The sequence below is a fragment of the Perognathus longimembris genome, chromosome 4 (genome assembly GCF_023159225.1).
Source record: "Perognathus longimembris pacificus isolate PPM17 chromosome 4, ASM2315922v1, whole genome shotgun sequence".
NCBI classification, from domain to species: Eukaryota; Metazoa; Chordata; class Mammalia; order Rodentia; family Heteromyidae; genus Perognathus; species Perognathus longimembris.
Genome location: NC_063164.1, coordinates 9,886,887 through 10,175,244, shown reverse-complemented (window position 1 = coordinate 10,175,244; position 288,358 = coordinate 9,886,887). Strand labels below are relative to the sequence as shown.

Here is a 288,358-nt window from a genome sequence, read left to right as displayed (position 1 = left end):
ATTCTTAATTCTGTAGGATGTAGATTGGATTCTTGTCTGTATTTCCCCTTCTTTTCTTTATTCATCTACCCTATTCCCTTAAATCCAATCTCACCCCTTTCAAGTACCCACTTTCTGTTTTTTATTTTGCTGAACTTTGACTTTGCCTCTCTAAGGAATTATACTACTTGAGTTCTTTCCTGAATTTACCATATTCCAGTCAATACATTTGTGTGAAGTTTCTCTCATATGCCAAAGAAAAGAAAAGTGACAATAGATGCTAGTCACAAGCGAATTTCTCTCTGATTCTCTACCATGCTAAGTAGAACAATTTGAATTAAGGTAACTTGGAGAAATACTGCATGGAGCGCCATACCATCAAATCCTCTGCAAACTAGACGCACATAACCCTGACCCAGTTCAACTTCCAGATTGAAAAAAATCCAGAGGCTTGGAAATGTGAAATTGCTCCTCAGAGCCTTTAGAAAAGGATCTTGTTAGAGCCTTTTAATACTCCCTTTGCCACAATAGTTCCCAGCCTAGGCAGCCTACTGAAATCTCCTGGGAAGTTATTCAGAAAGTGTGATCCTGTGGTCCAAAGGTTGGAGGTTCTCCTTCGATCAGTGTGAGGCAGTGGCTGGGCTATGAATTGTGAATAAGCTCCCCAGGGGATTTTCCAGAGGCATCCCAAGCTGAGCATCTAGTAGGGAAAAGCTGCACATTGGGTGCAAATGATTATTCAAGTATGGAAACTATCTCATCAGGAATCCATGGCATTCACAGGCTTGCCACAAAGACGTTTCTAATGACTTACAGCATGCTCACCACGTTCCAAGCAAATGCAGAGTGAATGTGTATCTAGGAGACAGATTACCCAAAATGGGGCACAGCCTTCTGAAGACCAAATTTGGTAGCCCACAGGAAAAAAATGGAATGACTTGCTTAACACTTCAGAGGACCATTCAAGAAACCATACTAGAGAGATCAGAACTTCATTGACTGTACAACATTTTGAAATCAGTTTGCATCTTGTTTTTGTAACACTCACCCAAAGATCATTTAGTCAGATTTCTCTTCTCGTTTATAAGTGTTGTATACTGGACACCCAGGTGGGCCTTGAACCCATGACAATAAAGCCACCAGCGCTCAGTCAACTGGGCTAGGAATCTTTATGTAACTGTGCACAGCGTCTGTCCCTCACCTTTGGGATGGTGAAGAACAGCGCTGGGCCTCAGTAGGGCTGGGTTTTTAAAGGCAAAAATCACATGTACCACTCACAGGTGAACATGTTCTGCATGCAGGTGGTCAGGCAAGTTAGACAATGCAAGCAAGCAGTTTACAGAAGCAAGATTTTGCAGTTAGGCTAGCAGGATATTAACTTTTCACTCTGTTTTCCTGTTTTCCATATCAGCATCTAATAGCAAGCATACCTTTCGGGAACTTTGTGTCATCCTGCAAGGGTTAGTAAATTCCTCACTTTACAACTTAACTCTGTCCTCTAAACACCACAATAGACTGTATTGCTTATCGTGTTCTCTAAATACCACAAGGAACAGGCTTGCTTCTCTTGTAACGTTTGTTCTTTTGGGCTATCAAGGACATGCTGACTGCTCCAACTGCAAATTTTTCTTTGAGAAGGGATCTCATACTAAGTCCAGCTGCTTTTGGTTTACTTGTGATGGCTCAGCCTCTTTTACTAGGACTAAAGGTGAATTTTGTTGGTCTGGGTGTCTCAATGAGTTAGGATCCTTATTTGAAACGCAGATCTTGGTAACTGCTGGGGAAGTATATAGATAGTCTCACGATGTTATACTATTTAGGAGTTCAGCTCAATACAATTTGAAAACAACAATAATTTCAGTGACTCAGCCATAATTCTTCTGTGAGCTACATGTTGAATCACCATATATCTTGTATTTTTAATTTTTATTTATTTATTTATTTTTGCCAGTCCTGGGGCTTGAACTCAGGGCCTGAGCACTGTCCCTGGCTTCTTCTTTTTTGCTCAAGGCTAGCACTCTACCACTTGAGCCATAGCGCCACTTCCGAATCACCACATATCTTATGTTCCTCTTTTAGATTATGCGATGTTGGTGGGCAAAGAAGATTAACACACAGATGAAAGTATGTTATTAGTCTTTGAACTCTTGAGACTTAGGAGTAATGCTAGAAAGAAACTCTAGTTAGTAATTGAAGTGGAAGAAGTTGTCTTTCAGAGGTATCTGGCAGAAGCAACTTAACACCTATCTTTCTATAGCATATTCTTTCAATGGAGTCAAATGATTTATTTATATAAGGGATTTGTTTGTAATTATCTGACAATGTGATCAGAAAAACATAGGTGTAGACAGGAGTAAGGATTCTAAAATTTGAGCATTTATTGGTGACTCAATGAGCCTTAGCAATGGTAGCCATGTCAGCCAATGCAATCTCTGCATTGTGCATGCTTACAGCGTCCTAACTTCTTTCTACGGTTGATTTAAAAAAATACAAGTTTACTATTGTCTATTCAAAACAAAAGTTTCATTTATATAAGACATTTTATGCAATAAACATTAATAATGTCTTCCCCCATAAGAAACAAATCAAACTGGAGAGTCTCTAATGAACCCACAATCATGGTATATTCAGATACTGTCAGAGACTGATGTACAACCTCAAGTTTTATTGAAGTCCTTTCCCTATTGCAGTAAATCCGGAGGCCTAAAAACCAGGTTCTTGTAACACTGAAAGTTTAAGTATCTGAAAATATTCTCTGCTCTGCTCTAGTCTTAACTGGATTCTGTAATTACCAACAGTTCAGTCTTTAGTTTTTTTCATCCTATTGTTTCTTGCTGAGAAATGTCTGATAACTGACTTTTCTATATAAAATCTATAAAATGACATTAAGTTCCACCTCCTTTATTTGTTCTCTTGGGATTTTTTTTTTTTTTGGCCAGTCCTGTGCCTTGGACTCAGGGCCTGAGCACTGTCCCTGGCTTCTTCCCGCTCAAGGCTAGCACTCCGCCACTTGAGCCATAGCGCCGCTTCTGGCCGTTTTCTGTATATGTGGTGCTGGGGAATCGAACCTAGGGCCTCGTGTATCCGAGGCAGGCACTCTTGCCACTAGGCTATATCCCCAGCCCCTCTTGGGATTTTTTTAATCCTTTGCCTTTTAATCCTATATTAATTATGTTTGATAATGAGGAAAATGCAGCTCATGTTAAAAATTATATTTTAATTAGAATTATCCACTGTTGTTTCATGTATTTCCCTGTCAGACACAATATTTCTTGACTATAAAAATTTTATTTTCTGTAAACCAAAATTGTGAGAGGTCTTCAACACTTAATTGAATAGTTAGGATTATAATCAAATAAACAAATATAAAGTATTTTAAATCAATTAAATTTAGTGGTGAATATATTTATGATACTGGAGAAATTCAAAATTTTTGTTACACAATAGCTTCTTCACTAAGCATTAATTTATTCATAGATTCATTTATAATTTAGGGCAAATGACTTAAATTTAGAAATTATATATACATAAGTATGTATATATACACATATATGCATGTATACCCACATACATGCATATATATACACAACTGTCAAAGGCAATGAATACTCTTGGATATAAAACTCGGAAAAAATATACTTATGTGTTACAAAATGTCTTGAATTTTTTTCAATTAATAATACAGTGTCAATTGATTAATTATAAATGCACAGCCATTTGGTGGTGCAGAGAAAACAAGATGTCAAAGGCAAATAAATGCATCAATGAAGAGTATCTCAGACAGTAAGTCTCATTTGCCTAATGCCCTGTGCAACTTTAATAGCACCAAGCAGCGGAGGTCTATAGTAGTTATAGTCAAAGTGGATTGCCTTTTATTTGTTTTCTTTGCAAATGAAGAATCTTTACAATATTTAAAAGTAGCACACACACACACACAAAGATACACAACAGACACACACGCAAACACCATAACAAAAACTCTCCCTGGAGAATACCATATGGCAGGGTTCCTGCACCTGAAACCCAAACAGAGCCAAAAACAGCAGATTCAGTGTTTGTCTTTGGCTGTTGGCTGAGCATTTGAGCTGACATCAATTATACTTTTGAGCATGGACTGAATTCAATGAAAGCTTGTCAATTGTCCCTTCAGAAGAATGAATTAAACTAAGCCTGGGTTTCCTTATCATCTTGCAGACCAGCCAAACTCCTTTGTGCTTAGCACTGACATTTTCATTAGAGGCTCTAGATGGACTTTTTACAAAGCTCTTTTAGGACAGGTAAACAGGAGGCCTATTATCTCTTAGTTATATGGGTTAGATAGGTCACTAACTTTGCTGGGAAATGAATGCTAAATCATAGAAAAATAACCTTAGTTAATCATTTGAATTGCAGAAATTTTTATTAACTTGGATGCAAAAGTGCTTTAGAATATAGTAGGATAAAGATCTTTGGGCTACTTTAGGAGAAATATAAACCAATAGGTACATTTCAAAGGAAGATTAAATTTTATGTTGTAATATAAAGTAAATTATAAATTCTTCTCACTAAATTTTCACTGCAGGCTTTTAAGATGAGGTTTCATATATTGCCAATGTAAATAACCCCTCACATGTTTTATATAACAAAATATTTTTAATTAATGATAGAGGCATTAGCATCTGCAATGATTAGTTTAAAGAAGGAAAGATTTGTTTATTTTCCATATTTTTGTTTACTTCTAGTATCCATTTGAGTTTCTTGTAGGTACATTTGCATCTATGTTTGACATTCCTGTTGTGAAAGGAAATGAAATTCTCTGAAAATCTTTGTGCTGAAAATACCATATTTTCTAGATCAGAAAGCACAGAGAATGTACATTCACAAACATCATTAAATTTTAATAAGCCTTATAAAAATTGCATGGGTCCTTTTTTCCCCCCCAGTTCTGGGCACTGCCCCTGGCTTCTTTTTGCTCAAGTCTAGCACTCTGCCACTTGAGCCACAGTACCACATCTGGCCTTTTCTATATATGTGGAGGAATTGAACCCAGGGCTTCATGTATATGAGGCAAGCACTCTACCACTAGGCCATATTCCCAGCCCACTGCATGGATCCTTAAAACAAAACTTAACTGAAGTTTTAGAATAGATTTTTCTTGCAAATAAATATTTTCTAAAATGTTTAATTTTGAATTTTGTCTTAGGAGAATTTTAGTATTCAAAATATTTTAAATTTAATGGCATTTAAAATTATGACCCACTCATTCTCTTGAAGAAGTAGAAATGATTTTGTTCTATATTTGCCAGTACAAAACAATATCTAAATTTTTTTTCTGAAAAGGAAGAGTCAATGGTCTAACTTTCTACTAATTTAAGGGCTTTCAGTGTATGAACTGGGTTATATCTGCAAATTACTGTGGAACTAGCATGCCTCCAATGACCAAATGTTTAAACAAGTTATTGTGTGACTGTCTACTATGAATTTATTATTTGGCCCACTATGCTGTAGACTTAGTCACGCCCAGCAGCACTCCATTATGAAGTGAATGGGATTTGTATTTGGCTGGCCCTGAGCAGTACCTTGGGCACAGATAAATTACCATGCCCACTCTCTTGGCATCTCTCTACTGCTGTCTTTCTGCCTGAACATCTGGCCCCATGTGTGGGGCTCTTCAAAAATCATGAGAAAGAGAAAATTGACTCCTGGCTTGCAGATGTTTCTGCATATTATACAGCATTGTTTGAAAGCAGAAAGCTTTTCTAATACCACAATTTCTGGAATGTTCTGGAAAACCATGGTAGAAGGAAACTTTCCCAGGGCGCAATACTTTGGTTGTTCAATTTGTCAAGAGAAAAAAATGTCTGCACACATGGTTACAAACTGAGAGATGACTGTAGCCAATGGTTTGGTTAGATGGTAAGAGACTCAAAGGTACATGATTTAAAAAATTGGGGATAAGGAATATAGAGAATAGGTATGCATGCAGACTTCACTAAGCAGACAAAAAAAGAGAAGATATTTGCATGTTGTGCAATTTTTAACCAAAAACAACTTTATCAGAGAAGGAATTTAATAATCATATCCATTTTCTGGTCCAGTATTCATAATGGCCAAGCTATGGAAACAGCTCATATGCCCTACATTAGATTAGTGAATTCAGAAAATGTGGTGCCTATACACAACAATTAAAAAGAATATTATGTCATTTGCAGGGAAATGGATAGACCTACAACAAATGATGTTAAGTGAGGGAAGGCAAGCTTTGAGTAACTAACAGTTCATGTATTCCTCATATGTGGTAGCTAGATCTAAAATACACTAGGACATGATAAGTTATACAGAACTCTAAGCATTTGTATACAATTAGACTGAAGGAGGATGTTCTTAGGAGATGAACACAAAGGCACAATGCCTATGTGTGTCTGATCATATAAAATAATATTTATCGAAATGAACTCCAGGAAATGGAAACAAGTTCTTTTTCTTTGCTGAAGTTTTTGCTTTCTTTTCTTTCTGTCTTGTCTGTTCATTTATCTGTCTTTGGGAGAGTAAGTAGGGCAAAGACATGGAGGAAAAAGGGCGAACAAATGGAGCAGTGATACTAACTACACACTATGTTGAAAATTAACTATAAAACTCATTGGTGGGATGGGAAGGAAAAACTGGGAGAGAGCAATGGAAAGGGCAATATTGTTGGGAAAGAAAAATATACTCTTTAGCTGACTTATGTAACTGTAACTCCTCCTTACATCACTCTTATAATAACAATAAAAATGTAGCCAGGTAATGGAGAATAAAATCATTTTAAAGGGCTGGGAATGTGGCCTAGTGGTAGAGTACTTACCTTGCATGCATGAAGCCCTAGGTTCGATTCCTCAGCACCACATACACAGAAAAAGCCAGAAGTGATGCTGTGATTCAAGTGGAAGAGTGCTAGCCTTGAGCAAAAAGAAGCCAGGGACAGTGCTCAGGCCCTGAGCCAAGCCCCAGGACTGGCAAAAAAAGAAATCATTTTAAGTTGGCCTTTTGGTGGGAATATGTGTTGCTTGACACTCTCTCCTTAAATACTAAATTAGTAACATCATGTTGATAACTAGAAGTAATTCACAATGGAAATAAGAAAATCTACATATGAAGTGAATTACAGTGCTACATTCTTGAGACTTGGATGTTGAGAAACATGAAATCATACCCAACCCTGGAGATGTGAAGAAGCCCTTCCTACTTTCTACTCTACTCCTCTCCATTATCTCCCCTAGATGACACACATATGATTTTGACAGAAAGAATGAGTGAGGAGTAATGCAACGTTCACAGACAGGAAATTCTTCTCTCGTTTGTGGTAGCTAGATCTAAAATATACTAGGACATGATAAGAGAGTAGTTATGACATATGAGAGAAGTTATGACATATGAGAAAAGTCATGACATATGAGAGAAGTTATGACTTGGCCTCCTTAATAAGCAGTTCCCTTAATAAAAACATACATCTTCATTTTGTTAGTACAGGAATTCAGAGGGTAAATGTTCATTTTGCATAACATAGTGACAATATTGTATAACCTGTGTATTTGTTATGCATGTAGGCTATTGCTGTATGTATATACTGCAAGCTTTATACAAACTCATGGCAATTAATTAGTGTCTGCCAGACATTGATGAGCACCTTTACACAGACTTCTTCATTGTTCTTGTCTAAGAAGAATTTGTGAGAGCAGAAGGAAATAGAGATTCCTATAATTTGCTTTAATAAAATGTCTAGATATAACATCTATTTAAAATATCTGAACACACAAGAAATATTTTTGTAACAAAAATGCAAAATATTTTCATAATCTTGGGAATTTATTACCACCATTATTCCTGGCCTACATATATAAGAGCTAGATTAAAGGAAGAAAAAAAGTCTTATAGCAAGCTTAACTTCCCAATTTATGATTATTAGCAAATTTCCATGGCATTTCAAAGATACTGATAACCAAGATGTTACTATCATTAATATATCAAGTCTCCACTATGCTTCAGCATATAGAAGTGCATCCTAGCAGAATCAGCAATCAGAAGTCATTAGATGCTCTTGCACAGATGCTATAGCAACGATTGGTGTAGCTGAGGTAGCAGGGATTGGAGATAAAGAAAAGATTCATATAACCTGATGGCCCTGATCCTTTTCTGGGATATTTATGAGTCTTGAATCTGAGCAAAGTTGCTTTGCTGCACTGTCTAATAGGTATATATCCTATCCTGGTGTGTTGCAGATAGCCCTCCCATTAAAAAATATAAAATTCAAGATACTAAAATCAGACATGATTTATATATTTTTTTAATTTTCATGAAATAAAGCCATGTTCTTAAATGTTTGTTATATTAATATTCCATATGTTTAAATCTTCATATTTCTCCTGACATGTCTATACAAACTAAAATTTATTTTTATCTCTTATATTGATATATTTAGCAGTGGATGAAATCATAGACATCAATAAGAGCTGTCCAAAGGTAGCATTCCATTTTGGAGGTTTAGGAACCAAGGAAATTTAGCAAGAAGCTACTTAACCGTAATGAGATTATAGGCTAGCTGACTTTCATGGTTTACTTAAAATCACCAGTAGTTCCTCCATACTGATTTGGAATTTTCTAACTGGTGAAAATCTTGTTTATATTTATGATGTGTTATATCAATTACAATTATCCATCTGAGAGTCCGGCCTTTAAATAATGTTATAATAATATCTATAAAGTTGAAATTTAAATGTACTAAAATAATTTGAAACATAATAGAAACATGCTTTAGAGAGTGAATCCTATAAAATAAATAGCAGCTATAAATGGTGATATCTGTATATAGATATTAATTGAAGTGTTGTTTTAAATACCCAGATCAGATATGGTAGTGTTTCAAGCCTTTAATGATAGCTACATGGGACCCAGTCTAGGCAAAATGAAGTTGTGAGTCTCCATCGCAGCCAATGGCTGGGTAAAGTCCCGAGTACCCCTCATCCACAGAGACCGGGTAAGTGTAAGTGAAGGATTGTAGCCGAGGCCAGACTGAGCATAAAGTGAGACCTCCATCTTAAACATAGCTACCCCAAAAAGAGGGCTGGAGTTGTGATGTGAGTGGTAGAGCACCTACGTAATAGGTACAAGTCTCTATGGAAATGAATGTTTGAAATTCATCTGTTGTTTTGGAAAAGTAGCAATTATGTGTCATTTAATGTTAAGTGATAGAAACAAGTTGGTGATGAATTTATATTGAATAACTTTACTGACATAGAATAAAGACTTGAGACACATGCAAGACCATTCTTTTAAACATTCATCACATCATCAGTAAAATCCATCTATTTTCTCCATTCCTCTTTAAAAATGTGGAGAAAGCTTTTGAATTGCTTCATGCAAAACCAATTGATCTAGTTATGTATGGGTTTTCTCCTATAATTAAGCATTTACTTATCAGGGGTAAGTTATTGCAAAACACCTTACTGTTATCTGTTCTTGTTGCTGTGATTGTAATGTAATTAAGTATTACACAAATTATAAATAAATGAGTTAAAGAGTTGTTGTTTTTTATAAAATCATAATTGAAAACCTTAGAGAGAACTCATAGATGAAAAACTAAATATATATACTAAGAGGTGGGAAAAATCACCATGAAAATGGTAGAAAATTGTAAAAATTTGGAAAACTTTTACACTAAATAGCTTAGCAGACAGTCTTACTATATTTGTAAAGAAACTCAGATTGGAATGTTAGATTTGTTTTATGCATGATTTTGGTGCTGGATTTTGAACTCAGTGCTTCAAGTTGGATAAGCTGGCACTTTATCACTTGAGCTAAAATTCTAGTCTTTTGCAAGACTGAAAGAAATTTTCTGCCTAAAGTTACTCTTTTTGTGGAGCAGTATGTTGTTGTTTTTGAGCCATATAACCTTGAGAATAAAAACAAAAATTAGCTTAAATTTTCTAAGATAAAATTAGGTAGCATGACAATTTTTATAAAGAGATTGCATGTTATTTCTATGCAGATCATTGAAATATGTAAGTCTTACATATTTACAAATACATAAATACACAAAAAATGGAAAAGGTGACAATGCCAAATTGTTGTGTGAGACTTGAGAAGTGAATAAAATTGGCAAGTCATTATATATTTGCCATCTTTACTTCAAAAAGAAAATCAGGGACTAAATAATTTAGCTTCTAGAAATAGTAGATTTGGCAATTGTCCCTGTGACATTCTACTGAATTGATTTCATAGTAGAGTACTGAAACAACCACAAATACGGTTTTGATCAAAATAAAGGATTTTTTATGTTAATATATTAAAATGTGCAAGGAGTTGCTTGCGTAGAAAATTTTCTGCCAGATCTAACATCTCATGTTGAAAAATAGCTTCCATATGGTTTCTTAATTGTCCTTCTGCTAGTTATTAAAGGGTGTATCTGTATTGTTTTTTCATAGCATCTTTGACTCCAAAAGCAAATAACAAAATTAGAACAATCCTGCAACCACTTCATGAATCTTCAGCTCTTCACAGTTAAATTCAGTATTTTAAATGTTTTCATATAACTGAAAACTTACAGAAAAGTTTCAAGAATTACGTGAAGAGTTCACATGTACATTTACCTGAATTGATAAATTTTAAAGTTTGAAAGCAATTTCTTTGAATCATTCCTGTATTTATTCATCTTGTCTTTTGTTTACATTTTTTCATAATCACTGGAGAAGTGGCAGATATTTCCTTTTCCTCTCCTACACTTACAGTGTTTCCTAAGAAAAAGCACCTGCTCTAGGATACCCAAGCACCATTATAAAACAAGAACATTTAATGCTGATATTAGATTATCAATATTTACCTGTAGTCTTCACAGTCTATAAATGTATTTATAATGCTTTTCCTCACAAATTATTCCCTGGGTTCAGAATGAATCTTTTCTTTTTTATATGTTGCATTCAGTTTTTAAGACTCCTTAGTTGTTTTTGTTTTCACTAAGAATTTTATTTTAATATCATCAACTTTAAATAACATTTAGCAGTTTTGTAGAATTTTTCAAGAATGCTAAGAATTCTCAACTATGTAATGAACTTCTTTAAGCTTTGGAAGTGATTGGCAGACTTCTTCTTTCACTTCGATATTCCTGAGAGGTGCAAGTTAGTTATTTTGCAGAATATGTCAACCCAAGTTAGCTGGATAGGATTAAGTGAAAGGTATGACGTTTTTCAACAATTGCTCAGTAATCTCTGGTATCTCAAACTGTCCTTCGATTGGTAACACTGGTGTAGATGACTTAGTTAAGACAGTGCTTATTTTTTCCTCCATTGTAAACTTATGATTTTCCCTTTGTTATTTTTCTTACTAAAATTTAACCACATTAAAATCATTTTGCATCATGATTTTCACTTAAAACTGTACTTATTTTAACTTTTGACTCAATCTTAGGATTGTATTATTTAAATGACAATTTGGTTGTTTAACACATATCTATTTGCTGTATTAGTAGACTTTCTATATATGTAGATTAGATATCTATCTGTCTACATATCTATAAATCCCTAACTGTATGTATATATGTATATATATGTAGATAGATAGATAGTAGATATATAGATAGATGGATAGACAAAGAAAAAGACAGAAAACTTAAGAGAAAACTTAATTTTATATAATTTTGCCCCTCATTAACAAACACAGGCCAACGACCATCCAGTATCAGGATTGCTTACTTAATGCCTTGAGTTTGGTATGAGGAAAGAAGGAAGAGATAGGAGAAGGACAAGAAATAGAAATGTATGTTGAAAACCAGTCTGGAACCATTTGTATTGAGTGGGAAGCATACAACCACTGTTCTTATTCTTGAGCTATCAAAAACCTCAGCTCACACTTAAAAATACTAATGTACTATTTGAAATTAACTAATAATACAGGTTATATAAATTGTACCTTCTGCCATAATATAGAGAAGTGGAAATTATTCAATATTTTAAGCAGAGAGAAACACAGACTTGAGTGGAGAAATTGAAAACTTCAGATGGTTATGCAATAATTGAGTGAGAGCATCATTAAAAGGCAGGTTGTATGGTCATAGGAAATTTAAAAAAATGATGAGTAAGATACCATTAGCACTTTGAACTCAGGAAATTGAGCACATGGTAACAGCCTCTGAAAAGAAGAAGTAGTTAGGATAGAAAGTTCTCTGGGGGACAGGGGAAGGTGAAAAGTTAAATTTTAGACATGCATGAGAAAGATCTACAGAACAGTGCTTGACTGACATTTTGGGTCCTGGCTTTGAGTAAGGGAACAAAATTGGAGACAATTTTGATGCTGTTATAAAGAGGCTCACTGATCCCATGAGAAAAAATTTAAAAAGTAAAGGGATACAAAAGCAAGAGCACTACTTATTGGAGGCTAACTGCAGAGTGTGAGGAAGCCCCAAACCAACCATTGGTTTATGCTAATAAAATAGCCCCCAAGGAGGCAGAGGTCTGAGAATAGAGGTTCAGAGTCAATTCAGGTGGACAAATCTGAGAGACACTTCAAAGAACCAGCCAGAAAGCTAAAACTGGAACAACAGCTCAAGTGGTAGAGCACTAGCCTTGAGGGACAAAGCTAAGCTAGAGTGTAAGGTCTGAGTTGAAGTGCCTAGACCTAAGTATTTTGAAGAATACTTCAGTTGAAGGGGTGAGACGCAAAAAGCAGCAGAGAGATTTGATGGGTAGTGAACCAACATCTTGTAAATTAACAGGGTATAAATGACAAAACTGACACACTTCCATCTTTGCAGGTCTCTGCTCATTTCAGTCTAAATATTGATCTGACACATGGAACACTGTGGCTCTGGTGATCTAATGTTATTGGGTCCAGGTTATTGGGTAACAGGTTCTTTTTATTTTCATATTTATTAATTTTAGGACCCCAATCTAAGTGTGGAGTCAACTTGAATTTCGGAACTTCTTTCAAGCTTGTAAAACAACTAGAAATTCAAAAGAACTTTAAAAACATATCAAGAGGTTTTTCTTTGTTGTTGTTGTTTTTAATGTGCTATGTGAAATAATTTCTTTTTTATTCTGTTTTTCTTTCCTATGGTTTAGCCCCTGTTTTCACTGTATTTGATTTTGGTACCCTGGGTATTATAGATATGTTTATCTAAATTAGGGAAAGGGAACAAAAAATGGTGAGACAAAGGGCAAACCAATGCAACAGTGATATGCACAGGCAATATTTTGGAAATGTACTGTACAACTTGGGGGGGAGGAAGTGGGAGAAAAAATGAGGGAGAGGGTAACAATGTTCAACAAGAAATGTACTGACTATCTTACATATGTATCTGTATATCACCTTCACAATAAAATTAAAATCTAGATTAAATAATAATGTCATATATTATGTCTTGGAATTTGCATTAAAATCGAAGAAGTTACGGAAAGAAATTCAGAATAGGAAGCAACTTTGGGAAATGAAGGCCATGATTCAGTTTTTGTCTTACAGCTATATAGACCAATAGCATAAGTGCTAGCATCTTTTCATTTCGTTTTGGTCTTTTGCTTTATTCCCTTTGCAAGAACTGTAACATTGTTTGAGCTTATTTGGTTTATTTATATTGTTATAGCTCTACTTATACCTTTTTCATGACCTTTTTTTTTTTCATTTTGGCTATTTGGGGATGGAAGAAAGCAAGTAAATTATAAACACTTGCTCTTCCCCTGGCTTACTTAGGATATGTGTGTGTGTGTGTGTGTGTGTGTGTGTGTGTGTGTGTGTGTGAGTACCTTTTCAAATATCTTTTGTGTACTTTTCTTCTACTGAAAGAAAGAAGATCTGTAGAACAGTGGTCTTTACACAGTAGTTCTCAGTTGTTCTCTTAAGCTTCACACTTGAGTAACTGAATTATTTGGAAGAAAGATGGAGAAACGAAAACCCCCAGTAACACATAGGCATAGACTAGAGACACAGCAGGACAAAATGGTACTTTCCCAATGTATATAAATGAGAAAACTATGTCTTCATTTTGGGTAATTGAATGCAGGTGCGTAATTAAAAGTGTTGGGTTTTATTAACACAAGTATGTTTGATAACATCTGATTCAGACTTTTAAAAGCTCACCGTGCAAAGCCTTAAAAAAAAAACTTTATGTTAGGGAAGGGATATAAGTAAACAATTTTGTAAGCAGTAAAATACAATCAGTCAAGAAAGGAGCAAGATGCTGGTTAATTCTATTTTTTAACAAAAAAACAAACCCTGCAGATGTAGAAATCGATTATTGTTGTTGTTTTAAAATTAGCTTTATTGAAGTATAACTGTCATATCATTCAATTTACCTACTAAAAGGGCATGGCTCTCTAGATTCTAGTATGTTCATAAAATTATAGTGCCATTTTCAGCTTTAATCATTTCAGAAAGAAACCTTTTGTCATCATTCCTTAATTTAAAATTATCTCTGTACATGTGGGAATAACACACACACACACACAGACACACAGACACACACACACCAGACCCCTGTAGTTACACAATACAGTTAGCTGCTAAAAAGCAAAGAAACAATTATGAACACGTTGAAAACTTAAGCGCAATTGTCTTTGTCAAAAGAATCTATTTTCTGTATGTGTGCAAAGGTACTTTTTCATTCTATAGAGAATTGTTTTCATTAGTTTCTCTCTGGAATTATTGACTTGTCTAGGTGAGACTGATTCAGTAGGTAAATGATAAAATGAAATCATAGACAATTCTATCAGAACCTCCTTGCAAATTTAGAAGCTGAAGAACAAAGTTCGGTGGGAAATCTGTGGCAGGAAACAATCCCCTTCACATAGCCTTAGTTCATCCGGAAAGTGATTACTGTCTTTCACGCTAAAGCTTCTGCAGGAGCTTGAGAACCTTTGTCATATCTCAGAGCTGTAGACCAGTGTTCTGCTTTCTGGTTACCGTTTGACTGTCCCTGGAGGCCCAGAAGTAGAGATTTGCAAAGTGTTTCAGTTTATAGCTGCCTCAGTGATTAGAGGATAGAAAGGAAGTTTTTTTTAAAATGTATTTTAGGTCAACTTCAAGCTGCTATATATTAGTCATGGAATACAATAAAGAAGGGAAGGAGGAGAGGCTGTGCATGAGGAAGAAATGAGGAAGGTGGCAGGTACGTGTGTATCTCTCACATCTTCTTGGCTGTATGTTTGACCTCACACTGCACCAATGAAAACCCCCAGCATACTGGCTCTAAGGCATAGGTATAGAACTGAGACCATACTTTTAGTTATAATCCAAACAGTCATTTAGACAAATTTGCTTTAGGGCCAACACTGAGAAATTAAATAGCCGTTACACTCCAAAATCATTTTGTTCTCTGTGTTATTCTGGGTAACTATAATAATTAAACCATTGTTAAATATCAGAGACACTCAAGGAAAGAGCAATGCATAATGAGAGTGGGAAATGACAAAAGACAGATGAATAATGAAGCCTAGCAGAAGATAAGAAATAATAATGTCACCTTCATTTTATTACTACTTTTGCACAGAGAGAATATTCACTTCACTTTTCATATCACATCCCCTTAGAGTTAACAGTCATGATCTAAATTCTGATGAAGGAGCCCCATGAACTTTTTTTCTCCTGAGATATCTATTAAAATATTGACCCATAATGGCTTTAATTTTCAGACTGATTTGATTGCTGCAAGAACTGTGTATAGATTAGGATGCCAAAAAATTAACACAGATATTGCTTTGCAAAATGGTTTAATAAAATCATTCTAATTTCATATTTAGAAATAAAGTGTTTCTTGAGTTTCTTGCATATAAAGTTCTAATTAAAGAGCCCATACCACCCACAGAATAGCCTCACAGTAAAGCAAATATTTCCAAATTGCTTTGATGATCATTCTGAGGTTTCAACTGATAAGGGCAGATAAAAGGTACTAACTTAGAGTGAATGTGTGTCACAACAATAAGTCTAAAAAACAAGTAACCAGTGCAAAACTAAAGGAACTACAAGTAATGACATTGGCTTACTCTCCAAATCAATCTAATGCCTGTGTTGTGTACCTCATAAATTATTTTCCTAATTATCTTAGCAGTTACATTAGCAAGTAACTATTTAGTGCCTTTCTTTATAGATAGATGGTGAAGCAGAGCACACATTTTTCCTATCTATTTTTCAATCCCTTGCTGTATATTCATCCCAAGCATATAGCAGAGTTCCTGGTGCACAAGAAGTATAGAACTTGAATGAATGCACAAGTGAGAGTAACTTCATAGCTTACTGTTACATGTTTAATGAATTGCAAGCCAGGTGACCTCTTAACAGAAGGTAAACCTCTATAGAGAAGAGCGCCTTAATGCACAAGGTGTGTTTAGTGTCTAAATCTTTATAACTGCTCGATAACTATTGACAACTGTAAGTTGTAAGCCTCAGGGTAATCGCAAACAGCTGTCAGGAAAATGGATAATGGTCATATATTTAATCAATTGACACTGAGGTGGTTTAAACAAAGATTCATTCATTGAGCAAACCTACATCTATAATTCAACAAAGAAGTGATAATATACTTGGCATTATCAGTTTAAGCCTTTAACTTTTTGTCTTTCTATTTAGGAGTAAAATATTCAAACATGTTCTCACAAGCAAAGTTAATATCCCATAAAGCTTATACTTTTTTAGATTGTATCCCCAGATATTTTTCTTTTGTTCTAATATCCATATTTAAATATTTCTGATTTCATTATCAATCGATTCTTATGTTTTAAGTTTGAGCACGAAATTGACATCAGCAATAATATATTAATTATGTTTCATAAAGTGCAAATAAATTATTTAGAAATGTTTTACAGCAGCAAAGCTTAAAGCTCCATCAAAAAAACTTGTTAATTATTTCTAGGCAAGTACTCCACTATTTCAGCCAGTTAGTTATTGTTAAGTATAGAAAGTCAGGTAAATATATCAGATATATATATAAATACACAAGGAATTAGATACATGTTTTTAATAATAGGGCTTAGAAAGATCCTTGCCCATTAGTTATGTATAATTAGAAAATTTGGAGAACACTAATGTTATATTGAACATTTTAATAAGCTGTATCTTTATTATAGTTGTATACTCTCACTTTAGAAAAGGTAAGTATATTATTGTGATAGTAAATTTCTGCTCAGAAAATGAAGAAAAATCAATATCCAAACTCATATCCATATTGTGTGGGATATTAATTGCAGCTGAAAAACACAACTTCTATTAAAATGGTTTGAAACCCTAACTATTAGGACTGGATTGAAATTTTCTTGGTCCAACAGTGCAGTTTACAACCGATTGTGATTAATCCATGCAATGAATTCTTGGCGTTAAATTTTATGCTGACCCAAGTCCTCATCCATTTGTCTTCAGGGTCAACATCCAACTTTTCAAAGTACAGGAGAGACAATTTTTGTTGTTGTTGTTATTTTTATTTTGTGCAGGGCTGAGGCTTTAACTCAAGGTCTTGCACTTGCGAAGTAGATGTTCACTTCAGCCCTTTCTCCTGCAGTTATTTGCAGGTGGGGTTTCGGTTTCGTAAAAGGGTTAGCTTCTGGTAGGGTGCTGGCTATCTTACCTATGCTTGTTTTGTTTTGTTTGTTCACATGGTGGTGGCGGGGGGTTGTGGAGGGTGTTTCACTAAGCTTTTGCCCAGGCTAACTTTGAACCATGATCTTCCAGATGTCCACCTCCCAAGTAGTGGAAACTTTATATGTTTTTAACATTCATTCTCTGCTACTGTCCCCTGCCTTCCTGCAAGAATTATACTCCTATGACTGGCACTTCAAATTGCCCTAGCAAATATACATACTTTTCTCTTTGAGGAATTACTTCCCATTCTCCACTGATTAGTTCTTATTTAATAGCTGAATTCATATAGCATTTGTCCTTTAGGTTCCCCTACCTACTCAACCAGTTTAATCATCTCTATGGTGAACAAACCATTTAATGCTTTGCATTTTGGATCAAAATCAATGGCATACCTCCATGTTGTTTGCACAATGTGCACTTCCTAAAATCACCAACCATATCTTCAGATTTCCTAAATAATTTATTGTCAATCACTGTGTCTACCATGTCTTTTGTCCATAGTAATTACTGTGAACCCAAAATAGCAAGTGACTCAGAAACTTTTCTTGTGTATAACAGCAACGATACTACTGCTGACTTCAAAGAACCAGAGATGATAGTTCTGCCACCCCAGCACTTCTGATATTTAGCTAAATGCCCTGGTCTCCAGCTTGCATACAATTCCAAGTATGCCCTTCCATTTCTTCCCAACTTGCTATAAGTGGTTGTTTAACATCTTGCATCAGTATCCCTTATCTCTCCAATGAAATTTACCTTTAACAAAAGGTCCAAGGTCAATGTCATTATACCAGCAATGCTTGGAAGAACTATATTCATTGACATGCTTATGGTTAATGATACTAAATTAGATTATTCTCTATTCATAAGTGATGGTAAACGTATAATATATAAGGGCCTCAATAAAAAAAAACACCTCATATTAGATACATGCAAATTACTAACTATTGGGGATTTGTAGAAACTGAGCTCTCCTTTGTGAGTTAAGAAGGAAAATATTTTCAACCCTTTGTCTTGCTACCAAAATACCCAGATATTATTAATTATCATAAAAAGTTTTTCTATTAATGCCGGGCTTAGCTCTACCTCCTTTTGTGTAGATTCCCTGGGCCTATCTGCCCCTTCCATGTGGTCCTCTATCGCTCTCAGGCAGATAGGAATTGACTGCGGGAGCGAAGTCCACGTGTAGTCTCGGTCAGCGTGTGGTTGCGGGATGCCCTCCTCCTCCCTATCCCACCAAGGAAGCAAGGCACACATAGGCTCCCGGAGAAGCTTCAATGAGCATTCTGGTTTATTTAAGGGAGGGGCTAACAGTAATGACACACGAAGGAGAGGGACCGGCCAGGTGCTAACGACAGGCTAATGAGCATGTCCATCACAGTGATGTCACTGAAATTTCCACAGAGGCGGAGACCTCTTTGCTCTACCTCCTGGGTCAGCTGGTGCCATTACAACACACGTGCTTGCCACCGAGAGGCGGGGGCTGGTCTGGCTTCTCTTCCGGTTTCTGAACCTGGAAGGAGGTGGGAGTGGCCAGCTAGCAGCTGCCCCAGGTCTTAAAGGAATAGCCATCCCCTACATATTAATGTCAAAAATTTTTATAGGAAAATCTTAGAATATGTTATATACATTAGGAAATACCATTGTTTGAGGCCAGTAAAGGAAAAATAGTTTCCACCCTGGTTTACAGACTGGGAAAACATTTAGCCTAAGTAATTAGACAATTTGTTCAAGGTCATTGGAAGAGCTATCGACTCCTACTCTTCACAGATAATTACTAGGATTGAGTTTAAATATAGCTACTAAGTGCAATTGCACATTTGCCTGCTATACTACCATTCACTCAACAATCCATTTAGTTACTCACTATAACTTTTTCTAAGATCTAATTAAAAGTTAATATACCCCTGGTTTAGTCTACCTCTTACAACTTGTTGCTGGACCTCGCTAAACTAGCAAACTATTTCTAGTATTAAACTCTCATTGTATTCCATTCTTATGTCACTGGATACAGAGGCTTCCCTCACTTTCCTTATATTTGGTGAGACTTGCATTATTACTGAGAATATGGTTTGTTTTGAAGAATGTTTCATGGGCTGTTGGGAGGAATGTGTATTGTAAAGGAACTGGATAAAGTATTCTGTAGATTCCTGTGAGATCCAGTTGTGTTAGGGTATCGTGAAAGTCTCAGATTTCTTTGTTAAGCTTTTACATAGCTGGGAGTGGGATGTTGAATTCCACTCATCATTATGTCAGGATCTATGTATGTTTTAACTCAAAAATATTTATTTTAAAATGTTGGGTACCCTGGCATTTCGATTGTAGTGAGATCTATTGTGTTTTCTTGTTGGAGAGTTCCCCTTACTAATAAGGAAAAATCATCACTCTTGTGACTGATTTTTATTTGAAATATATCTTATCAAATATTATATATAAATATACTATTTGTCAAACTTCTTATTTTCAGTTTCCATTTGTGTGGGAGACAGTTTACCACCTTAATCAGTGCTTTTCTTTCTCAGATAGATGGTATTCTTATAGACAACAAATGACTGAATCTTGCTTTTTAATCTAGTTGCTTTTAATTCTACTTTTTAATATGAGAAACAAATTCACTATTAAGTGTTAAAATTGAGAGATACGTAGTAGTTTCTAGCATTTTCCACCTAAAGTTTAGTTTTGTATTTCTTTCTGTTCTTTCTATATTGTCATCTGGTGGCATAGGTTTTCTCTACTTTTTTTAAATATGTGTGTGATATTTTCTATGCACAGGATATCTTTGAATATCTTTCGTAGTGCTGTATACTCTTCATAAATTGTTTTAGTTTTTTATTATCATGGAATGTTTTTATTTGTCCTAGAGTTGTGAGTGAAATTTCTCTGGGTATAATATTCCGGGTTGGCAATTGTTCACAATCTATATGTGAAATTCTCTGATTTAAACATACCTTGCTTTCATAGTTTCTGTTGATAAGATCTGCCATTATTACTCACGATACTCACAAGACAATAGGTTGGAAATTAACTGTACAACTTGGGAAGGGGCTTGGGTGGAGGGAAGGAGGGAGAAAAATTAGGGAAGGGGTAACAAGTTTGACAAGAAATGTATTCACTTACTATGTAACTGTAACCCCTCTGAACATGACCTTGACAATAAAATTAAATTTAAAAAATCTGCTATTATTCTTTTAAGTTTTCCCATGTAAATGGTCTATCTGTTACCTCCCACAGCTTTTATTATTCTTTCTTAATTCTCTGTGTTTGATGTTTCTGTTATAAAATGTTATAAAGAGGTTCTTTCCTAGTAGACATTTTGAGTCTTCTGAAAACATCTTATTCCTTAATGTGTTTCTTTCTTTGAAGACTGTGATGTTTTGTGCTATGATACTACTGAATGTATTTCCTATGCCTTCCTTCCTCCACCTCCTGCTCCTCCTTCACCACCTCCCCCTTGTCCCCCTCCCCCTCCCCCTCTCCCTCTTCCTCCTCCTCCTGTATTTATGTGATGTAAAGTTGAAGGCTGGAGCATAGCTCAGTTAGTAGAGCACCACCCAAAGTGTGAAAATGACAGTTACTGAGTTCAAGTCTTGGTCTCAGACTTAAAAAAAATGTATATTTGTTTTTTTATTTGAGTCTCGAAGCTCTTTCTGTCTTCTTTCATTCAATTTTTTCCATCCTTTTCTGTGTTTTGCTTGACCCTTTCTATGACATGTATTCTGTCTTCAAGCCTAGAAATTCTGTATTCCAAATTATCTTCTTGGATAGGGAGGCTTTCTGTTAGTTTTTCTTCTTTTGGCATTCAGTTTGATTTTCAAGGTTTACATTTCTTTTGTATTCTTGTTTTTTAAATATTTTATATCTTTGTTAATTTGTTTATCTCTGTCTTATGTTTTAGCATTTGCAGATAATTAGTTGTATTATTTTTAAACTAATTTAGCTCTTTATTTCTTTTCACTTGACATTCCTTTAATGTTCATCTATATTCTTGTTAATATTTCTTTGTATTTTTTTAAGTTTTTATTATAAAATTGATGTACAGAGAGGTTACAGTTTCACACGTTAGGCATTGGATACATTTCTTGTACTGTTTGTTATATTTCTTTGTTTTTATACTCTGTGTCCACATTGTTACTTGTAGAGATCCTCTTTCATTTCATTGAACATTCTTAGCAACAGTCCTTAAACTTCAGTATATGAACTTACTCTACTTCACTGTCATTTTGATTCATTGTATAATTGTTTTTGGGAGGTATTGTATTTCCAGGCTTTCTTCCATTTCGTATTTTTCTGTGCTGCACTTTAAGTCATTTGAGGATTCTGTTTGTTTGTTTTTTCAGTTGCTTAAAGTGTTCCTGTAGGTTGTTTTCTCAATTTTCACTGGACTGAATGTTACCTGCGTTGAGGAATCACTTTACAATGCTGCTGTAAGGTATAGCCCAGCTTAAGTAACTTTTCCAGTGAAAAATCCAATAAAATATTTGCATAGAGAAGAATTGTACAGGTAACATGGTTACAAGCCATCATTCCACAGTGGCATACGAACTAGACTATTAGGAAAGGCAGGCTGGAGGAGATACTGAGTAAGGAAGATGGTAACTCAGAGAATGTAACCTGTTGGGTATGGGTACACAAAACTCACAGTTTAACCATTAACTACCTTGGGAGCTGAATATGAATAAAATAGGTAAGAATAGGGATTTGGGAAGACTGAGGTGGGGCAAGTTCCCTCTGTTAGGTGGGTACTGAACGTGTATTTGGCCTTCTTTAGTTTAGCCACTTTCCCATTTTGTGGGGCTGGCTTCCTGGTACCTACAGGAAGTAGCTGCTTCAAGGCCTAGCTCAGAACTCCCATTCTTCTCTTTATCCCAAGCCAGATTTTCATTTTTCTGTGGAGTTGTATTGTTCCACGAGTATGTTGGATGTGTAGGACCTGCCAGGAAGTAAGAAGAAAAAAAGGGAAAAAAATTAAACACAAATGGCCTATGTCTTGTGTATTTTCACCACATCCACAGCTCCCAGCAATGTTGTCCTGCCTTGGCTGTGGTTACTGATGATCTAGGTGCTCACTGATATTTTGTTTGTTTCCCCCCTCTTAGATGTTTAACAGTCAACAATTTTTGATCGCCATTAGACTCCATCTGCATGAACTTTGTCTCACCTAAAGTAGCTTTCCTTCCTGAAGGTCTGTATCTACTGTTGGTCGATGGAGACACAAAACGGTGGTTGTAAGCAATCTGACATTGTTTTCCTTGCCTCTTATGGCCTTTTCTACTCAGGGCTAGGCTCAGGCTACGAGTTTTTCAATCTCAGCTTCACAAGTAACTAGGAAGGCGGGTGTGCCTCTACTCCCAGTTGTTGATTGAGAGTCTTCTGGGCTTACCTGTGATTCAAATGGCCCCTTGCAAGTAGCTAGGATTAGAGGTGTGGGTCACTGGGGCAAGTTGATAATATGGTTTTTATTTTTTTAAAGTCCCAGCAAGTCATGGGCTGGGGATATGGCCTAGTGGCAAGAGTGCTTGCCTCGTATACATGAGGCCCTGGGTTCAATTCCCCAGCACCACATATACAGAAAATGGCCAGAAGTTGCACTGTGGCTAAAGTGGCAGAGTGCTATAGCAGCCTTGAGCAAAGAGAGGCCAGGGTCAGTGCTCAGGCCCTGAGTCCAAGCCCCAGGACTGGCCAAAAAATAAAAAATAAAAATAAAAATAAAAAACCCAGCAAGTCAAAGACAAGTGACTTCTTACTTCTCTTGTTTCTAATACACAGAGTTGGTCATGTGACTAACTAACCTATTATGTAGAACATTAGCCTAAATGAGATACTCTTGGTTTCATAATGAATTACTTAGGAAAACTACTTAGTTCTTGTTCTTTATGTTTTTAATATCACCAAAAATCTTTTTAGATGTTTTTCCCAATTAAGCCTTTTCCTTTCATCTGTCCTAATAGCAGGAAGGATGATGATATACTTATAATAGCTATTTTCAGGAGAACTATTTAGCAAACATTGCAGTATGAGTTCAAATGAAATAAGAGCTTTATTAATAAAATAAGAACTTTTGCAAAAACACCAAATCAAAGTCCTTTCTATGTCTTGTCTACTTTTAAAACAATATCTTGGAGTTCATTAATTCTTTGTACCTCTGTAGAGGTTCAATAGCATATACCTCCATCTGTGGATAGGTTAGTCATGAAAATCTGTCATTAAAAAAAGAAAGTTACAGTAATATAAGGGTGTTAACATTAATGTACCAAAGTAAATTTCTTCTAAATACTGTATAAAAACTCATTCTTTGGAACATGGCATAAAGTAACACTTGAGAAGGACTTGTGTTAAAGATCTTGTCCTTCTAAGCCCACAATATCCATCCCAATACGAAACCTACCTTTTATTATGAGATTTTTATTATTTATTTGAGCATGCTTACTACTCTATTTCTAGTATCACATTTGGTCTTAGTAAATTATGCAGCTCATTTAATTGTTCTGTTCAAGTTAGAGGGGACATGCTGAGTAGATAACCACCTTCTGAGGTTTCAGACTCACCTCCGGAAACAAGGCTCAGATTGCCGTCACTCAAGGAGCAAGTAGAGACTCCCAACTTCAATCTGTGAGAATGCCTGATTACATACCATAACTTAGTTATCTTGTAATTCTAGAATAGATTCCTTTCGCTCTGTGCTAGTTGCTAGTGCCATTTTAGAGTGAGGAAGACATTTCAAATTATCTTATTTAAAAACAGGTCATGAAAAAGAAACTTTGAAAACTTTGCTGAGAAAATAATCCAAGGCATTGGACCTTTTTTTTTTTTTTGGCCAGTCCTGGGGCTTGAACTCAGGGCCTGAGCACTGTCCCTGGCTTCTTTTTGCTCAAGGCTAGCACTCTGCCACTTGAGCCACAGTGCCACTTCTGGCCATTTTCTGTATATGTGGTGCTGGGGAATTGAACCCAGGGCTTCATGTATATGAGGCGAGCACTCTTGCCACTAGGCCATATCCCCAGCCCAAGGCATTGGATCTTGAGGATTAGTTGGGGGCAACAAGAGGCTTTGCCTCTTGGAAGCATGGGTAGGAATTCTCATTATTTTAAGGCTTCTTCTTATCATTCCATGTTCAATTCTATCAGCACCTTATTCACTGTGAATCCTGCCAGGGGAAGGCTGACCTCAGAAACTGATTTATTACCACATAAGTCTGCTAACTCCCTAAACAGTATTTTGTGCTTTAGTTTTGTGTTTATAGAACAATGAAAGGTTTTGTATTTTTCCAGGAACTGGTGCATAACATCAGAACTAATGGAGAGGCTGCTTTGCTGCATTTTAGATTTTCCTTTAATCCTAATATTATGCAAATTAGTACATAGAATAAAAAGCCTTTAGAACTTCTCTTTACAATAAAAAAAACCTTCATAAGAAATATTTTTACCATCAAACAAATTTGTGATGTTAAAATTACCTGGATTAACTACCAAAGTGTTAAAACTCTATGGGGGAAGACACTGTTTAGATAAAAATAAACAATACCATAAACATTAAATCAGTAAGTATCAAATAAAAATGTAATACTGGGATTTGGTTCATTTAACATTAATTTTACAGCAGGTGCTAAGCATCTCCTATGCTCCAAACCCTGGGATTTATACAGAGCAGGATGCTTGAACACATGTACAATGTAGCTCACATTTCAGTATTATGGATGATATTATAAGTATTATAAGATTACTATATATATACACATATATAAGCTATGTATTAATATATGCATGTGAACAATATATATTTTCATTATAATTTATATTTAGGCTTTCTAGAAATTATAATTTGTCTTCAAAATTGTAGGCTTCATCAGACATTTTAGACTTTGGATGATTTAGAAAGTCAGAATAAACCATTTCTCTGAATTTCCAAGTGGACTTTATTAAAGATTTTATCACTATTTGCGCAGAAATAAAAATGTGTTGTTTAAATGACTGTTTTCTTTCATTAGATTTTGGTGAGAGACAGAGACAGGGAGAAAGCCATTAAAATCATTATCTGGAAAACATCATGGTCTAATGCTGTCCTGGCTGGCAGAATGATTCCTATGAGAGGATCTATATAAATACATTTTATTTTATATTTGGGGCAAAACCAATTATCTAAACGTTATCACTTTCGGGGCATGTGTTATTTTGGATGTTAACAGTTTGCTAAGATAACTTGAGAATACTGGCTGTTTGATTTCATTGGGATTGATGTTTGCTTTATTAATTACTGCACTGATAATATAATCTATGCTAAGGATATTATGGTTGAATTTAATACACTATTATACCTCTTCTCAAAAAAAGATGAAACATAATAATTTTAATATTTCTCAATGGTAGTGGAGGCCATTTATCTAAAAATACTGAATATGAAATCCTTAAAATTTCACCGACTTCTCTTTACTTTAAAAAAAGGACTTCAAAAGTAATGCATCCAGCTCTTCATTTTTCAGATCAGAGAACTGAACCTCACTGAATTCAAATGAATTGTCTCTGATGATGCAGGCATTGGTGAAGAATCCAGAACCACAACCAATCCAGCAGACCAATCCAGGAATACAACCAATAATGGGCATGTCCAGAAATACAACAAATTATGGGCTAATTTTCTTTTCACTACAAACATTACATCATTTGAAGCCTTTCGTGGGTAATTTTGAATTATTCACCAGGGTTTGAATTTCTGGATTTATTGTCAGCATCTAAAATGGGACATAAAAATAAGTTTAGCCAGATCTTACATAATTAAGCCACTGAATTTATTTTGAGATGCCTTTGGGTAAGGCCAAGTTTCAAGCATTATCCCATTCCAAGATAATTTTAGATGAGAATAGAATCTTGAAACACATTTTTCTTATTAAACAATTTGACATTAGTCTTCTAAAATTTCTATTTTGGTTGGGTAAGTTGATTATTCAAGATTATGTTAAGAATACTGTTTCTTTTTTGCCTTTCTTCATTTGCCTTTAGAATTTTTGCTTTTATTTGTTGTTCAAACTGTTACCTTAGATCTATCTCCTTCAGTCCAGAAATAGAGAAAATGAATATGAAAATGTTTGGAATTCTGACTCTAAATGTCATACACATACATACACACGCATCTATATGGAGAGAGAGATAGAAACCCATATATGCACACACTAATTTCATTTTATATTACATTTTTAAATGCAATGGGAATATGATATGAGCTTTTTCATTACAAATATTATTGTTTATAGAATTATTACAGAATGACTTTGACTTGACTTTTACTTTCATGTTCATGATTTCCTTTTAATTAGTAAAAATGCCCTAATGACTTTTATAGTATATTTGCAAAATTATCCTCACAGTATTAATTAGAAAATTTTGAATTTTACTGTATTCTGATCTGGTCTACGTAATATGAAATTCTATTATTATATAAGTTTATAGGATTTAATTCACAAATATATTTGTTTCCATTTTCTTCAGTGGAAATCAATTTGGCTCTAACATTAAAATATTGGTCTGTTTGACAATAAAAAGAAATAAAGCACAACCAAATGAAATAAAAAAATAAAATATTGGTCTGTATTTCAGAACTCCTTATTTCTCCCCTGTTACTTAACATAGGTATCAAATTTGATGATTAGCATTTCTCTAGACTCCGACTATACACAATGGTAAGAATTGCTTGCAGAGATTTTAAAAATATCTCTCTGTTTAATCTAAATATTGTACATATATATTTTTGCCTTTTTAAATAAATTGGACTTATTGATATTGTATATTATTATTAATCTTCTCTCTTACTGAAAATAACTGGTGTTTATTTCTATTACTAGTGTTTAAACTCAGGGAGCGCTACTTGCTAAACAGGTACTTTTCCAAGTGAGCAACACCTTTAGCTCTCTGTTTTGCTTACTATTTTGAGTATATGGTCTTGATACTTGTTCCCATGGATACCTTGGTGTGATTTTCCTATGAGAGATTTTCTGATAGGTTTTCTGGTAGTTATAATGGCAGGTGATTGACACTATGTAATTCTTCTTTGAGAAGTAGTTGCTCAAACTCTTTTTCTGCCAAGAATGAGATAATAATCTCAATCTCAATCTCTTAAATATCTGAGATTACTGTTACAATCCACTAGTGTCTAATTTACATTGTCAAAGCTTGAGTATATTTGCAAAGGAAGCAAACTTCTTCAAACAAATACACAAAAAAAGACCAAATTTGAGGCACATCTTGAATTTAGATTTACAAGATATGATTTTAATCAATTTACACTACAAATATAAATTTCATTATTACATTTTAAAAATCCAATGGAAAGTTGATATGTATGTCTTATCACCAAAAGGTTACTGTCATGTATAGAATTATTATAACCCTAGTTATTTAAGGGAAGCTACATACCTTGCCTTTTTATATTAGTTTCAATATATGGCTTTTATTTTTACCATGTCAAGGTAATTTTGTACTGAACAACTTATCTTTAAAACCTGAAGAGTAAACTGCATTGATTTCAAAGGGGATCCTGGAGTTTTTAGCTTTATGATATTGTCTTGAAGCCAAAATAAATCTACAATGAAATGGTTGGAGATATATCTATATATCTATGTCTATATCTATATCTATATATATATCTTGCCTATTTCAACTAATGTTTGAAAGAGTATATTTGCTACTGAACAATGCATCAAATGGAGAAATACTGATTACTTTTACTTTCTATTATTTCTCCTTGTCAGTGTAACTGTAGTTAGTTTTGTTAGTAGTCTTTAAAACGTATTGCTTTGGTCTAGAAGGGAAATGATAGATAATATTTAAATGTATCTTTTTAAGTAAGAATAAGTGCAAGCATAAATACAGTAAACTTCCATTATGAATGCTTTGTCCTCTCAGTGAAATGTGAATGATGTTGAACTGCTATAAGAGATCAAGATTTTTAGCTAGTGACTCATGATTTGGTTGATCTATCTTTATTTATGTTCACATATTATCATCTCTTTGCTTTTCCCAGGGAGAGGTTGTTTCTACTATGAATTTGAAGAAATTCTTACAAATAAGATGGCCATATTGGACCTAATTCAATATGTGGTTTGATTGCTTATTTGTTTCAGGATGGCACAGGTTGTCCTAAGTAATTATTTTGGAACTTTGAAAATGTGGTTTACTCTTCACATCACAATGACAATAAGACTTTGGTGTGAAGGAATCTTGTCCTGTATCTTTCACTGTAGAAATTGACATAAAATGTGGCTGCACTTGCATAGAGATTCAATAAAATGTAGCCTCATATCCCTAAAATGTTAATATATACAATATTTTATATGTACAATATTCTATATTTACTGTATAATGAAACACATTCTTTAATAATTTGGAAGATTGCAATAAAGTTATGAATTGATGACAGTATATGACAAGTGGTGCTTATGCACCTTAAAAAAATATGACAACGCGTGACACTTGTTTCCATGTTCTCATTTATCTACTTGTAAAATGGCAACAACGAAGGAAGCAATAACATAAAAGATAATACTATAGAGAAAATAAAGGCAGATAATGAACCACAACATCTTCATATTGAAGCTGGAGTATAATAAAAGCAAATCACACAGGACACATTCATTTTGGCATGCCAGTATATTATTCTTTCTCTTCTATTAAGAAGACCCAGCTTTGCTTCTGGGGTATCCTCATCAATCAGTCTTTGCAGTTTAGGTGAGGTTAAGCTCAATCCTGACTTCAGGAATCTCAGGTGTTGTAAGTCTGGACAATATTGCATACTCTGCATTTTATGTACTCTGAAGTAGTCTACACTTCCCCAAATACTGGCTCACAATGACGTTTGCAGGCATAATAGGGAAAAGAGGAAAACAGGAAAAAAAAAGGACTTTCTTCTTATGAGGACTGGTGGATCAGTGACATGTTATGCTGGAGCTGGAAACTTATCACACAGATGATGTTTCTAGAACAGATCCTCTGTAGACTGTGCAGCTATGTGCTGGTTGGACTCCTAACATCCATCTGGATGCAACCATGCCTACACTTCTGCTCCTAGCTTATCATCCACAAGAGCTAAGACCTCCTTCAGATGCTCTTTCCACTTTGATTCAGATATTTGGTCTCAACTCAGAATATAATTATTCACAGAGTGAACAAGTGATTTGCTGAGGTACTCTTTCTTTTTCATCCATTTCTTATTCTTTTTGTTGCATTTATTCACTCATCAATTTATTCTTCTTCAAAGTGAAGTGTTAAGTTTGTGTCAATTGTTTTAGGATCTGAAACATAAGATTTAATAAGACCCATACATGCTTCTTGCCTTTAAGAATTTACCAAGAGGACTACAGATGTGTAGCTAGGAAAAGGTAACATACAAATGTGGAAGGAGAGGTGTCTGCCCACAAGAGAATTACAAGGCCATGCAGAAGTATACATTAAGTGCTGATGGAAGGGGGCAAGAGCTTGTAAGGGATTTTCAGAGTGTTATGCAGAGAACAGATGCAAAAGATTAGGAGTTACAAAGAGAACATAAGGATGATGTGTTAAAGACTAAGGAAGTAGTTAGATATGACTGAAGCATTTTGTATGTGCCTGAATCTATACCCACCTCATTCCCAACTCCAGGCACACAACTCTTCTAAAGCAATCAGTTGCCAATAGAATACAAATTTACTTTGAATAGATCAGAGCTATAAAAAGGAACATTCTATGTTGTGCTTTATATTATCTAGGGTTGTAGCCACTAACTACTGAGCACTTGCAATGTGCTAGTACAACTGAAGGACAGAATTTTAACTGTTGTTAATTTGAACAAATTCTAAACTGATTGGAAAGAGTCAGGTCTAGGTAGTGTCTGACATATTCAACACAGTTCTATAATGGTGGTTATTCTATTAGTGGGTTAACGAGTGATATAAATTCCAAAGTGGCCACCTACAGAACTGATACTCTCTGAATATTCATGTATAAGCACCACATAAAACTGCCATAGGAATGTTTATTAATTATTAATTACAGTAAACACATATACACATATTTATGCATACACACATAAAGAGATATACATCTACAAGATGTGTTCCTATGGATGTACTTTTCTCACTTTTTTTCTGATAAGGAATTGCTCAATTTTAGAGGCTGAGGAAATCCAAGTATTTCACTTGACAGTTGGCAAGTTACAGACCTAGAGAAGCTAATGTTTGAGTTCCAGCTTGAGTTCAAAGTCCTGAAAGACAGGAGAGCCCACATGTAAGTTCTAGTCCAAACATCAACTGAGTGGAAACCCAGGAAGAACTGATGTTTCAATCTGTATCTGAAGGTTGAAAAAGATCAAAGCCTCGGTTCAAATAGCTAATTATGAAGAGGTCACTCTTATCCAGACTTTTGATTTGACTCAAGCCTTTAGTTGATCATATGGGACCCACATATTGGGGGAGATTAGCTTTAATCTGTCTAACAATTTAATCATTACCCTCACATAGAGACAACTTCATTGACACAAACGGACTAATGTTTGAGCAACCATCTGGAATCAGGACTTAAGTCATCTTGGCAACCCATTACAAAACATTTTTAGTTTAGCTTTACATTACTGTGGGAAATTTAGGCAATGGGCAACAAGACAAAATGTATCTGCACCTTTTCTGTTCTGTAAATAGGCAAACAATGATTTATATGCTGGTCAAAGTAATCTTTTCAAAGGACAAAAATGAAAAACAGATTCTGTTTGTAGGCAGGATGTAGGAGGGTGAATGTATAAGGTGAAGAGGATGAGTATGGTTGGAGTACTTTGCACACATATATGGAGTACAACAAACCTGGTTGGAACTGTTTTAGGAAGCAGAGGAGGGATACGAGGAGGAGTGGTAGAAGGTGTGAGTTTGGAGAGAGTACATTGAATGCATGTACAGAAATATCACAATGAAACTCCGTTGTGAAACTAATATATTCTAATGAAAATTTTAAGAGAAATGAAATGAGATGAAGATGTGCCCATGTCTACTCTGGGAAAGTTGCTCAAGAAATGTTATTTTTCATTCTTACATAATAATAATAACCAAAGGATTTGGGTTATTTTATTTTCTAATTTCTCAAGTCCTACCTATGTACCTCCATTTTGTTGACTTAGACAAATTAGCTAAATCTTCAATTGTACATTTATTCCAGTTGGAAATAAATTATTCACCTTACTATTTTATTAACCACTATGGTGTATTTTTGAAATACTTACGTTTAACCATTTCCTCTTTATTTCATCAAGTTACCAATTACATATCACTTTTAGCCTTCTATAAATCCCTCCCTGTGGGATGGGAAATAACAGTTCAAAAACCTAGTATACTAATATTGAAAGCAAGACCAGTTCTCATTCAGTGTTCAAAGCCATTGATGGGGAGATGAGGGTTATTGTCTTAACCCATCTCATCTTAATCCCAATTTAAACAAAGGATGGTGTTCCTAGTTAGAAGAATCTCTGTCTTCTGCATTCCCAAACTCTAGACACTCAGAAGCTCTTAGCAACCAGCTAAATTCACACTCCTTGGTCTCTCTCTGACTTTCACTTGATTTATTAGAAAGAGGATGAGACTTTCCCCAGCTCCTGTGCTGATGAATGAGCTATTTCTCTGTTGTTTTCATTTTTGTTTATGAATATATATATATACACAGAAGTGGCCAACTCAGGGATTGTGAAGCAAATCTTCTGTGGGGACCTTGTTTTTTTTTCTCCTTAAAATTAGACAGATGGGGCTGGGGATATAGCCTAGTGGCAAGAGTGCCTGCCTCGGATACACGAGGCCCTAGGTTCGATTCCCCAGCACCACATATACAGAAAACGGCCAGAAGCGGCGCTGTGGCTCAAGTGGCAGAGTGCTAGCCTTGAGCGGGAAGAAGCCAGGGACAGTGCTCAGGCCCTGAGTCCAAGGCCCAGGACTGGCCAAAAAAAAAAAAAAAAAAAAAAAATTAGACAGAAATGCAACAGCTCTCATTTTGGGTAGGCATTTTTCTTATCTTGGTGAGTCTTCTGGAACTTCTACAGCCTGGGATGCATCTATAAAATTTACCTGTTTTACAAGTGGAGAAGGGCATGAAATGGCTGAGTAAATAGCAAATGTTTATTTCAGTCTTAAACCCTTGGTAGTTGTCAGTTTATTGACATTGCGCTGTTTCTCTGAGCTCTTAGCCCCCAAAGGTTAACGTGAAGAGGACCATGTGATTCAGGCTCTCACCATGGTTGGTTTAAATACAGACTAGAAACTCTCTTAGCTTGGGGAACCCAAATATTTATGAAGGGTGGTAATTATTCTTATTCTTTGCTCAGTGGAGACGTGCTCTTTTTATTTTCCTGTGCATCAAGTAGCCTGTTCTTTACATTGGAGGAAGATAGCACTGTGTCTGTACTCTCTTGCCTAGGTAGGTAGATATGAGCACATTTTATTCACCCACTTTGAATTTCCTAATGACTGTTTCTATTCTCTATTCTCAATATTCTCAATATTTGAATCTCAATTCTCTAGTGTTTCTATTCTCAATATTTGAAAGAAGCACGAAGAAAGAACTTGAAAAGAATCTTAGTTTCCTCCATTCCTCCAGGGTGTCTGTAATCTTCGGAGCTTAAGGGATGGAGATAGAAATGAAAGGATCAGAGGAGACTTTGATAGATCCTATATTTTCAACTTAGTCACTAAAATGAATGTTTGTCTCCCAAAGTGTCTGAATTGTCTGTTTCTTTTTTCTTAATATCCACAAAGTTGCCTTTTCAACCTGGTGTTCTCATAGACTTTTTGTATTTCCATCAGAAATTAAACAATGCTTTCACCTAGTTCCTGCTTAAAAGTTAAGTTACTACATAGGTTGTGAAGTGATTGAAGGTAGAAATTAATGTCAAATGCTTAGGCTAAGAATGTACTTTGGGACAATTACAGGCACTTAAAATTTTTTTTTTTGTTAGGAAAGAAGGACCTTGCAAGTTTGGTTATTTAAAATGGGTTATTTATTTTTCATGAACAAAAACTGTTAAGTATGATGGACATGTTTTTAATGAAACTCACACCCATGTTTAATAAAAACAATGTGAGGATTTGAATAACAAGGAGATAGAGTCATTTGTGAATTGTTTTACATTTCCCTAATAAGGTGTATAGCTTGAATTCTCCTAGGTTAAATATTGAAATTCAGAAAAAAGAACAAAAGTAATGTCCAGGCTTTTATAGTCAAGCTGTCTCTGAATTTTTCTTTTATTTCTAACTCAAAATGAAATGGGAATTGTTTTTGACTCATTCATGTTACTTCATTCGACTAATACTTTAAATTATTTTTAGTTCATGATACCGTTTCACTGTAGTGAGAGAAATGAAGTCCCTGTTCTCACAGAATTTACATTCTGTAGATAATCACCCAGCAGTTCAGACCCAAACTGTCAGTCAAATTTGGTCTCTGGTTTGAGTCACTTAGAAGGAAAGTCGGATCTATGCGAAACATGGTAACAATATGGTCAAATATAGTATGTTGGTTCCAGATTTCTTTCCTCTATTTCTATAAACACCTGCTGTACAAAACAACTGAGAACATTACATTCTGTACTAATTTACTTATATTTTCTAATGCATTCTAAATTTATATTCCTCAACCTGACTCCCCAGATTCATACTTGAAGAGAATAAAATTTTGGTATTATCCCTGATAATCTCTCAGACACGTCCTGGCCTTGATCCTCCTTATTTAAATTTCTTGTCTAGGACAGCAAAGTGGAAACATCTGAGAGTAAATGTAGGAGAATTTCTTGGTGGAAAATTAGAGCCGAGAATCTCATTAGACGCTCTGTCCCTATACTTTAAATAAATTATTACCTTTAAGTAGTTGTACAAAGGATGTGCCATTTAACAAAGCAGTTTATGAATATCATGCATATTGATCACTGCCACCCCAGTCAATATTCGCACCCCTCTTTGGTCCACCCCTTCCCTTCCCTTTCTTAATTTTGTGGAAAATACAATAAACACTTGACTGTTTTCCCTGCCTTCCCCTCTTCACTAGTCTACCCTTCTCCACTTGCCCCCAGCCCTTGCATGTACTAATTTCCTGGTGCTTATTTTGTTGGGCTTTGACTTAGTCTTTCTAAAAAAGTATACCATTTGAGCTCTCTATAGTCTATTATACTTCAGTTAATTGGTAATTACTTGCATACTACTGGCACATTCTAGCTATTACAACTGAGGGAAACCATGCAACCTTTGTTTTTCTAGGTCTGGCTTAATTCACTTAATATAATTTTTCCAAGCCTTTGAATTTCCTTATGAATGGTGCAATATCATTCTTTCTAGTGTGTGTGTGTGTGTGTGTGTGTGTGTGTGTGTGTGTGTGTGTATGTGTATACAACTTTGTTGATCCATTTATCCATTGAGGGCCATCTGAGCTGATTCCATATTTTGCATATGGTGCATAGTGCTGAACTACCTTGATTGCACTGGTACTGGTGGCTTTACTGTAACATTATTTGTGTTCTAAGAGAAGATTAAGACTACTCTCTAGTTTCTGAAGTGTTCACAAATTCGTTTGGGCTGGGAGATATTGCACAGGTGTTATGCATTAGTGTTTTATTTTTTTATCCTTCTCCCCCAAAAAGCAGGTTAAGGGAAGTTTCTGGAACATTTTATCAGATAGTTATAGAGCAATTAGCCAGACCTCCAATTAGATAGAAAGCAATCACCCAGACCTTCACAATACAATGCAATGTAGATGCATATTAGCAACTTGAGACTATCTAATCTATCCATTATAGAAGTGAAACTACCGAAAATCAGAGAGCCACCAAGAAGACATGAAGATCTAGATCATGTAGCATTATAGAACCATGAGGCTTTTAGACAATAGACTGAGATATCTGTATGGAATCAAATCTGAATTCTGCCTCACTGCTCTGCTGATAATTGCATACACAGATTGTTCACTCTTGCTTTTACCTATGTAGTGAGGATCTCACACAAATTATGCTAAATTAGAAGGAAATAGAAGCATGGAGACAAAGTTTGTGATTGTCACCTAGAACAAATTATCAGATGTACTTGGAAGTAAAATACGGTGTTAATTACAACAATTCTTTTTCACACAACATAGCACAAGGCAAGAACATGTACCTGTTCCATCTTGAACATAGGGAATAGCATGAAAGGTGGTGCTTTAGAAGCCAGTGTATTGCTTGGACTTGTTTGGGTTCATTCTGTCTGGAAAAGAAACAGTGATTACAGGTATATGCTTTTCCCATGGCCATCCGAGAAGTGCATGAAGATAAGCCAAACTTTACAGGGATATTTGAAATCTACCTTACAACATATTTTCTGCCCAAAGAACAACTTAAGGTTCATGGTTAAACACAAGGCCATTGGTATAGGAAAGTATTTTACCTCAAAATAAGAATAACTTCTGAATACTGAGTAAACAATAATTCTACTCATGATTATGTAATCACACAGAATCAATACACAAAATTTAATTCTTAGAGTAATTTTTATTTATGTTTCACAGTTCTTCCGAACTGCTTTTATACCTACTTTGCATGTCATATACATTGATATTTATATGAATTTTTCTGGTTCATATCCTATTTTCAGTAATCAGTGTAGGATTTTGCTGTGTGATGGAATATAAGTGCATGTTGTTTAATCTTAATTGTGAGGAATGTGAGCAGCATATGGAAAACTGACTAGTCAAAATTCTGGTAGGCTTTTAACTCTAACACTGCTAATAAGTGGTATAATAAAGTAATTTTTACTTTCTCTGCCTAATTTTAAGGGTCATTTAGTATTGCAATTCTTGGCCAAGGCTATGTATGACATCAGTGGAGGACAAGACTATGAACGGAAACCATGGAAGCCATGTGCCAGAAACCGATGTTTTCCACTTTAAGTTCTTTTTCTGAGTTTCTTGGTTATCATGAATGCAAATACAATAGAAACACTTATTTTGTTTCTTTTCTTTTTTATGTGATACTATTGCCATGCTTGCCTGCTAGTCATAATGATCACAATATAGAAGAGACCAGGCCAGGAATCCATTCCCATATAAGTTTAGTGAGGTATTATAGAGTTCAGGTGTCTAAAACCTCAGTGAAGGTGGAGTGGAGATGAAGAACTGCTAATCACAGTCACCATTATAGGATGGATTGCAGAGAACTTCAGGAAAACATGAAGAAGGTCTGCCAGGTTTCCTTCCCTTTCATCCATTGGTGCTGGCTACTGAGGAAGGGATTCAAAATATTGTTTCAAAAAAAAAATCAGTGTTTCAAAGGTGCTGGGGATAGTGATCCATGCCTGTAATTCAAACTATGTGGGAGGTGGAGGTAGGAAGATTATGGTTTCAGGAGAGCTTAGACAATTAGCATGAATTACCAGAAGAAACAACCTAGAAATACAAGTCAGCAATCACAAAGCTTTGAATTCAATTCCTAGTAGTGTGGGGGGGGCGGCGGGGGGGCGGGGGTGGGAGAGGAGGAATCAGTGCTTTACTGAGATCTCAGCACCTAAGTCTCGATATCATGTGTAAAATAGAAGCACGAAATTTGTGAAAATTTTCATATTGTTGTTTTTATTTTTAGTAATAGAAATATTACCTAAAATCATGGGCTTTTGCTTAACCACACTTCTTTTTTCTTTTTCTCTTTCTTTCTTTCTTTCTTTCTTTCTTTCTTTCTTTCTTTCTTTCTTTCTTTCTTCCTTTCTTCCTTCCTTCCTTCCTTCCTTCCTTTCCCTCCCCCCTCCCCCCTCCCTCCCCCCTCCCCCCTCCCTCCCCCCTCTTTCCCTTCCTTCCTTCCTTCCTTCCTTCCTTCCTTCCTTCCTTCCTTCCTTCCTTCCTTCCTTCCTTCCTTCCTTTCTTTTTTTTTTTTCTGGTCCTGGGGCTTGAACTCTGTGCTTGGGTGCTGTCCCAGAGCTTCTTTTTGCTCAAGGGGAGCACTCTACCACTCGAGCCACAGTATCACTTCTGACTTTTTGAGTCGTTTATTGGAGATAAGAGTCTCATGGACTTTACTGCCAGGGATGGTTTCAAACTGCAGGCCTCAGTAGCTCCTCCTGAGTAGCTAGGATCATAGGCGTGAGCCACCGGCGCTCAGCTTACACATATTTATTCAGCCAACACATAACAATATGATGAGCTCGAATTCACTTCTGTGTCTGTACAACTGAGACTGCTAATATCTACTCTTCAGAAATGTTTGAGAGTTGAGCAGATGCATGCAAAATATTTCACACAGGTCTCAATGCATTATAAATGCTCAATATATTATAAGCATTATAAGTATATGACCATTTCCCCATTAATTTGGTAGTAAATCTCTCTCCAAACTCAGGTCCATTAGCATTGCAATTGTAAGATCAGGCACGTGGGGATTTTGACAGGCAAGGCTGGTGAAAATGCATCATTAAGCATTTTTATGATATGTTTGAGTTGTAACAGAGCCAATTCTCCCCTTGAGTAGAGACAACCTTGTCTCCCCTTGAAGCAGAGTTTGGCATACATATTTATTTCAGCTCCACCCTGTCTGCTGGGCTCTGCTTTATTATTATTATTTATTTATTTGTGTTTGACAGAAATTGTAACTGAAGTCCCATGGGCTTCTGTTCAAAACACTAAATAGGAGCATCACAGGTTGCAAACACATTATTATGCCTATATTTTTTGGCCGTTATTTGAAAACTTGATCAATAAATTATGGGAATGAGAACACCGGATTAAAAGTAGAATCATCTCTTCTCCCTCCAACAAAAGGGAAATAGGCAAAGTTTGACTGTGTGTGCTTTTAAAAATTAGGTTAATCCACAGTGGCCTAAGGAAAGGTTATTACTTGAGGTAAGTGAGATGGTAAAAGAACTCTATTACATAACTTTCTCTTTTATTATTATCTTAGGGGCTTCAGCATGTCAGCTTTCATCTACCTAGATGAGCAGTGTTTCCAGGGAATATAAACTCTTGAGGAGCCAAAGGCTTGCTGTTGTCTCTGTGTTATGTAGAAAATATTCACAAAGCTTTTATAATGCTAAATCTGTTGTGGAATTTGGGAGAACTCCTCAAAAAGCCACTGGATCTATTTGTTAAGATTCATTTGCAGCTGATTTATACTCAGTTTAGTAAATTTGGGTCCCTCGCTGCCAAAGGAATGGAATTGAAAGATATCATGTTCAGATGAGTAAGATAGACATAAAAGTACAGGGCTGGAAATATGGCCTAGTGGTAGAGTGCTTGCCTCCTATACATGAAGCCCTGGGTTTGATTCCTCAGCCCCATATATACAGAAAAAGCCCGAAGTGGTGCTGTGGCTCAAATGGTAGAGTGCTAGCCTTGAGCAAAAAGAAGCCAGGGACAGTGCTCAGGCCCTGAGTTCAAGCTTCAGGACTGTCAAAAAAAAAAGTACAAATATCATAGGTTGTTTCTCACGTGTAGAAATTTAAAAACACTGATGTTAAAGTAGAATACTGATCTTAAGACAAGAGACTTTCAAGGGCAGAAGAAGGGTGGGTAGACATAATCAATGCACACTGTATGCATATATGGAAATATCACTGTGAAGATTATAACAGGCACAACTAATACGTTTTCAATTTTGTCTATTGCTGGAGGTTGTAATTCATGAAGCATCAGTATGATGATATTTCACTACTCCTTTATCATCTAAGACATTCACAGTGACTACGGTTCTTCTCAAGCTTCAGCCACTCTGGAAATTTTTTCTTGTTTAGGAAAAGGTTGTGGTGTTCTGTGTCATGTAACACATGTGCTAAAAGTCAACTGGAAACATACTTACAAACTTTATGTCTCTGGATTTCCAGTTCCAGATTGGCAGTGAGCACAAAGTTTGAGTTCCTGGAAGGAATACAATTAATCAGTCATGTGTCATGTGAGATGAACACATTCCCCCCCCCCCACTTTAGTCATTGGAGAAAAGTGTTCCCAAAGGAACTTCTGAATCAGGAGACCCCCATTCAGATACCTGCCCTCTCCTATTCTAGCTAAACCCTTAAACAAGTTAGTGAATTTGAAAGCCTAGTTTCCTTTTCTTAGAACCTGATTAATCAAAGTCCCTATCTTCAAAGGATTTTTCTAAAGATAATATACAGCACTCCTTGGAAATGGCTTAATAGCTTGGATCCCAAACTATAATGAGGTACTCCCAAGTATTGTCAAAAACTCCTAGGAGGAACATTTTGAGTGAATGCCCAGTATTTGTACAAATTTTAGTCACAGTGACTATCATAGAATAATAAACAAAAATATTTTGTTCTAATATGTGTGTATAATTTTCCCCTAATAGCTACTAAGCTATTAAACTATAGTCACTTAGGTATTTGAATGTAAAATTTGATCAAGAGAACTGCAGAATATTTCTTTTGGCTCACAGACACCCTGAAAAATTAATGAAATAACAAGGGCCTCACGACCTAAAGAAAGTTTGAGTACTTTTGCTTAGTGCAGCGACTATTGTGACAACTCAGAGAATATTACCTATTTTGTGGGGACAATATGATAGGTTAATTTGGGGTTTATGCCTTCTGTATTTTTTCTCCTACTTCATTTTCTTCCCAAACATGTATCCTTGTATGTTCTGCTTTATTTCTATAGGAAAGATTTTTTTTTGTCATGGCAGAGCACAAAGCCTTATACAGAGGCATCTCAGGATAGATCTGAAAGGCAAAGATTATGTCAGCTATTTCAGCAAAGAGGATTGAGCCGTGTGCTTTATGGGAAAGGATTACTAAAATTACTGGACAAAGATGATATTCTACAGCTTCCTTGAATAGTATGCACTGCCTCTTGTATGCTCTAAAAAGGTAAGTACCATAGGAATCTTGTAGAACCTATTAAAAGCCAAATAGTAAGTCTTAGGTTAATGAAACCCTAGAAGGAGTGGCTCAGAAAGCAGAAATGAAGGAAGGTTTCCCTAAGAAGATCAAGTTCTCTGAATACTGGACTATTCTACTCATTTCAACCTCTGTAAACTATAAGTACTGTATATGGAGCTCATCTTTCAGTCAACACACTTGATTAAGTTCTACATAATCATTGCTTTATGCATCACTAACAATAGTATGAGTAAGAGTACCATAATTGTGCTCATTCTTTCTTTTGAAAGAGCTGGATTTGAACTCAGGCTTCACATTTGCCAAGACAAGTGCTCTACCACTCAAGTCATGCCTGTATGTCTTTTGGTTTTGGCAACTTTTTAGGTAAGTTACCCCTCACCCCCCCCCCCCCCACCAAATGTCCTGTATAGCCATCCTCCTATTTCATATTTTCTGCCACAGCTGGCACAAACTAATCACACCCAGCTTCTTACAGTTGAGAGGGATTTCGCAACCTTTTATTGCCTGAACAGGACTGAAGCATTAATTCTCCCAGTCTCAGCCTCCTGCATGCCACCACATCTGGCTGTTTTTTGAGGTCCCTACCAAATGCGTCCAAACATTTTGCCTGGGCTAGCCTCAACCTATGATCTTCCTGATATCAGCCTCCTGAGTAGCTAGCATTGTAGACATGAACAAACAGAATTTGGCTGTTATGCTATAAAACTTATAAAAAAAACTTATAAAAAAAACGTATAAAACTTAGTAGTGAAGTTTCTCATTGGAAACTAAAGAGAAATTTAGTCCACATTAAGTTTAAATCAAAAGACAAAGACACATCGATTATCAATGTTTGAAGGTAGCATTTTTGTCCCAGTTGATTCCAGGTGTCTGAGTGATGTAGATGGTAATCTATACATCTACATCTTATGGCTCTGCATTCCAGGACATTGCTCTGTACTGGCTTCTCTAGGGTATACTGTGTCCACAGGAGGAAAGGTGGTCATCACCCTTGTCTGGTGCGCCACCAATTCCACAGTGTTACAGATGCCCGAGTCATTGTATGGCTTCGTCATATGTTCAAGCTAAATCCCATCTCACGTTACCAGAGAAAAGAAGTTGGTTGTTGTGGATTGCTTGCCTTTTTGTATGGCAGAATGGATTCATCCTTGTGAATACATGGACCAACTGAGGAAAGAGTAGCTCTTTTAGGGTAAATTGTTATTAATTACAAAAAACGGAGTGCTGATAGGCTGCAAAGCAATAGTTTCCCAATAGAAACCACTTACATTTTGTCTTTGTTTGTTTCCTAGAGAAGACCTTAAGAGACTAAGTTAATATTAGCAGTTGGTAGAGCACATTTCCATTTCTAGAAACATCTGGTTTTGGCACAAGCAATTGCTGTGGATGTTTTGCTCTTGCTGAAACTTTATGTTGTGTGCTTTCCCCCTGCTTTTTACACAATGAAAAGAAGGCTAGGGCACCATCAGACAAAGCATCCTAACTGCTATTCTGATTTGGCAACAATGAAGCAAAGCTACACATTCCTTCCCATGCCCTTAGCAGAGAAAATGTTCTTGGGCAACAGGTGGGTGTTTACCTGCTTATGGTCTGGGCTCTCTTTGCCTGGCCTGCTTTGAAGGCCTCATAGTAACTCCTCTGCATGGGAACTAACTCCACTAGGATTCAGTTGCCATGCAACCACATGGTATTCTCCATAAGTAGTGCCTTTCCCATGATTGCAGCGCGAAGAGCTTTTACAGTCATAATAATACCTTTGATGCATGCCAGGCCTTTTACATAAGAAAATCCCAATAGGGTGGATAGAGTTGCTCTTTATGTAAGTCTTTTCACCAAACACTAAAAATACCCAGGCTTCCAATTTAGCTGTGGAGCAGCCATCCTCTCCAAGTAAAATATACAATAGAGAATGAAATAGAGGATTATTCATCAGAGTTTAAATGTGAAAGGGGTTTAGGTGGACATAATAGAAACATCTCTGTTAGGAAAGATGTTAGTAAACATCTTGGCCACATGAGGGATGTTCCTATGTGGACCAATATTTTTAAGGTGCCTTAGATTAAAATACCTGGATGAGACTTTTTTGTTTTGGCTGGTTTATATGGACTGAGGGGCACAATTGAAAAGAATATTGAGTCAGGTTTAACTGAGTAACTCACCTGTTCCCAGGTGTCTAATGGGTGCTTGAACAGAGCATCTGGTACAATTTAATTGGAATTCTCATTATGCATTCTTTGGAGAAAGTTATTGTCTGCTTCTAATATCCCAGTTTTCATCAAGAGAATAGTCAATAGGCAGGATATTGAACATTATTTTTGATCCTTTAATGAGGAGCTTTGAGATATCCAGGTATTATTTTTTAAAATGTTTATAGTCAAGGTGATGTATAAAGGAGTTAGTTACATAGGTAAGGTAGTGAGTACATTTCTTATCAAAGTTATTACCTCCTTCCTCATTTACCTCCCACCTTCTCTCCTCCCCACTTCTCTTCCCCTCAAGTTGTACAGTTAGCTTACAGCATATTGTCTTGTAAGTACTGCTGTTGCATTGGTTCTCTTTTTACCCTTTGTCTTACCATTCTGATGTTCTCCCTCCCTTCCCTAATTCAGATAAACATATATACAATGCCAAGCATCCTAAAATCAAATACAGTGACAGCAAGAAAAAAGAAATATTTTCACATATTACATTAAAAATAACAACAACAATGATAAGCTGCTTGTTCCATACATTGGAGTTCATCTCACTTAGCATTTTATGGGATCATATGTATATAGCTATTGAGTTATTGTGGTCATCTGCTAGGAGTATCCTGGTTATATATTAATTATTACCAGTGAGGGAAACCATAGAATTTATATTTCTTTGGGTCTAGCTCACTTCACTTAATATAATTTTTTCCAAGTCTTCCCATTTCCTTACAAATGAAGCAATGTCATTCTTTCAGATAGAAGCATAGAATTCATATATATATATGTGTGTATATATATATATACACACATATATACACACACATATATATGTATATATATACATATATATATATATGTATATATATATACCATAGTTTCTTGATCCATACAACTACTGAGGGGAATCCAGGTTGGTTCCATATTTTAGTTATGGTAAATAATGCTGCAATGAGCATGGTTGTTCTGGTAGCTTTAGTATGGTCTTGTTTCTGATCCTTTGTTTAAATGCCCAGGAGTTGCATTGCTGGATCATAGGGGAGCTCTATGTTTAGCCATTTGAGGAACCTCCATACTAGCTTCCAGAATGGTTGTACAAGTTTACATTCCCATCAACAGTGTAGTAGGGTTCCCTTTTGGCCACATCCCCACCAGCATCTGTTGTCATTAGTTTTCTTGATAATGGCCATTCTTACTGAGGTGAGATAGAATCTCAATGTTGTTTTGATTTGCATTTCTTTTATGGCCAGGCATGTTGAGCACTTCTTTATGTGCCTCTTGGCTATTCTCATTTCCTCTCCCAAGAAGCAGATACCCTGAAAACATTGCAGGATGGAATAGGAGAAACACTAGGGCACCTTGGCACAGATTGAAACTTTCTTAATAAAGACACAGAAGCAAAATAAATCAATGAAAGGTTAGACAAATGGGATTGCATCAAACTGCAGAGCTTCTGCATGGCATCAGACATAGCTTGCAAGATAAATAGACAGTCCATAGATTGGGAAAAGATCTTCATTGGCCATACAACAGATAAGTACCTTATATCTAAAATATACTTAGAATAAAAAGATTAAATTCCCCCAACACAAATCCTCAGAGAAACAACTGCCCCATTAGTAAGTGGGCTAAAGAATTAAAGAGAGACTGCTCTGAAGAGGAAATGAGAATAGCCAGATATTCTTTTTTTTTTAATTAGGAAAACAACAGTCTTCTCTGAAAATTAAACAGGTTGCTGAGTTCACTTGCGAACAATACTTATTAAACTTTTAAGCAAAAGAGAATAGGATGGAAATAATATAGGTTGGCAATATATACACACGTGTGTGTGTGTCTTTATTCTTTTAGTAGTTTTACAAAGGGGCTTCAATTCAACATAACAGTGTCACCTTGGTAAGGAGAGCCATCACCCTTCCTTCCTAGTACACTGTTGGTGGAAATACAAGTTGGTACAACCACTGTGCAAGGCAGTTCAGAGATAACCTCAAAAAGTAAACGTAGAACTACCCTATGATCCAGCAATACTGGTTTGGACATTTCTCCAAAAGATTATAAGTAAAGATACACTAAAGACTCTTGTACACTCATATACAGTGCTATACTATTCACTATGGCCAAGTTATGGAAACAGCTCATATTCCCTTCAGTGGAAAAATGGATCAAGAAAATGTGGCATGCAGGTATACAATAGAATTTTACTTCATCCATCACGAAGAATAATATCATTTGTAGGGAAATGGATGAACCTGAAAAAATATGTTAAGTGAAACTTGTTTGAAAATATGTTAAATGAAATTGGTTTGAAATCTAAGAGTATTCTCCAGTGTAGATTAATTTCATTGTGTGTTTCTTAGTTGTACTCCTATTAGATAGAAATAACAATTCAGTCTTGCAGAAGCATTTCTATATACTCATCATTCTTTTTTTGTGACCTTCTTTGTTAGAAAAAGTGATGGCAAGATTGGCTTTGTAAACTTCCACAATGCCATGGATTATTTTTAAATATGTTATGAAAATACTTTGAAAAGAAAGTCTTATTTCCAGTATTAAGGTGCGTTTTTTTTCTGTGAAGATTGTTTTCTAAAATCCCATGTCTTTTGGGAAATACTCATTTTGTTCCTTCTTTGTTTCTACCCTTCTAAAATCAGTGGTTCACCTTCCCTTACCTCCAGTGATTGTGTTTGCTTGTGCTGACACTCTGTGTTAACATTGCTGTTCTCTCAAGTTTTAGGGCAACTGTGATCTTAGTGGAGAAAGTAGCTGATTTGCTTTTATCTTGTTTTTTTTTTTTTCTAAAGCTAGTTTATTTCATTTCTTAAGACAAGGCTTTCTCTAAATTCTTTGATCCCCTTGACAGTCTCTTCTGTATTAATTCATCTCTGGAATTAAAAGGAGGAAAAATATAAAACCTTTCAAAAGCAGAGAAACTTTGGACATGTTTACAGAAACCAAAGTCAGAATTGCTTACAAGTTAGAGGGTGAGATCATGCCTAATTTCCCAGGAAACCATCATGTCTTAAATAAAGTTGAGGTCTTATACAAGACTTTCCTAGGTGGAACATGGACAAATCAAATGCAAAGAAATTTGAATAACTACCTGTAAATGCATAACATTATGTTTGATTTGTTGAAGATTCTTTGGACTCCAGTGAAATGGACTGGTGTAGGTAAACCCAGACAGTCTATGATTCACCCCTTTCAAGGATGGCCAGGGATGTGAGAAACACTTTTATGAGGGAAGGAAAAGACTAACTCAAATATTCCTTTATGTCCTATGAGTCCCAGAATAAAGACATGGGATCGATTTAAAGACTGACAGTTTCCAAGCTATTAGGTGGATGACTGTGTTGGAGATAGACTTTGGCTTACCAGTGCTAATTTCTTCACCTGGAATAATGGCCAAATCTTCTGTTGTTCCTGTTGCTCATGGTATCATGTTTCCTTTCAATGTTTAGTGGTAGACAGAATCCCCTGTTCCTTGAAATCTTAGTCTTCTCCAGTATAGGTTATCTTTGATTGTGTGTTTCTTAGTTACTCCTACTAGATAGCAAGAACAATGCAGTCTTGCACAAGTACTTCTACATTCTGATCATTCTTGCTTTGTGACCTTTTTTATTAGAAAAAATTGATGGCAAGATGGGCTTTGTAAACTTCCATAATGCTGTGCATTCTGTCATATATTATGAACTGTTGTTTTCTGTGGAGACCATTTTAAACTGAACTCTGGCAGTGGGAGGCATGTGCTATAATGGGTCCTTTAGTTGGTACTGCATGTACTTTGCTCTACAAATTATTTAATATGAAATATGTTCAAAGATAAAAGATTTTCCCCCCAAATAACAACCTAAATGTTAAAAGAAACATCATTAAAATATCTATTATAGATCAGTGTTGTCTCAAACCTGTAATCCTAGGTACTCAGGATTGTGGTTCAACACCAGCCTAGGAAGGAAAGTCTGTGGGACTCTTTATCTCCAATAAGTTACTCAGATAAAGCAAGAAATGATGCTGTATCACAAGTGGTAGAGCATTATCCTAGCCTTGTGTCAAAGAAGCTCAGGGACAGTGCCCAGGCCCAGAGTTCAAGCCCTAGGACTACATATATATACATGTATACATATATGTACATGTACATGTACATATACATGTACATGTACATATATGTATACATGTATATATACACACATATATACACACATACATACATACATACATACATAGTATGACATATACTATAATATATGTTATATATTATATACGTGTGTATGTGGTGCATATATATGTATATGTATATATATGCGTGTGTATGTATATACTTGGTGGATATTTTTGTTTAGTTTTAGACATAGACCGAAATTATGAATCTTTCCTTTTCTAAAATCTAAACTTAATGGTTTGATTTTCAACATCATGCCTGCCCATAAGTTACTAATGAATCCAATATATTGGCCATGATTTTGAACATGCCTTTATTATTCCTTTCTTAGAAGAAAAAAAGGTTTTGGGGTTTTTTTTGATAGGTAGACTAAACGTGCTGTGCTTAAATTAGTTACCACTTAAATTTATTTTATTATGACATCAACAGCTTATTACAACAGCCAAATATTTCTAGTAAAATCAAAAACCAAATGAGTTTTTCACACCTATCAAGTAATAAACTATGCTCACTTTATGTCTCATTTCTGTCATTTTGTTGGTGTGGCTGTTGAGATACTAACAAAGAATGGGCCACACAAAGTAAGGAGTTACAAAGAAACTTTTGTTTGTGAGAGATTGACTTATGGTGCCAAAAAATTATGAAGTTATTTGAGAACTTCAAGTCAGAATCCACACATATGTTAACACAAATATTTGGCACGAGTATTTAATAACATTCTGATATAGTCAGAAATTCGGTGAAGAAGGAAAAAAACCACAGTATTTCAGAAGTGAGGATGGTCCTGAAGGGATAATCATTTGGGAGAGGACATTTCTACTCCTCACAGGTGAACCACGTGTGTCTACACATCTGCCTGACCACAGAAACTTATCGTACCCTCCATGATCCACTACCCTGAGGAATGAGCTTCCTTTGTGAAAATAGAGCTCCATTTGGTGGTTCAAAATAGGGCTGAGTCTGCTGCAGGAGCCTCAACAACACCCACCAAAACTTCCCATAAAAAGCAAATAACTATGGTTACTTACGTATTTCCCAAGGGCCTTCTGTTTGCCAAAGAAACCTTCTGGATACTTGGGATTATAAATCAGACAACAACAAAAAAAAAATCAAGTTTCCTTCTCTCTTAGAATTTTTATTATAACAGCAAAAACTAGCAATAAATTCACAGCTAAATGCATTATTAATGTAATAATGCATAATTAAAATACATTAATGATGATAAAACAGGACAATGGGAGCTAAGGATTTGTGCTTTGCAAATATTAACTCATTTAATTATCACAACATGAAAAGAGAGACAGAAATACAATTGTCCCAGAGAGCATGCTGAGCCTCAAAGAAGGCAAAGATTGTTGAAGTTAGCTAAAGATGAGATGCTATTCCAAGTGAATCTTCATCCACTGCCAGTTGGGTTGAATGAAAGCAACAGCAGGATGGACGTAGCAGTAAGAGGTTATAGAGAGTTATAAGCAAGCAAAACTGTAGCTAAAAATGCTTTAAATTTTAATTCAGAATAAACTTAGAAGACCCTCCGGGGGAGGGACAGTGAGAATAATAATCATGAATTTCTTGTTTTTTCTCTTGCCTTGTTTTCAAAGAATGTGGATATCTCTTGCTTTAAGGAATTAGTTTCTCAAGCCTTCCTTCTTTTTCGTTGTAACTAAACTTGGATTTACTAAGTGAGGTTGAAAAATAAAAACACTCTGGGAGAAAAATATATTGTAGGCTGTAGCTCTTATTTGTTTCTTCCACTATTTTACTGCTGGTTGTTTTCAAATGTTTATTAACTCTACATGAACTTAGATAAAACTGTGTCCCATTCAGATGAGACATACCTGCAGCATTTGATGATTTAGAAGTTCAAAGAGTGGGCAAAACTTAGCTCACGATCCAGTAAGCGACACTTAAAACTAAGAATTCCACTCCTTAAGGACTCTTAGACAAGTAACATGAGACAAAATAGACTTACATAGCAGAGTATAAAAAATGAATAGCTCACAATTTTGTTTATTATTCATTAAACATTTCCTAACACTTTTCACTGTACCAAAACAATAAGAAAGCTCTGGGGTTTAAAACCCAAGGAGGGTATCATCCATTCAAAGAATGGAACTGGCTGGTTGGAGTGGGGCTGTCTGATTCATTAGATGTTTAGGTCTCTCTTTAGTAGAATTTACAAATTTCTTTTTAGTATAGAGATAAATGTATTTGTAATATTTCAGAAATCATCACAAGTAAATATCTCTGCACAAAATAAATGTGAAGGAGGTTTGAATCCATTAGTAGGTTTCTTGTCATTCATTGTTCATTTCACCCCTAATACTACAAAGGTCTATTTGTATTTCTCATTCCATAAATCCATTTCTTCGTCATTCAGAACTCTGGATCTTAAAGCATCCATATCGCCATCTGCTGTTGCACAACCTCTAACTCGTTTGTGTACCTCTGCTGACATCTATGTTGTTATAGGCAGAACCATGAGGAGCATATGGCTCTCACTGTACCAAGATTTTTATCTTGTGCTGTTACCAGAAAGCTTGGCCATCCTGATTGTGTAGGAAGCAGATTAGCTTTTTCCCTCGTGAAATAATTTCATTATAACAGAGGAGTCACTTCCATAAGCTAAATATGAATAATAGCCTACAGATCACTAAAAAAAATAAAATAATTAGGAAGGCTTTGTTTTAAATTATGGAATGACATTAGAGAGTACTTCTTGCTGTATTTGCATAAGCCTTTTAAAATTTAGGTAACTAGATGCACCCTGTTGACTCTTTTCTCATTTGCATCAATTTTATACCAAAAGTATGCCTTAGCATCTGGCTGATTTATAGTCTAAGAATCACTTCAAGGGCTCTGCCTCTCCTCTCTGATCTCATACAATAGACCTGTTTAACCCCTTCCTCCTAAGACATCAATTCTTTTCATCAGTAGAGCAGAAAAAAAGCACACTTACCCTGAATTAATAGAAATATATCAGCCATGCAGCCCCACAATGACTGGTTTCTTACAGATAGGCTTTATGTGCTTTATGATGATACACAAGCCATAAGGCAACACAGAAGTATGATTTGAATTTCTGCTTCTTTATTATACCTCTACTCTCAATATAAGGATTTCCAACTTTAATGTACTTGCTCAATGTACTTTGCTTCAGATGCTATTGAAATGAGTAGCTATGGGCTTTGCATTTGCTTCTGAGATGATTGGGGAAACACTTCTGCTTAACTTAGTGGGACCTGAAGAAGCAGTTCTAAGCCCCAGTACCCACAGTCGCCAATAGAATCCAACAGGCTATGTCTCCAGAGAAGAAACTGTCCAGTTAGTAGGAAACGGAGCCTGGGATGAAGATAATGTTATGGCTCCTATATCCTGTTCTGTGATGTGAAAGGAGAGGAGGAGACAAGCAAGTGAAAGAGGGAGAAAAGAAGGAAGTTAGGAAGGCAAGATGAAGAAAGGCAGGAAGTAGGTAGGAAAGTTAAAGAGGGAAAGAGGACAGTGAGATGTAAGGGTAAGGAGCAAAAGGACCAGTCATAATATATATATATATGTATATATATATTTATACACACATATGTATATATACATATATATTATTTTTTCCCTTAAAGCTGAGAATAGACCATTTATAGAAATAATACTATATAAATATTCTTTAGGAATAAAAAATATCTTATTTTTGGAGTTTTTGTGGTAAAACTCACCAAGTCCTTTTTGCACTTGACACCTCTGTCAGCCTCTACTCTCTGGGCTTTGAGTTATTCTGGTACATAAAGTCAAGGATAACAAAGAGTCATGGTGTTGGCCACATACGACTTGCAGCTCACATGGGATCTTGGTTCCTAACCCTAGTGAGCTACTGTGTTAGGCTAGAAACAAGTCATTTTCTTTATCTGTATGTTATTTTCCCCATGAGCAGAAATAGGTTACCTGTTTGTTTATTTAAAGCTCGCTATAACTCAACAGATACCCATGGAAACCTAATTTAAAAAATCAGTCACAATATAATACTTCTACTTCCTAACATGTCCGTCCTATGCTTCTCCCATAGACTGTTATTTTGACCCTTGACCATAGCATGAAAGATAACACGTGTGAAAACTTCACTGATAAAGACTGACAGCTGAGCCTGGCGGCTCAAGCCTATAATCCTAGCCTCTTGGAAGGTGGAGATTTGAGCAATGGCTAAAAGGCATAAGATATTCATGTGTCTTTATATCAAATAGTAGCTGAGGATTGGGAGTGTGGCTCAAGTGTTAGGGTATTACCCTGTGAGCATAAAGCCTTGAGTTCAATGGAGTCCTAAGTTCAATTCCTAGTACTGTAAGAAAAATTTAAAATGATACATTAGTAAAGCTCTCAATCACAGTCTAGTGGCTATTGCTAAATTGTGGGTGGTATTGGAGGAAGGTTTGTTTTGCAATATATTACATTTCAATAACTTTTTAAGGAAAGAATGAAAAGAGAATGAAGGGGATGGGAAAGAGTGTAAAAGCAACTCTTCTCACTTACAGGTTCCTTCATTCTTTGTATCTACCTAATCTTCCAGAGTATTTAAGAGCATTAAGCAAAAATTCTGCTTCCACTGAAAGTTAGATACATTAAGACTAGGAAGTAAGTAATGAGCATTAGAAACACACTTCAGAGCCTGTCAAACCTTCGAGTAATGTAATGTGTTGATTTTATCTTCCCCAAGAGACTTACAAGTTAAAGAAACAAATTTGACAAAAAATCACAGCACAATCCCAGATGGCATTTAAGAGTTAGGAACATAAACTTAAGGCTCCTATTTTTATGGTTTGTTGATGCAGGAAAAACAACTTTATATACAGAACATATTTTTCTAAGAAATTAATTATGGGTCTAGACGTTGAAATCTTAGGAGAGTCAGCTTGCAAAGCCAGGGTCATTTAAATAAAATAAATAAAATAAGAGTTGCTTGGGGGGGGGAAATGTTGTGAAGAAACCTCTCAGAATTTCCTTCTCAGAACTGATATTTTATCCCAAATTAGGCAAATTATCTTAGCCCAAATTATTGTTTCTTCTTTCTTCTTTCACAGTGCAAATCTAGTATATTTAAAATCGATATTTTACTACGTCTGTGGAAAAACAGGCTTGATTAAAGATTTAGAACTTGATATGTATGTATTGTATACATATCAAGTACACACATATACATATGCACACATATATACACACGCTTTTGTGCATGCATAGACACACACATTCACACACCTATCTACAAATTGTGACATATCACATGGGCCAAATGCATATATTTAGCGGAGCACTAAGAAAAGAATGAGGAGAGTCTTTTGGAAAAGCAGAAAATAGAACCACTTTAAATAATTTCAGCAGAGGGTTTGTAGGAGGTAAGGGCACATATGGCATCATTATTTTACATGTATTTTAGTGTTTTTTTTTTAAATCCATGCTCTCTGAGACCTTTGTTCCACATACCCGTACTCTGCACTTGTTCTTTCCAAGTGGGCTAGTTTTATTCTCATGCCACAGGAGCAGGTGGCACGAAGCTGTCTTGATGAGGTTAAAAGGCTCCTCCCCTCTTTCCCCAAGCAGCAGCCTGAAGTACGTCAGCAGTAATTGTGTGGATGGCTGGGCTGTGCGGGGAGGGGGAAACCAAAATTTGATATCAAATAAGGCTCTCAAACTGAGATCCGGATGTTCCATTTAAGTTGCTGCTCATTTCTATTAGCCTCGCCGGCGGTAAACAGCCTACAACTTGAACATCCTCGATAGTAAGAGCAGAGATTTTTTTTTTGATGGATTTGTATTTTTCTTCTCCAGAAAGACAGAATTAGTGCTACTTAGCAGATGTTTAAAAAAAAAAAAAAAGAGGGAGTGGGTGGGGGCTCGTCACTCTCATATCATTTTATTATTCCTAGTCAGACTTCAGCTCAGCTAGATAAAAGAGAGGTTCTGTTGGCCGGGATGTAAGGCCTTCAATGAGAATGGGAGCCCACCTCCCCCCTCCCCAGCCCCAGCCCAAATTCAAAGTAGACAGATGCTGTTTTCGGGTTTCTTGTCCTTTCTTCAGTTGCTTCTTCTCCCTGCTCCAATGGGCCTAGGGAGCGGGAGCTCTCCAAGGTGCTAGGAAGCTGGCAGCTTTGCCATTCAAAGCAGACGGATGGCAGAAGCAGAGGAGAGAGAGATGACTGCTTAGTTCCGAAGGTAGGTTCTTTGTTTCAGAATCCCTGATTAATCAGCAGCAGCAGCAGCAACAGACTAAGGCAGCTGGAGAGGAGAGAGAGAGAAGCAGGAAGGGAGGGAGTCAGGAGCAGGGAGGAGGGAGTGGAGAGAGAGAGGAGAGAGAGAGCGAGAGAGAGAGAGAGAGAGAGAGAGAGAGAGAGAGCTGGTTGTCACGGGGGAGGGACGATGCCACACACAAGCTAGGCTGCTCCAAACCTTCTGTATATAAGTGGCAAAGAGAAAGAGCATATTTTTTGGCCAAAAAGCGACATTTAGAGAGGATGTCTCTGATTTTTTGTATTCATTCATTTTTGTCTACAGAGAATATAATCAAATGAGGTACTCTAGTCAGCCTAGTGATTGCTTCGGGTCTTGTAATCATCTGTCTAGCAAAGTGGGGGAAATCATTGAATTTCTTCCCCGCTGGACCTGGCAGGAGAGGGGCTGTGTGCTCATCCCCACCCATTAGAGATACCCTCTTTCCTCTGAATGTCGCTGTAAGGAAGCCAGCACCTGTCTTCTGCTCCTGCATCTTCCTAGCAAACTTTAAAGGCCATTTTATCTGCTGGGAAGAACATCAAGAATGCTCTGATCTCTAATGATGAAGAATCTGGGATTCGACACTTTACCCAGCCAGATACATTGCACTTTAACTGAAGAAACCCTGAGCTGAACTGCAAGTCTGTTTCTTATGGTGCTGGATTGCTCCTCCAGAGCTGCTCTGCAATCAGCCGAAAGAGAGAGTGCTCTGATTGACACAAGTCACCTTCTCATTATTGCACTTAGCTCTCTCTGGGGACTTGCATTTTTGGTATGTATTTCATTTTTTTTCAGATATTCTAAGCATGCTCATTGAATCAAGCACGAAGTAGATCGAGTTTGGTTATGGCATGGAATGGATTTTAGTTAAAGATACTCAATGCTGAAGTTTGCATGTTTTATTAGGTGGCTCAGAATTAAAGCCACAAGGATGGCATTCAGGGCTAGAGGAAGCTTCAGGCTATTTTTACTCCCTTACTCATTTAGTTTCATTACCATGGAAATGGTTAAATTAGAATTTTCATTAGTAAAATGAGCCATGTTGAATTATTACAAACCCTGAAAATATTTTCCAAGGTATTAATTGGCATTCATGTTGTGCAACCTAGCTATTTATCCACTATTCCATACCATAAATATTTTACAACAACCTCAGCATATTTGTGTCAGCATTGAGAGCCCAATTTTGCACTAAGAAAAAAAGATATGCTACCACAAAAAGCCATGTTACCAGTGATACAACAAAGCTGAAAAGATTTCTTTCTGACTAATTAGACATAAAACTGTTTGAAAAAATACATTTTAATATCTATCAATCTCAGGAAGCTTTCCTGACTGTCAGTCACCACAATGACTATCTCCTGAGGAACTTTAGGTGAACTTGTTTTACTTAGGACATGTCCTGTTCTATTGAAGTATCACCTTTCTAATTTCCCCAACTCCCCTGCAATATTTCACATACTAGAAGTGTAGCTATTCTGCATCCAGGAGAGCTGTTACCTTAAACAATAGGATTTGTTCTCATTGCTCTTTGAGAACTCCTAAAGTTCTTGACACTACATATTTTCTAAATACACTAAACAGTAAGGGCATCCAATTGAAGAAGATGCATGTTTTTATTTTTCTCATTTTTAAATTCCAAAATTTTCTAACTAAGTATTGTAGACTAATAAATATAGATCAAGTATGAAAATTTACTCCCTTCTTAATTTTTCACATTTAAGACAATACTCTGACTGGTGTTATTTATTTTATATATTGCCAAGAGCCAACTGCTTAAGTGAGTGAGAAAACATCAGCGAGCCATTTATGTAGAAATTCCGTTGTTTTTATGGGAATAAAACATATGTTACCCAACTCATCAAAAAAGGAAACTCTGTGAAGGGTGATACCCACTCAGACGATTAGTGAAGACAAATCTGAGAAAATACTACAACCTTCATAAGGTGCTAAAGGGAGGTCCAACAATTTGAAATATGTATGTAGTTTAGAGGGAGAAGAAGAATAAACAATGAAACAGCAAAGAAGGTTAGTTACTGTTTATGAAGGCATTCAATTCTTTTAAATGGTCTCTATTGTAACTATAGTCAGCAATTTGTTCAACTGTATATACTTCAAAAATAGTGCCATGTAAGCATCTAGAACCAATTGGTTCAAGTCTCCCCTGGCACTTTGCATCAGCTTCTAATGTAAGTTGCCAGGTGCAATATCTTTAGACCATTGGCAAAGACATGACTACACAAAGTTGAGGAAAAAACTTAATTTGCAGTGCTACTAAATTTACATGATCTATATCAATTTTAGCCTTTTGGGGAAAGAAAGATATGGCAGAAAAACTAACTGCAAAGTAATCTTTCTGAGTAAAAAGCAATCAGTGTCTTTGTAGTCTCTCCAGAAAGCTGTCTTGCTTGTAGCTTGAAAATTTCCCATTTTGGCCAGCACATCTGCATTAGAATGACACAGAAAATGTAATAAGTAAACACAATCATGTGTGGGGTTGCAATAGGATTTTGAACATAATCAAAGAAAAATTATGGAACTACTGTTTAATAGATTATAAGCTTTTGCTTTATCAGAAAAATAATTTGACATGCATGGGGTATGGGTTATAACTAGACTAATTAATCTGTTGATTTGGTCCTACTACAGGAAGTTAGAAAATTTTAAATACCAATTTCTCAAACATAAGTTGTGTGTGAAAATATGTGTTTATATGAATCCTGACCTAATTACATTTTCATACACAATGTTTCTTCATATTAGATTAAATACATGTAAATAATGTGAAAGATGCATAACTTTATTACACATTAAAAATAATTTATATTGTCTTGGGAAACTTGTATTGAATCAATACTACTAGGATCTCTATATCAGAAAAGGTGTAATGACTAGAGTATGAGGGAAATAAAAATTTTAGTAACTCAAATTCTAATAATGTCATTACTATGCTAATACAAGTGTTATTTGAAAATCTCAGAAATATACAAATGGTAAAACTTCAAAACATTTTCTATCTACAAATGAAGTTTAAGAAGGTAACTGTGGAATAACAGCTAAATATCCAGATGTTCTCTAAGAAAGCAAACCACATGTTTGTAACATGATCTCCTTGCTTATCACAAATGGCATTATAAAAATGACACTAGATAAGTCTTACTGATAGGATTATATTGCAAGGACTACTGTGATCTAAAACTTAGAATACTGTCAAGGTGAAAAGAATTCTGGCCAATGGAGAGGGCACAACTTTCTATATTGAAAATACAAAGCAAGTGGAGAATGATTTCTCCAGTAGTGTTCCATATGCACATTAGAATTATAAAGCAGTGAATATTCATGGGGCTTGTGGAATACTTTGCTCAGTTATGTATAAGATATGTAGTACTTGACTTTGAGTGAAGGAAGGTGCAAGGTTGTTATAGGCTCTGCCTGGCAGGTCAGGGTGATATGCTTCTCAGTAACACAATGTATGGAATTATTCTAATGGAGAAGCTTGTTCTGAATTTTAAGCACATGGAAAAGGAAATACTTATAAATATCCTAGAGAGAAGTAGGTATTCTGAGTAGCCCTCTGACTTATTTGTGCCCACATTAAATGCTTTCTGTAAACTGATATCGTAACTGACAAAAGGAATAATCCACATAAATGTATGGCTTTATTTTTTTTTTACATCTACCTATTTTTGAAAAATTCTCCCTAGTTTTTATAGTAAAGAATCTCCTAATTTCTTAAGGCCTTTGGACAATTAAAGTAGCTACTGAAATAGGAAAAACAGAAAACCAACACATATTTTATGTGTCTATGGGTTCCACTTAGAAATATTATAGGAGGATTGAATATTGCTTTCAGCTCTGGTTATAGCATTGGTAAGGAATGATAATGGTTTTGCGCAAGAGAAAGAATAAAATGCTAATAACGCAATACAAAGTTAAATGTATAGCAATTTCAACCTGATAAATATTCTCCCAGTTTAAATTGTTGCCTCTTAGCTGAGTTGAATGAAATTTAAAACTTTGAGATATGTCACCATATTATGCCAAGTATTTTTATAAAGGGTGTGGCCCACAGGATATAAGTAACAAACTGACTTTTAAAAAAAGAGTTGCATAACTAGGCATCCAGTTGCATTTAAGCTATCATCAGTGGCTTTTATAGAAATGATCATATTTGTAGACACGGTAATCTAAAAATAAGAAAACAAGAGTCACTAGTGAATGCAGGATATCACAATAGAAAAAAAAGATATAAATGGAAAACATACAGGTATCTGTTGATTACACGAGGATTCTCACTCAGTGGTCTGCTACTTTCCCAAAAGGATTCCTGACCTGAATTTTAAGTGTTGGATAAGAATTCCAAGAAACTTACCTGCCTGTGATATTCCATTATGTGGCTTAGTACCATGCATTTCTTTTTGTTGTTGTTGGTGGTGGTGGTCATGGGGCTTGAACTCCCGGCCTGTGTGCTGTCCCTGAGTGCTTCAGCTCAAGGCTAGCGCTCTACCACTTGAGCCACAGCACTACTTCCAGTACCATACATTTCTACAAAAACGTATTTTCCCTTCAAATGATGACCACAGATACCAATTTTTAACCAAAGTTTCAGTACAGTAAATAGTACTGTACTGTGGGGCAAGAACATCATTCTCATTCTTTCTCTCTCCTCTCTCTCTCTTTTCCTCATTGTCTCTTGTAAAAATGGCTATAGTTATATATTAGTTCAATAAAAGGATTTCCCATAGAAAAGCAAAAGTTCTCCCTTTAATTTCACCCACTCTGTAGTCACTCTCCTATAACCTGGTTAGAGATCATAAATTCCATTCTTATTGAGATATGTGGAAAGATGTTACATGAAGGAGATGTCTTTATTTTCCTTTCAATCAATGGGGGTTACTAAGGAATGAAGTACTGAAGACAAGCCTTTGTAAAATGCTCATATATAGGATTGTCATTCAAGGAGCAGAAATGAATATGATTTAATATTCAATAGCCAAACTCTGATGGTATAGGACATACCTCATTCAACACACATCTTATTTGCAGATGTGCGTTTCTGAAAGACAAAGAAATTCATGATCTGACTTGACTGTGTATTCTCATTGCATCAAACATAGGCCGTTGTAATGCAGTAGATAATGAACAAAGTTCTCTTTTCTTCAGGGAGGCCATAAATGTACGTCCTGTGTCTTTGAACTATGGCTCATTTGCCTGTGAAATGTTCTTTAGCTTCACAGGATACATTCTGAGCTTTTGAAGCCCCAGATGTGGACAATGAGGGAAACAGAGGACTGTTCATTTTTCGTTAGTGGGAAAATGTATGAACACCTAACTTGGCCTGTATTTACAAATCTATTGTTGAGGAAGTTGAACTGTCTCGATAGTTCTGCTTATCTTTTCCAAAGTAATTTTTGCCAAGAAGTTATTTTAGCTGGGTATTCTGTGGTGATTCATGCTTGCAATCCTATCTACTTGGGAGGCTGAGATCTGAGGATCAAGCTCAAAGCCAAAGCCAGCTCAGGTAGACAAATTTGAGAGATTCTTGTCTCTAGCCAGCAAAATGCTAGAACTGGAGGTGTGGGTCAAGTCCTACAGTGCTATCCTTGAGTGAAAAACTAAGCAAGATTGTGAAGTCTTGAGTTCAAAGCCTAATACTGGCACACAAGAAGTTATATTGTTGTTCACATAGAAAAATTGGGGAACTATTAATATTTTAGCATTACTATGAACATATATACTTAAAACATTAATATTTTAATTCTGATCATATTAATGTGCCAAGAAATCATTATCATCTGACTTATTGACCACGCATATGCATTTTTGGAGTCCAAATGGCGTATGTGCATTCCAACCACACTTTTAAAAAATGTGAAGGCCGGGGCTTAAAGATGCTGATGAACTGACACAAATTATAGAGCCAGACGCTCCTTAGTTGGGACTTTTTGGCTACACTGCAAGACTTCTCACCTGTGCCCAAGATTGTCTCAGAGCTTTTCCTACATCATAAATGATCTTTTGCATATGGACAAGTAAGCATCAACAAGTTTCTATCCTATTTTTGGAGATTTTATGTCACTGTTGAACAGCATTCCTTGTGTATAGTCAAACGAGGATGAAAAGGAAGGGTCCTGGAAAATGTGATCTAATCAGGGCTCTAATCACACACTATGGAATTGCTTTACTTCTTAGCTTTCAGTGTAGGATGGCACCTAGGAGAAAATTTGGTCTTTATTATGACCTGGCTTATAACAGGTGCTCAATCTACTAATAAAATTAGAACCAGGGGATATGCACAAGTTCCCAAGTATTTGCCCCATTTTCATCCTGTGAAATTTCTACATGATATGGCTCTCATCTACAATATTTCTTCTGAGCCAGAAAAGGTATAATTGAACAGTTAAACAAAATGAATATCAGAACTGATATAAGACTGTAAAGGGTAGGACTAATGAGAAGGGAGTGGGTGAAAGAACAAGGGAACAGTGGACAAATACAACAAAAATACTCTCTTTCTAAATATAAATGTGTGTGTGCACATGCACGTGTGTGTGTGTGTGTGTGTGTGTGTGTGTATGAAATGTGAAAAGTGTTGGGGAAAGGAACAGTTGGGATGGGGGAAAATAATGGAAGAAGTGACTCCCATTCAGAAGTACTGGAAACTTAGATGAACAAAGATGAAACTTGTTTCCTTTAAAAGCATTACTTTCCACTATGATATAATAATGACACTGACCATTTTCTTAGAACAGGAACATTTTAAACTCTAGCCAATTTGAAAAATGATTTAAAATTAATTAATATCCAGAGATTAATAAAACAAATCTTGTTAATAATTAGCTATATAAATCCTATGCTAATTATTAATATGAGTTGAGTTGGAATTCCAAACTAATGAATGTCAGGGAGAATTGGAAAATCTTTGGATAACAATGCCTCATGCCACTTGGAAATACAGAGTTTTGATAGAAGACAGAGTGAGTGTAATAATTTCCAGCCTGAGGCATTATCTCTATTATCCCTGACTATTGACTTGGCTAATTTATTTTAGGAAAAATTAATTGCCATAAGGTATTTTTTAACCCAATCATATCTAATGCTAAAATTCTCCATGGAAGTAAACTCCTGATACTGGTAATACTTTAACTGTGGTTTTGTTCATCCCTTTCCCCACAAATTGTGATCATTTGTCGCAGTAATTTCCTATCCCTCTGTGTGTCTACCACTGAAGCATCTAATCTGATACACCAATATTAAAATACAATTCAACTTCATTAGGTAGTTCAATTTAAAAGACCATTCAATCTCAAACCCACTAGAGCTTAAAAATCAAAGCATAATAAAAATGCAACATCCAAAAATCAAAAATACAAACAATACTTTCTAAGCCTCCAGTTTCAAAGATTTCTTGGATTGTAGAGATTCTTAATTCATTGAGTTTCAATCATAGACTGACAGCTGAAATGCCAATAAACTCTCCAAGTAGTAAAATTTCCATACCTACACCTCAGGTGATGAAAAATGATTAGTCTTATAAAATTCAGAATGGTAATGGTTTATAATCGGAAAAAATGAGAGTCTAGGACTTTGACATTCCACAGTTTCTAATTTTCATAATACATTTCTTAGCTTTTGAAGAAAGTAAAGAGTGCCTGATAAGTTAGATCTTTCTGTTTTGTTTTGTTTATATTAAGAGAGATTTTCTATGACATCAGGGATATGTGAAACTCCAGAGGTAGCCCAGACTGGCCTTGAGCATTTTGTAGTAGGTGTGAGCCACCATGAAAAGCAATGTATAATTTTTTAAGCCCCATTTTCAGTGATTTAGAAACTTCTGCTCAAAGCATAATGATTTTCATGGCCTGCTTGTCCATCCATCTATCCATCCATGCATCCACGCATCCATGCATCCATCCATGTATTCATCCAAGCATCCATCCATCCATCCACCCATCTACTTGTATCCACTCACCATTACTACTCTTGCTCATCTTCTTAGCACATTTTTATTTAATGTTAGATACCTCTATGGGCATTCAAGCTTTGAACTGTGTTCCAATTCCTTTAGCTTGGTGCCCCTTCTAAGTTGTCACATCAGTAGGAGGTAGGAGTGTATTCTGCCTCCATTTTACAGTTGAGAGTAAGATATACTCTCATGGTTGTAAATTTGGTTTCATCTTGTTTTAACTTGGTTTTGATTTCTCAATACTTATTACTCTACCATGAATTTTTAAATCTACATGTAGCAATGATATAACAAGTTCTCACTGCTGGAATTGCCAGTCAGCTTAAGATTTATGTTGTCCTGATTATCTATAATATTTGTGCTATTACAAGGTATTGTATGAAGCCATCATAGAAGACCATTGTTGAAAATTATTTGCAAAGATAGAGTTTTATGAAAATTATATTAGAGGTGTCTATCCTCACTTGCTGTTATATTTTGTATGAGTAATTCAGATGAACAAATTTTCATTTACAATTTTAAGGAGAATTCATACAATACAAGTGAGTTTGAAAATAATTTCACCACTCATTTTTAATTGTACAGAAGAATCCTCATGACAATGAAAAATAGAGAAAACTTGGATCTGTTGTATCTTGATAGAAGAGCACATTTTTATGAAACAAAATCTTGATTAATTATTTAAGCCAAATATTTGTTTCTATATGCACTGCCATACTATTTTTCACAACAGGATCTTTTGCTTTTGTCTTTCTAATGATGTTGCTGCTTTGAGAGAGTTTGATGTTCAGGTAATACCCATTTAATATTTCTCCAAGTACTCTGGGGGCTTGTGATATCTAATGAGACATTTCTCCCCAAATGGAGAAGCTAAATTAAAATGTATAAATCTGCACCAATCATCCACAGTACAGCAGTAATCATGGAAAGACACATTTCTAATAGACTTTTGAATAAAACACAGTCCCCTTTGGTTGTTATTTTCCATAATGATCTCCATTACTTGCTTTTTTTTTTTTCTATTGCTTACTAAAACTCAAACATTGTAACCCAGCAGGATCCTATACATCCTAACTACATGACTAACTCTGGAGATTTCAAGTGACACAATATTAAACACAACAGCCTTGCTGTGATCCTTCACCTTAGGTAGAGTTATACAACCCATTTTTCCCTCTGCAGGACGTGACCCTCTACATGATACCTTCCAAGATGATGAATGCTAACCCTGAGCAAGACCCTTTGGAGGGCTTTCTCCAGTACATCGAGGACATGGGGATGAAGGCTTATGATGGCCTGGTGATTCAGAACGCATCGGACATTGCTCGTGAGAACGATCGCTTGAGAAATGAAACCAACATGGCTTATCTGAAAGAGAAGAACGAAAAACGCCGAAGACAAGAAGAAGCAATAAAGCGGTAAGTCTGAATGGAAACACAGAGCGTTTTGTACTTGAGGAAATCTGAGAGGGGGACTGATCTGAGAGGTTGTGATGTAATCACCAGGCCAATCAGGGTCTTGTCAGATTCCTTTAGAAGTGATAAGAAGGCAGCCCTGAACTCTAGAGGGGTTGAGTGATCCTAGGTAACAAAAGTTACTTTTTTGTGTGATGTGCTTATGGGATTACCCAGGGGCTGGGGCCAGAATTTAATTTCCTGCAAATAAAGGCACATGATCAACAATATCTTGGTTAAAGCACAAAGGAATAAATAAACTTTAATAGCCAAAATCTGATGGCCCACCAATACTGCTGCTTCTAGCTCTTACCTTAAATAAACTTTATCATCTTCTTAGAATCTAACCTAGATTCATCAGTAATCACAGGCCTGGGAGGCTGAAGGCAGGTGGAATCTTGGTGTTTGTTTTCTGTGCAGAGTTGTATGGTTATTAAGTTTTTTGTTTGGCACCAGGCCTCCAGGTTTATTCAGAGGGAATTACTTTTATGATGTGAAACCTAAACCAGCTGCAAGCTAATCAGCTCTAGATTGCAGCCTCACAAATGGAGGTTAAATTTGCTTGAGCATGAACATCTAAAGAAGAGTAAACATCTCTTGGGTTTTTCAAAAGAAGTGTTGCAGTGTTTTCAGTGTGTGTGTGTGTGTGTGTGTGTGTGTGTGTGTGTGTGTGTATGTGTTTTCTGGTGATACAGGTGTACATATGTTTGGTTTGATGAGGTCCTGTTTTTTCACTGTAATCTATGTTTTAAGTCCAAAAACATAGGTAATTATTTCATATAAACTACCTGGATAACTGGACATTTTAACAGCTTGTCATAGTTTTCTCATCTATTTTGTACTGTTGGTTATTCTCTGTGAATGTTGTGATATTAAGGAAAAGAAACTATTCTTGTGAACTATTCAGGCTTATTAAGAAACCAGGTACTGTCACCCTATGCAACAATTCAATGGAAAGTAATTTTGTATGAGAGAGAGAGAAACAAACCAAACAAGGAAACAATATTTTACAACACTGATGTGAGAGTACATGCTTTTCTTTGGGGCTATTAAAATAGAAATGTATAGTTGCTAAAGATTTTCACAATTAGATACATTGCTGTAATATTTTAAGATTCCTTTCTACTATAGATCATTAATTTTCTGTGGGAGTCTTCTGATTGACTTCAGTTTGTGGTGAGCACGTGAACTTTGAGTCTGTAGGTTTTCTTTTTGTAATTACAGTTAGTCACGTGGATGCTAACCATGAAAATTACCAAGTACAGGAACTGGTGACACTCATTTGTGGAATACACTGAATATGGGAACCAAGTCAATCATATTCTAAACAACATTTTATCCTTGTCTCTTATGCTGGAACTGAAATACATGACCTTTGTCTTGCTACTTTCAATAGATCTTCTCCACCACCCCCATTCTGTCTAGACAGCTAATTCCCAGCGTGCACATATGCAGACTAGCAATAGAACCTCCAACACTGTTGAAACTCCCCTCATATTTGCTTTTCTAAAATCATGACAGCAGAGATGTCTCTGGATATTGTCAAGCGAGGGAGTTGGAACTAGAAAAGTGAACCAGTAGACAAGAGATGACTAGACCAGAGGAAATGAAAACACTCTCTCATTGCCTTGTGGCAACATAACAGTGGGTACTGCCTCAAGAGACCTAGTCTTAGCACCAAAGTAATGTCCAAATACAGACTTAATATTTTTAGGGGTGGGACTTGGTGTGTGCCTGTACTGGGGCTTTAACTTAGCACCTTGAACACTCACTTGGCTTTTTTACTCAAGGCTGATATTCTCCCACTTAAGCCACACCTCCACTTCAACTTTTCTCTGGTTAATTGGAGGCAAGAGTCTCACTGCTTTTTTTTTTTTTAATTGCCCAGCTGGCTTCCAACTGTGTTTCACAGATTTCATCCTCCTGAGTAGCTAGGATTATAATCTCGAGCCACTAGTATCTTGCCAAATATAGTTTTATTTTTTCCATATGATGTCCAGTGCATAGGGGTTCTGACAATTTATAGATATTAATAGTCTTATCTTCTCCTCAGAGTACAATTGTGGAGGGAATTGCTTCAACTTTCCTGATAAGAAATATATGTCTTCAGTAGTTTAAGAAAACCCATAGCAAAATTCCAATCATGCATATGTTGGGGAGGGATAGTGTCAGGGATAGTGAAAGACACAGAATAACCACCTCTAAATTGAACCCACGTTTCAATATTTTTACCATGCAATGTATGTCAAGTAGAAAAAATTCACTAGGGCATTAATGAACACAGTCTAATTAATTAAAGTCACTAAATGTGTGTGATGAATGTCTGCTTAAATATATACTGTGATTTAATATATGGGGTATAAATGTTGAAGCTCTTAAGATAAAGCATGTTTGACCTTGAAAAGACATTGATGATAATTTTCTGTGAAATATGCCAGTTGCAATTTCAGAAATGTGCAGGCTGCCAAAGATTGCTTAAAAAAATGGAAATAGGATTTCATATGATTGACCTTCTGAATCACATATGTGCTGCTGAAATGCCTTTTGTGCGGAAGCCCAGAAGCTTAAAACACTGAGCTCTTAGCAAAGGAATAGACTCCTGGCTTTCTCAGTGATCCGAGACACTTAGGCTTTCTGAGCCTAGTTGCTTATTTTTAAAGCAACTTTAGTCCCCTTGTCACTATTCACTCTCATGTACTTTCACATCCATTTCTCACCTGGGATTTTCCTTTAAAGGTTTGTTGGGTAGAAACATACTAAATAAATAAAAAGTGATGTTGGTAGTGTTTTCCTTAGTTGCTTCGATGAACATTTGGTGAGAGAAAAGGAGAAAAAAATATCTAAGTAGGCAAAAGTAATGAAGAATGAAATCATTCTTTCAGTGGCTCTGCTTTTCTGCTATTTTAAATTCTAATGGTTTTGTACAAGTGTTGTTAAATAAGTTTTTTTTAAATTAAAATGGTCATGGGAAAACAAACATATAAAACCTATAGCTTCCAAAAAGTGAGCTCAGCCTGAATATGTTGCAAAATTATAATTTGTCACATGAACAAGAGAAAGGGTACAGAGCTAGTATATTAAACTACTGATGTAACTCAGGGATCTGCCAGTAAGAAGGCCCTGAGGGATTATCCTGAATGGATTCTGTAAGGCAGACTGAAGGTACCACTGAACTTTGGCTTTCCTTGGGGATTCACTATTTATAGGCAAGCCCTTAGTTAGGCCATCAAGTATGGAGATTCATAAATAGGAGCAATCAAAATATTATCCTACATCCCAATTCCAATCAGGTTGCAGTTGGGTTCTAGGATTCCCTTTAAGCAAATGTTTCTTTCCTATTTTGATATGAGTCATAGCATTTCAAAAATTTTGTAAGAGATACCATTTAAGTTAAAATCATCAAGAAAAATTGTCCCAGTTCATATTTTTCTAAGCATAATTTGTACTACAGGAAGGAGCTTTTTTTTTTTATCCTAATGAAATAGATGCAATGTTAGTGAAATTTCCCCAAACATTGTGAGTCTGGAAGACAACTCTGGATTTTAGCAAAGTGGTTCTGACACAAAGGACTACTTAGGCTGATTAGCAATGTCTCTATTCCCTGCGGATGCCCTCAAGGGATCTATATGAGGTTATATTTCCTCTTTTAAAATGACAGTCAGAAATGGAATTAGATTACTTAAAGCTCCCTACAAAAATACTTGCAATTACATATTAGTATGTGCACTTGAAAGCTATTTATTCTTCAGGGTTTCAGAATTTCCATAATCCAAAGAGAACTAAAAAGAAAACACCAAAGTTTATGGAAATAAATAAAGTAAAAATATAAATACAAATTGCTTTTTCTTTTTACTAACATTTTGTTGTCCCTAAAACAAATGTTTATGATAGCAAGGTATGTGTTGGTTAGTATTCTGAATGTTTACCAAAACACATAATTCCACAGGAAGTTCTTCATAGGGAAATGTTAGCAGTGCATGAATTTTCTTCACGCAGCTATGGCATTGGGAATCACACACACGGTTTGTTAAAGGAGACCTTATGGTAATAAGAACATATATTGATGTGCATTTCATTTTAAGTATTATTTTTTGTATGTGCCATTGCTGGGTCTTGAACTCGGGGCCTAAGCACTGTTTCTGAACTTAATTTGCTCAAGGCTAGTGCTCTACCACTGGAGCCACAGCTCCCCTTCCTGGCTTTTGTTTTTCTTTGTGCTTAAATAGAGATAAGAGCCTCACAGACTTTCCTGCCTGGGCTGGCTTTGAACTGCTATCCTCTGATCTTAGCCTCCTGAGTAGCTAGGCTGATGTGCATTTTATAAATGACACACCAGCCTAGCACAGTGTGAATAGCTACTTATTCACAAGTAACTCATCTCACTGGCTTTGTTTTCATTGGAGGAATGTATAGAAAAGACCCACTTTATTTGTCTATCCAAGCACATTGAAGCATCATCACACAAGTGCAGGAAGACAGTTAAATGAACAAAGATTCAGGGAAAGGAACAGTTTACAGACAGCCTGGGTGGGAGTATAGAGCAACGAATGATGTGCAGGTAGCATAGAAAGCCCATTTGGTAGCCATAGCTTCTGTGTTAGGGAGAAGCACAGGACAAAAGCCTTCAGCCATAGCCTGTAGAAGTGACCTTAAAGCAGCAGTGTGTCAGTCTGGCTGCCGGGAATCTGTTGATCTGATCTGATGTGGGCTTCTGACCTAATTTTGCTATAGGAGTCAGTGCTCAGGCTGAGCAAAACAAGGTTAATGTGTTGATAAGGGGTGAGATTAAACAGTATCTTAATCATCCTCTCTAATTTCGGCTTCCTCTTGTGTCTGTGATTAATTCCAATCACTTTCCTAGTAATAATTCCAGAGGACCACAAGATTCTTTTTTTGTTTCTATATCAGAACTGTGCATCCTGATTGATTTTTTTGAAGCTAAACAAGATATTCAGACATGGCAGTAATTTTGGTTAGAATATCAAACTCATTGGGAGGGTTTTTTTTGTTGTTGTTTTTAATTTATACAAGTGTGGGACTAGAAGAGAAAAATTCAATAACTTGGTTGGTCATCCCTCACTGACTCCTCTCTATTAAGCTAGCTAAGTCAATTAAATAATTAAAGGTGTCCTATGTATTTTTTTGATGTTGGTTTGGAGACTTAATATTGTGGAGTGTAAATCTACGGGCAATTCTCTGTGAGTCAAATGGCATTGGTTCTTCTGGCTCATTGTTTGCAGGACTTACCTGATGTCCTATGATGATTAGTATGAGGCTTCAGAAATCATCAGTTTACTATTTAAATTATGCTCACATTTGTATCAACCATGACCTGTGGTTTCTATGCCACCCACTAACATAGATTAGGGACTACAAGAAGGATCTCTCAGAGGGTCACAATAAAGTAAGCTATCCCTCCTCACATACCTTTTCCAGAGTGACTTACACATTTTAGTTATTTTGCTTTAATTATATCCTGGATCTAGCACTGGCTTTATGTTTTAAGGAGCTCAGTGGTTGGCCTATATCTGAAATAAACAGACAGATGTTAGCAAGAGAAAGGGATTTTCAGGACAGCGTGGCATATGGGCTCAGCATTGAGCTCCGCGTCTCCAGTGCAGGAGAAATCACAGCAAGGAATGGACCATCCAAGGAGCCAGCCCCAAGACACCTGAACAACTGTCAAGAACTCCATTAGAAAACTAAAGGTATTGTTTCCTCTAGAAAGGGTACTAGATCCGAAGAGGTGTTTATAAATACTTGGGGTATGATCTTTTGTCAAAGGATATTGTCTTCATGCTTTTTAGATTACTGGTGGGTTTCCTCAGTATTGTAACTAAGGTGGCCTTCCTGAAATTTTGAAAACAAAATGAACATGCTGGTGCTGAGACATAATGTTGTTAATGAATATTTATGCATATCTTTCTGTAGTTACTATAGTACACATTTTGTGAGTTAAAGGATATATGTTACCTATCTAGATAAGTATCTATCTTTCTATATATATAGATCTCTGTATCTTACAGAACATGTCTAACTCTGAGGTAGCTTAAATATAACATCTTCATTAGAGATGTATGAGTTATTTTCAAATTAATTTTAATCATGAATTGATAGGCAAATCAGCACCCCCTCCCTGAAATGAGTCCCTGCTTAAAACACATGATTTGAGTTAAAAGTTACTGTCAGGAACATTCATGGTTGGAAATAACCACAAAGTACTCATGTATTATAAATATCAAATATGAATGTTGTTCACCTCCTAGGATGCAGAAGAAATAATAAAAGGATATTTTATTTTCTATTTCTTGGAAGAAAATCACTTTCAGTTGGAGGTCCAAAGAAAGTGATTTTTTCTAAAATAAAAGACCAGCATTTAAAAATCCATTATTTTAATTAGCAAATTGCACATAGCCTCTGATTTGGGGCTAAGTACACCACTCAGCATATTTGTGATGTTGGAATAAGAAATGAAGTGCATCTTCAGTGAATGGAGAACATTACTGAGGAGACTTAATTTTCTATTAGGCTGATGTTTATGTGTCCTGCATAGCTATTTGATTCTTACGTGAAGTTTCTCCTTAAACACCACTTGAGTCTGTATTATGTCAGGCATTGCTCTGGGTGCCTAGAATAAAGCAGCGACAAAACAGTAAAACTTGGATTTACTATCTAGTAATGGCAATGGGGCCAGGGTAATGGGGAGACAGACTTAAAAATGTAAGTACAGAGTAAATAAATGTAGCAAGTTCTGTGAAGAAAATTAAATAGGAAAATTGGGTGCTGGGAGCATGAAGAGGGTGCAATTCAAAGTAGACTGTTGAATGAATCATGTCCAGGTGTAATTATTTGCCTTTTACTATTCATTGGGTTTACTTGTAGGTTTAGAGGCACATTCTAATTACTACAAATGAGGGAAACTATGTAGCCTATTGAGAACAAAGGAGGATATTCTTAGGAAAGAATTGCAATGGCTCAATAGCTATGTGCGTGTAATCATATAAAAATGATGCTTATCAAAATGAATGTGAAGAAATGGAAGCAGGAGGTTTTTTACAAAAATTTTTTATTGTCGAGGTGATATACAAAAGGGTTACAGTTACATATGTAAGGTAGTGAGTACATTTCTTGTCAAACTTGCTACCTCCTCCCTCATTTTTCTCCTGTCCTTCCTCCTCCCCAATTGCCACCTCCCTGAGTTGTACAGTTGGTTTACAACATATTGTCTTGTAAGTATAGCTGCTGCATTGGTTGCCTTTATACTGTTTGTGGTTCTTTTTTTTTCTTTGATTTATTTCCTTCTGTTGCATTATTAAGTCTGTGTTGTCTTTTACATGTATGAATTTGATGGAATTTTATGGCTCATTCTGAACAATTTTTTTAAAGCATGAGATTGAAAAACTATGGGGAAACTTTAAATATTGTCATAAAACTATGGTTAAGTGCACACATTTGAGGAGGAGAGCTTTTTATTTCTTAAAAACAATGAAAATGTGAGCTACCCTTTTAACAATTTTTAAATGGATAACACAATACATACAGCAGATCTCTAGAAGTTCCTCTGCTTGGGGCACTGAAACTTCATATCCTATGCATTGAATAGCAAATGGAGGGGAAGCATGTATATTCATCAGAGCCAATGAGCAATTGCCTGGAGGACTATGCCTTTCTGCAATTAGCTGATTCGCCAGGGATCTTGATTCTAATAGCTTTATTCTTTAGCTCAGAGTGAACAGTCCCAGACTTGAAACTTAAAAAGGAAAATAAAAGAGAAAGGTGGACCTGCACATGCTTAACATTTGCCAAAAATGAAAACGTCTAATAACATTAGATTCATTTATTGGTTTAGTTGGTAATATATACTTAGGGTCATTTGGAAGTGATGGATACACACATAATTAATTAATTAAGGCATACTGGACAGGTTTTCTATTTGAAGGTATTTTGAGAGACCAGTAGATTACTATTGCATTCTAAGGACTTTGGAGTGCTTCTGTGTCTGTGGATGGTGAAGCAAGAGGATTGGCAGGGGAGAAATCTACTACCTGAAGGCAAGCTGGAATTGGTTGCTTCATTTTCTAGTGTTATTGAACCCATGAAAGCCTCCTTAACTCCTAAGTAAACTCATAGTTCACTTTGCCCAGGTTTTTTTTAACTCAATATTTATATTGATCAGTTGTTGAAAGAAAGAATAACATTATATGTGTAACATATTTACCAATAGCACAGACAACATGCAGAAGGTTTGAGCTGGTAAGTGGTAACATGACTAGTATTACTATTATTTCTGTTTTTACAGTCACTGTTTCTACTTTCTTCTTTATCCCATAATGAGGCATGGTGCCAGAATGACCTATGGCACCATACTCAAAGGGTTCTATTTTATCTAGAATAGAAACCTGTGTAAGAAAGGCAAAGGAGCTCAGCACTGGTAGTTCATGAGGATATTCCTAGCTACTTAGGAAACTGAGAACTGAGGATCAAATCGAAAAGCTTGCCCAAGTAGACAACCTATGTGAGAACCTATCTCTAATTAAGTGGCAAGATGCAAAACTGGAGAAATAACTCAAGTGGCAGAGTGCTACCAGCCATGAGCAAAAAGGCTGGGCAAGAACACCAGGCTCCCAGGCTCCCAGTACCAACAAATACACACACACAGACACACACATACACAAGTATGTGTGCACGGGGCAGGGGGAGGGGGTTGGAGGGAGGGAGGGACAGAAAGAGGGAGGGAGCGGGAAAGAGAGAAAGAGAGAAAGAGGGAGGGAGGAAGAGAAAGAGAGGGAGGGTAGAAAAGAGAAAGAGGGAGGAAGGGAGGAAGAAAGTGAGTGAGTGTGAAAGGGAGACAGAGAGAGAGGAAAAAGAAACAGAAACAGGAAAAAGAAAAAAAAGGATTGCTTGCTGTCAGCACTTGCAAATGACACACATACCGAGCCTCAAGCTGAGGGTACTTCATCATTTTATATCATTTTCTCAAACACACATTTTTCATTCTTTGTGCTAAAATAATTAAAATTACATGATACAAATAGAGTAAAAAAAGAATACGATTGGTATTAAGCTGGTTTCTAAATGCAAAGCTACTGTCTATTCTGAAGAGTGGGGTTTCAAACACTTGTTAAACCAAATTGTATTTAACTCATTCAGTGGCATAAGCACAGATTGGCCAAGGGAACAGTTAATAAACTGGTAGAACATGTGACATTTATAATGTGATTGACTAACAAACTTCTAGATATTTCAAAGGAAATACTGTGAAATTTTTCTGTTCTGACAGGCTTCATTTAAAAAATGCTCACTCTGTGAAATTTACTCATGAAAATGCTGTAACGTTTTTGGCCCAAGAGAATTCTAAATAATGAATCATGGAGATAATATGACTATCTTATATCTACGAGAGCTAAAATCTAACATTTTTTGATGCCCTGTCGTTTGATTTCTGTCCTAGAGAATGATTCATGTTTAGCCTCATGCTGTAAATTCCTTTGTGTGGCTTTGGGGAGGCTGGCCGAATGGACTCCAGCTGCCCTTTGCCTGGGAAAGCCTGCTTGCTTCCTGTCTCAGTCTCCATGATGCAGTAATTATAACTCAAGTATGTCCAGCTCTTTTACAAAGGGATCTGGGGTTCCATGGGGGAAAGTTGAGCTCTTAGCAATTTTCCTTGAGGAAATCTTAACTTATGGAAATGCTTGTTGTCATTACACACATAATTAAAAACATGTTTGACTGACTGCTCATGACACACCACTATAACCCTATGTTTTTAAATGAGTGACAAAACAGGGATGGATATCACTTGTCAATCAAGTTGTTTTCTAGGTTGTCATTAAAAGAACACTGGTATTTTTTTCAGCAGCTAGTATTTTCTGTAGGAAAGGAATGCCATTTTGTGATTTACAATAAATGAACAATATTAGAGAAATGTAAAAGACAAATGGTAGGGGATGATTGCTCAGGATGAGAGTAGCGCCTACCTTGCAACTCCAATCAAATTAGTAAAATAGCATATTTACTTCTGAAAGAAATCTCCTATGACCCTTTATAACCTATTAGTACAAACGCACTCATTTCTAGAAACTAGTTCTTTCAAATGTCATATTTTCTTATTGGATTACTTCTTTTTTCTCTGTAATTTTACCTTAGTTTCTTCATAATAACTTTCTAGTATTTAAACTCATTTTCTGGATTTCCATATATTGTAGTCCATTTCAATTCTGTTTATTTTTAATAGTCTGTTTATTTGTTTCAGTTTACCCACCATGGTTTTAAAATGTAAACAAAAGAGAAGAAATGCACATGTTCATAGTCTGAGAGATTAAATGGGATAAAGTATTGGGGATGGGGGAAATGACTGCCCTGTAAAAGCCTTGTTAGCAAATCATACTGAATCTCATTAATAAAGAATACATCTAGTAAAGCTGAACAATCAATCAACCTGCCATGTACATTAGTGATGTCTATTCCAATTCAGGTAGATAAATTGTCCTCTACGTGCTGGTTGACTGCCATTCAAACCACAATACCAGCAATACCTTCCATGCTGCGTTTCCCCTGACTCATGGCAAATTTTTTCAGATTTACAGTGAACTACTCAGGTGTAGAAGAGTGATTATGTCTGTCTGAATGGACATCTCCGACAACAGCAAAATAATAAAATAACAGGGCAGATAACTAGAGAGAGAAGCAACAGACAAGGTGCTGCGATCCAATCTACCAAAAATAAACTGGCAGAGAATAATCCAACTAAACACCATGGCCAAGTGTGTCAGCTAAAAATAAAATAGGAAAAGTGTAGTTCGTAAAGCACAGGAAAGCTCAGTTGTAGAGCATTGCTATAGTGCAAATACATATCCATTACTTGGGAAAGCAAGAGACTAATAAAAGGACAATACAAGGAAAAAGGCTAAACACAACAAACAGATACTTCCATGGATATTTTAATTAGTGTCTTAGTCTGTTTTGTAACCACAAACAATTCTATTTAATGATGGGTACCATGACAGATATCATTCCCAAAGACAAGCTGACAGGAGCAAATTATGATAAACGAATTCTTTGTGAAGACTCAATACAATATGCCTTTGTTAGGCTCTGGTTTAGATTGACACCTCTGATTTTTCTAAAGATGTCCATCAGTTTCACATAAGACCTGAAAGTAAAAGTACCTGCTTTTGAACCCATAGTCAAAGGGAAAGCATTTGGTCACTTCTTATAAGATTAAAAGTCTGCAAGGAGATATTGTGCATGTAACAGAGCATTTTGAAATGAGGTGGAAACACTAAGCCTGTGCAGTTATATGATTGCATTAAAGTAGAGGAATGAAAGATTAGCTTGGTATTGGGGTTTAAGAAGGAATGCCGCTTGTGGATTTGTTATTAATTCAGCGAGCCTATCACTCCAAGTCTTTCCACTTCAATGCGACTTAGAATTCAAAAGAAAAGTCAGCTTAAAGGTACACACAGTCCCCTGTGTGTGTTGCCTTTAGCAAAGCACCTCTATCTTTAATTCAGCACAATTGGAAATCTGGGTTTGAGACAGACTGTGATTTAGTTAACATGAAGACAGAATGACCTCTGTCACCCCAGAGTTGAATGAAAAGTTCAATTCAGGATTGATGGCATGTATGAACTATTGTAGGAGAGATAACCTAGAAAAAAAGAGAGTCTTATTGAACATGAGGAGGAATGAAGGAATCCTTCCTGTTGCTTCTTGATGCTCTCCTAGACACATGCATGAATGTATATATTGTAATCATGATTTTCAATAATGGATACATACTTTGTTACCTCAGTCACATAGATCAAACTCTGTTTCAGTGAACAGGTTTATTGCACCACTTGTTAGTTTCTGACAAGACTATAGTGAATTTTAATAGATGAGAAATAATAGACATATTTACATGTTGGAACTCCTTGAGCAATTTGGTAAATAAAACACTCATCATTCTGCTATGTGAATCTTGAAGGCATTATCAGAATTGTCAGACATGCCAAGCAAATGCTCTGCCACTTGAGCCACATCTACAGTGCCCTCTTTGTATAAACCTTTCTAAGAAGATTTGGAGATCTCCTATTCCTCATGGGCAAAACCCAGTTCTTAGTAACTTGATGAAACATGATACCTTGCATTTAAGATCAAGTCTAGATAGACCAAAGTTAACACTTCATTTCATTTACTTGTCTACATAGCTGAACTTTGGAAAGAAGAGCGTATTATCCCTCATCATTTTTCTATTCATTAAAATAGATTGAAAAGAAACGGAACTGAGAAAATTTAACATTTTAAAATGTTAACAGGGCAATGAGCTAATTATAATTAAAGTTTTAGAAATCAAATTATATTTCTTCTCTTGTATAAGTAATTCAAGTTAATCAAACACCTAATTTACAAACCTTTAAAAATATTCTACAGTCTTAATTTATATTATTCAAAACCTAATTGTCATATTTAGGCAAAGTCAATTACCACATGAATAGCATGAGATATCACTTAAATGTGTCAAAGGAAGTCTTCCATTTTTTTCATCTTAAAATTTAATAGACAACTTTTGAACATATACTTTTGAAATATGGAATGCAACCACTAAGTTCTGTTTTTTAATCAAATCTTTATATTTAAATATCTTCAGTTTATATACTTTAAGTACATAGATGAACAATTCAGTAACATTCTTACATTTTTTAAAGTACAAAAATGAAAAAAGTGGTCAAATTAAGGTTTTAGAAATCCTTCAAATGATAATTTTCTCTTTTTGTATTAACCTCATTTTCCATTTTCCATAGTCGCTTGCCATCCTGAGTGCCTAAGCCCTCACAAAACCAAAACATTGAGTGGAAAGAAATTTGGCTAAAAATTCAGATTCAAATACAGAGAGAGGACGTCTTAGATTATTTTAGTCAGTTTACCATAAGTCCACACTTATATTAGTCTTTGGGCATGCATGTTTGAAAAATGCTTCTAAGGAGTAAATATGAGAAGAAACCCTGGACATTTTACGAAGTAAAAATAAAACAAAAAAAACATTTGATTCTATTTCCATTATTGTAAAAGCTGTACATGTAAACCGTCACTCATTAATCATAACGTAGCGTAGCTTTTTTTTTTTTTACATGCCACCTGTTTGGCACTAAGAATTATAGAAATTGATGTGTGTTTTGTTTTGTTTTTTGCCAGTCCTGGGTCTTGAACTCAGGGCCTGAGCACTGTCCCTGGCTTCTTTTTGCTCAAGGCTAGTACTCTACCACTGGAGCCACAGCGCCACCTCTGGCTGTTTTCTATATATGTGGTGCTGAGGAATTGAACCCAGGGCTTCATGTATGCGATGCAAGCACTCTTGCCACTAGGCCATATTCCTAGCCTGAAATTGTTGTTTTAAAATAGATAATGTTCATAAAAGAAGACAGGGACATAGCAGGGTGCCTGGCAATCTCATGTCTAGAGCAGTCTTATGCTCTCCTCTAACAGTCCCAGTGGCATGCTTAACACAACTATACAATAGGGAAACAGGTGCATTCATACAAAAGATATAGTTGTCTACTACACAGGTATACTCCAAATCATCTTGGTATATCAGAACCTTTATTTGTGTGTGTGTGTGTGTGTGTGTGTGTGTGTGTGTGTGTGTGTTCCATTAATGTTTTGATGGATTAGACAGAGAGCATTTCTCACCAGGATTTCATCCAATGAGTAAGGGCACTTTGGTTATTAAATTGAGGTCTCATGTTAGAATCCATTAAGCAAATTATTTAGGGCATATTGCTTTGGAAGGCAAGGGCACAGGGACAGTATTTTATAACTGGTTAATTTCATGCTACAATTAAATTCTTGACACAGCCTTGGAATGGCCAATTTAAAGAGGACTTTTTCTTCTCAAGTTTTGGAATGAAAATGAACTTCCCTAGCTGGTGTACATCATCTTCTTAAGACATACATGCTCTGTGATAGGACGGAAGGTAGCTGTTTTGTAGAGAATAACCAACAACAATAAATTTTTTGCTTTGAGATTTAGATTATATAAAACTAGCCAGCATTTTAATGAAGATAATTTCAAAGGCAAACTATTTTTTTTCAAATAATGAAATTGTACTAATTTCACACATAAGTAATACTCTGATTTCCATGTGATGACCAGATTAGGAGAAAGAAAAAGTGTCTTTGTGTGTGGTGTGTAAGTATGTGCATGTGTGTATGTGCACTTATTGAAATGTGCACGTAAAAGAGAGGATAGCTTAGATAGAGGTATAAAGTATCAAGAAGATGGAAATGAAGCTATTCAAGAGGCAGAGCTAAGGAGGATTGTGGCTTAAGCCATCCCATGTAAAAGTATGAGATCCTATCAAAACACAAAACAAAACAAAAAACCCTAAAACAACAATGACTGAATTGTGGCTGAAGTGGTAGTGTTCGCCATATATGCATAAGTTTCTGATTTCAATATACAATACCTCTAAAAAGCAGGGGGAAAAGTGGAATGAAAGGAACAGTCATGAACTGAAAACCTACTCCCTATTTAACAAATGTTCTCAGATTTGGATTAATATGAAATGTTATCCAATCTGGAAAAGTAGTTCCCTCTGGTCATCGAAGAAGTCCTTGCTAATTAAAAAGGTAAGATTGGTTCCCTAGTATGACTGTCTTAAATTAGCTCTTTACAATTTTTGTTGGACAGAGAAATAAGTCAGACAGTACTATCTGAAATTCTGTGAGTTAAAGAAAAAAAAGTGTAGAAGTTTTATAAAAGTCCTTAGACAGAAAAACTTTCCCTTCTAAAATTCTTTCAATGCCAACTTCAAAGTGGATGATAGCAATTCCAAAGTGGGAATTGTTAGATTGGCCTGAATATTCAATGGTACCAAGATAATCACTATTCAGTATACAACACTTAGGAAATTGTTGACCAAAATGGTCAATTTCTGCAAATGATGATGAGACACAAATAATGATATTCCATCAAGTTACCTTAAACACATTTATTTCTCTGTGGTGTATCTCAAGTGTCCTCATCTATAAAAGCAGGCTGCAGTGAGAACTGAGTGGAGCATCCATACTGCTGGGTGAAATGTCAGCCCTCCAGTCAAAGGGGATATACAGTTACCCTCATCGTATCACAGCAACTTTCTGTGACTTCCAACCATTCACCACTCATCTTGTACAGGTTTTACTGCTTCCTCTAGGATTTAGCCCAAACAGAATCTCTCTCTGAAACCATCTCTGCATTTCATATTCACTACTGCTTGCCTTTTACTTGTTCCATGGTACTCTCTGCATAACTCAATTCCTTTATTTTAATGGGTCTTGTGTCATTATTTCTGGTCCAATTTAAGACTGGACCAAAGCCTGGCATAGAATCCCATTCACACAAATCAAAGTCAAAGACCTAAAGTTTTTGTGAAGTGAGTCAGATGTTTGCTGGCATCTGTTGAAGACTAGCCCTAAGGAACGTTTCACTGGGAAGACCGAGCTTGATAACTTTCCCACTGACAAGGTGTTGATAATCTGAACTGCAAGATGCTCTCTCCACCTGCTTCCTCCTCTCTCGGGTTAGGCTTTGCTTCTCTAGATCAAAGTAACTTCTCTGGACTATTTTACAAGGAATGTTGATTTTTTTTCCCCTTTAATGTCTGAAGTTCCAAAACTGTTGGGAAGGCCTTGCAAGAAAGTCTTCTTCCTTTGGAAATGAAGAAGAGACAAATGAAGGAGAGAAGTTTATGATTTTAAAAAAATCTTCTCTTTTTTTTTGTCCCAGTCATTTTGGACCCTTCCTCCTCTTTTAATGTTAGATTGTTAATTTTGTCTACATAAGTAATCAAGATGGATCCTAGAAAGAAGATTTTAATAGTTGGGTTGTGAACATATTCAACAACCCTTCTCTGTAAAAAATCTTGCTCTACCTGTATTTTCCTGTTCAGGTAACTTCTATTCAAAGGGCCAACAAACAATTTAAGATAGTGATTGTTTTAGGCATTGTATTCCATAAGTTTCTGCTATAGCTACTCACATTCTGTCTTAGAGCCCTTATATAGGGTAGAGTTCAGGTGTACCTTACTCCAAAGTATGGTTTTGTTTTGTCAGTCATGGGGCTTGAACTCTGGGCCTAGGGGCTGTCCCTGAGCTCTTCAGCTCAAAGCTAGTGCTCTACCACTTGAGCCACAGGGCCACTTCCATTTTTTCCTGTTTAAATGAAGATAAGAATCTCACAGACTTGCCTGCCCAAACTGGCTTTGAACCATGATCCTCAGATCTTAGCCTTCTGGGTAGCTAGGATTACAGGCATGAACCACCAGCACCAAGCCAAAAGGAGAGTTTTGAGGAAGAAATGAAGTTAAGAAATAGTGAGAAAGAATGCATTGTTTCAAGGGTGGCTCAAGTCTATAATCCTAGCTGTTTGTATTCATGAGATCCCCATTGCAACAGAAAATGCTCAGTATTGTGGCATTGCACGTATCCTCACAGCTATGATGGGAAGAGTAAATAGGTCAATCTAGGTTAGTCTGGATGAAAGAGAGACCCTATCTTCAAAAGAAATTACCAGAGTATACAGGGATTGGAGGCACGGCTCAAGTGGTAAAGTGCTTATTTAGCAAGCATGAAGCACTGATTTCAAATTCAGTGCGGAAAAAATAATCTGCTCTTGTAGTATGAAATCACCCCCATGGACATGTAAATAAATGACTGTGGGGACCTATTCCAATAAGGTATTACTTTAAAAATAAGTAACAGGCCAGCCTATGACTGATAGTTTTCTGACACCTGGTAGTCTAACCATTGGTTTTAGTGACCTAATTTTCACTACCCAGGTGAATTCTTCAGAAGCGTTTCATATATTTAGCTTTTCACATATGTGGTTTCTGAGAAAGCATCAGGAAACTGGGCTTTAAAATCATACTCAACATTTCAGTCCCTTGGTTAATTGCTGCTGCAGATGCACAAAAATAAGTCAAGAACACATGAGAGAATTTCTGATGTTTAGGTACAACTAGCTTTCAAGATGTTACATACAGTAAGAAGGAAAAACAACCAATAGGGCATCTAACTTTGATGTGGTGCTTATTCTAGTCTATCTCTTGAAATTCTTCACTGGTTATATTTACATAATCCAGATGATGTTTTCTTGAGGTACATATCCTTTGCTTTATGTCAGGCTAGGTCTTAGAGAATACAAGAAATTTGCCAGATCACAGAGTGCGTGAGTGGCAGAGTTTGGGACATGGCTCAGGTATATCTGACTCCAAAGAATTGTTTTGAGAAAGAAAAGACATTAAGAGCGAAAATAGTGTGAAAGAATGAATTCTTTAAGGAATTCTTTCATTTGGGAATAAGCAACAGACTTCAGTTGCTTCTATTTCAATGAAAACTAGATAAAAGCAGATTACACAGGAAACTTCAGTGGAATTCCCAATTTATTGCCCAAATACAATACTTCTCTTTAATTTTCGGGCACTTGGGCTAGTCAAGTAAGATGTTTTACATTCACAAAGCCAAACCAAAACATCTGGTCTACGGGGCAGTTTTTAGGTCAAATGTATAGTGTCACCTTCCAGGTTTTCAAAAAAAAAAAAAGCTTACTGAAACGTCTTGAATCTCAGATATTTTGCATGTTCATATTTTGAGGAATAATTGAAAACTTTTTTTCTAATACTCAGGTTGATAAAAAATGTTTAGTACCATAAGACTTAACCCAACAAGAAGAAAGAAAGAGTCTTTGGTTAATATATTTTGGCTTCCCATTAACAATCTATTGACTATGTGATGATCGACTATGTATGTCAAGGAAAATAATACCTGGATATAGTGTGCTTGTTTACAGAGGCTAAAGTGAGTCCATGCATAAGTGCTGAATGTGTAAGCACAGTCTCACAAAGCTTGCTAATGCAGAGGTATCCTTTTAGTATTATTTTGAATCTGGGTGCATTAACGACAGAGGAGCTTATCTGGGAAAAGGAATCAGTTACACACTATGTACTTGCCATGGTAACCTCAGCATCACATGGTGCACAAGATAATCTGGAGCTAGAGAGACCCAGGGGCTTTTAAGCAGACACATACCCCTCCCCCCCTCCTGGTCACATGATCTTGCCTGTATTCAGTAGCCTTTGCCAGGAAAATATGTCAGTATAAATTGACACTCTGAGTTATTATGACTCCTGTGATTCTTCTTTTTTGTTGTTGTTGTTTTTGGTAGTGGGGTGTGGAAAGTCTTAAATTCTTTCTCCTCTCTCCCTCTTTCTGGTACTTATTCTTTATTAGATAGAGATTGCTATAGATGGATGCTACTTATGTTAGATGTTTCTCAAAATTATTCTTTTTATTTGGATCTACCCAACAGGAAACAAATGTTTTGGTTTTTTTTTTGCAATATTCAGACTTGTTTTGTGTTTCTCCATCACTGTCTTGAACATGAGTCTCATGAAACATTTGCAGAGATGGAGAAAAAAAGCCAGAAAATTCTATACCATAAATCTTTGAGATCTATGCAAGATTTGTAAATGTTTCTCTTCAGATTCATAAATAGATATTTCTTGTTCCATCATTATTTTGATAGCATCAAGTTTATTTGGTAAGTAAAAGTGATTTACTCATGTATCAAATGTTCATTCTTGCTACTTGCTCCTTCAAGAAGCTTTTGCTGTGATGGGTTAATAGTACCACACTGTGCATTGTGAATGCAGGTGTTAGTTAGCTCAGACATCAATGTAACAGGAAATAATTTCTGCCACTGTCTCTATCCATAAAGAAACCAAAGTGCAGGATCTTACTTAGCAAGCAACTGCTCAGGAATCTGAATCTCAAACTGATGCCGCAAATCAGGGTGTTGATCCTTTGGAAAAAACATACAAAAAAGGTAAATGCAAGTACAAACTAAACGAGATAAGCACTTTTTAACTCTACGATGAGAAAAGTCAGTCCTGGACATGGTGACTCATTATTTTATAAAGGCCATTTTAAAATAGTGTGGATTGAAAGTGGTTTAATCCACTTGAATTAAACACATCACAGTTACATGATCTCCATATGCTTCTGAGATAGTAATACTTCCTCAACATTCTTTTAGTTGTTTTGTTTACATATTGGTTTAATTAACAAAATTCCATTCTCTACCTGTTTCCTGGGATTCAGCTTTTCAAGTTTAGCTTCAAGAACCTAAGACAGAATACTTTACAAACAGGCAACTCCCATGATCCTATGTGGGGTAATTAATGATTCTTAAGATTTGTGGCAAAGCTTTGGACTTCATGGGAGTCCACTTTCAATTTTTGATGTCAGTCAATCAGACTCCACTGCTTTTTCCTATCTAATCACATTTATGTGCAAATGATTTTAGTTAGCAGCCATTGAATAATTGTCTGACTCTACAGTAACTCCCCCATCTCTGTCTTCTCTCTTAAATGAGCTTGTTTACTTGCAACCATCTTGGAAATGATCCAGAACCAAATGTCATTAGTATGTTCCAGGAACTCATTTGCAAATGCTTTTGTGCATTAAGAAGCCCACTTACAAGGCAAGCCATGTTGTAACCACTAAGAAAAAGAAGTCTCAAGGAGTCATCCATAAATATTGACCACCAAAAGTTCCTATCACTGAGCAAACCCAATGTGCAATAACAAATAATATTTTCAACCTGTATGTGTAGCTTTATCACTTATAATGATAATAAATTTCAAAAGTTTTGGTTCTTGGGACTACTCATTGACTTTGTCATATGCATTTACACTATGTAATATATAGATTTCAGATTTGTTTACTAGGAAAGATAAACACCATTATATAAAGGAACATTTGTATATTAAGTGTAAATATTTGTGTACATACTTACAGATACATAAGCATGTATATATTACACATATAACATGTATTTGTTACATATAAATATATGTGCATTAATATACTATATGTGTTGTGTGCATATTATATATACATATTCATGTAATATATATACTACATATTAGAGATTATATATTGTATTTGCACTGTACATTATATGTAATAAAATACTATATAACAAATAAATGTATAATATATAACCATACATATACTAAATATACTTACATATTATATAATACAGAGTGCAGTATATATTACATTATATGTAAATATAATGTACATAAACATTTAACATATGTTTTGTATAATTTATTATGTTATTAATTATATTTATATATGTTAAGTATAATATAAAATATATGTATACTTTTTTTTTGCTGGTCTTGGGGCTTGAACTCAGGGCCTGGATGTTGTCCCCAAGCCTCTTTGTGCTCAAGGCTAGGGCTCCACCACTTAAGCCACAGTGCCACTTCTGGCTCTTTCTGAGTAGTTTATTCGAAATAAGAGTCTCAAGGACTTTCTTGCCCAGGCTGGCTTCAAACCACACTCCTCAGATCTCAGCCTCCTGAGTAGCTGGAATTACAGGTGTTAGCCTTTGGTCCCCAGATAATACAACTCTTACAGCTTCCAAAATATCACTTGTTATTCCAGTTTATTTGTAACAAAGGGGGAAATAGCTTTGACTTAAAGAGTTACAAGAACCCTTCTGTTATTCCAGCTGTGACAGTTGAAACATGAACAGTCCAGGATGGTATTTTATCATGTTTTGCCTCCAGACTTCCTTATGTTCTTGTACATCCTTTCCTCAAGCTATGAGTTTCAAAGAATGCTGGAAAAAGGAAGGTTTAGCTGGGCTTGAAAATAGTTATTGATTGAGCATTTGAACTTTCTTCTACAGCCCTTATTAAGTGTGGAGAAATATGTCCAGTGCTGAGGTTATAGAAGTATCTCTATGCCTAAAAGTATATTTGAGATTAGCAATACATATCTGGAAAACAAGATTTAATGAAGAGGAGAAAGAGGAGAATATTGGGGAATATAGTTAGGAGTTTACCTCATATCCTACAAAATTAGAAATAGTGGAGGGAAGGGGAGGGTAAGAGAGGAATGGCTGAGAAAATTGAAAGAGCTGATCTTGATGAATATGCGTGTATTCATAAACAGCTTTGTTAAATGGCAACTCCTTAGTATAGCCACTTAAAGACAATTAGAGATAATAAATAAAAATTTAACAAATATCTAATAATATATATGAGTAACGATATCAATTTCATAAATCATTTAATGCTTCAAAAGACCATTTCTTCTGAAGACAATATTAACTTTGGTTAGGTTATTTTATTGTCATCAAGACATCAATATGTACTGAAAAACTATACTCCATGTTTAACAACATAAAATGTCAAATATTTTCATAGATGATTTTAAAATTATATAGAAAAATAGTATAGTAAGTGAGCTATGTTTATAATATTTTAGTTTGCTTGGTGTGAGTAGAATAGGAAAGTTCCATAACCAAGTGCATGAGAGGCCTTTCAGTCTCTTTAAATTGTCTTGGATAAATGATTTAAAAACGGTTACTGTCAAGCAGCTGATGTGTTAAAGCATCAGCTGTTTTATTAGGCTGGATTTCCAGGATGTGTACTTGACCACGTAGAGAATAAATGGGGATCGCCTGTATCACTATAAATAGCAAAGAGAGGGCACATGCATTTAAGCATGTGACCCATGGCCATCACAACAGCCTGTGAGTTTTACCTATATAGTCATTAGGAAAGGGTTTTGTGGGTGTTTTTAATACTGCGTAAAAGTACTCTCCATATTACCTTCAGTCAGGAAAAGAACTGGCAAGGTCTGCTGGGGTGTAGCTGGTGTTGCTTGATGCCATGAATGACTGAGCAGCAGAATGGAAGCAAGGCTGGGTGGGAGATGTTGAGTAGTGTCAGGGATAGCTGCCACTTTGACCACTGGCATAATAGTCTCTTAGGGAACTTGACACCTGCTTAGAAATTTCTTTCGTTTTTTTTTTTGTTTTTTTTTTTTTTTTTGTCAGTCCTGGGGCTTGAACTCAGGGCCTGAGCACTGTCCTTGGCTTCTTTTTGCTCAAGGCTAGTATACTACCACTTGAGCCACAGTGCTAACTTCTGGCTTTGTCTGGATAGGTGGTGCTGAGAAATTGAACCCAGGACTTCATGCATGCTAGACAAGCACTTTACCATTAGGCCACATTCCCAGCCCCTGCTTAGAAATTTCTATCAGTCAATTTCTATCAGCTTTTTATATATAAATTGAAGGAAGAAAACTTTTTGTGGAATTTAGTTTAAATCTGAGTATTTGGAAGCCAAATGTGGCTGTTCTTAGAAATCAAGAAGCAAGAAAATTTTGAAAAAAAAACAACCTAATTTTTTGGTTTTTCAGAATGGGAAGTGTCATTTCTTTTTTCAAATACACACACATTTCACCAATACTGATTGCTCTTCTGTGCCAGAATTACTAGTGAACATTGAGACATATAGTATGGTAACATAAAATTGGATGTGCTATAATACACCAACCAGTATTTTCTGATTATTCAAATCATTGTGACCTTTTGCCTCTGAAGACTATTCATTATTATTTCATAATAGGCCATACATGGTGCCATTGCTGTAGATGGTTCAAGGCACACACATGCGCACTCAATATGAAAAATGGATACAGCAACTTGACACCATTCAGATATGACCACACTTTTCTATCTGCACCAGACATCAGCAATGTAATCCTCCTTCATTAGGCAGGACATTATTGCTCTCAAAAGCTGTTGTCTGATTTGCTGGGTGTTCATTGAGACAATCCTGAACCAAGTCCTGAGAGCAGCAAAATTATCTTACCTCCTGATGCTATTCTGTCTGTATCTTGACTCAAAATTAGTCATAATTTATGATTTGTTCACTAGGCTGGATATTTGATTTTGTCACATTTCTTCTCCTAATCTACAACCCAGTGAGTTGGCACTAGCCCTCAAAGATCTCCAATAATCAAATAAGCTCTGAAAATAAACTAAACCAATGTTTTGCTCACTACGTGCCAGCATTCTTGTACTTTCTTCAATACGTAAGGAAGTAAAGATTAGGTAAGATAGAAGAGACAACAGGCACAGACCTCCCATAATTCAACAGTTTATAGTTTGAATACAAGTGAGAGTAAATTGAACTTAAGAGTATTTCTGTCAGTCAAATGATGTTTTAAATATCACTTAAGTTTCTGAAACAAGTAGTCAGAATGAATGGATTTAATTTTAAAATTGATTTATTTAAATATATTTAATTTTAAAATTTTCACTCAGTTAGTCACATACTCAAATGTCCCCTTACATCTGTAGCCATGGCCTACTATGTAGATTTAATTTTTATTAAGTAGAGTAAGTTGTATATAATCCTTGCTAACTTAAATACTTCTTGGTGTCTCTTTTGAAGTATCTACTTCAATATCATAGAAGGATGGATTTGTTTGATAGTGGTAACCCTTTCTTGTCCTTATATATCACTTTTATATCTGTCCCCCAATGCAGGCACAATCATTCAGGTGATGCAGGCAAACAAATATTAACTATAGGAAAACATTGGTAGTGATAAAGAATTTAAAGCCTTTAAAACAGAGGGCGCCAGATTTAATTTGTGCCTTCGTTGCTGGCCATTTTGGTTGATCAGTTTGCTTATTTATAGAAAAGAAATATAATTTCCCTCAAGGGTCCGTTACAAGACATAGTACATGGAATGTTCCAGATACAAAATGCAATGATCTATGAATTGGCTACTAGATCCTGTGTTTTACACTACAGTGGATATGGCTTATTGATTTCCTTTCTCTAACCACTTTATCTTACATCAGGCCAATTTAATACTTGACAGCTACATTGCTGGTCTGTTAATATCTCTGGTCTCCTTTTGCCTGTGAAACAAAGGCCAAGCAATACTTAGCCCCAAACTCAAATGTGATTTCCAAGGATGCCATGACAAAGTGCCATAATCCAGTTGACTTAATCCATGGGAATGTGTTGAATCATTGTTCTGGAGGGTAAAATTTCACAATCAAGGTAGAAACAGTGTTGCTTCTTTCTGAGGACTCTGAGGAACTCTGAGGAACAATCTATTCTCTGCCTCTTCCTTAACAAAGAGCACTTTTCTGTAGACCCCTTGTATCGCACATTTGTTCAAGTATCACTCTTATATCTTGCATACTGTGCTTCTTTTGTGTCTAAAATTCTCATCAGGACACCAGTCATATTGGCTTAGAGGCACAACCTATTCTACTATCACCTCACCTTACCCAATTATACCCTCAATAGCCCTACATCTAAATAAAGTCATATTTTGAAGTACCAAGAGTTATGATTATAACACATAAATTTGGGGGTGGCACAATGAAATTCATAACAACCCATAGCTTAATTCACCTCAGACATAAATTGATGCTAGATTCAGGACGTCTCATGTAGAATACTCAACACAATTGCAAGCCACCATTTGGTCCCTGTTTCAACTTTATAATACAACTATAGTTTCCTGCTTGCCTGTCTTATGTAAGCACAAAAGTTAGAATGTCCTTCTGTATTTCTAGTCCTAATATTAATTCTATCTATTTTTGTGTCCTCTGAAAACACTTTCTTCTGAACTACTGCTAAATTGGAGCATCATTTTTTTCAGAGCCAGGCTCTGACATGGGATTGAAGGGCAGGTCTCCACCAGAAGCAACCTGTTTTGAGTAGCCATGAAAGCTACAGGGATGAATTATCAAATGGAATGAAGTATGTCAGAGAAGCGATGAACTGAGTTGTGAAATATAAACTACAAGTCAACAAGCTGTGCTGAGCCAAAGGAATAGACATTAGAACAATCTCATTATTTTCTATCTAACTTCCTTGACTAAATGCAGGAGATTCTGACAAAGATGGTATGGCATAGAACTTCTCAAGATCTCCTTCCATGACAGTTGAGAAAGCTTCATGGAACTATGGGGAAAGTTTATGAGGACTCAGTATGTGACAGGGAAAAGGAGAGTTTGTTCCTGTGTGTTAAAATCAGAAGGGAACAACTAATGGGGCCCATCAACATGAACCAGGAGAGAGATAGCCAAGCTCTCCTTCTTCATTTCCGGTTCTACCATGTGGAGATTTTGTGGTTACCCTCTCTGCTCTTACAGCACACAGCTTATTGATTACTTTGCCTGTTTAGTTCCCTGTCTGCCTTCTAAACACAGTAAAATCACACCATATGGTAACTTTTGGATTCCTTTAAGAAACAAAAGGACACTTAACTACCATGCCAGGTAAATGGAGATTAACGTATCTGCAAATCTAAATGAGATCTTTTACTTACTTGTCTTAACTACTGGACTTCATGGTTTTGTTTTTTTTTTTTTTAACACTCCTGTGATTCTTTCAAATGAGGAAACTGAGGTTGTTTAGAGATTAATTAAGGTACTCTATACCAACCAACTTATTTCAGAAATAAAATCAAATCTAATTCTATTGGACTCTAGAGACCTGCTCCTAACTCCTATATTGTTTTAGTTCTTAGTCTGTAAACAAACCAAGGCTAGAGATTTCAGTTCAAATACTCATGGACTAATTGATGGAAACTTCTGTAATTACCGAGTGATAATGATCTCTCTTTCTCTCTCTTCCTCTCTCTCTCTCCCTCCCCATGAACTGTATAGTTCATACCATTGAATTACTGCAGCTTAGATCCTGATTGTTTTCTTGTTATTTTGGGTGTGTGGTACCTGAATACCTTCCCACCCCAGTACTGAAAGCCTTACAGTTAAAACTCCTACCAGTTCCATGTGAATGTTTAATTTCATTGTGCATAGATGAGTTTCACCTGAAAATTCATTACATTAGGAAGGCATTCATAAACCTAGGTACCTTTATAATGCTATTGCAATGATCTGAGCGGACTGTCACAGACTGGAAATTCTGATAAATTCTTCAGCTTTATCACTGATAGACACATCCTCCCATGCTTCACACAGCATTGCCTCTGCTATGGTACGCCAGTGGAAGCTCATCTCCCAAGCCCTTGCCTGGGAATTAAAAGCTCTCTTTGGCAAGTAGTAGAACAATTATTAACAAATGGCTGGTGCTTTTATGTGGGAATTTGTATTGATTTAATTTGTGGAGATAAAGAGATCAGAATGTTTCAGTAGATAATTTACATAATACCTTTCTCAATTTTTAAATGAAAGAATTAAAGAGGCAATGCATACTTCAACTAATACCCTCAGAAGTACAATGATGGAACAATCTAAATGATTTAGTCATTCATTTACTACTAATTCATTCAGTAGATTGCACCTGAACATCAAACATTATTATTTGCACCTAGAATTATGTTGGTCAAATAGACATGTTTTAAAAAGACATGGATTGTACATACAAATAGTTTTGTGGGAGAAGCATATGTAAATTGAAACTTATATGATGACTTCATGTTACCCAGCATAAAACTGGGAAATAAATATATACTAGACCAAAGGGCTAAGACTACTCAGTGGTCCCCAAGCATAATATATTTAGGACTCAGAAAAGTTCAAGTTTAAGAATGTATCGGATTAGTGAGGTGTGCTGGAGAAGAAAGCAGGGGTTACATGCGCATACAGTTGTGTGTCAGTATTAGAAGTTATTGGAAGCCAGGCACTGGTGTCTCACACCTATAACCCCAGCTACTCAGGGAGCTGAGATCTGAGGAACATGGTTCTAGGCTGGACCAGGCAGGAAAGGCTGTGAGGCTATTATCTCTGAATAGCCACCAGAAAACCTGGAAGTGGAGCTTTGGCTCAATGTGGTAGAGTGCTAGCCTTGAGCAGCATAGCTCAGGGAATAGTTCCCAGAGCCCCAAGTTCAAACCCCATAACCGACCAAAAAAAAAAAAAAAAAAGAAAAGAAAATAAGGATTTTGAGGTATGGGAAGGTGACAGCTGATGGGTTGAAGACGGTGAAGAAAATTTCACTTTGGTGGTGTGCAGAATGGAAGAGGTACTTAACAATGCAAATGAACCTTGAATCATTGAGACGATTTCAAACAAGGCTCTGGAATATAATGGTTTGAGTTCAAATCTCAGCAGAATGACAAAACAAAATAGCTGCCTCCAAGAAGACTGTGGCCACTGAAAGTTCAGGAGCATTTATGAATATTCAGTAAAGCACTATAACATGTAGAAGGTGATTAATTTAGTTACAGAGTATAGAGGAGAATGATTTAAGAGTCAAGGCAATGATGTGAAGTTAGGGCCAAGTCAAGGAGGAAAGAGAACAGATTGAAGTGCATGATCTAAGGCGTAGACTTATAGAATGATAGAACTTTGGGAAATGAGGACATTATTGTTGGAGTGACAGATATATCTGGGGCAGTATCTGGGGAAACAAGCAAGACTGAATTTATCCATTTCAGCTTTGTCAAAACAATTTAGTTCCTTCCTTATGCAGAGAGACAGTTTTGTCCAGAGTTCTGAGAACCTGCTGAGTTTTAATGATGTGACTTGATGGTAAGTGAGATACTCCTCCTATGAGAGATAGCAAGCAAGATCTGGCTGCTTAGAGTAGAGACTCTGGAAGGTGTGTCCAGGAACATTGATAGTCAGTGTTGCCCTCTCTGAGTTATGTGTATGATACTGCTCTGCCAGGAATCAATTATCATATATATATATAATATTAGTATATATGCATATATACATATACATATGTATGTGATATCTTCTAACTGCATCCCCTTTCTGATGCAAATATGTCAGAACCATGCCCCTGTGGGAGTGATCATCATCTAGGTCCAAGGATCAGGTCAGTGAGAACTGCTATAATCTAGGGAGAACTCTTGATCTCATGAATCTACACATGCAAATATGATGCTCTGCAGATTAGCAACTTTTCCTACAGAACTACCTACATCCAGTCGACTATGTTTCCCTAAATGTGCACCCATATGGCATCATCTGTCAAACACAACTAAGAAATGATACAATAAATGCTTATAATACAATAAATGAACTCTAATAATTAATGAGGAAAAGGCACAATGGGAATTTTAGCTTTTAATGCAATGCACACAAAATAGAGAATAAATAGATTAGTATGTTTATTCCACAGTATAATTGTCTTGTTCGGCTACCAGCAATATAACAGCATAATTAGATGATCAAGAACCAGTTTCTTAACCTAAATTTTCATTTATTATAAATTGTAAAAACTATTTACACCTATGTACTTCAGTGGCTAGTATTCAGCAATTGCACTATCATTATCAATAAAGTAACCAGAGAGTCCCACATTAAAGCAGGTGGAGCCAATACTAACCACAGAAATAAAGAGGATAAAGGTTTTGTCTGACAAAGTTTTAAAAGTCAACATTTAATTGTTCAGAGCTGAGAAATTCTCATTACGTGCCAAATAGCCTGTATGTTTTGACCATGAACGGATGGAAATAATTCACATTTGTTCAAAAATAGAGGAATATGGTGATAAGAATAGTTGATTCGCTATGGAAGCACAGAACACTCAGGGCACAGAGGAAAATATTTATATCACCCATTGAAATAGTGCCAAAATCTGGGGTCAGCAAAGAGTGAGAACAAAGCTCCAAATTGCTTATATTGGTACTTAGATTTCTATTGAACTCTTTACAGGAAAAAAAGGATTATTTCACAACTGAGATTTTGGAAATTGTATTTCATTCTTGTTATGGTAGATTCAATCAGTGAAAGATGATAGCATCATGAGGGTTCTGGCCAACCAAGAAATGAATCCAAAGATGAATTCATAGCTTGATGGCACTATTTAGAGGTGGTAGAAATTTGTGGGGATGGTACCTTAGTCAGAAGAAGCAGGACACTGTGGTTACATGTGGGGGGAGGGGTTGCGGTTGAAGGATATAGGATCCATCGTACATTCAGTCCTTCCTCTCTTGACTTCTTGACCATGATGTGGGGGAGAAGCTGTACTCTTCCACATCCTTCCACATAATGTTCTATCTTACCATAGTCCAGAAACAACGGACAGAAACCTTTAAAACTCTGCACAAAAATATATCTTTGTTACTTCTGTTAAGTTGGCTTTCTCAGTTACTTGGTCAAAGTGATGGAAAACGAACACAATCATCAATTCCAATGGTAATTTGCCTCCTGTCTGGTGAATGCTTAGGCAGTGTGGGAGTAGAGAGCAGGGATTTTCTTCCTTGGCAGCTCTAGTTTTTGCTGTAAACGTGTGTAGGATTTTTGTTTTGGCTTGTTAGGTGGATGGGTCCTGGGGATGATCGCTTTATTTTATGCATCAGGCTATGGGATTCAGGATAATCTGAGCTCACCGTGAAAGACAAATTCACTCTGTGTGTGAATGTATTAAGTTCAGAATGTTCTGGAAGAAGGATAGGGCCTCTGGTATATGTACCTATGTTGAGAGAAGGCTTTGAATCACAACTAGAGCTTTAATACTTGAATATCACTTGTAACTTAAGCTTCCAACTGAAAATACGGGTTTGCTTCTGGAGGAGAAATCATGTATAAAAGATCGTTGCCCTTTCCTGGGTTGTACTTACCAAGTCTGACCAGGCTACCTTGTCAGTATATACCTGGCCGAGGATCAGGCCTGCCTGAGATAGTGACCCTCTGGCTATCTATATATTCCTTAGGCAATTTCTACTGACAATTCTACAATTTAAACCTGTATGAGCTTCAAATCATGTACCGGGTTTGTTCAATGATTTTTAGATTATAAATATAAGCAGTTGATGTTTATGACTTGATCCAATGTTAGGATTCCTCTCTCAAATGCCCTTTTAGCTTGTGACCTACTTGCATCTCTTTTCAAATTCGCATGTAAATGGGTTTCCCTTGCCAAATAAGTTTTTTAAAGAGGGACATAAATATATTTGAGAGTACTTCAGTTAATGTCAGTTCAGCGAAGATGATGAAATGCGACACTGGTGTTTAGTCAGACACTGGCCCAGTATTGGTAGCTAAAAGACAATTCCTGTACAAGATACTTAATTCTCCTTTAAGGCTAGATGTGTCTCTCCACAGACAGCACAGATACTTTCCACAATTCTGATGTAATGGTGGCATTGAGAAGTAATTGACTTTTCTCAGACATAATACTTTACAAAGCAGTTACAGTTTTTGAAATCATACATATGTTTCTTTATAAAACTAAATAGCCCATTTACTGTTGAAACACTACATTATTATGAAAATAACTCAATTAGTGAAAGATATTGAAAAAGCTCATGCATTGTATTTGCATTAGAACTCTGTGATACAGTGATCTGGAGACACAGGGTAGGAATCTAGGGTCACAAAATGCATCTAAGGCTAGAGGATGGGCAACTAGCAAGATCCAGTCAAGAACCCAGACTGTGTGTCAAGAACGCGTTGTCTGTTTAGAGATTAAAGAAAGAGATCTCAACATACCTTAAGTCAGAAGAGGATGATTGATTAAAGGTAAGAACCCAAAAGGCATAACTATTGAATGCCAATAAGAAAACGTTTTGAAAAACAACCTGGAGCCAGAAAGACAACAGGAGCAAAGGTTAGGATGAAACCCCAGGACTTGAATGTCAATGCATCAGGTGAGGCCATGACTGGGATTTTAACGAGAAAAATAGATAGTCTCACATATCTACAAAAATCAAACATGATCAGGGCCCAAGGGGAGACACTGATCAAGATACACTGCTTTGTTAAATGACAACTCCTTTGCACAAGTACTTGAAAGATAGTAATATTTTAACAGACTTGTTAACTCTTATCTGCCTCCATTCCAACAAAGACAGAATATGCAGAAACTTAGACCCCCATAAAGGAAAGGACCAAACTTATATCCTACTGCAAGCGAGCATCCAGGCAAGAAAAGAAAAGAGATGAGTAGCAGGTACAGGTAGTAATAAACTGTATGGCTTCAAAAGCTGTGCAGTCCTAATCTGACTTATATAGTTTATTGCTTACAACAAAACAACCTCAGAGTGTACATAGGTTTAATTTCTCAGTGGGATTCGTCTGGTTGTTGTTAGAAGGCAAAAAGTGGCATTTTCCCAATGTGTCCTTCAGGAATAGTCTGTTTTTCTATAATCTCCCCGGTTTTTATATGTTTGGGGAATGTACCAAGTTCTATCCCATGTTTGCTCTTTATGACGCCTGGTCCAATACCAGAAACTCTGAGAAGTTACGAAGGGGATAATTATTTTTATCATGTATTCTGGAAGCCTCTTAAATTAGTTCTTGTTGATCAACCAGCTTTCTCACACTACTGCTGTTTGGATAATGCTTCCTCCAAGGAGAAAACCCTGGGCTTGCCTGTGACATCTCTGAACTGATTCTGGAGCCCATTCTGACCATTACAACAAGGCTCCCAGAAGACAACCAAAGGCCAATGTTTACTGAAGCATTCATGCATATGAGTTTTTCCTCCTTCCTGTACTCTTGAAGTAAGACTGGCATCATTTTTTTTAAAAAAGCTAATTCTACACCTCTGGAAATAAAAAGTTCCAAGGAAAAGGACACTTTGTTGGTGATATAAATAGAGATTTCTTTATACATCAGTAATTCTTGTTGAAGCAGAACCCAAACCAATCCACTGGCCTGGTATATGTCACTATCTATCTATGTATATCGATATTTATATCACCCATCTATCTATCTCTCTATATATCTGTATCTATGTATATCTATATATTGCTATTTAAACATCTATATATAAATAGATATCTCCAAAGGATTGAAATATAATACAGTCAACCAACTTAAAATACCTGAACAATAGTAAATCTTTGTTAATCACCTAACCAATTGTTTTATATCTTGGAATGACAAACTATTACACAGAGAATGTTCAGGTTTATTTTTCTTCTTCCTCTTCTTCTTCTTGCTGTGAAGAGCAACTTTTGACATATTGTTCCACATTGTTGTTTCCCTTTGCTTTTGTTCTATTAAAGTTTACAAGATGATTTCTCAGACTCAAAAGCAAGGGTGAATGACTATATACCCAAATAAATTTTCAAATATTTTCAGAGATGCAATTCTTGGCTAACCTGAAGCTTTATGTGTTCCTTTGTGTGGTCTTGTATCAAGCTAATAACCTCTAGTACATTTGTGGACATTACTACTCTGAATGAATTAACTATGTAGTGATAATGATCTGCTTATGCTATAGCATTTTTAAGATCATCTTGGGATTCTTTTACAAGGCTGAAATGGTACAGATTCCTATTAAAGAAAATAAGAAAGAATTGCTATGGAATCCATTAATTGCCCAGAGAGATTTGTTTCTTCTCCACATTATGTCATTGACATTTCCTATAAATGCTCAGCATGTGGTCTAATTCATCCTATACCAACACAGGCAAGAACAAAGCAAGTTAAATTATAAGCTATTCACTGGAAACTATACTCATTCTGCATTTTTTTCTTTTCTTTTCACACATGCCATCTGTATCTGAACTGAATTCAGTGGGAATGTAAAGTTTGATATGACAGGATTGTATTAAAATGTAAAAGCTTTCCATAGACACTTGCAGAGAAACCTACATGTCCCCAAAATATGTGATTTATTAACATTTTAAATACACAATGACAATTTAAAAGATAAGGATCAAAATTGAAATAATCATGCATATTCACTCAATTTTCTTGGAGAGGATGCTTTGAGAGACAGACTTCTCTTTTTGGCAATGAAGGCTGTGAAGAATCTATCTATCTATCTATCTATCTGTCTGTCTATCTATCTATAATTTGTATTATAAAGGTTATGTAAGAGGAGTCACAGTTATATAAGTAAGGCAATGAGTACATTTCTTTTTCAACAGTGTTATCTTTCCCATGGTTTTCTCAGTTTTTCCCTTTCCCAAGTTGTATAGTTCATTTTCAACATAGTGTCTAGTGAGTATTACTTCACCATTTGTTATATAAGATATGGTTAGAAAGGAGAACGGATTTCCACTCACTGTCCTTCAGGGGTAACTGAAACAATCTTACCCCCTTCACTACTCGTTAGCTGTTTTATTGTACTTGCTAAAACAACAAAGCATCTTAGAAACTCAAGTATTCTCTATTCCACTTTGGATTGTTAATATCTGTAATGACATGTCAGTAGGTGCCACTTGTTTTTGTTATGGGTCAATGACACTCCTAAAGCTAAAGGAAGATATATTGAAAACCTGGCACCATTGCCTTTCTCTTTCCTGATAAGCCTGAAAGATTTCATTATTAACCTAGCTAGGAATGTGTTACTTATTAAATAGCCTCATCTAACTAATCCACAGGATTAAATCTGAATTGTTTAAAATAAATAATCCACTCTGGTGTCAATTATTTCATTGGGTATAAAAGGATGAAACTATCACATTACCATTCAGTTAAAAAGCTGAGTTAAAATGATGACATTGTTCAAGGTAATGTCATATAGAAACACAGAGAAGGATGTGTACACTAAAGAAAGTCAAAACAGGAAGTCCCTCTACTATAGTACCTACATATGGTATTCCATTTTAGTGACTCAAAATTCATTGTAAAATCCAATTATGCACTACTGATTTATTAAAACATTATATACTTCCAGGCAGTTGAAATTTCCCTGGTAAGTGGTAAAACCATCTGAACATGGCAGTTAGGTGATTAACAGGGCCATAAGGATTAATTTTGCAGCTGTTCAGTTTGCCTAGCGAGGAGAGAAATGAGCCTCACTGGGTTCAGACAGTTAGCTATTCACACAGACAACAAAAGGAAGATGACAGTGGTGTTAGCTCTCTGGGTTCCCCCCAGTACACCCAGAGTGAGAGACAGCACAGTATCTTCTCCACTGAGAAACCAGCACTTAAGTCAAACCCTTTTATAGACTCACAAGGAACCCTGTGTCTATAGCCTCAGGTGGAGTGAGAGAATCCAGACTACTTATAATCTGCCTTATGATGCTGTATCAACGGATGGCTTAATGCTCTTGGATCTAGCAGAATCATCAGGGTGTTCTGTCATAAGTCCAGAAGAACTGCAATCCACCTTTGCTTTGATAGCGCGTGTAGGGTCATTCACAGTCAGTCATTCAGCCTCCTCCCCTAGATTGTACCCCGTTGTTATTTGGTACCTGCTACAGTCATTTCAACTTCTCTCAAGTTTCGTTCAACACTTCTTTATTTTCCCCTACTGTAATGTAATATCTATCAATTATTAGAATTATACAATAGATGAATTATAAAATATTGAATATACTTGTTACTAACACCAAGGATAGAACAGCTCTATCACATACATCTAGAGAGTTACTTTAAGTCAGTATAGAATGGATAAAAGTATCAGAAAAAAAGATTAGATAAAAGAGGCTGAAAGATCAAATATAATAAATCTATGGTACTCAGAGCACTAAAATGCAAGAAATTGGAAATGGCTGGGGAATTGTAAAATCAATGTCCTCAACATTTCACTGGCTCATTTATGCTGAATTCAATAATGTACACAATTTGAACTTATAACTCTCTCACTAAATATTACAGCAGAAGATTCTGAAAATAGCTAGAGCAATTCTAAAAAACTGTTCAAACACATTTTCTGTGAATGCTCCTGATGTTCTTGGTTATGATCTTTAGTTTGAAAAGAACTCAGGTGGGGATTCCATTTGGAGTGGAATTTAGGAAGATTGAACTTGTGATAGAAAAGTAAATGAACCTGAGAAGATGTCTCAGTGTGTTCCCACCTAATATTGGCCTTTGTAGCTCTTCTGGCAAAAACACAGGCCCAGGGCTAAGGCTGGTAAAGAAGTCAGCTTGAGAGAATCAGAGTGAAGAAAGCGTGTGTATAGGAAGACAGAGGGAGGTAGTAGACCAAGTGAAGGACAGCGAATCGTGTCATCTAGTTATCACACTATCACACTATCTCCTGCTTCTGAGGTCAAGAGCTCTAATTCAATGATAGTTATCAATAACATTACAGATTGAATGAAAGGGGCATGCTTATGACTGGAGAATTTGGGCTTAATGAAGACCAGAGGAATTATAGATAACAGAGAGATTTATTTAAATAAAAATAAGTGGGTATGTACTGTATTTTCTCTATCTATTCATCTATCAAGGATATCTATCTTGGATATGATAAGTAATGCTTCAATAAAAAATGTGATACATACATATATCAGAAAGAATGGGACTGTACCAGTATTAAGGAAATGTAAGGATTGGAAAAAATTATATGAAATGAAGTAAACTAGACTCAGAATAACACTGGTTGCATCGTTACTCTCATTTGTGGGAGCTAGAATGTACTCTAAATCTACAAGTAAATCCATTGGGTGGCACCCATGTGGGTATAAATTAATTAACTGAAATATTATAGCCTATGCAGAGTGCAAATAATGTAATTCTTGTGAAAGAGTAAGTCAAAGCGTAACAAAAGAAGTACTAGGAGATGGCTATTTGCAAAGGTGGGAGCAATGGGAGAAGGGTAAAAGGGGATGGGAGAAGGGTAAATAAGGGAAAATAAGTGGAATGCAACCAAGAGTACACTGTGTATGCCATAGTACTGAGAAAAAATAAAGGAAGGGGTAAGTTGAAGAGGGGGTGAAGATACTGAAGGGATGATACAGACCAAGATTCATTGTATACATCAATCACTTTGTTAAATGGCAAAAAAAAAAAATTCAACACGTAACATAAAACTTAAGAGATGGGGTGGGAAGAATGGAAGAGAATGGTGAAAGGGGATATCAATCAAGACACAAAGTATTCATAAATTGCTCCATTAAATGGTAACTACTTTGAAAAAACTACTTAAAGAAAATAAAAATATATTAAGAAAGAAATAATAAGTGGGTGGATGGAGAAGGATTTCAGATAATTTAATGAAATACTGATATACCTATTCTGTATATGTTGATTTAAAAAGAACTGTGGACATCAATTTGCCTTCAGTCTTTCATAGTAAAATGTGAATGATTGATTTTTGGAACCACACTAGTTTGTGTTCGCCTCTCCTGTGCCATGGGCACACAACATAGCCAGGCTTACGTATCACCACTTGTTCTTTGCCAAAGCATGAACAGTTTAAGCAGCAACTTCCAAAACTTTCAAATTATCACTACTATTTAGAAGCACTGGATGGTGACAAACCATTGTTTTTGTCATGCTCCGCTGTCGATATGAGCCAGCAGGGATTCAATAGTGAGTTCTAAGTTTAGGTTGTTAATTTTCAAATCATTTTGCAAACTGTGAGCTTCATTTGTGTTCATTACCCTTGTGGTTGGTGTATATTGAGAGCTATAACCACATTGATGGGTAAAAAGTGCATACTGAACTCCTAGGGCCCATTGAACAATGTCTTCATTTTAGCATCCCAATTGCATTTTGAATTATTCTTCACAAAAGAATGCTTTTGTTATTCATGAACAAGAAAGGTAAGAGTCAACGAAATATATGTTTCTCGATACCTACTCATTGGCATTCCCATGACCATAAGAGCATAGAAACGTGTGACGTTCAAGTTCACTCAGTAACAGTCACTTACCTTTGACTCTAACTTTCCTTAACTATGTACTATGCAAATATGAAGAGTTCATAAGCATTAGAGATATGAGACCCTGTCTCTCAGGAAAGCTTTACTGAGAACTTTAAGTTATGAGCAAGCTGATTCTTGATACAGCAAAAAAAAAAGTGTAATGTGAGCAATATTATGGGATCACAAAATATCTATAACACAAAACAAAACACAATCTAGACAGGCCTCTTACAAGTGCGTTTTCATTGTAAAATAGGATTCCTCTTCTACCTTGCACCCAAGGAAAGGAAATCTTTTTCCATTCACAGCACTTAAGCCATACACATGGACTCCGAAGGATACAAAAAAAAAGATAATCCATGCTCGTAATCTCCATACTGAATGCATATATTTAATTTAGGTAAAAGATGACAAGGCTGAATAACAAATAATTCAACACTGTCAAGCAAGAATCTCACTTGCACTACCATGGAAGTGTGTAGGTAAGGGAGTAATCTCATAGCTGGAATGAGTAACAATGTCCTCAGGCTTAAAATGTGGCTTCAGGACAAAATTCTCAACTGCAAACAATGTATTTATTAGAATATTTGTAAGTATAATAAATATGAAGAGAGAAACATAAAATATGCTTTTGGTGGTATTCTTTTTGTTTGTTTGTTTTTGGTTTTGGTACATTATGGAGCTTGAACTCAGGACTTAAGTGCTGTTTTGCTCAAGGCTAGCACTCTACCACTTTGAGCCACAGTGCCACTTCTGGTTTTCTGGTGTTTCCTTGAAGATAAAAGTCTCACAGACGGCTGCCTGGACTGGCATGGAACTGCAATTCTCAGATCTGAACCTCCAGACTAGCTAGGATTATAGGCAGGAGCTTATCTTTTTCTTTCTTTTTTTGGGGGGGTGGGGGCTGTTGCTGACAGTACTGGGCTTGACTTCAGGGTACCCTCCATGGCTTTCTTGCTCTCAGCTGGCCCTCTACCACTTAAGCCACGGCCAGCTGGATATTTTTCTGGTTATTTTGGAGATGGAGTCTCACAGATTTTTTTTTTCTACTGAGACTGGCTTTGAAATACAATTCTCTCTGGACCTCAGTCTTCTGAGTACTTGGATTACAGGCATGAGTCGTCAGCACCCACCAAACAGGACTGGTTTCATCCTTAACACTTAATTCAAAATGTTTTAGTGTAATTTTTTTAAGGTCACATGAAAGTCACTGCAAAGGAACTGCCTGCAGAAACAAATGATGGCACCTGAAGAGGCAGGAGAAGGTATTGCTGAAGAACATGTTTCCTGGGAGTTACACTTCAGGTTCAAACCATGACTCTGCCACTTTGTAACTGTTGCAATTGTGTCTTTGATCATTCCTTGACATGGGATCCCTCAATCTCCTTAATTTTAAAATGGAAGTAGGGGTGCTGTGACTAACAGATCAATATTTACACACACACATAGTGCTTACAAAACTGCCAAGGGCATGTCAGTTTACAGTGTTCATCTCTGATTACTAGGAATCTGGTTTTCTCCTTATCTGCTGCTTCTTCCCATCTCTCAGGGTCCAATGAGTGTCCTCTTAGTTTGAGGGCCAATAGGAAAGGATGTCTTGCTTTGGGCCATGCCTCTGTCTGTCCTGTCTTAAACCAAGTGCTATGACCAGAAAACACCATGTCAAAATAAGCTCAGATACTCTTATGAGACTAATCTTGACTGGGTGCTGGAGGCTCATGTCTGTAATCCTAACTACTCAGGAGGCTGAGATCTGAGGACTGTGGATCGAAATCAGTCCAGGCAGAAAAGTCCATGAGACTCATCTCCACTTAACCAGCAAAAAGCCATAAGTAGAGTTGTGGCTCAAGACTTGAACACAAATAAACGTTCAGGGATAGTGTCCAGGCCTTGAGTTCAAGTCCCAGGACCACTTCCCCGGCCCTACATACAAAGGGAATATATGAGAAAGCACCTTTTAGTTTAAGGTGGGGAGCTTTATAAGAGACAAAATGAAGCAAATCCAAAAACATCACAATTTTTTTTTAAATTAAATTTCAGGCTGTAACAGGAGTGAGAGAAATGAGCAGGAAGAATTGAAAGGGAAGAAGGGAAAAGGGTCTGGGAGAGATTCTATCCATGGCAACAGAGAGAACAAGTGAACACAATGTGGAAAGCTTTGGGCAAAAGACCCAATGTACCTGCCAGGTGCCAAGAGGATAAGAAACTCTGCTTGCCATCTGTTTATACCCATGACACATGACAAAAACATTTATTTGTTTCTCAATGTGCTTGATGTTTCAATGTTATATTTTCCTTGTCTTAGAAAATATATATGGAGGAACAGAAACAAACTTTTTATAGGGAAAATTTATTCTTCTTCTTAATATTATCACTATTATTGCAGCTAAGATAGCCATAAGGCTTTTTTTCTCTTTTTTTAAGATACTGTGATGATTTAGATCTGGCACAATGCCAATACCATCATTACCTGCAAGAATAATTTACAGGGGCACATTATTGCTCTGCTTTCTTGAAAACTATATGCATATAATACAGGATGAATGCATTTATCAGACCTAGCAGATGACATATACTTTATAGAAACCATTACTGAAATTATAATTTAACACTAACAGGTGGACCAATTTATAACTGCTAAGAGTTGACTGCTAATTTTACTTCAAACCTGTATCACTTTCCTCCATTACTCCTTTTACTCAGGTATAAATTTCTGTTCATTACAAACATCAAAAATGTTAGCTGAAAATAATAGACCACCTTTACAAAAAAATAAAATTAAGCTAAAAATAATGGGCCAGAGAATGCATTTCTTAGTTTCCAAACTCTGTTATCCAATAAGTTGACAGAAAAAAATTCAATATCTACTCCATTGATAATGCTCTTTACATTTTCCTCTACCTGTAAACACATACATGCACAAGCTGTTATTACTAAATATTAAATGACTTGGAAGGCCCACATAAAAGGTTTCTTTCTTTAAAACGAGAGTAATATTTTCTTACTTAGTGCTAAATATCAGGAAGCATCAAGCAGTTGAGAAGATGAGAGTGAATATGAATTCATAACTCTGATGATCTTTGGATACAAATTCTGCTTCTGTCACTCATCACGTGCATAATTTAAGAGCTCAACATCTCTCACACTGTTTTAAATGGAGACAAGAGTATCACCCACCTTAATGGGTTAGGAACTAAGGACAGGTGTTAGAGGCTGTAGTAGTACTGTACAGACACCCAAGAAGTGCTAGATCAAGGTTGTCTTTTATTACCAATTGTTGGGAGGAAATTGGCATGTTCTATAGAGTTCTCATTTCAAATCATTTCAAATAGTATGTCTGAGGCTATACACCAAATGAAGACAGCTGATATTTTGTTACTCCCAAAGCAGCCCATTTTATCTGTATACCGTTCTTTTTTCGATGTCCAAAAGATCATTTCTTGGGAAAAATAAAATTATTTCTCGATAGCTTCTTTAACTAGGCATCAGTCTGTCTGCTGAGGACTTCATTGTACACTCAACATTCTGCTTTCCTTTGACAACTACTCAATTAATTAAAGATAGCTAACCTAACAACCCATTAATTTGGTTTGTGGGTTTGTGTTCTAAGCTAAGCAACCCAAGAGAGTCTAGAATGCAATGTTAATTTTCTGTAATTGTTTGTTTTGATTTGTATTCTTTCCAAGTTAATGTTAAAAGGCAGTAACATCTAATACACACACACACACACACACACACACACACACACACTCTTTATCCTTAGTTGAGTGGTAGTCTAAAATCTACTTGTTAACTTTGGCTTTCTTTATTCTTGGCCTTAAAAGGCAGAGTAGACAGATTCCTATTTAGGAATTCTTAAATTTATACATAACCTTACAAAAATTTTAGGAGACCTTCATATTCAATTGTCGGGGTCTCTAGCCCCTGCGCTCCCCTGACCCGCAGGAGAGATGGGGAAGGCACGCCCCGACCCGAGGAGCCAAAAAGGAGAAGGGTAGGCAGGCTGACCATACTCAGACCTCCCCACCGGAGGACAATCAGATGGCCTGGGAGTCAAGTCAGCACAAGATCTCGTTTATTGGGGAAGTACGTGCCACTAATATAAGGCACAGGAGCCAATCAGGTCTAAGATCGGCAGGAAGGGGAGGGGTGAGCTGTCCATCAAGGGCGGAAGAGCCGGGGGTGCATCACAGCCCACAGAACCACCTCCGGATTATAACCAAAGACACTTGCAGCAGCTGCGCGTTGTTGTTAGGTGCCACCATCTTAGCCACACGTGGCCCCAAGACTGAGAAACAGGCGGGGCCGGCTAGTTGACTTCCAGGTGTGCCCCACATTCAATTAGCATGCTTAGTTCAGTAATTAAACAAGACAAACCTTATGGTTACATCTGAATATTCATTTTCAAATGCAAAAAAAATTCTAGATGTAACTCAGGATATAAAGCTTCTTCTGGCTTCAGAGATTAAAATTCCACCAGTGATTTGATATATAAATGTTTACTCATCATTGCACAAATAAAACTATGATTATGAAAGCTGTTAATTTCATGCACTACAACATTAGTGAAGGCCTTTCAAATTGTTAAACAAACAGGGTAACATATTGACAGCTAATACAAATGTTTGTTTTAAGTTAAGGACTCATTTATTTATTTACTTTCTTTGTATCATTGCTGCTCAGAATTTACCTTGCTAACTCATTGGGTACGGATGTTGTAAATATACTGATTTAGCGGGATTGAGCCCAAATTCTGTTGTCTTGTGAAAGCTGCCAAGTGACGCCTTCTTGGACAATATTGAATCCTTTTGGATACAAATAGCCCACATAAATACATAGAAAGGCAGAACTACATACTATAGCTCAAATCTGTTAAAAGTCTCTGTGAATCAAATTTTAGGGACTGTTGTAAAACCTTAACATTTTGATTAATTATTTAGTAATAAATCTCAATGATAATTGTTTTGGTGGTAAAAAATTATACATTTTTTCTAATGCTAAAGGAATTTAGTTTTGATGGTGATAGTAGTTTGGTAGACTGAACAATGACTTGTGGAAGATGTTCACATCATCATCTCCAGACTTGTGATTGTGTTATGGTATGGAATATGGGGAAGCTGAGATAAACAGATGGAATTAAGTTTCCTAATTAGCTGAGTGAAAAACCCAGAGATTGCACCGGGTTATGTGGATACTCTTGAAGTCATGCCAAGAGTCATTTAGTGGAGAAGACAGAAGATTGCTGCTTTTGAAGATGAAGGAAGGGGCCAAGAACCAAGAAGTATAGGCAACCTTGTTGAAGAAGGCAAGCAAACAGATTTTCCTTAGTCTCCAGAAAAATATCTGCTACTGCAGATTAGTTTTAGGAATGTCCAGTTTTAGACTTCATAATCCAGAATTTTAAGAAACTAAATTTCTGTTGTTTAAGCTATTAAATTGCTTGGCCATTTGTAACAGCAGCCATAGGAAACAGGTATACTTGTCCTTTGATGAATGACTATTCTAACTGGAGTCATACATCATTCCAAATTATTCAACTCTAACCTGTATCCATCTTGATTCTAGTATTCTCACCTAGACATTGACCTCTATGTTAAATATAACATTTATTGTTAAAGAGATTGAAAAATAGTGAATAGAATCCTTGTCTGTGAGAATCTGGTGAAGATTGCCTTGTAATTAGTCATATAATTTTGTTAGCATGTGATCAGATGATTTGCTCAGAAACTGAAGTAAAAATCTCTATGATCTTACACTCACAAAGACAAGAGTTCATAAAGTGAGCAGTTGCATATTACATTTCCCTCAATACTAGAATGATAATGATAGTGATAATGATGGTGATGATGATTTAGATTTTGTGGTCCTGGGTCTTGAACTCAAGGCCTGTGCGCTCTCCCTAAGTTTATTTTTTTTGCTCAAGGCTAGCATTCTTCCCATTGAACCACACCTTCACTGTGGCTTTTTGCTAGTTAATTGGAGATAAGAGTATCTGAGACTTTCCTAATCAAGCTCTGAATTCTATTCCTCAGATTTCAGCCTACTGAATAGCCAGGATGATAATTGTGAGACACTGACACATACTTTCATGTATTTACTGAGAGTTCGTAAAAAGAAGATGCAACTGGAATATGAATTTTAAGAAGAAACAGAAAACATTGATGAGTTAGAGGCTTTTCTTGCACTACTCTCTCCTGTCCTAAAAACATCCTGTCACTCCTCTGTAGTTCTAATGCCATGGGATAGAAATATTGCAGATGCGAATTGCTAATTACTTTGATAAAAGACTGAACAGTCACTAAGCTTTCTTAAAATTATTGAAAGGCTCTTCAAATATTAGTGTTGGTTACTATAACTCTGTCATTAAGACATAAATTTTAGGGTCTTGTGATAGAGTGATTTTAAAATCAGGAACTTCAGGGTCGCTAGAGCATTGGAATGTAGTAATTATCCATTCACTAGGCTGCTTGGTCTTAGAATGGAGTCAGATAAGAAATGTTCACTTTAACCAACCCAGATGCCCCTCAGTAGACGAATGGATCAGGAAAATGTGGTACATATACACAACGGAATTTTATGCCTCTATCAGAAAGAATGACATTGTTCCATTTGTAAGGAAATGGAAGGACTTGGAAAAAGTTATACTAAGTGAAGTGAGCCAGACCCAAAGAAACATGGACTCTATGGCCTCCCTTATTGGGAATAATTAGTACAGGTTTAGGCAAGTCATAGCAGAGCATCACAAGGCCCAATAGCTATACCCTTATGAACACATAAAATGATGCTAAGTGCAATGAACTCCATGTTATGGAAACAATTGTTATATCACAGTTGTAACTACTTTCAACGTCCTATGTGTATGTGTAGCTTCTATTATTGATGATGTTCTTGTATCACCTTCCTGTGGTTGTACCTACACTATCTCTGTAATCTTATCTGAGTATATTGGGAACTGTGTTTACTGGTATTGGAAGTAGGAAATTCAAAGGGAATACCAAATTTGAGAGACACAGGGTAAAAAAAGAGAAACAGCTACAAAAGCAATACTTGCAAAACTGTTTGGTGTAAGTGAACTGAACACCGCTGAGGGGCGGGGGGGAAGGGAAAGGGGGGGAGGGAGGGGGGTATGAGGGACAAGGTAACAAACAGTACAAGAAATATATCCAATGCCTAACGTATGAAACTGTAACCTCTCTGTACATCAGTTTGATAATAAAAATTTGAATAAAAAAAATAATAAATTAAAAAAAGAGTTAAAAAAAAAGAAATGTTCACTTTAGGTTTTGTTTATGAAAAGTTCTCAAATGAACAAAATTTGTCACAAACATATTTGCATCTGAGTCTACCAAACAATTAAAAGTGGGTTTATCCTGCTCTTTACAAAATGCTCTGAACCAATGAGAAATGACCTAGTGAATAAATATTAGTCATTCTTCCCTAGACTTTTCTACATGTGATGAAGCATTTCTCACTGGTACTTTTGCAGGTTGTCTCCATATCACAGCTAATCTGATACTTCTGCCAGTGACCCAGCTCTACTCTGAGACTCACAACATCAATTTGCCTTTGATTCCTGTGTCACCTTTTGCCTTCCATTACTTAGTTCTTCCCCTTATTGATTCAGTATGTATTTACAAACCCCTATTATAAGCCAAGAACTGGTAAAATGCTATTCTAGGATAAATGAACATATACCCTTTGATTTCCACACTACCCTTGAAACTATCACCGGAAAATAGTTTATATAATGGTCAATATTCATTGAGATAGTCACCAAATTTATTACTTTAAGGTTCAGTAATGCTTATTGGTAAAACACAGACAATTTTACTACAATATTTTGTTGAAAAGAAATATTCCTTTGCTTGTAAAAGAAAAGAAGTCATGTTGGAATCATCTCATAATTTTAAATCTGATTATCTTTGAGAATCAATTGCTAGAACTACAGAAACCAATATACAAATCATTACCAAAACAAAAAAGAACATCTGACTGTAATTAAACTTAAAACACGGAACAGTGAAACATCTTAACCCAGAGTCTAGAGAACAAGAAGGGCTCCTGTCAATTTCTACCAGGCTGAATGTGTTCAGCTAATAATAATTACGATTGAACAGATGACCTAATTATGCCATATGCCATTTTATTGGCCCCAAGAGTGTAGTTGTGAATACATGGAGATAAATGCAATTCATTATTATGTTAATCAAAACCAAAGGTCATGTAGTAGGTAGGTAGGAAAAAGATAGTGTTTTAATGAAACATTTGCTTTACCAAATTAAACATCGCAAGGGGAAAACAACAGCTTTCCTTCCCCCCAAAGGTAGAACTGTGGGAAAAAAAATGCTCATTTGTAATGCTTTCTACAAAATATTTCCACAAAAATGGTTATTCCAGCCAAAATAATTTGGAATCATTTCTAAGATAATTTTTTGGCAACTGATTTGTTGGCCTTTAGTCCGCTCTCATTTTTCTTTAGTTACTTTACTTATGTGCAAGTGGTCTAATTTTCATTCCTACTTAAGGAAAAAAAAATAATATCCAGGGTAACAAGGTGATTCAGTTAAAGGATCATCTAAGAATTTATATATAAATGGGTGTTGATGGGTCATCCTTCTCAACTGTTCAGGAGGCTGGATCCACAGGTTCTAAGCCTACTGTGGGCAGAAAAGTCTGGAAAAACTCCATATCCAAAATTAATTAGAAAAAAGCTGAGCAGGAGCCATGACTCAAGTGGAGAATGCCCACTGAGTAATCAAGCAAAGAGTATGTGGGACCCAGAGTCATAACGTAGTAGCTCCGAGTAAACAAAGTTTAAGGAATTTTTCTTAGCTTTGTTTAGTATTTCTACATGTAGGTCTAAATCTATACTCAAGATTTATTAGATTACCTTTTAAACAAATCAATATTAGTTTACCTTTAATCCTTTAGAACTAAAAATAACATAACTGTCTTTTTACTCAAATGTAATGGTGAAAACAGGATTGGGGCTATGTTTATTGTCAAGGTACTCGAGTTTGTTTCCCCAAATACCTAACCTAGTAACTTTTCCACCTGACACAGAATATGTTCTTTCCTTAAAAACATTAGATATCTGATAAGAAACAAAACAATAGCTTCCTCTACCAGTTGTTTAATCCTGTCTTCATGTTAACAAAAACTTCCATCCAATTATTCCTGGGCTTCTCAGTTTAAGTGACCATGCACACATACACATAAATGTTATCAACACCTGAGTTAATAAGGGGTGGTATGTGAATTCTTCTCTCCAAATAGAAAGAATTATCTAGCTTTATTTATTTATTTCAGCTTTCTTATTTTCTTTCTGAAATAAGATTGCCAGAGATGAAAGATGTTTGTCTACAGCAGACCACCTCTTTGGAACTAAACACTGACATGTACGAAGTAGAGGATGAAAATGTAGCTTCTGTGTCATGGCTTCACTGTGTTTAGTGCCAAGTGACTCAAATCTATTCTGATAACTCACAATGAGATTAGCTCATTCACAAAAGGAGTAAAATTGTTTGTCAAAGAAGCCATTAATGACCATTTCTCACTGGTATGGCAGAACTGTTCCATTGTCTTCCTCATACCAATGGTCTGCTTAATATTACAGGGTAGTGTACCCTGTGTAAATGCTGGATATACTCTACCATGTATTCTACAGGTAGAACTCCCTACCTGAACTATCTTAGATTCCAGTCCACATACACCCATGCTGAACACTCTCAGGGGACTGGACACATATCTGCCCTGGCACCAACATTGCTATACAGATTACAGTGCACAGTCTTGCACATGTATCTTGTCCCTTTACACAATCACTTTTCATAAAGTGGCATTCTAACACTGGACTAAACCTCAGAAGCACATTTTAAAGAAGAGAATTAACTGCCAAGTATAGAATCTGTACAGAGAAGTCCATATTAAAATAAGCTAAGGGCTGGGAATGTGGCCTAGTGGTAGAGTGCTTGCCTAGCATGCATGAAGCCCTGGGTTGTAGTCCTCAGCACCACATATACAGGAAAAGCTGGCGATGGGCTGGGCTCAAGTGGTAGACTGCTAGCTTTGAGCAAAAATGAAGCCAGGGACAGTGCTCAGGCCCTGAGTTCAACCCCAGGACAGGCAAAAAAGTTAATAATAATAATAAGCTGAGAGGAATGCAGGACAGAATGAATTTGTTTATTTGTTCTGTTTTTGTGGCCAGTCCTGGGGCATGGACTCAGGGCCTGAGCACTATCCCTGGCTTCTTTTTGCTCAAGGCTAGCACTCTGCCACTTGAGCCACAGCGCCACTTCTGGAAATTTTCTGTATATGGGGTGCTGAGGAATCGAACCCAGGGCCTCATGTATACGAGGCAAGCACTCTTGCCACTAGGCCATATTCCCAGCCCCAAGGACTGAATGAATTTGAAAGATATTGGCCTCTTTCTGTGCTCAGGGATATGGAACTCCATGCCAACTTCTCTTCGCATCTTTGGGCCCAGATGTTTCTGTCTTCCATCTTGCTGTTTAGTTTCAATTGTATTTTTAATCGAAGGACTATGATAGGGAAAAAAAGAAGCCAAAGGTTCTTTTACTTTCCAAGGATACTCATACAACTCCATTATTATATATCGATTAAAGATTGGAAAAGGCTCATTCATGGTTTTACTAGATAATTCATAGCAAGTAGACAGATTAGTTAAAGATTTTCTAGGTTATGAAATATTGATAATAGCATAAATATTATAGGTTAAAAGTTATGAACATAAAAGTTACACAATGAGACAATAACTTATAGTTTGGTTTTAATATTTATTTCTGTGAAACCACATGTTTTCATCTGCCACAAACTGAAGTATAATTGAATGTGGGTTTTTCAACATCAACATTAATTAATTAGAAATGCAAATTTTAAAAATACTTGACTCTAATTAGTGATTTCTCTCTAAAATCTGTATACATGAGTTAACTTATGAGTTAACTAATAAGTACACTTATTGCATACATTGTTTTATGTATATTTGCATGAGGTATATTTAATAAGTTTAATTTTTTAGATTCTTTATTCTTCATATATTTCTGAATAAATACATGTGATATTTATTGCTATAAAAGTTGGGGGGGAAAGTTTAAAGTTTAAGTTTTAAAAAGAATGAAATTTGTATTTAAGGAATGGGAAGGAAGGAGGAAATTATCTCTTTCCTTCTCATTCTTACCATATATTTCCTACGTGTTTTCTTTAGGCCTCTTCCTTCCTCCCATCATCCCAAGACTTGAATTCATCCTTCTTTTGTGTTTTGATAAGTTGTACCTGTTTCCTGACTAAACAATCCCACTCATATTAGATGACACCAATTTCCAATTCTTCCATTCCAATGAGTGGCTTCGTAACGTGGATGATATTATGTATGGGTCAGAGAAGAAGCGGGTCCGCTATTCATCTTCTTGATCTTATTAGAAGATATACTTCCAGGCCAGTGCCAAAGAAATGCAATTCCCATAATCCACATGAAAACTCCTGACTCTGCAAATGGGAACGAACTGAACTAAGCATAATGAGCATGTCAGACACAGAGGTATATTCAGTAATTCTGGGTTATGGTTAGATCAGGAGTTCAGCCCCTTCTAATAGCTTCATTTGGTACATTTTTACAAAAAAGACCCATCATGTTCTTAGGATGGTACATCCAAGAATATTGACAACTATTGATTTGGATTGTTTCATCCAGCCAGACTCGGTGATTTCTAGATTTTGATGTGGCTATAATTATCTGGCTCCTATTTGCTCATGACCTGTATCAGGACACTCAAACTCAACCTATGAGAACCAGACAGGCAGCTTACATGATGAACAAGCGGGTAAGAGGCGGGTAGGAGGGGTAGGTAGAGAAAGGATTACAGGACAATGACCTCCTTGTCAGTTGACTCTCTACTATTAGGATATATATGTTAGTCTATTTTCTGTCATTGTAACTAAATACCAAAGAAATCAGCTTAAAGAAGGGAAGATTTTCTTTGGCTCATGGTTTCAGAGGTTTCAATATTGACAGGCTCCATTACCCTGGGCTGAGGAAAGGCAGGACATTGTGGCTGTCGATGATAGCATATGGTAGAGAAAGCTGGACCTCTCATCAAGCAAAAAGAGAAAACACAGAAGGGCCAGGGAGCAAGACATACCTTTCAGGGGCATACCTTCCACTACTAATTCCCCCAATAGCTCCCACCTCCTAATAGCCCTCAAGCTATGAATTCTTCAATGGAGAAAGCACCCTAATGATACAATCATCTCCTAACCATGTCACAAGCTAGACATCAACCCTTCAAGATCTCAGTCTTTGCAGGCATTTTATACTTAAACCACAAAGAGATACATAAACATACACATGTAGATGTATAGTATTTCTTGACATGTGAGCACCAAATAGGCATTGCTGAGGGAAGGCTTATGCCCCTGTCAGCATACCTGGGCCTGCATTTAGATATCATCTTAAGGTAAAAGCCTTATGCTAGGGTTGGGATTAAAGCAGTCCCACTCCTAACTCAGGCAGTTGGAATTCTTTGCAGCAGATTATTTTATTTCATGGTATACAAAGGTACAGAAATGATATTGTCAAGTGGAATAACTCATCCATCCCTCAATAGTGTCCTTTTTCTTAGTTGTAACATTGATGTGTTCTACATACCTGTTTCATTTGTGAGTCATATGACCTCTTCAGTTGTCCCTTTAAAAGCACACACATACACACAACATCTTCTTCAGCTTTTGTTTATAGAAGTGGACATTTTTATGGCCTTGGAACCCGTTCCCAATATTCTCTCAAGTTACCAACAACAAATGCTCTCTTATTTTTGTGTCAACCCTATGTTAACCGTTGTTGGGCTTGTATTATTTGGACAAATTGTTCTGTGTGGACAAAATGTTTTCAATCCAGTCATTTGTGGTCATTTTCTTCCACACCATCTCGCTCTTTCCCTTATCCAGGCTTGTTTCAGGACAACTGAAATGTATTCAGAGGATAGCAGGTAAGCACGGCAGCTTATTTGGCTTTGGGTTGTGAGCAAGGTGCCCAATTGGGGCTCCTAGAGAGGTTGCATTTATGGACTGACAGATGAAACCCTGTGGTGACTCTGTATCTGCAGAAATCAGAGGGCCTTAAAACATGCACACCAAACACAGCGAGTAAGCAGCAAAGAACGGCCCGGCCAATGACGTTATCAGATGGGATGGGAAGAGTTCAGGAAAGAAGACAGAGCAAAGTGGCTTTAAATTGTGGTGCCCACAGAGGTTTCCTTGAAAGCTCCTTTAAGAAAAAAAAAATATGTCTCCTCTTCTCAATGGTTGGGCTTGTTGATCAGTATGGATACTCCAACATGCAGGGATTGACTGAGGCAAAGCTCTCTAGATCAAGGAAGAATTCCTTGAAGAGTCGGGAAGAAAGAAGGAAGGAAAGACGTGTTCTGCAAAGCCAGTAGTGAAGGGTGCCAACTTCATGGGCTCGGTAATTTGTGGTCCCACGTCATTAAGGCCTCAAAGCTCTTACTGTGACAAGGGTTTCTGGATCCGCTGTTGCAAAAATTTTTTAGGTGACAGGCTAAACAATGACGCAAAGACATTTCTGATTCTTCTTTTAAAAAATTTTATTGTAAAGGTGATATACAGAGAGGCTGCACTAGGATGAGAATGTGGCTCAGTGGCACAGTGCTTGCCTAGCATACATGAAGGGGTTCGATTCCTCGCACCTCATAAACAGAAAAGCCTGAAGTGGCACTGTGGCTCAAGTGGTATAGTGCTAGCCTTGAGTACAAAAGGAACCCAGGGACAATGCTCAGGCCCTGAGTTCAAGCCCCAGTACTGGCAAAACAGAGAGAGAGAGAGAGAGAGAGAGAGAGAGAGAGAGAGAGAGAGAGAGAGAGAGAGAGAGAGAGACAGAGAGAAGAGACAGAGAGACAGAGAGACAGAGAGACAGAGAGAGAGAGGGAGGGAGGGAGGGAGGGAGGGAGGGAGGAAGGAAGGGAGCAAGGGAGAGAGAGGAAGGGAGAGAGCCAGAGAGAGGGAGGGAGGGAGGGAGAGATTGAGTGGGAGAGGGAGGGAAAGAGAGGGAGGAAGGGAGGGAGAGAGAGTGAGATTGAGTGAGGGAGAGATTGAGAGGGAGAGGGAGGGAGAGAGAAAGAGAGGGAGAGAGAAAGAGAGGGAGAGGGAGGGAGAGAGAGAAAGAGAGGGAGAGAGAGGGAGAGATTGCAGTTACTTAAATCAGAACAGTGTCACCTCTTCCCTTGTTCTCTGCCAGTTTTTTCTTTCCCGGCCCTCCTCCCCTCACAAGTTATATACACATTTTCAACATAATATCTAGTGAGTATCAGTGTTGCTGTTTGTTCACCATTTCTGTGCCCAAATCACCCTGCCCAAATCAGATAAACTGGCATATAAGACAAAAGGTACAAAAGTTAAAAACAGTGTCTTAAAAGTGGAAAAACAGAAAAAAAAGTAAAATAAAAAAATCTCTTGTTTCCATTTCTTGGAATGGTCAGAGTCGTGTTAAATTTGTCATGTCCAACCAGGCCACTCTAAAGCTTCCAGCACAACCATGGTCATTGGAGCATTTTTTTTTTTAAACAGGGCCAAGATATGGAGTCAACCCAAATACCCCTCATGGATCAAGAAAATGTAGTCTATGTCCATAATGGAATTTTATGCTGCTGTCAGAAGGAATGATATTGACTCGTTAGTAAGGAAGTGGACATTTCAGATTCTTATAAAATATATAGCCTGAGAGAAAGGTTAACATCAGTTATCTATTCTAGATTAAAAAAAAAATGTTTCCATTCCATAAGTGGTTTGCAAGGGAAAGTAACCATGAGCAATTCGACACAGATATGATCTCATTTAATAAAAGAAAGAGACCATAGGTGATCAAACATTCACAGGGAATCAGGAAGCCTGATTCCTAGCTTTTGGTATTGTTATTCTCTCTTTTCACTGCTTGCTTGGGATGGGATTGGTGCAGCCATCTCAGTAGAGGTTAAGGAGTTTTTTACTTTTGTTTGTGTTTGAGGGCCTTGCTATATAGGCCCTGGGCTGGGCCAGAAGTCTTGGTCTTTCTGCCTTAGCCCCCTAAATGCTGGGAATATAGGCATGTGCTACCCCGTCTCGCTCAAGACATGTTGCATAATTTATGCACTTATTGGGCAAAAATTATGAGTATTTCCATCTCATTTTGGAATAATAGAATGGAAATATGTAATTTTCTTTAGTGACTGGCAACATGGCATTACTATCAAAAATCAGATTCTCAATGTACATGAACCTGACCCTCATAGAGAGATTCCTATTTATACAGTCTATCAACCTTGGAGATCTCACAATCCTGTTTTAGTTTTAGCTTTGAGGGCAAACTCATGAATGAATTTCTATCATTGGGTGCTTTCCAGATTTATACACATTCCAAACAACTTTGTGTATTTGCAAGCATTGCTGAAAACTATGCCTGATATTCCATGTGTGCATTTCAGAAGACAAAAAGCTAAATTCTCTTTTTAACAACCAGCAGTATACTTTTTCTTCCACACTCAATCACTTCTGTTTTTTGTGTGGTTCTTCCCAATGCTCTCTATTCTCTAGGAATCAGCCATTTCTTATGCACAAAATAACCTCACTCTTAAGAAGCAATCAGCAGGCTTATTAAAGCTTACCTGTAATTGAAGGCACCATGTGGTTTTCTTCATTTGCAATGCAAATGTTGTCATGGTGGCCCTAACCAGCCACTTTAAGGGCTTGAGTACTTGACAATCTTTTGGGGAGGAGCTAGCTCTCTTGGTATGATATCAAACCACAACAAATTGAACAAAGTAGTCTACATACAATTATTACCATTTCTGCAATATATACCACTTGCCCAAAATGTATTTCCTCAGATATTTGCAGCAGAAGAGTTATGCCTTCTTGAGAGTCTACTTTGCTCTGCTACTGTATTTGCAGGTCATTGCACACACACCCCCCCCCCACAGACACGTGTGTGTGTGTGTGTGTCTGTGTAGCATATATTTATATACCATATATTCACACATACACATACATGCAAATATACACACATGCATGTGTATATACATATATGTATAAATTATTTTTCTAATATTTTGTGGGTAACATGATCACCTGTTAAATTTTCCAGATATTTTTCTCCAATGTTAAGAAAATGAGCATTTGTTCTTACTTTTAGATTTAGAGGCACATTCTAGTTCCCACTAATGAGAGAAACTATGCCACCTGTGTTTCTCTGGGTCTGGCTTACTTCTCTTAACATAATCTTTGCCAAGTTTTTTTTTTCATTTCCTTACATTGTTCAATGTCATTCTTTCTACAGGATGAGAATTCCATTGTATATACATACATACGCCCACACACATATATACATGTATATGTATACATATGTACAAATATGTGTATATGAATATAACACATTTTCTTGATACATTCATCCATTGAAGGGCATCTGGGCTGATTTCATATTTTGGCTATGGTAAATAATGCTGCAATAAACATGGTTGTGGTGGTGCTTAAGTGTATCTTTGTTTGTGATCAAGAGCCACTGTATCCATAAAGTTCCCTGTTGAATGGCAACTCCTTTGTACCACAATCTAAAGAAAATAAAAATATCTTCGAAAAAAGAAACAGAAAAAAATCCTCTCTCATACTCAGATATACTTATTTTAGCTGGTATTCATCTTTTCTAATTGCATCTATTTACAATCTTTCTTCATTGAAAATAATTTTGAAAAAGAATAGCCACAAATGCCCCTGAGATTTTTTACAGTAAAGGTTATTATTTATATTTTTAAAAAAGAAAATGAGCATTTGGTGGCTACTTGGAAGACAAAGGATCAAAAAGCTGCAAATATTAAGAGAAAGATGGAAATGCTTTAATTCCCCCATTTCAAACATACTGTGTCATATTTAAAACCCCAGGTGTGAGCCTTGTTCTGCTCCCTATGGTGAAACTGATTAGGAGTTATGCCAAGTGAGGATGGCGGCTGCCGAGTTGTTCTTAGGATCTTCCTGTTTAAAATGTGCATTAGCACTTTGTATAGACTTAAATATAGAAATCGTGAGAGCTGCCTGCATTCAAGAAAAAAATCAAAACTTGAAATCTGAAGATATTTCCAGATGGTAGGTAAACAATTCTGGTCAGCCAGCTATCTGGAGTCTTTTAGAATAATAAGAGAGTTTGTGTTTGATGTCAGGAAAACACTAATCACCTAATCTACTTGCCATTAATCTCCATAGACTCTTTTCCTGCCGGAAATAGCCTTTAAGGTTTCTTGGTTTGTTTTTCAATATTTCTGATAAGCTATCAAAAGATACTACTGCTTTCCAATCACACTTTTCTTGGCCAATGAATTAGCACATGATTTTTTTTTAATCAGATAACTATATAAAAAAGTCAACTTTTCTCTCTGAGTCTGTTATGAAACTGCTAAAATAGGGTCCTTCCCAATTGTTTTAGAGGAGTAATCAATTTTTAAAAAGAAATTAGCACGTTGCCATTGTGCACAAAAATAACTGAATTATATACAAATATAAAGTATCAATTTAATCACTTGTTGAGCACAATTGCTTAGTCATCAAGTTCTTAGTAAGTTCCTCCTACATGCTAACCATGATACCATGTCCCCAGGACTGTAAGTTTAGTTCCCCAATACATCAGTTGCACTTTGTATATTCAAAAACAACTGAGATGGAGAAATGAGAATATATTTCCAGGTAAAGTTTGGATCAAGCCTTAAGAGACGAGTACTGTAATCATTTTAAAGGGACCATTATGGGTTAAAAATGTGTTCCATATAAGGGTATGTTAAAGTAATTTTAGTACCCATGAATATATATTACTATAAAAAGAGTATTTACAGATATAGTCAAGTTAATATAAGAACAGCATAAATTAGGTGAGCCTAATCTGTCTAATTTCCGTATAATAGCAAATGAGACATGGAAAACATGCAGCCATATATAGACTCAATCAGAGATTGGACTGATGTGTCTACAAGTACTGCCAGTACATAGGAAAGTGAAGTATGCAATGAAATATGTATGTAACACAGAACTATGAAATTCTCTTCCAGGTCCTTCAGGGGAAGTATGGGTCTATTGAACGCATGATGACCCTTGAAATAGGCCATATATTCTAGAAAGAATTGGCATACAGATTAAGGTTGCAACTGGATGATAGAAGAAGAGATTTAGATCTAGGCAACAGACAATCACCAAGGGAAAAATATTTGATAAAAGAGGACTTGGAGGAGATTAAACGAAGAGTGACACACCACTCCAATTATTCTCACAGACTGACAGTACATATACCTGAGTAATGGGAGAGACATGAGACAGAGTGAGAGTTGGGAGAGGAGAGAGAGAGAAGCAACTGAAGAACAAAGGACAAATAGAGTTCTCTCCTTCTTGCTGTGATATTTTTTCCATGTAATCTGTGAACGTCATAGTTAGGACTATGTATTTGAATTCTAGCCTTGCCATTATGGATTTCTCCATCAGTTGAAGAGGTGGTAGCTTCAAAACTGACTCCAGTAGGCAACCACAAAGAAAACAGTGTTAAGTAACAGCTAATTTCTAGCAGGGCTGTTCTAACAGTTCATAATAAAATAGAATGCAGTTGTCTTATCTATTACGCTCCACCTAAAAGGCAAATAATTAGTTGCCTTTTCCGATTAGAATGTGCACAAAATTTGGAAAATTGATATGTTTTCTTAAGCTTGTAACCTATTTAGGTATGGTATATGAGTGTGTGTGTGTATGTGTGTGTGTGTGTGTGTGTGTGTGTGTGTATACCTTAAGTAACAGAACTGGTAAGACACTGGTTTTGAAACATTACTTTATAAAAATTGCCTTTCCCTATTTTCTTCTCTTCTGCTCACTTTTATATTGTATGTAATCATATGTGCACACATGTTAAAGTTACTACAAATAAAAGTAAATTCAAATTAGATACCATATTGACCCATTTATTGGAATCATTTGAAGCCCCAAATTACAGGACAGAATCATTTGGTGTGTATGGAAGAGGCTCTTTTGAATTTCTGTTGGTCTTTCTAAAATTGTGTCATGCTTGAGAAATCGTTTGCTCAGTATTTCTGGTGAGTGGAAAGCAAATGGAGAAAACACATCCCATGGGGGCTCAGCATATGTCTACTGAGAAACTCGCCTTGCCCACAAAATACATTCAGCCTGATTTGCTTTATAAAATATGAGTAACCAACTCTCAGGGCAGTGGTTACAAAAAATAAAGGGGAAAAATGGGAGCTATGAAATAGCTGCGGCCTGAAATTCAGGACGATAAAAATCATTATGTAAGATGTTACATATGCATAACCTTGCCATGAATTTTTCATGAAATATTTCTTTTTAGATGATAATGCTAAAAATGACACCAACTTGCTATTAACATGCATTTTGAGTTTTGAAAATTTGCTCACAATTTAAGTCAAAGCAACACTGAGGCTGGACTTTCTGTTTAAGGAAGAGAGATTTAAACAAACTTCTATTGTTTGTGAAAATTAAATAGATATCAGCCACTGGTGTCTATTTAAAATGCCTAACAGAATCATATCTGCCTCACTGAGTGTACTAGACACCCAGTTGGCCCTCAACAATGAAACTATCAATTTTAAAATCAAGTCTGAACAGCTATACATACCTCGGGGTGTGTGTGTGTGTGTGTGTGTGTGTGTGTGTGTGTGTGTGTACAATTAAATATACATACAAATGCATGGGAAGCTGGGCAGCTTAGATACATTTTTAATTTTCTGGCTGCCTAGCAAACCACTCTCTTTTGTGACCTCGATTGACCTCCATCCTTGCTTATGTTACTCTGATCATGGACTAAGAAAACTTTCAGGGAATTTTAAAGATCAGTACTTTAGAAAAGAGTTCCTATTTAATGATTGTTTTCATCCTCTGCAAAGAGGAAAAAAATGGGACAAATGGTTGTACTTAAGCATCTTTTGAACTGATTAGCTTAGTCTCATCTTGGGGGAAGGTCACTAGATTGGACATGTATTACTACATGAATTGAAATAGCTTGGGTGGAAACTCCATACACACCCCTGCAGGGCTCTGTTGATATGGGCACAGATTTGCAGGGAATTTTTTTTTCTGCAGTGTTCCTGTCTTGGGTGAAGTGTTTCCTATAGACATTATCTTATATAAGCTCCATAGGATCCATTTGAAAGTTGCATTACCTTATTTTACACAGAGAAGACAAGCTGAAAACAGTGAGTTGCTCACAAATGGAAACATGAATTGACAAGGCCACTAGTGGTTCTGCTTCCATTTACCTAAAAGGCAGCTCAACTCCCCCTCTGCCACAGCTAAATTGCTCCGTGAAACCCACTGTAATACAGTGCAATAGAACCACACCTGCCCCAAGATGACATAGCGTTAATTTTAGCATACAAAATTTACATATAGGTCAAAATGGATGTCGGTGACTTCCACTGAAGGAGCGTTTATTCCATTCTCTGTAATGGGTGTGTGGGACCTCACTGATTCCCCTAACACTCTCACAAGTGATATTATCATTCTTTGTAACACTTTTTTTTCTTATCTTTATGTAGTTTTATAAGGAAGTTGCCATTAAATGAAGGAGATTGTGAATACACTATGTTTTGATCAATGTCACCCCTTTCAACATTCTTACCCATCCTTCCCCTACATACTTCTTCCCTCACTCTTAGCTTTGTAGGATATATTGGATTCTTGACTGTGCTCTTCCCATCTTCATCTCTCTTCTTCATTTGTCCACCCTTTTCCCCTTGACCCCATCCTACTCCTTTGGAATACCTGCTTCCTGGTTTTTTATTTGGCGGAATTTCTCTCTAAGGAATTACACTGTGCTTGATGTCTCCCTTGAACCTACTTATTTCAGTTAATATCTTTGTCTTCACTTGCGTACCATCCAACATATGTACTTTGAATTTATAAGGTAAATCTAGGCTCCACAAAAAAGGGAAAAGGTGCATCCTCCTATTGATGCATGAAATATTAAGGAGAAGAAATTACTGACCTGACCTTGTCTACAAAGAGGTAGACCTAGAATTTGAACACTTTGTAGCTAGCTCCAAAGATGCGGCTCTCTCGCCATTAGAGGAAATTATTTTTTAGTTAGCCAAATTTAATGTTCTACACTCTGAGAATTATGTATCCCTTTCAAGTAGCACAGGCTTTCATTTGGCTGCTTCGCCACTTCTGTGTGGAAATAATATCACCTTTTCCTACGCGTGTTCAAATGGAAGCAAATAAGATACTGGCAATTACATGGTGAGACTGAATAAAGATAGCGAGGACTTATGGTCTCTAGGAGAAAGTAATTGGGATTGGTTGGCTGAGAATACAGTGCACTCTGTGACCAGATGTGAAGAGGAAAGAAGCATTCAACATTAAATAATCCCTAAAGACATAAGTCTATTTTCAAACACGGTACAATAGCCATGCTCTTAATTCCAGCCCTGAATAACCAAAGGAGGAACAAATGATTGGGATATGTTCACTGAGGGCTATTACAGAAACACTCAATGAGGTTTGTCAGTTTGAGACACATTTTTCTTTGAATAGAAGTTATGTATTTCAATTTGGGCTCACATGGAAACACTCATGCAAAGAAATTAAGTGGAATATCTCTTTAAAAATATACCATTACTCATTTGTTTTTCAAAACATCACCTGTTTCAGAAGATTCTTATTTTCTGAATATATGTGTGTGTGTGTGTGTGTGTGTGTGTGTGTGTGTGTGAGTCTGTGTAACTGTTGAATTCCACCTCCCCCACCACAATTCAGCTGCAATCTGTGGCATAATACTCCATTTTCAGATAGATCAGTACCCCGTTGTTCAGGCGAAACCTTTATTGGCATCTTTTTCTGAATATTCAATGTATACTTGCTTATTTTAATATTTTAATAGTTTGGGTCCATCCTGTGTGGAGTTAACACGAGGTCTTATGCTTGCTAGGCAAGCGCTCTGTCACTCATATCACTACCCTCATCCTTTTGTGGCTTTGCTTATTTTTCAGGGAGGGAATCAAATATTTGCCTCAGACGGGACCTCAGACTGTGACCCTACTTCTTGTAGCTTTCTTACAATGTGCATCACAACGTCTAGCTTGAGTGAGATCAAGAGGGTCTATTTAACTTTGTCCCATCTGGCCTCAATCCATAATCCTCCTAGTCTTGCCTCCTGTGTGGAGGAGATTACATGTGTGACACACCACAGCTAGCTGCTGGAGCAGAAATTCTTGAAAAGTATAATTAAAGCATAAGGGAAAAAATTCAAAATGAGTTGAACAAGTAAGTATGTTCACTATTGGAGAGTATGTCATTATGAAAAATGTACTTATCCAATCTGACAATATTTCAAGCTTTTGGTTTGTAACTGACCAAGTTCTAAGCCAAATTGAACTAAATCACCCAGGGCACAGCATCACACAGAACTAAATCACCCAGAACACAGCTGGTGAAACACATTCTCTTTCTATGGACACCTCCATTGTTCCACCTGCCCTGATGGTACTTAGTTCTTTCTATAATGTTAGTTCATGTCAGTATGAAATCCAAGAAGATAATCTGAAAATTAATAATACTATTTTGGCATATTTCTGTTTATATACTGTTGTCACAAATCTAGACCGAAATTTAGTCATTTATATGTGAGACTTGAATAAAAGAATCAAATCTATGAGCAATGAAGATTTTCAGGTATTATTTAGCTATTGTACCATTGACTACATAGAAGTAGAGGGTAAACTGGTACTTTTTTTTTTTCTTTCAAAGTTCAAGTGTCCTACTTCAGCTTTGGTGCATCTGTTTGTAAATCTGAAGTGATTTTCCAATGAGTACCCAGAGTACAACTGTTTCTGGGCCTCAAGGATCCACACTCTCTTCCGATAATCATTCTGAAGAACATGAAACATTACAGGATATAAATTCTTCATTTTATAGCAAAAGCAATAGAATCTGGGAGGGCTTCCAGATTCAGAGAAAGTAGGTAATTTCCAATAAACGTGGAAGGTCTCAACCTACTAATGGAATAACTCATAATTTGTTAGGGCTAGCAAAGAAGAACAGATGAATAGAAGAAAAGATGGATAGGTGCCAAGAAAACTGCGAGTACAGGCTAATAGGACTAAATGAGGGCTTAAGAAAAATAAGTTTCAATACTTATTTTTTCTACATAGAGATTATGCTATACTTCCCTGCTCATTGTGTGGGCATTCCATATTTTGTTTCCTTACTCAGCAGTGTGCTAGCAAATGTCTGACAAACCTTAAAACAGATTTATTTGCAAGTACGTACTTTGTGACCTACTTTAAATTTAATCTATATGATCATTTTCACCATAATCTTCCTAAATCAAACTTTGATTTATAGTGTTTGTGGATTTTCTTGGTGTGAATATGATTTTTGATGGTTCTGTTGCAATAACCAGACGTCCCAAATATATCATTGGAAAATAGATCTATGTAGTATTATATAGGATTACACACACTGCTCTAAGACCTTACAGAATTCAAGCAACAGAAAAATTAGTAGTAAAATCAGGGAGTGATAAAGTTCGTGAATGTTATCTTTTCTGGTACATTTTATTGAATCATCAGTTAATATAGTTTAATGTTTTAAATGGCTATGGTTTCGGGAACATCTTGAATTTTAACAATTGGTGTTTACTAGCCTGTCTGAATCATCTCTGGTACACTTCTGCTTATATTTTTGAAGAACCATGTTTTTAAAAAGTTACATCACACATCATTGATCATATGTAGTTCACATTCTGTTCAGCACTTAGATTTGTATGTGATGTATGCATAATGTGATTCTAAAGCTTTATAAGTATTTGAATCACTTATACATATCCATATTGTTAAAATACAGACAGATTCACTCACTCTCATGGCTGGCATTCTACCACACGAGCCATGCCTTTAGTCCAGCCCTTTTGCTGGCTAGTTGAAGAGAGTCTCATAGTCTTTTCTGCCTGATCTGGTATTGAAGTTAGATCCTCATATCTCAGCCTCCTGAGAAACTAGTATTATAGGCATGGGCCACCAGTGATTAGTATCAGCATGGAATACCTTAACTTAATCCTGTCAGGATTTGTGAGACACAATTCATTAGTACAAATGTATATCTACATTTATATATTTAAGTTATATATATACATATACAAATTCAAATACATATGATGTATTTTAGACATGTATATGAGATAATAAATCGTCTAAGAAATTCAATCTTGTGCTATCAGATTGAATTTGGGTAACAACAGATTGAATTTAATGGTTATTTATCCTAAACTAGGGCCAAGTGGTAAGTAGAAAAAAACAACAACAAACTATTATAAGAGAAACATGGATAAGCTGATTCATGAGAGATGATGAATCACATAAAAATGATATTTAAAGGCGTTTTCAAAAGATTGATAGCCATCCTCCAAAGTCTTCACCCCCATTGAACATGAATTAAATTTCAAAAGAGCAACATGAAATTACTTAATGGAAAAATGGGAGAAAAGGACATAAAGTTCTGTTCTAGATATTATAAAAACACAAAAGAGTTGTTTACTCAAAATTCAAGTGTTAATATGGTAACTTGATACCTGGCAAATGTCATTATGCTAAGTATAGCAACTCCTTTTAAACCAACTGCTTATGCTTGAAAACATAAATACATAAGAAATAACCCCAAATTATTCTCTCATTGTTTCAATCATACAAAACAATTTTTAGTCATATTCACAAACATTGATCTCTTTCTATAGGTCTCTTGGTTTAATATTCTCAATGGTGAATTTGGCCTTGTGTTTTTAAGTATCTAAATCTTCCTTAGTTTATCCTCAGACTCATAACATACCTTCTGTGCCAGTCACACAAAACCCTTGTCCTCTCCCCAAATCTGAATCCTTGTTCTTCAACATTTCATTACATTGTTTCCCTTCCTGCACAAATCCCTCTGTATAAACTTTACCTGTCCTATGGAGAATACACATCCCTTCCATGCCCTTTCATCTACAAAATATTCTCTAGCATTCCTTGGTCTCCATCTTTGATCCTTCTGTGTCCTCACTTTGCTTCCAATTATGAATAGAACATTTATTGTATCTACCTGTCAAAAATTCAGCACATTGATTTTACACTACAATCTCCATACCTTCCTTCCTATTGTACATGTATCCTTCCCAGACTTTCTTCTCTTGATTTATAGAATTTCTCCCTATTCATCTTTAGAGAATTTGCATTTTCCTTTTTCTTTTTCAAATTTTTATTATCAAACTGATGTACAGAGAGATTACAGTTTCATACGTTAGGCATTGGATACATTTCTTGTACTGTTTGTTACCTCCTCCCTCATACCCCCCCTTTCTCCTCCCCCTTGCCCTTTTCCCCCATGAGGTGTTCAGTTCACTTACACCAAACAGTTTTGCAAGTATTGCTTTTGTAGCTGTTTGACTTTTTTTATCCTGTGTCTCTCAATTTTGATATTCCCTTTCAATTTCCTAGTTCTAATACCAGTATACACGGTTTCCAATATACTCAGATAAGATTACAGAGATAGTGTAGGTACAACCACAGGAAGGTGATACAAGAACATCATCAATAATAGAAGCTACAGATACACATGAGACATTGAAAGTAGATACAACTGTGATATAACAATCGTTTACATAACATGGAGTTCATTTCACTTAGCATCATCTTATGTGTTCATAAGGGTATAGCTATTGGGCTCTTGTAATCCTCTGCTGTTACTTGCCTAAACCTGTACTAATTATTCCCAATAAGGGAGACCATAGAGTCCATGCAACAAACTAAAACTAGATCCTTATATTTCACCCTGCACCAAAATCAATTCCAAATGGATTAAAGACCTCGAAATCAAAACAGACACCCTGAAAACACTGAAGGAAGGAGTAGGAGAAACACTTGGGCTCCTTGGCGCAGGACGGAACTTCCTTAACAAAGACCCAGAAAAAGGCTACAAATCAAAGAAAGGTTGGACAAATGGGACTGCATCAAACTGCAGAGCTTCTGCATGGCAAAGGACATAGCTCGCAAGATAAACAGAAAGTGCACAGACTGGGAGAAGATCTTTACCGGCCATACAACGGACAAAGGCCTCATATCTAAAATATATGCAGAACTAAAAAAAATTACCTTCAGCCAAAACAAAACTGCAAAGAACCAATAGCCCCCTCATCAAGTGGGCTAAAGACTTACAAAGAGACTTCTCTGATGAGGAAATGAGAATGGCCAAGAGACATATGAAAAAGTGCTCTACATCACTGGCCATGAAAGAAATGCAAATCAAAACAACATTGAGATTCCATCTCACCCCAGCAAGAATGTCATATATCAAGAAAACTAATAATAACAATTGTTGGAGGGGATGTGGCCAAAAGGGAACCCTACTTCATTGTTGGTGGGAATGTAAACTGGTTCAGCCACTCTGGCAAGCAGTATGGAGATTCCTCAGAAGGTTAAATATAGAACTCCCCTATGACCCAGCAGCCCCACTTTTGGGTATCTATCCAAAAGACCACAAACAAAATCACAGTAAAGCCACCAACACAACAATGTTGGTCGCAGCACAATTTGTCATAGCTAGAATCTGGAACCAACCCAGATGCCCCTCAGTAGACGAATGGATCAGGAAAATGTGGTACATATACACAATGGAATTTTATGCCTCTATCAGAAAGAATGACATTGCCCCATTTGTTAGGAAATGGAAGGACTTGGAAAAAATTATACTAAGTGAAGTGAGCATTTGCATTTTCTACTGAACCTAAAACCTCTCTTTTAACAAGTTTGTAAACTTAGAAAATAATTTAATTAACAATTTAAAATGTTTTAGACTGTGAGAAACCATTGTCAAGGCTAAGATTATAAATCTTTGAAATTACTTAACAAGTAATTTGTACTTTGAGTGTCTTAATTTTTACCAAGGTTACGTGGCTGGCGAAATCCAATGCTTATCAGTAGGCAAGCTAAAGAACTAAAATTTCTTAATATATATTCTCTTTTTCCTTTGAGATTGACTAGAAATGGAAGAGAAGAAAATGGAAATGAAATAATATTTTGGCATTCAGAAAATACTTTGTAGCAAACAGGATAGGGAAAGGAAATTACATTGGGGAAAATTTGATGAAATTACATATTCTAAAAAAAAATTAGATGCCTTCCATATGCTAACTACCTAGCTAAATTTAACCTTTGAGTCTTCTGAAATTTACCCTTAAGGAAATCCTTATGATACTAAAATACATGCAAGGTGACTGAAAGAAAAGTATCTTTGGTAATTTCTGTTGAATTTTGAAAAAAAAAGAAAAATTTGTACTTTGGGATGTTAAGTATTCTTTTATTGGATTGGAATAGATTCAGAAAAGCTATTATGGGTTATTACTTTGGCTGGATTATGAGTACTCACAGAAATTTGTTGTATTTTTTGGCATGGTATACTGTTTTATTAAGGGACTTCCGGTATGTATAAAGTGCAAAGTCTTTTAACCATCCCAATGGGTCATTCATTGTGGTTCAAATTGTCTGGATTTTTTTCATTAAGTGTTTTCTCTGAGGGCATATACTAAGTATATCGTGTTGGCATATTTGACTATACTTAGCCATAGTACTAGTTGGGGAGAACTCATATTTTTAAGGAAGAATAATCTGTTTTAGTAAAATTAAAACATCATTCTCATGCAAATTATATCAGATTCATAATGATGGTAAATTTAGTTGAGTTTTGTTACCTCTAGGCTGCTCATTGTATCTTGTTAAGTTTGGTTGGAGCAGATTTGTCTTTGTGGTCAGAAGCTAAAGGAAAAGCATACACAGATCTCATTAACTTGCAAAGCTTCATGACTGTGAGCCTTCCAAATGATTTCTTATTTTCAAGTCTGCCATGTGTTGTTCCTTTGAGTCACTTTGACTTTGAAAAATGATAGATTAATTAATATACAAACTTGTATGAGTGTGTGTGAGAAAAAGAGACAAAGAAGAGACTAAAATCTTACTTGTACCCCGAAAGCATGATGAGAATATTCTTCCTCTTGTGTTCCTTCCCTTAAAAATAAAATTCTGTTAGTGGTTTTTCTAAATTAAGTCCTTTTAAGCTTCTCCAACCTGAAACTTTAGGGAAAAAGGTTCCGTAAACAGTCTAATATCTATCTTCTTCGGATTAAAAAAATGTTAGACAATTTTTGTTGCTCTATCCTTGCACTCTATGTTGATAAATATCTATCAGAGATGATCCAAAACCCCTAAGGACTGCAAGTAGAATTCTGTCTGTTGGTGTAGTGTATATATATATATGTTGTCTTTCTCAACTTCTTGCTTATTCTTTTGCAGTTTCTCCTAGCCTAACCTTGGTTTGCCAGTATTATACACCATGCAATTATGAGAGGATTTAACATATTTTACCTGCTTCATTATTTGAGCAAAGTTTAATCACCATGGAAAGGAAAGTGTAGCTGTTTCGTATGGATACATGAGTGATTTCAGTGGAAAGAAAGCATAAAGAATCCTCAATCATTCTGTAATACACCCAGGTAGCTTTTTCTCATTCTCTCACTTGGTCCCCGAAGCAGAACTATGGACTTTGCAGAGCGTTATTTTATCTTCTTGCTGCCTCACTGCCTGCCTGTTCTTCCCATTGCCACCTCTCTCTTCCTCATCTGGCTCATCAGGTCCCCTCCTCCAGGTCCCTTTACTGGATTTCCCAGGTGGCTCTTCTCCCCAGCCAGCCCTAGCCTAGCAAATGACTTAGGTAAACAAGTGTGCTGCCTTTCTCCAAATGGGCAGAAGAGCAGAAGGCAAGAAATGGAGAAAATGCGAAACAGAGGAAGGGTGAAGCCTGTGGACCCATTGTCTCAGGGACTGTTCAGGACTTCTTCAGACAGCTGGTAAATATTTTGTCCCCTTCTGAGCAGTGTGCCTTGTGCTCTCCTAGCAAACACGTTGCTATAGTGCACCTGTGTGGATTTTCTGCACTGGTAATTTAAATATAGATGATGAATGTGGGGAAATCTGTCTTCTATTAAACTATTTAAAGAATTAAGTTACAGCATCATGTCTACAATTAGCAATGCTACCTTGGGCACTGAAAACCTAGCTAAGTGGGTATCTCTTAGGTGAGCGTTCTTATCACAAATAATTGTAATGATAAGAACTAAGCTGTGGAGGGGCACTGCTTACAGTCTGCTTATATCACGTAGAATACACATTCAGCATTTTGAATGTCAAAAGATAAATTTTAAGTCGGCTATCAGTGGCTTATACCTTTAATCCTAGCTCCTCAGGAGACTGAGATCTGAGGATTGCAGTTCAAAGCTAGCTTAGGCAGGAAAGTACATGAGATGTTTACTAAACATCCAAAAAGCTGCAGTGGAGCTGTGGCTCAAGTAGTAGAGTGCTAGCCTTGGGAATAAAAGCACAGAGACAGCATCAACACCCTGAGTTGAAGCCCTAGCTCAATCTTGGCAGAAAATAAAATAGAATTTAAAAGTTTGGACAAAATTAGTTTTTCATTATCCAAAATGTTCATTCAAACTCTAGAAAGGAAAATGCTGACTTTTAACTCACTTTGAGAGCTATTGGTAGAAATGGCAAACACTGAAAAATATTGATCGAAATATCTTCATCTAAAATTACTTGTACAAAGAAAATGAGTAATATGCATACACCTACACACACACATACACCTACACACACGCACACACACACCACATGAACTATTACAATAATAATGTGAAAATGGAATATGAAGGAATTGCCTCTAATATTGAACTTTGTGTTCAAAATAGGAATACTTTAAAAATTTTATAATTATAACTGAAAAAGAAATTTGCTTATATTTGAGTCCCCCAAAAAATGATTATAGAGAAGTAATTTGGAGACATAATTACTAAATACAGGGTAATTTTACAGCTTTCCTTGTATTTTAGGCAAAGAAAAAATTCCTTTATTATGCCTTAAATTATTTTAAATGTTCTTAGAGTCCAAGTCTCTCTTTTATTTAAACAGAAAGACAAGCGATAAAGCTAAATGGACCATTTCTTTTTGAATATTTAAAGAAATATGTATGAATGCAACTTTTGTAAATTGAAGAACTCACATTTGCCAGCGGTGGTTTGGGGCTGTGATTTTTCAAGAAAATTTGAAGGTTTGGAGAGTCTATGTCAGTTCGGAGTATTATTTTCCTCTACTACCACTGTCAATAATTACAATATATGTCTACAATCAGGTTTGTAGCTCAGTGCTAGCTGAGTGATTCCACCATGCTACTATAAGAGAAATTTGGTAAGATTTTTAAGAAGCCTACAGTAATTGCATGTCTTTGTCCACTTCGCTCTGTTTCCTTAGCTCTGTAAACAGAACACATCCTGTCAGAGTGTAGTTAAGGTGGTGTTCCAGCAGTATTTTCCAAGTTAATGAATCCCAAGTGCATTGTAGTATTTAGCTAAGGGCCATATAAGTGGCTTGGTCCCTTATATCTGTGGCTTGAGGGAAAAGACTGAATTACTGGCACATTAATTGGCCTCTACTTCTATGATATCATTTATCACTTTATAAAATCTCATTTAATAATCTCCATAATACTATTAGCAAGGCAAGCCTTTTCTCTATTATGAATGAAGATCTGAGGATCAGAAATTAAATGACTTACCAAAACCACTTAGTTTAACTAAACCATGAAATAAGGAATTGCCCTGCCTACTTTTCCCATTGTCTGATGAAATATCTTTGCTCTTTCTCTACCACAGTCCTGTTGCTTAAGATTTCTTGGCTCTATTTTTGGATTTCCTTACTAGGGGAACGAGGTGTAGAGTTCTCTGTGGTCCCTACTCTAAAATTCTGCTCGTCTACTTGCTTTAATACTTGCTTTAGAATTAAAAACTTGATCAGCCTCACCCATTTGACTTCAAGAGTTCAGTCTCCAACCAGCCACATCAGTATCTTTAGGGAGCCTGCTGGGAATGGAAGCTCTGGGCCTCTTAGATATCAGATATCTAAGGGTGGGGCCCATAGATTTGGGTTTTATCTAACTCAGTGGTGATTTTGAGGTTCTCTGAACCACTCAGACGTGCATGATGATGCTCATAGAGTTGATCATTGGCTGTCTAAATGCTGCAGTAACATCCTTCCTAAGTCAATCTTGTATTCTTTTTGACCCAACAGAAAGATTTGGAAGGATTACTTGGAAAGCTTGACTCCATATCTCTCAAATTACTTGGCATTTTGGTATTTTCAGAGGATTATATACAAGGCAGGCAAAGGCCAGAAGGAACCAGTGAATATTGGTTGGAATGGTAATTTTTTTGGTTCAGTTCAAAGAATCTACTTGGCTTCAGCTCTGTGTATTAAATCCATAGCCACATTATTCAGGACAACATTAGGAAGGAGGGGAAATGGATATTTCCCCAACTGCTCAAATAAATGAATAACTCCAGTAAAATAGGAAAGGATACGTCTTTACCTTGCCAAGTTTCAGAAACCTGAATTTAGGTCAAGGTCTCTCAGCAGAGGACTGACTGATAACTTGTGCTAGGTCTTTGTGGTGTATTTCAGAGTATTGTTTAGAAGCCTCCGTGACCTGGGTGCTAGTGGCTGAGTTGTGATCATGAGAAGCATTTCCAGGCCAGGCATTGTGACTCAGGCCTGTAGTCCCAGATGCATTGGAGACAGAGATCAGGAGGAACAAGATTTGGATCTATCCCAAGCAAGAAAAGTTCAAGACCTTATTTGGAAAATAGTTCAGTTGAGTGGACTGGGGGCATGGCTCAAATAGTATAGTACCTGTCTAACAAATGTGAGGCTCTGAGTTTAATCTCCAGTACTTTAAAATAAATTAATAGAAAAGTAAACATGTAAGATTATTTAATTAAAACAAATCAAATGTCCAGGTAAGGGGAGGGAAACTTGAGCACTTTCGGTTGGGTTGAGAGTGTGTGACTCTCCTAGAACATGGTTTTCATCACCTTCTTTTCTCACAATCCCACTTTGGGGTAAGGTTCACAGAGCAGTCAAGGTCTCTTGTAAGTTCTTTTTCCTGGCTGGTACTTTAGGACCACCATGCTAAGGAGAGACCCCGAATCCTGAAGCCGTTGATTGTTCTTCTTGGAATATAAATTCGAAATGAGCTATTTGGTAAAGCCAAAAGTCGGATCAGCCCTCCTGGGAGCCTGAAAATAGCCCACTTGGAAAGAATAGCCAAGGGTGGGAACTGTGAAAGTAGATGAGCTGCAAAGAAAACTGCCAGCGATTAGTGTTTCTGTGGGAGGTAAATGTTCCCAGCTCTGATGCTGCCGAGAATTCTCTAAAGGCCTGTGCAGACACAAGCAAGCAGGCCCAGGCCCTCAGCCTTGCTGCCACTGAGCCAGGCTTAGGGTATTAGAAAGAAGTGATCTCTTCTGCCAAACGCCACTGGGCTTTCTCCGGGGACCTATTTGCCTCTCATAAATAACCTTTGAAATAACCTCTGGGTTTATATTGTGCAAGGCTCATCTAAATTCATTGTCCTGTAGTCAAAGCAATCATGACTATTTTAAAATATAAAAGAAGAAACTCACTAGGGCCCACTTTGGAGGTGAGTGGCTCCAGGGCAGATTCTGTTAGGTTACACGCTTGCTCCCACTTCAAGGATTTCTTTTTTCCCAGCTTAACCTTCCTTGGCCCTCCACTTTGCGAAGACTCTCTGATAGCAGCCATTAAGTCCCTAGCCTCATCTGAGCTGCGGTGGATCCCTAAAATTCCCAGTGTCAAAAAAAAATTGTAATTATTTTAATGGAAGGAGCCCTTCCAGTTAAGATTACCAGGATTGTAGGAGAACCATTTCTAGGGTTGGAGACACCATGATCAGCACCTCTTAGGATCGTAGATGGGCCGGTTCCTGCCTGTTGTCTGGTCTCAAATGCCAGTCTCCTGTTCTCTCCTGTGGTTCCAGCCTCCTGCATACATCTTAGAAAATGAGTTGGCTTCTCATGGATGAACTTACCTCTTATATTGGAAAGAGTATCTGTCCAGTATCCATGTTACACTAGAAGACAATAATGTCTGTCTGACCTGACCCTGCCACAATTCATAATTGGGCAAGAAGTAAAAAGAATGGACTATGAACACCTAGTATGCTTCTACATGCTGGCTCCTCAGCGAACAGCAGCACTTGATCATTGCTTTACCCTTCAATCCCTTTTCTGCTTTCTTATAGATAATTTTCAACCCAATAGATTCTCTGAGGTTCTTTTGAATTAGCACTGATAGACTGGATTTACCTACATGGCAATATGGGCTTAGTATTCTTTCTTTTTCAACTCCTTTTAAATATTTTTAAGTTAGTTGTACAAGGGAATTGCCATTTCACTACATAGTTTATGAACACAATATATCTTGATCAATGGCATCCCTTTCAATACCCTCACTCATCCCTCCCTTACCCATTCCTTCCCTCGTTCTTTTTAATCTTGTAGCATATATATTAGATTCTTGACTGCATTCTCCCCCTCTTCTCCTCTTCATTTACCAATTCCTTTCTCCTTCATCCTACCCCAAATTCTTTTGAGTACCCACTTCTTGGTGTTTTGTTTTGATCAACTTTGACTTTGCCTTGCTAAGGAATTACACTACTTGAGGTAAGAATAGTGTTGTCATTGGGACCAACTGATCCTAAGTAAAGATATTTTTTAGCCATTGTTGTATATATTTTTCACATACCTACATACACACAGTTTCACTGATGGAACTTAAACTTTTTTGAGGTAACACACAAATATCTGTGGGTACCACACCATATCTGTTAATAACATTGGCTGACATATTGTATGACAGGAAAAGGAAGGTTCTGTTGGCTTTAGAATAAAGTTCAGACTCAGTGTTCTCAAGGTTTCCTTAGCCCTCCCAAGTTTCTTTTGACCATATCCCACCGCCCTAGTAGTTCAATCAGAATTTATATATTTTCAGTTAATAATCCTGATGCTGCTTAGGGAAAGGATTGAAAGGGGGAAAAAAATCTTAATTGTGGAATAAACATGATTGACCACATGTTCCAAATGAAGTCACAAGTGCTAGGAAAAGACAATAGTCTTTGGCCTTCTAAAACTACAAGGGAGGGGCTGCGGATATGGCCTAGTGGCAAGAGTGCTTGCCTCGTATACACGAGGCCCTGGGTTCAATTCCCCAGCACCATATATACAGAAAATGGCCAGAAGTGGCGCTGTGGCTCAAGTGGCAGAGTGCTAGCCTTGAGCAAAGAGAGCCAAGGACAGTGCTCAGGCCCTGAGTCCAAGGCCCAGGACTGGCAAAAATAAATAAATAAATAAATAAAATAAAATAAAAAAATAAAACTACAAAGGGACAGATTTTGTTGACTTAACTTGGGAGACACAAAGAAAGAAACAGTTGGGCTGCTTGTTTTGTAAGCCAGTCATGTTTACTTAATGCTTTTAGCTTTATTTCTTTAATAAAATTTTTATTTTCCCCCAAATTTCTGAGTATACAGCTGCCTCTTTGTTCCTCTCCAGTGGTTTTAGTTTCTGCAAAAAAAATCTGTAGAACTCAGAAAGAAAAGTGTCATGAGATGATTTTCACTAAACTGGTCAGCATGTCTATGATCAATTATACTGAAACAAGTACTTCCCTCAAAGAACAAGCTAGCTCAGAACCATACAATAAACAGGAAATATGCCCCCCAGGTAAGGAAATGAATGTTTCTAGCACAGCTTTGTTGAGACTCCAAGGGGAAGAACAGTTTTGATTTCATTCATAAAATGATTCAATGCCAGATGACGTCATCTTTCCTTGGAAATAGTGTCTTACTCACTTGTAGCCCATTTATTCCACAGTCTGCACACCACACTTACATTTGTGTAGATGTTTTCATCATATGTTAGAAGTTCCTTTTATCCCCTGAGACTTATATTAATTGGGAGATTATCCATAACATAAAAACAATTCATTCCAGTCTTCCCTCTTAAAAAAAATAAAGGCACAATATGTAAATAATTTCCCTTTTATGAAATCACCAACGTTCCCCTGCAATAAGGGGTCATGCAGCCAGGATCTGGGTATGTTAGCAGCAGGCCAGGAGGGTTTCATCTTGCAAATATGGAGGTAGATCTCACACACTGCAAGGACTCTCCACCCTACCTGTTGTGACTCATGGCCCTGCAGAATTATCTGAACAGCATGGCCCCAGAACTCTAACCTCAACCAGATGATAGGTCTCTCTGGCCATGGGTTCCAGGACTAGAATTTAAAAAATAATCTCTCAAAGTAAATTCAACGTGAAGCCATGGGTGAGAGACACCGAATGACAAGTCTGTTTCCCCAATGACATACATAACTCTAAGAGACTGGATTGTTTGAGGAACACTGAGAAACGTATCAGGTTCTTACCTATTCCAAATAAATATTTGTATTTTGTTCCGTGATGAGACCTTCAGTTGAGAAACCTGCTGGGTTATCTTATCTCAGTTTTTTTTTTTTAATGACTTGATGAGGTTCCCTTAATTCATACCCAGCCCATGAAAAGTTTCTTTTTGTGAGCTCCAAGAAACATTAAACTAAATGCCCTAGAGACTTGGGGAAGCTTCTTGCCTAGAGACTCAATTTCTATCCCTTCTCATCTCACTCCTTTCTATCCTTTACTATTCTGCATGCAATCATGTCCCAAAGGTGGTCCTTTAATTGTGTGCAACATAAAGACCTTTGTTTGACTTCCCTTGCAGTGTTACTTGAGGCCCATAATCATTATTTTATTTATTTATTTAAGAAAAAAATCAGTTCATTTTCTTGGATGCTGTTTTTGATCACTGAGCAAAAATGCATGCTAATACATCTCTCTGGTCCACTTGGTAAGTTATACGTTTGAAGTTTTCTTGGTGAAAGAAATGTTGAGGAATTTAAGACTAGGATGAGATTTATAAAGATTAGACAATCTACATACAAGTTGATTAATCCAGGAAGTGAATGGTTTCATGTGAGGCTGAGGCTGAACAGAGCTCTAGATGCATGAGGTGGAGGTCAGTGGTCGTATAAATTAAAATGTGGATATGCCTTCCTCTTTTTTCAAGTGTGAGATTGCCCGATTTTGCCCAAAATGTTGCCATTGAGAGACACAAACATAAGAACCTGTGTAATGACTTTCACCACTCGTCACTGTTATAAAACTTCTTTTAGCCCGAACTTCTGTATTTTTTTTTTTTACTATAAGTATTTGTCTTTGGATAGAATGTAGTGTTCTCTTCCTCCAGCACTAGTGTTGTGAAATGAAATGGTGTGTTTCAGGTTACTTCTCTCCAGTGTGTTGGCCTTTACTTTGTAGTGACAGCCATCTCAAGTCACTGGTTTTCCTTATGTCCTTGACTTTTGGCCGGAGACATTTCCAGGCCAGCTATGATCTCAGAAAGTCTCGTCCTCTCTATAAAACCACTGATGACGCTTCCTCTAAAGTTTAAAAAAAAAAAAGGGCTGGGGATATAGCCTAGTGGCAAGAGTGCCTGCCTCAGATACACGAGGCCCTAGGCTCGATTCCCCAGCACCACATATACAGAAAACGGCCAGAAGCGGCGCTGTGGCTCAAGTGGCAGAGTGCTAGCCTTGAGCGGGAAGAAGCCAGGGACAGTGCTCAGGCCCTGAGTCCAAGGCCCAGGACTGGCCAAAAAAAAAAAAAAAAAAAAAAGATTGTCAGGCTGTGAACACTCCTGCTCTAACCACTTGCTTACTTTCTTTATCTCATTATTCTTCGGCTAAACATTGGTAGAGATTTTGAAATTGGCTGTGGAAGTAGATGATGAACAGAAGTAAAGAAAGGAAATGGTATGGATCAAGAGAGCATAGGCCAAGTGGAGAGAACCAGAGTGGAGGAGGCCAAGGGAAGAGAGTTGTCCCCAAGAGGCTGATTTTCATGTTTGCTGGTTGGTGTAGGGAAGGATATACCAAGGCATCACAGGCCCATATATAACTATAGTGACTATTCTTTTGCTGTTAATTATTTATAACCTCTGAGTCAGGGCCATCAGAGCTACCACTGTCCTTAAAAAAATCATTCTTGTTTATCTGCAAAATGTCTAGTATTATATTTATATTCCAAGACTGTATAGATTTTTTTTCATTTAAAATAAACTTCATATACTCCAATATAGTACAGTGGAAGTAAAGTGAATTGATTTAGAACAAATTTAGTTTTAGGCCATGAGAACATAATAGGACATGTTAGCTCCTTTATAATTCCTGTTCCCGTTTGCAAAATAGAGACAGTAATAATTTCTTATTCATAGGAACAGTTAGAGGCAATTCATTTTTGGATACAGCCTTAAACATAAATGACTATAATTGTGGTATCACTGTCACTATTATTATGAGTAATTTAATATTTGCACTGCCCTGAACCCTTACGTCAAGTATCTAGGATATCTCATCCTAGGTTCAATGTAACCAACTGGGATATTACAAAGAGGTAGATTGTCCTAGAAGTGGAATAGCCCATATCTTATTCTGTGATCTATAGATCTGATTGCATTTATTTCTTCATATAACCATACTATTCTTCATCTTCATAAGGACCTTGTGACAGACATGCTACATGAAGACTAAATGTGTTTAAAAGTAATGTGGGAGGCCCCAATGCTTTATGTGTTGTTTCTGTGGTATTTTGTCTTGTCTTCATTTATTTAGTATAAAGTAGACTCTACTGAAGTTAGAAATTTTAAAGGAGTGTTTTAGAGTTTTAAAAGTATATTTAAAAGGCATCCTTTAAATGCATATCAGTAACTAGAGATGCCATTGTTTACTATCTCAACAAGAATCCTGAGCTACTATACCAGTCATCAGCTAGAGACGAAGAGTAGAATGTGCTCATAGATGTGTTTATCTTGTATGTACAGAGTGATCAACCGAGATTGAAGTAAGAGACTTTACATAAGTATGTGGACTTTGGTACTTTTTCCAAAGACTGATAAAGTTGCTTTACTGGCATGTGATTTCAAAAGAAACTACTTATAATCTCAGACTCAGAGAGGAGATGCCTAAATCATGGGTGGCTGACATTTGTATCAGTACGTGAGTTTTCTCATCTCCCCAGCTGTGTTCTTACTCTCTACTGCCATTATTACTTTGGAACTAGATTTATACTCTCTTTTTCAAATCTAGAAAGCAAATGATAAGGACAAAGGAAATTTTATAAGGGAAATGTACAAATTTATAAAGGAAAACACAAATGTATTAGTAGCATTTACTGGTTTCTGTTTGTACACATAACTTCACAGAGGCCACTTTCAAGATCTGGAAAGCTGCAGCTCTGCCAAATTAGAATTATCTAGCTCCAGTCCCTAAATAAAAATATCCCCAATGTCTTCCTCAGTCACTCAACGTCACACTCCTTGAAATGACCCTGAATGACGCCCACATTTCCCATTACCTCCAGCTCTATACATTCCTTGCTAGTTTGATATTCCTCACCTATCCAGTTATTTAATTTGTAAAATGAGAATTTGTCTTTTGCAACATACTATATAATCTATGAAAGTACTTTGCACTCTGAAGACATATTTTATAAATCTAACTTGGTGAGAATACTGGCAGTTCCCTTAATGTGAGAGAATGTGATACATAGATCATTGTCTTTCATTGAGCTAGACAAATTACTCAATGGCTCTGTCTCTCCACAAAACTGGATGTGAACCAAAGTTTCTGTCACCTGACTTACCATGAATAGCCTTATATCTCTGCAGGGAAGGGGGAAGTGTTGCTTTGTTCGACTTTGAAGATGACTTACAATGGCTAAAATGAATCAGTTGTCTTTATTCAATTAGTCATATCAAGTCCTCCCCAAGGTGCAAGACCAGTCACTTGCGCTTTACTCTGAGATGACCACCAGTTCTGCTGAACTCACCATCATCTCCCAATTAACCATTTATTTCTGCTCCAGACCCTGTCGTGGATTTTGAGGGAAAATACCAGATACCAGGTATGTCATTCTACAACCCTCAGAAAATTAGGTGCAACAATGGAAGAGAGGCTTAAAAGAGAATGATTTGTGAATAAGTTTTCTATGTGCTCTGATGATCTGGAGGTGTGGTTTAGTGTATTTGTCTTCTCTAAACTTGATGGAATTACATAGGGAATGTTGTGTATGTACCCTTACTATTAATAATGTGTTAGAGATTGAGAGGGAGCAGGGGAAGGTACGATAGTTCAATGACTAATTGCAGAGTTTGTGAACCCAGTGCAACCATCCATGTGAGAAGATCTTTGCAGCATAGACTCCATAGGACTGTTAACTGTAAGGCATGAAAAATATATATAGCTCTTTACATCTGTTTTCCCTGCTTATTGTAGTAAGAACTAGGAATACTAACCAAAATCCATACCCCTAACTTTATGCAAACTTGTTCAAGTTTGAAAAAATACTAACAATATCTTATCTTGCATATCACACTGAATTAATTTATAGTACTGTGTAACTCCCCTGTTTTGCAAAAGTCACACATCTACATATTTTAATAACTTATCACATAATATTAATAGGCTGATTGTCTTGTTGAAACAACATTCTAAATGCTCAGGGCTACTGTGAATACTCCTGGGGTTAACACTAATTGTAAGAATTGACTTTTTCCTTGCTTCAATAATGTTTCCTTTATTTGGATACAGAATGTTTCAGAGGTCCCAGTACTCAACTGATGCAGGAGAATCATATGAGCCCAGTATTCCAGTTCAGAGCAGCCTGGACACTATGTCAAAACTCCATCTTAAAAGGAAAAAAAAAAGTTGAGTTAGTCTAGGTGAGGGGAGAATGATAGAAGGGGTGACATTAATCTTGATTAATACATTGTAGTTATAAAATGGCATGTTGAATTGAAACCTCTTTGTACATTATATATAATGAAACAAGAAAAAAAGTGTTTAAGAACAAAAAACTTAAAATCAGGAAATGAAATGTCCTAAAATTATGACATGAAATGAAAATATGTCCTATTTGCACTTCTGGAGCTTTAATAGTAGAAAGGTTTAGAGAATTGTTATCATTCATTGGAACAGAGTCGATGTTAGTACAGGATAAAGTAACATCTCAAGGAGAAATGGAAACTATATCTCCTTCCAGAAGAATGTAGCATTCGCATCCCCCTGCCATCTATCTAAAAGACTTGATTTTTCTCTTACCCATTACTCCATTTTCTTGGAAGCATCTCCAAGCTTGAGGAGAGAATGTCTTGGTTTCTGGTGGAATAAATAGGATTCAGCACACTATCAGTACAGGTAACCTGGAGTTACACTAATGAGGAATTTGTTAATCCATCACATGCTTGTGATTTTTTTACTGGATTTTTATCAGCAGGGACTGGAATTGAACATGTCATGTTGCCACATGATGAAACATTTTGAAAGCAAATGCTACTTGGGTATCTGAGCAAGGCCAGTAGCTGACCTGGCAAGGCTATGAGAGGTTGATGAGAGGAGGTGGCTCGAAACCAAATCTGGTTGGTGGCTGAGGTCCAGTGACAATCTCATCTGCAGGAACTCCGAATTGGCTGATCACGACCTCTGCATTTGACATAGCTGCACCCATCCCATTAGCACTTAGTACAAGGACAGAGGTGTCAAGGGTAGATGCCAAGGAATGATAGTAATGCTAGACCATAAAAATGTCACCTGCATATGGAAAGACAAGATTTATAGAAGTTGGGAAACACAGAAGAGATTGTAGGAACAGGGAAGAGAAGCTTCCAAAACAGTGCCACAGGCTAGGGAAATGAGAAATGAGCTGGCAAAGCAAGCCTGGGAGTCAATGATACAGCTGTTTCAGGTGGATGTGATAAGGAATATAAAGTTTTAGCGAGTAAACGGTTCCTGTTTTGATGAAATGAACAGTGGTTACAATCGGAAATAGAAGCATCATCTCTGAGCAGTGTTTTAAGAAATTGTTTTCCCATGAAATACAGACCTATTTAGCACTGTACTTTCATACCTTCCTAAATTAAGCTACTTAAACATGTTAATCTCTATTTTTCTAAGTGCACTGGGTCATAAAGATGAAAACTTTTGATGATTCTCTTCATAGAATTGAATTCTATATTTTCCAAATTGTGTAAACTCTCTAAAGAAAAAACTGCAACCAACATCTTCAAATGACAATTTTGATGTCAAAAGCAAAACCAAAACAATGACAGCATCTTCACACACAAACGTGGTGACAGAATTGGGAGCCTGGTTGTCCTTCTTAAGTGGAATTGTTGCAGCAAGTAAGAAAGCCCTTTGCAACAAGGCAATCATGAAGTCACATTGCACTGGTTCCTTTAGAGGAATGTTTCTCTGTTGTACAGCACCAATTCTTTGTGCTGTGTGTATAACAAACAACAAGAGATAAACATTATAATTAGTAAGATACTGCATCTGTTAGACTGGGAAAATTGTTCTGTTTTATGCACTGTGGGCATTAAAACTGTGGCTAATCTGTTGTGATAAAAAGCTTTTAGTTTGTAATGAATAAAGATGTGTAGGAGAAGATGAGGTCTGATCAAAGGCAAATTTTGACACCAGACCCTGGATCTGCTCTGGGCTCCAGATTAAAGCCAATAATCCAAGCACTTACATTGACAGACAGTTAGATTCGATTGTGGTGTCCAAAGGAAACCAATCAGGCAAAATGTGTTGTTCTGGGAAAGACAGACTGGGAAACAGGGACCCAACCTCTCTAGCCTCCAACTAGGGTCTGGCAGTCTACAACATCTATAATTCAATCTATCACATCATTACATTTGAGTGCATTAAGCAATTTATGCAACCTTTTGTATATAAAAAAAGCATATTGGGTACTGCACTTAGAGTAACTAATGTATCCATGAATGAATATTTGGCTTGGAAGTGGTCTTTCCCATCATTCACATTTACATGTTACTCTGGTGGTAAGGATAAAGGCCTAGCTTTTAGAATTATAGGCATGATTTTTTTAATGGACTTCACAAATGTGAGGCAGTATGGTCCTCAGCAACAGTAGGATTTGAGAAATGCTTTTGGTTGTTAAGTATGAAAAGCATTGCAGGAGTAAAACCTGACCTGGTTTTACATTCTAATTTTAATCTCACAAATACCCTAAGGGATTATTGGATAAGTTATACTTCCCCATTTGATATATGAATGAATGAATCTATCTGGAAAATGAGTTTACTAAGTGGTTACACAGTTAGAAGCAGGGCTTCCTAAATGGAGTGGAAACATAGGAGGAAATGTGTGTGTTGTGTAGCTGTGTTTGGTTGTGTGCATGTGAGAGAGAAAGACAGAGACAGAGAAAGAGATGGTGTATATTGATAGTGTATTTTCCCACAGACATAGATTGATTTTCCTCTTTGAAGGCAATCCCTGGAAAAAGAGTGGCTTGGCTGGTTAGCTCTTCTTAGAAACTAGAAATTTCTGGGTGATGTATTGTTTATTGTATCATTTCACTTCTAAACCAGATTTCTAGTTTAACATGTTTCTGCTTTCTAGAATTATTCTTTTGAGGCCAAATTTTTAGAGGGTTTTGATCCTTTAAAAGTTTTATTATCTTCCTGGACACACACACACACACACACACACACACACACACTTTTAAGACAACTGTTTTAGTAGGTCCTTTGGCAGTAGAATCTTGACAAGAGATCACCCTTTCGGGATATGTTTAAAGGGTTACCCGTAGAAGGTAAAACTGTAATGGAGAAGAAAGCCATGGTCAAGAAATGTTTATGCAAGTTCTATAAATCTCCAAGTACTGTTTGTGTAGTTGAAGATGATTTTATCCAATAATTTAGACTATTCATTTAAATCTTAAGACACCATGATCAGACCAAGAATGCACTGTAAGTGTTTGGGAAGGATGAATGCTTTATGTTTAAGACAGAACTGACATTACCATACTTTTACTCCAGATGTGTAATTTTGTTTGGCAAGGAAAATCATACCATCTCTCTACTAGTAGGTGACTGGACACCTGGCAGTGGAATCAGGAGCCTTATAAATTCCAAGACAACTTTTCTTTCTGGCTGTGAAAAATGAAGACAGAAATATGTTTAGGTCATACCCATTCTTGTCTGCCAGAACTGCATAGAATCCCAATTCTACAAAATAGGGCTCACATTTTTCTAGTTTTGCACACAAAGTAATGACAATAAAGGAAATACTCAATGGTGGTATCAGTATCGAATGCTGCTTCATTGATTATCTTCCAGAAAATTATGAGGTACATTATTAGAGACATAAAACATTTCTGGTGAGAAAATATGTTGAAATGATACCAAAGAACATGTCATCTGCTGCTTTTTTAAATTATGTGACTTCTTTTGAATCCAGAGTTTTGTTTGGTATGTTGTCACCACCAAGAAAGTGTATACTCACTCTCTATGGCCAATTTCTTATCTACCGTAAGGTTTAAGACCAAACATAACTCCTGAGTTTACACTTCTTCCTCTAGAACTAAGTGTGTGGGCAGACCAGAAGGAGGTCTTGCATGTGATAGCCAGAATTCATGGCTTTTACCCAAGTTATTTGACAATGCTAAAAAAGAATGCAGTCCTATCTAGGACTTTGTTCATTGAAGATTTCTTTAGTCTCCCTTGTGTCATGTAAGACATTTGAATTGTCTACAAAGCAAAAAGGCAGATATCAACAGTATCCATTTTGAGTTGAAGGAAGTAAAACTAAAGGAATTTATGCACTCAATGTCAAAGAACTAGTCATTTAATGGGGAAAGGAGCAAATTTAAGGAGGCAAATTATTACATAATTTAAGAAAGACCAAGGTGAAATCATGAGTTCAGCCTAGAGAAAGCCTATCTGATGTTGGAAAGTTTCCTCAAAGGAAATTGAATCCTGTTATCTGTAGGAATACCCTTTAGTCAGAGCAAAGTATGGCTTCACTTCTCATGAGGCTCTAACTTTACTTGTCTTTCTGCACTTAAGACTCCCCATCATTTTTGGACAGATAATGAGTCTTAAATTCTGCCTTTCAGTCAGTAACCTGGACCACTATTGAGGGCATCTGTGATATTTATGATATTTTAAGGTTGAGGAGGGAAAATATTGCGCAGATGAGCTTTGGCATCTAGATAGTAAAAATACCTCAGATATCACATGAAAATATGATTTTTTAGTCCAAAGAACCAGAAAAGCTTCCACAGGGCCTTAATTCAGATAGTGACATGAACAAATCTGCATTTAGAAGGATAAGTCTGGCAGGACTGGGTAGAAAGATGAGCTGAGAGGAATGGTTTTAATTCAACCAAGTGACAATGAGCTCCTAAAACCAAGACATGGCAGGAGAGATGAAGATGGAGGGATTAAGCTGATCCCTGAACTCAAATTACTGACTTTTAAAAGAGACAGATAATTAGCTGCCTGAGTATTCAGAGTTTTCCTTTCTCCTTCATCATAAATTGAGGAAATAGTTTACAGAATGGAAGAAACCAAGCAGAATATCATGAAATAGCACCACAGTCTATCCAGTCACTTAAGAAAGCCACACATGATTCATGAAGGTATATATTCATTTATTTAATGGATACTTATCCATTGCCCATTTTGGGATAAGCCCTGTTTCAGCCATTGGAAACTCAAGAAAACAAAATCTGATGGAGTTCTGCCTGAACGTTCCTATCTCATTTCCCCTTCAGACTGCCAACATCCTGGTCCTCTTCTCTCCTTGCTTCTCCTTCATCTGATGCAGTCTTACTCATGTTACACATCAGCTGAGAAACCACTTCCTCTCTGGGATTTCCCAGCCCTTGTCACTGGTTAGAACCCTGGGATGGCTTCCACTGCAGTCTCCTCGTGCTTCCTCTGGGAGAAAACCTGATCATGGGTTTTGCATTCATGCTGGTCTTAGTCCCTCATTCTTTCCCTGACACTGACCACTTGCCTTTCCTTTCTGCTCAAGAAAAAGTCAGACACTAGTGTCAGCACCTAGTAAAAAACTGAAATTCTTCAACAATTACTTCGTCCTACTTTAAACATTATGCTCTTAGAAATTTTAGCCTATTATTATAGGGTTTCAAGTTAACTCCTTCTGCTGAGGAAGTTCAAAGTCATTGCACATTAACATTCTGTATTTCTAACCTCTACTTCTAGATCAGAAAAAAAAGAATCACATATGGTTAGCTAAACTTGGCAGGTTCTCAAATCATATTCAAAGCTTATGTCAGTTTTGGAGACACAAATAAAATACATTTTCCAGAACTTCCCCTTCTTTGGCTGAATTTTTGGAAGCAATCTCCCACAGTGTGAACTTCTATAAACTAGGCTCTAAACTGAGCCTGAATATTATGATTTGAGTTATTTTCCATATATTTTTCTCTCCTTCAAGTTGTAAATTTTCAAGGGGTCAGGAAATGGTATTTGCATATACCAATGAGAAATATTTTAATTTTAGGTTACAAAGTCCTATAGTTAATAATATATGTTAATCTCAAAATGATTTGTCATATTTTAAGTAAAATTAAGTCTCTTAAGATGTTCCATAGAATTTGTTCTGGCTTTAATAAGCATTATATTTCAGTCCTAAATCTTTATAAATTCAGAAATGAATAAAAGGAATTTTGATAAAGGGTTAAAAATGTATTATGATCTCCTGATCTAGCCTTCTTTTTTATTAAATCAAGTCAAAACAGTAATAGGCTGTACTAACAACCTCAAGTTGTTGGTGATAAACACTTTGTGGTACAAACAGGTGTGTTTATTTTTCAAGCATTTCTCTTTGTTCAAGATTACTATAAGCTCTAACTTTCATAAAATTCTTGAAATTTCATGAGGTTTCATGGAGATAACCATAAATTTCAATGAATAGATTTTTTTCCCCGTGTCTTTATATACTGTCCATTGTTTGCTTTTGCTCCTTTTCCTTCTTCTGATTTAGGTTTAGAAATATATAGAATAACAATTAACATTTAAATCCATTTATAAAATAAAAAATATGATTATTTGTTGGAATATACTTTCATGGTATTTGGGGGTAAACATTTATTATTGAAAGGACTATTTTATAGCTTGAACAGAAAGGTAGAAATTGATACAGTATTACAGGGAAATCCAGGAAGGAGGATTAAAAGATAGTATTTATATTGAATTTTGTCTGTCTACTCAGGTGGTTAACACAATATAGTATAGTTTTAGTGGCAATAAACTTCCGACACTTGTTTTACAAGATTCTAGAGGCGGAGAAACCCACAATCATAGTCCCAGAAGGTATAGTGCTTGCTGATAGATTGTTTCTTAGGCAAGAGATGGCCATCTTCTTTCCATGTATTCATGCAGCAGAAGGGAGGAGGAATCTCCTCATAATGAGGCTAATCCAACTTCTGAAGGATCTATTCTGATTTAATTATCTTCCAAAAGATCACCTGGAAATGTCATCCATTTGTAGGTTGGGATTCAAACAAAGAAAGTGGGGGAAAATAAATATTCAGTCTGAAGCATCTCTATTTGTATCAGCACCTTTGTAGGTAATTTTTAAATATCCCACATTGTGTAAATGTATTACAACAATCAAATGTAAAAAGAGAATTTTGCCTAGGATAAAGATAAGAGTGAATGAAGATTGGAAAGTATATGGTTTCTCCTATCCCATCTAGACAGCGGCTGAGTAAATGAGTGGTTATATATTTCTTCTTCTTTTTAAGATACTGAATTTTAGGCATAGTTAAAATATTCTGTCAAGGACATTTGGTGCTTAGTAACACGGCATACAATGTCAGAAGCAAAATGAAGCTTAGCTTCTGTTGCTCAGGATAGGGTGTTCCAGTTTCCTTTCACCTGTTGTTTTATTTTGTCTTAAAAGTTGTTCACTGTAACAGTTAATAAGATGGTGTATAAAATTCATGTTCTTAACACTTAACCTTAATATTCAAGAAGCATCAGTAAAGGGCCAGACACAGGAAATTGATGTCTGAAAAAATATCTAACATTTTTCAGATATTAGCAACATAAAAGTAGAAAGCAGATATCATAAAGGATATGAAGTGGGGAATAGGAATGATCCTAGGGCAAGAAATCCAGAGATTACCTCTTGGATGAGCAAGTGGGGCTGAGGGAAGACATTAAAACTAATAGCTAGCAAACAATTTGGAAGAAAATATGAACTCAGTTTAATTTTACTGGAGCCAGCTTTCTGCATCCAAGTGTACTGCGTGATTAAAAGAAATTCACGAGGCAAATGTATAAGGTAGTTAATTATTATTTCCATTCCAAGTGCTAAAACAAAAACGATAATTTCCAAATGATAAATGCATAGAAGACTTTCATGTTGGTTTTTGCTCTTCTCCAACACCAGATCTTTCCTGACAAATTAAAAGAAAAGATTCATGTCGTTTTCTGCTCTTCTCCAACATCAGATCTTTCCTGATAAGTCAGCTAACAGCTTTGACTAGGAAAGAGCTGTCTAGAGAGCATTTTATAGGAGTGTTTAAGGCTTTTCCCAACACAAATGTCAGAAAAACCCATCCACAATCTTCTGTTACAAAGAGAATTTGGTGACGTACCTAAAGAGCCCTGGGATTATTCCTCTTGAAGGCAAAACTATATCTGGGTCTTGTACAATCATGTAAGACCCATCCTACTATTTCCCGCTCATAATGTCAAGCTCAGGCTGGGCCCCAGACCAGTGTAGATAACACACAGAGTGTGGGGTTCACTTCGATTCACCTGACTAGAGAAATGTGCCAGTCTCTACAAGAGTCATGGTGACCAGGAGCATCTAACATTGGACAGCAAGAAAGTTGGTCATCTGATGGGCATTCAATTGCCAGGAGAAGGGAAGGAAAACTGGTCTATGTCCATAGTATTATCTAATGAGGCTCACTATTTGGCTGTTTCCAAAGTGGACTTGCTTTTTTTTTTTTTCTTTTACACTTTATACAACCTCAGAGTGGGATATGGGGATGAAGACAGCTTTTCATGAAGCTGAAAGTGAAAGAATGGGAATAACCTCTGGGCCAGGGGTGTGGTATATGACAATGGTGACATTCAATATTGACTTCCACCTGCCAGTTGTAAAGAGCCACGTATTTATCCTAAAAATAGCACATGGAGTTGAAGAATATTACCTATCGAAGGAGGAAGATATATAAACTTCTGCTTTCTTGGCTCTATACTCAATTTTCTTAAGCATTCATGGGCTTGACTGGATGTTTATCCAGGAAAGAGGGCATTCTGGGGCAGAAGCCTCTAAGGTTGGTGGACTGAAGAGGTTTCTCAGTTGGTAGCAGGGGTCAGCATGTAGCTTCATGAATGTAAGAAAGAGGAAGACAGAGGTAGTATCACCCAGAGACTCTCTTAGTCATGCTTTCATTTAATGAGTAAAATCAGTGTCAATTGCTTTTCAACTCACTATAATGAAATAGCTAACATAAATGACTTCAGTGTGGAAGAGTTGGCTAGTCCACTTGCTTGCAGACAATTTCATTTTTGCCTTTACAAATAGACACTCTATTTCTTTTTCACGTATGTGCCAATTCACTTTATTTTTGAAAGTGCCTTTTCCTTCATATCAGATAAGTGTATCTTCTTGAAAAATATTATAGAAAATGAGTTTTCTAAGGTAAAAATGTAAAGGATTATGAATCCATGTCAGCAATGGAATTTTGAGTTCATCTGCACAGATTCTCTGCAGAGAGAAAATGTTCACCCAACATAATCACTAATTTGTATCCCAGATTGCAGATGAACTTGAAGGTTGTATCCTCTTGTATCCACTATAGATGGGGATTCTGCTTTTGCTTTTTTTGTTGTTGTTTCTCTCTCCTCCACTGGCTTCCTAAGAAGACTTTACTACAAGTTACTGGCATGTTTGCTTCAAAATTGTACATAGAAACAATATCTCTGTCACTTTTCAAGATGACTTATCACCTTGGGAACTCACCTTTCTCAAGGTTGTGTTTTTACTTCTAAAACAAAGTTATCTCAGAAAACACACAGTTCATACAAGATTTTTAAGACAGTGAGACTGTCCCTGTTGACTAGCATCTGTAGAGTTTCAGAGTTGCTGTTTTATCCCTTTCCTTTTCAATCCTGGTCAGTGGATATCTTGAAATAATGGAGTAAGTATTTATGAAGGTTTAAAAGACAAAGGCTATATTTTGTCTAGCTTATCTTGACACTTGAAGTGAAATGTAAGACTTTGTTTTTATTTTCTTTGTGTGAATTCTTTTTTGATGCTCTGTTCAGTGGTACCATATGCCTTGCCTTACAGGTGTGGACTTATGCATGATGATTTTCTTAACAAAAGTCAAAGCTTAAATATAAGTAGCCTTTGAAAGTTAAAATTATTGACTACATGTTACATATCAAACTCTGAACTAGCTGGTTGCTAGTGTCTCACACCTGTAGTCCTAGCTACTCGAGAGGCTGTGATCTGAGGATCATGGTACAAAGCCAAGCCCAGCGGTAAAGTCCATGAGACTCTTATATCCAATAAACTACTCAGAAAAAGCTGGGAGTAGCACTGTGCCTCAAGTGGTAGAGTGCTAGTCTTGAGCACAAAGAGGCTCAGAGACAGAGCCCAGGCCCTGAGTTCAAGTCCCAGGATTGTACAAAAGAAAAACCAAAACTCTGAACTAAGTGTTTCATATGTGCTATGAAGGAATATTGACAATTTTATGAGGTTTATATAACTACTTAAGAAGTAAGAAATTGTCCTGAGAGATTCAGTAGTGCATTAATATGCAACTGCTAAATTATTGATCTGAGGCTAGAGTCTATAATTAATTATAGTGCACAAATTGTGTGTTAGCCAATAACCTGATTTGGGGAGACATTTACAAATACATTATCACTTACCTCCTTACTTCTTGAAAAATATGACTAACCTTGATTTCAGCAATACTTTTCTTCTTTATGTTGTATAAATGGAAAATGTCACCAATAGACAACTTGATATCCCAACGTTACTTTTATTGGGTGAGGAAAAGCATACTTGTTTAAATTCAGGATTATGAAACTTGTTTTTATTTTTATAACATGAGATGTGTCAGGCTTAATCTATCTTGAGTGTTGGAATATTATTGCAGAAAGACTCTACTTTCTTCTGCCCACATAACTTTCAATTGGAGCCAAGTATTCCCACAGTAGTTGGTTCCTGACTCCCCAGCTGCCTTGTAAATGTACAGCCTGAGGATGGACAGTGACCTCTTTCCACAGGCATTTATTCTTTCTGGGGCCTCACATTTGTTTCCAGACTTTCCAGTTCCTGCTTTTCCTGGGTTATTTATTCATGCATTGTACAATTTCTCCCTTGTGTATTAGACCAAGTCTACAGGAATCAGACAACAAGACAGAGTCAGAAAGATTAAAAGCTTATTGGGAATGCCAGTTGAGCAAGGTATGAAGGAGCAGAAATGATAGACAAACCTTAAGTTACAGCACAGGTCTGGAATCTGGAAGAAGACAGGGGGAAGGAATGCTAATTGGACAGAAAGAGCATCCTGACTATAGTATAACAATACGGATTGCTGTACCAATCACAAGTATTGCTCTACTGGGAAGAAATAGCCAGGTGTGATATTTCTTTGCACCTACCTTCAAGCTAGGAGTTGTCTAAAGATAGTGCAGACTTTCTGTAAAGTCTGCAGTAGATTTAAGAGTACAGCTGGCAACTGGCAACTGACTGCTCTTCTCAGAGATGATTCTCTCTTGAGGACAATCTCTGTGGCTGATACCCTAGGATGTGTTCCTGTAGCTTTGGAAACTAGCTGCTTATTGGTTCCCATCCAACTCCAGCTGAGGGGAAACTAAGAAGAGTGCAGTTAATGTGCTAAAATGTAGTCTTCACTCCTGGTATTTGCATGGGTGCTGCAGCTGATACTCTTTATACTCCTCCATCATTCCAAAGTTACCTCACCTATATCAATCACACTGCTACTGCTCCGGGGCCTAATCTCTTACATAAGAAGTTAGGTCCCCTGATATCCACACCCTTTTGGGGCCAGTGTTGTTCTGTGACTTTTAGAAGTCACAATTGGGTAGGAGATACCAAAGACACTAAAGAAGACGACCCTAGTTCCTTACATGTTTCTTTCAACTACACTGTGAAAGAAACCTTAGCTTCATCTGCTGGCCATCAGTAATCTTTCCCCCATGGTGATGCTCCTTTTCACCTGGAGTCCTTTTTATAAAGAGTGCATATACCTGTTTTTTTTTCCCCCCAGTATGTTCAATGGCTCTGTTTTCAAGAACATGTATGTCCTATATGAAATTAGGACTTTTAATGAGCCAGAGTCCAGGATTACATCCTAGTATGTGAAACAAGTTTTTATAACTATGACAGAGTAGTGGAACCCAGTAATTTACAAACAGTAGAATTTGATTAGGCTCAACTGATTTTGGAGACTGAGAAGTTCAAGATCAAAGGACTGCATCCAACCTTCTTACTCCCTGAGAATACAGTGGAAGGTATTACATGACAGGAGTGAACAAGAGACTAAAACAGAAGACTTAAGCTCTTTTATAGCCAGGATTAATCCACTTACAAAGGAGAGCCCATCGGGTCCTGCCTCCCAAACACACTGGTGAGGGACTCAAGTTTCCAACACATGCTTTCTTCGGGAGTAGGAGAACATATTCAGATCACAGAAGATTGGAAGTACCGATTCTCTGAGTAGCTTATTTGTTGTCTTGTCAGCTGTCAGAATTTCTTAGTGTAAGTTTCCTCTGGAAGACAGATCTCAGCCCCTGCCACCATGCCTGCCACCAGTCTCAGAAAGGAGAATTCATACCCATATATTGTCCCATCGCTTTAAAGACTCTACAGTGGGAGAAGAATATATCCAACCAGTTAGACCAGACTGGTGGTAGTCAGTAGAATGTGAGGGACAGATTATATGTCACAGCTGAGCAGAAATTTTAAGAGACATTGTGCGTTTCTGTCTTGATATTTTTTTCTCTGTCATTTCGACTAGACCCCAGAATAAAAGCATGTGAAACAGTCCTACAGTTGTGGGACAGGCCACACAATAAATACAAGCAGGAAACATTTCCGTGTTGTAATAAAACAGTAGGGCCTGGAGATTGTTTGTTACTATATGATCACGTAGAAAATAGGTGACTGAGACACTGCAGATGTCCTTATTTGTGAAATGTTACCTGATAGCTGTATCTTCTGACTGTTCTGAACAAATGCCTTCTTAGTAATGATTCGATTGCTTTGGTGTTTCTGGGGGGCTCTCAATTAATAACATCATAAACATATGGATATCGCTTTTAAAACAAACACACTGGCCATACTTCAGTGTGTCTGATTCAACAGAAATAAATCAATTGTCTTCATTATGGGATCCTGTATTCTATACAAGTCTTTTAGCAAATTTAGAAACTTATTGTAGGCTTCTTTCAATACTCTTCAGTTTGCTTTGGACTCATCTTTCCTGCCCCCTTGAATGTAGATAAGCTACCATTTTTACTGCTTACTTTGGCCTTGACTCAAATAACACCTTTTGCGTATCAAACACTTTTGTATTCCCATTTCCTCATCTTGTATTCCTAATCTGGTCAAACTAAACTTGTACTTAAGTTTGCTATTGTTTGAAGCACGCATTTATTTTCTCTTAAAAGAAGTGTGTGTGTGTGTGTGTGTGTGTGTGTGTGTAAGTATATATATATGAGCAAAAGCAGGTAGAGTCAGATGAGATTGTTTTGTACTGATAAAAGGCTAATTCTGAAATGGAGCTGCAGAGCTAATTATCTGTCAGGAAAGAGGTGCAGGACCTATTTAGGTCAAAAGTAAGAGAAAAATTGCTGGTACAATTATTTCTAGTAGTTCTCGTATAAATGCCTGTGTGCATTAATGCATGCACCAATCTCCCTAGGTGGCATGAGGTAACTGTCTACATCCTTCAGATACCTATTGTTCAGTGATCCAACAGAAATGAGGAAAAGACATGTGGATGAAAAATAATTGAGAGCAGAGTCAGATGAAATCAGTTCGCTTATTGTCTATGAGAGAAATTTGAAGGCCAGTGTCATCACAACTAGAAGAGAAAGCTCCCCGAACCATCAAGACTGCCCCTCCCCTCCATAGTTCCATCCTTCCCTAAATCCTTAATCATTTTCTCTGCACTGCTCATTTGGGAAAGCTTCTCGTTTATGCCGGGATTGATGTTTGCTTGACATAAACACAGAATTGCATAGAAACACTGCACAGACAAGTTGCTTACTGCTCTGCTGCAAACGCTGCCACTTAGCCATCGCTTTGATTTCATTCATGCTCATAGCATCCTGGCTATCTATCCATCTCTGCTCCATGCCATGAGCTTCCAGCACCACTTATAGTGAAAATGACATGCTTAGTGTCTGAATATCAACTCAAAAATTCAGAAAAAAAGTGAAAGATTAAAAGGAAAAAATTGATTCACTGGAAAGTAGTCATGGGAATTAAATGCCAGAGTCAGAGTCTAATGGTTTTGTTGACTCTTTTCTGCTTTTATCCACAATGGACCTATAATGGTGATAAGTCTCCAGTTGAAGGGGGAAAATAGCTCATTTCCTCATTATTGTTCCTACTGGATTTTTTAAGCTGTGGCAAACAATAATATAAAAGACACAATGAAGAGAATTTTAAAATTCTTTCTTGAATACTGTGCTATGAAGTCAGAGGCAGCCAAAAATTAAGATGAAAAAGTATTGAATGAAATCTATCTGCAAAGGCAGAATCAACACGCTTTCATAATCCATATATCCATACCATTTTCATCACTCATACATGTTTGAGAGAGTCAGTCAGATACTTTGCAAGGATTTTTGCTATTCTTTTCTACTGACGCATGAACTTGATAGATGGAGAAAAGTCTAGAAAAATCTCCCTTTCTGCAGTTCAAATCTACTCTTAGACCATAGAAAGAGACCCAAGAACCATTTCCTAGATGCAGTCTTACAGGCATTTCTATTTTAAAATAGTTTTTCAAATTTTCCTAGACAAATCAGAAATTAAGAATGTTAAATGGGAAATTTTACCTATCACACTAAGGAAATAGAATTATCTCAGGAGAAGTTGATATTTACAGTTTACTAGATATTATGGTTTTATTCTCTCAGGCGTGCTTGAGAGTTAACACTAAGCTTCTCATGTATGTGAAGGTATTTAGAAAACAAGGAAGGGAATAAATACATAATTCCTTCACCCATTTAAGAATGTATTTATTCTTTCTTTTCTTCTTTTCTACTTTCTCTTCCCTTCCTATCAGTTCAGTTCCCTTCCCATCTCTTCCTTTCCCAACCCTTCCCTCATCTCTCCATCCCTCTCCTCCTGTCTAATGATTGGCAACAGTAGCTTCGCTGGGGTTTAATTTCATTTCCTGCAATATTATCGAACAAATAAATTAGGGAAGGGTTTCATAAAGTCATGAAAAAGCGGATACTTGAACTCTCTGGCCCACCTCCGAACCACTATGAGCTGTTGTCATTATTCCTTGTTTATTTTTTTAAGCCCCTGGTAAGTGTACCCCCTAAGTAAATCAACTTAGGATAAATGTGTTGAGCAGTATTTTCCCCCTTTGAGGATGAGGGTACTAGGCATAATGGGATGATCAAGATACCCAGAATGAAGAGCTAAGATTGCTGACGATAATCAAATTACTTTTGCTTTACTTTCATGCAAACGTACTGAGTGCTTGCAGGCTACTCCTTGAAGGCGTTTGAAACTGCAGCCTGTTGTAAAATGATAGCTTCTTAAAAGCCTAAAGTTAAAAATTGGAAGTTTACCCCATTAGGTACAGGCCCACATACGTGCAGGTGTACATTCTGGATTTTCTTTTCTTTTCTTTCCTCATCACAAACTGTCCCCTTTCTCCTACAGCATAGGTGGAGACGTGGCGCGAGGCCACGACGCCAGCTACACGGGAAAACACTTCCGCATGGGATTCATGACAATGCCTGCTCCTCAGGACCGGCTTCCCCACCCTTGTTCCAGTGGCTTCACCGTGAGGTCCCAGTCCCTGCACTCCGTCGGGGGCACAGAGGACGACAGCAGCTGCAGCTCCAGGAGGCAACCACCACCCAAGCCCAAGCGGGACCCCAGCACCAAGCTGAGCACCTCTTCAGAGACAGTCAACACTGCAGTAGCCAGTAAGAGAGGGGAAAGGCCCCGGGAGGGTGGAAGGTGAAAGGCTGGATATCTTGCATGGGGCCTGCTTTCACTGGCCAGCCCTTCAGTCCTCCCAAACAGGAAATCCCAGCAAAGACAACTCAGGGGAAAGGTTCATTGTGAACATGATAATGAATGACACCCAGAAGGTTGTACTTCATTTGTTCATCATCAAGGCAAGGCACTATGTAGGTCGTATGACCCATTTCAAGCTTGAATCATTCAAACATTTTTGCCTACCGATAGGCCTAGAATTTGTATTTTCTAGATATTTTTATACTACTTTTATAATTAAATGAAGCATGGTTTAATGTCAGAAAATATTGAGAAATTACATTTCTACCTTTTTTAAATAATCATTTTTAACAGCAGTTCTTTCCAGTAAATGTGAATGGATGCATGTATGTATGTATAGTCAACAGGTCCATCTCTAATTCATATTTCTATCTTGACTTATATTTTCTCTTAGCTATATCAAATATATCTCAGCCTCCATACTGGCTTATGAATATAAGTAAGTTAGTTCATATGAACCCAGAATCTCACCCATTTACCCGTGACTCAAATAAATGAGGTGTCAGCCTTCCTTGAGCTGTACCTGAGAGCTACATGGAAAAGTAGTCTCCTATGAAGGTTGTTAACCTGTCTCAGTTAGTGTATGCTGCTGTAACAAGTTCCCTTAGACATGTGGCTTATTAAGAACCACAATTCCCTTCTATAGGGCTATAGGTTAGAGGGAGAGAGGGTCAGGAAGAGCATTATAGAGGTGCTAATTCCCTTTACCAGGGTCTCATCCTCAAATCATTGTTAACTCTCAAAGGCTACACCTCTGATTACAATCACATTGGGACCAAGGTTTCAAGATTTTATGTTGAGGGACTTGTACATTCAGTCCAAAAGTGGGCTTGTGTAGGCCACTACACAAGGCCAGCCAGCTTTTTACATATCAAGTGTGAAAAACACCTCAGTGTTTGTTTTGTTTTATGTTTGTTTTTTTTTTTTGCCAGTCCTGGGCCTTGGACTCAGGACCTGAGCACTGTCCCTGGCTTCTTTTTGCTCAAGGCTAGCACTCTGCCACTTGAGCCACAGCGCCATTTCTGGCTGTTTTCTATATATGTGGTGCTGGGGAATCAAACCTAGGGCTTCATGTATACAAGGCAAGCACTCTTGCCACTAGGCCATATTCCCAGTCCACACCTCAGTGATTGAAATGTTACCAAGAGTGAATTTGAGAGCCAAGTTCCACTAGGCCTCTTAGTCATTCTCTCTATCTCTGCTCTTAACTGACCTTTCCTCAGAAGCTTCCATGCCTCTGGAGTACTAAGAATAAAGCCACAGGGTCCTTTAGCTAGCAGGATTCTTTGCCACCTGGGCACCAATTTTCTCATTAAATCTTACTTGCCTTCTGGCCTTCATCTTTAAGTCTATTGTGACCATTTCCATGGCTTTCAATTTGTCAAGGAAAACCCATTTTTATGGAGAATAGTATATATGACAGGAATTTATTACCTTATTTTGAATACTTACATTGATTCTAGTTTGTTGAGGTAGAAGAAATAACACCACAGATGCTGTGTGTGTGGCGTGTATATTACCTTTGTGTACTTTAGAGTGACTGTTTCTGTACAATTCTAGAGTATATTGTAAGTTAGATTCTTTTTCTCATGGTAACTTTGTAACACAACAGCACAACAATTTTTTTTAAAGTAACATAGATGTTCCATTTATTGATGAATACAGCAAAATACTTTAAAGACATGACTTTTATGAATTTTAAACAATGTTCTCAGGTTTCTTTTTTCTAGCATTGACACACACATCCCGTTCTCTGTACTCTGTGATCCCATCTCCAGACATTACCGTTTCTACTACCAGAAATGACCCCATCCTTTATACTTGATTGTTTGTAAATGAAGACTAACAATTATATAATAATGATCTCTGAATGGTTAGGGTCTGGATAAAGTCTGGAATGATTCAAAAAAAAAAAAGTAAAAACAGAAGCTCCTGAAAAGAGAGGAAATGTAAGATGAGACGTGAGTACTGTTTAGAAGTTCTCTTCAAAAGGAGCTCCTTGGTCCAGTGGCAAACCCAAAGTTCTTGTGGCTTCTCTGAGAGTCTTAGATGAACTGGATGGGCATCAGGACTGATGCAGAATTGGTAGACTATAGAAAAATGATTGTGTATGTAAAGTTCACATTCTCATTGGAACAACAGAAGAAAGGGAAATTACAAAATGAGACACATTCAAATCACTTCTAACAAGTTATTACCTGAATAATAATAGGATAGTTTTAGGACTCCAATATTAGATAGGGAAACAAAATCTGGAAGTCCAAATGGGTATGCGTATATTCAAAGCCAAAATTATGTGAATATATAGACGACTCCTTTATGAATTTATAGTTCTTGATAATCCTAACTGGAGTTTATAATAGAACATATGTTTTCCTTACAATTTTGTAGCTATCAACATTATAATACAGATAAAAATTGACTTTTATAAATCTTAGCCCGTCTTTTCTTTTTACATTAAATGCCAGCAAAATCAAAATATTGATTCCGTGGCATTAGAATGATTTCCATGGTAACTGGCTTCTATTTAAGGAGAGGATTAAGCATTCCCTGTGGATAAAAGTAAAAAGAACAGGACTTACAGTAAGATGGCTTTTCAGAATTAAAAGAAAAAGTAGAAAAGAAAAAATAAACACAGAAAAGATCACCTAACAAGAGAAAGTGCAATTCAGTGCTTAAAGATTGCAGTTCTATTATACGAAAATATATATGTTTACTACTTTGATATGTGAAGGTTTTCTACTAAAGTAACACCTTGAATATTTATCAGTTGAGAGCAGAAACTGGTAATCACTAACCTATAAATATTTTAATTGTGCTTTACTAATGCTCAGTGTGCTACCTACTTATTTTTCAGAACTATTACATGAAGTAAGATAAGAGCATGCCGCCTCATAGGCTCCAACTTTTGTGCAAGATCCAACTGAGGAAATGGCTATGAACCCTCACCTCCGTCCTGCCGGGTTCCTCATGGAAAAACATACCCACTCACTAACACTGTCATTGGTAGACATTTTGTGGAGCAAGTTTAGGGGACTGTCCTTAGAGTCAGGCAAAGGTGATTGTCCTTAAAGTCAGGAGGCAAATATAGATTTTTAGGCAAGTCATCCACTGAGACTGTTTCTTTACATCTCAGATGATTATAAAGTCCTGAGACATGAAATACACATGAAATACCCTTTTCACAGCCTATGAAAAACCAAGGAACTGTTGTAAATAGTCAGGAGAAGAAGAGGAAAATTGCTAGACAAGGTGAAGTGGCTCATACCTATAATCCCAGTTACTGTCAATGTGGAGATCAGGATGATTAAGGTTGGCAGACAGCCATGGTAAACCTTCCAAGCCCTATGTGATAAACAATTAAAATAAAAAGGGTCCTCAGGGTGTGGTTCAAGCAGAAGAACATTTGCTTAGCAAGCATGAGGCTCAGATTTCTGAGAAAGCAATGGTAATAACAAAAATAAACTAAAAAGAACCCCACCAAATTGCTGTAGAAAAAGAAATTGATATATTTTAATTTATACAATTACCATATATTAATCATCTTGAATAACATGTAGCTTTGGTTTGGTATTGCACATAAATTCGTTGTTTTTTTTTTATTAAAAATACCCAAGGCAGGTAACAAGAAGATAAAAACTTATCATCTCAAAAGTTGTACACATAGGTACTACCGAGAAGACAAAAGATGAAAGTCCTGGTGAGGATGTGGAAAAAAATGAATCTGCACACAGTTGGTGGGAATGTAAATTGTAAATTGATATAGCTATTATGAAAACAGCATGGTGGTTTCTCAAAGAATTAAAAATAAAACTGTGATATGATTGAGCAATCTCACTATTGGTTGTTTATCCCAAGGAAACAACATCAGCATGTTAAGGAGAAATATGCTCCCCTTGATACTACTAAGATAAACTATCTCTTCGGTGTCCATCAACCAATAGTAGATAAAGACAATGTATATATCTACAGAGTGGAATAGTTTTTGGCACTATGAAATAATTTTCAGTAACATAGATGAATCTGGAAGATGTTATATTAAGTGAAATGAGACAACCACAGAAAGACAAATACCACATGAGTGTATGTGGATTATACAGTAGTTGAAGTTGTAGAACTAGAAACTAGAATGATGGTTTCCAGGAATTAGGGGCTGGTGAGAGGTTGTTCAAAAGATAAAAAATTTAAGTTAGGAGGAATAAGCTTAAGGATACTATTGTATATTCTAGTGACCAAAGTTACTCATGATATATTGTCTTCTGTGTGTGTGTGTGTGTGTGTGTGTGTGTGTGTGTGTGTGTAGGCACACATTGTTACTGGGGGCTCAAACTCAGGACCTTTTAATTTTTTCTTGGCTTTTTGGCTTAATGCTGGCACTCTACCATGTGAGATATATCTCCACTTCTGGATTTTTGCTGGTTAAATCTGGAGGTCATAGTCAGATTTGTCTGCTTAGATTGGCTTAGATCCATAATTCTCAGATCTCAGCATCCTGAGTAGTTAGTATTACAGGAGTGAACTACCAGCACCCAGAAATATTGTGTTCTTGAAAATCACCGAAATCATATTTTAAGAAATTATATTTTAAAATCATATTTTAAGAAATAAAGAAATATGTTAAATAATTCATGAACATATTTATCTAAATGTAGCCATTTGAAAATACATATCATAGTATTCATTTTGTTCATTTGGAATAAATGACTAAATGAGAAAAAAAGGTAAGAACCTCCAACTGGTCTACCCCAATCCACTACACATAGCCAGACATGCAGGGAAATATCTTTAAAATAGAATTCCTTTTACCACTCAGAGAGGCATAGTAGAAAGGATGTCAGAGGACTGTGGCAAGTAATATGGACTCTGAAAGCCTTAAAGAGTCTAGCGCATTCACCTAATTGAAAGTCAGCAACAGTACAGGAACCTAGTCTTAGGAGAAAGACGAGTTTCAAAGTGAGCTTTGTCCCACAGGTTCCCCACTGGTTGTTACTTTTACTGTAGCTGGTGACACACTAGATGGCTAACCTAGGCTCTGTGTTCTAAATGTTCACAGACTTCTAATCTACAGAAGCATGAACTAAGAAAGGGAGTTAGTTTTTAAGCTGCTCGATCTGTGATAATTAGTTAAGCATCAATGGAAAAATGATTCTATTTAACCAACAAGTAAGATGATGTCCATTTTTATAACCCATACAACATCTGGTTCAGTGTGTGACAAATAGCAGGTGGTCTGTGTTCTCATTTTCTTTTTCATTCAGAGTTGGACTCTTTTTCAGATACTGGAGGCTGTTGACAACAAAGACAGTCACTTCTTAGAACTCCTTGGCTCAACTTTGAAAATAAATGAAAAGTTGGCACCTCAGGAAATGTTAAAACAGCCAGATGTCCATGGATCACAACTGAAATTCTAGCTATTTAGGGGGCTGATGAGATCTGAGGATTGTAATAAATGAGAGAAAAAAGGAAAAAAGTCCCCCAACTGGCCACCTCAATCCGTATATGGCCCTGATAAACAAGGCGAAATCCTTAAAATATGATTTTTACCACTTAGAGAGGCAAGTAGAACTAGGATGTCACAGGCATGTGCCAGGTACTATGACTCTCAAAGCTTTAAGGAGTCAGCTTGGGCAAGGAAATCTATGAGACACTTGTCTCCAGTTACCCAGAAGGCTAGAAGTGAGGCTGTGGCTAGCCTTGAGCATAAAAGCTCAAAGACAGGGCTCAGGCCTGAAGTTCAAGTCCCAGGACTCTCACCAAAAAATAACAAACAACAACAAAACACACACACACACAAACAAAAGTCCTTTAAAACAACCTAAAAAAGCAAGACTTTTGAGGATCTGTTTATCTTTTTCTGACTGCACTTGTTCTTTTTTTTATTCCTGTAAAGAAGAAAATGGGGTCTTCCTTTCTTAACCCACAGTCTTTATGCCTTCAAAGGAGGCAGCAGTGGCTTTTCCAGTAGCTGTTTGATTGATTCCCCTAGCTAACTGAAACTTGCCTGCTTAGTGCTTTTGTTCACATAACAAGTGGCACTTGTCCTTCCCAGCAGGCTCCCAGAAGTGCTCAATGCCATGGTTAGCTCTACAGTAATAAAGCACAAAGAAAGTCTTGAGCAAGCTCAGGAAACCTCCTCTCCCTCTCCCTCCTCATGTGTATTCTTGTTTATTTCATCAAGTGTGGATGCAGAGGGTGATCACAGAAGCCCATATTCCTCAATTTCCTTTCCAGATTGGCAAAATCAGAAGCTGGGTGGCTTACTAGTATAAAATCCATCTGCCAACCAGGCAGGCTCTGCTCAGATGGAAATGGGGTTGAACTTCTACCATGTGTGATTTTTTTCCTCTTAGATGTGCCCCAAGGCTAATGAGTTAAACAGTTTACCAGTCAAATCCTCATTTAAAAAAATTCAGTGCTTGCCATAGTTGTGGCCTTACCAAAGAACTACCTTTCTCCTTAATGATCTAATCCAGCATCTTCTGGTGAGAATGTCACGGGCCTAATTTGTCTCTGTTCTTAGAATCATAAGCGGTCTCATAATCGACATTGTTGGATTCTTCCATGAGAGTTCAGCACCTCTGAAGTACCTGGACGTCTATTCTAATTGAGGCATTAAGTTTCAGGTGGTTCTTTTTCTTGGTCATTTGTTAATTGTCAAGAATTTGTTTGCTTAAAGCATGTCTTCTTTATTTCCTTTAGCCGGAAGTCTTTTCAGGGCCTTCCAGGTCTGCCATCCAGAATGCCATCAGGGGCGGAATCTCTGGGCCCTCTGCACAGTCCGTGTGGGTGGGTTTCATTTCATTGCCACTGTAGAACACACAGTAGCTTGCTTCTTCAAGGAGGATAGGAGAATCCTTGGCACATCTCTGTCTTCAAAGAGACCTGATCTTTAAACAAAGAGCTCACCTGAGTAACATAGACTTGCCCAGAATAATCTCCATGTTGGTCCATCAAGTTAAGCGGCCTAGTTAGGAATGTTAGCTATAGCTGGAAAACTTTTATTTTTTGTCATATCTTTATTGGTATTGTAAAGGTATTATACAGAGGGGTTCTAATGACATAAGTCGGATAAAGAGTACATTTCTTTTTGAACAATTTCATCTCCTTCCCTCACTTTCCCTCAGTTTTTCCTTCCCAGTTCCACCCACAAGTTGTATAGTTCTTTTTCAACGTAGTATCTACTGAGTATCACTAGTTCCTTTGTTCACTCTTGGTCCCACCATTTCTGTGCTCCCCCTTACCCTTCCAAAGTGAGATAAAAGAACAAACAAGATAAAAGAAAATGGAAACAAAGACAGCAACAGGGGAAAAAAAAAACCTCTTTTCTCCAATTCTTGGAGTTCATTTTGATAAACATTTTATATGATCAGGTAGACATAGCAGTAGTGCTTACGTGATTCTCTCCTAAGAAGATCACCCATTGGTCTCAGTGTGTGTATGCTTAGAGACCTGTATAATTTATGTCCCAGTTACTTTTTTTTTTTTTTACCATTTATTAAGTTTACTTGTCTATGTATAGCCACATGCTAGTTACCACAAATGAGGGAAAGCATGCAATCTGTGTTTCTTTGGGTCTGACTTACTTTGTTCAATATAATTTTTCTAAGTCTTTCCATTTCCTTGTGAATGGTATAATATTCTGTCTGTTGGAAGAATAGAATTTCATTGTGTATGTATTCCACATTTTCTTGATCCACTTATCCACTGAGAGACATCTGGATTGTTTCCATATTTTGGCTATGGTAAATAATCCTGCAAGGAAGATGGCTGTGCTGGTGGTTTTAGTGTGGCTTTGTCTGGGTTCTTTTGGATAAATGTCCAGGAGCGGAACATATGTTGAACTAAATCATAAGTGTGGGCCCTCATCATATTCATAGTCCTGTGCTTATTATTATTATTTTTTTTTTTGGCCAGTCCTGGGCCTTGGACTCAGGGCCTGAGCACTGTCCCTGGCTTCTTCCCGCTCAAGGCTAGCACTCTGCCACTTGAGCCACAGTGCCGCTTCTGGCCGTTTTCTGTATATGTGGTGCTAGGGAATCGAACCTAGGGCCTCGTGTATCCGAGGCAGGCACTCTTGCCACTAGGCTATATCACCAGCCCCTGTGCTTATTATTGAAGAGAGCAAAATGTTCAAGGTGGAGTCTCAGAGGCCACGAATCTTGAGGGACAAACAAGAATGCTGAGAAACTCAAGGTGACATAGAGATTGGGGCACGTTTTCCCCATGAAACAATCTATTTTATACTTTGGCAGTATAGAAACTTAATTTGATATTCAGGAACCATAATTCTACAGAAGTGTTGCAGGATAGTCTAAATTTTCAGTAAATAAATAAGGGGAAAACATAGCTTCTTTCTCCTTTTACTCTTTGACTTTATATTTTCTATTCAGTGGAAGTCATCTCTTTGTCATAAGCCTGGATCATTTTATTAGGTTGAAAGTAGAAAAAAAAATCTCATTTCCTTTGGTGTGAGCCTTATATGAAAGACATGAGAAAATATACTCCTAATCCATTAGCATCTAGGTTGAAGAAATTCTAGGATGTAAAAATCCAAGTAAAACACTGACACAAAATTTATTAAATCTGCAGTATGCATATGTATTAGTGTACTTCATTCCCACTGAGGATTATTCTGTTTGGCCATCTATACTGTATCAGTGTGCTGGCTTGCCTTAGCAGACACATGTACCTTAGCAGTTCATTATGGCATGGCATCCTTGCTGTAATGAACATGCCACTTGAGCCACAGTGCCACTTCTGGCTGTTTTGTATATATGTGGTGCTGGGGAATTGAACCCAGGGCTTCACATATACAAGGCAAGCACTCTTGCCACTAGGCCATATTCCCAGCCCTTGCTAAATCTTTAAAACGTATTTTTATGTTAAGAAACCATCCTCATATTTATATCTATTTTCCCTATCTCGTAGGAATCTTTTTTTTTTCTTTATTTTTCTTTTGTGCCCATACTGCAGCTCGAATTTAAGGCCTCAGGATTTGCTTGGATTTTTTCACTCACAGTTGATACTCTACCATAGCTGGGTCATTTGTTAGTTAGATGGAGATTTAACTGGGAGTTAACTGGCTCTCTTGGACTTTTCTCCCTGGGCTGGCTTCCGACGTGGATTCCTCAGGTCTCAGCCTCCTGAGTGCTACAGTGCACCACTAGCCCCAGACCAGGAAAGAATCTTTCTACTGGATTAAGTTCTGCTTCAGGTTGGAAATAAGAGCAATTCGTTTCAGATTCATTCCCTGACCTGGTGCATCCCTCAAACCACCACCTTCTCCCTCTCCTTTCTTGTGCAGTGGCTGCTTGAAGGCTTTCTACCCATGCTTGCTCTCATTTATGATACAGCCACACCCAATGTACTGCTATTCAAATCTACCCTCACCATGTTCTGGACTTGAATCAAGGTTGAATCTCTATGGTACCTATCTGTAGGTATCCTTTGTTATGTCTTTTATTGCACTTTGGCTCTGAACGCCATCTTTCCCTGCCCTTTGTCCTTTAATGCTTTATGCTTGGCTTTCTCTGCTGTTTTTTCTTTTCTTTTCCTTCTTCCTGTCTTTTTTCAGAGGACCTTTGGTTCTGCTGGGTTATTAAATAAGGATATCTCTGGACTCTGACTTTGACTATCCTGTTCTTTCATTCTAATCTTTGCTGAATAAATCATTGCACATCCTCTGTAGATCTCTGACTCCATCTCTGACCTTCAGTTCTCTTCGGATAGGATTGGGAGGGAGCTCACAGTCTTTATATCCACACAGACCTCATTGTTGCCTCCATGTTTCGTATCTTGGTCTTCCAGTTGGAATGGCACAGGGGGCTATGGTGCTCCTTACCAACCCTGATGTCTCACCAGTGAGCAAATCTAGCCACTCTGCCCCTCCCATGGCTCAATCTCTCCATCTATTTGCACGCTTTCTCTCCTATCTCAGAACATAGTCACTTCCTCCTGGAAAGTTCCCCCAAATGCCTAATTGTTCTCCATTCTCACAGCCTCACTTTCCCAAATCCACCCTCCATATTTATTACAGAGAAGGTTTTGTCTCAGGAACATTGATTATAGCACTATTCTCATGATTGTATCATGCCACCTAGCTGTTCATATTTTACCTGATAAAGGTGATTTCATTTAGCATGTCTTATCATCTGACTTCACCTGCCCATAGAACTATAGAGCCATCATTTATGGCTTATGGTGAACTCAAATCATTGCATTTTAGCTAGACAAATCCAACTTCTTGCGGCCTCTGTTCTCTAGCACATGAAATTCCTTCCCTCTGGAATCTCTTTGGTAAACCAGTTCTTTATGAAAAGTTTCTGTTTTTTCCATAAGGTCAAAGGTTGTCTGATACCTTTTCTGCAATAATATCTAAACCTATTTGTCTCTAATCCTTTATCGTGTAAATCTATTATACCTGTTATTATATTTTGTTCTAAATATGTGATTACCTTTTTGTGTTAAATGATTTAAAGCCTTCCAAACATAGGAGACCAACTGCAGTGAAGAGTTAATGTGCTTTCAGGCATATTTCAGGCAGAAAGAAATTCAAGCACTTCGAGTCCAGGGAATTCCAGGGGGATTCACAACCCTCACAGAACAATTTCATTGTTCCTCCATCAACCTCTTCAGTCCTAGCCTTGTTTATGATGTAGTAACCATTCCACATGATTTATAAGATGAGCCTGTGTTGTTTGCTCTTATCTTTATTGGACCTTATATTTCCTAAGTTGCTTTGGAATTTTAAAGCTTGATCAGCATACAATTTAATTAGAGATGGCAGCTAAGAATACTGCTGACTGGCCATTAAAAGTCATTTGCCCGTGCACTTTTTAGTTGAATATGAATGATATGTGTCAAATAATTCTTGGTGTGTGCCATTCCAATGAGGAAAAGGAAATCTCAGAGGAGATGCAAAATAGAAATAAGATTTCATTTTCTTAAATGACCTTTGGATGCTAGTTTTAATCTTGCCTAATTCTCTATATTTCAAGATTCTTCTTAGTCATTTCTATGATATTCTTAGAGGAGAGGTTAAGGATACTTTTGCATTCTCTAAGCTTCCAGCTTTTGGGTTGTGCTTCCAGTCTACTCTCTTCTAGGAGAGTGTTTGAGGCCCTCTCATTTTTTAAGGCAGAGTGACTGCCTGTGTTCATAAATCTTGCCTTTAATTGACCTCAATGGAGCATACACTTACAGCAGAATGAGTACTTTGATTTTATGGCCCCTGTACAGGGAGTTTCTATAATATGAATTGCTTTTGATGATTTTCCTTGTTAAGTGGGAGGGCAGTGATTTAATACTGGCTCTTATTTATTTATGTTTGCTATTAATACACATTCCATTCCATTCCATATGGAGTGGAACTTGGAAACACATCACCCTTCACAAACCTCTGCTTTCTGATAACTTCATCTGACCAGAATAAGTCAAAGCTCAGAAGAATATATTAAAAAAAAACAACCAGGGAAGCCAAATCTTTTCCTTGTACTATGGCTTGTGAATTATATTTATTTATTGTTTAGTTGTTTTCCTTCATTAGATTTACCTGGCATGAATTTATTTTCAATCCTCCAACTTCATAGTGTATTATAGGCAACTCATAAGCATGATCAAGAACAAAAAGGCTGCTTTCTAAAACTCGCTAAATATTGATTAATTTATACACCTAGTTTGTAAACCAGAGTACCACCTATTTGCAAGGTCAAGGTTGTGACCTCCTGTATTGTTCATAATGGTTCTCTTGAGGATGTTATTAGTCAGTATTTACTGAGCATCACCATTGGAGAAGCATCAGCTTCCCTTCAAGGTTCTCAAATACATCCGGGGTACTGATTATTAAATCCACAACAATGAGCAGGGATTAGTGCTGTACAAGGTATGTTGCAAGCAAGGACTAAGGACATTTCTTCCCAAGTAGCAGTTAGACATAGCATGTCAAGGGAATTCTCTTAAACTGCTGAAAACAAGGAGACAAGGCATTTTAGCAATGCCTCTTACAAAACATGCATGCTTCTAAAAGGCACATGCTTCTGAATGAGAATTCTTTTGTATCACTAGAAAATGTGCTTAATAAGTCTCCTTTACATCATTATCTTTCTAAGTCATCAAAGTTATTTTCACCACATATGACCATTACTAGAAGGGTTCAGATATTTTTTACGTATTTTTTCCTTTTCTAATTTTCTTTAAGTAGTTGTACGAAGGAGTTCCCATGTAACAAAGTTTATAAATATAATGCAACTCTATCAATGTCACCCTTTTTAACAGTCTCACTCATCCCTCCCCTATCTACTCTTTCCCTCATACTTCTTAATTTTGTAGGGTATAAATTGAATTCTTGGCTACATTCTCCCCTTTTCCCTTTCATTCCTCTACTCCTTTCCCCTGGATCTCACCCTTTCAAGTATCTACGTCTTGGTGTTACTTTGTTCAACTTTGACTTTGCTTTTCTAAGGAATTATAATATTTGAGTTTGCCTTTGAATCAACCATATTTCAGTTAATACATTTGTATATACTTGTATACTACCCAAAGTGTTTACTTATATATTTAAAAATTAAATCTAGCTTCCACAAATAAGGGAAAATATGCATCCTTTGTCTCTCTGGGCCTGACTTATTTCACTTAACATACTTCTTTTCTAGGCCTTTTTATTTATTTGTCTTTCTTTTTTTGCCATTCCTGGGACTAGAACACTGGGCCCAGAATTCTGGGCCTGGGATCTGTCCTTGAGCATTTGTGCTTAAGGCTAGTGCTCTAACACTTGAGCCACAGCTCCACTTCTAGCCTTTTGAGGTTAATTGGAGATAAAAGTCTTAGGGACCAGCTTTGAACATCAATCTTCAGATCTTAGTCTCCTGAGGAGCTAGGATTATAGGCATGAACCACTGGTGCCTGGTTCCATTTCTTAAAAATGAAACAGTATTATCCTGTAATGAAACAGTATTATCCTTAATGAAAAAGTAAATGTCCATTGTGTACTTATATAGTCCACATTTTCTTCATCTATTCATCAGCACTGAGGTGTGTCTGGTCTGATTACATACTTAAGCTACAGTGAATAGTGCTGCAAGGAACATGGTTATATTGATGGCTTTATCCTTGTTTGTGAACATTGGACTATCCAGCAACTCTACTCGTTGGCATTTATCCAAAAGATTGCAAACCAGGATATATTAAAGCTATAGGACAAAAATATTCGTTGCAGTACTCTTTTATCTTGAAGAAAATTCCATCTTTACATGAGACACAAATGACTAGAGGGGCTGGGAATATGGCTTAGTGGTAGAGTGCTTGCCTAGCATGCATGAAACCCTAGGTTCGATTCCTCAGCACCACATAGACAGAAAAAGCCAGCAGTGGCACTGTGGTTCCAGTGGTAGAGTGTTAACAGTGCTCAGGCTGTAAGTCAAAGCCCCAGGACTGGCAAAAGAAAAAAAAAGAAACTAATGACTAGAAATGTTTCAAATTATTTTAAAGAATCACAAAGATGAAATTCAGTCATAGGCACTTTTATACAGGAAATATTTTTCTCCCATGCAAGAATTATAAGAGAAAGAAAAAATATCCATGGCCTGTTTTTATATACTTCATTTTCACTTATCCTAAACCATGTCTGGGTAATTTGTTGTTCAAAGATTTTGGTAATTTGTCTAATAATTTTCATCCTACATAAATTTTGGAAAAAAATACCCCTGTAGTGAACATATTGATCCATATTTATCTTTGTCTTCATTCATTCGCTCAAAGATGCCAAAGCACTATAGATCTATTATCTCATGCTACTAATCAGAATTTAGATTTTAATTCATTCAATTTTACCTAATTTACCAATTTAATAAAAGTTGTCCAAAATTTCTTCACATTTTCCTGTTGCCATTTTGCATTAGTTCTTGTCCAGTCACAAATACAGAAAGAAAGTTGCCTACTCAAACAGAGAATTTCATAGTGTCCTGACACTGCACACCTGCAATGCCAGCTACATAGTATGTAGTGTTAAGAGGATCATGGTCTGAGGCTATCCCAGGAAAATGTAAGGCCACTGTCTTCAAAGACTAAGCATTCCTATAAGAACATGTCTGATGTACAAGTATTGCTTCATATCTGCCATTGTTCCATTGACCAAGTCTCCAATTTCAATGTGGAAGAGAGGACAATAACATCCAAAGGAGGGGACAATATTCATTGTGTTCTACTAACATAACTATTACATAATGCTTGCGTTTGCTTAAGCCAATCACAATTTTCTGGTAAAAGTTAGTTCAGAACAAATACAGAATGTTAGATTCTCATGGGAATTGGAAGACAGAATAATATTTTGGGGCCAGTGCAAAGTGCCTGCATGAATTCTATTCATGACACTATCAATCTTCTAATGTTGTGACTGTGTGTAATATCTTTCAGCAACTCTCCATTGCACGCAGGAGGCAAACAGATTGGAGAAATCATTTGTACATCCCTTGCTCTACTTAAGAGAAAAAAAAAGTAGACAATAGGAAAGGGACAGTGCATGAATATCTACCCATTTTCCTTTTTCTCTTTAAGAAGGGTTTGACTCATCATAATAAATTTAGAGATTATGTAAGAGCCTAGTATATATTATGGCTTTGGGCTTTCATTAAACAATAAAATAAAAAAAGTACTTGTAGTAGAAGGTGGCTTCTAGTAGTATGTGCATATCTTCTTAGCTTTATGGGGGTCTGAGTTCAGTAGGTTTGTTGTTTTTAGTCAGCTCCTGGCAGAAGAGTCTGTGAGACTCCAACTCAGTTGAAGCAGTTGTAGCTGCAATGGAAGTCGAAAATAAGCAGATCCCAGTCCAGGTGTGCTCCTGGGGAGGAACAAGACCCTGTCGCATAGAAAATAACCAGCATATAACAGAATCAGGGGTGTATTTCAGCACTAGAAACCTGCCTAACAAGCATGAGGTGCTGCATTCAAACTCAATACTGTCTTTGGGAATTGAACTAAAAGCCTGGACACTGTCCCTGAGCTTCATTTGCTCAAAGCTAGAACTCTACCACTTGAAAGTCTCATGGACTTTCCTGCCCAGGCTGGCATTGAAATGGAAACTTCAGATCTCAACATGGAGTAGCTAGGATTTAGTCATGAACCACTAATTAATACTTAAAGTTTATTTTTAATAGTTAAAAATTTTGTTAGTTGAAACTCTATGCTGTAAACATTTAAAAAAACATCGGATTCATTTATCATACAATTTTGTCTCATTTGCACATGGATAAGATTGGGAACCATTCCCTCATGGTTTTCGACTTTTGTATTTGCTTCTTGTGTTAGCCAATGCCCAATCCCAAATATAGAAAATGTATGTTGATGTCTGCCTACTGAAACTTTCCTGTGTGGAAGAACTCAATGGATCCAGAAGGACCAGAAAGACAAAGTGGCTAACCCGTAAGTAGTGAGTGCAGAGAGTAACTGCTGTCTTGTCTTAGATTAAGGGTTTGTGTTCCCCCCAAAATCCATGCCTTGAAATTCTAGTGTCCTTTTGATAATAATGTTCTCGGTAATGCCTTCGAGTGGTGCTTAGGTGTTGAACTTGCTAACTGGATTAACACCCTTACAAGAATGACTACACCTTCTTCCTCTCTGCTCTCCATCATGTGCATATACAAGATTAGACATTAGTAACCTGAAGGAGGGTCATTACCACAACTGACTTGATCTCACACCTTCATCTTCCAAAACTCCTCCTTTCAATAGCTCTTTGGTACCTGCCTAGTATGTGTCAAGTATCTTTTACAAAATGTGGATGCAATATAAATGAGGTACAAGAGATCTCTAATTTCACTGAGCTTATATTTTTGTAGAGAATGGAGACACATGAGCTGAAACATAAATACAATCCCAGACAGTGAAATGAGAAAGTAAAAGGGATTAAAAACATTAACCAGATGGTCATGGAGGGCCTTTCTTAAAATTCAAAATGAGAACAAAGCAGCCATGCATATATAAGCAAATATGTATTTCTTATTTGGGGTCACCATGCCAAAAGTCCTGTTGGCTGTCTGCCTTTGATTTTCCCTGGCATTGATGTATTCTTTTAAGTTGTCAGGTAAATACAAAAAGAACTAAGTAGCATGCCCTAAGCTGATTGCTAGGATGTACAATTTGCCCAGTTACTTTAAGATTAGGTTGAATTGCATTGTCTTTTACTTTTCTAACAAAGACATAGTTGAATAAATAATGTAGAATAATTTTGACTAATGCATTTTAGTAATAATTTAAATGATCTGAGGAAAACATCTCAGAAATATTTTTTTCCTGCCCTAGTTTTACTCTTTGGAGTCTGTACTGCTTTTGCTACTGCTTTGGTTTTTGATGTAATTTATCCCCAAAGGCACATGTTTGGAGAGTTTGTTTCTCAGTATGAGAGTGTTGAAGTGGTGAAGCCTATTGGGAGGTGTTTAGGTCATTGGGGATGTTGCCCTTCACAGAGATAAGGGGAGGGGGTGTCTCTGTGACTTCCTGTTTTGAGATGTGACCTCTTTTATGCATACACACTCCTGCTGTTGTGATTCTATTAGCCATTAGGTCCCAATCAGGGACTGAACCAATGGGACTGCCCAGCCTAGGACCTCTGCTTCTAAGATGTGGACTAAGTAAACCTCTTTTCTTCAAAAGTAGCCTGCCTCAAGTTATAACAATACAGAAGTGACTAATACAAGTACTGATTGATTGACTCCACAATATGACCCTCCAACAGGATACTTTGATTGTCCCAGAAGGACTAGTTTCATGAACCAACATGTAAGGTGTTTGGGTGACATGTCTAGTAAAGGTAGTATCTGCCTCTCAGTCATCAATGAACAATGGAGTAGGCAAGACTTCTCCCTAAGAAGATCAGAAAGGCTCATGATCATGAGAGAATCAATATCCTGCAAAGCCCAACTAAGTCCCCAAAGTGATGGCTGTAATAAGGTGTGTAGTTTTGAAATAGTTTCCCTTCACTGCAGGAATGGTCATAAATTGAGCAGATTAAAACAACACAAATTTATTGTCTGATAATTCTGTCTGACATGAGTCTTGCCAAATTACAACCAAGGTGTCAGCATGACTGTATTATTTTCTTGGGACCACAGAAGAGGGCCTCTTTTCTAGCTTGTAAAGACCATATATGGACTTGATGGACAACTTTCTTCTTCCTTCTTCAAAGGATGGTAGAATTCTCCTGTTATCCTACCTTTCTGACTATCATGTTCTGGAGGTTTGGTAACAGAGTTCTATCATTGAGTAGCCATTATCTCTTTTTCTGACAACAGCTAAGAACAGATTCTCTGTTTTAAAGATTTCTCTGACTAGAGTGGCCACCTCTGAATAAATGACACTAAGATGATCATCTCCAGGTGCATAAGCATCACCTGTGCAATGTCTCCTTTGCTACGTAGTATGTTCATAAGTTTCAGGTTGTATGATATAAATATCTTTGAGGTTGTCATATTCTGCCTACTACAGCTTCTCTTTAAATGTATGACTCTAGTCTCTACTATGAGACCAATCTGATTCCTGGAAATGAGCAAGGAAAACAAAAATGTTTTCTCAGCATGATCACATAACTCAGCTTCCTACCAAAAGCTCAGCACAACTGGGGGCTGAGTACTTCCTGACATGTTAATGGAAAACTCCTGCTTGTTTGGTTTTTGGAAATTGAGTCATCCTTGAGGAGGTTTTATGACAACCTGGAGAAATAGTTTTTTGTTTTTTTTAATTATTGTACTGAGAGATAGAGGCTGTGTTTTTCTCCATCCCTTCCTCTCTCCCTCCCTCCTTCCTTCTCCCTCCTCTGTTTATGTTTTCGTATCACTCCCTTCTGTCCATTTGATGGATTCCAAATTGTACCTGGGAGGAAACACTAGTGATAATTCTAATTTCAGCTGCTCTTGCTCTGGGGACTGATATGAGCCTTGTCTTTGATATTGTGCTTCTCCAATCATAATCCTGACTTTCTGAAATACGAGTGTCAGTAAAGAAAAGGCATGCCAGCCCAGTCGCTCATTTATCACTGAACGGATGCTTTTAAAGGAAGATCTTAAATGAAGGCATTGTACAAATGCCAATTTTTTTAAAGTGCTATGTCTGGGGATTTGAAAAAGCTTCCCATTGTCTGACCTCAATTAGAAAAGCAATAATATTTCTAGGGATTGTCTTTGAGATGCCTGAAATGGCTTACAGAATGCTGACGTTAACGTGCCCCTAAAGCTGAATGAAGCTGTTTGCCATTTGCGATCAGTGACCAACTTCCTTTATTTATTATCAGAAATTCTTCATGAATTTATGGAAAGGCCCTCTCCTTTGAGTCTATGGTTGAATTTGATCTTGCACTATTTGGAAGTGAGGAGGAGTTAAATGAAAAAAAGATGGAAGGCACTTAAAAATTCCAACACAATTTTTAAATGAAAAAAACCTTTAGATATTTGAGTTGGAATGAAAGAGTTTCAGATCATTTTTCATTATTATTCCTATAAGGAGATAAAAACACTCTCATGAAATTGAAAAACCAAATTGACATATTGAGTACCTACTTACATGCCATAACTTTACCTAAAACTTAAGCCTGAAAATAAAGACATTTTTATATTTCAAGAACTGATTTTTCACCTCCTTGAGCAGGATATTAACCTCAAGAAATGCATGGTATAAAATGAAAGGGCATGCTTTATTTCCTCTCTAATTTTGTAACAGAATAACTACAGAATAAGATGGTCACGAGAAACCTTCAATGATTGGGTCAGAATTGAAAGAAATAATGGAAGCCATGTAGATTGATATACTAGACATAAAGGGCAAGGGCAAAGTCTCTGAAATCAGAACAAGAATAGATAAATAGGCTAAAGTGGGTGGCTCATGTGGCTTCATAGAATGAACCTGGAGGAGATGGGGAGAAGATGAAATTAGGAAGATTAAATAAAAATTAGTGAATACATAGCACTACAAAACAAAATACCTCATATTTCTGAGTTACTGTGTTCATCCATTCATCATATTAATAAAAGTTCCTTCTATATTACAGTACTCTGATTAGGCTTTGGACATAGAAAAGAGAGAAGGACAGGTAGGGTTGTTATAGTACAAGCATCCCAGGAGGAAAAATAAATACCAACCAACTAACAGAAAAAATTAGAGTTTACTGAGTATTGTTACTATGAGTGAAGTAGAGGATGTTATCTGAAACATCTAGATTGTTGCTGCTTATCTGAATTAGGGAAGGGAAGGGGAACATCAAAATGGTGAGACCAAGGATAAAGGGCCTCCCGACCCAACAGTAATCTTCACAAGACAACATGCTGGAAATTAATTGTGCAACTTGGGGTCAGGGTAAGGGATTGGGGAGGAGGGAAGATGGGAGAAAAAATGAGGGAGGGGGTAACTATGACAAGAAATGTACTCACTACCTTACATATGTAACTGTAATATATGCAACTGTAACCTCTCTGTACATCAATTTGACAACAAAATTAAATTTAAAAAATCTTTCAAAGAAAAAAAAGAAAATTAATACAAACTAGGTACTGGTGGTTTATGCCTATAATCCTATCTGGTTAGGAGACTCAGATGTAAGGATCACTGTTCAAAACCAGCTGAGGCAGGAAAATCTGTGAGCTGCTTACCTCCAATTTACTACCAACAAGCTGGAAGTGGAGCTTTGAACCAAGTGTTAAAGTGTTATCCTTGAGCATAAAAAGCTTAGGAGCAGTGGTCAGCCCCTGAATTTAGCACACACACATACACACACACACACACGCACACATGCCCCGCACAACACAGCACAACTACAATTTAGTATGTTTATTATTTATTTTCTTGCAATAGCCTGCAAAATCATTTTGTTTTGCACCTCTGGTACATCTTGACATTAAATGTTAAGTCATTGGTTCACCTCCAGGGGATTGTTGCCTGGAATTTGGGGTCACAACTTTTCAATTGCCTCCTTCAATGTACAGCACTGAACCTATTATGATGTAAAAGAAATCCTTCATGAAAGGACTCACTTTTGGGCTTTTGAAAAGTTATGGTCCACGGTACAAATTAGAAGACTAGAATGTTGCAACAAGCTCATGATGCAATCTGGAGACGGTAGGGCGGAAGGAGTGGGAGAACAGTTTGAATTCACTAATGCTTTTCCTTCTTGTTTTGTCAGTTGTGAATCTCACTTGCTGGAAATAGTTATAAATTATATGTGTTTTGTTTCCCCTTTAAATGGTAAATTCACTGGGGGGGAAAGAACAGTTTCTGCTCTTGCCTTGCGTGGGCATATGACAAATGATACGTAAATGAGGAAAACAATTCTTCCCAATAGAATTGGTTCATAGAAATACAGAGAGAAATTCTAGAAATCCAGGGCCATGTGCTCCCCTACTTATTCTACATGCGTGTTTACCGTAAGCTTCCAGTGTGTCATTTATTCCCTGATTTCTGGATTTCTGGTTCTTGTGTTCAAGCCACTTTCTGGGCGTTACTTTAGTCAAACTTGTATTCTCTGCTCCTAAGTGCTGTAAACTCTAGGGTGATTGTGGAAGAATTTGAGGCAGTGAATTTGATTGGAGAGGATTCGTATCTCCAAGGTCATCCTAAAATTCCTGTTGGCTGAGAAAAATTTGTCTCTTCCGTGTTTGGGTCTTTGTGCTGTTTGGAAAGCATGGTGGTGATAAACTTGCTCAAGGACCTTCAGAGAGCAAATAGAAAAGGCAGCACTGTTCCCAGTTAGCTCGTGTGCTTGTTCTGTAGAGTCTGGATCTGCAGAGCTGTCTGGGCTCCACCTCAGACCTTGGTCTCCTTAGGATTAATATCTGGGCCCTATCTCTCTCCTGGGACATTTCCAGCACCACACTCCTTTGCATTGCTTTGTCTGTTAGCCCAGGGACCTAACCTCCTTCCTCTTTACTTTGCTTCTAAAGGATTCCAGAATCTCAAAATAGAGACAGTGAGCTGGTGACCATGCCATCAATCTTTGTGGGAAACTTCCTAAGCATAGTAGAAGCCTTTGCCAAACTTTGAACAGGAGTTGAAGAAGTGTGTTTATAACATGGTCAGAATTAATTATATGTAATTACAACTTTATTAGGGATATTTACACCAATGACCCAAACTCAGATACTTTTGGATATAAAGAGATGTACATAAAGCTTTACATTTATGTCCATATGAATTATATATAGTTTTACATATATACACATATATACACAATGTACTCAAATTTGAGCTAGAAAGTATATTTGAAATTAGGTTTCAGACCGTTGCTCTAAATTATCATTAATTACAGTTTCTATAAATGGAAGTTTGACTTTTAAATTAAAATTCCAATCTGATACTGAGTTAGATATTTAAGATGTGACGTGGGAGGTGGAAAGACATAAGTCTTATAAAAGGAGTAATCTGAGGACAAGAATCAGGATGATACAGGCTGGGTAAGCCATAACGTCCTTATTCTTAATGTTTAGGCTCAGCATTCATGTCATCTGGATGGATTGTTACTGTCAAGAAGAGAAATCTACATTTAAAACTAAAACCAAATAGTAGCCTCTACTCTTGTCAAAACTTTTCTAATTAAGAAAGTCCAAGATTCATCATTAGCCCATGACTCTACCCAAGGCAATGTTGGCTTCAGTCCCTGAGAGGAGACCCTGCTTCAGTGAGACCTGCTGAGGACATGTTCTAGGCCCTGATGCTGACAATTTATTTTTCTCTGAAATTCCTTTGGTAATTCAAGGTTTCTAATTAATATAAGCAAAAACAGATAAAGTTTGGTCTGAGGCATTTGGCTTAAAATCAAGGTTTATACTTTTCCATTGGCAAATGGTGCATTGGTTTTTCCCGTGGTTTGGAACCGCTATGATGAGTTTCAGCACATGCCAGTTGAGGGACCTCCGTGGTTACAGAGACTCAGATGTGGGTCAAGCCAGTGTGGTCTGGAAGAAACTGTTTTCTTCATCTGAATAAACATACAGAAATGAAAAAGAGTTATGCTAAACAACAACAACACATTTAGAATAAGTTGGTCTTTGCAACCAAATAAAAATTATGCAAGATAACAGCAACAAAAATCCTTTCCATTTTCCAATCCAACTATTCAGAAATGTGGAGTACATTATACATGAATGACAGGCTGTATAACACCAAAAACTGAATTCCATAAGCAAAAACCTACATATCTGTCATATGCTCATGATAGAAAATCTGAGAATGTTCTTAGATGAACCATTCATTTTTGTAAAGATGTGTTTGAAATCTACTTATACTTTTCCTTAGTTTGAGAAATGCCATTTCTCAAAACATAGGGGGTTCTGTCTTTGACTAGGAATAAACAGGAGCTCGTATACCATTAGACTTTTTTGCATTGACACACATAAATACACCCTTCATTCTCCCTTTTATTTTACTTAAATTTCATTTTACAATTAAAACTAATATAATGAAAAGCATCTTTTAAAAATGAATTTATGGGGCTGGGAATGTGGCTTAGCTCTAGAGTGCTTGCTTACCATGCATGAAGCACTGGGTTTGATTCCTCATCACCACTTAAACAGAAAACGCTGGAGATAGTGCTGTGGCTCAAGCACTTGTGCCTTGAACAAAAAAAGCCAGGACAGTGCCCAGGCCCTGATCCCAGGCCCCAGGACTGGCACAATAAATAAATAAATAAAATTTGTATTAAGAATCTAAACTGCCAACACTGAAATCAGCAAGAAAATTCCAACACCTAATGGATTTTTCTTACAAGTTATATTTTTCAAAGTAAAATTATTCAATTATATGGACATACGTGGGATATAAAGCTAATATAGAAGGAAAGTAAAATATTGATCTCACAGCTCAATGAACATAAAATCTATATTTACTTGGGCAATCATTCATTTTACAATTTCCTAGAGTTAGTGGTGCTTTGTATTGGCACCATTAATTTTTATAGCTCTGTGCTACTAAATACTGTGAAATGTATATAAAATCGTATGCTCTCATTATAGTTTTCAATGTAGACAGAGATATTTTTATGGTGGCAATAAATGATAATACTATTGCTTTTATATGTTAAACTTCAAATATAGTATTCTTTAAGATCTTCACAATATTCTGTGAATACACGTCAGTATATTTACTGAATAAATTCAGAGAGACTTGAAGAGTTTAGGGTTGTCTTTCTCAAAGCTACACAGGTAGTAATATGAGGTCTGAACTAAGTTAATTCATGGAAGAGCATTCATAATATTTTTGTTAAAAATGACTTAAAACACTCATATATTTGTAAAATATTTTAGAAGGAAGACAGTATCATCCATACAAATTATTAATTTTTATAGTATGGCAACTAGAATTAGATAACCTGGGTTTACAACAAGATTCTGAATTTGGACCAATAGTTCAAATTCTATTGTATTAATTGGGAGCATCTGAGAAACCATGTTGATGATTGTGTCAACTGTATAGGAATGTAGTGAAACTTTGATAAACAGTCCCGTAGGGCTCATTGTCTGATTTAGTAAAATAATTGCTATGTTCTAACTTTATAGCACTATTATTGAAGTCATAGTTCTTTTAGAGAAGGTAGCACACATCAATATAACGTTAGCATGGTGGCAAAATGGTGTGTGGCTTTGGAATTGTTCCTGCTTCCTCTGTGATCTCAGATACTTTGTCTTTACAGCCAGGACACTTACAAAAGATCATCACCTGTGGCCTTTTATCTAGGGAACTGCAGGAATTCAGTTACCACAGGGTTGACCACTCATGGGATAAGAGAAATGTTTTAATGGTTAATTAGATTTTTCTCTCAATTTACTTTTCCTTAATATAATATCCTCTAGGGTAGAAGCCAAATTACCTAAGCTTCTTTTGGGTGCTCAGCACTATTCATGTTCTACTGGTACTTGGGTCTTACTACATTTTTTTCTCTCAAAATAGGAAACCAACTTACTTGATAACTTCCTTTCTCAGTAGGCAGAGATGCTATAAACAACAATTATTATGTAGGTAGAGAGATAACTATCTGAGGGCTTGGAAATATTTAGTCATAGTAGGAAAGAGTTGTAAGCAATGATTTAATAATTTATCTCTTCCTGGCTTGAGTTGATTGACCCCTGCGCAGAGGTGTAAACAATGTGAAGAATTCTAAGTTTTGTCATAACCTGTGTGTGTTTACTTAAATTATTCTTCTTCAGAAAAACTCCTAATGTTTCAGATAAAGAATATTTAAACTTATTAAAATTAGCTATAATTTCATAAAATTGGGGGTGGAGAGGAGAAAGAAAAGAACAGGAAGGAATAAGAAAAAACATTTGATACTTTATAAACATACACTTATCGCTTATTGTCCAGTGAACAGGTATTTATAGTAATTATCTATTGACTATTGGGTATAAGTCTCTGTATTAGGTTTTTGTGGCTTTTACAAAGTTGTGTTATTTTTCCATTTGTAAAGTTTGGATCCTTTAGTATAAAAGAGTTGGTATGAGTTAGAAAATAAGAAAGTTGAAATTAAAAGAATAGGTAAAACACTAAGGAAAAAAATACAAAGATAAGGAAGAGCTGGTGACATTTGAACTGGTACGTGAAGCATAGAAGGCACCTTATTTGGAGAAGAAGATGGAAACATAGGAAAATATTTGAACATATATGTAATAGAGAGACTCATAGATATATAAAGATATATATAAATATATTATAGACAGATATAAACATATCTAGATATGTTATATATAGAGAGACAGATAACTATAAATCTATCTATCTATCTATATATAGAGAGAGAAAGGATGTATAGGGAACAAAGGTTCTATACTTTAGTCAGTGAAAGATGTCTAAAGAATGCCAATGGAAAACAAAGGATGAAAATTAAGTCTAGAATGATTAGAGGTCTGGATGCTATTACAGAAGTAAAACTTAAACTCGATGTGGCATTCATTGTCTTCGTTCTTTACATGGAAGCAAGAGCCTGATGCAGCAGCATCCTACACAGGCAGGATGAGAGTTTGAGTGGAATTTTAAAATCCTTTGGTTTCCTATGTACCATGTAGGTGACATTGTTTTGAATGTCATTGGTATATTAAATTTTTTTTTATTGTGGTGCTTGAACTTGGCCTGGGCACTGTTCCTTAGCTGTTTAGCTCTAGGCTAGTGCTCTACCATTTGAGTTCATGGCCCTCTTAATTCATTGGAAAATAACTGACATCTTAACACCTATCCTAAGAACATCACAGATCTCCCATTCACTCCTGAGAGAGTAAATATCTATCAGGACTTTTTCCAGTCAGATTATCTCAATGAGTTGTCAAAGATTAAGTCTACAGGTATCTACTTGCTGCTGCTGTGGGGATTATAGTCAAATTGGGGAAAGCACTATAGTGGCACTTCCCCCTAGAAGGTAACATAAACCAACTGAGAAGAAAGCAAGATTGGTAAATTCGTGAACTCCTCCATGACTTGTTATGGAGGATTTCTACAAAGTGGGTGCCTTTATATTGAGATCTGAGTGACACAGCAGAGTCAAACAGCTACAAATGGTCTCCCATATACAATTGGTTGGTTTATGATTGCTTTATGAAAGTGCAACTTTGATACACATTCAGTAGAAAACATATCATGAAATTTCATCCAACTCCAGGGATATGTAAAACTGTCCTGTGATGCTTAGCAAACCTAAGGGAGCAATGGCTCACAATCAGCAATTCAGTCAGGAGGGAAATGATGGATATTCAATAGGGTACTGTCTGGCTAAGCTACATTGTTTGGCAGGTTAGGTGCATTAAATACATTTTGAACTTTTCAGCTTATGATGAGTAGTAGGGGTGGACTCCGATCAAAAGTTTAGGAGTGTTATAGGTGTGGGGCATGATCATTCTTGGAAGGAGAAACAAACTTGTGACATAGAGAACAGAGAAAGAAACAAAGAAACCTGTTTTGAGAACATTTCAAATAGCTGGCATTTTGCTAAGCGTTTTAAATGAACACATTAATTTTCACATTATGTTCTTATAATCAGATCTATAAACATTTCTATCTTGTAGCAGAAACAGTGGTTTGAGAATACTTGCTATATGATTGGATGACGAGAATCCCTAGCCGTCCGATTGTGGAATTTGATCTCTTTCAACTGTTGGCATTTTTCTCCTATGTATTCTCTAATTTTTACTTCTGTTAAGTGATTGAAACTAATATTTTAACCTACCCTCCAACTGGGATTGCCCCTGCCAAATGGCTTCTTTCCAGGAGGAACACGTTATATCCAGTTCTTTCTCTGTATCTTCCTTCCGTATCTCAGTGAGGGATGCAAGGGTGAGTGCACCCCAATAGCCTGCACTAGCATAGCACCCTGCCCCCCCTTCAGTCCCATATAAGTGTAGGTCACACCTAATAGGTTTCCGGTGTCTAAAGCAGGAAAATAACTTGGAAATGAGGTACTTGGCTATCATTAAAATACCAAATTAGGAAATTTGAATAAGCACTGCAAGTAGAGGATTGTATTTTGGGGGGAGGAGGTAACTGCTTGGACAGATTTCCATGAAACAGTGTTACTGGGGTAGATTTGCCTTGGTGTACCAGTGATCTCAAATTACAAACCCAGAAACTTCATCTTATTAAATGTTACAGCAACCAAGCTCCAAAGTGGTTGGTGTTTGAAGCCGGAATTTGCTTGTTCCTAATGGCATATTCATGTGTCTTGGAAATAAAACAATATTGAAAGATCTCTTGGTAAATTTGATGCAAAAAAATCAGTAACTGATTCATAAAATTATAGAAGTAATAGTTTCAGGCTCTTTCCACCTGCTATGTCCAGCCTATTTCCACAGTACAGAGATCCTGGGGTCAGATTGAACGTGATGATTCTACTAGTTTTACATTTTTGGTATAAGCAAGCTCTACTATGTATGTCTCTTCCTTTATATGTGTTGATTATTCCAGCTCTGATTTTAACCCAGTTTGTTTTTTTTTAATTTTAAACCAGAGTGTATGCAATCTCTTTTTATATCTGCTTGTTGAATCATCTTGGGGTGACCTTCTAATGCTCAGGAAGTAATCTTGCTTCTTTAATCTTGATATTCTGCAAGGATGCTTTCTGTCTCAGAGTACAATGTGTACCCTAGTTCCATGAAAATGACAATAGTGTTTTTCTACAAGATATCCACATGAACCAGAAATTAATTTCGAAAAAGTTTGTCAGTTATTTATTACTGTAAAATAAGCCAACTCTAAAGGTCACAACTTAAAACAACAAGACCTTATTATTTCTCATTACCCTTTGAGGTTCTTTTGCTTATATGGGTAGTTCCTTTGCCCTATACAACATTGGTTAGAGTTATACTCCCCTGGCAGTTGAAACATACATAAATGTTTAATGGCAATGTCTGGACATCTTTCTTTTCCACATGGCAACTTGTGAGGACTAGATTGGGTTTCTTAATAGCATATTGATTTAGGAGGTCTTATATATGAATTGGCTTTCAGGATAGAAAAATTAAAATCTAGTATCTTACTTTTGGCATATTCTGTTGATCAAGGCAAGTTACAAGGCAGAATTTTTTTGTGATTCAGAATGAAACAAGCTTCCATTAGTAATAGAAAGAATGCAGAATGGGAAGGAAGAAATGGTTGTTTTACCTAAATTTTGACAGTTGCCTAGTAATTTCATTGAATATTACATCAGCTTCAGATCTGAAATTTCATTATGTTTATGATTCCCACATGTAATGAGGTTCCATGGGTACAGAGTCTCAGGCAGAAGCTCTTTGTTGTAGTTCCTTGGGTTGTATGTAGATATCTGCAGGGCTTGATTTTTCTGCCAGGCATCTGGAATCTGCCTTCCAAATCATCCTTTGTGGTCTATAAGGAATGGCCCAACCTGTTTTTTGTAGGTGAGTAATTTTCTTATCCTCCTTGCAATCCTTTATAAATTTGTTACTCATATTTTATTTTTGTTTGTTTGGTTTGGTTTTCTCAATTTAAATCTTGAACTTTCTCTGGCACATTTGAGTTTGACACCACCTTTATAACTGTGTGGGCTTTCAATGAATCAGATTGTATTCAATTTCATTAAATAGAAGATAGAACCAAGAATTTATTTGAGGCAGTCTCCTTTGTACTTAGGAATATGGTTAGGGTATTGTAAAATACCTATACGATTCTTAAAAGCCCTAGGTTCATGACCTGTAATCTTTCAGAGTTCTCAACAATCATCTTATAGCTATAACCTTAATTTGATTTTTTTTTGTCCCAGGCCACGTTTTACTGATGAGAATCTGGATTTGACTTTTTGTCAGGGCGTTTTAGTTTCAATCATTTACTTGCCAGAGAAAGCATCTAGGCAAATACTGCCTTGGCTTCTTGCCTACATTTCTGTTGGAGCACTAAGCACTTTCCTCTCTCAATTGCATTCCCTTCTTTATGGCATGTAGCTAAAATAAGTATTTATACTTTCATACTCTTCTGGAACTCTCCTTAGTAAGAGCTAAAACTTCATTAGGTACATCTTGAGATTTTGACATCATTATACGCAACCATCTTCTCCCATTTTGCCAAAACAACAGCACAGTTTTTTACCTTATCTCCATGTTGACACCAAAAATTACATTTAGGAAACAAAATTATGCTATTATGCTTCTGGTATCTGTTTGAGATATGTATAACTGAGTGATGGATTGTCTCAAAATCTTGAGATATAAAAGTCCTGGTTATATCGTTCCTAATTCTGTGAGACAAATTCTACAGCAGACAATGGAAATGGTCTTTCATTTATTCAAAATGTCGTATGCTATGACTCAAATCATTAGGGTCACGGTGACTGGGGCAGCTTCACTGAGGCCACATGGCTGGAATTTTATTTTCCCTTATTGATTTTGGTTATAACTCATTTCACCAGAGCTAGCCTGGGCTCCATTACTATGTGGTGATCTCAGAGAGGTTTAACTTCTCATTCCATGGTAGCTGGCTGCATTTCAAAAGCAGAGAAAGCTGCAAGATTTAATGAGAGAAGAAATAGGTTGTTTAGTAATTGCCAAACATTTAAGGGAAGATCATACTTGAAAATCAGTTTCATGCCTTACTTTGTTTTCTTCTATTGAAATATCAATGTGAATCTTCTTTTACTGTTACCAAATCTACAGCCACAGCTTGAAACCTGGTCCATTTTGTACATTATGGCACTTTCTTGTTCCGACTTTAAATAATCTCAGGATATTTGCATTTCTTCACCAACATCTGAATTTTAAGAAAATGTAGATAGTATTATGGGGCTTGTGACTGTGAAAATAAAAATATCCCTCAAAGCCTTGAATCGTGAGTTGTGAAAAGAGAGTTATTGTGAGCACAATTCTGCTAAAAGTGGGAAATGTGTCTGTCACCTTCAAAACCAGCTTGTTTGGAATTGCACAGTGTAGACATGATTTACCTACAGCAGGTACACATTTTCCATTTGGCCACATATTATAAATATGGATTTGTTATACAGACCTTTGCTGCTGCCTCACTACCATGATGTCAGAATAGAACTTGGATGATACTTGACCCTACATATGAAATAATGGATAGCGCATCATCACCCGTCACTGTCTTTGTTCAAAAGGATATAGAAGGTTAATTCCAATTATATGGTTTGCTTTCAAAGTTCATTTGAGAAAGAATTTAATTTGCTTCTTGATGATTTAAACAATAAATGTTTAACAGTCCTTCCAAATCAGGGACTTGGTAGCTACAGAGTGTTTTCAGATAGGAAATGCTGACCTATGCTCTGTTTTCTTTTCACCCCTTGGGTTAAGAACATTGACAGATATTACTTTTTTTTTTAATAAGAAAAATGTATTTCTGAAGGATAGATTGACAAAGGACATGGTGAATTTCCAAAATTAACTGTGAAAGACAGATCATCTAGGCATGACGGAAAGCCATGCCTAACCTTTGTGCTCACATATCTCATTTCAAAAATGTCACTTTCTGCTTATTTGATGCTGCTGTCATTATTCTATTTTAAGGATCAAAATTTGTGTTCTGGAGCTGAACAGGAATTATTGCTTCTATCTTTGGGCTTATTAGAAATAATTTGAAATTCATTTAACAGCAATAAAAAATCAACATTTTATTATGATTGAATATGGTTCAATGTGGAAATTTGAATTGGAATTTCATTGTCTTTTATTAGCAATGTTTCAGCATCTATACTAAGCCCAGGACTATTTTAAGTGCCTTATAAAGAAATTACATTTTCAACTTAATTTTTTGTACTTTTAAAATTCTCAGTAACTGAGATGAACATGGAATAGATTATAGAATCATGTTACCTAGCATTCTAGAACTTTCCTTACATAGGTGAGCTTGTAAAAAAAAGACCCTATATGATATTTGAACACACTATATACCATATAACCAAATGTCATATGGTAAATAAAGAAAAAATAGTTCATGACAAACGCATTGTTTTTTGCTCTGACTTTCACTCATAGAGTCTCTAACTATTCTGAATTCTACCTAGTCCCTAGAACCCAGCATTCAGTAGTTAGTGTTTTCTCACAGTATGAGTTAGTGAAGATTCCCTGTGGCTGAGATGACTGAAAACAATTTTTTCCAGAATTGGCTGAGTGAGATTTTGTTCTTTCAAAGCCTAATGCTTTCAAAATCCTCCCAGTACTAAGGCACCCTTGTTCAACACTAGTGTGTAGTGTTACTTTATTCCAAATCAAACTTTGGAATATAATCTGAGATTTTACTTATTTCAAAATCAGTAAAACTGATGCCAAGTTGGGTGGTGCAGAGAAGGGCTAATGGTTGCTTTGGGCACTCCTAAAGAAGGATTATCTAGATAATTTTTGTTCCATCGTGTCTTCAGGCTTTTTATTTGAACACTCTAGAACTCGACTGCTATAGCCTTTTGGAGACAATGACATCCAGTTTTATTTTGTAGTAGAGGTTAAGAGAATTGTGGAAATGCATTTATTATCTTCTCTGCAAAAAGCTAGTTGATGAGTACAATTTTTATCATAGATACAATGGAACAGAGTACTTGAATTCACTGATCACCTAGCAAAATGAAATGTATAGCAAAATGGATTATATGTTATGAGAGTACATAATTTGTCATTAAGTTAAGATAAATGGGGGGGAAGCAGAATAGGTGTTTCCTAATTTGTGCTTGAAAGTCCTCTCTTTAGGCTGAAAATCATAAAGAAGTCCAATTACTTCCTCAAGATTTGCACCAATAAGCTATCCTGTCAAATTACATTCTATGCTACCATCTAGCCTAACTATCTGTCTGTCCCATTGCATAATATGGTGATAATTGTTATAATCATATATCAATACAACTACTAGATAATAACAAGACTCCTGGACTTTCCCTGCATGTTAACTGATGAATTTTACATGAAGACATTTGTCTGTTTGTTCCACCTTACTGGATGGTGGCAGGTTCTGTCAAAAGGGGGACTTCTTGTAGGGGCTGTGGGATGCATTGAAACACATATCTGCTATGAGTTTGCAGCAGATTATTCACAAAGCTTCTGCACCATTCTTTGTCTTATTGTTCCCTAAAACTCCAAGGAATTCTGATGTGTCCGGTGGAATATAGCTAGGAAATTCATTCCAGGACATCTTCTAAACAGAAACAGACAAACACATCCTTAACAATAATACCTGCACACTGAGAGATTAACTTGTCTAGCATCATAAGATTTTTTTTGCATCAATATCCCATGATCTATCAGACTATTATTATAAGAGTTATTTATTTGAATCATGACAGTGATTTAGTATGCTTAGCAGGGTAAGGAATTTGTATCCTATATGGATACAATCCATTGTATCCTATATGGAAGAAAGATCTGATCTTGTCTGACAGGCGCAGTAGTAAAAGAGCTCAGTGTCTACGGCATTTCAGGAGCATTTGGACTAATAGAGGCTGCTTTCTTTTATTTTCCTCAATTTATTACTTAATTCATACATGCTAATTAACATAAAGTTTGTGAAAGATTCCATTTAGAAATTTTTAGATAGCCAGGCACTGGTGGCTTATGCTTTAAATCTTTGCTGCTCAGGAGGCTGAGATTTGAAAAGGGCTATTCAAATCCAGCCCAGACAGAAAAGTCCTCCACATTTAGGGGACTTGAACTTAGGGCCTGGGCACTATCCCCGAGTTCTTTTTTTTTTTTTTTGCTCAAGACTAGTGTCCTACGACTTTGAGCCACACACAGCACCACTTCTGATTTTCTGGTGGTGAATTTGAGATAAAGAGTTGTAGAACTTTCCTTCCCCCCCCCCCCCCCCCCCCCGCGGCTGTCTTCAAAGTGTGCTTCTCAGATCTCAGCCTCCTGAATAGCTAGGGTGACAGGCATGAGCCGCCAGCCTCTCCCCCCCCCCCCCCACCAGCTTTCCTCAACTCTTTATCTGCCAACTAACTAGCAAAGGGTGAGAAAGTAAGAAGTGGAAAAGTGGCCCCAAGGGGTAGAGTGATGCATTCATTCGCATGCACCTAGCGATTCGTCTGAAGATGAGAATCCCTCTCTTCTGACCCCCAGAATGTACTAGAGGAAACGTGGGATGGCCTGGTTGCGTTTTCTTCTACGTCTAAGCCTCAAGTCAGTGTGGAGTCGGTCACCCCAGCCGTCGAATCGCTGGTGAATGCCTTTCCTGCCCTATTCATCCTCCTCTCCCCTCCCTTCTTTCAGTGTCCGCCAAACCCAGGCCCCACAGTGACGAATACTCGAAGAAGATCCCCCCTCCGAAGCCCAAGCGCAACCCCAACACCCAGCTGAGCACCTCCTTCGACGAGGCCTACATCAAGAGGCCCGGCCCGGGGAGGAGGACCTCGCTGACTCGGGAGTACTCCCTATCCCAGATGGGCAGCAGCCCCGCGGGGGACCCCGAGGAGGAGGAGGAGCCCGTGTACATCGAGATGGTGGGCAACATCCTCCGCGACTTCCGCAGCCGGGAGGACGACGACCAGAGCGAGGCGGTGTACGAGGAGATGAAATACCCGCTGTTCGACGACGTGGGCCACCACGACCCCAGGTGTGACTTGGACCCTCACCACAGCTGCTCTTCCCAGTGTGCTACGCCCGTCGTGCCTGACCTGGACTTCGCCAAGCCCCCCAAGGGGCTGCTCTGCGACATCCCCCCGCCCTTCCCCAACTTGCTGTCCCACCGGCCCCCCTTGCTGGTGTTCCCCCCGGCCCCCGCGCACTGCTCCCCCAATTCCGACGAGTCTCCGCTCACCCCACTGGAGGTCACCAAGCTGCCGGTGCTGGAGAACGTGGCTTACCTGAAGCAGGCGACGACGGGGTCCCCCTCGTCCCTGCCACCCCCCCACGTCCCGGGCCACGCCAAGGAGCAGCAGCAGCCCGGAGCCCTGGGATCCACCCCGGCCTCGGCCCCCGCCACCACCCCCGGGGCGCTGTCCTCCTCCCCGCCGCCCCCCTCCACCCTCTACCGCACGCAATCCCCCCACGGTTACCCCAAAAGCCACTCCACGTCGCCCTCCCCCGTGAGCATGGGGCGGTCGCTGACGCCCCTGAGCCTCAAGCGGCCTCCCCCCTACGACGCCGCCGTGCACTCGTCGGGCAGCCTGGCCCCCCGCAGCAGCTCTCCATCCGTGCCTCACGCCGCCGCCCCCAGACCCGTGTCCCAGGACGGGGCCAAGATGATCCACGCCGCGGTGAACACCTACGGGGGCGCGGCGCAGGGCGGCGGCTCGCGCTCCAGGACGCCCACCAGCCCCCTGGAGGAGCTCACCAGCCTCTTCACCTCGGGGCGCAGCCTCCTGAGGAAGTCCTCCAGCGGCCGACGGTCCAAAGAGCCCGCAGAGAGTAAGTGTGCCCCAGCCAGCCCGGGGTGGGGGGGGGGCGACGGGGAGTGGATGGGGGGGAAAGACTCCAAAATCGAGGTGAAAACGGATATGCACGGTGGGGGGGGGGCGGGGAAGCGTGCAGGGTGCGAGATCTTCATTCCTCTGCCCCCCCCCCCCCCCCGCCCAAGTCAAAAGCGGAAGGCATCTTTTCTTTCCTTCAGGGAGGCCAAAGGAAACCATGTACTCGGGACGCCACTTGCAGGCATTAGAAGTGGCAACCTCTACCCTATTCATAAAAAAATTCTTTTAAAAAGTTTTCATTGTCAAACTGATGTGCAGAGAGGTTACAGTTTCCTACATTGGATACATTTCTTGTACTGTTTGTTACCTCCTCCCTCATTCCCCTTCCCCCTCCCCCTCTCCGTTTTCCCCCCAAGAGTTGTTGAGTTCATTTACACCAAACAGCTTTGCAAGTATTGCTTTTGCAGTCGTTTGTCTTTTTACCCGGTGTCTCTCGATTTTGGTATTCCCTTTCGGTTTCCTAGTTCTAATACCAGTATACAAGGTTTCCAATGTACTCAGATGAGATACAGAGATACTGCAGGTACAACCACAGGAAGGGGATACAAGAGGAGCATCAACAATAGAAGCTACGGTTACACATCACATGTCGAAAGTAATTACAACAGTGATATAACAATCATTTCCATAACATGGAGTTCATTTCACTTAGCATCATCTTATGTGTTCATAAAGGTATAGCGATTAGGCTCTTGTGATCCTCTGCTGTGACTTGCCTAAACCTGTGCTAATTATTCCCTATGAGGGAGGCTATAGAGTCCATGTTTCTTTTGAAGGGAAGAGGAAATGTAAAATATGCATTCTTAACAACAGTCTTTGGGAAAAAAAGTAATAAGAGAACGCTGTGGGGGAAAAATTTAGGAGGGTAAAATTAAATATTTATCTGCAAAATTGTTTAATAGTAAAACTTATCTTTACGAACAAAGCTCAGCTGGTATAAGTCTGTATGAAAAAGGCTCTGCAGGAAAATAAATCAATTTGGATGGCTTAGGATCTTTACAAAACCCATTATTGGAATAAATGGAATAATTTTGTCCACATAGTTCATGCAACAATATTCGTTCCTTCACAGAGAACTAAAATAGACTTGTTATTTCACGTTACAATTTCTATCTTATTTTTAGATCTCATTTTTGGATCTATCTCTTTTTAGATCTATTGATTGATATGTAAGTTATGAGAAATGATCAAGTTGGTGAACACTTTTTCACCAATGAGTTTCAAAGACAGAGACTTCTCTGTGTCAGTGATTAACTGTTTTATGCCTTAACCAAATGACTTCACAATTGTACATGCTGAAGTCACAATAGGTCCAGGTACATTTTCTCTGTATACAGTCCAGTAAAGGACATAAACTTCTTTCATTAAAAAAATGTCCTAGACAGGCACTGGTGGTTCACACCTGTAATTCTAGCTACTCAGAAGGCTGAAACTTGAGGATTGTAACTCAAAGCCAGTGGGGTCAAGAGAGTCTTTTAGATTCTTATCTCCAATTAACCGCCAGAAAAATGGGAAGTGGTGCTGTCTAGAGCACCAGCCTTGAGCTAAAGATCTCTAAGCCCTGAGTTCAAGCCCATGACCAAAAAATAAATTAAAAAAAAGAAAAGAAAACCAAAATATCTAAGGTAGCTGGATACTGGTAGCTCATATCTGTAAAGCTAGCTGAGATCTGAGGATTGCAGTTTGAATCCAGCCTGGGCCAAGTGGTTTGTGAAATTCTTTATCTACAACTCAGCACCAGAAAAGTTGGAAGAATCGCTGTGGCTCAAGTGGTAGAGTTCTACTTTTGAGCAAAAAAGGTCAGCTACAGCTTCCCATGTCTTAACTTCAAATCCCAGAACTGGCACAAAAACCAAAATATCTTAGATAATGAGATTCTGGGTAATTCACTCCTTGGCAGAGTTCTGAGGATGGAGGCTCAGAGCCAGCTAGGATACTCAAATCCATGAGCTTCCTGTCTCTTATTTTACCAGCAAAAAAACCAGATGTGGAAGTGTGGCTTAAAAGGTGAAGTACTTCCATGAGCTTGAGGCTCAGAATTCGAACCCCAGTACTGACACAAAAATTGTAAAAAGGCTTAGGTATCTCAACTAATAATCATTAATATCTCAGATTGTCTTCCCTTCTATTTCTGTCATATTGTACAAAGAAAGCTCCTAAAATGAAAATGAAGCCAAGGTATAAAATCAGCTCAAATGCCCCTCAGTGGGTGAATGGATCAAGAAATTGTGGGATTTTACTTATTCATTAGAAAGAATTATATTATACCATTTGTTAAAAAAAATGGAAAGACCTGGAAAAAATCAAGTTAAGTGAAACGATTTAGGAAGAGAGAGAGAACAGACGCATGTTTGCCTTTATATAGGAAGCTAGTTTAATCATATAAACTCATAAATAAATACAAGTGTATCACAATGTATTAACTGAAATACGGAAGGTTCAAAAGACTCAAAAATGTAATTCCTTAGACAAGCAATGACACAGTTGAACAAAATAATCACTAGGAAGTGGGTAGTTGAAAGGAATGGGGTGTGGTCTAGAGGAAAGGGGAAGATAAATGATGAGGAGAAGGGGAAAATATAGTCAAGAAGTCAATGTATAACCTACAACATTGAAACCAGTGAGGGAAGGGGTGGTAGTGGGAGGGGGGGTGAGGATGTTGAAAGGAGTGACATGGATCAAGATGCACTGTATTTATAACCTGCTTTGATAAATGACAACGCCTATGTACAACTACTTAAGCATGATTTCCTCAGTATTTTTGATGATGAGGATGACAGTGGCATTTTTGGATAATACTCACTTTTCCAGTCTCCCCTCCCTTTTCCTAGAGAGATTTGTGAAAGCATTAGTCACTCAAGTAATTCCAGACATTTCTTTACCTAGCAAAAAGACAGTGGCTTTTCGTAATTTAGGCATGCTTGCATTTAACATACATACAGGAAGTGTATTCTGTATCTTTAAGAATTAGGAACCATCTCTTTATAGAATACTTGTTATCAACTAGGACAATTTTCCCCCAGGTTGACAAAGTCCAGAAACATTACTAATTGTTACCCCTTTTGAACACACACACACACACACACAGATTCACACACACACACAAACACACACACATCTAATTACTTGGTCCACATCAAACCTTATTTTGACCAAAAGAAAAAAATATGCACCACATATTTACATACAGCTGTTTCATCTTAGAATTGGTGAAACTTGCCGATATTCTCCCTACCCAACAACTTCTTCAGAGGATCCCTAAAGCTCCATCTGGTAGATTTACCAATTAGCTATAAAAACTATGTAAAAGAAATGATTAATGAAGTTATTTCAGGAGAAATGCATCTGTTAAATAAGTTATGTGCGGTATGTCACAGACTTCTCTGCTGACTTCAAAATGAGCTCTGGGTACTTCTAACAACAACAACAACAACAACAAAGGTTTTGTGGAAAGAGATCCAGGCTCTTTATAGATTTCAGGGAGGCAAAGCTGGGATTCCTTTCCATGAGGTTTTAAGCATACATCAACCCTGCAGAGGATATGTATGCCCTGAGTTGCATTAGCCCTGGCACTTGACTTTATATAAAGGGAGGGAAGAAAAATGGAAATGGTACAAATGAATAATTAAATTGCTACTTTCTTTGGACTCTAGAGGAAAATCAAAATGTACTGTCAGATGCTAAAAAGAAAAATCACAGAAGTTCTTAGACACTCTTTTTCTATTCTATAATGCACGATGCAAACAAAATGGATCAAATTCAGTCACCTGACTATTGTTGTTGTCATAAAAATGCTGCTGTAACTCTCTCTTTCACCCCTACTGGAGAGGACTGGTAGACACTTATTCTTTCCTTTTGAAACAGAGTAAGAGATGAAGTAGTATAGCATCCAGGACTTCTGAAATTCATTTTTAACATTACAGAAATTGTTTTACATTTCAAAGATAAGAATAAGACCAGTCTCTTTTTTCCCCTGTGTCTTTTAGTTCACTACTAGAGCCTGTTATTTATTTATTTATTTTAATATTTTGGTGGTAATGGTGATTGAAGTCAGATTTTTGAACTCACTTTACCATTTGAGTCATACCTCCAGCTCTTTTTTTTTTCCTACTTACTTTGGAGGTGGAACTTCAGGAACTTCTCTTCACTGGGTGGCTGGCTGCCTTTGGAACATGATCCTCTGAACTCAGTCTCATGAGTGGCTAGCATCTCAGGCATGAGCGACCTATGCCCAGCTTGATATCAGTTTTGAAAACTTGCTAGCATTTAATTGAAAACAAGTATAATATTAATTTTTCCGAAATAAATCTATGCCAAATAAAATGTATAGCCTTAATTCATAGTTTTAATAATCTATAAAAGGGACACTGAATAATTTTGTGCTTTAGAGGTTTAAATTTATTAGTGATTATTGAGCAATAGGAATGATAATTTTTAATTTAAATTTTATCGTAAAGGTGATTACAGAGGGGTTATAGTTACATAAATAAAGTATTGAGTGCATTTGTTTTTGAATAGTGCTACCCAATCTCTCATTCTCTCCCACTTTCCCTCTCCCTACCTGTCTTCCTCCAAAAATGTAAAGTTCATTTCCAACATAGTGTCTGGTGAACGTAGTGAACAGACACCCTAGTGTTTGTTGAATTGGTTCACTCTTTGTCCCTCCTTTTCTGTGATTTCCCTTCCCTTCCCCAAATCTGATCAACCTGTATACAAGACAAAGGGTACAGAAATCACAGTGACAACAGGGAATAAACCAAAGGGAATAAAAGAGAGGAAAAAGAAATAACTTCAAGTAGAGCAATTTTTAAAAATCCCTCTTGTTTCCATTACTTGGAGTTCATTTCAATAACCATCATTTTATATGGTCATGTGCACACAGCTGTTGAATCCTTGTGATCCTCTCTCAAGAAAATCCTCCTTTGGTCTCGAGGTGCTACACTTAGAATGCTGTTCAATTAATCATGTCCAAGTGTAATTATTTGTCTTTTACAATCTATTAGATTAACTTGTAGATTTATTTGGCATTGTCAGTAAAGCCATTGCTCCAGAAAAGAACTTTCAAATAAACAAAAGGAACTTATAAATTTGAAAAGTAATGATTTAGAGACAGGCACCTATGGCTTATACCTATAAACCTAGCTACTCAGGAATCTGGATCTAAGGGTTGTGCGGCAAAGCCAGTGAAGGAAGGGAAGTCCCTAAGACTGGTACTGGCAGTCAACCACCAAAAAGCTAGAAATGGAACTGTGGCTCAAGTCGGTAGAACACTAGCCTCCAACAAAGAAAGAGATTGGAAACAGTGTTCAGGCCCTGAATTCATGTCCCAGGACTAGTCCCTCTCCCCCTGCCAAGTAAGTATTTGGAAGTAATATTTTTTAAACATACTCCAGATCTATGCTGTTCATATATATATATATATGTATGTATGTATGTATGTATGTATGTATGTATGTATGTATATATATATATAGCTATGTAAAAGGACACACACACAGACCAATTTTTAGGAAAAAAAATGAAGAGTCTTTTAATGCACCCTGGTTATCAGAATAACTCATTGTTATGGATCATTGTTGTGCTTCTCACTGATGTCTACATACAAATGCAATGAGTACCATGGTGGTCCAGACAGGAAAGGCCTTCCTGGCAGGGCCATCAGTGTTCCAGGCCATTCATAGTGACAGTGATGCAGCATTAATTTCCTATTACCTTTGCAGGGATGGTCTCCAGGGTTGCTTGAGGGAATCAAGCTAAGTGGTCTGCTTCTGCTATTTTAATTCACTTATATTCCTATGTCTGTTTCTCATTGTCTTCTCCCTTTCTTAGAGGTAGTTTTGACAAGTGCATCTAGCCTCCTTCCTTTCTTTTGCTCTTTTGTTTTTTTGTAACATTACATGAGTAACCAGCTGTGGGCCAACAAACCAAATACTCACACACGTCAGCACTATTTCATCTAAATCAATATAAGGAACTCCTATACTTGGCTTCCAAATGCTATACCAACCTACTTTTTATGACATGACTAGAGCTCTTGGAGTAGATAATGATGTAGATAAACGGTTGTGAGTGCGGACCACAGTGCTTCAAAGAAGAACTTAAGGATATTTGTCCAGGTGTCTTTTTCTATCTGACTCTCAGAAAAGCCCCCTAGAAAAGCCTTATCTCATGAGTGTACTCTTTTTTATTTTCAACTGCTTGCATCTTGGTCATAACTGTATGGTAGCTTCATGGCCAGGGTTACCAAAAGACTAAACCCATTCATGAATACCCCAACCATTGCCACGTGGAAGAGAGGATTTTGCAGTACTGATCTAGAAAATGACTCAGAAAAAAAAAAAAAAAAAGAAACAAGTTCTCCCCTTGTATTTCTAGGCACCACTTTGTTTCACTTTAGACTTGTGTTGATATATAATTGACAGGATTAGACACAAATTTAAAATTATATATATTTGTATATATATATTTCTAGATGATCTAAGTCCTTTTAATTATTCTTTTTTTCTTAAAGCTAAAGAAATACCCATTAATAATGATGTTACTTCCAGTATAAGTAAAAGTCCCTTTATTTTGAAAATCCACGTGATATCTCGGTTACTTGGTCCCATGGCACTGTCTGTTTCTCATTCAGGTGCTCCTAGAATTGTAATATAGAATCATTGAAAGAGACATAATTCCATAAATAATTGCTCACCTTTCTGGGGGCAGACCACAGCTGTCTTTGATTGATGCAGGCAGACATGTTTATCCCCTGTGTTTATATTGCCTGCCTTCTGGATCTTTAAGTGCAATTTCTTGTCAGCAATTTAATCATCGTTTCTCTCCATTAAGAATTCCCTTGCTTTAGATTTATAAAATGCAGAGACATTTTTAATTCAGAAAGAGAACTACACTGGTCTGTTGAAGAAAAAAAGCCAAACAAGCTTCTCTCAATCGTATTTAATATTACACACATGAACTACACTAGAAATGATCTCTTTCCCTCCTTTTGGGTTAGTTCAGAGAGAATATTTAATTTCTGATTTCTATTTGTTATAATAGATTCTCTACACTTTGCCAACTGTGATTAATTAAATATCAGGTTTAAGCGAAGAGATTTCCATTGGCCACATCGTGGCCTTTTCTTGTGGGGCTTACGTCCTATCAGTTTAAGATCTAGAAGTTTAGCACAAGTCTGGGTGGCACAGAAGTGATTTGTATCTTGGCTCCACCATAAATAAGTTTTGAGATACAGGATAAATACGTTCATTAAATAATTAGTCAACTTCTCCTTCATAGTAGCAGCAGCAGCAGCAGTAGTAGTAGAAGAAGAAAACAGGAGACTAAACTCAGTGGCCTCATTGTGTTTGCTAGGCAAACACTCAACACTTGAGCCCTGCCACCAGCCTTTTGCTTTTAGTTTGGTTTTTGGTATGGTTGCTCTGTTCTTTGAAGGGTCTTAACTGTCATCTTCCTACCTTTATCATTGGTCTCCAGAACAGGTGGGATCATAAGTGTGTACCATCACACACAGTTTCTGTTCACCTTCTAATGCCTTAGCTTCCTCACTTTTCTCATTAAAATATTAGGTGTTGAAACACTCAACTTCTCCTGCTTCCTTGTTTGATGCTTCTCTAACTAACTGGGTGTGTAAATCCTCAAACAACTTCCAGGTTTTGAATTTTTCTCTCTGATGCCAAGAGAGCTTCCCCCTCCACCCCCCACAAAATTCTATATATAACAATGGCAGTCTATCACTGAAGACCTAATTCATTTTTCCAGATGACACTTCTTTGAAATTCTTTCTTTGTTCTTCTATAATGATATGCAACTTTGCTTTCTCATCAAGACAAAGGAATAAGAAAGTCACGGGCAGGACCCTCTCATCCTCTTGGCTCCTGTAGCCACCTTTCTCAAAATGGAAAGCTGATAAATAGCTATTGGACTTGTTGACTTCATTCACATCTGTATTTGGGAATGAGACAGAGACAGAAAGGAAGAAAGTCATATGAGAAATGTTTGACGACTAAATGAAGAGAAGATGTCACCTTCTATGAGTCACAAAACTTCCCGCTGAAATCAATAGTGTCATTGAGTATACTTAGGGCAGCTGTGCGGTGTGCAGAATTCACCACTTCTGTGCTTATGAGGCATGTTTCAAAGATGGCCATTATGTTTCAAGTAGCCATCAAGCATTTAAATGTAGACTATTTCTTACATGTCCAATCATCATCAGTTTCTATATACATGAATAAGCTCTCAAGACTGATCCCTTTCATTGTTTGGGCATTGGAAGGTAAGATATTTTTAAAAGAAAGTAAGAAACTAGCTCCTTTATAAAGTTAGTTACAATCTGTTTACCATTATGCATTATTGAACTCAAATAGTAACTAGAATGAAAACCTGTTTCAGCAAGTCATTTAACCCTTTCTGGACAAAAAACACTGAAATAATGCAGGAGCTATTATGAGGTCATGGGTGATGCTGAATATAGGTGTTGAGGAGGTAAAATATAGGTAAAGAGGAACTTTAGTTATGAAATATTTGAAAAGCCTTTCTTGATTTTCAAAAAATAATCTATTTATGTGAATATTATAAGTGGATGGCAATCCTAAAATTAATAGGGTATATGTAGTGACTCCTGATGTTTCTTGATTGAAGCCAACTCATTATTGTTGCTGGCTAATGGAGGCTAGGTGAATTAACTATTCTGTTCCTAGAAGATTAGCCAACCAACTGGACAATCAAAGTGAAAAGTAAAAATATTAAAAAGAGCCAAAGAAAGCAAGAAATAGTGATAGTAATATGGATTTTGGAAGCAGCACGCACTGTCTAGCCAGCGATACACAGAACGATTGATGAAGTGAGTATTTATTTGTTGTTGTTGTTGTTGTTGTTTTTGCCAGTGCTGGGCCTTGGACTCAGGGCCTGAGCACTGTCCCTGGCTTCTTTTTTGCTCAAGGTTAGCACTCAGCCACTTGAGCCACAGCGCCACTTCTGGCTCTTTTCTATATATGTGGTGCTGGGGAATTGAACCCAGGGCTTCATGTATGCGACTCAAGTACTATTGCCACTAGGCCACTCCCAGCCCAAAAAGTGACTATTTCATAATCCTTTAATTTAGAGACTTCTAACTTGCTCTTCATGGTCTTCATGGTTTTGTTTTTTTTAAACCAATTGAGCAATGCTTCCAGCCTGGCTTTTTGCTGGCTATTTTGGAAAGGGAGTCTTGTGTATTTTTCCCCAAGCTACCTTCAAAGTATGATTTTTCAGATCTTATCCTCTTGAATAACTAGAATCACAGGTAGTGCCCCAGAAGTCCAACCTAGGAAGTCTTCTTAATTACACCAACTAAAACATTTTCTAGTATAAAATGCACCTCTAACAGGTATTTGTTGCATAATCAAATAACTACATTAATGACTGTGCATCTAAACTCAACTTGATGACACACCTTTGACTATATTTTGTCATAAGTGTTTATGATCCTCATGAGTATATTTTGTGTAAGTTTATGTTTGTGGAGTTAAATTTTTTCACAGCTAATATTTTTAAAAATTTAGCTTGCATTAATAGTGTAAGGAAATTCACTGATATTCTATGCACGTGTACGGGGTACTCTGAGCAATTCCATCCTGTTTATTCAATTCCCATAAGCTCCCCCGTCTCTCCTTCTTTTTTTTTTTGGCCAGTCCTGGGCCTTGGACTCAGGGCCTGAGCACTGTCCCTGGCTTCTTCCCGCTCAAGGCTAGCACTCTGCCACCTGAGACACAGCGCCCCTTCTGGCCGTTTTCCATATATGTGGTGCTGGGGAATCGAACCCAGGGCCTCATGTATATGAGGCAGGCACTCTTGCCACTAGGCCATATCCCCAGCCCCCTCCCCCCGTCTCTCCTTCTTAAACACTGTTTTTGCCCATTTTTAAAGTTATCTTTAATATATTTTACCAAAGGAGTTTTGATCCAATATGGCAGTTTATGAGTACAATGTCCCTTGGCACATCATTCTCCATTTCTTCCAACCCCACTCATTCCTGTAAGTTACCTGGTTTCATTTTGACATATGTACATTGACTATTATGACTGTTTCCACTCTTCTTCTCTTCATTAATCTCCAGCCCTCTCATGGACACCCGCTTTCACAGGGTGCATATTCTACGTTTCTAGTATTCATTTTGATGAATTGCAACTTAGTTGTTCAAAGATGGTACACCACTGGAAACCTCTTCTGTGTACACCATAAATTAGTCAATTTGTGTGTATCTGATAGGCCTCATTTACTATCTTTGTGTGTGTGTGCATACATGTGAGTATAACCTACTTAAATCCTCTTTACCCCTCAGTATCCCTTCCTTGTTTCCCCTATACCTCCTACTTGTGAATCCCCAACAAACAGCCCCTCTTTTAAATGTCCTATTATATCATCACATTATCATTATCTTCTTCGTCTTTTAGGTATAGGGCAAAACCATGTGATATTTAGCTTGTTGATCTTGGTTATCTTGTTCATATCATGATTGCCAGTTCAATCCTTTCCTCCTACAGATGACTTGTTTTCCTTTTTCTTTATGGCTAAGTAACAATCTGTGTGTAGATGTATCCTATTTTCCTTCATCATTCATCACTTGGTTGTTAATGTTTGTACTGATTCTGGGGCTTGAATTCAGAGCGTTGGTGATGTACCTAAGCCTTTTTGCTCAAGACTAGCACTCGCCCATTTAAGGCATAGCTCCACTTTCGGCGTTTTAGTGGTTAAATGGAGATGAGAGTCTCCCAGACTTTCCAGACTTCTGCCCACTCAGGTTTTGAACCATGATTCTCAGATCTCAGCCTCCTGAGTAGCTAGACTATAGGCATGAGCCATTAGTGCCTGGCTTTTTCAACAAAGTTTTTCTTTAACAGCAAACTCCAACAGAATTAATATGTTTACCATGTATTAACAATAATCTGAATGTTGCACAGCATGTGAAATTCACCTATGCTCAGGATTGTTAAGAAACACCTGCTCCAGGGCTGGGGATATAGCCTAGTGGCAAGAGCGCCTGCCTCGGATACACGAGGCCCTAGGTTCGATTCCCCAGCACCACATATACAGAAAAACGGCCAGAAGCGGCGCTGTGGCTCAAGAGGCGGAGTGCTAGCCTTGAGCAAAAAGAAGCCAGGGACAGTGCTCAGGCCCTGAGTCCAAGGCCCAGGACTGGCCAAAAAAAAACAAAAACAAAACAAAACAAAACAAAACAAAAAAAAAAAAGAAACACCTGCTCCAGGAAGTATCAACAGAAAATGAAACTTAAATCATTCCTGTGCCCAGTAGCCAAAAGGAAAATTAGTGCAATTACAAATTGGAGAACGCAGACAAGAGTCAGCAATAAAAATGAAAGCAAGGACTCATAATATAATCTAAATATATGAAGAATTAAATTCCAGTCCACGAAAAACATCAGAACATAGATTTTTCACTGCCGAATATTGGATATCAACATTTCATGTAGCAAGTATAACCTAGTTGATGTTTATTTTTCACAGGCTAAAACATTGAAAATGGGAAAACAAGAGCAAAAAGTATCTATCTTTATTTCCATAAATGTGTTTGTTTTCAAAATTTTCTTTGTTATGTTAGTTTAAAAACTGTCACATTATAATAATGGAAGATCAATCAAGAGAGCCATGGAGGATAGATAGATAGATGGTAGATACGTACATAGACAGACAAATAGATACATAGATACAGATATACATAGAGAGAGACATATAAATACAATAAAAAATGAAGTTTAATGTCCTAGAACAGAAAATACTGATTATCTACCAACTATTCTTTTAGGGACAGTCAAATTTCCTGAGACTACCTTTTTAAATATTTACCTCACAATGTGTTTTAAAGCACAAAACAATCATATGCAGGAGAATATCATGTTAAATATTAAGTGCAATGCCACTCTAATGGTGGTTGTGAGACCCAAAGGTACACATGGAATGAATAAATATTTAATTTAGAAGGAGGCAGAAATAAAAAATGAATTACATTTTTGGAGCGTCCATGTTGATTTCTTGCACAACTTTCTCTTCAGTTGAGGTTGGATGAAGGCTCTGACATGTTAAATGAATCTTCCAGGTGCCAGATGTCAGCAGCGTAAAGAACTGGTGAGGATGTGGGTCTCTCTCTCCCTGTTCCTCTGGGAGGAAGGTGCTTTGAGGTTGCTGAGCAGAATCTAAGACTTGGAGGCAGAGGGAAATTACAGTGATGAAGCCCCCCGTCCCTGCAAAGAATAGCTTTGAGAGCAGAGACGCAGTACACACACACTGAGATCCTGATGACATGATTCTCTGAAATGTGATTTACTCACAAAGGAGAGAAAATGATTACAACTCAATTGTTGATGCTTTTCTCACATGGACTGAATATTTTGATTTTCTGCTTACAGATGATTTATCCTTTAAAATAAAACCTTTGCTTTTGAGAAGATAGTATTATCCAAGTTATTAGGTAGAAACCAAAACGACTTGTGAACACTTACTGTAAAGAGTACTTAGTACAATAGAGGGAAGACTTTTAAAAGCAAAATTTGTGAAGGGTTTTTATACACATTCAAATAGGCTCTTGTTTCCATTAACATGATTACTTAGTATGTAAGAAAACAAAAGTTAAGGTTAGCATTAGAAAAGTAAAGCATCTGAAAAATATTACAAGCACTCAAATTTTATTTAAAAGCATGTATGCAACCACAAAGAGAGAAGGAATGCTAAACTTCTAAATACAGATCAGCTGGCACACACAGAAGACATGTATGACAAGGGACCATCTAGAATATTCTAAGAGAAAGACTACAGATGTGTGAGCAGTGTGGAAATACTTGGTTCATTTTCTCATCTTTGCATTAACTTCCATGGCTTTCTGGTAACGTCTTTATCCAGATGCTAATTAAGCAGAGGTTTTCTTTGTACATCCATTTTTAATGTGCACTCCTCACAGTTCAATGAAACGTGTGGCATGAGGCTTCTCCAGTTAAAAGCTGTTCTGACCTACTTCCCGTGAAATCAATGGAGGGCTTCAAAAGACTCTTGAGTGGCTGACATTTAAGGAAGTTAGTTCATAATCTATGTTGGTGGGAAATGTGCTTCCCTGGACTTCAGTATTCTTTTTTCCCCTCCCTCCCTGTCTGTCTTTCTCCTACCCTTCCTTCCATCCCTCCCTCCCTCCCTTCCTCCCTTCTTCCCTCCCACCCTCCCTTCCTTCTTTCTTTCCTTCCTTCCTCCCTTCCTTCCTTTCGCTTTATCATCCTACATACAAAGACAGCTATGGAAATTGCTAAACCAGATAAGTGCAGCCATAGCAGTTTTGTGCCTCTGAGGGACTGTGAGTGGATGTAGCAGCTACATATGAACTGACTTCAAATGAATAGAAATGTCTGGGTCTAATACTGAAAAAAAAAAGTCTTAAGTACTCCCCTTGCATTCAAGTACATTCCATGAATGAAGCAAAATTGAGTCCTTTGGTATACGCTCTTCTAATAGTTAAAATTCCAAGGCTTTGGAAGCAGAAACAGGTTATAAGGCACAATTATTTTGAAGAGAGGTATATTATTGGATGCGTGCATTGTAGGACATGGCTTCCCCCTGCCCCTCGCATGAATTGTTCAGTTGGTTTACACCAAATGGTTTTGTAAGTATTGCTTTTGGAGTTGTTTGTCTTTTTATCCTGTGTCTCTCGATTTTGATATGCCCGTTCCCTTCCCTAGTTCTAATATCAGTATCTACAGTATCCAGGGTACTCAGATGAGATACAGTGATAGCATGGCCAAAAACACAGGAAGGGGATACAAGAGGAACAACAACAAAAAAAAAGCTACGGTTTTACATGGCATGTTGAAAATGATTACAACAGTGATATAACACTGGTTTCCATAACATGAAGTTCATTTCACTTAGCATCATCTTATGTGTTCATAAGTGCATAGCTATTGGGCTCTTGTTATCTTCTGCTATGACTAGCCTAAACATGTACTAATTATTCCCTATGAGGGAAACCATAGAGTCCATGTTTCTTTGGGTCTGGCTCACTTCACTTAGTGTAATTTTTTCCAAGTCCTTCCATTTCCTTACAAATGGGGCAATGTCATTCTTTCTGATAGAGGCATAAAATTCCATTGTGTATATGTACCACATTTTCCGGATCCATTCACCTACTGAGGGTCATCTGGGTTGCTTCCATATTTTAGCAATGACAAATTGTGCTGCAATGAACACTGTTGTGGTGGTGGCTTTACTGTGTTCTTGCTTGTAATCTTTTGGGTAGATGCCCAAGAGTGGGGCTGCTGGGTTGTAGGGGAGCTCTATGTTTAACCTTTTGAGGACCCTCCATACCGGTTTCCAGAGTGGCTGAACAAGTTTACATTCCCACCAACAATGTAGTAGGGTTCCCTTTTGGCCACATCCCCTCCAGCATTTGTTATTGTTAGTTTTCCTGATAATGGACATTCTTGCTGGGGTGAGGTGGAATCTCAATGTTGTTTTGATTTGCATTTTGATTTCTTTTGTATGTAGTTTATTTCTGGGCCTTTTGTTTCATTCATTTATTTATGTTTCGAACACTGTAGCTTTGCCATAAGTTTTGAGATCAGTAACATCCAATTCTATTCTTTTTTTAAGATCAATTTTGCTATTCATTTCAATACCACATGAGATTCCAAATCAATTATATAAACCATTTTGTATATTTTTCAAAATAAAAAGTCAGTTTTTGACACAGATAACATTTAATTAGTAGATTGTTTTGATTTTATAGATCTTTCAAATATCAAAACTTTCATTTCTTAAACTTTATTTTTACAAGAGCTTACTGAATTCTCTTCCAATGGTGCCTTGAAGTTTCCTGTATGCGATTGTTCTTTGTAGATTAAGTTTATCCATAAGTATTTTATTCTTGTTGATACTGTTAAGTACATAAGCAGATCTTCAGTCAATGAATATTTATAGAACATTTACTGTGTCGGGCCCTATCCCAGGTGCTGGACTCAGACAATAAAAGCTAAAAATTGATTTCAGTGATAATCAATAATGTCAAAAATACTTTCTGAAGAAAGACATGACAGCCAAAAGCATTGTTATAAAGATATCAGTATTAAAGGAGACAGGCAAACTTAGAATGAACCAGTTTAGAAAGAGACCCAGCAATGAACCTTTCTGGTTCAGCAGTCATTTAGATTGACACACACTATGTCCTAGCTGTCTGTACATCCATTCCAGCAGGCTGCATCTAGTGGCTTCCAGGAAATGGATGCTTTGTACTTGGGGCTTTATCATAACCTGATTTGAAAAAATTGGGCATTGAAAACAATGTTCTTTTCTTATTTTCTTTCTACTCGTTCACTTTTATTGTTTATTTTCTTCCAGTTTTTCCCCTGCTAGCCTTTCTTAGCCCATGAGCCTAACATAAAAGAACAGCTATTGGAACCCTCTAAGGCCTTATTTATCAGCCAGACTGATTTGGCCACAAGCAAGTCTGATACCAGGTAATTTACGAAACAATACACAAAAAGAATTAAAAATAACAATAGCAGAAATATGAAGTAATATCTAATTCAGTTTCTAGGATTTTATTTAAAACATGCAATTCATAAAAAAATATACAAATACCAAATGACAAGTAAACAATGACTGCTCCTGGAGGCTGTGGCTCTATAAGCACCCCATGAATGTTGTTTGTATGTGATGGTCACAGTTTCAAAGAAAAGATAATGACAATCATTTAGACAATAGATGATGGTCATTAACCTATAAAAGGAAATTTAAAATATCAGACAAAAAGAAAAAGTAGATAAGATATTGCCAGAATGAAAATGGTCTAGGAGAGCTCCCACGAGGACAAGTAAAGAATAAGAGCAAAGCCTTCCCCATTATCCATTTTTTGAGTATGAATTATAGTCAGAGACCAGTAAACATTTCACTAGCCTTAGAAATAATCACATACTAATAATTATGACTCCCTTGAGTTGCATACAAACTTAAGTCCTAGATGCCTAATTGCTTGAGAAAAATGTAACATTTAAAAAAACACAAACATTATAATCTGAAGCAGAGCCCCCATTTCAAATGTACCCTAAATATTACCAAGGCTTTCAACACTAAAGTATATTCCTATTGATTTTTTTTTCCTAACTTGATTTTCTTTTCTTAAATAACTCCATTTAAAATGTCAGTTTGAAGACAAAAGTCAAATCTAGTGCACCTCCCTTCAAATTATTTGTGTTTATTCCCTCACTTGGAACACTTATGACACATTCTATATTGGCTTCAATTGTTCACAGATGTAATTCTCTCTAGCTGTATTTTCTGGAGAGTCAGTAAAATGCAATCAGTAAGAAATATAGTATTGTGTGCATTTATGACTATAGTAATCAGCTATATTATACTGAAAAGGTTAATACCTCTGCCTTGCTTTTCTAATGAAATTTTAATATGTATGACATCTTTACCTTGCTCAAATCTGATTACTAGTAACTGTGATTCCAATAATGCGACATTTTACATTTGCTTTGATAGAAACTAAAATATTCTTATTACCCTGAAAAATGAAGGAGTTGTTCTTCCTAGCACTTAGTGTTTGGCTCAAAAACAATTATGAATGTATTTTCAGAATGACATCTTTCAGGAAGGATGGAAATGATATTTTTCTGCTCGTGCATTAATATTTTTAGTCCTTGAATGTCTCTGATTCTTTTAGAGATTGAAGCATATTTTCATCTGTCTGTTAAAATGATTTGAGTCTTAATTAAAGTTGATTGCACCTGTGCATACACCCACCTGCCCACACACCTCCCACCTACAAGTAGAGAAGCTTGTCTTTTCTTCAACAATTAAAAGAGGGAACTCTGACCTTTAAAAATATCATAGGTATACAAGACAGGTAACATTGAAAAATGTTAGATAAGATGTTTCTTGGCTATCTTAGGTCAATGGTCTTTTATTGTCTAATGCTGTGGGTTTTTTTGTCATTCTATTTTTCCTTCTTCAGCCTAGCTAAAGAATATAACTAGAATCAAAAGGAATCAAAACACTGCTTGCTCTTAGATTTAGCAGCCCAATCCTTCTGTAGTTATAAATTATGTTGGGGGGGGCAGCTATATCATGAGTAAAATAAACAAACAAGATCTGCAAACATGCAAGGGTTTATCATTTTTCCACCCATAACATAGTTTTCCAATTCAGTGCTTTCTAATATACATATATATGATATATATTTGATATATAAGCCCTTATCTTAGTTTTTACTTTTTCAGTTGTCTTTAGGAAGAGGATCATTAAGGTATTTTCCTCTAAAAACTGAGAAATCCACAGTAAGAAAAGATTTGGGTAAACTACAAAACTAATAATTCAAAGTATATTGAGCATTGCAAAGTTTTTCATAGTATTAGTAATGTTTCTGATACCTTACTTTAGAAATAACAGAAGCTTTTAACAGTTATTGATACCAAAGCCCAGTTCTGAGCAATTCTACTTTAATTGTAATTCGGGCATGAGTAATATTTCAAGACTATCCATGTGAAGAATTTGCAATCAGGAATAGGAACTTCTACTAGAGAAGTGATTATTGTACTTATTAGACATGAAGATTTTAGTCTTAAATGATTCATTTACAGATAAACAAAAATGTCTGCTTCAAAGGGAAAAAGATTTCCTCAAGGCCTCAGAGTTCATTAGGGTCTAACTCTCCGCTGTTAGCATGGAGCTGATAACTCCAAAGACAACTGTATACAATTATTTTACTGTATTATGGTATGGCCTGAATTCTCCACATCATAGTCTTCAGATGTATGAACTATCTCTTCTTGTTTTCCAAGCTGCGGATATAAAACATATACTGCATTATTAGTACTAATGTCACATATGGAAATATCTACATTATTTCTAATCACATGACATATGTAACAAGAAATCCACAACACTTACTAGTAATTTCCTACATGTAATAACTCGATCTTGAGGATGTACAAAAATGTTCTCCATGACAAAAGACTTCCTATAAAATGTCTTTTTTAATAGACTACTTCCCTAACTTTTATGGTCATTCTATTTTTCATCTATTGTTCACTATTGTTCACATCACCACTTAAAAACTAGATGAAAAGACAAATGGTAAAGAAGTGATAGAATTCACTTTTTTTTTCCTATAGAAGAGAATGGTAAATTTGTAGTCCTAGAATTCAGTAGATAACTGGTCTCCATTTCCCTCATGGCTTTAGTAAGCAGAGATTCCTGTCATGGAGCCAAATCCTTTTGAATTTCTCATAAAATGGCATCTCAGATTATAACTATGGAGACTTTATTCTGTTCACACCATTGTTACTGCTCTAAAGACTTGGCATGGTTTTTTCTGTGCTTTGGGTGTGCCATTGTCACTGATGTTAGCAGTACCTAAAGATATTCCATACGGAAAAACACCCTCTTCTGTTCTATGGCAAGATATCATTAACTGCTTTAAAAAATCTCCAAAAGGCAAGTTTTTTAATTTTAAGAACATTGGAGTTAAGAAGGAAGAAACTCTGATAAGACGTCACTTCCTCAATATACGTAGGCTGACAAGAATTTAACTTTAAAAGGAAGAAATGAAGTATATGATATTTAAATCTTGGCCTTTTGTGTTTTTTTAAATAAGTTTAACTTCCAGAAAACATCTTGGAGATGGTATGATCTAAATCCATTATTTGAGAGATTGAATACAGAAAGGCAAAGAAAGCAACACAGATATTCAATGTCATAGATATCAGCAGAACCGTGGCCACAGCTGAATTTCCTTAATAGTTAAAACCTAAAATGTAAGGCTAGGTTCCAGTGGCTCATGCCTATAATCCTAGCTACTCTAGTGGCTGAGATCTGAGGATCTGCGTACCAAGCCAAGCCTGGGTAGAAAACTCCATGACACTAATGTTCAGTTAACTACCAAAAAGCCAGAAGTGGAATTGTGGCTTAAGTAGCAGAATGCCAGCCTTGAGCAAAAGAATCTCAGGGACAGTGCTCAGGCCCTGAGTTCAAGTCCTAGGACTAGCACACACACTCACACAAATAAATAAATAAAAATGAGATCTTTGTACTTTGTCAGATTCTAGCCAGTATTACTATGACTGGGACAATGGAGAGGAGACTAAACCGAAGGTCACCTAGGCTGGAGTCCTTGTAGCCTTCCTTTGTCAAGAGAAGAAGCTGCTTGATTTTCTGGGTTGTTGACTTCATGCTAATTTTCTACCTTGTGTCTTACTTCAGGTCGATTCTAGTGGCAGATCTTGTACAGATTTTGGTATAGAATTGTGAAATTTGTCCAAAGACGAACATAAAATGCATGCAGTGAACATTTCAGTTCTGATCCAAGTTATTGAGATTTTGCCACCCTACAATCCTGTTTGTACAATGATACAAATTCTCTTATCCCCCATAGGAGATTTATAGCTATTGTTTTTCTATCAGTGGGAAGAGCTGCGATGAGAAGGATGTGAATGAACTTGAGAACTGTCAGGTCTTCAATGGAAAAGGACTACGAGCGCACCATTTCCATGACAGGGGCCTCCGAGAACTGTGGGCATAAATATTTAATGTGGCAAATTATAGGCTGGCATTTGCATTTTTATGCACTATTTTCAAGTATAAAGGATTGTTGAACAATAAGGACACTTTCCATAATTATGTTCCATTTTTTGATATGCAGGGAATTGACTCTAGGTTCAGAGCAGTTTGTTAATGAATTTTCAAAATAACCTTGTCTGGTGTTACTCTCACTGAATCTTGACATCTGATTAATACCATACAATGAAGTTGCTGAACAAAAAATGATTATCCTGTCATTGAACAGTTGATTGATTTGAATCTTTTTTTAAATAAAAAAAGGCGATCCTCACTTGTTAGAGAGTTCCATGTCTGCCTACATTGAATGCAAACTCTAAAAAAGTATTGAGAAAGATGTTATACTAATAAATATTACATTCTTCCACATTTTAGTATTCAGGTCTGTTTGACCTTTGAAAATGATGATGTTAGATGTTCATAACAGCCCATAGTAGAGGTGGTAGCACCTGGATTTCTGTGGGTTTCATGAGACTAGAAATAAGGGGATTTGGGAAATGAACCTCGACTCAGAATAAATCTCTCATCTTTTCTATACAAATTCAGATCACATTATTTCTTTGACAGAGAAGTAAACAACATGGAGTCTAAAAGTTTGCTTCTCTTTATCTCTCTATGGAAATATTGGCTGTGCTGTTTGTGCTAGACATTTCTTCATTTGGATTCATGTATTGTCTGTGCACATGTCTTGGCTAGTGCTTTTCTGGCAGGGAAAATCTGTGTTTTACATTTTATTCACATTGTTCTTAGTTCTGGGTACAGTGCTATGCATTTAAAGAAATGTGACTAGAAAACTGAGAGTGATATCCACAATTGTGCCCTGTCCTTGATATAAAGTCATCTTTGAGCCTTCTTTCCTTTTATATTCCAACTCTATTCCTACAGGAACCGATTGGAAAAAGATTTTATTTTATTTTATTTATTTAAATTTTTTTTTTTTTTTTTTTTTTTTTTTTTGGCCAGTCCTGGGGCTTGGACTCAGGGCCTGAGCACTGTCCCTGGCTTCTTCTTGCTCAAGGCTAGCACTCTGCCACTTGAGTCACAGCGCCACTTCTGGCCATTTTCTGTATATGTGGTGCTGGGGAATCGAACCCAGGGCTTCAAGTATACGAGGCAAGCGCTCTTGCCACTAGGCCATATCCCCAGCCCCGGAAAAAGATTTTATTGACCTCTCACAGTTAAATTAATATACACAAAATATACAAACTATTTGAATGATCACGCCAGAAGTTCATCAATTATATATTCAGTAGATATTTCCTGGAAACACAGTATTTAAAATATTTATTTAATACTCGGTAAAGAAAGCCAGTTTATTAATCTACTTTTACTTTTTAAGTTCTTTATTATGTTTAAACTGTGATGCAAAGGCGTTTGCAGTCAACATACAACATACATATCAGTGTGTGAGTACGCTGCGAATACCAGTTTTATAAATGAATTTTCCTTATATAAAGCTAAGAGAAAGGCATCTGTGTAACAATTTTGAGCTTCATTCAGGAACCTAACTAATTTCTCCACCTTGAATTTGTGTCAGCATGCCAATGAAAATATTATCATTATTAGAAACTCAAGGATCTGATATTTTGGCTGCAATGTAACACAATTAATCTTTGGGTCATGCCATGGCCAGAATTTTTGTCACAGGCAAAATCAGTAAGAACCATTTGAAAGGTTTAGGAAAGATTATCTATCCCTCCCATCGTTAACGGGAAGTTTCCAACGAGAGCCTCTGCCAGCTCCTAGGAGCTCCACAAAGTCTCATCTCAGAAAGCAAAAAGATGAAGATGCAGATCTGGGAGTCGTATATACCAATCTCTATCTCCTCTCATGATAGTGGCCAGACCTGCTCTGTGACTCTTCCTAAGCTCCAGGCTTGCTGTGAAAAATGGCTTGATATGACATCTTGGGGAGAAAGGCAAAATGGATTTGGTCCGTTTGGGGCTCTACACACAAATCTTCTTGGTCTTCAAAACAGAAATGAAAATGTAATTTATGTTCACCATCTCTGTCTTTCTGCCATGTGAGAATTTCTTGATAGAATTTCTAAAATCTTACAATAGAAAAGGATGTCTTAAATGAATGAATTTTAGGTAGAAATTATTTGGTGGCTATATCTCTATAACCATTCCACTCAGACTGCCCCAGCTTTTGTACCGAGGTTTTACCCTATGTACCAACTTACACAAACGTGGACTTCCTTTCTGACTTATTCCAAAGCATAGTATCTCTGTATACCCTTGAAGAGAAGGTGTCCTTAGAAAGTGTCATAACTAGCAATGTGCTGGTGGCTCATGTCTGTATTCTTAGCTACTTGGGAGGCCATTCCAGGCAGGAAAATCTATGAGATTCTTATCTCCAATTAATCACAGAAAAAACAAAAGCCGAAAATGGCAACGTGGATCAAGTGGTAGAGTGCTAACCTTGAGCAAAAGGTGTTCAGGGATAGCACCCAGGCAAAGCTCAAATGAGAGAGAAGGAGTAATCAATCCTGCAAATCTTTGTCCCTGCCTGACCCAATGTCCTTTTATGAAAGAGACACGAGAGATTTTGTCATCTTTCCTCTAGACTCAGGAGAGAATCGGCTGCTTGCCTACCCAGTTTCTTAAGAAAAGTATCTGTGTGTGTCTGGCTCTGATCAGCTCCTTACAGCACAGTTTTAAAAGATGCTGTGCAATTCCAGTCCAAGTCAGAGTGGCTGGGACAGTGATAGTTATAGAGTTGTATTCTGAAGATAGGGTCAAGGACAGAAAGAACACCTCATTCTGGTGCATAATGAAGAACAGACTGGTCCTGAGGTATAAAGAATTAGGAATACTACTATGAATTACAAGTGTACCTCAAAGCTCATGTGTTGGAAACTTAATTCTCAATCCACAGTATTGTGGAGTGGAGGGCCTCATACAACTTATTGGGCCATGAAAGTTCTGTACTTCTTAATGGACTCATGCTACCATCAGAGAAATGGTTTGGTTACCACAGAAATGGGTCTCTGAAAAAAGAATGAGTTTGCTTTTCTCTATCTCTGTCTCTTTCTTTTAATTTTTTAAGTTTATTTTTTCAATTTTTATTTATTTTAATTTATCGTAAAGATGATAAACAGAAGGGCTACTGTTATATAAGTAAGGTAATGGGTACATTGGGAACTGGGGCTTGAACTCTTGAGTCTGAGCTCTGTCCCTGAGCTTTTGCTTGAGGCTAGCACTTTGCCAGTTGAGCCACCATGCTATTGCTGGCTTTTTCTGAGTAGTTCATTGGAGATACGTCTCTCATGGACTTTCCTACCCTAACTGGCTTCTAACAGGGATCCTCAGGTCTCAGGCTACCGAGTAGCTAGGGTTACAGTCGTGTACCAGCAGCGCCCAGCTTCTGTCTTTCTCTAACTCATTTGAACTTTTTCCCCTTCACCTTCTATCATGTGAAGCTTTGGCACTGATCTTATGTAGTCTCATAAATCTTGGATTTCCAGGCTCTAGAACTATAAGGAATAGGTTTCAGGTGCAGACTCAATGGCTCATTCTTGTAATCTTATTTATTCAAAAGGGAGAGATTGGGAGGATCACATTTCAAGGCCAGCCCAGAATAAAACACATATGTTGGGAGGTGACGGTTCATGTCTGTGGCTCCTTCTCTGTGGAGGGAAACATAGGAGGATACAGGTCCTGAGGTGGCAGAGGATGAGGAACAAGAATGAAACCCTGTCTGAAAGCGCATCTAAGGTTGAAAGTGCCAGAGATAAATAGACTAAAATATGTAGCAGCAACTAAGAAATGATAGTTGGAAGGAAGCTGATTAAGTGCTTTCTAGTGATTAGAGAGGTTCAACATTGAGCTAAGTTTCCTAATGAGGTGAACTCCCACATTCTAGAGTTACCCTGAACAGTGAGGGAGACCATGGTTTTCATACCGGTGTGACCTTGGATGTAGAGGAGCTGTGTCCATCAGTGATACCCAAAGCCTCGTATGGGTCTAAAATAATGATGCTGGAATCTAATAACCACCAGGTGATGCAATTTGGTCCAGTATCTCTTTTAATATTTCAAGCACATTGTCTTTTCTGCTTAATTCACCTATGTAGGTCAATTTAATTACTGCCATTGTTCAGTGGTTGAAGTAGAATCAAGGGGTAGTCAGTCCTGAGACTTCTTTATGTCTGCAGAAGGCTCTGGTGCTCATCATTAGCATCTATTTGTACCAATAAATTCTCTTGTGGAAGTATGAGATTCTAAATTATCTACATTCCCAGAGAAATAACTAAATAGAATATAGCAAATTAATCCTTTAAAGAAAGGAGAATGTAATCTATAATCCCTTGGGAAAATGTTGTGACTTGTTATGTGTTGAGATACTACTCATTTTTTCCCAGTAAAATTGTTTGTTTTCTGATGCATCATTAGCACATAAACTAGAAGTGTTTATATTTAACAGAAAGATAATTTTCGCAACGTTCTTTAACTCACATTCATGAGTTTTTGGTTTATGCTTGTCATGGGAGGGATAGGAGAAAAGGTATAAGACTGTGATGTAGTTAGAGCCTGTCTGAAAGCCATTATGTTAATGGCCCTGAGTACATACATTTAATCATCCTATAGATTTGCATTTAGTATTCTACCAGTCTGATAGAACTATGGACAGGTAGAGGGGGAGGCAGATTAAGGCAGTAATTACAAGTGAAAAGTGATGCCAGAGATATATTAACACAGGAGCACAAGGCACAAACTATCTGCACTTCATTTTAGGAAGCATAGGGTGGAACAACAAGTAGAGAGGGTTTCAGTATAAGACCATGGCTACTTAGCTTACAGAAATGTAGTTTTCTTTGTACCTCACAGGCATGCCTTGCATTTCCATCTATACAGTTGTCACACAAAGGGTTTATAACTGCTGTAATGAGAAACAAACAGAAATGTGCAAATGTGTGCAGCATGTGTGTGTGTGCATGTGGTTGTGTATAGTGTGTGTGCATGCATGTGTGCTGGTGTGTGTTGTGTCATGAACTCAGGCCTTCACTCTCTTGATCAGAATTTGTACTACTGGCTGGCACTCTACCTCTTGAACAATCCACTGAGTGCTTTTTGCTGGTTAATTAGGGATAGATGTACTTCTCTACCAAGATTGACTTTGAACCTTGGTCCTTAGATATCAGCTTTCTGTGTAGCTAGAATTATAACAATAAGCCTGTGCTACCTATCACCCATCGCCAGTGTGGAATCATAACCTAAATAAGTAATAGCATTAGCTCCCACAAATTTGTTTATTAAAATTCTTTTTACATTGATCCACAGTCAACTTAGTGGTTGGTCCATCTGTCCAAGTGCAAACAAACAAAAAAAAAGAATCATGTGTTTATGTTTAATATGACAGGGACAACATGATACTTGTACTTGATGATAATTACTAAAAAAAAGATACTGCAAGATGACAAGTTTCAAGGTCATTTACATCGGGAGAGAGGATTAGAGTAGCCCGAATTTGATATTAACCTTCTACACATACCTTGAATTCACAATATGGAAGGGATTAGGAGAAGACTTGCTGAAATAATATTGCCTTGGCTAAGTATTTCCAAAGAAGACATGGTTGATTAAGTAATCATTTTTCTCTAGGGGAAGAGTTGTATCCAGTCGAAGGAATAGCAAGTACAAAGGAAAATAATTCATCAGCTCTACAATTAAAAATTCTGCTAGGGAGAAATGTAGAGACTTGCTAGAAACTTTAAGAAAATGAATGCAAGATGTGAAAAGGAGTACACAGGGAAATTTTGAAATAGTTACTTTCTAATAACAGAGGAGAGGGTACCAGGCTGGGAGTATGGGCGGAGGTTGTTTCTTCCAGAGCTACTTCCTGCTGTAAAGGGGCGATGTAGTCAGGGGTCCCTGATTCATCATTTGGCCTGGTACCGTCCAAGAAGTATTTGTTTGATGGTTTGGTTGGTAAAAGTTCTCATCATTTCCATGAGAATGGTTATCAGGGCCAATGGGTGTCATGGTCTCCTCTGGCTGCCTCCTGCAGCTTGGGCACAACAAGGAGTCCCTGGGGCTGGGGTCTTCAGGGTCCAGATCTGTGCTGGGCAGAGCAGTGTAGTAAGAGGATGGCCTTGAACTGCAAGTTCCCAGGTGGCATCCTGGGTAAGGGATGTTATCCTGTTAAAAGAGACTTTTGAAAAGGTCAGGCAAAAGGCTGACAAGTTCACAGGACCAGTTAACATGAACGACATGGGAGAACACACACTGGGCACAAGCCAAGAAAGTTCCATTTGGAACATAAACCCAATTATGGCCCATTACAAGGAAGGAGGAATAACTAGACTGGGGGCAGGAATAACTGGACTAGGGGCAGGAAGGAAGTGTTTAGGAATAGTGGACTGGTTGGGAGCAACCAGTCAGAGGCTAAAATATATATATTTATATAAATATATACTATATAATTATATAGTATAATTATATAATATATAATATATATATAAAATATATGATTATCTATAATATAATTGTATTATATATATAAATAGCAGGTAACAAAGGCAAGAATGCAAGTTTTTTTCCAGATGGAAAATGGACAGGTATGGACATCAGGTGGGTAAACAACTATTCCTCTTGATCTCCCGGCTCTGATTAATTTTGAAAGGGCAAGTTTAAGTTGATTCCATTTCAGATGAGACTTCATCTGCTCTTACTCCTCTCCATGGTTCCTCATTGTCAGGATTGACCTCGTCCTGAAGGTCTAGGTGCTCATTGCTTGGATAGCTTGTCCCAGTTGGCATTCATGGGATCTGAACTCAAGGCCTAGCCCCAGATGCACCCATACCTAATGAGCCACTCCTACTCACTACCTACCTACTTCCCCTTTACCCCCAGAGAGAGAAACTGCCACCTGGATAAGGTGCAGACGCCATGTAGCTCCCTCTCCCGTGGGAACTATAGCCCCACTAATAAACCTCCTTATGAACCTAAAAAAAAAAAATAGTTACTTTCAATGCAATGCAAGGAATTTTAAATGCATTATCTTGTTTAATCATTTTAAAAATGATTATCTTTAAGTAGTTGTACAAAAGAGTTGCCATTTAACATAGCAGTTTATAAATATAATATACCTTGATCATTGTCACCCCTTTCAACATTCTCATTCGTCCTTCCTCTGCCCACCCCTAGTTTGTAGGATATACATTAGATTCTTGTTTGCGTTTTCCCCCACATGATAAGAGCAATTGATGATGTGTTCACATATACACATGAAGGGTCCAGAATTTTGACTAGTGGTAAATAGCAAATACTTAGTGTGGCATAAATGTGAAATCAAGTTTGTTTGACTGAAGATAACTAATTATCTAGAAAAAGAACAAGTTTGGAGAGACAGTATGACTGGCAGTTCTAATACATTGTTTTATCTATCTCGAGTCCTGAAAGTCATATGTAAAAATTCACCAATACTATATTTTATTTGTCTGTACAATTGAAAAATGGGTCTTTAGGTTTGGTAGATTTGAGGAGCAAGCATATTTGAGAAACAGTGAATTCGATATGTGGATAATACCCAGTGTTTGATAGGGCAGGTCCGATGATAAACACAATCTAATCCAAGAGAGCTGGGCCAGGGTTCAGGACGCAGAAGATTAGGGCAGAAGGCAGAGGGCCATGCACACACTGGTATACCCTGGAGTGGTATAAAGGAGTAAGTGGACTCACATTGAGATGGAACTTTCATTTAACCTGCATGGGGTTTGAGATGCTGGTTCCCTGGAGAGAATGTTTGGTTCTGGAAGGACATCTTAGATCTCTCATCCTTTTATTCTTTTTCAGGTTAAAAAAGAAACAAGCAAAAAAAAAAAAAAACCAACAACCAAAAAAATGGCAACATGTCAAACATATGATGTGTAAAAGATATATCATGTATATCATCTGTCTCTATCTATCTCTATCTATAAACATTATAGACATATATGACCATATATGTATATTATGTACATACAATGCACATTGTACTGTATATACACATATATGTGTATGTATTCACAAGATCTCTGAGATGGAATTTTAATGAGGGAATCTGATTTTAGAGCAATAGTCAACATTCAGTCATCAATTTGATGAACAGAGCAGGAGAAGCATAATCTATGCATGTGGTCCTGTGAGAGACCAGCTGGGGCTGTAACTAGGAGCACTGAGGGGCGGAGCTTCCACAGGAAACTGCGCTCCACTATATAATGCTATGAGAAGGTCGGCAACACTGTGCCTTTAGTCCTGTGTCCAAAGAGAGAAGAATGCGGGCAAGATCAAAATATAGGGGAAGTGATACGAAAGACTATGAAGATGACAATGATTTTTTACCCTGGTTTTAGTTTTTATGGGGGTGTTGAGACTCAGATCATTAAGTCTCTCCCCCAGGACGATCCCATAGGGAAAGGCACTGTAAGAGTGAAGGAGTTTTATTGAATTATGGTTAACCTCTAAGCTGTGGCAGGTAGATTAAAAATCTATTACTCTGAGACCTATCAGTTGGCTCAGGTTAGGTTTTTAATTCTTGGATTGGTGAGGCGCTCAGAAAATGTCATTATTATGTCCTTCCTTGCAAAGTTTTTTGTCAGAGACTTTGAGATCTCCATATGACATGTTAGGTTCTCTTCACATTTCTCAGTGGCTCATGTCTAACTGCTACCTATCATGTAAGTTTAATTTTCTTGTGGACATCTTATTGTGAGTGTTACTAAAAATCAATTTTCTACTCAGCTGACTTTAAAACGACATTGAAACATAAAGAAATGGGTAACTATAAATAGATTTCTTTGAGCTCTCACTTGATCTGTGTGTGTGTGTTTGGTGTGTATGCACACACACTAGTGCACTGAGGAACTTGGCTTTCTGAATCCCTATTGGCACTGTACCACCTGAGCCATGTCTCTAGTCCAGTACTTACTGTCTCACTGGAGATAGAATCTCTAGTGTTTTTCTGCTTGAGCTAGCTTAGAACCAAAATCATCCAGGTTTCAGCCTCCAGAATAGTCAGGATCTCAGGTAGGAGCCACGTGCACTCAACTTCAGTATGTCTTAATCACATATTCCTCATTATGATGGCCCTTCCACCTACTATTTTGTAAATTTTTGTATTCATTTGGGTGGGATAGAAAAAAATGTTCCACTGGGATGCAGTTCTTGAACACCTATGTGGGAAAACAAGATTCATTTACAAGTAAAATATCTAATAAAACATTTATGATACTCTCACCCGTTTTTCAGCTATGCCTTCTAATAAAGAGCTAGACATCAAGGTACAAAGGTTCAAGCCTAAGCATTACAATTTCCTCCATTCTTTTGTTCAAGTTTCCCTAAATATACCTGCCAAATAGGGTGAAGACAAAGACTTTGGCACTTGAAAACAAAGGAACAAGAAGAAAATTGAAAACAAAGCTTCTTTTTATTTCCAAAGCTGTGTTGGGCTTTGATGTAGTTGAGTCATGAGGTCTAAATGACACTCCTCTAATTTCTGACTTGTACACCCTTGTAATTTGAATGAGAATAAAGACACTGACTTGGGCTGAGATGCTTTGACATATATTCCTGCCTTTCAGATGTGAAAAAAAAAAAAACAGTTCATATAAAAATTTTCAGACCCAGTTTAAGGTTGAGAGCTTCTTTTTGGCTAGTTCCAATTTCAATAGAGGAGAATTTGCTGTGTATGACAAATGAACAAAGAAAATAGAAGGAAATTTTTAACTTACATCATGAAAGAAAAAATATAAATACAGGTAAGTGGATGAAGCACGTGTACCCTTAGTTTGTGAGACGGTGACTTTGAAGACCTGGTGTTGCATTTTCTTTGAAATTTTGAATATACTGCTGTGCGGCTCTTTTTCTGATGCTGGTTTCATTTCATTTGGCTCAAGGCACTGAAAAGCAAGCATTGGTTAAATTCTCCCATTCTCATGATTATGCTGGAATGTATTACCTTCAAAATATTTTTAGTTCTTGTATATGATTTCAGGGTATTTGGAATTTCAGTTTATGAACAGGTTCATCACTTAGAAAGTTGAGATATTTCTGAGTCTGTGATGAGTTTGCGCTTCTTGCCCTCAGATCACTTCATAATATGTTATTATTCATGGCAGATATTTCTGTAACTACATGGCATCCAAGTGCTGCAAGGGACTATACTCATGAGAAAGTAAAAGATGGAATAAGAGTAAGCAAGCAAGGACGTGATTCCTTTTTATAGCCTGTAAATTCCAGGAAGATGCTGGAGGAAAAGAGAAAGCTACTGAGTAAACAAAGTGAAATACATGCGTAACAATATGCTAGATGCTAGGAAATCAGAGTGTTAGAAAAGTGCAACAACAACAATTTGCCTTCAAGGAACTCAGAGTCTTAAAGGATGTAGCAGATACACAGACAGATTATGAGTCAAGGTCAGTACAGAGGTGACCTTACCCTAAGGAGATGGTGCAGAAAGCTTAGGGGTCACTTACACTCAGTTACCCTTAAGGAAATGTTATCTCTGTACTTGCTCCCAATTCACAGACAATGAAAGTAGGATTTTGAGGAAAGGGAAATAAGATTTTTTTTAAAAAAATTTAACTTCGCGCTGGGGATATGGCCTAGTGGCAAGAGAGCTTGCCTCATATACATGAGGCCCTGGGTTCTATTCCCCAGCACCACATATACAGAAAACGGCCAGAGGTGGCGCTGAGGCTCAAGTGGCAGAGTGCTAGCCTTGAGCAAAAGGAAGCCAGGGACAGTGCTCAGGCCCTGAGTCCAAGGCCCAGGACTGGCCAAAAAAAAAATTAAAAAATTTTAACTTGCCACACACATTAGAGGGTCATCTTGATCCAGACTCAAAATTATGCTGTCTGATTCCTTAGTGAATGCGCCTAGCTTTGTGGGGAATGTTCAGAACCTTTGCTCTGAGGTACATGTCAGTGCATGACATAAAGACCCGCTAGTGGCCTCAGTTGTTAGTCCCTATTTACTAGTGCAGCAGCTCTGTCTTGTTAGACAGACAGTTCCTCCTGTTTCTTCAGAGAGACAGGAGATGGGAGGGATGCCCAGTTTGGCGAAAAGAAGTTAATCTTGAACTTCTCAACACGGGGGAGAGAAAGGGGAAAAAAATGTCCATTCACGTATTTAATAAGAACAGTCGACTGGCTACAATTGGACTGTGTTTAGGGATGCTCAGTTCTATAATCAGGGTTGGGTAGAGTTAGTTGAATGTGCATAGAAGTCTTAAGGTGAACAACAGAGGAGGTGGTAGTTGAAGACAGAATTGTTTTCCTTGGGTGAGCTAACATGCTGGTTTAGCTACTGTTACTGGCCCTTGAATGCAGTGGTCAGCTGAGAGGGAGGAAGCTAGAGAAGAAAGGAAAAGCAACAAGGGAGCAATATTTGGGCCTATAATGGGGAACTTGTATAATACTCTGCATATAAGCAACAGACTTCTGGAAGTACTTTTTCTCATATATATGATGATCACATTTACATTCTAAATAAATGGTTTTTGTTATATAATGACCTTGTACTCTGGGGGAGTCAAAGACAGAGTCCTAAGGACACACTGCAAAAATTAAAAGGACATGATTCGATTGAACCAGAAGTTTGGAAGGAAACATGTTCTAAAGAAGAAGAGAAAGGAGGATTAAGGAGAAGAGAAAGGAAGCTTAGGATTTTCAGAAATAATGTCACCGACTGATGGATTTAGGAAGTCTCAAGTTAAAGAAAGGGAGAAATGAGGCTCTAACATGGATGGTTGTTTGAAGAATCCATTAGTATAGGAGGAAATGTTATCAGTCCAGTGTCTGAAATATGAAATTGATGTTATTCATGGGACATCTACTGTCTAAATGAATTTAAGGCTGAAAAGAATGGTCCATGATTCAGGTACAATTCTTAGAACTCATGAGCAACTTTTAGCTGAATCTTGAAGGGTAAAATCACAGAAAAAGTCGGAAGCAAAGGAAAGGTAAGGCAGTGCCTTAGAGACAAACAATGTGCAAGACAGGCACAAGGAACAGAAGTCATAAAAGACACAGATAGGAACTTAGAACTAGAATAAAACATAAGAAGGTTAAGAACCGGATTAAAAAAACACTGAACATATAGAAAATGAGTAATGGATGAGTTGTCAAGAGCTGAAATATGTCATTAAATTAGTAAAAAAAAAAAAGTATGAGGTGATTTTAGCACATGCAGTATAATTTATTTGGGGTGGGGAATAAAGAAAATGAAAGATGTATAGAGAGGATAAAGGGGATTGATGTCTTTAAAAAAATCCTTTAAAGATAAACACAGAAAAGATGAAAGAAGACTCAGGACTCACTGAGGTATTCTTTCTCCAAAGAGCAAACAGCATTCCCATTGACTTGGTCATTGCAGGGGGCAGAAACAAAATGTTCTCTTGGGACTTGTGTCCCTAGTATATTTATTTAAATGTTACTTTCCCTAACACAATGTTAAGCTAGCTATAGAAAGTATTTTAGAAAAAAATGACTCTGATTTTCTAAAAGGAATTTGGGGAAGGGCTGACTCTCGTTTAAGAGAAAGTGATTTGTTCCCTATGCAGGATCCACAGAGGAAGTGAAAATCCGCAGCCACAGCACGGAGCCATTACCAAAGTTGGACAGCAAAGAGAGAGCGCACCACGGGGCCTCTTCCTCCAGAGAGCCTGTCAAAGCTCAGGAATGGGATGGAACACCAGGGCCACCTGTGGTCACCAGCAGAATGGGAAGGTGCTCCGTGAGCCCTACCATGTTGGCAGGAAACCATGGTTCAGGTAAGTTGGATTGTGGTCTTCCAGAGGGTAATGCCTTGGAAATCTAGAAACTGCTTTCTTGCAAGGAACCCTTAAGACAAGCAGACATGTCTGATGAATCTGTCTCCTTCACACTTACACAGAAACCATATAACTAGTTCTTCACATAAAGAAGTACAGAAATATATTGGATTGCGTTCTGGTATGACTGTGCATAAAGGTGAAAGGTAAGTAATAGCCACTTCTTAGAGCTCTACAATAAAATAGTCTGATAAATTTAAAGTTGTTTTTCTTTGTATTAACAGCCTCCTAAATTATTGGCCACCCCCAATAAGGCCATATTAATTTCTAATTTGGCTGACTGTGTGCTTATGCTTGTTTTTTTTTAAATATTTCAAGCAATTGGTAAAATATGATCAAAAGGGAAATGGAGAACAGAAAAATATCAAAGATGATCTGAAGGTAGTTGAGAGAACAGATAATTTGAATAATTTGAATCACAGGGAATAGTGAGCTGACATCTCAGTTACTGAGTATCACCTACCATGCTAAATTTCTAGATCTAGTCAAAGGAGTAAAAGTGTAATTATATGCACCTCTGAATTTCACATCATGGAATTAAAATATGCCATGCAATTTTGTATGGGGAATAGATAAATATTATTAAACATCAGTCTTTAAAAGCAGCATATGTTTATTTTGAAGTGATTGATCTACACACTGGACTCACAGCTGTCAATTGAAATAAACAACAAATAATTGGAGAACCTTCTGTTGTTTTCAGGTTTCTATTGTGCCATACTATGGGGGGTTTGAGGAAAAGACCAGTCTGGTAGTGTTCTTCTCAACATTGATACTCATATTGGAAAGCAATTCACATCATTTTAGCCTGTATTCTCTTTCCTGACAGGCCGGTGTGGGGAGTGGGGCAGGGGATTTTAACAGAATGAGTGACTTCACTTGGAGACAGAAAACAAGGAGGACACTTTTCTGGGAAAGTATCCACAATAACTTCCACAGACTCCAAATGCAACTTAACGCTCTGGAGATGGAATTGTGTCACATAGCCTGGGTCGACCCCACCTTAAAACAAGTGTTTCAGTCCAGCAGAAGAAACGTTAAGTGCATTTAGCAGGAAATTTTAGAAGACATTTTATACTCTAGCATAAATTACTGTAGACATATATAGAGAAAATCTTTGTTAATTTTATCAGACAATAGTTAACCCCACACACATACCAGTTGCTTGGTTGTCAGTTGTGATGTGATTCGTTTTGGACTTGTTAGTGCTTTTATAAAAATTCGTGAATTTGCACAAGTTCTATATAAAATGTATGAGTAACATAATAAATCATGACCACAAATATATATTTAAAAATTGGAGGTATTAGCTAAGTGCCTATAATATAATATATACTCTTTTAGTGTTTAAATATAGTGAGGAATAAAATATCATTGTGTTTGGCATAAAAAGCTACTATAGGAGAGATAGAGAGTCCACTATAATATGTGTTCTAGTCAAGAAATAAAATTGTAAAAAGTGGAGTGGAAGATAGATAGATACACACACACACACACACACACACACACACACACACACAGATTCATTGTGAATGATTGGCTTATATAAGTATGAGAACTTTGAAATTTCATGGTCTGCTCTTTACAAGATCAGAGAAGCCGGTGGTGAGATTTAGCTCAAGTTCATGGTCAATGACACAAGTCAGAGTTAGAGTTCAGAAGTTCAACCACCAGTACCAAGGGCAGGAGAAGATAGATGTCCAAGCTCAGGAAGAGAGAGTGAATTCATTCTTCATCCTCCTCTTGCTTCTGGTGAGGCCTCGCTGTTCCAGATGTTGTTCACTCACACTGGTGAAAGTAATTTTCTTTCTGTAATCTATCTATTCAAACATTGGTCTCTTTCAGAAATGCCTTCATAGATACACCTAAAATTATATTTTGCTACTATCTGTGCATCTCTTACCCCAGTCAAGTTGGCCCATAAAATTATCCATATTATACAGAAAGCATGCCATACATAAAAGAGAAATCAATGAACTCTTCCTGAGAAATTATGATTTTTTTTGGAATGAGAAATCAGGGAATTCTGATCAATAAAATAATTGTTGCTAAAAGAGACAACATTTGAGCTACAACTTGAAGCACAGGAATAGTCTCATTAGGAAAAATGAGAAGACAAATGTCTGCTTTCTGGATGAATCCTAAACATCTATGGGACCCAACTCAGTGTGTTTGGTGTGAAGGATTGGAGGAGACTGATGAGAGAAACACCAAATGTAAGGGGTGGTCAAGAGGGCCCTGAATATTAGTGAGAAATAACTGCAGCTTGGTGGATGTTGCCTGACACAGGTACGGCCTTTGTTAGCTTTCTCCATCAAGTCTAGAAGAAGGCAGCTTTTGGTGTTTTACAGATGCCCATAGATGTCACAAAGACCCCAGGGACTCTCTTCTGCTTCTAATTCTTGTGTACTAGCACTGAAGATTATATCCATGATCAGCAGCTAACCACGGTTAGGCATATAGTGCTCCAGTACTTTCTCTCCCTTTCATCTAATTGGGAACATGCCTCTGTAGCAAAACACTGAACAAAGGGAATGGGGTTTCTCCCACCCTATAAGTAAAAAAAAAAAAAAAAAAAAAAAAAGATTGCCCTCTATCCAGGAAAGGAAACAACCTCTTTGCAGAAATGAGAGGGCAGGGATATTAGAAGCAATGAGCATTAGGTGCCACATCTTGATTAATTTGAACACAATAAGGTGAACATTTGGTAGTCATTTCTTTAACATAGGAAAAAATTAATTTGTTCTACATCCTAAAGATGTGACTTAAAGATGACTTTGTCCAAGGCTGTAAGCTTCAGGGAGATGGACACCAGTGTGGATAGTGCAAATGAGATATGGAGTGAGTTTTACAAGGGAAAATTGAGACTTAAATTTTGTCTATGCTTTCTTGGAAGTTCTCTAACACATCGAATTGAGAAGCGAGTAGACACCTAGAATTTTAGGTCTGGAGTTTGTGAGATTTTGTGGAACTGGAGCTTGAGAGTTGGAGACCTTTGGAATGGTAACAACTACAGATTAAATGAGCCTAGAAAAAGTTAAGCAAGCTAAAATGGAAAGAAAATTGAGATGGGACTTTGGTGAATAGAGATAGTCCACAATGTGTGTCCAAAAAGAGGATTCTGGGAGATGAATGGGAATGACACAATTACATGGTCCCACCACTGAATTTTTACTGTAAATGTTATATAAAAAATCATGTAACCTTCTGAATGTAAACAGAATCTACATCATATTTTCCCTTTCCTTTGCCTCCAATACCTGGAGCATCTGTTTTAGACTACAACACCTCACATCTGCCCTCCTGAGTCTCCAGCTGTTTATAGAGCAGCAAATTGTCTACTGACCAGAAGGAATGGTGTAAATATTTTTAGTCACTCAGAGTCTCCAGGTTAGGTGTTCAAAGGGTACATTATATACAAGTGGAAGAAGCGAGGATTTTGGTTAACAAGTTGATCATGGAATTTTTATATCAATATTAAATGAAAAGCCAGTTGTAGAGGCAAATAGAGGGTAATATGTCTAGCACCAGCTCTACTCAGGCTTTCTTAGCTAGCAATGTAATTCACATGAGCATTGCTATTAGTTGGACCTTTAGTTTGCCGTTCTACTGCCATATGGCCTAGTGGCAAGAGTGCTTGCCCCGTATACATGAGGCCCTGGGTTCAATTCCCCAGTACCACATATATAGAAAATGGCCAGAAGTGGCACTGTGACTCAAGTGGCAGAGTGCTAGCCTTGAACAAAAAGAAGCCAGGGACAGTGCTCAGGCCCTGAGTCCAAGTCCCAGGACTGGCCAAAAAAAAAACAAAACCAAAAAACAACAAAACAACAACAACAACAAAAAAACAACAGGAAAAAGCAAAACTGTTGTGGTATCACTTTTTATTATCCTGAAGAAAAATACCTTAAAGGTGTACTATATTACAACCGCCCAAGTTCCACTATGGCAAATATGTATAAAATTGAGGATCTGAATTCACTCAAGGTGAGTGAACTCACTTTTTTTCTTTTTAAAGATATTTTTATTGATCATAGCTTTTCAAAAATATATTATCTTTGAATCGTTGTACAGAGGAGTTGCCATTTAACAAAGCAGTTTATGAATTTAATGTGTCTTTTAAACCAACTATGTACAGTATGTCATCCATTAGAGGGAAACTTGTCCACAATGAGTGAGAGCTTCATGAGGAGAACATTCTGGATTTTCTGTTTTGGAACAGAAGAGAAACAGTCAATATTAGTGGTTTCTCCTTCATCTTCAAACTTCTTCATTATTGCCTCTTTCCTCCTGGACCTTGGAACAAGCAACTCCTCTCCAGACCAATAATCGACACAGAGATGAAAAGATGAAAGTTCTACACACATATATACCTTTCTTTCTTTCTGTCACCTTCCCTACTCAAGGAATGTGTGTGTGTGTGTGTGTGTATGTGTGTCTTTCTCTCTGTTTTGTCCCCTTCCTCTTTCCCCTACAATAACATACACGCACACGTCCACACTCACATAAAATCTTTTACCAGGAACAGAGGATTGCTTTATCAAAAGCAGTTGAGTCCCTTGCAGTTGTTGCTTGTAATGGCTCTTCTGAGGCCCAGAGGAACTGCTGGAGTGGAGCGTGCATGTCAGGAGATCTCAATTCTAATTAACATTGCCATTGGTTGCTGCCGTGCTTTATTAAAGTTATGGTTGTTTAGTAAATCAGAGATTCTCCAGAGGGTGATTCCTGGAGACGATGGAGAACTGGGACCTAAATACTTGTGGAAATAATGGGAGAAGCTGGGGAAATTATGCAAGTACGTGTGGTAATAACAAAAACTCAGATTTCAATCACTGAATCGATTAGTTTCTTCACAGCTGTTATCAAAGTCTTATGGTTTCTTAGATGAGGGTGCATACACACACACACACACACACACACACACAATAGAATGAATAAAATATAGTCTCCACCCCTTGGAGTCATTCCTCTCCCTAATTGTGTGTCAGATCTAGTGAAAACATATCAATTAGGCTGTAATTAAATATATTCTTTTTATTATGATGTACTGTTTATATTTGAAATTATCCTAACAACAAAAAATTGGTGCTGACATAAAGTGATGAAGGGATTAATAGGAAACATTTCATCTTAAATCAAGATTATGCCATTGTTCTTAAAAATCATAGCTGTTATCATTATCATCAATTGAACAGGTAATAGGCAAGGACAAATGACAACTTTCCATGTAGGACAAAATAAACAGATTTCTCCTGGCCAAAAAAAAAAAAATGTCACTCTGTGATGACTGGCCATAATGATAAGGCATTTATGGAAATAAACTCCTGTGTTTGATTATTAGCTAAGTGATAGTGAGAGAAAGAGAAAGAGAGACATAGAGGGAGGGCAGGAAGATGGCAGAGAGGGGGAAGAAGAGAAGAAAGAGAGAGGAAAAACAGGAGAGAGAGCATTAAATATAGGTCAAAATTAAAACCCTACTACAAATCAGGGGAAGAAAGATCTTAGAAATGTCTTCAGCGCCTCTGTGCTCCGCTGTTTTTGCTTCCTGATTTCAAACTCAGGCGTGACTTCTTGGTATAGACATGGCTTTGATTCTGCAGCTGAGCAAAGCTGAGCTACAAAGGAAGCATCAGGACTGAGTAGAGACCTCCGTCACCTAACTTTTGCTTTCTAGAAGCTACAGTCCTCTGAGACAGCTCTGCTAGGGGAGGAGTGAATAAGGCAGAGAAGTGTGTGATCTTCAATGACCGGGCAGGGAGGGAGACTCTTGATTCTACAAGAGGAATAGAGGATTAGATTCCATGGAGGTTGAATACCCACCATTGAGTCCTTCACTGGGTCTTGGCAAAATGTTAAGATCTCTGCCTTCTCTGGAGAGAAGACAGAGGGAGTAGAGTTTGCCTCTGGCATCAAGTGAGGCTGCACTTCAAGTCTTGTGGTTCCATACTGGAAAATATGAAATTCTGTGCTTCCAGGGGGACCTTTGTGCTTGTACAAGAAAAAAACCAACCAAACAAAAAATCTCCCTGTGATGACCCAGTGAGCTAAAAACAAGAAAGAAGAGCTCTGGCCTTTTTTTTTTTTTTTCCAGTCCTGGGGCTTGAACTCCAGGCCTGGGTCCTGACTGTCCTTAGCTTCTTTATGCTCAAGGCTAACACTCTACCACTGGAGCCACAGAGCCATTTCTGGCTTTTTCTATATATATGGTGCTGAGGAATTGAACCCAGGGCTTCATATATAGGAAGCAAGCACTCTACCACTAGGTCACATTCCCAGCCCCAGTTCTGGACCTTTTTGATCCCCAATACCCAGAAGTATTCTCTACCACTACTTACATTTTTGTCACTCATATCCAAGGGGAATTCTGTGCTCACAGTACAGACAAGATAAAACTGCATATACGTCTAATTTTATTTTAAAGAAAAAAGTGTGATATTTCTTGTATACTGCATTTGCAGAATAAATGTTATACTAATTATAAATACATGCATGTATAATTCAGGGATTGGGTTCTGAGGTGGGGCAAGCAGCAAATTTGGGGGGAAATAGTGATTCTGTATTTTTAGTGATGACGTTGAGCAAGTCCGTTCATGTCTCCAAGCTACAAAATATATTAATAACAATAATACCTAATGTCACCTCTGGATGGAGAGAATATGTTTATAAAGCATATTTATAATAATATCTAACTCATAGATATAGGTTGAAAGACTAAATGTGGTTCAGAAGAAATAAATTTTAAATAGTACTAATTATTTCTAGGATTCTCGGGATATTTCCAAATGTCTTTACATGGGAGCAGAGAAAATCATGGGTTTAGGGTGAAAATGAAATTTGGCCTTTAAACTTGGCCTTGAAATAAGCAAAATGAAGGCCAAAAATGTAACAACAATACAACCAACAACAACCCCTATAATCTACAACACAAAAAATCCTCAAGATATGCTAAACACTAGTGGCTCATGCCTGTCTTTCCCAGTTGCATGGGATACTGATTTGGAGAAGACTATGGTTCCAGGATTGCTCTAGCAAAAAGAGTTGGTGAGTTTCTATCTCAACAGATAAAATTGGGCATGGTGATATATGCATGTTATCTAGGCTATGGAAGAAAGCACAAATAGGACAATTATAGAATAAGCTGACCTGGGCAAATAATGAAGCCCAGTTTCAGAAATAACCAGATAAATAAATGTCAGAGGTATGGGTCAAGTGGTAGCATGGCTGATTAGAAAGCGTGAAAACCTAAGTTCAAACCTCAGTAAGTCAAAACAAAGCAAAGCAAAGTGGAGCAAAGTAAAACAAGGAAACAAACAAACAAAACACCCTGCAGGATAGCTTGAAGAGCCATGGATTGTTTGGGGGAAAACAAAATTCTGATCTCTGTTCTAACACACACTTCATAGACTCCCCCAAAATCTGATTCAAAATGCGGTTGCACATATGAGTCTTGTTCTACTCATAGCACTGGACCCTAGAGAATCCCCAGGGTCTTACCTTGTTATTCCAAGGCTGACTGGAAAGGTGGGAAGAAGATCTGGAAGGATGGAGGATGTTTAATACAAGTAACAAAATCGGAATTTAGAGATGTAACTGTAATGAATCCGAGAAAATTTTGGACATCACAGTTTTAGAAGAAAGATACTGTTTTCTTAAAACTACTGACACATCCTGTCCTGACTAATGCTAACGTGGCTGAGTAACTACTGATAAACTTCCTGAAGCCTCACTTACTATCAAGACCTTCCTATTCATGATGAGTCTCAAGCACGTACATTTATAGAAGCAAGGGACAGGCCAGCGACAGAGAATCAATCAAGCAGTGGTCTTGCGCTGGGTATCAGTACCTATAACAATTTATGGTAAACTTTCATATATATATATGTATAGATTTTTTTGTGTGTAAGCTATGCTTGGCAACAATAACAATGAATGGGTACCTTGATGGTAATAACTTAAATTATACATCACAACGGTTACCTAAATTCTCAAAGGTCAAAGGTATAGGTCGTTATGAGTACAAATGTTTAAAACAACTAGTTATTCCTGGTGTATTCAATGTCTAAAATGCTTGTTAGAGTCTCATCCTCTTATTCTTACTGATTTAACTTTTGCATTGTATTTGGAAAGATTGACAAAAAGCAAATGAGACACAAGATTTTCCTTAATGGAGTGGGTGCACTGGAAAGATAAAGGGAGTGTAAAAAGCTTTGACTATTCTATGCATATGTGAAATTAACAAAGTGAAACTCCCTTGTGTTATGCTAATTCTGAAAAAATAAGTTTCTTCTGAATGATATTGGGGAATATTCTTGGTGTTATAATTAGATGAAACACAATCATGTTAGTCTTCTCTAGGTAAGGAGAAGGCTTCTGGAAACAAACAGTGTGCAATTGGAAGCTAGCATGATAAATAGGAGCCAGAAAAGTAGGAAGAGAAAGAGTATGACTGTAGCTCATGTGTAGACATATGGGAAAAATATTTCCTTTTAGAGAGTGTTTGTTATAGCATTTAATGCATCTTCATAATATCCAAGCTACGTATTCTTTTCTTTAGTATCTTCATGTGGATGGATACTTTTAGAATGATGGAGCTTCAGAAATGGTCCCTAAAAGTCCCCTCTCCCCGTGTCCTGGTCCTTGGCAATGTATTTTCCTAGTTCCCTATCAAATAGTAAGGTTTGCTTTCCATCCCTTGAATCTGGCCAGGCCTTGACTCTTGTGATTGACAAATGAGATAGAAGTGACTTTGTAGATTCTCAGCTTCAGCCTCAATGGCATGAGTGCTTTCACTTCTTTCAATATTGCCACTTGCGCATAAGCAGTGTCAGCCTAGGGTGTAGAGGAGGAGACACATGTGGAGAACCCTGAGTGGCCCCAGACTTCAGCTGGGATGCCCGAATATACAGAGAAAGCACAGCAAGAAATACAGGGGACACATCACTCAAGATACATTGTATTCAAAACTTGCTGTGTTGACTTGAACCTCTTTGCACAACTACTTAAAGATTATTATTATTAATAATAATATAAAGAATACAGAACCACCTAGTGGAAATGTAGCTGACTTTAAATGTACAGTGAATCTAGTTAAGAGCAGAAAAAAAACCACCCAGCCGACCCACTGACCTATAAGTAAAGTTAAAATAAGTCCTGGGGCTGGAGTGTGGTTTGAACATGAATAACTGGTAAAGATATCATGCTTTATTTGAAATTTGCCTTTTCTGCAAGCAAATATTTTACTATTATAATGATACAAAATAGTAACAGATTAGCTGGACATGTGCCTTGCCAAGCGCATAATTAAAAATGAAAATCCAGGGCCATGCCCCTTCCCTCACAATCTCATTTTTCAGAGATTTGTGTTTAATGATTGTTATCACTTAGAGCCAATCTATTGATAGGGATTGAGAGCCCTCCATGATGTTCATTTTTGCTGTGCAACAGGAAAACCAGCCCCTTCTGGTAGAATCTAAGTGCCTGCTATGATTTGCGTTTCCCCACAGGCTGTTGACTTCCTTCCTGTCTGGTTGCACTTGAGCCCCAGACATCTGGGAGCACTGGTGTCTATGGGCCTCCAGGCTGCTGTTCTGCACCGTGGACTCAGGCACTGAAGACCGTTCCCCTATCTGCTTTGCTTTTCAGTTCTAATGAGATGCCTGGTTACTTCCTTGGGGAACATTTGTCAGATCCCACTGCTTGGTTCTGCTCACTGTTTTCCCACTGTAGAGTTTAACTCTCCCTTTTTGAAATTGAGTAGCAAACACAGAACAGAATTCTCATTTGGAGAGCTTCTCATTTGGAGACTAATGGAAGTTCTGTTCCCAATGGTCTCACTTATTTCTCAGTGGAAATCTGTGGCTTCTGCTGGCTAGGATTTGTACTCGCCCAGGCAATGGCACTCTTTGTATTTCTTTTGACACCAGTGGACAGGATTGAGAATGAACCATAAAGGGAAAACTGGGAGTGAGCTTTCCATTTTCAATAGCTGAAGCAGGTCTTGATAGAGCTCAAATATAAATAAACAGGGTATAAATTGCAAAAGGCTAATTACAAAATGCTAAGAGATAATTACTCTCACATCCCAAGCCCCAAAGCCAGATCAAAGAAGCAGAACTTGCAAAGGAGATGAACACAAGGAATACCGGTGTCCTTAATTGAACCTTCCTCTCTAGCCTAGGAATGTGGTTTGAGGAAGAGAGATACAAAGCAGGCATTATAAAGGATGTTAGATCCTGTGTGAGTGTGTGCGTGCGTGTGTGCGTGCTTGCACACTTGCTCATGGTACGTGCATGTGGTACATTTTCATGGAGTGAGTTTCCCGATTCCCAGCCAGCAGTCAAGGAAAGACCAGTGCAAAGACATGAACTCTCCAGGTGAGAGACAGTGGGTCATGGGAAGTCATCAGAGGCCATGGAAAACATCCCATCCCGAGATGTGAGAAGTTCAGTGCCAAACATGGGACAGACAAAGAGAGGAAGAGGTGACATCTCATCCCAGGTCTGTTACAATTCTTTCCTGGGCCTCATCTCCTTTTCTCCTTTCTACTTCTGCCCTGGCATAAGTTCCCACGGTGCGGGTAGGTTGCGGGCAGAGTGGGAAGAGCAAGCAGCGGGGACAAAGGCACAGCCCATCTCTCTGTGCCAGGCGTGTGCTCAGACCAGGCCAGGGAGAAGCGTTTTCATGAAATAATGCTCTAAAGTTTGATTCACGTAAGTGGGCTTTTAAATGATAACTTCAATAATACTCTCACAGAGTTGTAGAACCTGAAGATTTTTCATTTCAAAGTGAAAACAAACAAAAAAAATGCTAGGGTTTATGTAAAGGGCAACAGCAACAAAAAAGATCTCATTACCAAGACGAGGTGGGGCCTCGTTTCTGGGGAGAAAAGAATAGCACGGTTTTCTGATTGTACATAAGGTCATATGTGTTAGGTTTTTAAAGTAGGTAGCCAGGAAAGGAGAACACCATATGGTATTCAGGCAGGAGAGAAAGTTTATTACCCAAGTGCTGGCCTGTGTGGCAGAGGTGATGTATGGCCAGAGAGAAGGGACTGTCCCCAAGCCCCCCTGATTTACCTAGGGGTGTGGCCAGGTGGATTAGGATGTGACCTCAGGGAAGGGGGAGGTAACTGCCTCCACATGTGCTGGTTACCCAGGTAACTGGGTGGAGACTTAACCAGGTGGGGGCATCTGCATGGAGTCCTTCCTTGGCAGACCTTACAATATGTATTCAAACACAAATACTCCAGTTTAAAGGAAACAGAACCTGCGATCGTGGCAAAAATTTGCTCTAAGATGATTGGAAATATATGCTGTAGATTATCCAATTTTTAAATTTAATTTGGACATTGCAGATAACCCGCTGGAAATAAGGCTTTACATGTGAAAATCATATATTACCTGTTAAAGCGCATCACGCTTTTATTTCATAAAGTCAGCATTGATGCACAGCTATCACTTGGTGAAATTTTCCAGTGATAACCCAAGGCTCAAGAGAAGAGGTCAAGCCTATTGCCTGGACTCTATTGAAGTAGCTTCAAACCTAGGAATGAACTTCAAGCATCTGTCCCCCTTCCCCACCATCCACACCAGCATAGATCTGTCCCATGATTTGATTAGGTTGGTTCCCTTATTTCCAGCTCCACGCCCCTGAAATTATTCAGTGTGCACCATCCATTCACATATTCACCTGTTTTCTTTACATCAGTGTAAGTAAAGCTATAATTACAACCTGTGACAAAAGCCACTGAGAAGACAGGAAACTCGCACTTCATCTGTGGTACCTAGAGATCTAAACATAGAGCCAAGGAAGCTGTATCAAGGTCATGACCTTGGGAATACAAGGATACAGATAGTGGAGCGGCTAAAAGGAAGGCAGCTAGAAAGCTGAGGCATCTGTGATTTGAGTGTTACCTAGAAATGACAGGAAGCCTTTTATGGATTTAAACTCAGAGCTTATGCAAGCATGTATTCTACAGAAAGAGCTAATTTATTATCCTCTTAAACCAGAGGAAACAGAATTATGGAGATAAGTACACTGCCCTAAATAACAGGCTGCATAAATCCAAAGAAATGTGCTCTTTGCTCTTTAGCCGACAAAATATCTGGGCTCCTATAACTAATAGAAGATATTTATACCAGATGGTGTTAGTTTATCAAAAATGTATTCTGAAGAACCTGGGAAACTATGTTTCACATGTGTTTTGGTTATTTTTTCAAAACAGTGATGTTATGTAGGCTTTTCTTAATTGTATCATTTGCTCATGGAGCTCGTGTGCACAGTAGGCTGTGTGGTGATGGAGTGATACACTTGGTCCTCCAGGATAGGGGACATTAGTGGATTCTGCATGGCAAGGGAGGTTACTATCACTGATTCAGGAAAACACACACTGATCTTCATTTTCCAGTCGTTTTATAGAATTTCCCCCAGACCATTTCAATTCCTAGTCCATTGCTTTTGTAGAGAACCTCAGGTATGGAAGCAGATTGAAGTCAAATACGTTGGGTGATATTAACTGACGTGTGTGTTTGCGCGGGAGAGCCAAGCTGTTTATGGGGTGTAAAATACAGTCTTAACACTCCAGATCTGCAGTCAATTTACTACTTATGAGCACTCCCTTCTCTCTCCCTCTTATGTATGTTTGCATGTATAGTTGATTTCTGTTAAACGCATGCACAAAACATGATATTGCACCCTATGTGAATTTTTTGGATGTTTTTCTATTTTACTTATATTCTTTATAATTTATGCTTTTTATAACTTATAAAAATGACAAGTCTTATAACCATTTGTATACAATTTGTCCATTGTTATATTCATATTAAGAAGATTCTGAATTTCCAAGCTACTGCTTCTTTGATTCTATAGAGAAAAACGAGCCAGGCAGGCATAAGCAGAAGTGGCTTCATCCTTGTCTCTCTGTAACTGGTTAATCCGGCTTGAGATCCGGGATGTCAATAAGCAGGCCAACTTGTGAGAGCAGCAACCTCCCTTGGCTCCCTCTGGGGCTCTGCTTTTGACACCATTCCTGTGGGTAGCTGTTGGCTTTCTTTGAGAAGTCCCTGTGGATTCACTACACTCACACAGAATGCCCTTTACTGTTTCTGTGAGAAAGCCCCAAAAGACAGTACAAAACAGAAGGCCCTGCCTGTCTTGCTAGGCATTTACAGAGACTTAGTTCTGGGAGCTTTGTAATCCTTCTGGAACACTATCAACTAGTATTTTGACTGCCATCTACTGTCCAAGATAGGAACTGTAATCCCAACTCCCTCTGCTCCATCTACCTTCTTCTCTTTCTCCTCCCCCCATCTCTCTCTCCCCTTGAACTGAAGACTGACGAATATATTTCAGCACTTTTTTTTTCTGAGTATCACATGGAGAAGATCAAGAAATTTTTATTTTTAAAACGACTTTTAAAAAGATCTTTAGACATTATTTCTTTGTAAATGTGAGCTACAAAAGAAGTCATCTTTCAGACTGACTTGGTTCTTTAAAGTATGTTGCAAAAGAATCCATTCAGCAGAAACATAATGAGTCTTTATTAGAAATCAGTAATTATCATGTTACTTAGGAAATTAAAGTGGGAAGTCATGGGCACAGTCTCTGCTCTGGAAGAGCCTAGAGTTTAATAAGGGAGCAAATGTAAGATGAAGGGAAGGAGCAGCTGGACTATGGGGTAGAATGATTAAAGATTCCCTCAGTAAGAGAGGGCATGGAGCCTTGCAGATTGTGAGGCAGTGCTACAAAGATGCCTTGAAAGTTTGGATAATTTCCTTTAGTTATAGGTGAGAGTGGCTGACAAAATCTTTGTATTTGATTTAATGCCTGAAGCAATCTTATGAATCAACCATCTCTATCCCTTCCATTTTACCTGTGAACACACTGAAGGGTAAAGGGGTCCAGCAAATTGTCCCTCATTACCCAGCTAAAGCTTAGCAGACCTCATGAAAACAGCCCCTGAAGGATATGATTTTTCTAGCAAAAGAAGGAAGGCAACTCTTATTTGTTGACTTAGGTAGGTCACCTGTGAACCCATGATCCAATCATTGGTACTGAAAGGCTACCTTTGAGTCACATGATAATACATGGAGATGGAGCTGAAGTCAGTGTATACTGCAGGAAAACAAGAGCTTCAGTGGATGGTGATTCTGTTCTCCAGGGAATAGCCAACTTCCTGTTCCAGAAATAGATAGATACATAGTTACATAGATACATGGATTCTGGATAGGCAAACATGAGAGATGAACATTACTTCTCTTGAAGTTTACTTCTAAATAAATTCCGTGCTACTAAAATTACCTACTACTGACACATATCTCAATAGCTTTAGAAACTTTTAGCAAATATCAAATTCACGTTATGCTTTTACTATCATAGGGCTTACACAGGCAAAACGCAAAATGCTGACTAGCAATGAAGAATAAAACAATGACCTTAATAAACTAGCTTGTGGTCAATAAAGAGTATCTTTACAAGAGTTTATTCAGTTAGTTCAACATATTTTGTGTATTAGTATTCAAGTCTCAGCAATAAACTTAGAGCTTGCTTCTTACAGATGATTGAAAGATGACTTGAAAATTTGGGTAATTTCCATTTGTGTCATTGCAAGGTATTAACTTCTCATGTATTTTGTATAAAGAATTTTCTATAGCCTTGCTTACAGGTAGTACCTACCAAAATCCCTGATGTTTGTCCAAGGTGTTGTCCTGTGTGTCATGCTTAAGCATGATATTTTCTTTGTTCTGATTCTTGGTAGAATAGTCAGCCAACACCTGTACAAAAAATGATTACTTTAAGAGAATTGTATAAACTTAAAATAGAGTTAGAGTCTTTATAAAGTGGCACTTCACAACTGTAGAACTCATGACCCCTGTTCTGCTAAAAATTATTGAAAACTTCAAAACATTTAATGTGACATAAATCTGAAACTACCCATGCTATCCAAAATTAAGATTATACACATTAAATTGTACCTGCCCACTAATAATAATAATAAATCAATTATATATTGGCACAGATCAGTATACTTTTCAAAGTTGTAACAATTAGTGAGCAATTGAACTTGTCCACTATATTTGGAAACTTTAATGAATAACTAGTTCCATAGAACAAAGACAGATTCTCACATTTGCTTCAAATGCAGGCAATTGCTACATGATGCTATCTATATTTATATTGACATCTATCTTTCTATATATATGAAATCTGAACATATACAGAGAAGTATTAAATGAGCTTTTTTATATAATGGTGTCTCTTCTTTAATATTCTTCAGAAACTCAGTAAATAGTAGTCTGTAAAGGATCATTTCAACCTTAGCTACCTATCACTAATTTCATGATCCTTTGTCATATTAGATCCATTGTTTTTTCCTGAAAAAAATCAAATGTAATTTACACCAGCATGGCTTATGATATTATGCATTTAGGAAAACAGATATATCAGTTCACTGAGTCATGAAGACCTTCTATATCTTGACACATTTCATTGTAAAAACCAATATATCACATTCACTGATACTGTCCACCAGTGAGCGCTTGCAAGAAAAGCCTTAATTGTTAGAAAGCTCACAGGCTCATAGAGACAGAGGTGAGTTTTTCAAAATGTTAACTCTGTCTTAAGGCTATATATATATATATATATATATATATATATATATATATTATATCTATATGTTTGTACATATCGATATATATACAAACATATATTCAATTAGTTCAACTTATCTTATGTATTAATATTAAAATATCAGCAATAAAAATACATATATACATACATACACACATATATGTTAGTTACCTTCCTAGAAGGAATTGATCATAAAGGTTTCGTGTGGGGCCACTGCCCCATGTGCTATGGTTACAGCGGAGTCAGCCATTGAAGACTTGCAGTTTATTGGTCAATGTAGTGTAGAAAAGGCAAACTGCTTCTCATTTAGCCTGTTTAGTGTTTTATGATACAGTTTTGATCCCAAAGAGTCTTAGAGACCCTTGGAACTTCTCTTATAAAATGAAGAGAATAGCCATCATTGGAGAATGGATTGAAATTTCAGTCCTGAGGAATTTGACCATAGAGTCTTAGGTTAATCTCATTCCTAGCCAAGCTTTCCTTAGTGTATTTGTGCATCCAACAGCCACAGGTACAATGTGGTTATGAAAACGGGTCATTCAAGAAGTTTTCACATTAGCAAACCACAAAAATCAATGATATGAGAGGAAATGTTGCCCGCTGGTATGACTAGTTTTGATTGGAATTTATTAGAAGGGAAGAATTTTCACATGAGCAAGCCATATATATAATTTGCCTGTTACTTCCTTCTTATTTTGCAATTCAGTAGCAAAACACACCATACTTTTAACTAGATCAAATGATTATTGCTGTGTGTTTATTTCTAATATCAAGATCTGTCACCTTAGCTTCATTATTGCATTTCTGTTGTCACACAAATTACAATTCCTGCTGTGGTAGTATTCATTCAATGCAAATACAAATCTTCATATAGCTTTTTTGAGTTGTATGTGCTAGTTGCTAGATTTGCTTTATATAGTGATCTTGAAGACCATCAAGGATCATAATTTACTTGTTAAATAGATGAAATATCTTGTTAAGCACAATTATACTTAAATTTGCTTTTAATGTGAAATAAAAATGTTTTGAAAATAAAAGCACATTTTTTTAGACTCAGTTAAAGGGATAGAGAACCTAAGGGTATTTTAGAAATCATCTATTACCATAAAGGAGATTTTCGGTTTTTGAAAACGTGAATGGTACACTGTATTATACAGACATGTGAGAAGCCAGGCGTGCATTGAAGAGTCCCCTCCACAGGAAGCAGTGAGATTTATATTCTCCCCAGAGAAGAATGTGGCCCTTGAAGAATGTTCTCTCCCTTCAGATCAAAGAAGGATAATAATGGAAACTCCCACCCCAGCTCTGTATAATTCTTTATTCTTCATCTATTCAATAGCTTCTCTCATGTTTGATGTCCATCACTGCATCACAAACTACTCTCCCCCTTGCTCTGGACTACAGATCCTCATCAGAATTCCAAGGAGAACAATCCTTTCATTTATTTATTTTTGTGTGCTAGTCCTAAGGCTTGAATTCAAGGCCTGGACACTGTTCCTGGGCTTCTTTGGTTCAAAGCTAGTGCTTTTCCGCTTGAGACACAGCTCCATTTCTGGCTTTTGGGCTGGTTAATTGGAGATTACAAACGTTCCTTTCGGGGCCGGCTTCAAACCACGATCCTCAGATCTCAGCCTCCTGAGTAGCTAGGATTACAGAGGTAAGCCACTGGCTCCCACAGAAGAATTACTCTTCACTCTTTACTTCAAAAATGCTAGTGCCAAAATCCAGCTACTGTAGAGGACTCACTGCTCTATCCAGTTAGAAATTGTGGGGAGACCAGAAGTTCCTCCAGGTATTCTGGGCCTTTGGTGTCATCTCATTTTGTTTTGTAACCCTGAGTGAACCGTGGAGATGGCAGGGGACATGCTGTCCTGACAATGACAAATACCATTGGGCCCCAGTCCCGGAGGGGGGGACTCCCCCCAGGAAGTCACAGAGCTCTCTCCTGCCTTGGGGTTGGGACCTGGGACAGCAGGTGTCTCTCATGGCCGCCGACCCTCATCTGCAAGTGTCACGTGGGTCTCCCTCCAGCTGCTGCTGTTGCCACCCACCCCTGCTGCTTCTGATTTCCTTTGTGTTACCAACTCAGCTCCTCCGCTAATGGGAGGAATAAAAAAATAATCATAATGATAAAAAGAGCATTTGAGGGAAGACTGTTGAAACATCAGAGAGCAACCCAAGAGGAGGGCTCCCAGCTGCTCCCAGCGGAACAATCTACTTATAAAGCCAGACACAGGGTGTGGCAAAGATGCCTCCTGCAAACCAAAGCTCTTATAAAAATGATGGATTGTGTTGCGGCAGCCACGGGCTTTCTGCTGGTCCAGGGGAAGTGCTCCTCTGTCTGGCCACAGGGACCATGGCTGCCAGGTCATCTGGAGTTCACCCAGGCTTTGATGACAGAGCTCTGGTGCAAAGGTGCTTGCTGAAGCGGTGCCTTCAGGAGCCAGAGTTGTGCTTCTGCAGCAAGCTGTGGTTTGCACCCGGCTTCCACCAGGGGACCCGCGTAGTGTTCAGAGCCACTGATGCTGGCGTGGTGGTTAGATGGCTGGCTGGCTCATGCTCCTTCATTCAAGGCAGACAGTGTTCCAAGCAAGGCTGACTGGCATTTGTCCACCAGGGAGTTCAATCTTCCCATCCTCAACATCTCAGCACATTGAAAGAAAGACAAAGTAAGCATAAAGAGAGATGTCTGCTGGATGCTGGGTGGCTGGCGCCTGTAATTCTAGCTACTCAGGGGGCTGAGATCTGAGGATCACAGTTCAAAGACAGCCTGGGCAGGAAAGTCTATGAGACTCATATCTCCAATTAGCTATGGAAAAGAAGTCTGAAGTGGACCTATGGCTCAGGGGGTAGAGCTTTAGCCCTGAGTTCAAGGTCGAGAACTGGCATACCAGAGATGAGGACGGAGGGGCATGTATAATAAAAGCTTACAAGATCTAAACTGCTGTCTAAAAATCCCGGGAAGCAATGGGCCCCACCATCGGCTTCATTAGGATTTCAGTTCATAGCTGCAGGAGAGGAAGTCATTCAAAGCCTTACTACTCCTCAGAGCAAACTTCAGTGGGAGGGACGGAAACTGCTTCTTCCAGATGTTTCTGCTCTGGGATAGGTCTGTTTCCTGATGACTTTTTTTTTCTCCCTTTTATTCCTTTCTCAATAGTCACAAGATGATCAATGTTTATCGGATCTGATTGATCACTTTTGCACTATACTCACCATAACACTATCATCTACTCAAAATTCTATAAAAATATTTAATAGTAAGAGAGAAATTACTACACTAACACCAATGAAAATTTAAAAATTAATATATGTACTGATCAGGCAAACTTAATTGTTCAGTTTATGATTTGACTAATGCCACTGTAATTGAGAATACTTTCTAGACTAGATTGTCAACACTTCAAGAATTCCTGAATACAGGACTGGGTACGGTGGTTCATGTCTGTAATCCTAGCTATGGAGGAGCTGACACAGAAGGCTTATGAGTTTAAGCTCATCCTGAGCTATATTGAGAGAGATCTTGTACCAATAAAACTGAGGAGAAAAATTAAAAGACTATCTCTGTGTGCTTCATTACTATACAGAAATCATAGCTGATAATGAATTAATGGAATTACTCATAGTTCAATGATTTCCAAGCAAAAAGGTTTTAAAAAATGTTTCAATATCTATAAAGCAAAGAAAGAAATAAACTATTTAGTATACTGTATGAGCATATCTTAAATGTTTGTTATTGCATATATATATATATATGTAGTGAAAAGATTTTATTTCCCTTTCTTTGTTTCTTACAGGGCGTTTGTCTCAAACTGTGGTTACAATATTTTATTGATATGAATAAATGACTACCTAGGAGTTACAATCCTTATGATAGATAGGACATTGGCTTGAGTCGTGACAAGACATGAAGTCTGAACTTAAGTTCAGTTTTTTGTTGTTGTTTAAATTTCAGAGGTTTCTTAAGATTTGTTCAGAAAGAACACTTAAAGGGAAGGGTTAGGGATGAAACACTTCTAAAAGGCACACAGATCTGTCAGATAAAATCAGGTTCTCATTCTCTAACTTCTTTCTTGACCTAGATGCTAGCTCAGCAAATGCAAAAAGAATTTCTTATTGGAAATCTGTGATTACAAAGTTTTGAAATAAAATTTTGACTCCCTGACTACAGTTACATTGTGCAAAACTAAGCTCTGTTTTCTAATCAGGTACAAATTTATCTTAACTAACGTGTGTATTATAGTGAAAAATGCCTTCCACCAGATTAAAGTTTGCAATATGTATACTTTGATACACTGGGAAGAATGGGCCACTCTTGTCTCCATGTAGTCCTGAATCAATATTTAGATACAGTTATCAGCATGACTGATCTAGAGGAACATTCTCTACCTTTGAAAATACAGTAAAGACTACGTGCTACATTGCAAAAACAAATGGATGGAGAAAAGCTAGGCCTACCCCAATTTTGACCGATTTATTTCTGTGATGTTAGATGAAAGCGGGTTGTTTTAGTTTTGGTGAAAATGTAATGATCTCTTAAGACTGTGCAGATGCGCTAAGGAAAAATAGTCATTGATGTCCTTTCCAAAAGCAAAGAGAAACCAGTAGAGGAGCAGCAAACGTGGAGATTATCTTGTAACAATACCAGGAGCATAAACCCCAAAAGACATTCACTAAAATCACTTAAGTAGAGATGAGAAATGATGATCTTAAAAAATAAATATCATAAACAAAGCACTGAATTGTTACAGCCATTAAAAAGAGAAAGAACTCATAAGTAAATATGGTTCAATGAATACACAATTAATAAAAAGAATGATTAGTTATGAATCTAGAAACAACTCATGAAAATGACTAATCCTAGGATTCAAAATGAGTGTTTTTCCCTCTCTCTTTCCCTCCATCCCATCCTCCTTGTCTTTTTCTCTATCTCCCTTCCTTCCTTTATTTCTTTTGCCTTCCTTCCTCTCTGTCTCCATTTCTCTGTCAGTTTCCATATCTATTACATTGCTCTTTCTTTTTCTTTTAATTTAAAATTTTTTATTGTCAAACTGAATTACAGAGTGGTTACAGTTTCATACATTAGGCATTGAATACATTTCTTGTACTGTTTGTTACCTCCTCCCTCCTCCTACCTTCCCCCTCCCCCTTTCCCTCCCCCCTGCCCCCCCACATGAGTTGTTCAGTTTATTTACACCCAACAGTTTGGCAAGTATTGTTTTTGTAGTCGTTTGTCTTTTGAATACACGGTTTCCAATGTACTCAGATAAGATACAGAGATAGTGCAGGTACAACCACAGGAAGGGGATACAAGAGGATCATCAATAATAGAAGCTAGGGTTACACATAGCACGTTGAATGTAGTTACAACAGTGATATAACAATCGTTTCCATAACATGGAGTTCATTTCACTTAGCATCACATACCTGAGATCTTCAGTGCAGAATCTTCTACTTCTACAATGGTATTGATAGTGTTCAAAAGAAAATGCTTTCCGGTATATAGGAAGAGCAGGTGCTTTATAGTTTCATAATCACCTCTTGATGAAATAGATTATTCTTGGGAAAAGAAAGCTTTACCCTGTATTTTTTTCTAGACACTCTCAGGAATAGATAGATTCTTGACTCACTATTGTTTTTGGCCCTCCACAATCCTAGTCGAATTTTATATTAAAATTCAAGGTGTCAATTTATGTGTCCAATGCTATGGTTCTAAATCTCACTGTTCAAGTCTGAGAGAGAACTACATTGCTGAGCTAGGAAGTTAAACTTCGATGTTACAAGTCTAAAGAATCATCAGGGTGTTTACTCATCTTTTCTTAAGATTTATTATGGAACTGGGAATATGGCTTAGTGGTAAAATGCTTGCCTTGTATACATGAAGCCCTGGGTTTGATTCCTCAGCACCACATATATAGAAAAAGCCAGAAATGGCGCTGTGGCTCAAGTGGTAGAGTGCTAGCCTTGAGCAAAAAGAAGCCAGGGACAGTGCTCAGGCCCTGAGTTCAAGCAGGACTGGCCAAAAACAAAGCACAAACAAGATTTATTGCCTTTCCCCCTAAAATCCTTTTGGCCAAAGAGATGCATCTACATTAGGATTTGTATCATCATCAACTTGGTCACTCAGACACCACAATAACTTCTAAGTGCATTTGAGTTATAATTCATTTGACAATGCTAGAGTTCAAAAGGAAAAGTCTCACAATTAAAAAAAATAATGTCCCTTCTCTATGACACTGCCAAGCATAAATGTTATTCTGTGTGTGTGTGTGCAAGGGCATATAGACATTCATATGTACATATATGAACTTAATATATCTATGAGAACAATCTAGGTCTATAGAGTCAGAACTTGTCTGTATGAATGTACTAGGATGGAACTTTCAGGCTTTTAGTAATGGGACAGGAGAGCTAGTCCATGGGGGTATTTAGCTGGTGGTTTGTATGACAAGGCTGTTGCACAAGCCTAGACATTATCTAGACTGGTATCCAGGAGGGCAACACAAGCTCCCCAAGTCAGATGACATTTTGAGTTTCTTTGGCTTTCACTGAGGCTCAATCTGCACATCTGAGATATCCCTATCTATATTTGAAAGATGATGATTAAGTCAGAGTCTCCCTGGAAAACCCAGCAAGGGAAATTAATCCTTATGCACATTATGCCACATCAAAGGCCTGAGAGTTTGCCTGGTAACCTCTTTTCATCAGATAAAAACTTCAGCATAAATTTGATAAAAGCCTTACAGTAAATAAACATGCTGTGGCATCTTTTGATAAGCAAACCTACTGGACAGGCTCCCACCTTGTGAATAAAGGCACGGATCCAGTGATAGAACCTATGGCAATACTGGCTCATCCTGAAGACTGCACCAAGATTCCAGAGAATACTGTACTTGCTACTGGATAGAATGTGAGATGACCCCTTAGGCCTGCGTGTATTTCTTTCTCCTGGCGAACAAGGTTAACAGATAAAAGCTATCTTTAATCTGTGTCATTACATCATACATAAACAGCCTTAGAGAGAATCCAGTGGCATTTTCAGGAATGGGTAGGCAGATTGTTGCATCACTTTTACAAAAGTGAGTGTTGTCTAAAATGAGGGCTCTCCTTCAGAAGGTGAGCCAGAACTTTAATCTGGGCCTAATAACAGATGAAGGTGTTACTGGATTGCCTTCATTTGTAGAAGTTGTGTGACCTATACCAGGCGATTGTGAACGATTTTAGTGAAAGAAAAGCTTATAATTTCACCACTTAGCATGTGGTCTCTATCAGGAAAAGAAAATGTTCAAAGACCCAGAACGTTGTGTAAGCACTGCTCACAGGCTAAGGCAGTGTTGAAGAGAGAAAGTGGACATCAAGATCATGATAGAGGTGCACCCTGAATGACATCTTAGTACACAAGGAAGGTTCGGTGTGTTAAAGGTTGATCAGGAGAACAACTTGGGGTGATGGAAAGATCCAGCCCGGTATAGATTCTGAGAGCAGAGATTTGCTTATCTACCTGTGGGAGATAAAAAGACCTAACCCAAGCATGAAGTTAGATATGAAACAACTGGAAATCACTTTTTGGTTGGTTTTAAGCAGAGAGAATATAAGAGAACATCAAGAAGGTTTCTGAAAGGTCTCAAAAATATTTACCATATTTAAGTAAATTAGATATACACTAAAACATGTTACATTGAAAGCATGATGGGTACAGTCAGGAAAGGAAGAAAAAAGAAGGAAGGAAGGAAGGAAGGAAGGCAGGAAGGGAGGGAGGGAGGGAGGGAGGAAGGAAGGAAGGAAGGAAGGAAGGAAGGAAGGAAGGGAAGGAGGGAGGGAGGGAAGAGAAAGAGAGGTAAAGAGAGAGAGGGAAGGAGAGAGAGAGGGAGGGAGAAAGAAAGAGGGAAGGAAGGAAGGAACTTGAAGAAGCTTAGATAAGACAGTTTAGGATGTAGGAATCGATGGACCAGAAAAGAAAAGAAAATACCAAACTAATCTGTCTTTTTGCCCTAATGGATTGTGATTGTCCCAGTAATCAAAGCATAGAAATGAACCCCTAATTGGGTAAAATGACCAGGGTATTTGTTCTATATTCCCCAGAAGCTACATTGTGCATAAAGACCTTTTAAAGTCAATTGTTACGAACATGTTTAATTCCTAGTAAATTATTTGCCAGCATGAGAAACATTTTGCATGTTCCCAGAAGGTGTCGCAGAACAAAAATGGAGCCCCAAAGCCATTGCCTTCCTGTTGATGTTGCTCAGCAAATGCTTTGTCTCCCTGCCTTGTCCACAGAACCTAAAGTCAGCTGCAAACTAGGCCGATCTGCTTCTACATCAGGTGTGCCTCCTCCGTCGGTGACTCCTCTCAGGCAAGCCAGTGACCTGCAACAGAGCCAGGTACCATCATCGTTAGCCAGTCGTGATTGACCTGCTGCGATGCAACATGCCAAACGCTTCCCACCTGTGTCTGTCATGTGTTGCTGTAGACAATGTTTGCATTTGCTTTTCTTTCGCTCCGTGTGTATGGGTTGGGGGGGTGAGTTCTGGCAGTCTGTGTTTCCATCCCCCCAAACGAATGTCTTTCCTTCTTGTGATTGGCAAAACTTCCGTTGCTGTTTGTTACCGAATTGTTTGTGTCTGGTTTCCATCATTCTGTAATATAAATGTAGCGATGAATTCTCTGTATTGGCATAGTGGTTGTTTGGGAAAAAAAATTCTTTCTCTCTTCCATGTTTTGTGTATTTTTATACTGTCTCTAAAAATTTATCAACATTTGATAAATTTGTCTACTATGTTTTATGTAAATTTCTTTTTAAATGTTTTGTCCATAATTCTTGCAAAGATGTTGTCAATGAATTTGTACATAACTTTTAGCTCTTCTTCCATGATACTGTAATATTTCTGGCAGTTTATTTTTATTTATCTTGGAGCATGATTGTAAGACACTGTGAATATTGATGCCCTTATAAATATTCATATACCAACTCATTTGGATTGAATGAGGCAGCTAGTATTTCTTTTTTCTTAGGCCATAGAGACAAATTACCTGACCAGATAACCTAGATATTTACCAAAAGCTGTAGGTTAAAATAAGGCAATCTTTAAATAAATGATTTTTCTCTCTATACCAACAATATCAGAAATGTTCTCAGATAGGGAATGTGAGTGTTCATGCATGGGAAATGGGATCTCTATTAACACTTGGAGAAAAGATACAAAAAATAAAGGCAAAACTAAAATATAATTTAATTCTTTACAGTATAGTATGTTATGCCAATATCCGTTTGAGTACAAGGTCATGAATGTGGAATTTAGTATGGAGAAAATCACTATATGTAAACACCCTATCTGTAACTCACCCAATGGCTTGTCAATACATTGACTTCATTTTTGAGGTTTAATTGTTGTTGCTATTAAGTATTATGGGTGTTTAATAAGATAATGTCATTCTAGAGTGATTTCTCTGTACTTCCTGGCTTTAATCTTTATATTCAAGAAACTCCTCTGAAACAGTAAATTATGAAACTAATGATGATATCTCCCTGTGAACTGCCTATTACTGATTAGCAAATTACATATTCATCAATTATTTTAAATGTCAGGCTATTTTTAAAACATAACTAAGTAAGATAATTGCATTTTTTAAATAATGAGGGACATTGTTCTGGGTAGTTCTACCTGGCTTAAATATGCAGTGTTTGATTTATGAATAAATGAGGTATGTACACACACAATCATTTCTTTCAAGGGCATCTCAACTGTTTTTAGGATTTCTTATATCCTAATTTAAACAGGAATGGCCTTTATAACTAATAAAGGCCATCTTAAACACTTTGGGATATGAAATTATAGGGATAGTAGGACAAAAATAAATAATAAGTCACTCTTACTGAAATAAACCACCATCCTAGCTAATTGAAGCAATTCCAAAAAATCATATTAATAAGTATGTTTGTTGAAAACATTGGGTAGCACTAATTGCCATTGACACACATCTACCTTAGAACTGCTGCTGAGAACTGAAGGCTTGCAGTTCAAAGCTCTCCTGGGGTAAAAAGTCCTGGAGATGCCATTTCCAAAATAACCAGAAAAGACTGCACTGGAGGAATGGTTCAAATGTCAGAGCACCCACCAAACAAATGTAAAACCCTGAATTCAGACCTTGGTACCCACAAAATCAGGTGATTCAGAAAGGAAAGATTTTTTTCCTTGTTGTTACTTGTCAGAAGAGTATATTAACACTGTGTGGTTTTTATGCCCATTACATTCCTCTCAGTATCTCAGAAATGGTTTAAGATTTTTTCCTAATGAACTTTATGCCTGTTTTTCCTAAGATCTTTCAGCTGTTGGTGAAAGCAGAGATCCAGTGCAAACTTCTAGATTAGAGACCATAGACCATATCATATACACTTTCTGCCTTCTTTGCTAGCGTTAAGGGGTGGTCTTCTCCAAAAGATGGCAATATGCAAACAGACAAAATAAACGAAACCTCTCACACATTTGTATATGGTGAATTGCCTTACCTATGGATAGAAATTCTGGGTCAGAGCCAGATCACAGATTGGATGTGTGTGACAGAGACTGTTGAGCACATTGGCCTTCTAGACTTTGCCTCTGCAGGTTAGGACGAGTTGTGGAGCATGCTTTATTCCTGTGCCCTGGAGGTGAAGGGGTGAGGGTGACCAGGATGGGTTTTACTCTAAATGCTGCTGACTAAGCACACAAGCAGAGAAGAGAGCTTCACGAGGAGTCCTGGTATCCATGACTCCTGATCACGCTGGCTCTTTAATTTACCATCTAGTGCTTGGGAAATGCAAGCTGATGCACATGTTAACCGTTAAATAGAAGAGTGAACACTCAAACGCCAACCAGGATGGGGAATGTGTAGCCTTATCAGATATTGATCTCAACCTGCTACGCTGCTGACTTGTAAAGCAATTTCTCCAACGCTCAGATTCCCAAGAGTAGGAAATAGGAAATAGGAACTAGGAACTAGGAAATAGATTCTAGAACATCACTGGAAATAGATGGGATCTGTTTCAAACAGGACCCACCACTGATCTCTGGAACAATTTCTGGAGCACTCCTCCATTGAGGAATCTGGCCTTCTTTTAGAAGGCTTTGTCCTTTCCAGCAGCACTATGGGGACATTGTACCACCTGCAAGAGGACTCATGATATAGTCTTGTCCACAGCCTCTCTCTCTGTTTTCTCAGCTCCTAGTGAGTCCCTCTCTGTATTGTGCTATAGGCTGAGCTCTCTGAGAAGTGATACAGGCGGAGGTAGCTAGAAGGCCTAGACATTGCTTAAGCAGAGAGGATGCTAAAGCTGCCTGCCCCGTCCAGGGAGCCAAGAACGAATAGTCACTAACCATCCTCAGGCATGCTGAGGCCAGTATTGATAGCCTGCCAGCGCTATTTGTGTCAGGAAAGCAAAAGTCAAGATAATGTTTGGATTTGCTTCAGGTAACTCACATCCTACAGGGCTAAGCTCTGTTCAGATCTGTCCTGTTCTCTGACTGGAACTTCACAGTGTGGAAACTATGGGCAGAGACTAGAATCTTTAAACACACAGGTTTGATCCCACAACTCCTATTATTCCATGAAATGCCAACATAAAGGTTAAGCTTAACCTTTTCTTAATTTACACTGGAGTAAAGTTGATGACCCACAAGGGATATTTTCCCCCTGGAAATTCATAGCTGAGCAATCACAGGCTTCAACTTTTTTCACAAGTACAAACCCTTCTGTGCCTGCCTTAATTTCTTAGTCATAGAACTGAGTCTCCATTAAAGGCACATGGCACTTCCCCTTTGTTCTGTCTAGGCTAGAGGAGAGAGAGGATAGTAGGTGGAAGGCAGAGCTGTGGGTGCTTTGGGAACAATGGGTGGGGTCTATGCCCATCCCCTCTCTGCCTGAGCCTTGGATTGCTCTTCAGTGGATGGAACAACTCGAGTCCTGCTAGGGCCAGTGACAGAGTCGCAACTGATGTCCAGGCAAAACAAAGCTAGGCTTCTTCGTCCAAGACTGGAGCAGCTGGGAAGGAGAGGTGTGGCTCAAATGGTAGAGCACCAGGCTTGACCACATTAGTCAAGCAAGAACATGCAGCCCTGGGTTCAAGCCCCAGTACAGGCACCAAGAAATAAAAAAAAGAGAGAGAGGGAGAGCAGGATGTGTATACAGGCAGAGAAGCTTGTCTTAGAAAAGGATTCCCAGGAAATACCTAGTTGAGCTAGTTTTCCTTGGAAAGAAGGAGATGAAAGCAACAAACAACATACCCCGCTATTCATGTACACACACACACACACACACACACACACACATACACACAGAGTCTCACACACCTTCACTCACTCATGAATACACGCACTTCATAAATAGCTCAAGTGTTTCATGGGAACCTTCCATGATTATTCTTCCGTTAATCTCGGATCATCTCTGATCACCTTTGATTCGAGATTGGGTCAGCAAAGCCTGCGAGCCATTTCCAACTCTCACAGTCTTCAGTCTCCTCAGAAATCCCCACACAAGGCCTGGACTTTCTGAGTCCCCCTTTCTTGTTCTGTTGCCCTCGGATGTCATGATACCAGAGTCCTCACCCCACAGGACAGAACTTGTCAGTCAGGCCCTTCGGAATCCTTCAACTCTGTCATTCAGGGTAAGCACAGGTCCTCTCAAGGTGTCCCCTCGGGATTCCTTATCAAATATTGTTTGTGACAGCAGCCCTCTGGTCTCTCCCTCAAGCGCTGCACATCCAGCTTTTGGACGATGATCTGTGTGCATCTGAAACACAAACACCCCCATTCCCAAGTGCTCTGGGGCACAGAGGTTGTGTTTCCCAGGGGCTCCCGGGTTCAGGGTGCACCGGCACTCAGCCAGCAGTTGTGGATACTGAAAAAAAACAGGAAATCATGCTATAGGTTCTCTGCATAGCTTGCTGTGAATTTAGCGTGTTTCTGCACACGTCAAAATTGTTTTCTTAACCATAGTGCTTTGTTTTAAAGAAACATAAGCCCTCTGAACAGGCATTGGAAGTCAATATAGCAGAAGCTCAAAGACGTTCTTCCAGTGTCTAGCACAGTGTGATGTTCTCATTAACCATTTATTGACACAATAGCTCCCTCCATACATGTCTTTCTCCTTGTAGGCTAAATCTGATTTTCTCCCTGTTCTTCTGTCCTGAATGCCTTCAGATCCGGGGGCTGTGTAGACTTGACCCAAAGCCCTGGCAGCACGTTCCCATAAAACCTTGAGGAGATTCCCCACTGCTTTCTCAGCGTGTCTGATGTCTGGGCTCCATTGAACATCCTTGATAATCAGGATATTGGAACATAAAATATATATGTAAATCTTCGAGAGCAGAAAAGGAAGCTAAAAACAATGGAAAATCAAATGGATGGATATTTTGGACTATAAAATGAGGAAAGTTAGAAGTGGAGCTGTGGCTCATGTGGTAGAGCTCTAGCTCAAAAGCTCAGGAACAGCACCCAGGCCATATATGTTCAATCCATAGAAGAATGGGTACAACAGAAAACAAAAAAAAATTAGAAAATGGGGGAGAAATCTAATTTATCCTCTCAGGGCTTATGTGAACTCTGCTAATATGAGCTTGTTGACTGTGAACATATTCAGTCGACCCCTCAATCCAACTGGTAGAAAGAGGAAAAAAAAGAGTAATATTGGACATTTATGTATGCTCCTGTCAACTTTGTTAGAATGTTTAAACTGCTCTGAAAAGAAAAGATAAATTCACAACACAAAAGCCAAAGGCAGAGAAAGGTCAGCCACATTTCCTCTTTAGAATTCCCAGGGTGCCAGCAATGGCCTAGATGTGACTTGTTTGACTAAAGTTCTTCAGCTTTTATTTCAGGCCCAAGTCTCACAGACCTAAGGCATCTCTAGTACAAGCATCAGTCAGAACATTTACAAGTGCTTCCTAGTCAGAAAACAAACTAAGTTTTGTGTGGGGAAGGGGAGGACTACTGAACAGAAGGTTGGGGAGCACAAGTTACCCTGACTCGATTTGACCCAGGGGACTCTGTTATTCTCTCCTCAAATGTTGAATAAACCTTTTTTAAACTGTCATGGGCCAACTTGTCCTAACAGCTAACTTGAATACATGCTCATAGTTACATTACTCTGAGGAAGTAGAGGAACAGCAGACTTAGAGCTGTGGTCTACCGACCCAAGCTAAGCCCACATCATTAATAATACACAGGGCGTGCAGTTCATTTTACAAATGAATTCTGTACTTGGTTCCATGTATAGAAAAGCCCAAAAAGGGTACATAGAAGACCCTCTAAGTTCACAAAGTCACCATGAAATTGGAGGAATGTTTAGCTACATTAACTTTAAGTCAGAAAATAAAAGGTTATGCTGAGATGAATACAGAAACATTCATTACGTTAGTGTGTGTGTGTGTGTGTGTGTGTGTGTGTGTGTGTGTCCTGTTTGAGCTCAGGGTCTGGGCACGATTCCTAAGCTTTTTGAGGAAAATTGTTTTTGCTTCAAACTAGCACTCTACCACTTGAGCCACATCTCCTATTCTGTCTTTTTGGTGTTTTTCAATTGGAGATAAGTGTCTTACAGATCCAGGATGGCTTTGAACTGTGATTCTCAGATCTCAGCTTCCTGAGTAACTAGGACTATAGGCATGAGCCACTGGTGCCTGGCTTATTAAATATTATTGAAGATTAGATCTAACTCCCAGATAAAATAAAGAATAAATGCACATTATAAATAAGAATTCCAGTAACTAGATTGTCACACGCTTTGCTTTGGCTACTCAAGTAGGAAAAGCCATTGTAAGCTGTTAATTCACAATCCTGCCAGATTGGTTTATCCAACTATGAGGTTTGAAATTTTTGGTGGGGCTCTTTATCCACTTTAATTAATGTCGTTTTTAAAGAAGGCCAAAAATTTGATATTGCCTTTAAGCAACAGTTGAATGTAGTAAATGAAATGTTAGGGTTGGTTGATTTCTATAAGGAATTCAGGAGGCAATAATTTTGATAATGCTTACAAACAACTGGCATATGGTTTGAGGACACTTGATATGTTGTTTATCCATTGTATGTTTATTAGATTCTGTATCCGTTTTTTGTGCCAGTATTAGGGCTTGAATTCAGATCAAAAGAACTTTCCCATAACTTTCTCACACAAGGTTGATATTTTGCCACTTGAGACACATCTTCATTTTGGACTTATTTCTGGGGCTGACTTCAAAGCTTGATCCTCAGGTCTCGGCCACCTGAGTAGTTAGAATTACAGGTGTGAGCCACAAATGTGTGATTGAAAGTCTGTACACGTCAAACAATTGAATGTTTGGACATCACCTGGTGTCTAGTGGTCCCAGGTCTAGCCTCTCAGGAACTTATTTCAGCCTCCAATAATCTGAACAGCTATTGTCTTGGAATACAAAAGAATAAACAAGAGAGTGTTCCCTAGGAATTGTTGAACCAACTGACAAATAGGGGTTCTGCCAGTGTCTGCCACCAACACTGTTCCCCTTCATGCTTATTTGTCTTCTTTACATCATTAGCCTAAGAGGCCAAGGTTCTCAGGGAAACCCACCATGACTCACTAACTAGGGCTATGTAAGGAAGCTGTGGTATGCACTCAGCATTCTGTAATGCATGACAAGGAAGAACATCGTTCAGTTCAAGATTCTTAGGTGTGGTTTGGACAGTGATAATCAGAGCCACTAATTGTCTTCTCTGATGTGCTAGTTCATATACAGGGGTTCACACAAGTATTTGAGGATCGCACCTCCTTCATTATATATTGGATCAAATTATCCACATTCCCGCAACCCCCCCCCCCAACACCTGAGGACCTAAAGAGGGTTGTGGTCCTAGCCCATATTTTGTGCTTACAAGATGCCAGTGTTTATAACCTAAACTGCTCAGCTGGATAAAAACCTGACATTTAGAGAAGGCCAAAGTTTATCTTAAAACCTAATTCCAAAAATTAGTGACCTTAAATTTTTTTCTTATCTGTAAAATTTCAGGGAGTGACGGGATATTATTTGCCTGGCATTATAGATCTCAGGGACTAATGAGACACTCTGTGTGTGTGTGTGTGTGTGTGTGTGTGTGTGTGTGTGTGTGTGTAAAGATCTCATCATACACAATTTGCTGAAAAAAAAATTCATTGCTTCACCTTTCCTTTATAGACTTTTCTCCTAAAAAGTCCAAGTTTTGAACATCTTAGAAAATTCCAAGGAGACAAATTCTAGTTTGTGATGTTTTGAGAAAGACAGGCTAAGAGGGGGTAATTTTGTCTCCTGTGGTATAACCAACCTTGTAGAGAATTGATAGTTTATAATAAAAGGAAAAAAAGACAGATTTGTGATTAGTTTTATGACTGATTTTAAATTCTCTTAAGACAATGTATTTCTGTATTGCCTATTCTGAGAAAGAGAGAGACAGACACACACACAGAGAGAGACAGAGAGAGAGAGAGAGAGAGAGAGAGAGAGAGAGAGAAGACGGGCTTTTCTCACACTGAAATTGGTGTATCACTGCCTCCGATTTTGTCTATTATTTCTTCTCTGTCAAATGAGAAATCAGATACTTAGCATTTTTACCATATGAAAAGGATTACCTGTCTGGTTGCATCTTTACCTTTCTTACCTTGTAAGTCCCATGTGTATTTTCTTTCAAAGAAAGGAGAAACCAACTACATGTATCACCTTAGACATTCCGGCACATCTGACCCTAATGCCCTGACTCTTCTATCTGAATTGAAGTGTGCATACATGCAATGGAACGTTGTCTATGAAGGGGAGGGAGCTATCGTCTGTAGTATTCAGAACAAAAGAAGCAAAGATGCAGAGATGCAGGACATTTTTTTTCTGCCAACATCAGCATTTACTTACAGATTCCCCAGGTGTCATTTAAAATGTCTTGTTTTCTTATCCACAAGCATGCACATTATACATATGTGCCGATTTAACTGTCAAAATGAATGTGAGACTCCCGAAGGGCTGGACCAATTCAGCTTGGAAAGAAAATGAGTACATGGCGCCCCCTAGCACATGAACTTCAGATTGCAATTCTGTAGAGGGCTTTCAGAATTAATAAAAAACTAGTTTATTTTATGACAGAGAAAATGCGTAGCTTACCTCCCCTTTAAATATATCTTTCTAATGTTTCTGGGAGCAGAAATAGTGAATTCCACACAGTGATCTCTGAGTTGTATTTATGAATAATTCTAAGTGTGTTCATTAGGATTTATGGCATCTTCCACGTGTTCTGAATAACTTCTTTAACCTCAGTCCCCAGGAAAGATAATTATTCTTCTTTTCCATAAAAATAAAAAGAGAAGAAACAGGTTAATTGGCTCAAGGAATAATCCTTTCTTGATTTTTTTGTTGTTGTGCTTTCCCTTAATATCTTTAAAACATAGAGATAATGTTTCCTTCTGGAAACAAGCCATCTTTCTAACTCATGGGTGAAAAGTTCCAGGTAGACTGCGTGGAAGAGCTTGCACTGCGTGAATATTAGCTCACAGCTACATGACATGTCCCTCAGAATAACAAAGTCTTCCAAATGATGTGTGCCTTATTAAGGAAACATTAGAGATCTTAGTTTTTCTTCCTAGTCTGTGTGCTAAACAACATTGTGTGTGTGTGTGTGTGTGTGTGTGTGTGTGTGTGTGTGTGTGTGTTCGTGTGCTGACAGCAAACATCATGCTTCAGGTTTGAAGCATTTCCCACATAAAATAAACTACCAATATGCTATAGATGGACACTTGGCATAGGTGTCAGAAGGCTGTCGTATATATGTCATATATGTAACACCTGCCACAGTGTCAGTATGTTGAATTATCATATCCATGTCTTGTAGTATGTATTCATATAGCAAAAATGGAAAAGGAGCACAGTATTTCTGAGCAAGGAGAAACTGAAGCTGAAGGGTTTCTGTTGCTTGGGGAAGTTAGCTGGTTAAGTGGCACATGGATGTGGAACAAACCTAGGCAACGATCTACTAGGCCTCTGCTTCACACACAGCTCTCTCCTGCAGGCTGTCCTCTCTGAATTCGCTTCTTTCCTTCCCATCCCTCCACTTACTTAGTTACTCTCATTGTCCAGATTGTGCCTTTTGGCTTTTCTAGACTAAGAATTTCTTAGGAAACAGTGGCTTTAACTAGCAGACTACCACCTCAAAATGAAATGTCCAGGAATACGAGTGAAAAGGATGGAAGAAGAGGAAATGCCGCTGCTTTGTTAGTGGTCCCGTTCTCTTGTGGAATGTGGACTGATTCATTTTGAGAAGCAGAATGTGCTGATGAGAACATCACAAGCCTGTGTGCATGTGTATGGGAATGTGTGAATGCTTGTGCTTTCGAGCACAAATTCTTGAGCACTACTAACCCTTTCCACATTTTGAAAAGAAAATACTGCCTGGTATCTGGTGGCTCACAGTTGTAATCCTAGATACTCAGGAGACTGAAATCTGAGGATCAGGGTTCAAAGCCATACTGGGCAGGAAAGTGAATAAGACTCTCATCTCCAGTTAATCACAGGAAAATAAACAACAAACAAAAGCAGAAGTGGTGCTGTGGCTCAAAGTGGTAGAGCAATAGCCTTGAGCACAAAAGCTCAAGGACAGTGTCCAGGCCCTGAGTTCAAGCCCCACAGTCAGCCAAGAAAGAAAGAAAGGAAGAGAGAGAGAGAGAAAGAAAGAGAGAGAAAAGAAAAGAAAAAAAGTACAGTCACAAGCATCAACTATGAAATACTGCTAGAGTAAGTAGATTTATCCAATATATAAAGCCAAGGCTTATGAGGCTCATGTGACTTCTAGATGTCCACAGAAATTATGAATGGACACTTAAAGTGCAAGGATCGGATCTTCCTGCTGTATTGTCAGCTCAACGCGTTTGTTTTCAAAAGCAAATATGGCCTTAGAAAAGGATGCCTGCTTGCCAGGTCTTTTGATGGGGAAAGTAGTTAGCATTTGGCATGCTATATTTAATGACTTGGTTCTTAGAAAATGAGGACTTTATTTGAAGGACTATAAAATTAGGGAGAGTAATCCTACTACACTCCATCAATTTGGCATATGAAAGATATAGAAGCTTTTCTGAAGAAGCCCAGGGAGCGTAGTCAATATCAATGAGAGAGCACTGTAGAAAGGAGCCTATTAGAACTATGACTTGTCTAACAGAAAAGGCCCTTAGTGATGCAAGGGACAAGTGGAACGCTCAGCTCCTCACACTAGCCGTGGTCCATTTCTAGGCCTTGTGGGAGTCCCAGGCACTTGGCTTTCTACGTCCATAGGAAATAATATAGGTCCAAATAGTTAAATGCAAATATTTGCATTCTTTTCAGTCATTTATCCCACACCTTGTTTGCACACAGAAGGGCACTGTCTCTTTCCTTTGAAGACCTCTAAGAACCGGAGCAGCACAGGAGAGTTTGGGGTCACACAAAAGCTTGATCATTCAGCTTTCTTTCCCTTTAATCCCAATCTATTGTTCAAAAGACCACGTGATTTTGTGGCAGGCTCTCTGCCCCTCCGCGTTTCTCCAACTCCAGTCTCTGGTATCACTCTTTTGCTTCCAACCTGTCCTTCACACCAACCAGAATATTCTGGTGTATGGAATTGCTCTGTAGAAAATTCTGAAAGGACCGGGCATGGCCCTACAGAGTCAAAAGAAACAAACAATGATGTGATTTTCCCCCCCAGTCCTGGGGCTTGAACTCAGGGCCTGGGCACTGTCTCTGGCTTCTTTTTGCTCAAGGTTAGCACTCTACCTCTCTACTTTTCTGTTTATGTGGTGCTGAGGAATCGAATCCAGAGCTTCAAGTATGCTAGGCAAGCACTCTACCACTAAGCCACATTCCCAGCAGGATGTGAATTTTAAGGCTCTGGGTAAGCTGGTCTTCTGGCTTAGCTTTCATTACCCATCACCTGCTACCATCTATCTTCCTACTTCTTGTACCCAGCACTTGCTAACCACCTGCTCACTGTGGAATTTTCCAGAAATGCTTCCAAGACTTTCCCTCCTCTTCCTTCTTGACACCTACTTGCCTTAGTGCTGAGCTATTGGAAAATTCTGACTTCTTTTCAGCCCGGATTCAAGTGTGCTCTCACTAGCACACCTTCTCCTTCTTCCCCAGGACTTACTGATTGTAATCATGACTAATCTTGTTTCTGTACCAAGAGGGACATTGGGAGAATGTAGTGCTCTGTGTTATTACCATGTGTATAAATCTGGGGAGGGTCAGGGGAACTCACTTCCTTTGCTATCAGAGATTTTTAGTTGTAGATGCATGCTGAGAATGTCAGAGAAAAAGAGAAAGTGAAAGGGAGAGAGGGAGGGAGGGAGATGTTCACATTTCACCAATATATTTGACTGTGGTTCTAGTGTGTTCAGTATTTCAAGGGGTATATCTTTTGAATCTTTGTGACTTGGAAAGCTCTGGCCATGTTAATTCATGTTGAAAGACTGTTATTGTAAAGCAGCCACAACAATAGATAGAGACATTTTGGCTCTGGGTGGGTGATTCTGATCATCGTCCTCATGTGTGGACCCTTAATACAGTTAGTTAGGTAATTATTAGACATGTTGTTTTTTTATGGATAAAAAGAAAACTTAGAGAACAAAATGCAAGCAGCCCTCAGGTTTGCACAGCACTAGATTCCTCCCTTCCCCCTTTTTTTATTTTTGCTGGTCCTGAGGCTTAAAAGCAGGGCCTGGGTGCTGTCCCAGGCGATGTATACTCAAGCCTAGCATTTGAGTCTCCCACTTGAGTCACAGCACCACTCTGGTCTTTTCTGAATAGTTTAGTGGAGATAAGAGACTCATGGGCCTTCCTGCCCAGGCTAGCTTCGAACTATTATCCTTAGGTCTTAGCCTCCTGAGTATCTAGGATTATATGCATGAGCCACTGGCACGTGGCTTAACACTATGATTCTTACTGAAAATAAAATCCTTATTAAGCCTATTCCTAAAAATGGAGTTGTTTTTAAAGCAGCTTTATTTTTTTATATAAAAAGGAGAAACCATATATTCTGGGAGCCATTCTAGAATGATATTCTGTATTTAAATGGTATAAGTTTAGATTTGGAATAGAACATCAACTCTGACTTGGAGTGAATTAAGACCTTCAGAGTCCCAGAAAATAGACATGACTGCCATGCCTTTTCCCTTGGGAAAAAAATGATCAGTATTGGATTTTTACCCTTAAAAATCCTCGTGAATTTAATATATATAGATTCTACTAAGCTTTATTTAGGTTTCCGGTGTAGACAATTTTAGACAGTTCTACAAATGGCAATCTTTTCTCTCCTGTTTTTCTAGTCCATCGTAGATTTGCTGAGAAGTTGCCTTAAACACATGGCAAATTGTGTGTTGGCTGTCTTAGCGCGTATTTCATGGCTTAGCACTCATTGCGTGGCTTACTACTTATTGCAAGGCTTAGCACTTATGATATGACTACTTAGAACTCATTTCACAGCTTAGCATTATTACATTACTTAGCATTTATTACATGACTTGGCTCTTATTACTGAGCACTTATTACAGGCTGGCCTTTATTACATTTCATTCCACTTATTACATGCCTTTAGAATTTCTAAAAATACTTCTACAGACAATTCCCAACACAGAGGCAGAAATAGCACTCTGGGTCATCAGCAGGTGTTAGCTGGGAGACTACTAATGTACAGTAAGGTGTGCCTCTCTGCAGCTCTGTCAGCTTTCAGGTATGTGTGCAGTACTGTCAGCTTTCAGGTGTCTCTGAAGTATGGTCTGGATTCAGGTGTGTGTACAATACTGTTAGCTTTCAGGTGTGTGTGTGCATTACTGTCAGGTTTCAGGGTCTCTCTGCAGTTCTGTCAGCTTTCAGGTGAATCTGCAGTACCGGCAGCTTCCTGAGTGTGACTCCCAGAAGGTGAGATCTGTGCTGAGAATCGCTGCAGCTGCCAGAAGAGGGCAGCACCTCACCTTGTCCTGCCTCGTTTCTATCATTTCGTAGGGTCATGGGCAGTGTCAGGTTTCCCCGCTTGCAGGAACTCTGATCTGGGGCAGGACCCCAGTAGTTTTGCTTTCCATTTATTTATTTTTTTCGACTATGATCTTTTGCCTGGACTTCCTTCAGACTGTGATCCGCCCCTGTAAACATAGAGTAGCTGCGAGTGTAGATGTGCACCGGCAAGCCTGGCCCTTCTTTGATGAGCAGGGATGAGAATACTATACAGGACCAAGCAGGAGTGACAAGCTTCAGAGCCAAGGCTTCAAGAAGTGAGGGGCAGAGCACAGGGACTGGCCCCGAGTTGGGGAACTCATGAGCCCATTCCCTCTGTGTCCTTCCCCTCTCCTTCCTCTTCCCTTGCAGCTAAGGGATTGGCTGGATGGGAGGCAGCAGGAGTCCCTGCAGAATGCTGCTAGCAGCAAATGTGCTAATAGGGCTTAAACTTTTGACAGAAGTATGTGTAGTTGGGGCAAGTGGGTAGCTTATAGTTTTCCTTTTTTTCTCTCTCTCTTTTCAAAGATTCGTGTTCTTAAGTCACCCATCTTACACAGCTCTTCACCTCATGGTTAGCAGGCACTCATTTATTTTACGCACTAAATTCTGATGACTTTCATGTATCTCTCTCATTGGCATTCGGCAGTCATTCTCATTTGTACGTCAGAGTTTCCAAATGGGTTTCATATAGTCAGTCAACAAATGTGCCTTGCCCACCTGCTAATGCCAGATGTCCTGCTAGATGCTCATGTTTGCAAGATGGTCGATTCAAACTGTTTGTATTCAAAGGGATTTGAGATGAGTCAAGAGACCACATCTTACCTGTGCTGTGTGCTGTGTGTGTGTGTGTGTGTATGTGTGTGTGTGCATCTGTGTGTGTTATACACTTGTAACTCAGTGTGATTCAGAAGCCTGTTGACAGAAGGGAGAAGGATTAATTGCCATATTGGGGATGCCACTGGCAGTGTTCAGTCAGCACTTTACAAACCGAAGAAGTAACATCTGATGGACATTTTAACAAGAGAGAGTACACAGCCTTTGGGGCAGAAGTTGGAAAGGAGACAGGGTCTGAAACAATATGATTTATCAGTGACATGCAAGAAATCCAGCATTGTGGAAGTAACAGATGTTAATGTGGGAAGTATTAGAGGAAAAAAAAAACCATTAAGATATTGTTGAACAGATTTCTGATTTCCCATGCAGCACATCACCGCTGGAGAGAGAGCACCTTGCAGTTGACATGGCTAGAAATCACGGACTAGAAATCTCCCCACCAGCTCAATGCAGGGGAATGGTTATACATGGATAAAGAAACAACAAGAAAACAGCAACCAAAAAGAAACCCTCTTATGTTCTAACTGGTTTTGGTTTCCGGATTCTAATTTAAAATAGATTATATATGTATTAATCATGAATATAATGCATCAAATTTGAGCATAAATACGAACACTAATCAACTACAGAATGAGTGCCTGGTCTAGTTTTGATTCATAGTTTTAGAGAGACAATCGTCATATCATTTCCTGCTGTGATACAGAGTGTAGCACATGTGTTTATGCAGTGGCTACTGTTATTACTTCCACGAATCTGTCTCTTCCTATTTAGAGACAAGGTGAGAAGTCAATGTGAAGTGCTGATTACAAATGTATCTTATACTACACTCATTCCTTTATAATTAAAGACCCTAAAATAAGTGTATTCACACTGCATCTTTTCTTACCACAAACTGAACTTCATACGTTTTAATTCATCTGTTAGAGAATAACTCTCATGGACAAATAGGGGGCAAAGTTAACTTTTTATAAATTTCCACACACTATTCTAAAAAGTTAGTCTGATTTAGAAATTAAAGTAGAAGTCCATATTTTAATTGTTCACACTAAAAGTCATAACAATAATAATCATTTAGTGAGTGTGGGTAGAGAAAACAAAACAGAATGTACTGGAAAGAACTCCATTTTTTTTTTTTGTCGGCTGTGGGTCTTGAACTCTGGGTCTGGGCACTGTCCCTGAGCTCTGCAGCTCAATGATAGTGTTCTACCACTTGATCCATAGCACCACTTCTTGTATCCTGGTGGTTAGTTGGAGATGAGAGTCTCACAGACTTTTCTGCCTGGCTGTCTTTGAAGCATGATTCTCAGATCTCAGCCTCCTGCGTAGCTAAGATGGCAGGCATGAGCGAGCCACTGGCACCTGCCTCCATTTGTTTTTTATTTTGGGAATACAAAGTCATTGGAAAGTGAATAATGAAAGCAACAAATATTTGACATGTCAAAATACAGAAAATGCTCTGTAGTCTTCAAATTAGAAACTTAAGATATGGCATAATGATGGTAAACCAAAGCTAGTAAAGAATAAAGGGACATTTTAATTTCATTTCTGTGTAATAGTCACATGGCATGCATAGGTTGAATGGATTTAACTGACAGATAATATTATACAAAACCCTCTATTTGCTTTAAAGATTTTCTTTATAAACCAACCCCCCCCACACACACACACACAAATTGGATTGAAGCCAGATGTCGGTGGTTGCTCATGCTTGTATTCCTGGCTTACTCAGAAGGCAGAGATCTGAGGCTTGCAGTTCAAAGTCAACCCTGGTTGAAAAGTCTGTGTGACTCTTAACTAACGACCAACAAGCCAGCAGTAGAGCTGTGGCTCAAAGGGAAGAGCACTAGCCTTGAGCTACAACGTTCAGGGATAGTTCTCAGGCCCTGAGTTCAATCCCCAAGACTGAAACAATAAAAGGGGGAAAAAAAAGTTGGATTAGTATGATAATATCCAGAGGACATAGACTTTCCAGATTTTCTTCAAATTAAGAAATTGTCTTTGTACAATTGGATCAGCCTTGTCTGGTGTTGTGTGGGAAAAATTTATGCATAAGCCACAAATTCCCTTGTCTCAAATCATGATTCAGTAGCCATGGCCTTGACTTTGTACACAGAGACCAAAGAAAAGAGATGACAGGCAGACACTATCTACTTCTCATCTACATCAAAGAGGAAATGGATGTGTGCTGACATATGGAATATTTGCCTCTGTCCTGGAATGTTTTTAAAGGAAGAGGAAATTGAATCTTTCTTTTGGGAATCTTTCAAACCTGGGTACATTTCCAAAGCAGAGCGATGAACCACACCAGTGAGCTTCTACTCTGCAAGGGAGATGATGGCGAGGGGGAAAGCTAGGCTGTACAACACAATTCCTTATGAAATGCTTTTCTCAATCCATTAATTCACTGAGGGGCATCTGGGGTGATTCCATATTTTAGCTCTGGCAAATAATACTGCAACATGGTTGTGCTGATAGCTTTGGTGTGACCTTGTTTGTGGTCATTTCGGTAAATGCCCAGGAGTAGGCTTGCTGTGTCATAGGGAAGTTCTATGTTTAATCTTTTGGGGAACCTCTATACTGCTGTCCAGAGTGCTTGAGCAAGTTTACACTCCTGCTAAAGTGTGGTGGCATTCTTTCTTGGTCACATTCCTGCCAGCATCTCTTATTATCTGTTTTCTTGATAATGGCCATTCTAATTGGGGTGAAGAGGAATCTCAATATTGTTGAGAATTTCATTTCTTTTATGTCCAGAGATGTTGAACATTTCTTCATGTCTGTTGGCCATTCTTCTACTTCAGAGAAGTCTGTCTGTAAATCTTTAGCTCATTTATTTTTTTTATTTTTTTATTTTTATTTTTTTTGCCAGCCTGGGGCTTGGACTCAGGGCCTGAGCACTGTCCCTGGCTTCTTTTTGCTCAAGGTTAGCACTCCACCACCTGAGCCACAGCGCCACCTCTGGCCGTTTTCTATATATGTGGTGCTGGGGAATGGAACCCTGGGCTTCATGTATACGAGGCAAGCGCTCTTGCCACTAGGCCACATCCCCAGCCCTTTAGCTCATTTATTGATGGTATTGTTGCTTCTTTGTTTTGGGGGAGGGATTGATTTTTTTGAGATCTAAGTATATTTTATTTATTTTTAAATTCAATTAATCTTATTGTACAGGTGATTTAAAGAGGGGCCACAGTTACATAAGGAAGACAATAAATACATTTCTGGCAAAATCTAAGTATATTTTAGATATGAGGCCCTTGCCCTAGGAAATTCTTAAAAAAAAAAAAAAAAAAAAAAAAAAAAAAAAAAGCTTTGTCAGTTGTAATACACAAATATGTCCACTAAGGGGTGCTGTTGACTCATTTTATTTCACTACTGGGAAAAAAATGCTTTCAGTACGTTTCCCCCACCACCACCACCACAAAAAAAAAAAAAAAAAAAAAAATCAACAATAGATGTTCAGCGTTCATTTTGGAAGCAGTAGCCATAATTCATTATATTTTCTTCCTTTGGAAACGATGGGAATTTGGATTTAAAACAATTTCAGATTTTTTTGGACTGTATATATTTTTTTCTTAAGAAAAATAGATGCAACCCTTGCATTACTCTGTGCATTGATGATAAAGCAGCCTCTTGTTGCAGACAGTGGTAGTTGATGGGACCCTTACTTTGGCAATTGGTGAATCAAATGAATGGTCATGGAACCAATGGAGCAATAGGATTCTAGTCATAATGAGCCATTGTGAGACCTGCAGGACATTCAAAAGGCTGAGTTTCCTTTGAGGCTTGCAACAAGAAGAGTGGCTCTCGAGTCCTGCTTCCTCCTACCCACTGTTCAATAGCAGGAGGATGAAAAGAGTCTTCAGGCCTCTCTGTAGTCACTACCAACACTTCTGTTTCTCTTTTGTGTTGGGCACAATGACAAGGAAGGTCTCTCCTGGCCCAGCTGGGCTGCAGGACTGAAGCTCAGAAAATCTGCCACGTGGTGAGCAGAGTTCCCATTCAGAGCCGAGGAAGTCGGTGAACCCACACAGCTGACAGTCTTGATTCTCCTCACTTGTGTCTAGAAGAGAGTTGCAGTCATTAGCTTTCTGCTCGCAGAGCTGTGGGGCAGGGAAAAGAAGTTGAATAAAAAAAAAAATGAAGACCTTTTCTCTTCTCCAAGCAAGGTTTTGAGGGAACGATAGGGGCTTTAGAAGAATCTAACACACACAGAGTTTGCAGTGATGGAGATGTTGTTCTTTTGTGGAGGGTCTAAAATGTGTCTCGGTATGCCATGTTGGGAAGAGATATGTATCCTGGCATTTGCAAATGAAATGTGTGGTGGAGCTAACTTAAAATTAATCTGAGTGTTTGTTAATTGCTCTAGGATGAATTTGTTATAGTTTGATCTAGAAGCTCTTTTGAGCTGCGGAAAGGGGCAATGTGCCTGGATAATTTACAGGAAACAGCTATGTTTGTATTTGCCACTTGGGGCTGTTGAGTAGTTGTGTGCAAGTGAATCAAGGCTGGATGCCTTTAATCCCAAAACAAGACCTATGACCTTGAACTCTACTTGGTTTTCTCCTTAGGCAATTTGAGACCAGAAAGCCTGTCAGTATTTGTCATTAGTCAGTTGAAAAGTAGGACATACATTTTGTTACCTGCCCCAAATCTTATCTATTGTCAGGTTCTTATGAGGGTTAGGTGTTGAGATAGAAGAGAAGTTCACTTAGGGAGCATGAGGAAGATTGGCTCACGTTTGCCCAGTGTGAAGTTCAGGGAACTCAAATTCATGGAAATCATATTCCCAATAATGACTTAGAGTAGATTATGTATCAGAAAGATGAGAAGCAGAAATCCAGTTTTATGTATTCACATGAAAGAATTGAAGAGATTCTACAATTTTTGTAGTAAAATAAATTACAGTCCTTTCCCGGCTTCTCTAAGGGTTGAAAAAAATTTTCATAATCCATGCTATATTAGTGAATTTTTTTGTAATTAACTGTTTATTAATATTGAAAGAATTCCTATTGCTCTCCTCAAAAGTTAGAACGAATTCATGACCAAATCTTTGGAAGTCAACTTTCTGATCTTTTCCTAAAATTTCCGAGGAAGCAGAGAATTTTCAACTTCTGATATGCATTATTTTATTCAAAATAGCAAAAGTGAACATGAACAGTTTGCCTTTTTTTCTCCCCTGCATATGATATTTCTTTAAATTGCATGAGAAGGTGTGCGGTAGAAGAGGGAGCCCAGAGGAATGCTAGTTAGCATGTTTTAATTTATGAAATACATTGCTCACCAAGTAGTGAGATTAAATGAAACTGTGCAGATGTGTGGAGGCTGCAGGCTTCATCCTAGCTCAATTATCTCCTTGCTGAGTTCCATGGACAAATTATTTAACCTCTCTGACTCAGGTCCTTATCTGAAAAATGGTAGCAATTAAGAGGAGCTGTAATTATAGTCCTACAGAGTAGAGGAGAATGGTAACTTGAGATAAAATGCATTGACAACGTCATTGGTTTTTGTTTCATTGCTCAGTCCTCAAAGGGCAATGCATACATTATTTTATGCCTATTCCAGCAAATGGAAAGTTATTAAATATACTGCTTGAAAAACTTGGCAAGTTGTTGCTCAGGAGAAAAAAAAGAGTGTCACTTAGCAAGTATTGACACAATTACAATTGCTTCCAGAAGTATCTTCTCACTCTTGAGGAATTCTTTCAGAAAGCAAGGACTTGGATTCAGAGGAAAGAGGTAGAAAAGAAAATATTAATATCAACATACTCTAAGAAATCATGATCCTAGAAGAAATTCGTACTAGCAAGTGAGATGTTTTACGTTAATTATGTACATCATATACACAATACAGACTAATTATATATACATGTGTCTATATTATAGATAGTATCTTGATATTTCAAAAAATTGTCTAGGATGTTCATTAAAGTGTTTATTCACCATGATACCTTAAAATAATTTTACTTACCACAAAATGTGAGTTCAGACAACATTTAAATATTCCTAAATCAACTGCACTGGTATTATGCTTCCACGAATGGTTTAAATTTCTGTTTAAAATCCATTTTATTACTAACTTTTGCTTTTCCTCTACGTTGTAAAAATGTGTGGCAGGCTAAAAAAAAAGGCAGCTTTTAGAGCCAATCAGGTCTGGGTCCAACACTTCCTGCTTCTTTCCACTCAGCTCCGGGATTTCTGTTTCATCTCTTCTACCTCAGAGATATTCCTAACTACTTTATCAAGGATGATTACATAATTGCATAGGCCTACATGAAGTAATTTGCCAGGCAGCTAGCATGGTATTTATCATAACTGATGACTCCGTTTACCTGTTGGCGTTTCTCCTTTTGCAAGCATCTCCTAAATCAACACAGCCTTGCTCCAGTGTTTCCAGCTCTATTGCCAATAGAAGCTCTAAGAGTTGTTTCTGTCTAGCTTAACAAAACAAGTCTCTCTGTTGTTGTTAAGCAAAGACATCCTGGCTTAGAGTTAAAGGATTGCTCAATTAGAAACATGGGTGAAGCTCCCTGCTCTGAAAAGTCCCTGTTTTGAAAGACAACGTCAGTACAGCATTACTGTGTGGAGTGGATGGATGTGTTCCTGACACCTAGCAAAACTCTATGGCTTACTGGGAAAAGAAAGTACAGTCTGTTCTGATAACATTGGCAAATATTGTTCTGTTATCTTCATTATTCTACTGGCACTATTTCTTTTATTTTCTTATTTTATGTTATGCTAGGTAAGAAATGTATTATAGGATTATATCTTCTAGGCCAATACTTTTTCATTTTCCCTAAAGTTCTAGTGCTGAAATGTAACAAGAACTTCATTTTTTTCTTTTTGTTATTATCTCTAAGTAGTTGCACAAAGGAGTTGTCATTTAGCACAGAAGTTTATGAATAGAATTCATCTTGTCACCACTTTCAACATTCTCACCCACCCTCCCCTCCCCTCCCATCCCCTCCCCTTCTCCTCACTCTTTCTAATTTTGTAGGATATTCATTGGATTGCTCCCTGCATTCTTCCCCTCTTCTCCTCTTCCTTTTCTACCCCTTTCCCTTTGACCCCACTGCACCCCACATCTTTCCAGCATTCACTTGATGATGCTTTGTTTTGCTGAAATTTGATTATGGTTTTCAAAGAATTATATGATTTGAATTCTCCTGTGATTTTATCATCTAGTCAATAGTCAAAAAGAGGCAACGCTGTTCAAAAGAAATGCACTCATTGGTTACCTGACTTACGTAACTGCAACCCCTCAGTACATCACCATAACAATAAAAGTTAAATTTAAAAAAGGAAATGTTATGGTGCAAGTAAGTCTTAAAATGACAGACATAACATCTGATATTTCTATAACTTTATCACAAAGCTGTGATATACTTAGAGAACTTGTACAGCCAAATTGGGATCAACACAAATATATCTGTATAATGAAGTGGAAAGACGAGGCAGTCTTCCACCTCCTCAATCTCTTGTGCACGAGAATTGTTTTTCCTGAAAACTGGAAATTAACTGTTTTCTGTCACAAAGAGTGAGCTATTTTAAAATTCCCAAACCACTATTCATATATGTACATATATATTATATAATATGTCTTATATGATAATACATTATGAATATCATATAAAATGTAATATGTTTATTGTACATTTTTATTATATTTATGTTATACATACATGTTATCATTATAATATATATATATATTGCATGTAGAGTTCATTAATTATGTTGCATCACTACCTGTACAGTTTTTAAAACAGGGTAGTTTGTGTGTCATTGGAAAATATTATAAGCAGGCCTACTTTAAATACAAACATAACTATACAAAAAATTAGATAATGCTGACAGAGGAGTGCTAGGGATAATGAAAGAAAATGATACATGGATAATTTTTATCTGTCTTTCCGAAGACACGCGGTCAAGATTGTCATGAGGCTACATATGCCTTCAAGAAGTAAGTTATTAGAAAATGATTATCGTTATAGACCTAAACTCATAATAAAGACTTCAGCGGTGATGCTGAGAGAGAGAGATCGAGAGAGAGAGAGATTGAGAGAGAGAGAAAGAGAGAGAGAGAGAGAGAGAGAGAGAGAGGGCTTCAGAAAGTTCTAGAATCTTTTGATTTGCCCATGGGCTTTCCCCTTCAGAGAGGGGCATGTAGTGTGATGGACTCTCTAATGGAGGTGCTTTCATTGTCTTATTTTGTTCAAATGATGTATCTGTTCCATGTCTGTTTCTTCACGTGTGAGGTGTGAAGAAAGAGACAAAACAAAGCAAGAAAAAAAACAAACCCTGACAAACCACAAACAGGAAAATCAAAGCTCCACGCCTGTTTGCTTCCACGTGCCATCTCCCAGGCACAACTGTGCGGACCTGACAGGATCTCCTACACCTCATGCAGCTTCCTCTTCCAGAGCCCCTGATCGTGCACTGCAAACTGCAGCTGGGTGACTGTCACTCAGCTCAGATTCTCATCCCAACTATTTTATTTTATTTTCTCAAACTCAGCAGGATCTTGCTTACAGATCCATTCTTCCCTCGTCTGTGGGCATCATAATATCAGCCTTATAAAGCTGGCTTGAGGAGGAATCCATGAGCACCAGAGACAGGGTGGTTGCTCACGTTCTCTTCAAATTAATCATTTTCTTTTATTTTAGTACTCCTTTGACTATTACTATTGCAAAGAGATACCCTACACCACTCCTTGTTTGTTGACCCTTACTGAATGAGGCAAATCCTTCCATTATGGCAGGTTATGTGGTTCCAGTTTACATATTCTTCTTGCTTGGAAAACCTACAAAGTCATATTTATATCATTAAAGCAATTTCACTATATATTGATGCTAGGGAAGATAGTCTATGGAAATAATATTTTTTTAAATTAAGGCTCTTTATTACTTTCCTCTGTGACCCCAAGTCTATCCATGAAAAAATATAAGGCTTTCTTTTAAAAAAAAATCTATGAATTTTCTTACCAGATTGCATGAATACATTTGGGATTATCTTTATTCTGGTGGGTGCAGAGACCTATGAGAAAACTCACTGAAAAGTTAAATGCAAAAAGATATTATTTGGGGGCTGAGTTTAATTGAACCCATCTGTAGGTTAAGAAGTTTTATGAACCATCCATAAGCTCTGCCTTCTCTCGTCCTGATTTTCACTTCTCCCCACTTGTATTTTATTTTATATTTTTTATGTTCATTGATGAGCCTGAATCTTGGTAAGCACTGAAGGGACAGGCTCCTCATTATAAAGTAAATGAAAGCATGACATTGCAAAGTTCTACTGGCCACCTTTACAACTGCTGAGAAATTGAATGCGAGTCAAGAAGGGTTCATTGTGGAAGGAGTCATACCAGTCTTGCTCAAAAGCAAAGATCATTCAGTTTGGCTTAGAACTGTTGTGGACTTCCATGATCTAGAGAGAGTCTACACCCCTCCTAAGAGAGAAATTACTTTCCTTTAGGGAATGAGATCACAAAGGCAGGTCAATTCAAAAGGTCCATAGGTCTGAACAGCAACCTAGGATCTATAGACATACTGCCTTGACCTGGGAAGATATTTCTGTCTGTCTGTCTATCTATATCTATCTATCTATCTATCTATCTATCCATCTATATCATCTATCCATCTATCTATCATCTATCCATCTATATCAATGACATATATGATGAAAGCAATTCTCTTCCTGTGGCATCTAGCATTATTGTTGTGTTAAGGCTCCTTTCTCTGAAGCAGTTGGCAGAGGGTACCATGATGGGAAAGACAGAGGCTGTTTCTAAACTAGCATAGTCGCACTATATAAAAGAACAATCCCAGAATGCTTGTTGGCATAAATTCACAGTTGCATTTCAGCATTGAATGGTCTTGCGTGCCTTATGTGTAGATAAGAACATCACTGTAAGCAATCTTTTTAGAACCCATACTGGAGGGGGCCTGGGATAGCAGAGATATTTTCTCTGTAAAACTTTCAGTAATTTTCAGGCTGAAAGACTTTCTGTCACAACTTTAGAAGTTGTTTTGTAAATATTAATTTAGGAACTATTTTAGGCTAGCAGGCAGAGTACAGAAAACCTTAATCACCATTTAATAAGGAATGTTCATGTTATTTGTACTTCAATAAACAAATTGTCCTCATGAGAACCAGGTTAATAAGTAACAAGAACCTTCAATTGTTGAAATTGGACATGAAGATTTTCAAATGAGACTTGAATGGCAGTCTGTGTCTTGATGTCTTTCTCACATTGAGTGAATCTCATATTTGGTTGCTTTGAAGTAGATAGGTAGTATTATGTCTCCTAGATGGTAAGTAAATGGAACACAGTTTTTAGTGTGTTTTTACTTCTGTAACATACTTACGCCAGGGTGTGGCATTTCGTTCTACAGGAAGAAAAATTGCTTGTATTGCCTTCCTCATCTCAAAGTAATAGGAACTAACAATGAAGTTGTTTTGGTGGCTATTAATATTAGTAGTTTGTTACTTGAGGGTTTATGTCTAGCATGTGGCACTCTTCTGCTAGATAAACCCATGTCTCTGTGGTTGTACAGGTCCATTAAAGACAGTATTTTATATTGGAATGAAACTTGAAACTTAATTAATGCTAATGTAAGTGAGGATGAGAGCACACTTAATGAAAATATCAATAAATTGCTCATAATTACATTTTACTTTTTAATACTGCTTGTAACTTGGGAGAATGTCTTTTTATGGCTTTCTACTGATACACTTCTCACTCATTTAAAAACATATAAATTGACTCTGAAACCTCAGTGTTTTGCTGTCTTTAATATAAGTCATTAGCTTTCTCAATCAATAGCTGACATTGTCTCTGTAGTCATGATCAAGTTTAATTGCTGAGAAATATTTTGTGTCTTCCTGGTTATGAAAAAATGCTTCACAGTTTGCCTATAGCTACTTTAATTATCTGAGACCAAACAATTTATAATCATAAAACTGTAAAATTGAGAACTGTGAATCGTATTTTTTTTTTATGTTTATCACATGGTTCTACCTCTTGAAATGGGCAAAAATACCTTATCTTATATTGTAACGTGTGAATCTATTTTCTCTTAGACCTTTGATATTTCTTTAGATGTCTTTCACAACTTTATACAGATTTCAGTGCATCAAAACCTTAAATATATTTCCAGACACTTGGTAATTAAATCCCAATGAAAAGGCATGGCCTTTCCCATCTATAGGGATTCTTGATTGATATAAAGTTATGTACTCCAAATGTTCTTTGAAGAGCACTATGATTGCCTGGCTCTCCTCTGCATGCTTGCTCTGTGGACGTTTGTGAGATGCTCACACCATGTTATGCACCTTTCCATGTTGGACAGATAAATCCACTGTGTGTCTGATCCTCATCTTCCACTGGAGACACAGGTCAACCATGTAAATGCGTACGCTTGCCAGTTTGCACCTCACATTTGTTCTGAGGTATACAGAGCTAGCAACCTCTTTGGGCAAGTTGGCTTTGCATTTGCTTGCGATGTGATGCATTTTCTACACTTGGAAATGTTATTATTCCCTAAGGTTTATTTTTTAATGTATCTTTAAAATGATAGCCAAGGAAGTGAAAGCACACATGACAATAACGGGTTACTGTGCCATCTCAATAGATGTGTGCAATTTATAATATTCACTTATGATTAAACTTATCTCTATCTTCTATCACTTATTATGTTTTTCATAACATTTGAAGCCTCACTAGTCTTCCTTCTGGTTTTTTGAATATCTATCCATCCATCTATCTATCTATCTTCTCTATCTATCTATCTATCTATCTATCTATCTATCTATCTATCTATCTACCTATCTATCTATCTATCTATCTGTCTATCTATCTATCTATTTCACCTTACTGTCCAATAGCACCCCAAAACTTTTTATTTCTATTTAACCATAATTTGGTTGGGTCACTATAACTTCACTAGTTGACTATAACTTCCTTCATTCTTCCTACTCCTGTGTGTAAATGATGGCTCAGTAGAGTATTTTCCTTCTACCTGGCATGAAATTCAGCCCTGGCCTTCTGTCTTGATAACATCATTCTCACAGTGCATGCTAGTGTGCAGCTCACACTTAAGGGTAACTTGTTCAAGAGACACTAATATCTCCCCATAATTGTGAGTACATCTGGATAAACATAAATGTTCATGAAAATATCACTCCCATGAGACTGTGGAGAAAGGGATCCTTGAAATGAATGAAGTGGCTAATAAGAAAACTGCTTTCAGGGAGTCTTTTTTTTTCTTTGAATAAAATACCTTTTCAATATCCAATTACCCAGAGGTACTGCCAGTTAGTGAGTGGTTCAGAAATGAATCGAAAAGGAGCTATTCTTAAGTAACATAAAATGAATATTTTTATAGCAGAATATGTATCATTAGTCAGGCTCCAATGCTCACACCTGTAATCCTAGCTACTTAGGAGGCTGAGATCTGAGGATCTCATTTTGGACCCCGACAGGGCAGGAAAGTTTTTGAGACTGTCTCTGATAAACTTTTCAGAAAAGCTGGAAGTTGCTCTGTGGTTCAAGTGGTGGAGTGACAGCCTTGAGCACAAAGAGGCTTGAGGATGGAGCCCAGGATTAGAATTCAAGCCCCAGAACTGGCAAAGAAAGAAAGAGCGAAAGGGAGAAAGAGAGAAAGTAGGAAGGAAAGGAGGAAGGAAGGAAGGAAGGAAGGAAGGAAGGAAGGAAGGAAGGAAGGAAGGAAGGAAGGAAGGAAGGAAGGAGGGAGGAAGGAGGGAAGGAACGAAGTTATCATTCACTACTTGAATATGTCCTTGATTTGGATAAGTTATCTATTATTGTTTTAGTAATAACACATTTATGAAGAAAACAAGGAAGGAGGGATAGGGAAGAGCAAAGACAAACTACCTTTGCAATTGAATCTTGGGAAACAATCACCCCAAAATATGCTGGGCTTTATGAGTGTGTTCTTGTGCGAGGAAACGAGCAGCAGTGAGTGTGATCTGAGGGAAAGAGGTTACTGTGCTGTGCTTACTGATTACGGTTTTCACAGCCAGCATGGAGTTTTGTCTCCCCAGACTGGTGAATGAGATTTACTGTCGTGCAGCCTAGTGCTTTGCCCAGGTGAAGTGCAATAGTTAATATGAACAGTCCCTTGCTAGGAACAACACTGGAGCATGGTGACAATTAAGAAACTTAATAAACACACACACACACACACACACACACACACACACACACAGTATTATCTCTCCTTCAAAGTTCTAATAAGTTGTAAATCCCACAGATTTTTACTGATTTTATTTACTCTAATTCCCAAGTCATTGGCTATATAAAGTTAAAAAAGTACCATAATAAAGGTTGTTATACATGTGAGAGAGGATGATGTTGCCAGTTTTGTTGACTTTAATGATAACTAACAGACTTTAATAATATAGTGTGATAAGATTTTAGCATTTCTAAACAGTATTGTAATTCAAATTCCAACTCTGCCTTACACTAGACACATTTTGTTATACCTGTTATGTGACCATTTCAACACTTAGTTTATCATGTAAAAATAGCAATAAAGTATTTTTGAGTTATTAAGCTTAAAGAAATTGATACATACTATGTGACCAAAGAGCGCCTGAAACATGGTTATATGAAACAAATCATGTTTACCAGTATTGCTTTACTATTGATGTTGTCATAACTAGTATTTAGATTGCAACAATCTTTTGGTGCAGAGTCTCATGACCAAATGTGAATATAATTTTCCAACTTTTCTTTGAACTTTTACAAAGTTATTGAAGAATATTTGGAGTATATAACTTTACTTCAATCAAGAATCCCAATATATGGAACCTATTAAGTTTTCAATACATTTTCTTGAGTGGTGAACACACATATTCTTCTGTAATACTTTTGTAATTGTAGTTTTTTTAAAAACATAGTAACTAATTGACCGATGGAACATTTCCATAATAAATCACAAAGTGTATGCTATTTAGGTATACATGTAAATATACATACATATACATACCTAAGTGCCTGGGTGAAATATGGTTGCAGTAGATAGCTCAGAAAAAATAGTCTAATTCTTCTTTCCCAAATCTCTAGACATCATTCCTGTGTTTGAATGGACAGAGAGTAGAAATGGGCAGAGTTTTGTTTTTCTTTCATCTTGACTTGGGCAAACCTTTTATTACCTTTCATCCCATAATCCATCTGACTCTGCCTCCATCAGAATGCCCAGGAAAGCCTGACTAAACTGTGGCTGTCTTTGCCTGACATCCTCTAAATCTATAGGCAGGTGAAAGCTTAGGGAGCACTGGGTTGTCATTCAATTTAAGCCAAACGACCGAGAGTGATGCCCTGAGCCTGTTGTTCTTGGCTGTAGAACAAGAGGTTAATGAATGGCACATAGGGAGTTGAGAGCGAGTTTCAGGCTAGGTACCTTCTGTGATCGATGAATCTTAGGAAATATATTTTAAAAATCTTTCATATTTTGAGATGCGATTGAATTCAAGTGACATGAAATAATTCATTTAAATCTAGGACTTTCAAAATGGGTTTCCTAAAAATGCTCAGTCAATGTTCCCTGAATAGCCAGGCATGTGTTTACTTCTCCACTCCTCTGGAAGGAGGCACTAACTGTCACTCCACAGTAGTGGAGACAGCAGACATGAGGACTTACAAGACCATCCCTGCCCTCAAGGAACGCGCGCGCGCGCGCGTGTGTGTGTGTGTGTGTGTGTGTGTGTGTGTGTGTGTAGGTTTCCAGGCTTAAACTAAGGGCCCGGGCGTTGTCCCTGAGCCTTTGTGTTCAGGCTAGTGCTCTACCACTTGAGCTATAACTCCACTTTTTGGTGATTAATTGCAGATTAATTGAACAGGCTTTTCTGCCCCGGGTTAGATTCACACTACAATCTTCAGGTCTCAGCTTTCTGAGTAGCTGAAATTATAGGTGTGAGCCACCTGCACCAGAAAGGCTGTCCACTTTTGGAGAAATGCCAAATAGAAACATTCAATTCTCTCAAAACTGGAATTTTTTGTGTTTTTGTTTTATAGATAAACAAGTTCTACAGATTTCACACATGATGAATAAGAAAAAGTTTTCTTCTCACCCATTGATTAATATGTGCTATACTGCCTCCTAAGAAAACAGAAAATCAAACACACATAGAGATACCCACAATCACACAGTTTTTAAAGAGCATATTAGGAAAACATGGAAGTGTTTTGTTGCTGGTTAGGAGGTTGGAAACCACTCTCTTCTCTAAATGCAATATGTGATGCTACTTGTCATCAAAGAATATTACTACAAAATTGAAGCGCTAGTAGGGAAAATGGCCCATGAATATTAACTTGAAACTCTGGGTGGGCATATTCACTAGTTGGATATACATTGGTCAATTATAGGTGGATTCACACCTTCATAATACTTTTATGTACACATTGCACATAATTGATTAGATGTAATCATGCACAAATACATAAAAACAAACAGCACATGTGGTTTATAATACAACATATGATGTTTTCCATGAAGTGCCTATCAGGTGTTAAATATCAAATGTGATGTTCAGATCTAGAAAAAGAAGGCAGGAGATAATTCATACCTTTGATTTTGCACTGGAAAGCAACTTTCATTTGTAAACATATCCATATATCAAAACTAAACTTAGACATGGGAAAAGCTACTGAAATTCCAGTATATCCCTCAGGTGGAGTCTTGCCTAATTCTCTCATAAAACACATATTCTGAGTCAACATGATGATAAATGAAGGAAAATTATAGGGAAATAATTAAAGAAACAGTACATAGATCAGAATTAAAGTTGAAATTAAAAAAAAATCTCAGGTCAACAACCAGGGGAAACTTGAAAGTTATGTTAATTTTTTTCTGTAAAATCTTTAATTCTTGTTTTTTTTTTAAACAAAAAAGAAAGCTATTATAGCTTGTAAAATATCATCAAAGAGATATTGGAATTCCAGGATCAACTTCAAGGCAATGGAATTGAAGATTTTCTCTATTTGCTTTAGTGTAAAGTTATGTAAAAGGTGCTTGTAAATAATTGTAAAACCACTTTAATTATTTATTTGTGCTTCTTAATTTTTTAGCTTATTTTATTTTATCTATTTTTTTGTACTGATACTGGTTCTTGAACTCAGTCCCTGGGATCTGTCCCTTAGGGTTTTTTTTTTTCTCTCAAAGCTGGTGCTCCACCACTTGAGCCACAGCTCCATTTCTGGCATTTTGGTGCTTAATTACATAAACTTTTTCCACTAGGCTGAGTTCAAACATCAATCCTCAGATTTTAGCTTCTTGAGAAGCTTGAATTACAGGCACCAGTATCCAGCCTTGATTGTATCTTTTAAACACAGACTAAAAATACTATGATGGTGGGGCTACCTTTAAATAGTTCCCAAATGTAAAATATTCTCTAATAGAAACAGAGCTAGCTATAGACATTCAAAGAAAAACTTTCTTTTTCTGAGTTCTAATCACTCCGAGGAGACAATCATTGAGTAATATTTACATATTTTGAGAACTAAGTAGTTTTAAAGGTGAATATTTGAGTTAATATTAATAATCAGGCAATTTTTAACTCTTCCTTCTCTATATCAATTTCAGTAGCTATTTTGGAGTTAGGTTCCTGTCTATGCTTTGTGAAATTGATCACTTTGTTCCAAATTATAGCAGGGAAAAAGACACAAGAAATATAACTCACTAAAATTTGGAGGACACGTTTTCAAAATCAAGTTTTGTTTTCAGGTGGAGTCATTAGAGTGGTAGCCACATCCAAGGCAACTAGGGAACTACTAAGGGCAGTTTAAAAAAGGATTGGATTTGTATGAAATCTCTTATCTGGATAATATAAATCAGGTTATGTGTCCTATGGCTCCAATATTCTCCTTTTCCTTGAAAAGATGGAGTTGCATACTGTAGAGTCACCAGGCCCATCTAATTGCTCTAAAATACTACTGGAAACTGGTTCTCATGATTTACAATCTACCTGATGGGTCAAACGATATAAAATATATAGGAAAACATTACAAATTCATGTGAATTAATGTTCTTAATTTTGTTTTATTGCCGTTTTATACTGCCAGTATTGACATTATCCTTTTTCCATATTCTGACATAGAATTCTAGGAAACACTTATTTGTAGGGTCAAATGACCAATTACTTAGTTGAATGCATATTTCAGAAAGAGTATGAGAACAAAACAGCAAGACTTTGACCAAATAACCATATATCATGGTAAAACAAGTATAGATTTAACAAATTTTCTTTTTTAGTTAATCCATTAAAAAGTGTTGTTAAGCTACTGGCTGGTGGTTCACACCTCTAATCCTAGCTACTCAGGAGGCTGAGATCTGAGGATTGTAGTTCGAAGCCAGCCAGACTCAGGGAAAGAAGTCTATGTAACTCCTTAATTAACCACCCCAAATCCAGCAAGCCAGAAGTCGAGCTGTGACTCAAATGATAGAAGCATTAGCCTGGAGCAAGAAAGCTCAAGAAAAGGTCCTGAGTACCCAGGCCCTGAGTTCAAGCCTTAGGTCTAACATATACAATAAGAATAATAATCAATAATAATAATAATAATAATAATAATAATAATAATAATGATGATGATGATAATGAGAAGGAGGAAAAGGTGGAAGGGGAAGAGGAGGAAATGGTGGTGGTGGTGGTGATAGATGCCAGGGGCTTATGCATATAATCCTAGTTACTCAGGAGGCTGAGATACGAGGGCTGTGGTTTGAAATCAGTCCAGGTTGATCAAACTGTGGGACTTTCATCTTTAATTAACCAGCAAAAAGCTGAACTTAAAGGCCTTCCTCAAGTGGTAGAGCACCAGCAACAGTGAGAGCATGCAGTCTGAAATTCAAGTCCAAATATCAGCACACATACAAAAAAAAAGTAAAGATCACTATGAAACGCCTTTGCACAATTAATTTATGCTAATACAAATGGAAGAAATCTTTTCCATATTCATAGACTTTGCATGGAATGTACTTAACCTTTTTAGATATTAGCCCTATCATGATAAAGTGTTTAGCTCTTATTATATTATTGCATTAGTTGTAATTTCTTTTTCTGTACTGGGCCTCGCATTTTCAAGGCTAATATTCTGCCACTCAAGCTTTGTCTTGAGTAGTTGTTTTTCAGATAGAGTCTCTGTGTATTTACTTTTGTTTGGGTTGAACTTCTCCCTCTTTCTCCAGGTTTCACCTCTGAGTAACTGGGATTAAACATGTGTACCTCCATGACCAGCTCAGTTAGTGGAATTTTTATGTTTCATGGTATCTCATGCTAGTCACATTATTCTTTTTTTTCTATAAAGTGTCAGATTATAAAAATTTAGGCTTTGTGACTACCAAGATTTCTGCCTCCATTCTTGAACTTCTATACCACAGGCAACATGACAATAAATAAGCATGTTTGTGTGCCAAGAAATCTTTATTTATATACACTGTCATTTAAATTTCATATAATTTTTGTGTGTCGGTCACCAAGTATTCTCCCTTTGATTTTTTTAAACTGTCCAACAAGTCACAAACAATCTTGCTCATAGGCTATACAAGAACAAGTGGTTGGTTCTATTTGGGTGGTGGGATATAGTTTGCCAACCCTTTCTCACCATCTTGAAAAGATGTGTTAAAAAGCCGTAGATCTTACATGTATATTAATTCAAGTATGCTTTGTGAATTAAACTCAGCCTCTTTACCCACTCAGTTTGGAGAGGAAAGATTTGTTCAGTAAGAACAGTATGAAGCTCACCTCAGGGCCTCTAAGGTTAGGTAGACTACAGATATTAGTATCTTTCTGCCTTCCATAATTCTTGAAGAAGAACGATTCTTGCATTGAACGATGCCTCTGGCCTTGTCACAGAAAAAGAAGAAGGAAGTCCAGAGACTTTTGGCAACACCTTTTTGTTCTGGGTAAATCTATGCAGGAAACGAATAATTTCTTGTGAAACAGGCTAGTCAAAAGACAGACGGTCTCATGTCTTACTGTTGTCGCCTTGCAAGTTATGGGTTCCACTTGTGAGTTTTAAAAGAGCTCATGTGATGAGGTCCTAGAACGGGGATTCTCATCCCCGAAACGGCTCCATCTCTTTTCTGTATGTAGTGAATAGAAGTGACTGTGAAGCACACAGAAGTGAGGACTTTTGATTCAACTCCTTCTTTTGATTTTATTTCCTTGGACGACTTATTCAATAAATTGTCTCTGAAGAATCATGCTACTATCAAAATCTTATCCAAAAGAAAGGTATTCACGGTGACTGAATAAGTATTTTATATTAGAGTTACCTACTTTCTTCGTGTGTGTGTGTGTGTGTGTGTGTGTGTGTGTGTGTATACATGTATAGCATCTGGATTACTTAGTGACAGATCACTTAATAACAAAACTAGAGGAATATATTTTATAGTTTGTTTAAAACTGTTTGTAATAGTTTATCCTCAAATTTATTTCAACTATCAGGAGAGATGGGATGGACTTCTTCTTTGAATAAGATATGGAGAACTTTGTGGAAAAAAACACAAAAATCAGAAAACTGATGAAATCTGTATGTACAGTGTCTTAACACACTCCATAAAATTGCCAAAATATTTTATGAACACATCAAATGAACACATTATGTCTCACTATCAGCCTGAAAATAATATTAAGTCACATTTGGGGGAAGATTGGAGCACATACGTTACCATTGCAGTAACACTGAATTCCAATTTGAGCACTAAAAAAAGACCTGCACCCAAACATATGCTATTTAAAGTACATATGCAAGCAGATTCATCGTCTCATGAATGAACCATATTCTATATTCATTCATTCATTTCATCTTCACATAGAAACAATTTACTTGGATATTTTCAGTAAGAAAAAAAATCTGCATTACAGCAGACATAATATGAGAACTCTATGTTCTACAATCCACATACTCATTAATGTATTCAATTCTTTCTAAATTTTAAATTGGCAACCCTCCAACAATCTGTACTTCAATTATCCCCCACCTCCTAGTCCTGTTCTGTGCATTGGGAAATTCGTTCCCGTGGGATTTCATGTATTGGGCAATGCATTCTCATTGATGAGACATCTGGGCACTGAGAGTAGAGAGTTAACCTCAAACTAGTTCACATAAAAGGTGGTGATTTTTTCTACTAAGATTACAAAGCATTCTATCAATCAAATGGACATAAAACTGCTTTAAAGAAAAAAATATATAACCATGCTTTAAGATTCTTTGTTCTTATACCTTTATTTTTTAAATTAAAAGTAATTTGTTAATTTGTAATCACTTAATACAGGCTTAGCACACACATTTTTTTTACTTTATGTAAGACACAAACTAATCACAGATAATACATGGAAATGTTATAGCAAAAACAAAATACATTAAGATACTGCTGTCAAAACAATCTTGAACAATTTTTGTAGTTGGACATCCTGACTCACATCATAAATATATCAGAGAAAATTAGATAATAAATGATTTAATGTTTATGTAGACAAGTAAATCAAAAGCAAATGTGCAAGTAAATCTATAAGAAATGTTCATGCCCTAAAGAAATTTGGAGACTTCTCAACGAAAATGAGTTGTGTAAAAAGCTGAAATCTGATGAAGAAAACGATCTGGAGGGTTCTTTGAATAGCAACTAAACCTGTTCAATTCAGAAAATTCACACAACTTTCGCTAAGAGCCTGCACTCTGTTCTGCATGTTAAGGCTCCTGAGAGTAATAAGAATAAGGACTTTCTTATGGGGATTCTGTATTATAAACCGCATTATGAAAGTTTACAGTCACTCAATAAATTTTGCTTATATTTCTACCAAAATAGAGTTAATGCATTTTTATTGCATAGATCATCGTGTTATAAAATATTGTAAGCCATTTGAAATATAGTTGAGCAGCTGGTGATCTCCTTTTGTGACCCAAATCTGTTTACTAGATTACCTCAACAAACAGGTGGAAGATTATTGAAAATGTGAACATCCGGGCCAAGGTTCTAAAATAGGCACTAGTCCATATAAAAAGGCATTTATATTCAGCTCATTTTTCAAGGTATTTTGTACAAGTTAAGCATATACAAGTTACTGGTCCAAGGTTATATGTTTAAGTTCCATAACCAAATCCAAATTAGATAAAATAAAGAGTAAGCATCACATATATATTTGGATTTACATAGAATGTAGGAATAGTAATACATATAAGAATAAGTAGTATTGTACTTTCAGAGTGAAATTCAGAAGATGGAGTGGGATGTAGTAGAAAGTATATCTTATTTGAGAGACAGAAAGGCTCAGGACCACTTCTTTGCTATGATCTCTGCGTAATGTTTTGAAACACATTTTTCTACTTTTTTTTTTTTTTTTTGGCCAGTCCTGGGCCTTGGACTCAGGGCCTGAGCACTGTCCCTGGCTTCTTCCCGCTCAAGGCTAGTACTCTGCCACTTGAAGCCACAGCGCCGCTTCTGGCCGTTTTCTGTATATGTGGTGCTGGGGAATCCAACCTAGGGCCTCGTGTATCCGAGGCAGGCACTCTTGCCACTAGGCTATATCCCCAGCCCTTTTTCTACTTTTGTTGGGTAGGAAAATCGTAATTCTCATTGCATCTGGGAGGATTACCCACCACTGGACGTGGCTCTTTGCACATATCTGCCCCAGTACAGGTGTTTTTCAGTACTAGACTAATAAGAGTTGGACAGAGCTATAATGATTTTGAAATGAGTTGAGGTTCACTATCCCATTTAAATCTTACTTCAACTGCTAAACGTAAGATATCATCATTGAAGTCATTCACAAAAAGAGACAAGGAACTTGAGTGACAAGTGAAAATTGACACATGGATTTGACACATGGATTTTAATCCATGTTTTCTAGCTCTAGATCTTGGTAGTTCACTAAACGGCTCAGAAACAAAATAATTCTAATTATCAAAACCCACCTGACTGTCTTGAAGCAAGATAGATTAACCTGTTGAAGTTTTAGTTTCCTCATCAGACAGTTAAGGGCATTTGGATTCATTTGTCTTTTAAGTTCTTTCCAGATCTACACATCAAGAGACAGTATAGTAAGTCACTAAAGGCAAAAGTAATGGAAATCAGCTTGTCTTTAAATACTGATTTTTGTTTGTTGGCTGTGTGTACTTGCAGAAATTATTGAATTTCTTTAAACCTTTTATTTATCACCAGGGGCAATGCTATATTATTTCTTTTTGAGCGCCATTGTAAACAAGTTAAACTATATGCAGTACTTACCATGAAATTCAGTACAGAGTGAGAATTCAATAAATACCTGCTTGGATTGCCATCTTAAAATTTGTCACAACCAATTTTGTGACTTTATGTGAACTATTGTAAACCGTCAACTCACAGAGTAGATTTCCTTTAATGATTAAATATAAGCTTCTGCATCTGTGAGTCTGCACTAAGAAGTAGTGCCAGAAACTGAATGGAGACATATTGAGAACAATTGGTGGATTAACATAAAAATAAAAGGTAGTTATTGGATAAGTTACTTAGAAACAAATGTTTTGTTTTCATACTGTAGATTTTATTATCATATCAGATGTGCATATACTCAAAGTCTTATGTAAGTGTATTGTGATGTTCATTAATTTAAATATGAAGTTTATTTACAGTTTCCAAGCTCTCATTTTTGCTTTGTAACAGTGATCGTATTTCTCCATGCATTTTTAGGAAAGTTCAAAGTAAGTAAAGAAGTAGCTGGCTTCTAAATGACTACTAGGAGTGCAAACATATGCTTTTGTTCCCTATTTTTTTTCCTTCAGTATTCACTTTTTCTTTTCTGCTAGGTGGCATGCATGCCGTGGTTTCATGGAGACCATACAATGCTTGAGATGATTGAGAAAAAGCGTTGCTTGTGCAAGGAAATAAAGGCTAGACAGAAAACGGAAAAGGGCCTTTGCAAACAGGATAGCATGCCTATCCTTCCCAGCTGGAAGAAGAATGCCGGAGCAAAGAAGTACAGCCCTCCACCCTATTCTAAACAGCAGACGGTATTCTGGGATACGGCCATATGAGTATGAACAGCATGGCCTTTGCCTCTCCAGTGCTTACTACGAAGAGGGAGGCCCAGCTGGTCCTAGGGTAATTCATTGTGACGGTATTTTCTCTGACAGACTGGAACGCCGCAGGAAGCTGACCTTATTGTGGCAGTTCAAGACAAAATGTATATGTTCTTGCCACGAAGGCATACTAATCTATCTCGGATTATTTTGAATCCAGAAGTTACTAAATTTGTATATATTTTATGAGTTTATGAGTGGGTACCTGACATATACTCTTATGTATTTAAATTTCAGAAATATCAAGTGTTTACGATATGACGTCATTTCATTATTAACCAATTTGTTATCTCTTTTATATGTAATTCTTGGATGCCTTTTACTATTAATTTTTGTGTTTAAAATGGGTTTTTTTGATTGTTGTTTCTCTCTGACCACATTTGGCTTCTGTACAAGAGTTCAGAGTTACAAACCATATTCAGCCACATACTACATGATCTGGTGCTAGCATTATAAAAATTTAGTATCCTTTAAAATATTCTGCTGTATTTTTTAAGTTTCTAAGGATTTGGCAGGAAATGACTGCAAGTGTGACTTCCTTTGGATGTTCTTACATCCACACCAATATTTTTGCTACAGAGGCTTTGTAAGAATTTGTCTTCGATAACGTCATGTTTATACTTAATCACAGTTAGTCAGAGACCAGAGAGAGCAAATTAGTAGGGTATATTTGGACAACCCAGCCCAGCCCATTTCCTTCGGAAATGACTTGGGGATGTGTGTCCTTGTATCATGGACCTGATTGGAGGAGACCAGGGTTCACTGTGACAATGGGAAGAACAAGGAATCAGAAGCTCTCAGAGCATAATTGCTTCATAAAGGTGAGACCAGTGGCACTGCGGCCGCCACCATCGTTTTTTTTTTTTAAGGAAACATTTCATGTGTGATTTTTTTCCCTTAAAAAAATGAGAAGCCAACCTTTACCTAGAGCAGCTTGCATAGTTCAGTACGCTACATGCCAACCTTTCTCAAAATGTGCAGACCATGTGATGAAATCTTATCGATCTTTCCTTTTCATCAAGCGAGGCATGATATTTTGGGGTCATAATCCTCAGTGTATGACCATCCCACCCATTCTTACTAATTATGACACCATGACCAAAGAATTATGACCACTTCTTTATTTTATTTTGTGTCAAGGAAGAAACAGGAAATGCAGGGGACAGAGGGTAGGGTGGAATCAACTTTATGTGGTGGTGAAATTTAAGTTTTCAAAGAATCCTATATATCTTTTAAAAGTAACTTGGTAGTTGAATATAAATATTGCCACGGATAAATAAAAAGGAAACTATCACATATATTTTGTATATTTAAATGACTATTTATGCTTCCTAAAATTAACAGTGTGTGGTTCTTCATTAATAACGGATTTAGTATTATATTTCTGAGAGAAAATGTGTGTGATTGAAGTTCTTGTCATAGTAGTTGTCCTTGTAAGGGTATTGACAGCAATAGTTCTCTGCTGCTCAATAAAACCAAATATTACAGGAGTTAGGGGATTTTTGTAATCTATATTAATAAAAAAGAACTTAGTAATGCTTTATCGATAATAGTTCCTTTCAAGAGCCTTTAAAATGTTATAATGTAATTTTTTTAATGTTTTATAATTAATGTATATTTTGATGTCCAGTTATAATTCTGAAAAAAAGGAAAAGATAAGTGGGAGCATGTGTATGTATGTATGTTGTGTGTGTGTGTGTGTGTGTGTGTGTGTGTGTGTATGTGTGAGTGAATACACAGTGGAAGAATTTACACAAAATTGCTTACTGACATTTTAGATCTTGCTTGTATAACGAGTTGGTGAAAAAGCAGAAGTATAAAAACACAAGAAACCACAGAGGGATCTTAAATAAGTTGACTTCTGTTGCCATATTTCACCATCTAATGATAACATTTGAAATATAACAATCAGTGGAACACTATGGAGGGATGAAAACGTTTTAAGATCAAATCCTATATAAAATAAATGGTGCTTATGGCCCAAGTTGTTATCCTCATTTAAGTTATCATGACCCTGATCAACTCAAGCCAGTCAATCAAACACAAGGCATTGATTCTCAGCATCTTTATAATCCTAATACCAATACATATCTTCAGGCTCAGTAGGGTAATAGTAACCCTCTCTTGAAATTAATATTTAGGCCACATCTCTCCATGTCACCTAAGTAACAGGCATGTTTCTCAGATGCTATGCTCATCTGTCTCTGAAGTAGGCAGAAATTAATCTTTCATCCTGGTCACCTTTCCAGAAGGAAACAGAGGTACTATGTTGAATTCTTACTTCTCTACTTTACTCATGTGATTGTCACATTTCATACATTTTTTTTCAAGTGTACTGTTTTCTGAGGAGGTAACATCATAAAATTTGACCTTTGGTAACAATTTTCATTTATTTCTTCAAATATCTTCCTACATGGGAAGTATTTATAATGCCTGAAAATGTGGCTTCTGTCAAATATAATTTGGGAGCTGTTATACTCTGTGCCTGTACATTATAAAATTGTCCACTTTGGCGATAGTCATTCTATAATCGATATCCTTTTTGTCATATTTCTCTACATGGAGAATAAAGAATACTAAGTAAAGAGAGAAAAATAAGTTGTCTCTCTGTCAGCAATAAATCAGGACACTCCGATTTATGAATTTAGTCAGAAGATAAAGCTCATACTTCTAGCAGTGCCAAAGAACAAATCACATTGTGGCATGCTTATCTGGTCGAAAGAGCTCATACCTATGAAAAATGGTCTTTTCAGACTGAAGCTTCTAGAAATCGAGCTTTATTGGCTCTCAGCAAGACTCTTTATATGTGAAATACTTCTTAGCAGATAAAAAACAAATTTTTTAGACATGATAGGAGAATAACAGCACATTTCCCCAAACTCTGAGAAGTCAGCATCATCTGAGGCAGACACAGCATTTACATCTTGTCAAGTGGAAGAAGTGATGGATTTCATCATCCAATCAAATTAACTGGAAGGGTACAATAAAACATTCTATAATTATACTTTTAGTTTTCATGAATGGAGACATATTAATACAGAGATAGCGTCTGACTACATGGGTACCACTTCACTTTTCACAATAGTGATAAAGTTTTCTTTGAAGGTCTCCAGAAAAAAAAAAAAGTGAAACTTTCTTACCCCGTTTTGGAATAGGATTAATTTTGCCTACACACAGAATTCAGCTAGACTATTTTGAACAACCTGCTGACAAAATTAATAAGCTACCTTATTGGGTTCCTGTTCTAATTAACAATGCAAGATGCTAGAACAGTGCACCTATAAACATAGTTTGCACACCACTCACATGTTAAACTCAATTTCCCTAAGCAGTGATTCTAAATTAAGTAGGATTACATGTGAAACTAGAAAAAAATTCCTATTAAGCAGTAAACAATCTGAGATGAGAGAATTCACAGTTGCCAAGAAATTTAGGTAGAATAGAATAGCAGTTTGCTATTAATTTTGTCCTAAATTTAAATGGAAATAAAATTAAAATGGTACATGTACTATATATGGTTTTCTCAATGCATTTTCTTGCAGGGGAGACTAGATTACTGACTGTAGAATGTGGACAAATAGTTATCAACCCATCCTTCTTTTAACAGTTCATCATTGAACAACTTATGTATCAGTCATTCAACAAAATTCCAAAGTATTTGGAATTAAACATTGAAAAATGTGTAGGCTTTGTCTTCAAGGAACTAAGTTATATAATCACTAATATTTTTAAAATATAGCCAATTGTTTTGAAGAAGCTAAAAAATTTCATAAGTCCAACAGCTCTTATATGATTAAACAAAGCATTTTCCTGTTTTTAGATTAAGTTTACAGTCAATATAAATATGATAGACATCAGTTTTAATGTCTGAGCATAAAATACATTTATGTGTAAACCTCTGCATGTACACACCCATAAATATTGCTGTCTACAGAAATCATGATAACACTTGAACATTATGGCTTGGATGATGGTAAGCTCTTCAATATTTGACTCAATTATCAATGTGTGTAATTAGCAAAATATACCAATGTATGGATCAATTAGCAAAATATATGCTATCTTGAAAAAATGTGTCTAAGTCCATTTCTCTTTAAATATTACAATGTGGCAAATTGAAATGGAAATCATTTTAAAGAAATATTGTTTGATTTATGTCAACCAAGCATATGTGAAAATCCTCACATTTGATTGTTCCTAAATATTACTGGGTTTGCTCACCCTGAAGCTTCTTCATAAACACATGTAAACACCCTCACACAAGACACAGACTGTATATAATATATATGAAAGTGTTTGGTATGCACTTATTTTGTTTGGAATTCCTTCACATTCATAGTGTAGCAATTTGTGTAAAGTGCCCTGTGATTATTAAAAGACAAAGCACAGTAAAGTCACAGGTCTTGTTACCTTGCACTAAAAATGTGTTTACGTACTTAGCAATTGTATGTTTACTTTCTTGCTCTTTCAAACGATTGAAACAAATAGTTATGAAAAATGTTATAAAATAATATGTTTTCTAGTGAATAATGGCACTAATTTTTCAAAGACAGGGTTTTTAAAGAAAATCCATTCAACATCCATTCCAACGTAACACGTTTACTGTATCTGAAATCTGAATGTCATACTGAATTTTCATTACTCATTAGAAATGTCAGGTATGTGCCTGAGAAGTTGTGAAAATAAGCATTAGGTAACAGATTTCTCTCTTCATGTGTTATTAGCCATTTCTATATACATAATAATATAAACATTGATGTTTTAATGTCTCTTAATTTTTGTACTTGATTTTTTTAGGTAATGTAATTATATATGTACTTTGATACTACTGAAGTAACCAGATGTTGTTTGAAAACAAATTGATTTCTTTAGTGCATTGACAATATTTTATGATACTTTTGTGCTTATTTATTTGTGCTCCCGTGTACTTATAATAAAAGCAATAGTTTAAATTCATTGACTATTGTTCCATGTATTCGTCAAGAAAAAAGCTTAAAAATACTCCTTTTCAAGAAATATTTTTTTCAAGAAATATTCCTTTTCAAGAAACCTTTTTCAGCTTCTACAGCTCTACAAGAGTACTTGTAGGATGGAAAGTTCTAGTTCTTACTGGAATCATTCGGGACTCGAGTTATGTAACCCCCAGTTGTCCTTAACCTACTTAACCTACTTAATTTACCCCTCAAAATAATCCACATAAGAGAAACCTTTCATCTCTCTTTTTTTCTGTATCCATTTAATCCCAGTTAAATAACTCAGAGTGTACTCTGGTGTACTGTGAATATTAAAGGATAATGCCCAACAATCTTGAAGTTGTATATACAGACATGATACTTAATGGGATTCTATTAAGAATATAATCGCTTATTCTTCAATATTTTCAGCATTAACCATGATTAAATTAAATACGGAATGGTCAATATGTTTAATGTTACTGGGATAGAAATGCATAATGTGCTATTGACCATCTGAAGTATATGAGGTTTAAGGACTCAGTGATTATATGTGTGTGTGTGTGTGTACATATATAGTATGCCTGAATGACTCTCATCCACCACTTATAACTTCATCTGAAAATTAAATTTCAAGATAACTAGAGAAGTATAATTTTTCACTAATTATTTTCATGTTTATTTCTTAAACGGAACCAATGTATTGACTGTTTACCCTCAATCCTACAGCTACTTACAGGCTCTTCTCATAGGTCAATAAATAAATAACCATTCACCCTTTTGCTAAGACTGAGAATCTATATATGTCAGACTCTGACTAGAAGAGCACAATATTTTAAATTATTGTATTTCTCACCATCTCAACCCTTGATAATTTCAGTTTTGTGATCTCAGACTCTAGTAAAACTATTCAGTCGGGAGTGACAGATCAAACAATGTCCATCCTTTTACTACAGTGAATGTCTCTGAGGAGTCTCCCTATCCTACAGGAGTGGCCATCAGACAATGTGACAGACCAGGAGATTAATTCCTCTAGAGGGATCTAGAGAAGAAGTTCCTAAACTCAGTTGCACAGAAGCATTATGTGGAGAATTTTAATGTGCACTTGGATATAGAAGGTAAGGCCTCAGCAGTTTACTCACTGATCCCAGATGACACCAAGCAAACCCAAGTTGGAAAATAAAAGCAATGTTTTTTTGGTGGGTTTTTTTTTTTTTCAGAAATGATGATTTTGTTAGCATAGAGACTCTGGTTCAGCATCTCTAGCCAGATTCAATGGAACACAAGTGGTGCCTGTCCACAGATCACTTGAACAGCAACTTCCAGCTAAGTGACTTCTCTAGCTGTGTTTAGGGAGTCTTTGGAAACCATTTGCCTGGGCACTATTACCCAAAGTGGAACTCATGGATGTATTAGTATTATTTTAGGAATTATTAGAAGTACAAAATTTGCAGCTTCATTTCTGGTGGTTTGGGTGTTGAAGATCACGGAGTTGTTTCAAGACGCTATGCTGATGATGTGTGTTCAAGAAGTTTTAGAGAAACCTCGTGTTGGGCCAAAATGTTTTTCAATCAAGCAGCACATCTCATTCCTCTTGGAAGATTTCATGCAACACTGACATCTATATAACACTCATACATTCAGAGCTCATCAGCTGAGGATCAGTATCCCCTTTCCCTTTTCCTTCTCTTCTTGCGCTTTTATCTCTCTCTTTTCATTCC

General features: G+C 37.3%; 1 protein-coding gene across 2 annotated transcripts; it reads left to right on the top strand.

Moving 5' to 3' along the window:
* Positions 1-62,150: 62,150 nt before the first annotated feature.
* Positions 62,151-281,880, top strand: Nyap2 (neuronal tyrosine-phosphorylated phosphoinositide-3-kinase adaptor 2). 2 transcript variants are annotated; one of them, XM_048344648.1, is made up of 7 exons: positions 62,151-62,371; positions 153,571-153,855; positions 185,774-185,790; positions 186,594-187,730; positions 219,930-220,139; positions 244,104-244,207; positions 281,413-281,880. In XM_048344648.1, exons 1-7 carry the CDS (start codon positions 62,151-62,153, stop codon positions 281,638-281,640), a joined length of 2,202 nt encoding a protein of 733 aa, XP_048200605.1. In that variant the 3' UTR covers positions 281,641-281,880. The 2 variants fall into 2 exon arrangements, with proteins under 2 accessions (XP_048200605.1, XP_048200604.1); XM_048344647.1 differs by lacking the exon at positions 185,774-185,790 and having other exon boundaries at positions 153,571-153,866.
* The last annotated feature ends 6,478 nt before the right edge of the window (positions 281,881-288,358 follow it).

Bases quoted from the DNA above. Each gene is read 5' to 3' on its own strand.
- Nyap2 (XM_048344648.1), top strand. From the start codon at position 62,151: ATGATACCTTCCAAGATGATGAATGCTAACCCTGAGCAAGACCCTTTG. The intron at 62,372-153,570 runs GTAAGTCTGAAT...TTTCTCCTACAG, and splicing joins CAAGAAGAAGCAATAAAGCG to CATAGGTGGAGACGTGGCGC. The intron at 244,208-281,412 runs GTACCATCATCG...CTTTTCTGCTAG, and splicing joins GTGACCTGCAACAGAGCCAG to GTGGCATGCATGCCGTGGTT.